Source organism: Microcaecilia unicolor, chromosome 2, assembly GCF_901765095.1.
Source record: "Microcaecilia unicolor chromosome 2, aMicUni1.1, whole genome shotgun sequence".
NCBI classification, from domain to species: Eukaryota; Metazoa; Chordata; class Amphibia; order Gymnophiona; family Siphonopidae; genus Microcaecilia; species Microcaecilia unicolor.
The window spans coordinates 448,284,353-448,572,710 of record NC_044032.1 but is presented as its reverse complement, the minus strand read 5'-3'; the positions used below and the strand labels follow the sequence as shown (position 1 = coordinate 448,572,710).

The window sequence follows — 288,358 nt, the reverse complement described above, 5'->3', positions numbered from 1 at the left end:
TACAAGCTGGATAATTACATAGAAAGTTTCAGACGTAGGGTGAAATCCCAACTTTCCAACCAGTGGCGTAGCTACGTGGGGCCTGAGGGGGCCGGGGCCCCCGTAGATTCACCCCAGGACCCCCCTCCCGGCGAACCCGCCCCCGCTGCCGCCTACCTTTACTTTTGCTGGCGGGGGATCCCACTCCCCACCAGCCGACGTCTTCTCAGTCCTTCCTGCTCTTCAATTTGTTTGCTGACGTCGTGCACTTAATTGTACGTGCAGGACGTCAGCAAACAAATTGAAGAGCAGGAAGCGACTGAGAAGAAGACGTCGGCTGGCGGGGAGTGGGATCCCCCGCCAGCAAAAGTAAAGGTAGGCTGCAGCGGCGGCGCCGGGGGGAGGGCTAAAATGTGCCCCCTCTCCCCGGGCTCTGGACCCCTTCCCTAAGGAAGGCTGGCTACGCCCCTGTTTCCAACAAACAAAAGAGAATCCTGTACAATCTTACCCCACCAGAAAGAGTGGCCATAAGAACCCTACAAACTAACGAACGCATTATCATCAAACCCGCAGACAAAGGAGGCGCAGTGGTAATTATGGGCATACAAAAATACATTGAAGAGGGGCACAGACAGCTTTCAGACAATAAATACTACAGGAAACTAACTGAGGACCCCACACAGGATTACACAAAACAGCTGAAAGACCTTATCAAAACATTTGCTACACAAGCGCAACCTCACCTGAAGAAACTCATACCAAACCAGCCTGCTGTGGGCACATTCTACATGCTACCCAAGATCCACAAACCGGGAAACCCTGGCAGACCAATCATATCAGGTATTGGCACACTCATGGAAGAAATATCTGGATTCATAGAGGGAATTCTGAAACCTCTCGTACACAAAACTAACAGCTTCATACAAGACACCACAGACTTTCTGAATAAATTGAAAAATATCAAGCAACTACCACCTAACACCCTTCTGGTCATGATGGATGTAGAATAACTATACAGCAACATTCCACATGCAGATGGCATAGCTGCATGTGGAAGACTCCTAAAAAAATCTCTGAAACAATTTTATTCTGCCTTCAATACATACCATCCTACAATCAGATTCAAAATTGACTACTCCCCAGAAAAAGTCAATTTTTTTGGACACCACGGTCTCAATCAGTGATGGCTGTATACAAACATCTATATACAAGAAACCCACAGACAGATGCAGCTACCTCCACAACTCCAGCTTCCATCCTTCACATACAAAAAGATCCATCATTTACAGCCAAGCCACAAGATACCACCGTATCTGCTCTGACCCAGGGGACAGAGACAGACACCTTAAAAGCCTGACTGCAGCCTTCAAACAGAAAGGTTACAACCCCAAAATAATCTCCAAGAATATTGCCTCCTCCCTCAAAACACCCAGGAAGAATCTGCTACAGTACAAGGAGAAAACAATCCACAGACAGAATCCCCCTTGTAGTGACATACAATTCAGAGCTAGAAAAACTGAGGAAAATCATAAGAGATCTACAACCTATACTCCAGGAGGATGAATTACTGAAAGAGATATTCCCATCCCCACCAGTTCTGGCCTTCCGACAGCCACCCAACTTAAAACACAAGCTAATCAGAAGTAAACTTCCATCACAGACTGAAAAGGAACAGAAGGGCACACTTCCCTGTAATTTATCCAGTTGCAAACTATGTCAAAATATTTCACCAGGACCCCAAAGTCATCCACAAAGGAAAGATATTCAACATAAAGGGATCTTTCACTTGCTCATCTTCCAATGTGGTATATATCATTCAGTGTAAAAAATGTAACGAAGGATGCTATATTGGAGAAACAGACCAGATGCTTAAGACAAGATTCAATTTACATAGACATCACATGAACAATACTGGTGCCAGTAGGGTTCCCACGCCTGTTGGTCAACATTTTACAGGACCAGGACACTGTACCAGTGACTTCACAGTGAGAATCCTGAAAGGTAACTTTAAAACCATACAAGAACGTAAGACCTTTGAAGTCAGAATGATTGAATATTTTAACACCCAACAGAAAGGACTTAACAAGGATCTGGGGTTCCTAGCCCATTATAAACCATAAAGCTGTATGTCTCTGTTGATCACCCTCCCCTCACCTATCCACACCCATCCTGTTAGAATATCAATGATATGCTTTGATGTCCCCATGCATACCTCCTACCCACCCCCATCCTCCCACCCTGTCAGACTGTCATAGTAATGCTTGAATGTTTTCACTTATATACACTGTCAGCTAGCACATTTGCTTATTTCCGATCTGAGGAAGAAGGGCAACCTTCGAAAGCTAATCAAGAAAGCATTTAATAAAGTTCCACATGAGAGACTCCTGAGAAAATCAAAGAGCCATGGGATAGGAGGCAAGGTCCTGGTGTGGGGAGTAGAGAACTGTAGATCAATGCTTCCCAGAATTTTATTCAATATAACAACATATCATTTATGAACCATAATCCCATTTTAACACTTAAAAATTCACATGACCTCCACATGATGAAGAAAACAAAATAGCAGACCTCCAGGCCTCTTCCCTCCCTCATCCACAAATTCCTTCTTCCACTTATCAAAAGCATGAAGGCAGCATTAGTACTAGTGGTCGTTGCAAGAATAGCCATAGACAGCACAGGGCTCTGGATATCACTATGCTGTCCTGACTGCCAATAGTAGAGCTGAACTTACCACCACCTCAAGACAGTGGCATAGCCAAACCTGACATTGTAGGTGGGCCCAGAGCTAATATGGGTGGGCACTATATATATATATATATATTGTAACCAGGCGCCTCTCTTGTGCAGCCAAGGATAGAACAATCTCCTCCAGCCACAGGCTCCCAGGTACAATGAAGAAATAGATGTCCACCAGTAACTTCAATCTTAAGGACTTTTATTCCATGCAGGTTTCTAGTACACAGTTCCAACAGCAGCATAGCCCATACCAGGATTCAATACAGGCTTACAGGCTCCAGTCTGGGCTCTTTATCCAGTGCACAATAAACAGTAATTCAATTCCCAAGACAAACAGTTCTTTCAGTTCATCATCACCGTTCAGTCACCAAGCAGCATTTTCTACCTTCTATCCCCTTTACCTTCAGGAGAGTTCAATATTTTAGGGACTCCTTCTACCCAAGGGTTTTCCCCTGCATCAGCTTCACAGTGAATTCAATACTTTTGGGACTTCCTCTCACCCAAGGAATTTCAGGCTGCAAATACTTTAGGGACCTCCCTGCCCAAGGGTTTTCAGCCTGCGAATACTTCTCAGACTCCAGTACTTTAGGGACCTCCCTGCCCAAGGGTTTTCAGCCTGCAACTGCTTCTCACCTTCCTTGCTGCTCTCCCTGAACTGAACTAATGAGACTCCTTCCCACCTGCCTAATCAATCCCTGGCTTCTGCCTTCACAACCAATCATTCTCCACTCATTAGCTTCTCACCCCCTGGCCTGCAATGCCTTCTGGGACTTGTAGTTCAGACTGAAGCTGCCTTAACCCAACTATCCTGGATGTGACTTTATCAATATATATATATATACAGTGGGGGAAATAAGTATTTGATCCCTTGCTGATTTTGTAAGTTTGCCCACTGACAAAGACATGAGCAGCCCATAATTGAAGGGTAGGTTATTGGTAACAGTGAGAGATAGCACATCACAAATTAAATCCGGAAAATCACATTGTGGAAAGTATATGAATTTATTTGCATTCTGCAGAGGGAAATAAGTATTTGATCCCCCACCAACCAGTAAGAGATCTGGCCCCTACAGACCAGGTAGATGCTCCAAATCAACTCGTTACCTGCATGACAGACAGCTGTCGGCAATGGTCACCTGTATGAAAGACACCTGTCCACAGACTCAGTGAATCAGTCAGACTCTAACCTCTACAAAATGGCCAAGAGCAAGGAGCTGTCTAAGGATGTCAGGGACAAGATCATACACCTGCACAAGGCTGGAATGGGCTACAAAACCATCAGTAAGACGCTGGGCGAGAAGGAGACAACTGTTGGTGCCATAGTAAGAAAATGGAAGAAGTACAAAATGACTGTCAATCGACAAAGATCTGGGGCTCCACGCAAAATCTCACCTCGTGGGGTATCCTTGATCATGAGGAAGGTTAGAAATCAGCCTACAACTACAAGGGGGGAACTTGTCAATGATCTCAAGGCAGCTGGGACCACTGTCACCACGAAAACCATTGGTAACACATTACGACATAACGGATTGCAATCCTGCAGTGCCCGCAAGGTCCCCCTGCTCCGGAAGGCACATGTGACGGCCCGTCTGAAGTTTGCCAGTGAACACCTGGATGATGCCGAGAGTGATTGGGAGAAGGTGCTGTGGTCAGATGAGACAAAAATTGAGCTCTTTGGCATGAACTCAACTCGCCGTGTTTGGAGGAAGAGAAATGCTGCCTATGACCCAAAGAACACCGTCCCCACTGTCAAGCATGGAGGTGGAAATGTTATGTTTTGGGGGTGTTTCTCTGCTAAGGGCACAGGACTACTTCACCGCATCAATGGGAGAATGGATGGGGCCATGTACCGTACAATTCTGAGTGACAACCTCCTTCCCTCCGCCAGGGCCTTAAAAATGGGTCGTGGCTGGGTCTTCCAGCACGACAATGACCCAAAACATACAGCCAAGGCAACAAAGGAGTGGCTCAGGAAGAAGCACATTAGGGTCATGGAGTGGCCTAGCCAGTCACCAGACCTTAATCCCATTGAAAACTTATGGAGGGAGCTGAAGATGCGAGTTGCCAAGCGACAGCCCAGAACTCTTAATGATTTAGAGATGATCTGCAAAGAGGAGTGGACCAAAATTCCTCCTGACATGTGTGCAAACCTCATCATCAACTACAGAAGACGTCTGACCGCTGTGCTTGCCAACAAGGGTTTTGCCACCAAGTATTAGGTCTTGTTTGCCAGAGGGATTAAATACTTATTTCCCTCTGCAGAATGCAAATAAATTCATATACTTTCCACAATGTGATTTTCCGGATTTAATTTGTGATGTGCTATCTCTCACTGTTACCAATAACCTACCCTTCAATTATGGGCTGCTCATGTCTTTGTCAGTGGGCAAACTTACAAAATCAGCAAGGGATCAAATACTTATTTCCCCCACTGTATATATATATATATATATATATATATATATATATATATATATATATATATATATATATATATATATATATAAAACTCACCCTCAACGTTCTGAAGACAGTGACGTCAGTGAAGCCAAGCCCTGACTTCCTTCAAAAAGGTTAGAAGGTTCATGATGGTGAAGCCACCAAAATCGCTCCGGGCCCCGCCCTCGAGGGCGGAGCAATGGCAGAACAACAAAGGGGTTGGCAGGGAGGGAGGCAGGGAGGCGGGGGGGGTGGGAAATCGCTCCGGGCCCCGCCCTTGCGTCAAACGTCATGACGTTGAGGACAGAGCAATGGCAGAACAACGAAGGGGTTGGCCAGGGAGGGGGGGTGTTGGCGATGAAAACCTTGCTAGCGCCCGTTTCATTTGCTCAGAAATGGGCCTCTTTTACTAGTATATATATATATATATATATATATATATGAGTAGTGTTTCTTGAGATACTACAAAATAATGCCTTAGAATGCACTTGATGATGGATTTCTAAGTATTCTATCCAACAGATTCCCTGCATCAACATAAACCACATACTTAATGTGAAAAAAACAATCTTTTTAAATATAGTTACATTATGCCATATCAAACTTTATCAGATATGTCTACTATAATCCCACCACCACCAGCCAGCATTTTGAGCACAAAAAAAATTACATGATGTTAAAAAAATGTTTTTTTTAAATACGTATTTAAAATTTTATTACCTGCAGTGCTGGGCTGCTGCTTGCAGTAAAGTTGCACGTGCCACATGGTGCAGAGCACCCTGGCTCCTGTAGCTGACTCAGGCTCAGCCTGTGTTGTGGGGCACTGGGGCCACAGGGGAACGCTACTGCTGGCTGCTGTGATCAAAGATTTGAGTAGTGATGAGTAAGTGACTGTGTCGAAAACTTAGAGCCCAACCGGCACTGAAGTTCAAATCTAGATCCGGGCCGGCCAGCATGGCAGCAGTGAGGACACCAGGCACTTAGGCAGGCACAGTGTAAAGAAGCCTCGCCCACTACACAACGAGGCGGCACCACGGCAGCAGCCTTTCCATGTGGCACTGCAGTCCGTGCCCGGGGGGAGGAGCAGACAGTGCCGTGTGGTTCTGGCGCCTGCAGCTATTTTTTAGCATGATGAGCCAATAATGAGGCTGAGCGCGCACAGCCGCAGCGTGGCCACTTGGGATGGAATAAACATGCAGACTGGAGAGGCCATTTTGGTTTTATGTGTGTTAATAATTAGCATGTTCCCACTAATTACTCTGACCTCGAGCTCCATAATCAGAAGGACACACTGGGATAGATTTATAAGTTTATTTCATACTTACAGAAAGGCAAGCTTTACACAGAAAGGCATCGCAGTACAGGTATTCAGCTGTTCGGAGAGCAGCATGTCGTGACACATGGCATATGCCTTCACAGGTTATTGGCTTCTCCGACTGGCTTAACAAGTTTGCCAGTATTTATACTTTTCTTCTACCATTATTTTCTGTTAGCCTATGCATTTGACCACCTGCAATTTCATCATAATTGGCACATACATCCAATTATGCCCAAGTTTCAACTTTCTTGTCTCTCATCCAATTATGCCCAAGTTTCAACTTTCTTATCTCTCATCCAATTATGACCAAGTTTCAACCATAGCAAATTTTCTTATCTCCAAGCTTCGCTCATCCTTAAATTTAACTTTTCTGCATCTGGCCCAATTATTTTTTATAGTTTCTCAGCACGCCTATGTCCAGCTGTACACAACCCTTGCCAACTGTGTAACTCTGCCAAGCTTAATCATGCTGTCACATTTCTTCAGTGAAGTATCAGGTCTGAGAGTTACAGGCCTAGTTTGCTTAGAAAGCCTGAACCTGTTTTTCACTGCATTCAATTTGTGACAATTATTTACATGTGCTATCATCTGTTAGTTGCTACATGATTACTAGCCAGGTACTCTTTATTGTAATGTGTCCTTAACGTGATGAACAGCAGAGCTGCAAGAGAATACAAAATTCCGGATGATTCCTTCTAGAGCTAACATCACCCTGTGCCGTACGGTACCTCTCAACCTTCCGGTGCAGAGATGCGATAAGACCCACTTTTAGAAAGGAAACTTTGGGTCCTGAAAACATCTTGCTGTCTGCAGTGTTGATTTCAGATAGAATGCACTAAAACAAAAAAAAGTTAAAAGTTTAGGACTGGCTAAAAGCCTCCTGCAAAAAAATAAAAATAAAAATTGGGGGAGCTTATGATTTTTTTGCAGATTCAGTAGGTGAAAACACTGCACACATTTCTGTGATAAGATGCTTGTGGTAGATAAAAGCGCATGCCAGTAAATGAGGCTGATGACAGCTAGAGGTGGGAACTCACCACAAACTGCTACATAAATGAGAAACGTATTTTCAAACAGGTGGTTTCCACACAAGCATACTGTCTGTCTGCCCGCTGGCTCATTACAGGCATAAACAAAAGGCTCTGTACAATCAGGACATATTGATCAATGAAATGATGTCATATAACAGAACTTCATCGAATACAAACTTTTATTCACAAGCATTCACAAAATTACTTAATATAAACCAAAAACCCCTAAACCAAACATATCATTTATGCAGCTTTTGTATTCCTGAATGTCTGTTTCTTCCTCTGAGAAGTCCCCTTGTCTTGGGAATTTGTAATAATTTGTAATACTCTATATAAACTTCTTTATATAATGTATAGTTAACCTTTTTTAGATTATGAGGCCTGCACTGGAGAGTAATAACTAATCTATTAAGTGGGATTTGCAGGGAGACGTTCTACTTTTAATGCACGTTTTTACTTATATTTTTAATACACATTTTTTTTTTTAATTTTACAATAATTTCAAGATACATCTTGATTCAGAAAAGATGATTTCCAAAAGTTAGGAAACTTAACATCACAATTTACATCCTACATTGTTATCTATATGTCAATAAGGAAATCAAGATTAATATTTCAATTTTACAATATAGAGCGTAAAAATTTCTACATTTAGCCATCTATATAGTCCACTACAATGGAGGCCTGTCTCAACATTTAATTATAATAAACATTATAATTGAAAATATTTAACTTGAAATAGGGACAAGAGAGGAAGTTCCAGGAATTTCTAATTACTTCACGGAGTAGATGTTATTATTGGTCTTGACTGGACTGAAGGCAACAAGGCTATTTTAGAGTCCAAAAAAGAATTAAGTTGTGTTGGATCAAAGAAAACATATTTAATAGCATTCAATTTTAGCACACATTTACATGGAAAATTTAACCAGTAAAGTGCGCCTAGTTGAGAAGCCTTAGAGCGTAACTTAAGAAATTCTTTACGCCTTCTTTGGATTGCCTTAGAAACATCCGGAAACATTCAGTCTGATACTCAGATAACTACCCGCATAAAGTTAGACAACCCAGCTAGGAATTTCTGAACACCAATCCTCCCACAGGGTGGAGTACAGAGAGACACCGGTCCTGCATGGAGTGAGTGTGGACAATCAGGTAAAGGTTTCCTCGGTGATAGAGAAGAACAATAAGGATTAGGAATGGAAGGCAATAACTAGATAAAGGTAGAACTTAGATTTTACTGGGTTTCTTGAGGTGAGGAAAAGAAAAGCATGATTAAAAAAAGGTTTACTTAAAGTAAGGTAATGACATAGAATATGCTCTGCCGGCAGGCGGTGGGAGGAGCCATCCATCATTGTTCCACAAGCATCAAGGGACCTGTATCAGCAGGCCACCAGCACACCGCCATGATAACACCACCCTACGTTGTACAGCGGGATAGGCCTAGACGGTCTTGCATCATTAGCCGCCCCATAGCTTCTGCTTCCTGTGGATCCTGAGACGCATAGTGTATGTGAGTTTCAGTCTCTGTGCGTGTGAGTGGATTCCAGCAGTACTTCCAGTCTCTTGTCTGTGTGAGTGGTTTCCAACAGTGCTTCCAGCTTCTGTGTATGAGCAGGTTCCTGAGCTTCTGTGGCTTTATTTGTGCCGGCCTACTCTGGCTCCTGTCCTGTTCCGGATGCAGGCCCTATCTGGGGCCAGTCACATTTTCTGGTTACCAGGGATCAGTCTATCGTAGACTTCCACTACGAACCAAGGTCTCACTACCCTGAAACATAACATCCGTCTTTTTAGTCCACTATACACATGGAACTAGGAAGAAAATTCACCTTTCAGTAGAACAGTGATCCGAAATGCAAAGCAACAGGCAACAGTAGAGTAGTTCAGCAGCAAGAAGAAAGTGCTCTCAAGTGGCCCAGTCAAAGCCCAGACCTGAATCTAACAGAGAATCTGTGGCAAGAATTGAAGGCTGTAGCCCACATACACTCCCGAGCCAGTTTGAAAGAGCTTGAGCTATTCTGCCAAAAAGAATGAGCGAGAACTCCGCCATTCCACTGCGCAAAGTTGCTAGACAGTTATCCTTAATGGCTCACGGCTGTTATTATTGAACATGGGGCTTATGTGAAGAATTATGCAATCAAGACTTTTTATTTTTTATTCTTAATTACTGTTTTCGAGTTAGTATTCCGCAGGACTTAACAAGGTAGGAAGGCTTTATCTGGTTAAATCCCGCTGAGTGGCTCTACTGCTGATATTCAGTGGCAGGTAACAGACCACCATGGCACAATTCAGCTGATGGTGGAGCAGTCCAGAAGCAGAGTAGGGCGGTCCCCAAAGTTACTGCAGTAACAGCTATCCAAACTTGCCAGTATAGCTATCCAGATACTGGCACTAAATGTCACCAATACCCAGATAACTTCTGGGAGCTACCAATAAGTGCCAAGATATTCAGTGCCAGTACCCACATAGAGGCCAGTGCGAAGGGGGTCTTTCACTAAGTCATGGTAATGTTTTTAGCTCTCAGTATAAATCAGCTGGCGGTAAATGCCAAGACACTGATGTGCTATCTCTCACTGTTACCAATAACCTACCCTTCAATTATGGGCTGCTCATGTCTTTGTCAGTGGGCAAACTTACAAAATCAGCAAGGGATCAAATACTTATTTCCACCACTGTATATAATAAAAGGCTTGGCTTGGTTTCTTTTAGACTTTGGTCAGCGCTATGCACATAAATTTCCAGCTAGTTTTTCTCAAGAAACGGAACTTCTCCTTTTCTGGGCTCCTTCAATCCTGGTGTCTTGCAAGCTCCTAGCAGTGAAAGGCTCAGCCTATGGCAACAGCTTTTCCTCACCTGCCTGAGTCAGGCCACTTTGTCGTACCTACCCCCTTTTTTTTTTCTCTCTGGAGATCCCCCGGTGTCACGAGTGCAATAGCCGCTGCCCTTGTACTGCAAGCCTGTGAGCATAAGGGCTTGTGCAACTGGTTTTTTCAGAGCTGTTTCTTTCCAGAGCTAAAGGAAAAAAACAAAAACTATTTACAGACCTCAAGAACAACAGTAGTTGTCTTCTCCCAGAGCCTGGGCTCTGTCCCCTCTCACCTTCCCCTTCCCTTCAATAAGGCCAAATCAAGACAGCTTCCTGCACTAACCACTTCTGTATGTATTGAGCTAGGGTAACAGTCATACTGGTAAAAAAAATAATAATAATATACAGCAAAACCTAGAATTCTTATTCTGAAAATTAAAGTATCAATAAGATATTTGCTAATGATATTAGAGCACTACAATGCTTCATATACACAAACAGTATAATTTCTAAATGTCAAGACATTAAAAACTTTTTACTATATAGAAAGCATTTTCTTAAACTGTGAAATTTTTCATCAAAAGGCATCGTTTCTGACAGATCCATTGCAGTGAAAGTTTAACCATTCCATTCAGGATGTGCCAACTTAATAACGTGCTGGAATGAGAGAAAAAATATATACATAAAGCCTTTTAATGTTTCATGTAGACAGTCTGGGCCAGATTCAATAAATGGCGCTCAGAGTTAGGCACTGGAATCATCCATGCTAAGCTCTAATTCAATAAAGGGCTCTCTGTGAGGACTGATGAGTGGTTCTTTATAGAATATGAGCTAGTGCACATTTGCACCTAACTGTGGGCACAACGCACTTACGCCTGCCAAAAGCTGGTGTAAATGCTGGTAGGTAGGTGTGCAAAGCAGGGGCGTAGCCAGACTTCAGCGGGAGGGGGGTCCAGAGCTCGAGGGGAGGGGTCGCATTTTAGCCCCCTCTGGCGCCGCCGACCCCCCCCCAACCATTGCCGACCCCCCCTGCCGCTGCCACCACCACCAACAACTTTGACCCCCCCCTTCTGACGACCCTCTTGACCCCTCCTCCCGCCGCCAACCCGTCGTCACCTACCTTTGCTGGCGAGGGACTCCAACCCCCGCCAGGCGAGGTCCTTCTTCTTTCGTACGTGCAGGACATCAGACTCAGAAATAGAACGAAGCCTTGCACCGGAAGAAGAGGACCTCGCCTGGCAGGGGTTGGGGTCCCCTGCCAGCAAAGGTAAGCGACGGCGGGTTGGCGGCAGGAGGGGGGATCGAGCGGGTCATCAGCAGGGGGGTCCAGGGCCAAATCTACGGGGGCCTAGGCCCCCATGGCCCCATGTAGCTACACCACTGGTGCAAAGCCAGGTATTCTATAACATTGTGCCTACATTCTGCCCACACTCCCTTTGGAGTTGCTTGCTACAAAATTTAGTCACGCATGTTATAGAATAGGGTGTAGGGCAGATCTACACGTAACTTCTAATTATTGCCAATTAAATGCTTGCTAACTCCAATACTTGATTGTAAGTGCCTAATTGACTAATTAGCTTATGCATGGATCTGGGATTTGCTCCCCATACAGAATCTGGGGGTATGTGCTATATTAATTACAGCCGAGAATTACTGTTCTTTGAAGGAATTTTTTTAAATACGCAAATCTGGCCATATGGAGGAGCTGCCATCCTCATCCCCACACCTGTTCAAGTGTTCCTTCCAAACTGTCCCTAGAATGTCCTCCCTCTCCTCCCTACCACAGCCCATTCCCACCAGTCTCTTCTTTTACTCTTGTCCGAGCCTCAGTGTTTCTCTACCAAAGTTCTCTCCACCTTCCTTTCCCCTCACTAAAGCTTTTGCTGGCAGATTTTATTGCTGTTACTTACTTTCCCATTCTTATTCTCTGTGCCATTTACAAATTTCAGGCAATATTGTTGTTGTTTTTTTTTTTGTCAGGTCAATATTTGGTGGCACTTATCTGGGTAGCGACACCTGCTACCATAATGATAAGTCTTATTTACTGGGATATTCAGATTCTGCTGTTGAATATAGCTATGGACCACCCCGCCACTATCCATATGCTAGGGCAGCCTGTGAGCAGAATGAGGGCAGAATCTAACTCCCAATTTCTATAAATGGTGCCCAACGTTAGGCCACAATTGGGCACACAGTTATAGAATAGAGTTGGATATGTGTATAAATTAATTAGTCATCTGGTGCTAAATTGGCAACAAATACCAAAAATTGGACTTCAATACCCACTGCAGCTCTTTGTGACCCTGGCCTGCGCACATCACTTAACTCTCCATTGCCCCAGGTATATGAAAACTTAGATTGTGAGCCCATTAGGGACAGAGAAAGTCCATGCATACATGTAAACCGCTTGACTGTACCACTGAAAAGCGGTATAAGTACATAAGTAATGCCATACTGGGAAAAGACCAAGGGTCCATCGAGCCCAGCATCCTGTCCACGACAGCGGCCAATCCAGGCCAAGAGCACCTGGCAAGCTTCCCAAATGTACAAACATTCTATACATGTTATTCCCGGAATTGTGGATTTTTCCCAAGTCCATTTAGTAGCGGTTTATGAACTTGTCCTTTAGGAAACCGTCCAACCCCTTTTTAAACTCTGCTAAGCTAACCGCCTTCACCACTTTCTCCGGCAACGAATTCCAGAGTTTAATTATACGTTGGGTGAAGAAAACTTTTCTCCGATTTGTTTTAAATTTACTACACTGTAGTTTCATCGCATGCCCCCTAGTCCTAGTATTTTTGGAAAGCGTGAACAGACGCTTCACATCCACCTGTTCCACTCCACTCATTATTTTATATACCTCTATCATGTCTCCCCTCAGCCGTCTCTTCTCCAAGCTGAATAGCCCTAGCCTCCTTAATCTTTCTTCATAGGAAAGTCGTCCCATCCCCACTATCATTTTAGTCGCCCTTCTCTGCACCTTTTCCAATTCTACTATATCTTTCTTGAGATGCGGCAACCAGAATTGAACACAATACTCAAGGTGCGGTCGCACCATGGAGTGATACAACGGCATTATAACATCCTCACACCTGTTTTCCATACCTTTCCTAATAATACCCAACATTCTATTCGCTTTCCTAGCCGCAGCAGCACACTGAGCAGAAGGTTTCAGTGTATTATCGACGACACCCAGATCCCTTTCTTGGTCCGTAACTCCTAACGTGGAACCTTGCATGACGTAGCTATAATTCGGGTTCTTTTTTCCCACATGCATCACCTTGCACTTGCTCACATTAAACGTCATCTGCCATTTAGCCGCCCAGTCTCCCAGTCTCGTAAGGTCCTCTTGTAATTTTTCACAATCCTGTTGCGATTTAACAACTTTGAATAACTTTGTGTCATCAACAAATTTAATTACCTTGCTAGTTACTCCCATCTCTAAATCATTTATAAATATATTAAAAATCAGCGGTCCTAGCACAGACCCCTGAGGAACCCCACTAACTACCCTTCTCCATTGTGAATACTGCCCCATTTAACCCCACTCTTTGTTTCCTATCCTTCAACCAGTTTTTAATCCACAGTAGGACATTTCCTCCTATCCCATGACTCTCCAATTTCCTCTGTAGCCTTTCATGAGGTACCTTGTCAAACGCCTTTTGGAAATCCAGATACACAATATCAACCGGTTCCCCTTTGTCCCAGGGGCGTAGCCAGCCTTCCGTGGGTGAGGGGTCCAGAGCCCGGGGGGAGGGGGCACATTTTAGCCCTCCCCCCGGCGCCGCCCCCCCACCGCCGAAATTGCCGCCCCCCTCCCACCGCGACCCCGCCGCCGCTGCAGCCTACCTTTACTTTTGCTGGCGGGGGATCCCACTCCCCGCCAGCCGACGTCTTCTTCTTAGTCGCTTCCCGCTCTTCAATTTGTTTGCTGACGTCCTGCACGTAATTGTACGTGCAGGACGTCAGACTCAGAGAACTTCTCTGAGTCTGACATCCTGCACGTACAATTACGTGCAGGACGTCAGCAAACAAATTGAAGAGCAGGAAGGACTGAGAAGACGTCGGCTGGCGGGGAGTGGGATCCCCCGCCAGCAAAAGTAAAGGTAGGCGGCGGCGGGGGCGGGTTCGCCGGGAGGGGGGTCCTGGGGTGAATCTGCGGGGGCCCCGGCCCCCTCAGGCCCCACGTAGCTACGCCACTGCTTTGTCCACATGTTTGTTTATTCCTTCAAAGAATTGAAGTAAATTGGTCAGGCAAGATTTCCCCACACAAAAGCCGTGCTGACTCGGTCTCAGTAATCCATGTCCTCGGATGTGCTCTGTAATTTTGTTTTTAATAATAGCCTCTACCATTTCCCCTGGCACCGACATCAGACTCACCGGTCTATAATTTCCCGGATCTCCCCTGGAGCCTTTTTAAAAAATCGGTGTTACATTGGCCACCCTCCAATCTTCTGGTACCACGCTCGATTTTAAGGATAAGTTGCATATCACTAGCAGTAGCTCCGCAAGCTCATTTTTCAGTTCTATCAGTACTCTAGGATGAATACCATCTGGTCCAGGAGATTTGCTACTCTTCAGTTTGCTGAACTGCCCCATTACGTCCTCCAGGTTTACCGTGAAGTCAGTAAGTTTCTCTGACTTGTCCGCTTGAAATACCAAATCGATGTCCCTTTAACCCCTTTACTAACAAGCATTAATTGGTACTAATTAGCAGTTATGCACATTACTACCATTAGTCGCTATTCTATATTTTGCATGCCCAAAACCCACTGTGTGGAACTGCAAGGAAGGCACAGACCTGGAAGGAGCATGGATGGTTCAGGGGCGTGTCAGGCAGTTACTATTAATAACAATCCTTTCTATAACGCTACTAGACGTACGCAGTGCTATACACATTATATGCAGGTACTTTCTCTGTCCTTAGAGGGCTCACAATCTAAGTTTTTGTACCTGGTTCAATGGAGGGTTAGGTGACTTGCCCAAAGGTCACAGGGAACCGCAGCGGGAATCAAACTCAGGTTGCTAGGATCAAAGCCCACTGCACTAACCATTAGGCTACCCCTCCACTCCTGTACACGGTGGTTATAGAACTGACGCACCTAACTGCCAGAGCTGGCTCATCCTATGGACCAGGTGAGGCTGTGGCCCAGGACGCTGGTGCTAAAGGGAGCCAAATGCCTGAGCCTGTGACATCACCATCAGTCCCAACCAGCATGCAGGAGGCACAGGAGCTGGGTGGAATACCTTCTCAAATGTTTTCCTTTCCTCTTCTCTACCCTTTTCCCTTCTCCCTCTGTTCAACATTGACACTCACCCAAACACTCCTCCCAAGCCCTCTCCACCTCATGGCAGCTGGCCTGTAAGGCTGTTTAGGCCCATCCCCTAGTTGTGGCTGCTGGCCTCTTGGTAGGTGCATGGAGCACCTTAGAATCGCCCCCTGCCAACCCTCCTCCCCCCTCCTGGAAGTCACACAGTCATTGCAAGCAAGGCACACTGGGATTGGATGACCAGAATTCAATCTTTTTGTGTGCCTTGCAGGGAGGAACAGGACACTGAAGCATTAAAACTGCTTCAGCATCTACGGTGTTCTTTTTGGGGGGAGGCCATACTCACTTAGTAGTCTACAAAATGGTCAACCAACCAGGGAAAATTAATGACAAAAACCTATTGTTTACCAGAAGCTAAACAAAAAGAAGTCAGAAAGGAAGTTGCAGGGGAGTTACAGAGGTGTCATTGAAACATCAAATAGTGAATGGTCTAGCCCTATAGTTCTTATGCCTAAGCCAGACAGCTCCAAGAGGTTCTGCATAGACTTCAGATAGGTCAATGTGGTATCCCTTCTTAATGCTTACCCTATGCCACAATAGAATTTTGGTAGAACAGCTTGGAGGAGCCCAGCACATTTCCACCTTAGATTTAACCAAGGGCTACTGGCAAATCCCCTTAGACCTGGCTTCAAAGCAGAAGACTGCATTTGTGACACCACAGGGATTATATCACTTCACAGTCCCCCTTTTGGATGATGGAGCCCCCACAATATTTCAGCAGGGTATAAATTGAGTGATGAAGCTACACCAGGGGTATGCTAATGCATACCTAGATGATGTGGTGATTTTTTCATCCTCATGGGAGAGCCACTTAAAACACCTAGAAGCAGTATGTGAATCACTTAGAAAGGCCATGTTGACAGCTAATCCAAAAAAATTCTCCCTAGGCCAGTGGTTGGTCCAGTATATATGGAATCAGGTGGGGAATGTTTGAGGAAAACCTGTGGTGACTAAAACTGAAGCTATTCAAAAGACGGAAGTGCCCCAGAGGAAAAAAAAAACAATTAAAGGCATTCTTGGGGTTGGTAGGCTATTACAGAAAATTAATTCCCCTATTTTAAAAACTAGCCACCCCTCTCACCGAGATGTTAAAAAAACTCCAAGCCTAATAGACTAATCTGGGACACACTGACAGATCAGGCCTTCAAGAATCTGAAAGAAGCCCTGTGAAATTAACCCATTCTAAGAACATCGATTTCAATCAAGAGTTTATTTTACAGACACTTCAGGGGTGGGCCTAGGAGTGGTACTTTAAGAAAAGGAGAACACGTTAATGTACTTTAGCCGGAAACTGTCCAGGAATGATTAGCAGTTAAGTGGGCTATTGAGACTTTACAGTACTACCTTCTAGGAAGGCACGTCACCCTAACAGACCATGCCCCTTTTGGTTAGGTTTGATGAAAAATAGTAATTCACAGCTGATGCAGTGGTATCTGGCTCTTCAAGCTTATGATTTTAAGGTGGAACACTGGGCGGGGAGACACCATATGAATGCTGATTATCCTGGGAAGCAGATCTGCAGCTCAAGGAAAGCTCTACAGAGATAGGACATGAAGCCACCCCCAAAAACGGGGGGAGATATATGAGGGTGTCTACATTCCCTCACTTAGAGGTACCCTGGAAGGAGGGAAGGAAGTGGGAAACATAAGCCAAGAATCAGGGCCTGATCCTTTGACAAGGTGTAAAATAAGTTTTGTCCGTGAACCACAGAGGGAACATCAAGGGAAAAAGTTTCACTGAGTCCAAAAAACAGGTCCTCTAGCCCTCCAATAGGGTGCAAGGCAGCTATTCCTCACCAATCCAGTCTCCGGCGTGGAACTATAAGAAGCAGAAGTGTAGAAGCAGAGCTCAGTCTCCTCTGGGGAGGCTGCTGGGTTTTCACTTGAAGTTACAACCTTTGAGCTAAGGTACATAAGAACAGCCATACTGGGTCAGTATCCCAGTATCCTGCTTCCAGTCACAAGTACCTGGCAGAAACTCAATTAGTAGCAACATTCCATGCTACTAATCCCAAGGCAAGCAGTGGCTTCCCCCCCCCCCCCCCCCCCCCCCGTCCATCTCAATAACAGACTATGAACTTTTCCTTAAGGAACTTGTCCAAACCTCTTTTCAAACTCAGATACACTAACTGCCATTACTACATCCTCTGGCAACGAGTACCAGAGCTTAATTATTCTTTGAGTTAAAAAATATTTCCCTCTTTTTGTTCTAAAAATATTTCTATTTGAGTGTCCCTTGGGCTTTATGCTTTTTGAAAGAGTGAAATGGACTTTTCTTGTTCAGTTCTCTCTGGATAATTTTGCCAGGCTACTGTGACCTACTAGATTACTTTTTTTTTTTTTTGAGCATTTTTGTTCCTGCTAGCAGGAAGTGGTAGGTGAAGGCAAAGCTACACGAAAGGTGGGCAGGCTGGGACAAGATCTGACCCAGTTGGATATATTTGTTTTCTTTTGTGTACTCTCAGTCAATTGAGACAGAAGAAAAAAGGCCAAGATAGATAGATAGATAAATAGATATATGAGAAACAGAGAGCAAAACATTTAAAACTTTATTGGACCTTATTCTGTTGAACTGAATCTTAGCAGGACAACTTGCCAGTAGTCCTGAAGACAGGACCATGGACACTCAGCCTACTCAATTGGGTAGACAGCGACAGGACCATAGCACTCGGCCCATACCTTAAGGTGGGCGAAGGCATCACAACAAGCTATATTTGGCTGGGAGCCTTACTCGCCCCCATGTCCACGCAGTGAATAATGGACAGAGACTGTAATCAGAGTCTTCTCACAAACAAATTGTCCCTGGCAGAGCAGCGCAACTCCCAAAATGCATCATGTCAGGAAATCTTGCAGAAGCCATGACAGTATTGTTCAGAGAATGTTTCATGGCCTAAGTTAAGCCTCAGGCCCAAAAAAGGTGACAAAGGTAACACCATTACATTTAGACGTGCTGATTGCTATGCCAGTGCCACATTGGAGGGGATAGATTAGGGCAGAAGAGATACCAAACACCTTGTGGGGGGGGGGGGGGGGGGGGGGGGAAAGAGGATGTGTTTGCAAATTGGATTTTTTGTGCATAATTAATTATTTTGTATGCAGAACATACTTGAAGCTTTTGTATTTGGCCCAAAACTATTTTGTAGTAACAAAACTTAAAGAATGTGCATTTAGATATAGTTAGTAGTAGGATGGGGAGAGTCCAGTGAACTATCTCCATTGGGAAATCTTAGTCTCTAAGATTTCCCAATAGAGATAGTTCACTGGACTTTCCCCATCCTACTACTAATCATCATTTCTATAGCACTACTAGTCGTACACAGCACTGTACACTTGAACATGAAGAGACAGTCCCTGCTCGAAAGAGCTTACAATCTAATCAGGACAAATAAGGGATAAGGGAATTACTAAGTTGGGAATGATAAAACATACATGGGTACTGAACAAGTGAATAGGGGTTAGGAGGTAAAAGCAGCATGAAAAAGGAGGGCTTGTAGCCTAGATTTGAAGATGGCCAGATATGGAGCTTGACATACTGGCTCAGGAAGTCTATTCTAGGCATATGGTGCCGCAAGATAAAAGGAACAGTGTCTGGAGTTTGCAGTGGAGAAGGGTATAGATAAGAGAGATGTACCCTATGAACAGAGTTCCTGGGGAGGAGTGTAAGGAGAGATAAGAGTGGAGAGGTATTGAGGAGCTGCAAAGTGAATGCACTTGTAAGTCAATAAGAGGAGTTTGAACTGTATTCTCCCTACCAAACCTACTACTACTACTTCTTATCATTTCTATAGTGCTACCGGACGTACGCAGCGCTTCACACTTGATCATGGAGAGACAGTCCCTGCTCAGTAGAGCTTTCAATCTAATTAACCAAACTGATTGTTGATTATTAGCACTACAAGGAACAAATATCCCAGATTCATCCACTAGAAAATAAATCTGATAACTGTAACCCTCCCCACTTACCTCCCACAGGAAGAACAGTAGCACTTCTCACCTCTGTTACTTCTCTAGCAGCCTCTCTGAATGTGTGGGCCCAGTTCAGGAGACATGTTTAGGCCATTAGAATGAAGCCGGAAGAATGAAACATACAGACAGAAAGTGTTGCTTATGCTGTTCTAGTCAAAGTGATGGTCACCAAGCTTTAACAGCCTGCATAAAACATTCCCAAGTAAAAACTTCACCAGTAGACTCTCAATTCTTAATCCAACTCTTCTTTAATGTAGCAATCATAGCAAATATAATCAACAGACAGTTCAGTTGCTTGGAAAGAATTGTTGCCTTCTGCAAACAGAATCTGTATCTAGCCACCTCAGAGGCAAGAAGATGGCCAGCTGAGAAGAAAAGCTGTAATACTCAAAGGGTAAAGTGTGTATAAATGTGGGGAAATGATCAAGAATTTTGATGGAATCACAGCGGATTAAGGAAGGATCAGCCCTTAGAACAGCTGCTGATCACAAAGGTATGCTAGGAGGACTGGGACTCTATCACACACACACCCCCCCCCCCCGGGGGGGGGGGGGGGGGAGAGAGAGAGGGCTAGAGCTGGCCCATGTCCATGCCCATAACTAAGAGCCAATAGGGAAAACTCACAAGGAGTCAGTCACAGAAAACTGAAAAGTATAAGGATAGCAGCTTTAATACAGTGCTAGAAATGCTAAATAGTAGTAATAGTAGTAGTAGTAACTATACACAGACAATACAAATAATACCCATACTAAATATACATAACAATGCACCCTGCTACCATGAATATGGGGGCAGAACATTGCTGTCCTGGCAGTGAGTGAATGGGTAGTGAGGACTGTGCCATATGGATTAAAGAAACTCAAATATGGCCAATTTTTTATGGAAAGCTCACAGTAGAAACCATGCAGTCAGCAGTTCTACCACCTGATTTTCTGCATGGGCTCCTGAATGTGCTAAATGATATGGAGAGGGTAGTGTCTCCAAATGGGTTAGTTTTGCACAAACAATAACTGAAAATTAACCTCACACTTACTCCAGGGTATGTGTGGACTGTGATCTTGGTCTTTTAAATTTACTGTACTACTACCTGTATGATACCAAAGAGAGCTTCCTTCTGAAATTCAGAACCTGTAATCATAAACAGGCCACCTATCAACGTGTGGTTTGAAATTCTTTTTTTTTAAATCAAATCTGTTGCATTTCTTGGTACTTGAGGATCGTCTCCCTCTCCACACAATTCACAACGTAATTGCTTGATACCAACACCTCTATTACCAATGCAGTTCTTGTGATTTTTCTCTATCCAGCTTTTTATTAGCTGGAATGAGTGTCTGATCACGCTCCACAATTCTTTTTGGATCATGATCTCAGCTTTGATGAGGAAGAGCAGTAGAGAGCCAAGGTTCCCTGTACTTAACTCGGCTGACTCGTCTGTATTTAATTGATGAGACCTGGAAATCCCCGCAGGCCATACCATTCAGAATTTCGGACTCTCTCCTCCCCCGCTCTCTCAATTGCTAGCATTCTAAACTACTATGTAGTGTGCCCAGCCAGCCAGGAAGATTAAGATTAGTGGAAAAGTAACAATGGGTCTACATGAGCAGGTCTGTGGGTGCGCGTGAACGACAGAGAAATCTAATTCTTAATATTATGGGGGAATAGGCAAGAGTTTAGCATTCTCCCTGACAAAGCAACTAAAGTACCTTGTGCACTGCACGGAAACCCGGGAGTCCCACGTTAAAACTCAAATACAACCAGTGGTCTTATTTCGGGACGGTGTAAAAGACAGATCTGCGGGATCCTTGGGATCTTCCGGATCTATTAAGTACTACCTTAAGAGTGGGGTGCTTCTTTGTTTTGACGGCCGCTTCTTTATTTTGACGGGCACCTGCTTCTTATTGTATGCAGCGATCACTAGTCGTAACCCAGCGCTGCATTTCTCTATTTCCTCTCTTTCCGGGTTCTCCTGGTTTCTTTGTGAACACTATACAAGGAGTTTAATAGACTGGAGGGGAAGTGAGCCTAGGGGACGGTGTAAAAGCCAGATTTATTTCACACTTTAAATAATTATATAATGCCCCTCACTATCTAAAATATCTCTTTCTCTCTCTATATATATATATTCGACCACGTATGGTTGGTTGGTTGTTAGACCCAGAAAAAAGACAAATGAAGTACAGTGAATGTGCTGCCGCTGTCCCCTAACATTTGACAATGGCTGCACCATGGCTCCTCCCGAGCAGCAGAGGCTGCAGTGCTATGAAACACACAAACATCCAGGTCTTCTCTTAAACCATCTTGATTCACATTAGAGCAACGAGAGGAAATGCGTGCAGACAGAGCGGCTGCAGTTCCCCCCCCCCCCCCCCCCCCCCCTCTCCTCGGTCCTGCATTATGGCAACAACTTCGAGGCTGCCTCCGACAGTACTGAGCCTGAAACAGGTACCTTGCAGGACGCACGGCATTTCATAACGCCCGACCTTTCTAGCTGCATCGCTTTAGCCTGATTTCTCTCCCACTTTAATAGAGAGAAAGTGAGCTGGCTGATCAGGCCCAAGTCCTCCTCCACAGGCAGAGCAGGGCTGCTTCCTGCACACGCTGGGCACGTTCACATTGCTGAAGAAGCACTAACTAGGAACAGTAAAATAAGTCTGAAGTGCGCAAATGACAGTAACAAACACTGATGTGCGGAGAATTCTCTTTGATCACATCATCTTTTTTTTTCGCTACAGTTAGTATACAAGCTATTTTGCTAAATTTGCTATTTCTCTTTGCCCCTCTGAATCATACAGATTCCTTGCTCATTCTTTGGTGTGGGGTTGTGTACCTAGCTGCATGCATCACGTGTTTAAGAAGAAACAACACGGAGGAAGGTGAATTATCAGCAAAAGCCATACTTTTCACTCAGTCCCTTAGTTTTATTTATTTATTTTTTAAACCTGTTAATGGTGTAATGTAATAAACTTTTAATAGTAATAAAGTTTTGTTTCTAGGAAAAAGGTGCTGGTATTCATGCAGAGTTAAGGGGAGCAGGATAACTAGTACCCCCCCCCCCCCCCCCACAACTAGTATCGTGTATATGTAGCCGTGTGTGACCCAGAATAGTTTTACGTGGAAGTGGCTGCCTTTGAAGGTCACAGGCAGGGCTCAGGAGGCCTGGTGGCTGAGTACATTATGAATCAATGAACCGGTTAATAGAAATAGGGTAAAATAAAACAGAGAAAAGAAAATGAGATGATACCTTTTTTATTGGACTAACTTAATACTTGATTAGCTTTCAGAAATTTCTGATCTGACGAAGAAGGGCTACCTTCGAAAGCTAATCAAAAATATATTAAGTTAGGCCAATAAAAAAGGTATCATCTTATTTTCTTTAATATGTTTTATTTTATTCTATTTCTATTGACTGGCTTTAGAAGTGGACTAACGGCTACCACATCTCTCTACTCTGAATCAATGAAAAAACCAAGGAGGTCAGATAACTGGAGACGGAATTACGTAAATAAGTTGAAACAAATTAGGTTTGTCTCCTTTTCACTTTTCTCTGCACAGCAGTCAATCCCTATTCACTCAAAACAAAGCAAGGAAATCTATTAGTTTTTCTTTCCACGTTGTCTTTCGTTGTTTGATTTGGTCTCACTTATATTTTTAAACATGTACACAGAGGAAGTATTGGTTTAATCTGTTAGAGTAGTAATTATTTCTAAATTTTAAACCATTGTGTCATTTGGAGGGGCTGGTTATAGGGACTTCCTGTATTGGTGGAGAGAGGCTTTCACCTTGTAAAGAGCCATTAAAACAGACAACATGTTATGAGAATCAGGTGCTCAACAATCACAGTTACTATTTATAAGTGCAAAGTTTTTTAACAACATTAAGTAGGTTGAAACCTGGAAACATTTAACATCTTTTTTTTTCCCTGTGTGTACATCAAAAGAAAAAGATGGTATGTGGGAACTTGCTTCTTTTGTTTTGTGGATTGGTCGTATATTACAAAAATGCACTTGCTTGTTTTTTCTTATTACTATTTCAAAGAGAGGTATTGAATAATGAGGGAAGAGCTTCTTTCGTTCAGAAGTTCTGTCCAGAGTCATTGCCCAGTTCAGCTCACTATTAGTCGCCAAGTTCATACAAAGTTAATTATGTTCAGTGGAAAATAAATCCGTTGGCTCAGGCTGCTTGCTACGTGAATATTCCATCAGTGTTTCATTATTGCTACCAAGTATTACAATTTAAGGGCATTTGCTTTAAATTTTGTTTTAATTTGTTTATCCAGTCCTTACATGCACATGGTTTTACTTTTTAAACCCAAAGGTGAATCTTAAGGGTAGTGGAACAATTAGGTATAAACTGTGTAGTTTCTGACTTGTTTTGGACAGCTTTGGGTCCTGCTGATCTGTACATCTGTTGTCTGGAATTTTGGTAGATGGAAATGAGAAAATAAAAATTAAGTTTTGGATGTACTCTGTAGAAGTTGCTGTTTACTTTTGCAATGTCTGTATAGATGCTTGTTCTGGTGTATGCATGTGATAATATTTGAATGACTCTATACTTATGGCTGTGATTTCTGAATATACTAGTAAAAAAGCCCCGTTTCTGATGCAAATGAAACGGGGGCTAGCAAGGTTTTGTTCTGTGTGCATGTGGGAGTGTGTGTGTCCGTGCCCTCTGGCCTGTCTCCCCTCCCCCCTCTGAGTCCTTTACTGTTACAGAGCCAGCGATTTGATTTCGTGCTCTGCTGTTTTCCTTCACTGAATGTGTTACAGAGAGGGCGGGGCAGACACTCATAGGGAAACCGGATATCTCGCCCCCTTCACACTTCCGACTGGAGGCTTCATAGAACGTTGGTGTTGCTTTTTATATAGAGAGATGACATCATTAAAGGACAGACTTTTAAATGCTCAGTTGGATATATATGCTAATCTCAACTTTGTTAAATGTATCAAACATATTAATCTACATGCTCCCAAGATATAACTGAATTCTGCTATTCTGTCTCACTGTATTTTCAAATGTAATCCACATTGAATCCAAGTTTGCTTGGGATAATGTGTGATATAAATGTGATAAAAAACCCAACATTTTACCCTCCACATTTTAAAACACTGCCTATGTAGCTGGATGGTGATGGCACAAGGAAAGCAAGTTTGGTCCAGTGAAGACTAACTCAAAATAACCTGTTCCTTAGCAGGGCTATAGTATTACCATATTGAAAATGCAACCATACCATGCCTCTGACCCAACTTAAGTACCTGAACCCAGCAACATAAAGATACCTAAACTTGTAGTGAACACTATGAACTTTACATAACTTCCCTCTCTATGATTCCCTAATGTGTCTGTACATACAGTGGTGGAAATAAGTATTTGATCCCTTGCTGATTTTGTAAGTTTGCCCACTGACAAAGACATGAGCAGCCCATAATTGAAGGGTAGGTTATTGGTAACAGTGAGAGATAGCACATCACAAATTAAATCCGGAAAATCACATTGTGGAAAGTATATGAATTTATTTGCATTCTGCAGAGGGAAATAAGTATTTGATCCCCCACCAACCAGTAAGAGATCTGGCCCCTACAGACCAGGTAGATGCTCCAAATCAACTCGTTACCTGCATGACAGACAGCTGTCGGCAATGGTCACCTGTATGAAAGACACCTGTCCACAGACTCAGTGAATCAGTCAGACTCTAACCTCTACAAAATGGCCAAGAGCAAGGAGCTGTCTAAGGATGTCAGGGACAAGATCATACACCTGCACAAGGCTGGAATGGGCTACAAAACCATCAGTAAGACGCTGGGCGAGAAGGAGACAACTGTTGGTGCCATAGTAAGAAAATGGAAGAAGTACAAAATGACTGTCAATCGACAAAGATCTGGGGCTCCACGCAAAATCTCACCTCGTGGGGTATCCTTGATCATGAGGAAGGTTAGAAATCAGCCTACAACTACAAGGGGGGAACTTGTCAATGATCTCAAGGCAGCTGGGACCACTGTCACCACGAAAACCATTGGTAACACATTACGACATAACGGATTGCAATCCTGCAGTGCCCGCAAGGTTCCCCTGCTCCGGAAGGCACATGTGACGGCCTGTCTGAAGTTTGCCAGTGAACACCTGGATGATGCCGAGAGTGATTGGGAGAAGGTGCTGTGGTCAGATGAGACAAAAATTGAGCTCTTTGGCATGAACTCAACTCGCCGTGTTTGGAGGAAGAGAAATGCTGCCTATGACCCAAAGAACACCGTCCCCACTGTCAAGCATGGAGGTGGAAATGTTATGTTTTGGGGGTGTTTCTCTGCTAAGGGCACAGGACTACTTCACCGCATCAATGGGAGAATGGATGGGGCCATGTACCGTACAATTCTGAGTGACAACCTCCTTCCCTCCGCCAGGGCCTTAAAAATGGGTCGTGGCTGGGTCTTCCAGCACGACAATGACCCAAAACATACAGCCAAGGCAACAAAGGAGTGGCTCAAGAAGAAGCACATTAGGGTCATGGAGTGGCCTAGCCAGTCACCAGACCTTAATCCCATTGAAAACTTATGGAGGGAGCTGAAGCTGCGAGTTGCCAAGCGACAGCCCAGAAATCTTAATGATTTAGAGATGATCTGCAAAGAGGAGTGGACCAAAATTCCTCCTGACATGTGTGCAAACCTCATCATCAACTACAGAAGACGTCTGACCGCTGTGCTTGCCAACAAGGGTTTTGCCACCAAGTATTAGGTCTTGTTTGCCAGAGGGATTAAATACTTATTTCCCTCTGCAGAATGCAAATAAATTCATATACTTTCCACAATGTGATTTTCCGGATTTAATTTGTGATGTGCTATCTCTCACTGTTACCAATAACCTACCCTTCAATTATGGGCTGCTCATGTCTTTGTCAGTGGGCAAACTTACAAAATCAGCAAGGGATCAAATACTTATTTCCACCACTGTACCTATTTCATTGAAAATTAACCTCACTCTGTATTTGTTTCTTCACCGTAGGTAGCTATCACCTTACGGTATTATGTAGGCCACATTGAGCCTGCAAATAGGTGGGATAAAGTGGGGTACAAATGTAACAAATAAATAAGTTAAACGATAACTGGCTTTCTTGAAAGGATTATATAAACTTTGGATGCACAACTAGGAATACAAACATAAACTTATTTACTCAATATCTCAATTCTTCATGTACAGCCACAAAACAACCTTTTAGTGTGGATAGTGTTCACAATGAGCCTTTTATTATCGACCAGATAGAGATAAGAATTTTCAGTTTTGGTACAGTATAAATCATCACAAGAACAAAATATAAGAAAACCAATGGACTGCATTAGGGGCTTAAAGCCCATTTAGTTATGTTTAAACAAAAGAGATCTGCATGAAACAAAATATTTATTTTTATTTTGACTTGTAAAACCACTTGTCCCTGAAACATGTTCAAAACAGAGTAATCCTTTTTATCTCTAAAATGGAAACTTCTACAAAACAGATGAAGATGTGATTCCATGTGCCCCGATGCAAGGCGAGTGTAATTCTACTTCCATTTAATTTCAATACATTCCATCATCTTTATAACACCAGGCTTCCCAAGGCAGATTACAACACTAGTTAAGATGAACCCATCAGGAAACAGGATATCACTGAAATTTGGCCATCTGTATTGTATAAAATTGTGTAGAAACATGAGCACAAAATACAGAGTTTATAACTGCTGTCTCTACCAGCTTCAATAATTTTTTTAATCTGTTTTAGTGTTCAATTTGTATTTCATGATATTTATATCTACATATGGGAAGCTTTCAAATTCATTAAAAACCTGTCAAATAAGTAATAAAAAAAAAAACATTTGTTCTCCACCTTTTAAGGCACTGCCTATCCAAGTAGAACAGCTTTAAATTTTTTACAGAATGGACCACGCTTAGGAAGGCCTTTATTTCTAATAATCTTTGGTTATTGTTTTCATAGTGTTTTATATTGTTTTGGGTGAGCGAAAATGGAAGCAATCTCTGCCTACTGCCAGCAAGCTCCGCCTACTGACCAGCCCATATAATGGGCTAGATAGGCTCATCAAGGAGGTTAGATTGAGACAGGAGACAGGATGACGTCAAAAAACACAGCCGTCATCTCCGTACACCCAAAACAAAGCAAACAAACCTATGAGCTGCTGCCTCCAGGTTGTTATTTTGTATTGTTGGTAACATTTTTTTTGATTTCACTTATATTTTCAAACATGCTGGCTTGTGCAGCATACAGATGTACACAGAGGAAGTATCGGTTTTATTGGTTAGAGTAGTAATGAGTTCTAAATCGTAATCATTGTGTTATTTGGAGGGGCTGGTTACAGGGACTCCCTGTATTCGTGCAGAGATGTTTGTTTTCACATAGTAAAGGGCTACCAAAACAGACATCATGTTATGAGAATCAGGTGCTCAGCGATCAGTTACTATTTATAAGTACAAAGTTGTTGTTGTGTTTTTTTTTTTTACATTAATTAGGTTGAAACCTGGGAGCATTTAATATATCTTTTTTTTTTCTGTTTGTACATCAAAAGAAAAAGATGATATGTGGGAACTTGCTCCTTTTGTTTTGTGGAATGCAGTGGTACAGTATATTATAAAAATGCACTTGCTTTTTTTATTACTACTGTTTCACAGAGGGGTATTGAATAATGAGGGAAGAGCTTCCTTCATGCAGAAGTTCTGTCCAGAGTTAGTCTAAATGGCTTTTTTTGTAAGAATTTGAATAATAATTTAGTCAGAGTGTTTGAGAGCTAGAGGAAGAATCTCATGTGGACAGGCTGGTTGGATCTGCCATTATTTACTATGTTACTGTGCTAAGTGCAGGTTCTCTTTCAGTTCTTGCACAGGCAACAGGTTCTTGGCTTGTACAGAAGGATTTTACGTGCTGCGCGTCAGATCCCAAATGAAGGTGACCGCCAGTATGTGATGAAGTGGGCTGAGGAAGAGTTCAAAAAGAATAAAGGAGCGACGGAAGAGGTGAGGGATGGTGGGGAAAGAAGGAAGTTTGAGCACTAGACCCCAGTTGGGTGGAATTGCTGAACCCTAAAAAAAAAAATCAAAACTGAAACCAAAACATTGGCCCCTGTAAGATTTTGTTTGTTTGTTTGTTTACTTGGTAGTTTATTGATATTTATTTCAATGTAGGTGGTACCTTGTAGGATGTTTAACTAGAACTACCTGGAAGATGGAGATAGCTTGTTCTGGGTGAGGAAAGAGGATGTGAATGGACATTATGATTCACATCCTGACCTGTTGGATTTCCTATTCTGGGTGAGGAAAGAGGATGTGAATGGACATTATGATTCACATCCTGACCTGTTGGATTTCCTGTTAGGTATAGAGATGTGGTAGCCGTGTTAGTCCACTTCTAAAGCCAGTCAATAGAAATAGAATAAAATAAAACAGAGAAAAGAAAATAAGATGATACCTTTTTGTATTGGACTAACTTAATACATTTTTTGGTTAGCTTTCAAAGGTAGCCCTTCTTCGTCAGATCAGAAATAAGCAAATTTTGATAAGTAACAGCATATATAAGTGAAACATCAAAGTATTTCAGTGACAGTCTGAAAGGACGAGGGAGGGGTGGACTAGGTGAGAAACAGAGAGGGCTGACAGGATGGGGGACAGGGAGATATGCATGGTGATCAGAGGGTGGCAAAGCAGTGAAATTTAATGGTTTATAATGGGCTAGAAAACCCAGATCTTTGTTAAGTCCTGTCTGGTGGGTGTCAAAATATTTAATCATTTTGACTTCAAAGGCCTTGCGTTCCTGTATTGTTTAAAAGTTTCCTTTAAGTATTCTCACTATAAAATCATTAGTACAGTGTTCTGGTTTTGTAAAGTGATGTCCCACAGAGGTAACATCTTGGTTGGCACTGGCATTTTTCATATGATGTCTGTGTAAATTAAATCTCTTCTTCAGCATCTGGCTTGTTTCTCCAATATAGCACCCTTCATCACATTTTTTACACTGGATGACATATTGGAAGATGAGCATGTGAAGGATTCCTTTTTGTTGAATATTTTTCCTTTGTGAATGACTGTGGGGTCTTGTGAAATGTTTTGGCATAGTTTGCAGCTGGATATATTGCAAGGATGTGTGCCATTCTCTTCTTTTTGGGTCTCTGTTGAGAGCTTGCTTCTCACTAGCTTGTGTTTTAAATTGGGTGGCTGTCGGAAGGCCAGCACTGGTGGGGATGGGAATATCTCTTTCAGTAATTCATCCCACCTTCTCCATGGCACGCTCACCTTGCTGTCCCCCCCCCCCCCCCCATACTCCATGACACGCTCACCTTGCTGTCCCCCCCACACACACACACACCTTCTCCATGGCACACTCACCTTGCTGTGCTCTACTTACTCACCCACCTTCTCCATGGCATGCTCACCTTGCTGTCCCTCCCCCCATACTCCATGGCACACTCACCTTGCTGTCCCCCCCCCCCCCCCCCCCCCACACACACACACCTTCTCCATGGCACGCTCACCTTGCTGTGCTCTCCTTACTCACCCACCTTCTCCATGGCACGCTCACCTTGCTATCCCCCCCCCATACTCCATGGCACGCTCACCTTGCTGTCCCCCCCCCCCACTCCATGGCACACTCACATTGCTCTGTTCCCCCCCCCCCTCCTACCCACTCTCTCCATGGCACGCTCAGCCAGCATCTATTGCTTTCCCTCCCTCCCCTGCAGAGATTGATTGGCAGGAGGAGGAAGTGAACCACTGCACACTGGGTGACTTCCTCCACTTCTGCTGGCTTAGACCCAACCATTTTTGTGAGCTGTGCTTAAATTCAGACAAATTTATAGGTTTTTGTGCATGAACTACTCATTTGGGTCCTTCCACAGCATATTTATTGGATTCAAGTTAGGACTCTGACTACTAGCCAGTCCAAAACTTTTGAGTTTTGCTTTTCAGATGTAGATTGATTTTGTGTTTTGGATTATTGTCTTGCTGCATAACCTAATTACACTTCAGCTCACAGACAGATGACCGGACATTCTTCTTAAGAATTTTCTTGTTCAATGCAGAATTTGTGGTTCCTTCAATCATAGGCGGTCGGTGGCCGAACTGTTTGGGGAGGCTAAAGGGGGTGGGGTTGGGGTGTGTGTGGCCAGGGGCGGAGCTTACATCCATAATTGTCTGACAACACACGGAAAAAAATAAGTAAAAATAAAATAGTCACAATTAATACCTTTTATTAAATTTAGATATTAGATATGTATCATATGTCAAAGAATAAAGTGGTTGCTCAAAGCATATACTAACCACAATCGCTCAACTGCAAAACACTATGCACAACTTTGTGCAAAAACACACTCAGAACCTTACTGTACCTTAAATATTACACTGAGCAGACCTTAATACACCAATATATCACCCATACGGAAAATGCAGACCGTCAACAATATGAAACAAGGGATCATAACATCACAATTCTTATGTAGAGCCACAAAACACCCTTTTAGGGTGGATAGTGTTCACAATGAGCTCCTTTTATTAATGGCCAGATAGAGATAAGAGTTTTCAAATTTCAATTTTGGCACAGTATAAGTCATCACAAACAAAATATAGGAAAACCAAAAGCATTATGGGCTTATAGCCCATTTAGTTATGTTTAAACAAAAGAGATCTGCATGAAACAAAATATTAATTTTTTTATTTTGACTTAAACCCTTCAGCGTCAGCACCTTCCTCTCCTGAAATCCAACGTGCGCTGCGTGCCACAATTTCCTCAAATTATTATGGTCTGGGTCTGGGATGGAAGTGGGAACACCTCAGACAGCCACTCTTAACCAGCCTTGAGCCTTCCCTACTCAATGACGGCCCCTCCCGCGCGTTCCCGCCTATGCGGAACAGGAAGTTGCATCATGACGGGACGGGAACTCTCGTAGGGAAGGCTGACTCTGACTGGCTGAGCCTGAGGCGAAGAAGAACATCATGATGACGATCAGTGACGTTGGGTAGCCCGAAGCTGGTTTAAGGCGGATCGGCGGTGAGGAGGCAAAAAGAGGAGGATGAGGGACGCAGCGCGGCGGTGAGAGACCGAGTAGCCCCGGGCAGGCGGAACTGGGCATGGGCATGGCGCTCAGGTGATGGTGAGCCGGCAGCACTGCAAAGAAGAGAGAGGACTGGAGTCAGTCGACTGGTCTACTCTCAGACAATGGCGTAGCCAGACCTGACATTTTGGGTGGGCCTGGAGCTAATATGGGTGGGCACTATGTATATAGGTATGAGTAGCACTTAATGATGGATTTCTAAGTAGTCTGCTCAACAGCTGCCCTGCATCAATATAAACCACATATATACTTAATAGAAAAACAGATATTTGTAATACAGTTACATATCCCATATCTTATACTCGACCAGACATAAGTCTGCAATAATAGCAAACATCTCAATACATATGACAGGATCCTGCAATATAATTACAGCAATAGCATAGATCCTTCAAACTTTGGTTTATAACAAATGCCTGATTAAGTACACTCTGAAGTCTTTTTCACTTCCTCTAGCTCTACTCTATCTCCCTTCTGATGCTGACAAAATAAAATGACCACGGTTTGGTACATATCCTTCAACTTTACATTATAATAAATATATATGCCTTATTAAGCTGTATTAATCAAACATTTAAAATTTGGTAAATATACCTTTGAAGACTTCTTTCTTTTCTACCTACTATGGAATTTGTCGCATATAGAGGACATAGCTAGAATGTTTCCTCTTATAGCTTTCCATAGGAAAAATGTATTTAAATTCGGGTAGCACCTCAATAACAACAACACAAAATCCCTTCACCTCCAGGTACTTTGTGAAGTAACAGAAAATCCTGCAAAGAAGCTTCTTGAGTCTATGTTGCAAACCTTAACCAATTCTGAATACAAATTCCAATAACAGTACCTTTAAAAAGGCAGCAGTGAATACACACAACAACAATACGCATCTCATTGGAAAGGCCAGACAAGTCAGACTCCTAGATCCCCCACACAAACTACATGCCAGCAAAATCTCTCACCTGCTGGTTCACATGCAAAACACAGACCAACCCTCATCAATTATAGAATTAAGGACCAAAATCAGAAATTGTCTTGTAGCCTGGCATCAGTCCTTCCCTTCCTTACCCCCCTATCCATCCTTGTAGCCTGGCATCGGCCTTCCCTTCCCTATCCCACCATCCAGCCCTTCCCTTCTCTATTCTACCCCCACTATCCATTCCCATAGCCTAGCATCAGTCCTTCCCTTCCCCACCATCCATCTGATTGGTAGGCATCTGCCCCAGCCCTCCCTGCACGCAGCCTAGCATTAGCCCTGTCCTACCCCCTTACCCATAACTCCCTAGTATGGCATCCCCTCACCCCCACCCAGAAACCTGCCCACATTAAATATAAAGCTTTTAAATAATAATATTATTATTATTTTAACCTGGGCACTGCAGAGGACGCACTGAGAGGGAAACGACGCGAGAGGAGACGAACCTGCCTGTGTGCCTGCCTCAGTGAGCACTGCTGCGCTGCCTTCACTTCCAGTTCACCGCGACTTGGAGAGGAGAGGGGAGGGCAGGGGAGGGAGGCGACATGCTGGACATGGAGGGGAGGGCAGAGGAGAGAGGAGAATTGCGACTTCGGGTAAAAGATTTTGGAGCGCGGGAGCAGGAACGGAGGGAGCGGGCAAGTGAGCCAGACCTCAGGAAAAAGGTGCCGGTATGCTGTACCGGCACAAAAAAAGCACTGTATGTATCCCTAATAAGTCTCTGACTCTAAAGTTTAGCAATTTCACAATTTCATTAAAGCAAAATGTATTTTCACATATCACAAACTCTTCCTATCCAAGGGAATGTTTTATATAAAAACAAACTCAAACAAAAAGCAATCAGATTTTCACTTACCAGCTCTGTCAACACTATGTCAGCTAAACTTCCTCTTTGAACCTACTGTGCCATCAGCCAATGAAATGGCTTTTAGCTGTAGCTATCCCAGGTGTTACCTGATAATTATGCACACATCATTGCAGTCATGCCCTCCTCTCGGTGTACATGCTCAGAAAAAAAACCCAAAAAACTTTGAACCATTTAAAGATTTTAACAATTACACTATTTATTTTTTATTTCTCCCCAGTCTCATTTGCACACCTCCCTCCAAACCTGTTCTCTTTAATTTGAATGTTGTTCACTTCAAGCTCACCCCGAATGAGAAGTTCTTCCCACACCAAAGACATATATAGCACTGGTTGTATTCTTTTAAGCAACTTCAGCAGAGTATGCCTGCCTCAGTGAGCATTGCTGCGCTGCCTTCACTTCCAGTTTGCCACGACGACTTGGGCAGGGGAGAGAGGAAAATCACAACTTCAGGTAAAAGATTTTGCAAGTGAGCGGACAGCTGATCCATCCTGCTGCGGCTGGGGAGGCTTAGCCTCCCCAACCTCTTATACCAGGCGCCTATGCCTTCAACAATAGCAAGTTTCCACGACCTGAGGCAGCAAAGCCATACCATCACACTGCTGTGATCATGTTTGACTTTTGATATGATGATATTACTATAGAATGTTGTATTTGCTTTACACCAGTCATAATGGGACCTGAGTTGTCCAGTGAGTTCAACGTTTGACTCATCTAGCCATAGAACATTATTCCAAAAGGCTTGGGGATCATCCAGGTGTGTTTCTGCAAATGTAAGATGAGCTTGATGTTACTCACACATAGCAGCAGTTTCTGCCTTGCTACTCTCCCATGAATCCCATATTTGCCGGGTCTTTTTCTTTTTGTGGAGTGATGAGCACTGACTAAAGAGGCTTGCAGTTCTCTGGATGTTCTGGGAAGTTCTTTTGACTTTGCAGATAAGTTGTTGCTGCACTCTTGGAGTAATTTTGACAGGCCGATCACTCCTGAAAAAATTCACCACTGTTCCAAGTCGTCATTTGGAGATAATGACTCTCACTGTGGTTCGGTGGACTCCCAGAGCTTTAGAAATGGGTTTTTAACTTTTTTCAGACTGATATATTTCAACAACTTTTTTTTTTCTCATCTCTTCTCGAATATACTGTAATCCTGTATAATATTTTTGTAGAAAGCTTGTACTTCACTCTCATGATACAGGCTCAATATATACTGAAGTTTAGATTCAACAGGGCTGGCTGTGTTCAATCAGCTGAATCTAATTATCAATTAAATTTGGTCAGTTGGTTTATTGAGTAACTAAGGGAGATAGTTACTTGTTTATATGGGTGATCTGGGTTTTGGATAAGTTTGTTCCTTAAATAAAACAGTTTTAACTTCATTTAAGTGTTTACTAAGGGTCCCTTACCTTTTTGACTTGTTTCTCTATTCTGTCCTGGCATGAGTGATTTTGCTGTCCTATTATAAATGGGCATGCCTTTCTTTATGTTTAGCTTGTAAACTCCTCTACTCATCAGTCGAGAGGTATAATAAATTTCAATAAACTATAAACTAACTAGTAAAAAAAGGCCCGTTTCTGACACAAATGAAACGGGCGCTAGCAAGGTTTTCCTCGGAGTGTGTATGTTTGAGAGAGTGTATGTGAGAGTAACTGTGTGTGAGAGAGAGAGAGAGAGTGAATGTACGAGTGTGTGTGAGAGAGAGAGAGAGTGAATGTACGAGTGTGTGTGTGTGAGAGAGAGAGAGAGAGTGAGTCTGGGTGCGAGTGTGTCTGTGAGAATGAGAGTGTGTGCAAGTGCGTATGTGAGACACAGTGTGAGAGAGAGAGAGTGTGTTTCACACAGAGAGAGTGTGTGTGTGTGAGACACAGACTCTCTGTGAGACTGAGTGTATGAGACCGAGAGTGTGTGAGTGTGTGACACATAGAGAGTGAATGTGATACAGTGTGAGACATAGAGTGTGTGAGAGACAGTGTGTGAGAGTGAGAAAGACATTGACTGTGAGAGAGAGTGTGTGTGTGTGACAGAGATACCTCCCCCCCCTCTGGTGTCAGGCCCCCCCTCTCTCTCTCTCTGGTGTCTGAGCGTTACTGTGCAGGACCCTGAGCTCTGGCTGTGCTTCAAGGAACTGACCAATCCTATTTAATAGAATGCACCTCCAACATTCTAAAGCCGAGAAACCTCGTGTGATTGGTCACTTCTGCTTGTGACGAACCCGGAAGTACGTGATGTCAATTCAGGAGATGGATACAGACAGCAGGAATGCCTCAGCCATGCAGTCAGCTTCAGAATGATGGAGGTGCGTTTTATTATATAGGACTAGTAAAAAAGGCCAGTTTCCGAAACAAATGAAACGGGCGCTAGCATGTGGTTTTTTTTTTTTAGTTTTTTTTTTCTGTTTGATATTAAGGGATATAAGTGTTTTGAAATGGGTGCTAAGAAGGTAATGTTTTTGTGTGAATAATGTTTCTGCAGTTGTATTAGTGAACCCCTCCCCCACTTATGAATGTAATTGTTGTTTTATTGTTAATGTATATGTGTGTCACAGAGAGAGATTGTGTGTGTGTTTCTGTGAAATTGAGAGAAGTGGGTGTAACTGAAAATACATAAGTACATAAGTAATGCCATACTGGGAAAAGACCAAAGGTCCATCGAGCCCAGCATCCTGTCCACGACAGCGGCCAATCCAGGCCAAGGGCACCTGGCAAGCTTCCCAAACGTACAAACATTCTATACATGTTATTCCTGGAATTGTGGATTTTTCCCAAGTCCATTTAGTAGTGGTTTATGGACTTGTCCTTTAGGAAACCGTCCAACCCCTTTTTAAACTCTGCTAAGCTAACCGCCTTCACCACTTTCTCCGGCAACGAATTCCAGAGTTTAATTATACGTTGGTTGAAGAAAAATTTTCTCCGATTTGTTTTAAATTTACTACACTGTAGTTTCATCGCATACCCCCCTAGTCCTAGTATTTTTGGAAAGCGTGAACAGATGCTTCACATCCACCTGTTCCACTCCACTCATTATTTTATATACCTCTATCATGTCTCCCCTCAGCCATCTCTTGTCCAAGCTGAATAGCCCTAGCCTCCTTAATCTTTCTTCATAGGGAAAGGGTGGTGGTGAGTGTGTCAGAGATTGTTTGTGTGTGTCTGAATGTAAGAGGGGTGAGTGGCTGAATGTTTAATTGCTAGGGTGTTTTGTTCTGTTTCCCTTAAGCGACTTTTTTTTGTTGTTGTTTTTTTGCATGTGTATGTTGTGCGATGTGTTCCTATGTGTGTTCTTCTGTGAGAGTGTGTGTGAGACAGAGAGACTGAATGTGTGTGTCTGTGTGTTTCTCAGAGAGATACAGTGTGACAGAGTGTGTGTGTAGTTTCAAGTTCCATGACCCCCCCCCCCTTTTCCTTCCCTTCCTCTCCTTCCGTCAGATGAGAGAGTGATGAGTCAGAGTGCATGAGTGTGTGAGAGCGTGTGTGAGACATCAGTAATTGTTTATGTGTGTGTTACTCACAGTAGGGAGTTGCGGAGATGGACAACTGTGACCCTGCATGAGTGTCTGTGTGTGGGGGGGGGGGGCATTTTTTTTTGTTTCATTAAATTAAGCTGTACCTTGTTTGTTTGTAGGAGAGTCAGCCTTTATTGTGTTACAGGAGTTTGCAGGGGTTTTTTTTTCCTATTGCTGTTATGTGTGGAGAGTGAGAGGGTGTGACTGTGTCAGAGTGTATGGGAGAGATATTGTGTGTGTAAGAGTTACTGAGTGTATGAAAGTGTGTTTGTGTGTTTGTCAGAGAGATACAGTGTGTCAGAGAGTGTATGTGTGTAGTTGTAAGTTCCATGACCCCCTCCTTTTCTTCCCTTCCTCTCCTTCCGTCTGATGAGAGAGAGTGTGTGGGCAGGAGCAGTGGCGTAGGAAGGGGGGGGGCGGTCCGCCCCGGGTGCACGCCGCTGGGGGGTGTTGGCTCCGCGCTGGTGCACTGCCCTCTCTGCCCCGGAACAAGTTACTTCCTGTTCCGGGACAGAGAGAGCAGTGAATCAGCGCAGAGCCGACACACCCCAGCAACGTGCAGTCAGGGCGGATCGGCCCTCCTGCCCGTCCCTCGCTGCAGGTATGCGCTCCGGGAGGGGTGCGCTCCAGCGAGAGGAGGGTGCGCCGTGATGCACCCGGGGGGGGGGGGTGCGTAGCGGCAACCCGCCCCGGGTGTCAGCTCCCCTCGCTACGGCTCTGGGCAGGAGTGTTGGTTTTTGCTGCTGCTTGTCCCATATTTTGAAGGGGGGTTCGTTTAAAGTTGTTTCTGGGTGGTTAGATGTAGTTGCTGAAAGGCTCTGGGCATTTCCCTTTTATTTTGCTGTAGCTGTGCCGATATTTTGAAGGGGGGTTCGTTTAAAGTTGTTGCTGGGTGGTTAGATGTAGTTGCTGAAAGGCTCTGGGCATTTCTCTTTTATTTTGCTGCAGCTGAGCTGATATTTTGAAGGGGGGTTCTTTTAAAGTTGTTGCTGGGTGTTTAGATAGAGTTGCTGAAAGTCTCTGGGCATTTCCCCTTTTTTTTTTTTTTTTTTTGCTGCTGTGCCGATATTTTGTAGGTTGGATCTTTTTTGCTGGGGCTGTTTTGTTTTTTGTACTCTGGGACGATGTTCCGGTTTTTTTTTGACAGGTAAGGCAGTGTCGGGGTCCAGTTCTTTGAGGAGCGCTGTTGTGGGTTTTGGACGGGGGAGGCGTTGTTAGGGGCCGGTTCTTGGTGGAGCGCTGCGATAGCCAGCGTGTAGTTTTTGTACTCCCGGGGACGATTGGGCACGTCCCTGGGACTGAAGTGCTACAGCGAGCGGGTGCAGTGTTTTCGGTTTGTGGGTGGAGGTTTGGAGTTGTGGCAACATGTTGTGCCGTCATCACATTGGACGCGTGGGCGGGGCAGACACTATTGGAGGAAAATTGATCTCTGGCGCCTCACTTTTAGAGCGTTGAGTAAGTGAGGCTTCATTAGAACGTTGGAGGTGCGTTTTATATAGAGAGATATGTTTTATTTAAAGATCAGAAGTGTGACACATATCCAATAGTAAGGAAATCAGGAGGTGGGTAAATACTTTTTCACATCACTGTAGGTTAAAAGGCACAGCATGTTTAATGACACAGGGCTCATTTTCAAAACAGAAAAACATCCAAAAAGTGGCACAAAGCAGCAGATGGACGTTTTGTTTGCCAAAATGTCCAAATTACAATTTTCAAAACCCATCTTTAAGATGGTTTTCTCTGTAGTTCATATGCAGTGCATCCAAATCACAAGGGGGCGTGTTGGGGGCAGGATTTTGATGTTCCCAGAACTTGGACATTTTTCTGCTGTAATGGAAAAAATTAAAAAGTCCAGAGCTAAAAGTTAGATGGTTTGTTCTGTTCTAGACCTGTTTCAATCAATACTAAGTCACAAAAAGGTGCCCTAAGTGACCGGATGACCACTGGAGGGATTAAGGTATGCCCTCCTTTTTTTAATCCCCCAGTGGTCACTGACCCCCCCCCCCCCCAAAGCTGTGAAAGAAACAGTGTATACCAGCCTCTATGACAGCGTCAGATGTTATGGTCAGTCCTATTAGAGCAGCAGGTAGGTCCCTGGAGTAGCCTAGTGGTCAATGCAGTGCACTGTACAGAAGAGGACCCGGGCCCATATCCCACACTAATTGATACACTTGTGGTGGAAAGCGTGAGCCCACCAAAAACCTGCTGTACCTACAAATAGGTAACACCTGCAGGCATAGTGGTGTACAGTTGGGTACAGTAGGTTTTTGGTGGGTTTTGGAGGGCTCACCTTACAATATAAGGGGGTAACTATGAGATGTGTACCTGGAGCTTTTATGTGAAGTGAACTGCAGTGCCCCCTAGGGTGTCCCACTGCTCTGCGGGGATGTCTGTTTGGCCAGTCTACTAAGAATGCTGCCCCCCCCCCTATATAGCCCAATGGCTTGTTTTTGTGCATTTTTCCCTTGCACATTTTTTTTTCCAAAAATGGTCCAAAAAGGTAGACATACTGAGCACAAAAACATCTAGCAAATGGTCATTTTTGAAACAAAAAGTTGGATGTTTTTCTGGTTTGAAAATGGCTGTGATCACTATTGGACTTTTGGACATTTTCTGCAAAACATCCAAAATTGGATTTAGACGTCATATTAAAAATGCCCCTCCACAGCATTAGAGCGTCATTTAAGTTAACTAATCTTTCTTTCTTAAATACTGTCCGATGGGACAGAACGAACAGACGGATGAAGAAATGTTTACACAGATTAGGAAAGCTGGCAAATTGGGCAATGCTATAATAAGGGGTGATTTCAATTACCTCGATATTGACTGGATAAATGTTACATCAGGGAGTGCCAGGGAGATAAAATTTCTAGGTGTAATAAATGACTGCTTCTTGGAGCAGCTGGTCCAGGAACCGATGAGAGGGGGAGCCATTTTGGATCTGGTCCTTGGTGGCATGCAGGGCATAGTGCGAGAGGTGGCGGTGTTGGGTCCCCTGGGAAACAATGATCATAACATGATCAAGTTTGAACTACTATCTGGGATGAACCCACAAAAGAAATGTACTGTAGCTGCATTTAAGTTTTGAAAGGGCGACTATAAAATGAGGAAAATGGTTAAAAATCAACTAAAAGGATCGGCTGCAAAGGTTAAGACACTAAATCAGGCATGGACGTTATTCAAAAATACCATCTTGGAAGACCAGTCCAGATGCATTCCGTGTATTTTCAAAGGTGAAAAGAAGAGAAAACGTCAGCCAGGATGGTTAAAAGATGAAGTAAAAGGGGTCATTACAGCTAAAAGATTGTCCTTCAAAGAATGGAGAAAGGACCCAAATGAAGAAAATAAGAAGCAACATAAGCACTAGCAAGTCAGATTCAAAGCATTAATAAAGAAGGCTAAAAAGAGAATATGAAGAGAAACTTGCTGCAGAGGCTAAAACTCAGAGTAACAACTTTTTCAGGTACATCAGAAGCAGAAAGCCTGCGAGGGAATCCGTGGGACTGTTAGATCACGAAGGAGCAAAAGGGGTGCTCAGGAAGGACAAGGCCATAGAGGAAAAACTGAATGAATTCTTTGCTTCTGTCTTTACGGAAGAAGATGTATGAGATCTGCCTGTACTGGAAATGGTTTTCAAGTGTGATGATGCGGAAGAATTGAAAGAAATACCGGTGAACCTGGAAGATGTACTGAGCCAAATTGACAAATTAAATAGTAGTAAATCACCTGGACTGGATGGCATACATCCAAGCGTACTCAAAAAAACTCTAAGCAGGAAATTGCTGATCTGCTGTTAGTAATATGTAAGCTGTTGTTAAAATCTTCCGTAGTACCTGAAGATTGGGCGGTGGCCAGTGTGACGCCAATTTTTAAAAAGGGTTCTAGGGGTGATCAGGAAATTATAGACCGGTAAGCCTGACGTCAGTGTCTGGCAAAATAGTGGAAACTATTATAAAGAATAAAATTATAGAACACGTGGTTTAATGGGACAGAGTCAGCTTGGGTTCAGCCAAGGGAAGTCTTGCCTCACAAATTTGCTTCATTTCTTTGAAGGTATGACTAAATATGTGGATAAAGGTGAGCCGGTTGATGTAATGTATCTATATTTTCAGAAAGCTTTTGATAAAGTTCCTCATGATAGACTCCTGAGAAACATAAAGAGTCATGGGACAGGACGCAAGGTTCTGATGTGGATTAGAAATTGGTTATTGGACAGAAAACAGAGGGTAGGTTAAAAGGTCATTTCTCTCAATGGAGGAGGGTGAACAGTGGAGTGCCACAGGGCTCTGTACTGGGACAGGTACTATTTAACATATTTATAAATGATATGGAAATCGGAACAATGAGTGAGGTGATCAAATTTGCACATGATACAAAACTATTCAAGTTTTTAAAAACGCGTGCAGACTGTGAAATATTGCAGAAAGACCTTAGGAAATTGGAAGACTGGGCGTCCACATGGCAGATGAAATTTAATGTGGACAAATGCAAAGTGTTGCACATTGGAAAGAATAATCCAAATCACAGTTACCTGATGCTAGGGTCCACCTTGGGGGTCAGCGCTCAAGAAAAAGATATGGGTGTTGTTGTAGATAATACGCTGAAATCTTCTGCTTGGTGTGTGGTGGTGGCGGTGGCCAAAAAAGCAATCAGGATGCTAGGAATTATTAGGAAAGGGATGGTGAATAAGACTGAAAATAGTATAATGCCTTTGTATCGCTCCATAGTGCATCTGCACCTTGAGTACTGCGTTCAGTTATGGTCACCGTATCTCAAAAAAGATATAGCGGAATTAGAAAAGGTTCAAAGAAGAGTGACTAAAATGATAAAGGGGATGGAACTCCTCTCGTATGAGGAAAGGCTAAAGAGGTTAGGGCTCTTCAGCTTGGAAAAGAGATAGATGAGGGGAGATATGATTGAGATCCACAAAATCCTGAGTGGTGTAGAACGAGTAGAAGTAATTCGATTTTTTTACTTGTTCCAAAAGTACAAAGACTAGGGGACACTTGAGGAAGTTACCTGGAAATACTTTTAAAACAAGAGGAAATATTTTTTTCACTCAATGAATAGTTAAGATCTGGAACTCTTTGCAGGAGAAGGTGGTAACAGCGGTTAGCGTATCTGGGTTTAAAAAAGGTTTGGACAAATTCCTGGAGGAAAAGTCCATAGTCTGCTATTGAGACAGACATGGGAAGCAACTGCTTGCCTTGGGATTTGTAGTATGGAGTGTTGCCACGATTTGGGGTTTTGCCAGGTACTTGTGACCTGGCTTGCCCACTGTTTGGAAAACAGGATACTGGGCTAGATGGACCATTGGTCTGACCCAGTATGGCTACTCTTATGTTATGTTCTTATGTACTTGGAGAAATATACTGGCTATATAAAGGTTTTTTATTTTGCTTTCTATTGGTAGAGAGTGGGCAGAATTAGTACCAGTAAGTTTTCATATTGAAACTTTGCAATAGACAAATGAAAAATACATAGTATTAGATATGAGTGTTTAATGTTGCGCTGTACATCAGTAATAAAGAATGAAAGGAAAAAAAACAAAAAGAAGCAAACAAGAAAAAAAAATGCTAGCCCTTTCAGATCCTCTGCCTAATCACCAGCATAGCAAGGCCATCCAGACTCTGATCTTCCCTTCACTGCTTTGTCAAAACAAGATTGTTTGGACTCCAACACCTGCATTCCTCCCTCAATGGCACAAGGGTGGCCAGAAACCCTGTAAGCCCACCTGACACATCACCACCCCCAAGGACTCTAATCCTTTTACCCCTCTTCTCCTGCTGTCTTGCCCTACATAGTCAAAATCACCAGTTCAATACTACCTGACACGTTGTGTATGGGTCTAATGGCCTGATTCACAAAGTTAGCGCTAAAATATGGCCGCCCCACTAAAACTTAGTAAGTTGCGAACAGCAACCGATGCACAAAGGGGATTGCATGCAAATGAGATGCACAGATCCCCCTTTGTGCATTGGTCGCTGCTTGCAACTCAGAGCTATGAAATGTATTTGACGGGATGGGAGAGGTAGGGAGCACAAGCAGGCAGTTTTTGCAGCCACTTGCTTGTTTTTTCCGTCCTCTTCCGACAGCTCTAGAGCAGCTCATTAGAGCTAGGCCCGGAATGCTCATTAGAATATTAATGGTCTCATTGTAATACATTTGCATAGGGTTCTTGGTGGCTGCTAATGGCACACATGTTAGAGCCACGGAAAACCTCTTTATTCATTACTCGCTAAATAGCGTTTTCTTTAGACTGGCTCCAACCAGCCTAAAGCAAACGTTCCCAGCATGGTAAGCTTTGTCTGAAGCAACAGTGAACCAGCACCAGTTTGACAGCAGTGGGCAAGGCAAGTTGGTAAGAAATGAGCCCTCTACTGCCCTACACCCCAAATATCTCCCCCCGGATTTGCCCAGCCATAGACAAGTTGACAGGAAATGAGCAGTTCTCCTGCTGGGGAGAAAGAGGAAGAGTGGGTTCTGGTTGAGTTGGAGGAGTCTAGGCAATCTTAATAAATTATTTGTACAGTATTACTAGGTGTGTGCAGTGCTTTACAGACAGAGTAGACAGTTCCTGTTTCTCTAAGCTTACAATCCTAAATACCTTACTGGGCAGACTTTGCTCATTTTAAAGTACACATTTCTTTCAAGTTGGTGGTGCGTACACACACTACTGCATAATAATGACCCTGTGTCCCTGCTATTCAGCTGAAATGCTTCTTTGAATGAAGGTATAGTTTCATTTTCAATGGTAAAGTTATATATGTATGTGTTGTAACAGTACCACACACACATTCATGAGAGAGAAAGAGGAGGAGGAGGCAGCTGCAGAGATTATCTGCCACTGGTCACTGTAGGGGTTAATAGATCTGCAAGTGGCAGCAGACTGTAACATCTGCTTCCCTTTATGTTTTCCAGGTTGTGATTCGGATGATGATCACTCAAGGAAATCTACAGTTACGAGAGCTGGAGAGATCATTACAGCTGGCCAAGTCATAGAAGTGATGCACCAGAGATGGATTGGGTGTCTACTTATCTTAGATCCTAGTGCTCTAGGTACTTCTGTGAAGTATCTTCAGGCTAAATGCCCTATGTTCTAGAAGGTCAGGTTGCACAAATCTAGAGACAATATTTGTGCAAATTTGAATGTATGTTAAAACCAGTGAGTTTAATCATGTTAATAGCTAAGGGTGTAACATACTAAATGTTGGCAGATAAAGACCTGTAGGGTCCATCCACTCTGCCCACCAAGGTGGCCAGAGTTGTACCTGCTGATCTGTACAGGTTTCACCCCTCTATGTCCTGTTTAAATTGCTAAGGTTATTTAAGTTTTTTGCTTTGATTCCATCCTCTCTCTCTAGGGATCCTCTGTGTTTATCCCATTCATTTTTGAATATAAAGCACATGATTTTAAATCAAATAAATACAAACTATAGTTTATGTTTAAACAATTGTTATTAAAGAATAAAATCAAACAACAAACTGCTGAAACTTTTCATTTTACATAACATATATAAATCTCCCCCTCCCGGCAAACACAACCTTCTCCTACCTAAAGCCCTCGTCTTCACCAAGTCCCCTTACCTCCCAAAGTAAATAACTCTGTAAAGGGTCTGATTCTTATAACCCTTTACCCTAACAGAACCTATTCATCTCAAAAAGGGGGAGCTGCTTCCTATCACCTTACAGAATATATTTTATGTGAAATATATTTTTATTATGAAAGAGCAAAAAACGACAAAGAACTATTTACACCTGATAGAGAAGATCACAGGCACATATTATAGCCAGTGCTCAATTAAATACAAAAGAGGAGAACAACCATACAGGATATCTGCCAAACCTACTACTACTACTTTGCATTTCTATAGCGCTGCCAGGGTTACGCAGCGCTGTACAAGTTTAAACATGGGGAAGGACAGTCCCTGCTCAAGAGAGCTTACAAACCAAAGTAAAACTAAACCCCTCCGAGCCCACCATCCACTCCTCCAAACTCCCCCCCCCCCCCCCCCCTTCACCACGTGGTCTCCTCTGACAGCAAAAGAAAAAGTGTTTTGCATACAAAAAAGCTAGAAAAATGTGGTCTACAAATAGAACTGGTGGAACAATCGCTGATTAAAGAAAGAAACTTTGCTTCTAGATGCATGGAATATGTGGAAAATCAGTCCAAGAGACTTAACCTACGTATTATAAATTTTCCAAAATCACCTTTAATTTCTCCTGTACAAATGGTTAAGAAATATTTGGTGGAGATTTTGGGGATGCCCGACACTTCATTGCCACCTATTACAAGAGCATATTATCTTCAATTTACTGGTAAAATACCAGAAAATTTGAACCCTCAAGATTCAATGAACTTGACGGCATTCCTGGAATCATCATTAGAAGTGGTTACACAAAGAACCACTTTGTTGGTAACATTTGCCTTGGAGTTAGATAGAGACGCAGTACTCAGGTTGTCTTTGAGACATTTGAATTCTTTATTCTTGGGTTCAAAAGTTAGGGTTTTCCCAGACTTGTCTAGGGAAACCCAAAAAAGACGTAAACTATTTCTTGTATTGCGTCCAAGAGTTTTAGCCCTTGGAGCAAATTTTTTGTTGAAATTTCCTTGTTTGTAGGATATTATTGCAAGCAAAACAGTACCAGTTTTTTGAACCCAAACAATTGGAGGATTTTCTAAAAAGTAGAGAGGATATAAACGTGAAAGTTTAGACCTGAATGTAACACTGTATGGCAACTTGGAGTAAACCGCCAGAGCTTGGCGCAGTCTTAGGTTTATTAGGTATGAGGATAAATCTAGCTATTAGGGTTACAATTATATATATATTTTTCTTGTTTCTTGGATCAGATTACCTTGATTTTGTGGTCGATATTTGTGAATTTATTCCTATATTTTTTTTCTACTTTATTCATGATGAAGATTTGCATATATTGTGTATTATTATTCAAGATTGAATATTATGTATTATAAAATTCTATAAATAAAAAAAAAATGTGGTCTACGATATTAAATGTTTAAGGTGTTGGGAATGGCCTTATGAACACGCAATGGCAAAGCAGTTGCATATGAAGTCCATAATTGAAGAAATCGTCTTTTGGCTCAGCTACCCCGAGTGTCCACCTAAAGTCACTCCATGTACAGAAGTGCAAATATCTGATTACGCCACTGGGTAGGGATGACTGGATCCATTGCAGAAGAATATATCACTTACCAATCAAACCAGAAATACGGGTACCCTCCCAGATATACGTGATATCATCCAACAAACAATGTTTTGGAGTCGCTTCCCAGCAACTATGATAGAGGCCCACCAAAAAGGACCAAACATCTCTCCAAAAAGTAGAAATAGCCAGACAAGCCCAGATACAGTGTTTATGAGATGCATTTGATGCGCCATATTTAAGACAGGTCTCATCCAAAGGGAGAACCATCTCACAAGCTCTAGAGGGATAAATATACATACACAATAAAAATTTGTAATTAAGTTCTTGTTGTTGGATACTCTCTGCAAGTTGCGAGCCAGCCTTTAGGTTTTGCAAAAGATGCTCTAAGGAAGAAGATAAAAAATCCATAGTCCAAATGCGCAACAATTTTTTCCAGGACTCTTTTAATCTTCATAATAATGGCTAATGAGGCCTTTAGTGACTGCCAGGAGGGACCACTGTTAATCAAAGGCAGATTCAGAAAAATCGGCAGTTGTAAGTAGGTATACCAATCAATAGGTGTCAAATGGTAAGTTTCGCAAAGCATCAAAAGATAACATAACAGGGTCTTTATTTTCTAAGGCGTGGGAGAGACTAGACAAACCCTGTCAACCCACCCACAGCAAAGTCAGCACTGCCCACAATAGGTAAATATCACTGTAACCCCCCTCGTGGGGTTAAATTTTGTTTTAAAATATTTTTTTGTTTTTTTTTTCCTGAGGGGGGGGGGGGGGGGGGGTCCTGTGGTGGTTCAATTTTGTTCCGGACCATTCTGGGGTCTTGTGGGAGTCCCTACTAGCTAGTGTTCACATTGGTGGCCAGAGCTAGGGCTCCAGAGGTATCTCTGAGAACTGGAGGAGGAGGAGGACACACCAGGCACGACCATTCCTGATGCTGTCCGACCTGGGAATGAGGTTTCCTGGGGCCGGAACAGCTAGGAGAATGGCCAGCTTCAGCCTGGGCACATTCCTGTAGCATGTGCTTTTTTTTTTTTTTTGCGCATGTGCATTGACATCCAAGACCACAGCTAGGCCCAAACTCAGGCAGGGGAGCTCGATTTTTGAGCTGCCCAGCAGGAGTTCCAGAGAGTTTCGTGAAACTCGTGCCTGGGAAAGGTGGCTCTGTTTTTGCTGGGGGTCTGCGGGGACAGAGTCTGATGGTGGTCGCCAGGGGAGGGACCTCTGGGAACAGGGTAAGGGGTCTGGTGACCCAAGGTTTAATTTAGTTTTTTTTTAATTTGTACTTTTTTTGTTCTGTCTTGCTGGGCATTAAGGGGTTAATTTTTGGATTTAATGTAAAGGTAGTGGTGGAGATCACGTGACGCTATGATCAGGAGCATTCGCTAGCAGTTCTGCTCCTGCCACCACTTCAAGTTTCCCGCAATTTTGTTGGCTTAGCCCTCAAAGTTGTGAGACACCAAAGTGAGCGGAGATTGCTGCAGAGTTGCAGGGAGGTATTGGGGAGCTGCGATGGAGAATGGCTGCGAAATCACTGCGGAAAGACAAAGACCGTAGCAGGGCTCACGAGGACAAGATGGTGGCGCCCGCAAGCCCCCACAAGCTCGTTGCTCGGCGTGGGCGGCGGAGATCGCAGCCGAGGTAACTAGGGCTGTGGAGGTCATTTTGGACAGAAGGCTGAGCCCGCTAGATTCTAAATTGGGGCTGCTACAGAATAATATGGAAAAGTTAAGCCAGGATCTAGTAGCATACCAGCAGCACACTGGGGAGCTGGAGGATCGGATGGCAACAGTAGAGGAAGCGCAGGCCCACATGCAAAACTGGTAACAGCATATGAGGAAAAGATTGAAGACCTGGAAAACAGGTCCAGGAGGAACAATTTACATTTTGTGAGGCTGCCCGAAATGGACGAGCGTGAAATTCGCACATTTTTGGAGTTGTGGCTGTCGCAAGAGCTGGCGCTGGCCCCCTCGGTGGGCACGATTCAAATAGAGTGGGCGCATCGGATAGGCCCTAAACAGCATATGGAGTCCAGGCCCTGAGTCGCAATTTGCTGCTTCCTCAATTTTTCTCAGAAATCAATGATATTACAAGCACTGCGAGGAGGGAAGGAGCTTCGCTACAACAATCAAAAAATCTTGTGTTTTCAAGACTACTTGGCATCGGTAGCGGCACAACGGAAGAATTTTTCCCCAGTCTGCTCTCAACTGTTTGCTAGAAAGATAAAATTTGCTTTACTATATCCGGCTAAGTTGAGAATTACTCACCAGTCAGTTACAGAAACATATGGATCGGTGGATGAAGCAAAGAACGTTTTGCGCCTTTTGGGCCCAGCTGAGACCTGAGGGAAGACTGAGGGCGCTGGATCAATTGGATTTAATGGGCTATTTGTGGCCTGTGGCGGCACTGAGAAAGGAGCGGGTCATCAGATTGTTTTTCATGACTGCTTGTAACATTATTATTGGATCAGCTCTATCCCCATTAGTGGAAGAGTATGTGCCAGCCAGGTACAAAGTCTACAGATCGAGTGGAACGGAGTTTGAATAGGGGTGGGTTTTTTTGGACACATAAGATCTCCATTTTGCTGCAATTTGCCTATATTTATTTGTAACATTTGTATCCCACATTTTCCCACCCATTAGCAGGCTCAATGTGGCTTACATAATACCGTCAAGGCGATTGCCGAGTCCAGTAGATATTAAACAAATACAGTTTAAAATAAGGATCAGGTAAGGTTAGGGTATACAAGTACAACAAGGGTCAAGGAACTAAGGAATATACAATGTCCATTACGATGTGAGGTTTTGATGCATTACGGAGTTAAGGCATTTAAGTTGGATCAGTAGAGTAGGCCTTGCAAAACAGATATGTTTTTAATGATCACCTGAAGTTTAGATGGTCATGGATCGTTTTCACACTCTTTGGTAGTGCATTCCACATTTGTGTACCTAAGTAGGAGAAATTGGATGCATAGGTTGATTTGTATCTGAGACCAATGCAGCCTGGATAGTGGAGGTTCAGATAGGAACGTGACGCTCTGGTTCTGTTTCTGGTCGGAAGGTCTATCAAGTCAACCATGTATCCCGGGATTTCACCGTAGATAATATTGTGGACCAAAGAGCAAATTTTGAAGGTAATACATTCCTTGATTGGGAGCCAGTGCAGTTTTGATCGGAGAGGTTTAGCGCTATCGAAACGTGTTTTACCGAATATCAGCCTGGCTGCTGTGTTTTGGGCTGTCTGGAGCTTCTTCAAAAGCTGTAATTTACATCACGCAAATAATCCACTGCAGTATAGAAGCCTGATTGGAGAGGTTGAGAACAATTTTTTTTCTCTCTCTCTTAGACATATAGCAAATACCTGTTTAATGCCTTGTTTCATGTTATAGAGAGATTAGTAAGATAATGTTGCAATTTATTGTAGAGACTACTACTACTATTTAGCATTTCTATAGCGCTACAAGGCATACGCAGCGCAACTTGTGGTCAACCTCTGGGGGTTTAAAGTGGTCAGGTGGGGTATGCTAAGGGACCTGTTCGTTTTGATAAGGGAGATTGGAGGGGGAGGCGTCGGGAACGTGATTTGTTCCATTGGGGAACATCTTCGGGGCAGAGGGGTGGGGTTGGGGGGAGGGGAGGGGAGGGGGGAGGTGTGTGGGTCTGGGGTTCTGCACTGGGGTTATGGTGTGAATGTGAAATATATGCTTGGGGTTGTACAATGTTTGGGGTTTAAGAAAATAGGATGGATGAAGCTGGCAGTATATTGGTTGGGTAGTGGGTTGCCTTTGGAGGGGTAAGAGAGAGGCCGTAGGCTGGGACGGTCTTGCTCTTTTTGGACTTAAATTTGGATTTCCATTTTTATGTTTCCTAAAAGGGTGAGAATAATAACTTGGAATGTAGGGGGCATTCATTCCCCCATTAAGCTCTCCAAAGTGTTGCAATATTTCCAGCGTCTTAGAACGGACATGGCAATTCTACAAGAAACTCACCTTTCAGAATTGGAACATTCTAAATTGGTTACTTGGTGGGTGGGCGAATGTGTGGCAACAGCGGTGGGGAGGAAGGGTGGAGTGCCCATATTCTTTCGTAAGGGGGTAGCCACGCAGATTAGTAGGGTGGTCAACGACCCAGGGGGGGGGCGTTTTATTTTCTGTCAAGCCACGATTGCTCGAAGGGCCATAACAGTGAGTAGTATATATGCCCCCTAATCAATTGGACTGTGCATTTTATAAGAAACTGGCTGATATTCTCAGTGTGGAGGACTCTATTCCTTTGTGGGGGTCGGATTTTTAATATGGTCTGGGATCCACAACTTGACAAATCTGATCCCCCCCCCCCCCCCCCATGGGAACGAGGTCCCGGTCTGCAAGGGGTCTTCCACAATTTAGTTCCTTGTTGGATCTTTTGCATGTGTGGAGGGTTTTAGACCCTTCAGAAAGAGACTACACACACCTGTCTCGAGCGCATGTAAGCCAGGCAAGGATAGACTACCTCTTGGTCTCTCGATCACTGTTCACTGATGTAGTGGAAGCTTAGATTGGCCCGTATGTGATCTTAGACCACGCGGCGGTTTGGATAGACTGAAATCCGGGAGGACAGGGGGTGTATTTGTATCATGATGTGAAATTTAAGGACAGTTTGCTAGCCAGTTGGTCTGACTGTAGGCACTTTAATCAATCTTCTGCGACGAATGTAGTCCTATTTTGGGAGGCTGCTAAGGCAGTTCTTCGAGGGTCAGTTATTAGCTATGCCAGTCACCGGGGAAAAGCCAGGGATAGAGAAATTCTTAGTTTGGAAAGGGAAATTGTGAAACTACGTCAACAATTTGGGGGCCGCCCGACCGCCTCTCTAAAGAGGGAACTATTGTTAATATAAACAGCTTTGAATTCTTTGATTCATGAATGCATAGCTAAATCACAAAGATTTTATAGATATCAACTTTACAAGCATGGTAGTAAAAATGGGAAATTGTTGGCTCAATTGATTGCGCGAAAACAGGCATCTAGGACTATTGTTACAGTTAAGGATTCCGCGGGGAAGATGGTGCACTCGAATGCAGCAATATGTGATGTTTTCAAATCCTTCTATCAAACTTTGTATACTCCACAGGAGCTGGACGATCTCCCGAGTTGTTTATATTTGGAGGGCCTAAATCTTCCTAGTATTGCTCCCTCATATAGAGAAGCCTTGAACGCGCCTATTCATCCCGACAAGGTGTATGGGGCAATCTGCGGTAGTCCGTTGGGTAAGGTCCAGGGTCCTGATGGGCTTTGAGTTGAGTTTTACAAATTGCTGGGGGAAGCAATTGTTGAACCTTTAACAAAAGTTTTCAACACTTGGGTAGGTGAGGGCTCTTTGCCACAACATCTGAATGTAGCGTAGATCGTGGTCCTGCCCAAACCAGGTCGGGACGCCACTTTACCTGCATCGTATCGACAGATTTCCCTTCTGAATTATGAAGTGAAGCTGTTTGCCAAAATCTTGGCTAACAGGTTGAGTCGGGTGCCACCTCATATTATCCATGACTCACAAGTGGGGTTTGTCAAGAATCGTTCTATCACTAGAAATCTTAGACGTATATTAGCTTCCTTGGAATGGGTGAAATTACACCAGAAACCTGCAGTAACGATAAGTTTTGATGCCGAGAAGGCTTTCAACCGTGTTCGGTGGGAGTTTTTATTTGCTACCCTGGGAGTATATGGCTTCGCAGGCTGGTTCGTAGAAGCGCTCAAGGTTTTGTATGCCTCTCCTAGATGGCTGTACATGTTTCAAATTTTGCCACTGCGGCTATTACAAAAGGACTTGCAGCGCTTCAGTCATCTCGTTTCACGGTTCTGCTGGGCTAAGAAGAAAGCAAAGCTACGCTTTTCTCATTTGATGGGTAACTGGTCTCAATGTGGGTTGGGCCTTCCCAATATGAGACTTTACAATATTGCATGTCTCTTACGTCATGTTCTAGATTGGTTCTACTCCTCTAGTTACTTTACACCTCTTGCACTCGAGTTGGCATACTTTGCCCCATATAATTTGTTATCTGTACTGCACGTGGAGAGATCTTTGATTCCTAGATATTTTAGGAATAGCGTGCTCTTAGGTCCTCTCAGGGAAGTATGGAGGATTTTGGTGAAAGGGTTAGGAGGGGACCCACAAGCCACTGAACTGCTACCTATAAGAGGAAACCCTGCTTTTTCCCCAGGATTGGATAATCCGACCTTCATTCAGTGGGAGCGGTTTGGATTGAGAACCTTTTCATAAAATACATTTATATATGTTTTTTACAGATGCAATTATTCATATCAATATGTTTAATATATACAATTTATACAATTAGTGAATTTTTAGGTTATTTCAAGACATCAGCTTTCTCCCTATATTTCTTCTTAGCTTCCATTTTCCCTCTCTTACTATATAGGCATTTGACCTACATGATTCAAACACTGCAGAATTAAACTTTGGTAAGAATTTAATTTACTGTTCATTGAAGAATTTAATGATACATTTAATATATCTTTTTAATTAAAGAAAACCATCACAGCACATTTTACATTTTATATATGATTGCTAATGCATTTTCTAATTTTCTAATGCATTTAATCATACTAAAAGAATCTTCCTACTAATGATTATCATCTTTAATCTTTAACATTAATATACTGAAAATATCATTTCTATATATTGAATTATTTTAGATTAATATATTATTGGAAATGATTATTATATGTTATTATTAAAATAGTACTTCACATACACGTTGATATACAGGGATCTGTATGTTACATATGATGATATTAATATATTTTTTATGAAGAGTTTTAAGTACATGCAAATAACAAGATATGCATGGATATTTATGCTTTTTATATGTGCTTTATTTAGTTTTGTTTTTTTTAATTTGTATGTGCCAAATGTTTATGTGCAAATGTTTATGACCTCTTTCAGTGATGCTGTATTTTTGAAGTATTTTATGCTTGAACATAATTATTTCATTACCAACACTTGTAGTTTTAAAATACAAATACAATTATAATTGTTGTTATTTAATTGTTTGAATAATAGATTTTTATTTATATATGTCTTTATGTGTTTTGCCATTAGACCCCTGAGGCAGGCGTCACTTGGCGCCGAAACACAGCCCGTGTCGGGTCACCTGTCAATAAAGCACTCCTGTTGTCCTAATCTTGAAGGCCCAGTGTTGCTTTTTTTGTTTGTATACTTTGGTTGTATGCTGTACTACCCTCTCTATTTGTTTTGGGGCTTAGGTATCCCCATCAGTGCCACTCTGGCTGTGTCCCTGTAACAGAGCAAGAGATTGAAAAGGAATTTGCCAGAGGGAAATATCTGAGCCTAGAAAAGACTATGTTCTTTTTCCCTCTCTTATTGCTATGAGACTGCTCTTTGACTACTGTTGTGATGGTGACTTGGGTTTAGAGTCTATGCTAGACTTACACATGATTCAGGACTGTTACCAATTGGTGAACTTTGGGGTTCCCTATTGAAAAGTTGCTTAAACATGTATATTATGGGTAATATTTAATCCCCTGCAAGTTTTTTTTTTTAACTTACCAGTTTGGGTGGGCAGAATGAATAGTCTGTGATGATTGGAAGGTAGCAGAAAGAGAAGGACAAGATCCCCATGGGAAAATGAAGAAACACAACAGTGGCTTGACACTCTTGAACCAAAATCACTTTATTCCACATATAAAAGAACCTGACATGGTTGTGTTTTGGCAAACAATGCCTGTATCAGATGCATCGAATGCAGAAATGTTAAAGGAAGTTAGGGACGCAAACAAACTGGGCAACACAATAATAATGGGTGATTTCAATTACCCCGATATTGACTGGGTAAATGTAACATCGGGGCACGCTAGGGAGGTAAAATTCCTTGATGAAATCAAGGACAGCTTTATGGAGCAGCTGGTACAGGAGCCGACGAGAGAAGGAAAAATTCTAGACCTAGTCCTTAATGGAGTGCATGATCTGGTGCGGGAGGTAATGGTGCTGGGGCCGCTTGATAACAGTGATCATAATATGATCGGATTTGATATTAGCTTTGAAGTAAGTATACATAGGAAATCAAATACGTTAGCGTTTAACTTTAAAAAAGGAGACTATGATAAAATGAAAAGAACGGTGAAAAGAAACTTAGAGGAGCGACTGCGAGGGTCAAATATTTACATCAGGCGTGGATGCTGTACAAAAATACCATCCTGGAAGCCCAGGCCAAACGACAGCCAGCGTGGTTAAAAAGTGAGGTGAAGGAAGCTATTAGAGCTAAAAGAAAATCCTTCAGAAAATGGAAGAAGGAACCGACTGAAAATAATAAGAAACAGCATAAGGAATGGCAAGTCAAATGCAATGCAAAGCGTTGATAAGGAAGGGTAAGAGGGACTTTGAAAAGAAGATTGCGTTGGAGGCAAAAACACATAGTAAAATTTTTTTTAGGTATATTAAAAGCAGGAAGCCGGCAAAAGAATTGGTTGGACCGCTAGATGACCGAGGAGTAAAAGGGATGATCAGGGAAGATAAAGTCGTAGCGGAGAGTTTAAATGAATTCTTTGCTTTGGTCTTCACCGAGGAAGATTTGGGTGGGATACCAGTGCCGGAAATGGTATTCGAAGCTAACGACTTGGAGAAACTTAATGAATTCTCTTTAAACCTGGAGGATGTAATGGGGCAGTTCTACAAAATGAAGAGTAGCAAATCTCCTGGACAGGATGGTATTCATCCCAGAGTACTGGTAGAACTGAAAAATGAGCTTGCAGAGCTATTGTTAGAAATATGTAAGGTAAAATTATGTATCATACCTGATAATTTTCTTTCCATGAATCATAGCTGATCAATCCATAGACTGGTGGGTTGTGTCCATCTACCAGCAGGTGGAGATAGAGAGCAATCCTTTTGCCTCCCTATATGTGGTCATGTGCTGCCGGAAACTCCTCAGTATGTCGATATCAAAGCTCCATCCGCAGGACTCAGCACTTAGAGAATTACACCCACAAAGGGACACTCTGCCCAGCTCACCACCGCCGAAACGGGGGAGGGGAATAAACCCAGCTCATCCCCACACAAGTGGGGGAGGGGAATCCGTCCAGCTCATCCCCGCGGAGCGGGGGAGGGACACCACCCCGCCGATGCGGGGGGATCTGGCTTATCCTGCAACCGCGGGAGGAGCTGACTGACCCTAACACCGCCGAAGCGGGAGGGGTACAAAGCTGCCCTACAGCCGCACGAAGCGGGAGGGAGTGCCGGCAGAATTTAAGTCTCAATCCAGCCCCGTAAAACGGAGGGGAGAGGAATGCAGCAGCTCACTGTAACACAAACTCGTCTCAACTCTTGAAGGATCCAAGTGAAAAAACTTGAACACGAAGTCCTCCTGAAGTAACTGAAGACTAAACTTGAACCTAAAATTCAACCAGAATATAAACAGTACAGATATCTGGGAGGGGCTATGGATTGATCAGCTATGATTAATGGAAAGAAAATTATCAGGTATGATACATAATTTTACCTTCCATATCATCATGCTGATCAATCCATAGACTGGTGGGATGTACCGAAGCAGTACTCACCCAGGGCGGGACATTGAAATCCCTGACCGCAACACTGAAGCTCCAAACCGGGCCTCCGCCCGAGCAGCCACAGTCAAGCGGTAATGCTTGGAGAATGTATGGGCCGATGCCCAAGTTGCTGCCTTGCATATCTCTTCCAAGGAGACGGACCCGGTCTCTGCCATCGAGGCCGCCTGAGCTCTTGTGGAGTGAGCCTTCAGCTGGATAGGCGGCACCTTCCCCGCGGCCACATAAGCCGCTGCAATGGCCTCCTTGACCCATCTTGCCACTGTAGGCTTAGCAGCCTGCAGACCCTTACGAGGACCTGCAAACAGGACAAACAGATGATCCGATTTCCGGAAATCATTGGTCACTTCCAAGTATCTGATGATGACACGTCTCACATCCAGATATTTGAGAGCAGAGTATTCCTCTGGGTAGTCCTCCCTACGAAAGGAAGGGAGACAGAGCTGCTGATTCACATGGAAGCGAGAAACAATCTTGGGCAGGAAGGAAGGCACTGTGCGAATAGTCACTCCTGCCTCAGTGAACTGCAGAAAAGGCTCTCGACATGAGAGTGCCTGGAGCTCGGAAACTCTTCTGGCTGAAGTGATAGCCACCAAAAAGACTGCTTTCAACGTCAGGTCTTTCAGAGATGCCCTAGACAAGGGTTCAAAAGGCGGCTTCTGCAAGGCTCTTAGCACCAGGTTGAGATTCCACGCAGGCACCACTGAGTGCAGAGGAGGGCGCAGGTGATTAACTCCCTTGAGAAAGCGCACCACATCTGGCTGCGAAGCCAGGGAAGCACCCTTCAGGCGGCCCCTGAAGCAAGCCAGAGCCGCTACCTGGACTTTAAGGGAACTGAGCGACAGGCCTTTCTCCAGACCTTCTTGCAGGAACGCCAACACTGAAGAAATTGGAGCAGTGAAGGGAGAAAGTGAGCCTGCTTCACACCACGCTGCAAAGGTATGCCAAACCCTGGCGTAAGCAGTAGAAGTAGAGCGCTTCCTCGCTCGCAGCATAGTGGCGATGACCTTGTCTGAGAAGCCCTTCTTTCTCAGACGCTGCCGCTCAATAGCCAGGCCGTAAGACCAAAGGGGGAGGGATCCTCCATCACCACGGGACCCTGATGTAACAGGCCCTGCTCCACTGGCAGCCACAGAGGATCGTCGACTGAGAGCCTAATCAAGTCCGCATACCAGGGACGTCTGGGCCAGTCCGGACCCACCAGGATTATCCGGCCCGGATGCTTTGCCACCCGGTCTAGCACCCTGCCCAACATGGGCCAGGGCGGGAACACATAGAGAAGCTCTTGTGTCGGCCACTGTTGGAGAAGAGCATCTACTCCCAGGGATCGAGGGTCCCGTCCTCTGCTGAAAAAGCGCGGCACTTTGCAATTGGCCGATGACGCCATCAGATCTAGGCTCGGCTGGCCCCAGCGCTTCGTGATGTCCAAGAACGCCTGAGCAGATAGCTGCCACTCTCCGGGCTCCAAGGTATGGCGACTGAGAAAGTCCGCCTTGACATTCATGACTCCGGCAATGTGGGCCGCTGACAGCTGTTCCAGGTTCGCTTCCGCCCACTGGCATAGATTCATGGCCTCCTTGGCTAGAGGGGCGCTCTTGGTACCTCCCTGGCGGTTGACATAGGCCACAGCCGTGGCATTGTCCGACAGGACCCGTACTGGCTTCAACGCCAGTACCGGGATGAACTCCAAAAGCGCCAACCGAATGGCTCTGAGTTCCAGGAGGTTGATAGACCACTTTGCCTCTACAGGAGATCAGAGCCCCTGCGCTGTCCTTCCCAAGCAGTGGGCTCCCCAGCCCGACAAAGAGGCGTCCGTCATGACGACAATCCACTCCGGGGTCACCAGAGGCATTCCTGCAGACAACTTGTCTGTCTGCATCCACCAGCTCAGCGTCTTGCGCACTGCTGGGTCCAAGGGAAGGCGCACAGCATAATCCTCCGACATCGGAGTCCAGCGCTGCAGCAGAGAGAGTTGTAGTGGTCTCATATGAGCCCTGGCCCAGGGCACTACTTCCATCGTGGCCGTCATAGAGCCCAACAGCTGCACATAGTCCCAAGCCCGAAGAGGAGAGGCTCCTAGGAACTGGTCCACTTGAGCCTGAAGTTTGACAATCCGATTGTCTGGCAGGAACACTCTGCCCACCTGGGTGTCGAATCGAACTCCCAGATACTCCAGGGACTGAGTCGGGCGCAGCTGGCTCTTCTCCCAGTTGATGATCCACCCCAGGGAGCTCAAAAGAGCAACCACCCGGTCCACAGCTTTGCCGCACTCTGCATAAGAGGGGGCTCGGATCAACCAGTCGTCCAGATAAGGATGGACTTGTACTCCTTCCTTCCTCAGGAAGGCCGCGATGACCACCATTACTTTGGAGAAGGTCCGCAGAGCAGTAGCCAACCCGAACGGGAGGGCTCTGAACTGGAAATGTCGGCCCAGAACTGCAAAACGCAGAAAGCGTTGATGAGGAGGCCAGATGGGAATATGCAAGTACGCTTCCTTGATGTCCAAGGATGCCAGGTACTCCCCTGCCTTCACTGCCGCTATAACAGAGCGGAGAGTCTCCATGCGAAAGTGCCGAACTTTCAAGGCCCGATTGACCCCTTTGAGGTCGAGGATAGGCCGTACAGAACCTCCTTTCTTTGGTACCACAAAGTAAATGGAGTAACGCCCCTTGCCAAGCTGATTTTCTGGCACCGGAACGACCGCACCCAGGCGGATCAGATTGTCCAAGGTCTGCTGCACTGCCACAGCTTTGACCGGAGACTTGCAGGGAGAGAGTACAAACCCGTCTCTTAAGGGTCGGCAGAACTCTAGCTTGTAGCCGTCTCTGATGACTTCCAGCACCCAAGCGTCTGAAGTTATTGTGGTCCACTCGCCCAGAAACGAGGACAGCCGACCTCCAATCTGCACTGGGGCGTGGACCAAGTCCCCGTCATTGGGTACGAGACCCTGGGGGAGGACCGGAGGGCGCACCTCCGGGACTGCGGTATCTGCGAAAGGAATGCTGCTTGGGGGAGAAGTTCCTCTTGAAGGAAGAGGGGGCAGAGGAGCCCGACCTGCCCGGGCGGTACCGACGGGCTTCCTGAAACCGTCCTCTGGAGGTACCGGGGCGAGTACTAGCCCGAGCCCTGACCTCTGGTAACTTCTTGCCCTTAGACGTGCCGAGATCGGTCACGATTTTGTCCAGCTCGACCCCAAAGAGCAGCTTGCCTTTAAAAGGCAATCTAGCCAGGCGGGATTTAGAGGCGTGGTCAGCAGACCAATGCTTCAGCCAAAGCCACCGCCGCGCAGAGATTGTCTGAGCCATGCCTTTAGCTGAGGCCCTCAAGACATCATACAGCAAGTCTGCCAAGTAGGCTAAGCCCGATTCCAGGGCCGGCCAATTAGCCCTCAAGGAAGGATCCGAGGGGGAAGCCCGCTGCACCATAGTCAGGCACGCCCTGGCCACATAGGAGCCGCAAACTGAGGCCTGCAAACTTAAAGCAGCCGCCTCAAAGGACGACCTTAAGGCCGCCTCCAATCTTCTGTCTTGGGCGTCCTTTAGGGCCGTGCCACCTTCCACCGGCAACGCCGTTTTCTTAGTCACCGCAGTGATTAAAGAATCCACGGTAGGCCACAGATAGGCCTCCCGTTCACTTTCAGGCAAAGGATAGAGGCGGGACATAGCCCTAGCCACTTTAAGGCTCGCTTCCGGGACATCCCATTGAGCCGAAATTAAGGTGTGCATGGCATCATGCACGTGGAAGGTTCTAGGCGGGCGCTTCGTCCCCAGCATAATGGCAGAGCCAACAGGGGCTGAGGGAGAGACGTCCTCCGGAGAGGAAATCTTCAAAATGCCCATGGCCTGCACTAACAGGTTGGGCAAATCCTCTGAGCTAAAGAGCCGTGCTGCAGAGAGGTCATCCGCTCCATCCAAGCGGGGATCCGTCTCCTCCAAGGAATCCGCAAAGGACCGTTGGGAGAACTCAGATACGCTGCCCTCATCAACATCGGAGGACATAAAGTCCTCCAAGGCCTGGGAATCAACCCGAGGGCGTTTACCTCCGGGGGCCTCAACCTCTTTACCAGACGAGGGAGCAGGGGCAGCGTTTTGCATAAGGAAGGCCTGATGCAGCAGCAAAACAAACTCGGGGGAGAAAACCCCCCAGACTGTGCACTTCCGCAGCCTGGGCTACAGCCCTAGACGCACCCTCAACCGGCGCTCGCAAGAGCGGGGGAGAGACATGCTGCGCATCCAAGATGGCGTCCGGCGCGACACTCCGCGAAGGAGCCGCGCGGGAAGAACGGCGCTTAACTTTAGCCGCTTTTGTGCCGTCGCCCAAATTAAGGGCGTTCATGGCATTAATGTCTCCTACCTCAAGGGCGGCCCAAGAAGAAGCCGTCTGAGCCGCGTGGCCGGCCAAGATGGCGGAGGCGAGCAGCGGGGGATGGGCGTTTATGGCGGGAAAAACCGCCACACCGGAGGAAGGACCGGGACACTCATCGGCCACGAAACTGTCACCCAACAAGGGCGAATCAGACTTTAAGACCCCCGCATCCCCTCTAGAAGCGCCCAAGCGATCCGGGGAGCGACTCTTCGCGCCCTCGCCCTCCGACGCCATAGGCCACGTGGAGATCAATCGGGGAACCCCCTGCCCGCTATAAAAAAGGTAAAAATTACCTGCTTTCCGCTCCGAGCTGTAACGACCTGGTGTCCCAGTGAGTAGCTGCAATAAACGTTTAAATAAACGTCGAAATAAACGCCTTTAAGGACGTTCAAAATTTTTTTTTTTTTTTTAACGGAGCCAGCGGGAGGGGGGAGAAAAGGAGGGACCTGGCACCACCAGGTTTGCACTTGCTCAAAAAGAGCCCTCAACCCCAGGCACTCAACAAAACCTAAAAATTAGGCTTAGAGGCCTAGCCAGAGCTGCTGCTGTGTGTGACCACCACCTGCTGAGATAGAGAACATACTGAGGAATTTCCGGCAGCACATGACCACATATAGGGAGGCAAAAGGATTGCTCTCTATCTCCACCTGCTGGTAGATGGACACAACCCACCAGTCTATGGATTGATCAGCATGATGATATGGAATTTATCCTTACAATCAAACGTGGTACCGGAAGATTGGAAGGTGGCCAATGTAACGCCGATTTTTTAAAAAGGTTCCAGAGGAGATCCGGGAAATTATAGACCGGTGAGTGACGTCGGTGCCGAGCAAAATGCTAGAGACTATTATTAAGAACAAAATTACAGAGCATATTCAAAAGCATGGATTAATGAGACAAACAGGCATATTTTCAAAGCACTTAGCCTCCCAAAGTTCCATAGAAACCTATGGAACTTAGCCTCCCAAAGTGCTTTGAAAATATGCCTGAAAGTCAACATGGATTTAGTGAAGGGAAATCTTGCCTCACCAATCTACTACATTTCTTTGAAGGGGTAAAAAAACATGTGGATAAAGGTGAGCCGGTTGATATTGTGTATCTGGATTTTCAGAAGGCGTTTGACAAAGTACGTCATGAAAGACTCCAGAGGAAATTGGAGAGTCATGGGATAGGATGTAGTGTTCTATTGTGGATTAAAAACTGGTTATTGATTTAGATTCAATAGTAGCTCAAGGTGAGTTACATTCAGGTACACTGGACATTTCTCTATATTTCCACCTAAGTGCTAGTCTATAAACACAGGCGTAACAAATAACATGTATCTGCCAGGAAGGGGGGTACATGTGAGCAGGATGGTTCCAGAGTTCACACCTAGCGTATAACTCGTAGGATTCTGTTATGTACATACTAGTAAAAAAGGCCCGTTTCTTACAGAAATGAAACAGGCACTAGCAAGGTTTTCCTCAGAGTGTGTATGTTTGAGAGTGTGTTTGATAGTGACTGTGTGAGAGCGAGTAAATGTGCGAGTGTATGTCAGAGAGAGAGTGAGACTGTCTCCTCTCTCCCCTGCTCCCCCTCCAGGCACCCAGCGATTCTCCTCTCTCCCCTGCCCCCCCCCTCCAGCCACCCAGCGATTCTCCTCTCTCCCCTGCCCGCCCTGTAGCCACCCAGCGATTCTCCTCTCTCCCCTGCTCCCCCTCCAGCCATCCAGCAATCCTCCTCTGTCCCCTGCCCCCCTGTAGCCACCCAGCGATTCTCCTCTCTCCCCTGCCCCCCCTATCCAGCCACCCAGCGATTCTCCTCTCTCCGCTGCCCCCCTTTCAGGCAGGGCCTTGCCTAGGGTCTCTAGTGCCCCCCTGCAGACTATCAGTTGGCGCCCCCCCCCCCCCGTTGTGGCACAAGATGCAAAGGAAATAGGAGCTGAAAGATGGAGTGCATCTTTGTGGGATTGCTGAACAAATAGAGGGTTTACAACCACTTAGCTTATCGTGCTTTCATGTTCACGAAATTAGTAATTAAATCTTTGATATCTAACTGGGCACATATATCATTCTCAACAGCAATCATGGCAAGGCTTACAAGCCTTTCTTGCGAAATACTTGATCGCAAATAATCCTATATAATAATTCTCACCTTCAACAGGATGTGCCTGGGACCGTGCCTCCCTCGGAGGTGGTCTGCTAGACAGGCACGCACTGACGTCAGTGATGTCAGTGACAGCTGATACCAAAGCAAGGGGAGGAGTAGGGAAACACACGGAGCGTGTTTCCCTACTCCTCCCCCTGTGTTACAGCCCACTGCACTCCCCTTCCGCGACCCAGTCGACCCCCCCTTCTCGGCGAAAACTGACCCCCGCCGCCGTCCAGTACCTGTGCTGACGGGGGACCCCAACCCCCATCAGCCGAAGTCCTGTGCTGGCCTTCGCGCCGTTGCTTCTTCAATGATCTTCGGTTCAAGTTCCTCTGCGTGCGTCTGATGTCAGATGCACGCAGAGCAACTTGGGACACAAAATCATTGAAGAAGCAACGCCTCGAAGACCAGCACAGGACTTTGGATGACGGGGGTTGGGGTCCCCCATCAGCACAGGTACTGGACGGCGGTGGGGGACGGTTTTCGCTGAGAAGGGGGGTCGACTGGGTCACGGAAAGGGGGGGTGAAAACAGAGGGACGGCAGAGTCTGGAACAGTGAGGGAGGGATGGTGGGGGATGGCCTTGCTAGCGCCCGTTTCCTTCCCTTTTGAAACGGGCATTTTTTACTAGTTTTTTTATGATTTTTAACCGTGAAAATGATCGCTCACCACTTGCCACACTGACAGGAATTGTCAGCAATATTCTTAGAAACAAATTGCTATACATTGCAAAATAAGATAGCAGATGTCAATTCTCAAAGTGGACATATTCCAAACACTAAAATAAAATGATTTTTCTCTACCTTTGTTGTCTGGTGACTTTCTTTTTCTGATCATTGATAAGTCTCTGACTCTAAAGTTCAGCAATTTCATTAAAGCAAAATATATTTTCACATATCACAGACTCTTCCTATCCAAGGAGAATCTTTTATATAAAAGCAAACACCAAAAAAAAAAAATAATTTTCACTTACCAGCTCTTCTACACTACATGTCAGCTAAACTTCCTCTGAAACTACTGTTGGAACCATCAGCCAATGAAATGGCTTTTAGCTGTAGCTTCGGGTTACCTGACAATTATGCAAACATCATTGCAGTCATGCTCTCCTCTAGGTGTACAAGCTCAGAGAAAAAAAAACTTTGAACCACTTACAGATTTTAACAATTACACTATTTAGTTTTTATTTCTCCCCAGTCTCACTTGCACACCTCCCTCCAAACCTGGCTGTTCTCTTTAATTTGAATGTTGTTCAAGCTCACCCTGAATGAGGAGTTCATCCCACACCAACCACATAAATAGCACTTGTTGTATTCTTTCAAACAACTTCAGCAGCAGAGCCAGCCTGCTGCCCGCCTGCCTCAGTGAGCACTGTGGCCGAAGAGGGGAGTGCAAGGGAGAGAGGAGAATCACAGCTTCAGGTAAAACATTTTGCAAGTGAGCTGACCTCAGGAAACGGTAGGCGCCCTCCAGAGGTTGGCGCCCCCCCTGCGCTGCTTACCTTGCTTACTGTGTTAGCACGGCCCTGCCTTCAGGCACCCAGCGATTCTGCTCTGTCCTCTGGCCCCCCCTGTAGCCACCCAGCAATTCTCCTCTCTCCCTTGCCCCCCCCCCCCTCCAGGCACCCACCGAGTCTCCGTTGCTCCTTTGAAAGCCCTGCCAGTCTGTAGCCTTCCCTTCAAATTCGTTCCCTCTGAGTCCTGCCTTCTGACGTCATTTCCTCTTTCCGCGAGGGCAGGACTCTGAGGGAACGAACTGGAAGGGAAGGCTACAGACGGGCTGGGCTTTCAAAAGGAGCGATGGAGACTCGGTGGGTGCCTGGAGTGGGGGTAGGGGAGAGAGGAGAATTGCTGGGTGGCAATGACGGACTGGGCAGGTGGGTTGGGCGTTTTTTTTTACAGACCGTTGATTGGGTCCTCGTTCTTCTGACGTTGTGGGACAGTGAGCCAATGAAACGCTGAGTTACAGACTTACGAACCCTACACTGCCACAGTGCCACGGAGTCAGCTTCAGAACGCTGGAGGTGCTTTTTATTATATAGGATCTCCAGCATTTAGGCGTGAGCTTTTGCACCAACTATATAGCTAGGGCAAGCATTTGAGCCCAAACACAAAGGTGTGTATCTACCAGGGTATGTTAGCATTTTATAAAGGAAACTAGGCACCTACGTTCCTTTATAGAGCAGGTATCTCCATTTTATTGTTTTAAATTAAATGAAGATGTTTTCAGACACTGCTAATGATTCTTATTCATGAAATTTAAAGCTGCTACATTTAGGGGCTTTATTTCTCTTGACGTTCCCATATAAGTGCATTATCAAGCATCCGTCAAACTTTTTTATGACCTTCCTCAGTTCACCATTTTCTGAGCGATAAAATAGTTTCATATGTTGCTTTGGCTGAACCTGGATTCCTTTGATCTCTCTTGAAAACCCCATAATTTAGATATTTTTCTAGAGTAGAGAGATGTGGTAGCCTTGTTAGTCCACTTCTAAAGCCAGTCAATAGAAATAGAATAAAATAAAACATAGAATTTTATTTAGATTTTGCTCACATCTTTTTCAGTAGTAGCTCAAGGTGAGTTACATTCAGGTACACTGGATATTTCTCTGTCCCAGGAGGGTTCACAATCTAAGTTTGTACCTGAGGCAATGGAGGGTTAAGTGACTTGATCCACTCGCCGGAATAGGCAGTATATCAAATCTGGAATAAATAATAAACTGTGTTGGTTGCCTTGACCAAGTCTCTGGCAACAGATCCCGCAGTCTAATTAAGCGCTTAATGAAAAAAAACAAACCTCTATGATTTGTTTTCAATCTGCTGGTTGATAGTTTCCTGGAATGTCCTCTTGCTTTAGTGTTGTTTAAATGATGTCCCCTATTTAACCATTCTAGCCTACTTTTGATTTGATAAGACTGGAACATACAATTAAATACAATTAAATACAATATAACAAAGTATAATCAAAACAAATACAATTATATAAACATCATAAAATCAACATAATGTATAAATTAAAAAAAAACAACCTAAAATCAGCCATTAAATAGCACCCTACTCCCACAGTCTAATGTAATCTATTCTTGAAAGTGTCACGTCCACTTTCTCCCAAAAAAAGGGTCCATAAGAGAAACCAGTTAAACACTTTGATAAAAAGCTTTTGAGTAATTATAACAATATTGTTGTACTTAAAAAGGAAAGCATTATAAAAACTATACTTATTTCTGAACTTAAATATTTATTAAATAAGAAGATTGCTGTAACAATCAGCCAGGCTTTATGTTGTTTGCATAATTTCATCTAATTTGACTCCATTTTATGGTCCAGCAGAAACTTAGAAAAGAAAATATGATACCTTTTTTATTGGACTAACTTAATAAATTTTTTGATTAGCTTTCGAAGGTAACCCTTCTTCGTCAGATCAGAAATAAGCAAATTTTGATAAGTAACAGCATATATAAGTGAAACATCAAAGTATTTCAGTGACAGCCCTCTCTGTTTCTCACCTAGCCCACCCCTCCCTCATCCTTTCAGACTGAGAGGATGGGGGACAGGGAGATATGCATGGTGATCAGAGGGTGACAAAGCAGTGAACTTTCATGGTTTATAACTAGAAAACCAAGATCTTTGTTAAGTCCTGTCTGGTGGGTGTCAAAATATTTAATCATTTTTACTTCAAAGGTCTTGCGTTCCTGTATTGTTTTAAAGTTTCCTTTAAGTATTCTCACTATAAAAAGCGAATGCTACATACCTGTAGAAGGTATTCTCCGAGGACAGCAGGCTGATTGTTCTCACTGATGGGTGACGTCCACGGCAGCCCCTCCAATCGGAATCTTCACTAGCAAAGTCCTTTGCTAGCCCTCGCGCGCCCATGCGCACCGCGCATGCGCGGCCGTCTTCCCGCCCGAAACCGGCTCGAGCCGGCCAGTCTCATATGTAGCAAGACAAGAGAAGGGAAGACACAACTCCAAAGGGGAGGCGGGCGGGTTTGTGAGAACAATCAGCCTGCTGTCCTCGGAGAATACCTTCTACAGGTATGTAGCATTCGCTTTCTCCGAGGACAAGCAGGCTGCTTGTTCTCACTGATGGGGTATCCCTAGCCCCCAGGCTCACTCAAAACAACAACCACGGTCAATTGGGCCTCGCAACGGCGAGGACATAACTGAGATTGACCTAAAAAATTTACCAACTAACTGAGAGTGCAGCCTGGAACAGAACAAACAGGGCCCTCGGGGGGTGGAGTTGGATCCTAAAGCCCAAACAGGTTCTGAAGAACTGACTGCCCGTACCGACTGTCGCGTCGGGTATCCTGCTGCAGGCAGTAATGAGATGTGAATGTGTGGACAGATGACCACGTCGCAGCTTTGCAAATTTCTTCAATAGAGGCTGACTTCAAGTGGGCTACCGACGCAGCCATGGCTCTGACATTATGAGCCGTGACATGACCCTCAAGAGCCAGCCCAGCCTGGGCGTAAGTGAAGGAAATGCAATCTGCTAGCCAATTGGATATGGTGTGTTTCCCCACAGCCACTCCCCTCCTATTGGGATCAAAAGAAACAAACAATTGGGCGGACTGTCTGTTGGGCTGTGTCCGCTCCAGGTAGAAGGCCAATGCTCTCTTGCAGTCCAATGTGTGCAGCTGACGTTCAGCAGGGCAGGAATGAGGACGGGGAAAGAATGTTGGCAAGACAATTGACTGGTTCAGATGGAACTCCAACACGACCTTTGGCAAGAACTTAGGGTGAGTGCGGAGGACTACTCTGTTATGATGAAATTTGGTGTAAGGGGCCTGGGCTACCAGGGCCTGAAGCTCACTGACTCTACGAGCTGAAGTAACTGCCACCAAGAAAATGACCTTCCAGGTTAAGTACTTCAGATGGCAGGAGTTCAGTGGCTCAAAAGGAGGTTTCATCAGCTGGGTGAGAACGACATTGAGATCCCATGACACTGTAGGAGGTTTGACAGGGGGCTTTGACAAAAGCAAACCTCTCATGAAGCGAACAACTAAAGGCTGTCCCGAGATCGGCTTACCTTCCACATGGTAATGGTATGCACTGATTGCACTAAGGTGAACCCTTACAGAGTTGGTCTTGAGACCAGACTCAGACAAGTGCAGAAGGTATTCAAGCAGGGTCTGTGTAGGATAAGAGCGAGGATCTAGGGCCTTGCTGTCACACCAGACGGCAAACCTCCTCCATAGAAAGAAGTAACTCCTCTTAGTGGAATCTTTCCTGGAAGCAAGCAAGATGCGGGAGACACCCTCCGACAGACCCAAAGAGGCAAAGTCTACGCTCTCAACATCCAGGCCGTGAGAGCCAGGGACCGGAGGTTGGGATGCAGAAGAGCCCCTTCGTCCTGCGTGATGAGGGTCGGAAAACACTCCAATCTCCACGGTTCTTCGGAGGATAACTCCAGAAGAAGAGGGAACCAGATCTGACGCGGCCAAAAAGGAGCAATCAGAATCATGGTGCCTCGGTCTTGCTTGAGTTTCAACAAAGTCTTCCCCACCAGAGGAATGGGAGGATAAGCATACAGCAGGCCCTCCCCCCAATCCAGGAGGAAGGCATCCGATGCCAGTCTGCCGTGGGCCTGAAGCCTGGAACAGAACTGAGGGACTTTGTGGTTGGCTCGAGATGCGAAGAGATCCACCAAGGGGGTGCCCCACGCTTGGAAGATCTGGCGCACCACTCGGGAGTTGAGCGACCACTTGTGAGGTTGCATAATCCTGCTCAGTCTGTCGGCCAGACTGTTGTTTACGCCTGCCAGATATGTGGCTTGGAGCACCATGCCTTGACGGCGAGCCCAGAGCCACATGCTGACGGCTTCCTGACACAGGGGGCGAGATCCGGTGCCCCCCTGCTTGTTGACATAATACATGGCAACCTGGTTGTCTGTCTGAATTTGGATAATTTGGTGGGACAGCCGATCTCTGAAAGCCTTCAGAGCGTTCCAGATCGCTCGCAACTCCAGAAGATTGATCTGTAGATCGCGTTCCTGGAGGGACCAGCTTCCTTGGGTGTGAAGCCCATCGACATGAGCTCCCCATCCCAGGAGAGACGCATCCGTGGTCAACACTTTTTGCGGCTGAGGAATTTGGAAAGGACGTCCCAGAGTCAAATTGGACCAAATCGTCCACCAATACAGGGATTCGAGAAAACTCGTGGACAGGTGGATCACGTCTTCTAGATCCCCAGCAGCCTGAAATCACTGGGAAGCTAGGGTCCATTGAGCAGATCTCATGTGAAGGCGGGCCATGGGAGTCACATGAACTGTGTAGGCCATGTGGCCCAGCAATCTCAACATCTGCCGAGCTGTGATCTGCTGGGACGCTCGCACCCGCGAGACGAAGGACAACAAGGTGTTGGCTCTCGCCTCTGGGAGATAGGCGCGAGACGTCCGAGAATCCAGCAGAGCTCCTATGAATTCGAGTCTCTGCACTGGGAGAAGATGGGACTTTGGGTAATTTATCACAAACCCCAGTAGCTCCAGGAGGCGAATAGTCATCTGCATGGACTGCAGGGCTCCTGCCTCGGACATGTTCTTCACCAGCCAATCGTTGAGATATGGGAACACGTGCACCCCCAGCCTGCGAAGTGCCGCTGCTACTACAGCCAAGCACTTTGTGAACACCCTGGGCGCAGAGGCGAGCCCAAAGGGTAGCACACAGTACTGGAAGTGACGTGTGCCCAGCTGAAATCGCAGATACTGTCTGCGAGCTGGCAGTATCGGGATGTGTGTATAGGCATCCTTCAAGTCCAGAGAGCATAGCCAATCGTTTTCCTGAATCATGGGAAGTAGGGTGCCCAGGGAAAGCATCCTGAACTTTTCTTTGACCAGATATTTGTTCAGGGCCCTTAGGTCTAGGATGGGACGCATCCCCCCTGTTTTCTTTTCCACAAGGAAGTACCTGGAATAGAATCCCAGCCCTTCTTGCCCGGATGGCACGGGCTCGACCGCATTGGCGCTGAGAAGGGCGGAGAGTTCCTCTGCAAGTACCTGCTTGTGCTGGAAGCTGTAAGACTGAGCTCCCGGTGGACAATTTGGAGGTTTTGAGGCCAAATTGAGGGTGTATCCTTGCCGGACTATTTGGAGAACCCACTGATCGGAGGTTATGAGAGGCCACCTTTGGTGAAAAGCTTTCAACCTCCCCCCGACTGGCAGGTCGCCCGGCACTGACACGTGGATGGCGGCTATGCTCTGCTGGAGCCAGTCAAAAGCTCGCCCCTTGCTTTTGCTGGGGAGCCGAGGGGCCTTGCTGAGTCGCACGCTGCTGACGAGAGCGAGCGCGCTGGGGCTTAGCCTGGGCCGCAGGCTGTCGAGAAGGAGGATTGTACCTACGCTTGCCAGAAGAGTAGGGAACAGTCTTCCTTCCCCCGAAAAATCGTCTACCTGTAGAGGTAGAAGCTGAAGGCTGCCGGCGGGAGAACTTGTCGAATGCGGTGTCCCGCTGGTGGAGCTGCTCTACCACCTGCTCGACTTTTTCTCCAAAAATGTTATCCGCACGGCAAGGCGAGTCCGCAATCCGCTGCTGGATTCTATTCTCCAGGTCGGAGGGACGCAGCCATGAGAGCCTGCGCATCACCACACCTTGAGCAGCGGCCCTGGACGCAACATCAAAGGTGTCATACACCCCTCTGGCCAGGAATTTTCTGCACGCCTTCAGCTGCCTGACCACCTCCTGAAAAGGCTTGGCCTGCTCGGGGGGGAGAGCATCAACCAAGCCCGCCAACTGCCGCACATTGTTCCGCATGTGTATGCTCGTGTAGAGCTGGTAAGACTGGATTTTGGCCACGAGCATAGAGGAATGGTAGGCCTTCCTCCCAAAGGAGTCCAAGGTTCTAGAGTCCTTGCCCGGGGGCGCCGAAGCATGCTCCCTAGAACTCTTGGCCTTCTTTAGGGCCAGATCCACAACTCCAGAATCATGAGGCAACTGAGTGCGCATCAGATCTGGGTCCCCATGGATCCGGTACTGGGACTCGATCTTCTTGGGGATGTGGGGATTAGTTAAGGGTTTCGTCCAGTTCGCAAGCAATGTCTTTTTCAGGACATGGTGCAAGGGAACAGTGGACGCTTCCTTAGGTAGAGAAGGATAGTCCAGGAGCTCAAACATTTCAGCCCTGGACTCGTCCTCCACAACCACCGGGAAGGGGATGGCCGTAGACATCTCCCGGACAAAGGAAGCAAAAGACAGACTCTCGGGAGGAGAAAGCTGTCTTTCAGGAGAGGGAGTAGGATCGGAAGGGAGACCCTCAGACTCCTCGTCAGAGAAATATCTGGGGTCTTCTTCCTCCTCCCACGAGGCCTCACCCTCGGTGTCAGACACAAGTTCACGGACCTGTGTCTGCAACCGTGCCCGACTCGACTCCGTGGAGCCACGTCCACGATGGGGGCGTCGAGAGGTAGACTCCCTCGCCCGCATCGGCGAAGCTCCCTCCGCCGACGTAGTCGGGGAGCCTTCCTGGGAGGCGATGGCAGCCGGCACCGCATGCGGTACCGACGCCGGAGACCTCACCTCGGGCGATGGGCCAGCCGGCGCCACGCTCGACGGTACCGGTGGCGCAAGCACCGCCGGTACGCCACCGGTACCGGAGGGGTAGGGCGCAACAGCTCTCCCAGAATCTCTGGGAGAACGGCCCGGAGGCTCTCGTTCAGAGCGGCTGCAGAGAAAGGCATAGAGGTCGATGCAGGCGTCGACGTCAGAACCTGTTCCGGACGAGGAGGCTGTTCCGGCCTGTCCAGAGTGGAGCGCATCGACACCTCCTGAACAGAGGGTGAGCGGTCCTCTCGGTGCCGATGCCTGCTGGGTGCCGACTCCCTCGGCGACCCAGAGCTCTCGGTGCCGACGCGGGGAGGAGACCGGTGTCGATGCTTCTTCGACTTCTTCCGAAGCATGTCACCGGAGCTCCCCGGCACCGACGAGGAGGACGTAGAATCCAACCGTCGCTTCCTCGGGGCCGAGGCCGAAGGAGGTCGGTCTCGGGGGGGCTGTACCGCAGGAGCCCTCAGGGTAGGGGGAGACCCACCCGAAGGCTCACCGCCACCAGCAGGGGAATGGACAGCCCTCACCTGCACTCCTGACGATGCACCACCGTCCGACGACATCAGTAGACGAGGTCCCGGTACCACCGACGTCGATGCAGCTATCCGATGTCTCGGCGCCGATGCAGAGGGCCGATGCCTCGATGCACTCGATGCACTGGCAGCCGAGGATGAAGCTCTGGACGCTGAAGACGTCGATGCACACGATACCCCCGGTGCCGATGCCGACGAAGAGCCCGAGAACAAAACGTTCCACTGGGCCAATCTCGCTACCTGAGTCCGCCTTTGTAAAAGGGAACACAGACTACAGGCCTGAGGGCGGTGCTGGGCCCCCAGACACTGAAGACACGACGCGTGCCTGTCAGTGAGCGAGATAACCCGGGCGCACTGGGTGCACTTCTTGAAGCCGCTGGAAGGCTTCGATGTCATGGGCGGAAAAATTACGCCGGCGAAATCAAAATCCGAAATGACGGAAATGAGCACCAAAAACTTTGAGGGAGAAAAATCTCGACCGAGGCCGAAAATAGGCCTACCCCGACGACGAAAGAAAACTTACCAGGGCAAAGACTGGAAATACAGGAAGGGGCAAACGAAACCCAAGGGGGTTTGCGGAGCACTTTCCGAACGAGTTTAAACTATTTTCCGAAGAAAAACACGTCGATTGGTCAAAGGACGCGCGAGGTCGACTCTCCGGGGCCCGACACGGCGAAAACACAGCCGTACCGAGTGCGGACGAAAGAAGACTGGCCGGCTCGAGCCGGTTTCGGGCGGGAAGACGGCCGCGCGAGGGCTAGCAAAGGACTTTGCTAGTGAAGATTCCGATTGGAGGGGCTGCCGTGGACGTCACCCATCAGTGAGAACAAGCAGCCTGCTTGTCCTCGGAGAATCATTAGTACAGTGTTCTGGTTTTGTGAAGTGCTGTCCCACAGAGGTAACATCCTGGTTGGCACTGGCATTTTTCATATGATGTCTATCATATGTCAGCATCTGGCTTGTTTCTCCAATATAGCACCCTTTGTCACATTTTTTACACTGGATGACATATACTACATTGGAAGATGAGCATGTGAAGGATTCCTTTATGTTGAATATTTTTCCTTTGTGAATGACTGGGGGGTCTTGTGAAATGTTTTGGCACAGTTTGTAGCTGGATATATTGCAAGGATGTGTGCCATTCTCTTCTTTTTGGGTCTCTGTAGAGAGCTTGCTTCTCACTGGCTTGTGTTTTAAATTGGGTGGTTGCCTTGTACTATACTTCATCAGTATAGACCCCTGATGGCGAACCTATGACACGCGTGTCAGTACTGACACGCGTAGCCATTTTCGGTGACACGCGGCCGCATGTGGCCGCATACAGAGAAGCAGCGGAGTTCCTTGCTGACACCCGGGGCGGATCGCCGATGCGCCCCCCCCCCCCCCCGGTGCAGCGCGACCTCCTCCCCCTGGCGAAATCACCCCCCCCCCGGTGCATGTTTACCCGTTGGGGGGGGTGCCGTGTGCGCTCCTATTGGCTTCCTTCCCTGCTGCTCCCTCTGCCCCGGCTCCTGCACGGCCGTTAGGGGATCTTTGACCTCACTTCCGGCCGGCGGAGCAGAGAGCAATGGAATGCTATGGGGGACGCATCTCTGAGGGCCCTGTGATCACCATTACCAGCAACCATCATCCAATCTACTGTTCTGGGGTGTCGTGGATTTGTAATTGACCATCATTACTGAGATAGGTGAGGGGGAGGCTGGGAGAGGCGAGGGCATGTGCTATGGGTGCCGTTTCCCGCCATTAGAAATAGCGGCAGCCATCTTAATTTACATAAGGTGGTCAGTTAGGCTAGTTAACCCCTAATTGCCTGCAGGGCTAACAGGCTATCTATAATTCTATCTTCTGTCTCTGCCCTCCTGATGGAGAACCCAAAAAATAAAAAACCAAGGTTAAGTAAAGGAAGTGGTAGTAGCAGTAGCCGACCCTTTCAAGAGACATGGACCGAGATGTATGGCATTATAGAAAAAAATGGCAGATCATTTTGCGTTCTATGTACTGAAACGGTAGTAAGCAGAACGTGGAATATAAATAGACATTTTGAAACTAATCATTCCCAGCTCTTGAAAAAAAGTGAGGATGAAAGGAAGGAATACATTTCCAGGCAGCTACACTTTTATAAGAGCCAATCTAAGTCCATCCTTAAATTTGTAAAAGGTTCTACAAATTTAACATCTGCAAGTTTGAGCATTGCTCACTCCATAGCTCAGCATGGAAAAGCACTCAGTGAGGGAGAATTTATTAAAGAAACTCTCCTAAGATGTGCACCAGTTCTATTTCACGATATGCAGAATAAAGATGCAATTATTAAGAGAATATCTGAGTTACCAGGAAATTTGGAGTGCCTGGATCCGATTACCAGACACTTTTAGCACCCTGAAAAATATAGCAATGGCTTTACTCACAATTTTTCCCTCTACGTACTTTTGTGAAACCTTATTCTCAGCGTTAAATAATATCAAAACCAACAAAAGAAACAGATTGACAGATGAAGTTAGTAGCGCTTGCTTGGGCTTGAAGTGTACAAAATACCAACCTTCAATTGAAGATTTAGCCAATGAAATTCAGCAACAAAAAAGTCACTAATAGGCAGATTAGTTAAAGAATTCCCCCTCCCCCTCACTTATCTTAGTTCATGGCACCCCACACAAGTTAAATAATATCAAGACCAACAAAAGAAACCGACTGACAGATGAACAAAGAAGTCACTAAGTAGGTAAGTTAAATAATTAGTTTTTGGTTTATTAAATACAGTTTTATATTACAATTATACATTTTTGTTATTTAAACTATAAATATCGCGAAATTATGGTTTTTTTCTCGAAGTGACACACCACCCGAGTTATGCTCGGTTTTTTGGCGAATTTTGACACACCAAGCTCAAAAGGTTGCCCATCACTGGTATAGACAGTACCCAAATACAAAAATAATGTTAACTTTAAAACCCCCATGAATAAGAGAATACTACACTTTGGCTAAGGCTAGAAAATATCACTAGTTTACAGCAAGCCAAGTAATCCATGCCAAATAGCTAAATGCATTCCTGTTCTTATCATAACACTTTAAAATAGATTTGTTTTAAAAAATTATTTAGACTTTGGATGCTGGTAATAAAATACATCATCCACATGACAGAGAGCCCTTAAAACACTGTTCCTTAATGCTAGTTGTGACCATGTGATCAGAGTTGCAGGTTACTGCAATGAGGCTAATCACTGAAGCAGACCACCAGGATCTGGCAACAGTACTGCATCACTAAGGAAGAAATCACCTCCCCGTATTCCATGTTGAAGCATAATTAGTGGAATTTCAGTGAGGGCTCACTACCTGTGGTTCTGTAGCAGACTCTCATTGCAGTGTCCACCCTGCTCCACTAACCGAGGCCCATTACGGTGACCATCCTGCTCCATTAGACTAGGCTCACTGTGCGGTCCTTCCTGCTTTGCCGCCACTTTACAGCTTTGGAGTTCCTCAGGATTTTGATCCTCAGAGTTTCTGATTTTATCTTCAGAATTTCGATCTGTATGTAATCAATAAAAATTAGAGTGAGCTGCCATTAGAGAGGTCCCTAAAATCATTCTGGGAAGTGTACTGCTGAAACAGCAACAGGCTCACCGTTGCCAAATAACTAGCTGCTTTACAGACACTGTGGACTACCTCAGTAATGTAAATCTCTCAACAATGAAATAAGCAATTGTGCACTTTCAAGTTAAGGTTGTGCCTTTGCACAAAAAGTCACTGATTTGCTCTTTCTAGAGCGCCAACAACTTAGAAATATGTGGAAAGCTATTGTTTATAGGTCATCTTGGAATCCTGTTACTCTTTGATCCTGCCAGGTACTTGTGAACTGGATTGGCCACACTGTTGGAAACAGGCTGCTAGCTAGACCGACCATTGGTCTGACCCAGTAAGACAACTCTTATGGTCTTACGATGAGCATAGTTTGGATGAAAGTGGTATTTCTAAGTTGTCTTCTTTTGGTATGGTTCAAGCAAGTAACAAGCAGAAAAGGTGCAGAATGCAGTGATGTGCTGCCATTTGACAACTGGGCCGGTAAATAAAATAATTCAGTCTCTCTAAGAGTTTGAGACATGAATTTATGATGTGACTTATGGGGTGGGGGGATATCTGTTCCACATAAGCAGTGTAGCGAGCCCTTGATGCTCATTTGTATAACTATAGGACATAGAAAATGCCTGTTTTCTTAACAGTTCAGTGAAGTACATAGGCCTGGTGTAACTGCAGGCACCTAAATGCAGCCAGGGTGTGCCAACATTTCAAAAATAATTGGAGGTGCTAAACCCAATGGAAATGGCCTCTCATTGGACACAGTCAAGGAATCTGTGCAATATTGGGGGTGCTCAAACACCCACAGCATCCCCCCAGAGTTGGTTGCGTCCTCTGGCCTTACTGAAAATATTCTGTAAGCTGCACACATTGTGGCAACAGCACCCATTCCTTTCCCATGCTCCATCCATGCGAATGCCCCTACCCCTTTCATTTACATGTTATACCACTTATGCACACACAGAATAGTACATAGGTATTTCACTACCACTTAACACATGCAAGCAAACACTTGCCCACAAAAGTGACAGTGTTTTGTACACGTTCCAAGTGGCGCGGAAACACTGGTGCCCTCTTATAGAATTAGAGGCGAAGTGGGCAAAACCCTCTGGGGACAGGGGCCAAAACCAATTGTGCTGGAATCCCAAGAGAGGAGTAAGAGAATGACAGGCCCAAACAGCAAAAGAAATCCCCATTAAAACACATTTCCAAATAATAGTAGAAACCACTGTGCAGCTAAAATGGAGGTAGTTTGTTTTTCAGCATTGACTCTTATGCAATCAGATTAGGGTGCAGGCATGTTTGGAAAGCAATGTCTGATCCCCTGAGGTTCAGGAATAAATTTAAAACCTTTTATTTTCTGAATAATATGCTGTTTCTGCTGAGTGGTGGGTTTGTTTTTTTTGTTACATTTGTACCCCGCGCTTTCCCACTCATGGCAGGCTCAATGCGGCTTACATGGGGCAATGGAGGGTTAAGTGACTTGCCCAGAGTCACAAGGAGCTGCCTGAAGTGGGAATTGAACTCAGTTCTTCAGTTCCCCAGGACCGAAGTCCACCACCCTAACCACTAGGCTTAAATCAAGAAATAAATTTTTCAGTTTTTGTATGATGCTGTTTTATGGTTGCTTTTACCTTTTTTTGTGATGTTGTTGCACTGCTGTTCTTGTCTTACGACTGATTATTTATTGTGCCATTTTAGTTCTTTTAGGAGTAGTATTACCATTTCTATTTTGTATTGTGGCTGTGCGTTTCTTTGCATTTTTGCTGTGCCTCTATCTGAAGAACTTCTATGTTTTGGTGTTTAGAGGATGGCTTACCTGTTTTTAACATTATTTTTTTCAGACTTTTTAAGTAACATTTTAAGGATGTAATAATCTTATTTATGTGATTTTGTGAGGTTCTGAGATGTTCTTCATTGGTTTTAGCTCTTTTTTTTATGATCTTCACAAGTTTTACCATATTTTTCGGACTATAAGACGTACCGGACCATAAGACAAACCTAGGTTTTAGAGGAGGGAAATAGGAAAAAAATTTTTTCCTTTTTCCCTCCTCTAAAACCCAGGTGCTCTGGTGCGTCTTGTCCGAATCCCTCCCTCCGAGTTCGGGACCGCCCTCCCCTCGGCCCTGTCACCACTTCTCCCTACTCACGCGATCTTCCCTGGTGGTCTAGTGACATCGGGGCAGGAAAGAGCCCCCTCTTTCCTACCCAGCGCGCTGCTCTCCATCCTCCTGTATGCATTGCTGCCTGACGGTCTCGGCGAGATTCAAAATGTCCGCCGAGAATTGAAGTCTCGGCAGCCATTTTGAATCTCGCCGAGACCGTCAGGCTGCATACAGGAGGATGGAGAGCAGTGCGCTGGGCAGGAAAGAGGGGGCTCTTTCCTGCCCCGACGTCACTAGACCACCAGGGAAGATCGCGTGAGTAGGGAGAAGTGGTGACAGGGCTGGGGGGGGGGGAGGAGGTAACCCTGAAGGCGATCCGGAACTCGGAGGGCGGGCGGCCTGCCAGCCAGCCAAATCTACCTTCCGACTATAAGACGCACCCCCCATTTTCCTCCCAAATTTGGGGGGAAAAAAGTGCGTCCTATAGTCCGAAAAATACGGTAATCTGTTTTTAAAGTAGTTGAGAGTTCTTCTATGGTTGGAATGCATTGATGATGTCATTGAAACACACCAACATCACTGGAACACATAGCATTAGTCTCAATGTGTTCCACCAATTTTTATTAGTTTTTAAGCTGTTTTTAAGTTATTTTCTCAGCAATTTGGTCAGTATGGATTGTTAAACATCTCAGGACTATTTTTACCTGTTTTGGTTTTGATTTTTTTCGCTTCATGTTCCCCAATATTTTTTAAGCTTTCTCCACCACCATGGACTTTTTAGCAATGTTTTAGATTACATTTTATGTGTGAGAATTTTGACAATTTTTAAGCATGTTTTGAGGGTTCAGTTGATTTTTTTTTTTTTTGATTTTATAGAAGTCTTTATTGAACATTGCAAAAGCAATACAATATTCACTCAATGCACGACTCAATACAATTGTACAGTATCCAACAAGCTTTACATGAGTGTGTAACAGTAATACCATCCAGTCAATGACAATGTTAGAATAAACACCAATTCTACTCCAAGTTTTTTTTAAATTTTTTTAAACTTATAACTTCCCTTATTCTACTCCCCCTCCCCCCTCACCTTCCCGAATGCTCTATCATCATACTGATTAGTCTGAACAATTTTTTAGAAAGGGTTCCCACACCCTTTCCCATGCAGGCAATGTTTTCGCTCTCTGGGCAGTCAATCTCTCCATTTCACATATGTAGCGCACCTTAGTGTTCCACCTCACCATTGAGGGTACTAAAGGTGACTTCCAGTGTTGTGCTAAATTCAAACGGGCTGCGTGCAGAGATCCTCTCAACAGAAGCCACTGATCTGAGGTGAGACCTATTGGTCGCTGCCCAAATAAGAAGGTTAGAGGATGCCACCTCACAGATTTACCTACCCACTTCTGAGTACGTGCTTGTATCCCCTTCCAGTAAGCCTTTGCTTTGGGACAAGACCACCAAATGTGCCCCATTGTACCCTCTCCCCCACAATTTCTCCAACATTCCTTAGGCACTTTAGCATACATGTGGTGCAATCGAACCGGGGTCAGATACCATCTATACATTACTTTAATAGCGTTCTCTTGCATATTCACTGCTCGAGCTGATTTCAAAATCTTTTTCTCCAGTGTGACCCAGTCCGCCTCCGGTAATGTGAAATGTAGTTCTTGCTCCCACCTCCTCCTATGTTGTACATATGGTCTGGCAGTAGCCATCAACTGTGCGTATAAGAAGGATATCAGCCCTCGTTCGATCTTAGAGTCTACACATATTTCCTCCAGTGGGTGCGTATCCCGCTTCAGATTGCTTTTGTATGCCTGTGCTGTCAAAAAGTGTTGTACTTGTGTGTAAGCATAGTGATCCGTTTCCCTGAGCCCAAAATCGTCCACCAGCTGTACAAAAGGCACTATTTTCTCCTCTTGATGCATCTGTCCCAGCAAATCCAGTCCCTGCTCTGCCCATCTCCTGAAGGTGTTGTTTCCTATACCTGGCTCAAACATTGGGTTTTCTGCTATGGGAGCTAAGCCCGATACCGGTGGTTGACGTTCTATGAACATAAGGTCCCAGTAATAGAACGTGGCCTGTACTGTGGGCGGGAACATGTCAACTCTTCCCCTATATTTCTGAGGTAGCCACATTAAATGGGCTAATTTCCGTGATCCCACTAAATCCTGTTCAATGTCAATCCACAATTTATAACTATCTTTCCTAAACCAGTCCACCGCCGCTCTGGTCTGTGCTGCACAATAGTACCAGAACAGATTTGGCACACCCAGCCCCCCTAGCCTTCTACTTTTGTAAAGAAGAGCCCGTGATAACCTTGGTCTTTTCTGATTCCAAATAAAGCGAATCAACCTATCTTGGAGACCAGAAAAAAAGGCTCGGGGTATTTTTAATGGAAGAACCTGAAATAAATATAAAAGACGGGGCAAAATGTTCATCTTAATCGCCGCGATCCTCCCGAACCACGACAATCCCATATTAGCCCATCTGTCTAAGTCTGTTTGCACCTCCCTCTTCAGAGCTGGGTAATTAGCTTCAAAAAGGCCTGATAGGTCATTCGTGATCTTGACTCCTAAGTAACATATTGCATTCTTCTCCCATTTAAATGCAAAAGATGTCTTCAATGTCTCCATCAATCCCCGTGGGACCCCCACAGCCAAGCCCATAGACTTGCTGGCATTCAATTTGTAACCCGAGACCCGTGTATAGTCCCTTATTTCTTTCATTAAGTTAGGCAAGGAGACCAGTGGGTTGGTAAGTGACAGCAGCACATCATCTGCGAATAGCGCAATTTTATACTCTTGCCCTCTTACCTGCACTCCAGTAATATCGTTATTCTCACGTATAGCTGCTGCCAGAGGTTCCATCGCCAGGGCGAACAGTAATGGAGACAGCGGACACCCCTGTCTAGTTCCGCGCCCCAAAGCGAATGTCACTGAATTCCCCCCGTTTACTCGCACACAAGCCCTCGGCAAGGAGTATAAGGCCTGGATCCAGGCTCTAAAATGCTGTCCAATTCCCACTCTATGCAGGACCCTATCTAAATACCCCCAGTGCACCCGGTCAAACGCCTTCTCTGCATCCAGACCGAGTAGCACTGCGGGCCTTGCTTTTTTCTGCGTTGTGTATATAAGGTCTATTGTGCGGCGTATATTATCCATGGCCTGTCTCTTGGCTATGAATCCCACTTGGTCCGGATGGATCAAACTGGGGAGCACCCTCCCCAGACGGTTAGCCAGCACCTTGGCCAGGATTTTGACATCTGTATTCAAGATCGAAATGGGTCTATATGAGGCACATTCAATATGATCCTTGCCTGGTTTTGGTATTACCGCCACCCATGCTTCCATCATAGACCTGGGGAACGGTGCCCCCTCCCTGACAGCATTGATTATCATCGTCAGGTAAGGCGCTAATTCCGTCACGTATGCCTTAAAGAACTCATTCGTGAAGCCATCTAATCCCGGCACCTTCCCCCTTGGTAATGCTTTGACTACTTCTATCACCTCCTTTACCGCCACTGGGTCCTCCAACTCTCTCCTTTGTGTATCAGAGAGAGCCGCTAGCCCCCTAGCCTGTAAGTATCCCTCTATTTCCCCCGTCTGTACTGTGGCATCCTCTCTGTAGAGGTTCTCATAGTATTGGGCAAAGCTATCCCTTATCTGTGCTGATTTGTGCGTTATGCCCCCCCCTGCATCTCTAATTCTTAAAATATGTCGATCTGCTCTCAGCTGTCTCAATTTGTTAGCTAGCAGGCGTCCAGGTTTGTCAGTGCAAGCGTAGTGAACCTGTTTCATCCTTGCACTCACAAACTTCAAACTATCCTCATGTAGCCCCGCTATTTCTAATCTCACCTCCTGCAATTTTCGATAATCAGCTACTGAACCTGAAATTTTGTACTTATCTTCCAGTGTAGCCAGTCTATCCATGCAACGTACCAGCCTCTGGCGATGTACTTTGGCATTCTGACTGGCACACTTAATGAAATGTCCTCTTGAGACTGCCTTGAATGCATCCCACACGGTACCCAATGTAGGCCCCGAGTCCAGATTGATATCAAAGTACTCTCTAAGTAAGGGGATAAAACTAGCTACTGTTTCAGGATCCTGCAGCAAGTTGTTGTTAAATGTCCATCTTTTATCTCGCTCCTCCTCCTTCAGGGAAGGAACAGCAAGCCAGACCGGGGCATGGTCCGATATTGTGGTATGACCTATCTCAGATTCTTCCCCCCCTTCCGATAACGTTTTGTCAAGAAAAATGTAGTCCAATCTGGAGTAAGTGTGATGCACTTGGGAAAAAAAAGTAAAATCTCTCCCTCTGGGATTCCTCAAGCGCCACCCATCGTACAGCCCCATCCCCTCAACAAGGTTATTTAATGCTCTAGCAATTCTACAGTCTGTCTGGGAAGGAGGAGTCGATCTATCCAGGCCAGGCTTCATGGTCGCGTTAAAATCCCCGGCCACTATCAGCTTCCCTCTGGCAAAGGCCTGCAGCTCCTTCTGAAGGTGCCGGAAAAAACGCTCCTGTCTTTCGTTGGGCGCGTATACGCTAACCAGTGTATACTCCTCCTGTTCCAACCTAATATGTAAAAACAGGAATCTGCCCTCCCTATCTCTTCTAGTGTGTAAGATCTGGACTGTGGTATTTTTGTGGAACATTATGGCTACCCCTCTTTTTTTTACTCCTAGGGCATCTGAAGCACACACCACCTGTGGATAGCATTTAGAGTACAATAGTTTCTCATGCTTTTTTAAAAGGTGTGTTTCTTGTAAAAACACCACTTGTGGTTGCGCGAGACGCAGTTCACGCCATAGGGCGTGCCGTTTATAAGGAGAATTTAAGCCCTTTATATTATAAGTGAAAAATTTATAGCCCACCATTTAACAATTCTGTTCTGTCAGCATGTTCTAAGAAAGGTGTATACCCAACCCCCCCTCCCCAGCCTCCCCTCTGACTTTCTTCCTCCCTCCCTCCCCCCCCCTTTAACATCCACTCACCAGACAATACCCTCTGGCATTGCATGGGTAACCAGAGGAAAGCGGCCGCAAAGGCCAACGCCCCACCCAGTTCTGTCCCCCTCCTTCACACGTGCCCCCCATTCCATTATACAGCATTTGAGCACCTCCTCCTCCTCCCTACCAGCTCACCTCATATTAAGCAACTTTCATTCTCACGCATTCACTCTTCCGTTCAACCTCAAGTTAAACCTTATGAACAGTCCACTCTTGACCAAAGTCCTCTTTGTGCTTTCAAGTCTGAAGTCTCGCTGTCTTCTCATTCACCGGGACTCTCTTCCACTTTTGCATGCGTGCTTTTGTTGTCCCCGCCATCTCCGTGGGCACCGTCTCCGACTTTGTCAACCCTGCCTCATGTAGGCTTTTCCAGGCATCTGTCACCTTCCTTGTCCTGCACTGTTGCCCCTTGATCGCAAAGCAGATAGCAAATGGAAAGGCCCATCTGTAAGCGATCTTTTCTTTGTTCAGTACCTCAGTCACTGGTCGCATAGCCCTTCTCTGCATCAGTGTAAACACCGAAAGGTCTTGAAATACTGAGATCCTGGCTTCATTGTATTCCAGGGTTGAAAGCTGCCGGGCTTTTTGCCACAGCATCTCCTTAAATGTATAAGAGGTGAATCTCACAAGTATGTCTCTGGGTCTATTTTCAAGTCTCTGGCCCTGCACTCTGTGTGCTCTGTCCATGGCTGCTGCACTAGGGTCCCAGGCCTCACCCATAATTTTTTCACATAGGTTCCTCACCAGCAGTTGGATATCTTCCATATCTCCGCTTTCGGGGACTCCCCGGAACCTCAAATTGTGTCTTCTTCCTCTGTTCTCAAGGTCATCCATTTTATATTTAAGTTCATCATATTGTTCTTGTTGCTTTAGAATGCGTGAGTTCATCAAGCTGTGCTGCTCTTCCTGTTCATCGAGCCTTTCCTCTATGGTCTCTACTCTGCCACCCAGCTCCCTAAGGTCCAGGCTTATAGCGTCGACGTGCTCCAGTATTTCAACTCGGGAGGCCTTTATTTCCTCTCTAATCGCGTCCAGGCATTTCGCCAAATCCGCTGGGGAATGCTCCCTTCTAGCCGCGGGACTCGGCGCCACGTGTTTAGCCGGCGCTTCTGAGTCCGCCATGCCAGGTGAAGCTGGGCGCGAGAGGTTCTTCCCGGCTTGTTTCTTCGGCGGTTTTTCGCTTACCCGCTGTGCCGCCGCCGCGGTTTTGCTCATTTTGTGGAGCTCGATTTATACCTCGTCCTCAGATGTGGTGCTGGTCTATTTTTTTTTTCGAATGGCGCTTTTGGTGCTGCTTAACGTTGGGGGAGTGCGGGAGCTAACAGGCTAGGCAGCCATTCACCTCCGTGACGTCACTTCCTCCCCCAGTTGATTTTTTTTACTCCACATGAATATTCAAACAGTTCCAATATTAGAGATTTGTCTTTACTGTTCCAAACGGACCCAGGAAGACACACATGTGAGGAAACTATTTCAGCAGTAATTTTACTTGCTCTTTACCACAGTTGTCTGGAATCTGACCAGAGTTAGGGTTTAGATGTTTGGCTTAAAGATTTGATCATTTCTTTATATTGGTCTACATTGGAGTTTTTAAGTTTGAACCAAAGGGGTAAGCCACTCTCTCTATGCATTTAGTGGTTTACTTTTAAATGTTCACATTTTTAGTGCTGGTACATTGTTTTAGTAGTGATGTTATGGTACTTTATTAAACTTTCATTTTAGGAGAATGATCAAGATGGCGTCGAGGTCAGACGTGCTATGCTGAGCTCTGGGGATCTTTTTTCCTTTTAACATTTCTTGAACTAATAATGCCAAAGAGAAAGGGAAAGATTACAGGAGTTTCTTCCTTACCCTCTACGATCCCTACTCTTCGTAAGCCACAGATCACAGCGTATGCAATGCCAAATGAATCGCAGGGCGCTCCTTTGACCGGCACAGAAAGGAGTCCCGGTCAGGAAAGTGAGATTTCACTTAGCCCGCGAAGTCCAGGGCAGCGGGCTCCAGGAAAAATGAGCATGTCGGGAAGTATGCCCGTCGAGACCTCAGAATTTGGGGTCTCTGAACAGGCTAAGGAGCGGTCTCCCCATGATAGTGACGCTCCAGGAGGGGGTTGCCCCTGAAAATCGGAGCCTCTCAGTTACCCCTTCGGATGTTGGGCTGAATTTGTCAGAAACAGAGTTAATACCTGGAACGCTGATGGTGGGTGAAATGCGGCCTAGTTCTGAGGCAGCTTTACAACCGTTGGTAAGAACAGCAAAGGTAACACTGGAGTCTTTATGGTCGGCTATGGAGTCCCTGCATAAGGTTTGTTGTACCTTTGTTTCCAATTCAAAGTCGAATGCCTTAATTTATTTATTTATTTTATTGCATTTGTATCCCACATTATCCCACCTTTTTGCAGGCTCAATGTGGCTTACACTCCAATCTCGACTAACCCATCAGGAGTCTAGTATGAAAGATTGTGAATTATCTTTATCCCAAGTAAAAGAAATAGAAAGCAAACTGCTACAAGATGCAAACGTAGTTCAACTTAGAAAATGGAGCTAGATCATTGAACTTGAGATTATTAAATTTTCCTTCTGTTAAGCTCCTCACGGGACTTATTTCATAAATTTTTTAAAGAAGTTCTTCAATATCCTGAAAACGGGCTTCCCCCATTACAAAAACTCTATTATCTACCAATTTCATCTATCCGTGAAGCCAGATTAAAAGGTCAAGTAGCGGCGGATTTATCTTCTGATAGCTTAAACATTTCAGCTCTTTTAGAGAGATCACAAGATGAGGTGGATTTTCAAGCCACCTTATTGGTCTCTTTTGTATTTCTTCAAGACAAAGAAGCTTTGCTTTGACTTTTTCTGAGATAATCTGCTCCAGTTACTTTTATGGGAGAAAAGATTCAGATATTTCCGGACGTCTCCAGATGGACACAGGAAAGAAGGAAGAAATATCTGTCTATGCAACAGGAAGCTTTGAATTTGGATGCTAAATTTCAGTTAAGTTTCCCATGTAAATGCGTATTACAGACTGATAACGTTAGTTTCCATTTCTTTGAACCTTCACAACTTCGTTCTTTTTTGGATGCAAGAGCTCCTAAAACCTGACTTGTAATGACTTTTGGACTTAATTGAGTGTTATGATACAGTTAATCTTGGCTTTCCTTTTTTCTCTTCTTCTAAATTTCTTTCTTTATACCTCCTCTCAGGTATGGTGTATTGATCAGTCTCCCTTTTTACTCGATTAATGCCTGTAAAAATCTTTGTAGATGAGGGAAGTATCCCTAAATATTTTGTTTCTTTGTAAATCATGGCATATTGCTTGACAAAGTCATCTTTGGTGAATTATTGTAAATTGTCTTAAATAAAAATGAAAAATAAATAAAAACTTTCATTTTAACATTCATTCAGCACTAAGCAAGCTTTTATAAAGATGCACATGTGTTTTATATTTTTATATCTGCTTATTTATTTGTGGATTGGTTGAACCTATTACTGATTTTATTTCTGTGTTGTTTAGCATAGTTCTTTATGCCCTGCCCCTGACGCAGCCTATACTCTTTGCGAAACATGGCCATGTCGGGCATCTGATTGTGAACCCTGGGAGCTTTATCATAATTTATTAAAGACTGCATTTTCTTCAAGTCTGCTTCTTGTCTTTTATTCCCTGCAGGAGCAGGCCACACGATGACATTGCATTATGAATTGGTTTTGTGTTGCCTTTTTCTCCTACCTGTGAATGGAACAGGGTCCCTGACCTACAGCTTTAATAAAAGTGTTATTTTTCTCTGTCTGCAACTGCTATGTGGTTCTGTCTTACTTGGGCTGTGGGCCCCACCCTCATTCACATTACCAAGGTGGTACATAAATTCTTTTAAACAAACAGCACAAGTTTCAGCAATTAGAGCTGTACTACAAATTGTTTTTAAAATACTATGCTGTGTAACTGAATACTTTTACTTAGCAGTTCTACACAAGAAGCTTTGTAACATGAGAAAAAATGTAACACCCCATTCAGAGAACTTACAGCAATAACAGAAAGTCAAAGCAGCAATGAGAACCACTGGAACAGCTATGGAGATACCAATCACCAATCGTAAATAAGCAGCTATACCGCAGAGATTCAAATCTGAAACGAGAGATCCACAACAATGACCCTTGTCATCCATCATGATCAGCCATCTCAGGTTTCCAAGACCCTTCCAGATCTTCTCTCTCTATTTCCCACATGCAGAAACTGCGCCATTGTGCCCTAGTGCATCAAAGACCCTGACTGCTCCCCATAAAACTATGGTAAGTGCTGAACACTGGCCCGCCAGTGAATTGCAAAAATCAGTTGTCCTATAGAGTTCTCCAGAGCAGTTAAGCATATGAGGTCAGCACTGATCGAGAAGGATGGGCAAGCTGTCTGTACAGTGTGTTATACTGGCAAGTGAGGATAGGGATTTGGAGCCTGGATGTACGAGGAAAAAAGATGTACAATAAAATTTTTATCTCAAGGTTGTACAGTACTAATGTTTAATACACACCTTACTCTACCCATCTCTTGCAAGCAAACACATTAGAGCAGTGTACAGTCTACAACAAGGCAAGAAAGGAATGAAAGTAACTGAAAGGACAGGAAAGAAGAACAGAGCACAGGAAAAGCAGGATACAAAGAGTATGGCAAAACTCGGAGAAAACTAGGGAAGGGGCAAAAAGAAAAAAAAAAAAGTGAAGCAAGCACACACATTATCCCAAACCAATGGGCTGCCCAGAATCATGGTCTCCCATAGGCCCAAAAAGAGAAGACTTTAGGGCCACTTTAAACCACAAGAATGGGTACTATCCAGACAAGCAAGGTGGATTGAGGGGATTGTTAAACGAAAGTACTGGGAGGAATGCACCAAACAGGAGATGGAGTATGGGGTATGCAGGGAATCAAGGTAGGTGGCCTGAATGGAGTGACCTGTGTGAGAGTAAGAAGTCTGAATTGAATCTACACTGATACTGGAAACCAGTGTTCGTGGTACAATAGAGGTGTTACATGATTGGATCAGTGCACACAGCATAAAATATGCATGGCCATGTTCTAAGGGACTGTAAGCACAAGCTGGGTGAGAGGAAGGCCAGAGTAAACAGAATTACAGTAATCAGTGAGACATCACCAGTGTGTAGAGTACAGTAAGCAGAGACTGCCTATCCAGATAACATTGAAGGGATCTGAATTTATTGAGAGCAAGAGAATATTAATGCTAAACTTACGTGGAAAACAGACGCATTTCCAAATATTGGATTTTATTTTTAAGCCATCCTTTATATCAGCTACTTGAATTGCTCTTTACAGCCTACTGTCTGGCATGTCATAAGCAAAGGGGAAGACAGTCTGTCCTTAGTAATACTTTTTTTCTTTCAGAATTAACTGATCAGAGAAAATGAACTGTTAACTAGAAGACATGACAGATATGGAGATATGACATAGAAGTCTTCTAGTAGACTGATGTAAAGAACCTCATCACACAAGCACTTCTACCAGGGTAAGGAGAATAATATGTTTTTGCTTGTTCAGCATGCTAACTTAGCCAGTAAAAAGTGAGTAGCATCCATGTTCCACATAACTAGGTTTTAGTACACAACACATCAGAGAATGGCAAGGGTAATCTATCACTCCCACATCTGGAATACTTACATGTTAGATTAAACATCACTAAACCACCGGAGACAAACATTACTACCACTGGACCTGCAACATTCCACACCTTTCCAACACCTGTCAAAAGAAAAAACAAGCACACACCTGTCCATCATTATCAATGACAAGCTAGCTGATTCCCTCTAGAGCAGAGGAACCACAGCATAATACAACCACAGAGTAAAATCAACTCTTCTACTCACCATTATGATAGCATTATGTATCCTGTGTGTAACAAGTGTTGATAATCACAATTTGTGTCAGAAGTTTCTATAATTAGACTACTACTACCAGGGAAATTTCCAGAGGCCAGACTATACAAACTGTCACGGGATGTGCAAGTGACGTCGCTTCTGGGAGCCATAGGCCATCAGTAAGGGGGAGGGCCGCATTCAGAGCAGCCCTGTTGCGCAGGGCTATCAAGGAGTCTGAAAGAGTTACACAGCAACATGTATGCTTGAAAAACAGCCCTATACCATTTACCATGACAAGTAAACATCAATACAGTAGAAGAAACAAGGACTTATTTTGTGCCTTGCTGCCGATTGTTACTGATTGTCGCTGTGTAACTCTTTTGGGCTCCTTGATAGCCCTGTGCTCCAGGGCTGCTGCAAATGCAGCCCGCCCCCTTACTGACGGCCCATGGCTTCCAGAAGTGAAGTCACTGGTACATTCCTTGAAAGTCAAGCTCCCTAATGGCACATGCCGCGTAAGAACATGCTGCATGTGTGCGCCGAAGGAGCGCACATAAGAATCAGGACTTGCTCCTTTGTACGCACCATTTTTCAATATCATGGCATACTTATTTAAAAGTCTTTTTTGCCCTCTGAATTTTTTCCATCCTCTTCTCCATGTGCTTAGCGCAACATATCCCCCATTTGACCTGCACTATACTTCTACCGGACACAGGTAAGACATCTTAGCTATGTGCCATCCAAAAACCTACTTTCCAATAATACACTTTTTGCTACACCGTCTCCTCCTGTGATGGGTCTCCTCAATGCACGTTCAGTTCGGGACAAGCACGCTCTCTTTTGAGACTTGATTCTTGCTCACAGTCTACAAATCCTTTGTATCACGGAGAAGGTAAAATTATGTATCATACCTGATAATTTTCTTTCCATTAATCATAGCTGATCAATCCATAGACTGGTGGGTTGTGTCCATCTACCAGCAGGTGGAGATAGAGAGCAAAGCTTTTGCCTCCCTATATGTGGTCATGTGCTGCCGGAAATTCCTCAGTATGTCGATATCAAAGCTCCATCCGCAGGACTCAGCACTTAGAGAATTACACCCACAAAGGGACACTCTGCCCAGCTCACCACCGCCGAAACGGGGGAGGGGAATTAACCCAGCTCATCCCCACACAAGTGGGGGAGGGGAATCCGTCCAGCTCATCCCCGCGGAGCGGGGGAGGGACACCACCCTGCCGATGCGGGGGGATCTGGCTTATCCTGCAACCGCAACCGCGGGAGGAGCTGACTGACCCTAACACCGCCGAAGCGGGAGGGGTACAAAGCTGCCCTACAGCCCACGAAGCGGGAGGGAGCGCCGGCAGAATTTATGTCTCAATCCAGCCCCGTAAAACGGAGGGGAGAGGAATGCAGCAGCTCACTGTAACACAAACTCGTCTCAACTCTTGAAGAATCCAATTGAAAAAACTTGAACACGAAGTCCTCCTGAACAGTAACTGAAGACTAAACTTGAACCTGAAATGCAACCCGAATATAAACAGTACAGATATCTGGGAGGGGCTATGGATTGATCAGCTATGATTAATGGAAAGAAAATTATCAGGTATGATACATAATTTTACCTTCCATATCATCATGCTGATCAATCCATAGACTGGTGGGATGTACCGAAGCAGTACTCACCCAGGGCGGGACATTGAAATCCCTGACCACAACACTGAAGCTCCAAACCGGGCCTCCGCCCGAGCAGCCACAGTCAAGCGATAATGCTTGGAGAAGGTATGGGCCGATGCCCAAGTTGCCGCCTTGCATATCTCTTCCAAGGAGACGGACCCGGCCTCTGCCATCGAGGCCGCCTGAGCTCTAGTGGAGTGAGCCTTCAGCTGAATAGGCGGCACCTTCCCCGCGGTCACATAAGCCGCTGCAATGGCTTCCTTGACCCATCTTGCCACTGTAGGCTTAGCAGCCTACAGACCCTTACGAGGACCTGCAAACAGGACAAACAGATGATCCGATTTCCGGAAATCATTGGTCACTTCCAAGTATCTGATGATGACTCGTCTCACATCCAGATATTTGAGAGCAGAGTATTCCTCTGGGTAGTCCTCCCTACGAAAGGAAGGGAGACAGAGCTGCTGATTCACATGGAAGCGAGAAACAATCTTGGGCAGGAAGGAAGGCACTGTGCGAATAGTCACTCCTGCCTCAGTGAACTGCAGAAAAGGCTCTCGACATGAGAGTGCCTGGAGCTCGGAAGCTCTTCTGGCTGAAGTGATAGCCACCAAAAAGACTGCTTTCAACGTCAGGTCTTTCAGAGATGCCCTCGACAAGGGTTCAAAAGGCGGCTTCTGCAATGCTCTTAGCACCAGGTTGAGATTCCACGCAGGCACCACTGAGTGCAGAGGAGGGCGCAGGTGATTAACTCCCTTGAGAAAACGTACCACATCTGGCTGCGAAGCCAGGGAAGCACCCTTCAGGCGGCCCCTGAAGCAAGCCAAAGCCGCCACCTGGACTTTAAGGGAACTGAGCGACAGTCCCTTCTCCAGACCTTCTTGCAGGAACGCCAGCACTGAAGAAATTGGAGCAGTGAAGGGAGAAAGTGAGCCTGCTTCACACCACGCTGCAAAGGTACGCCAAACCCTGGCGTAAGCAGTAGAAGTAGAGCGCTTCCTCGCTCTCAGCATAGTGGCGATGACCTTGTCTGAGAAGCCCTTCTTCCTCAGATGCTGCCGCTCAATAGCCAGGCCGTAAGACCAAAGGGGGAGGGATCCTCCATCACCACGGGACCCTGATGCAACAGGCCCTGCTCCACTGGCAGCCACAGAGGGTCATCCACTGATAGCCTTATCAAGTCCGCATACCAGGGACGTCTGGGCCAGTCCGGACCCACCAGGGTTATTCGGCCTGGATGCTTTGCCACCCGGTCTAGTACCCTGCCCAACATGGGCCAGGGCGGGAACACATAGAGAAGCTCCTGTGTCGGCCACTGTTGGAGAAGAGCATCTACTCCCAGAGATCGAGGGTCCAGTCCTCTGCTGAAAAAGCGCGGTACTTGGCAATTGGCCGATGACGCCATCAGATCTAGGCTCGGCTGGCCCCAGCGCTTCGTGATGTCCAAGAACGCCTGAGCCAATAACTGCCACACTCCGGGATCCAAGGTATGGCGACTGAGAAAGTCCGCCTTGACATTCATGACTCCGGCAATGTGGGCCGCTGACAGCTGTTCCAGGTTCGCTTCCGTCCACTGGCATAGATTCATGGCTTCCTTGGCTAGAGGGGCGCTCTTGGTACCTCCCTGGCGGTTGACATAGGCCACAGCCGTGGCATTGTCCGACAGGACCCGTACTGGCTTCAACGCCAGTACGGGAGGAACTCCAAAAGCGCCAACCGAATGGCTCTGAGTTCCAGGAGGTTGATAGACCACTTTGCCTCTGCAGGAGACCAGAGCCCCTGTGCTGTCCTTCCCAAGCAGTGGGCTCCCCAGCCCGTCAGAGGCGTCCGTCGTGACGACAATCCACTCCGGGGTCACAAGAGGCATCCCTACAGACAACTTGTCTGTCTTCAGCCACCAGCTCAGCGCCTTGCGCACTGCTGGGTCCAAGGGAAGGCGCACAGCATAATCCTCCGACACCGGAGTCCAGCGCTGCAGCAGAGAGTGTTGTAGTGGTCTCATATGAGCCCTGGCCCAGGGCACTACTTCCATCGTGGCCGTCATAGAGCCCAACAGCTGCACATAGTCCCAAGCCCGAAGAGGAGAGGCTACTAGGAACTGGTCCACCTGAGCCTGAAGTTTGACAATCCGATTGTCCGGCAGGAACACTCTGCCCACTTGGGTGTCGAATCGAACTCCCAGATACTCCAGGGACTGAGTCGGGCGCAGCTGGCTTTTCTCCCAGTTGATGATCCACCCCAGGGAGCTCAAAAGAGCAATCACCCGGTCCACAGCTTTGCCGCTCTGCATAAGAGGGGGCTTGGATCAACCAGTCGTCCAGATAAGGATGGACTTGTACTCCTTCCTTTCGCAGGAAGGCCGCGATGACCACCATTACTTTGGAGAAGGTCCGCGGAGCAGTAGCCAACCCGAACGGGAGGGCTCTGAACTGGAAGTGTCGGCCCAGGACTGCAAAACGCAGAAAGCGTTGATGAGGAGGCCAGATGGGAATATGCAAGTACGCTTCCTTGATGTCCAAGGATGCCAGGAACTCCCCTGCCTTCACTGCCGCTATAACAGAGCGGAGAGTCTCCATGCGAAAGTGCCGAACTTTCAAGGCCCGATTGACCCCTTTGAGGTCGAGGATAGGCCGTACAGAACCTCCTTTCTTTGGTACCACAAAGTAAATGGAGTAACGTCCCTTGCCAAGCTGATTTTCTGGCACCGGAACGACCGCACCCAGGCGGATCAGATTGTCCAAGGTCTGCTGCACTGCCACAGCTTTGACCGGAGACTTGCAGGGAGAGAGTACAAACCCGTCTCTTAAGGGTCGGCAGAACTCTAGCTTGTAGCCGTCTCTGATGACTTCCAGCACCCAAGCGTCTGAAGTTACCCTGGTCCATTCGCCCAGAAACGAGGACAGGCGTCCTCCAATCTGCACTGGGCCATGGACCAGGACTCCGTCATTGGGTACGAGACCCTGGGGGAGGACCAGAGGGCGCACCTCCGGGACGGCGGTCTCTGCGAAAGGAATGCTGCTTGGGGGAGAAGTTCCTCTTGAAGGAAGAGGGGGCAGAGGAGCCTGACTTGCCCGGGCGGTACCGACGGGCTTCCTGAAAAAGTCCTCTGGAGATACCGGGGCGAGCACTTTTTGCGGATGATACTAAGATTTGTAACAGAGTGGACACCCGGGAGGGAGTGGAAAACATGAAAAAGGATCTGCAGAAGCTAGAAGAATGGTCTAAGGTTTGGCAATTAAAATTCAATGCGAAGAAATGCAAAGTGATGCACTTAGGGAGTAGAAATCCACAGGAGACTATGTGTTAGGTGGTGAGAGTCTGATATGTACGGACGGGGAGAGGGATCTTGGGGTGATAGTGTCTGAGGATTTGAAGGCGACAAAACAGTGTGACAAGGCAGTGGCTGTAGCTAGAAGGTTGCTAGGCTGTATAGAGAGAGGTGTGACCAGCAGAAGAAAAGAGGTGTTGATGCCCCTGTATAAGTCGTTGGTGAGGCCCCACCTGGAGTATTGTGTTCAGTTTTGGAGGCCGTATCTTGCTAAGGATGTAAAAAGAATTGAAGCGGTGCAAAGAAAAGCTACAAGAATGGTATGGGATTTGCGTTACAAGACGTATGAGGAGTGACTTGCTGACCTGAACATGTATACCCTGGAGGAAAGGAGAAACAGGGGGGTGATATGATACAGATGTTCAAATATTTGAAAGGTATTAATCCGCAAATGAACCTTTTCCGGAGATGGGAAGGCGGTATAACTAGAGGACATGAAATGAGATTGAAGGGGGACAGACTCAAGAAAAATGTCAGGAAGTATTTTTTCACGGAGAAAGTGGTGGATACTTGGAATGCCCTCCTGCGGGAGGTGGTGGAGATGAAAATGGTAAAGGAATTCAAACATGCGTGGGATAAACATAAATGAATCTTGTTCAGAAGGAACGGATGGGATCCTCAGAAGCTTAGCGGAGATTGGGTGGCAGAGCCGGTGGTGGGAGGCGGGGCTAGTGGTGGGCAGACTTCTACGGTCTGTGCCCTGAAAATGGCAGATAGAAATCAAGTTAAGGTATAAACAAAAAGCAGGACATATGAGTTTACCTTGTTGGGCAGACTGGATGGACCGTGCAGGTCTTTTTCTGCTGTCATCTACTATGTTACTAAAACCTTTTGCAGAGCTCTAACAAGGGGGGTTGTTTGCAGCTCACAGACTGGTTACACTTCCTTGGGTGAGAATGCAGTGGACTTGTTAGTGGAAACTTTAATGCTTACCCGTACAAAGAAGAACCGACTGTCTTCCAAATCAGCTTGAGCAGCCTTGCCCTTACGTGGGATTATGAGCAGTTAGCTTCGCTGTGGAATACGGAACTGCTTCCAGAGGAACATGTTACACAGTGAAGGCTTGTCATCATTTATGAAACATCTTAAATTAATTTCTTGGTCTGTACATTTACAGGAACAGCAGTACAAATTGCTTTTGCGGTTTTATTTTTCTCCACTTCCAACTGCTTGCCCTAAATATGGGGCTACTCGTGCAACTTTGGTGCATGTTTTGGAATTGTGAGCAAGTTCGTTCCTTTTGGAGAAACATTTTGACTTATTTTTGCCCTATTATTGGAAAAGCATTCCAGTGCGAGCCAACATCTTAGTATTTTCTAATTTTGTTTCTCTGGGATTGCGAAAGGGACCCAATTTATTGTTACACAAGGCATTCCTTGTGGCCCAGAGATGTCTTTTTTTTGTTTGTTTGTTTATAAATGTTAAAAAGCAGCGGTCCCAGCACAGACCCTAGGGAACCCCACTATCTACCCTTCTCCATTAAGAATACCGACCATTTAACCCTGCTCTCCTATCCCACGACTCCCCAATTTCCTCTGGAGTTTTTCATGAGGTACTTTGAGGCATATTTTCAAAGCACTTAGCCTCCCAAAGTTCCATAGAAACCTATGGAACTTAGCCTCCCAAAGTGCTTTGAAAATAAGCCTGATGGTCAAACACCTTTTGAAAATCCAGACACACAATATCAACTGGCTGACCTTTATTCACATGTTTGTTCACCCCTTCAAAGAAATGTAACAGATTGGTGAGGCAAGATTTCCCTTCACTAAATCCATGCTTTATTATAAAGTACAAAATTACAGAGCATAGTCAAGTCTCCACCATTTTGCTCAGCACCAATGTCAGGCTCACTGGTCTAATTTCCTGGATCACCTCTTGAACCTTTTTTTAAAAATCGGTGTTACACTGGCCACCCTTCAATCTTCTGGTACCATGCTTGATTTTAAAGATAAATTACATATTACTAACAATAGTTCTTCAAGTTCATTTTTCAATTCTAGTACTCTGGGATGAATACCATCCAGTCCAGGCAATTTGCTACTCTTCAATTTGTCAAATTGCGCCATTACATCTTCCAGATTTATAGAGATTCCGTTCATTCAGTTTCTCTGACTTGTTAGCTTTGAATACCATTTCTGGCACCGGTATCTCTCCCAAATCTTCCTCAGTGAAGACCGAAGCAAGGAATTCATGTAATTTCTCCACTAAGGCTTTGTGTTCCCCAAGTGCCCCTTTTACCCCTCTGTCATCTAGCAGTCCAACTGATTCTTTTGCTGGCTTCTTGCTTTTAATATGCCTAAATTTTTTTTTACTATGTGTTTTGCCTCCAACGCAATCTTTTTTTCAAAGTCCCTCTTTGCCTTCCTTATCAGCACTTTGCATTTGACTTGACATTCCTTATGCTATTTCTTATTATTTTCAGTCGGATCCTTCTACCATTTTCGGAAGGATTTTCTTTTAGCTCCAACAGCTTCCTTCACCTCACTTTTTAACCATGCCAGCTGCCGTTTGTTCTTTCTTCCTCCCTTTTTAATACACGGAATATATTTGGCCTGGGCTTCCAGGATAGTATTTTTGAACAGCATCCATGCCTGATGTCAATTTTTTACCTCTGCAGCTGCTTCTCATAAGTTTTTTTTAATAATGTTCTCATTTTATCGTTGTCTCCTTTTTGAAAGTTAAATCTGGATATAGTCCAGTGCTGAATATCTGGACATAAAAAGCCCACAGCCTGAATACCACAGGCTGAATATTGACTCTATTTTAAGAGGTCATGTTGGACATTCCTCTTTCTGCATCTGCACAGCTCCCCTGCATGCCAGAAATCCTAACATTACATCTTAAGGAGCACAAAATCTGTTTTACTGTTCTGGGATCTTGCGAGGTACTTGTGATCTGGACTGGCCACTGTTGGAAACAGGATACTGGGCTTCATGGACCTTCAGTCTTGGCTCTTGGACCAGACTGTACAACAGGTCAAAGGTCTTTGCACAGATTCCCAGACTGGGCCTTCTGCACGGGAACATTCACAGAGAATGGAATTGTGGTCATGGTTAAGGTTACAGCTGGATTTAGAGCCCATGATATAAAGTTCCACAAGACCAGAGTAGGAACAGTGGGTACAACATCAACAACAAAAAGTACTTCTAAGCACTGTTCCCTCTAAGCTGAGAAAGTCTCCAACTGCATTGCTGCCAGCAGGGGGTGGTGCTTCAGTATTGTGGTTTCAATTATTAGGGACAGGCAGGTTCCTGGAGTCTTGCAGAGCTTGCCTGTCCCTCACTACTGAAAAACTGACAGTGATACAGTAGCCCCACACCCACCCCACCCCACCCCCACTGGCAGGACTGTAGATGGAGTACTCCTGCTCAGCTTAGAGGTAACATTGTCACTAAGATCATGCTGAGGTTCAAAGGAAATCCACCATGAAGACTGGGATTCTTTACTGATTAAGCCTCAGCAGTCTTTCTGTCCTCAGATATTATGGGGTTCAGACACTGCCAGGACTGACAAAGGGAGGATAGAGCCATACACAAAAGCCCTGAGTATATGCTTACACTTTGAAGAGGTCACAGAGTACCACAAAATAGGCCAGTTTTGAAATGTTTCTTCTACTAGTCAAACTGCACTTGATATGTGAAGAATTATAAAGTACTCTGAGGTTTTTTCTAATGAAATCCAGTATATAAAATTGTATGCAAACGTAAGAAATATGGTCAGTTTGATACTGCCGACATCACTAAAATGACTACAAAACTGAAAGTGGAAGTGTCCTATACCAAATGGAATGTGAATATAACAATGTCAGCTAGCCAAATAGGTGGCTACCCATCATGCTCCCATCTTCAAAGGGTTTAATAGAAGGATTAGATCGACATGTGCCTGGCACGCCAAAGTAAGAGAGATTCTGTTTGGAAGTAGGGGGATGGACTAGATAACTGTCTTTCTATGGACTACTTAGGTGCCTGGAGTGAGCTGGATAAGAAAGAGTAAGGCATGTCACTCAGAAGTCAAATCTAATCAATTCATGGAAATCACCCCTCTACTCACCTGAGCATTTAAGCAGAGGGCGATAGCTCTTCAAGTATTTCATTGGGACCAAACACAGTACCAAGGTGAGGACAAAGCTAATAGAAAGGGCGACGCTGACTGCAACGATGATTCTTCCTTCTAGGAAGAGAAATTTCAGAGATCAAAATTCATGTTGATTCCACCGAACACTACCAAATATTCTTCTTATCCATCAGGGCCCTAGTGGGAGGAGACATCTATTGATCACCTGCCAGAGCCGCCGAGAGACTGAGCTGGGCCCGGGGCAAGGCTGCCCCCAGGGCCCCGCCCCCCCCAAGGTCACAGCCGCCACCGCTGCCCCCCTCCACCCCCCCACGAGGTCACTACAGCCACCGCTCCCCCTCCCCCCCCCGAGGTTGCCACCACTCCCTCCCTCCGTCCGCCAACGGGCCGGGCCCCCTGCATTGAAATGTCGCAGCGCCTCTCACCTCCGTGAAATCTGCGCTGCAGGCAGCAGAACGCCTCCCTTCAGCCCTCCTTCCCTTCTTGTGTGCCCACCCTCGCGGAAGTTACGTCAGACGAGGGCGGGACACAGGGAGGGAAGGAGGCCCGAAGGGAGGCGATATGCTGCCTGCTGCGCTGCTTTCACGGAGGTGAGAGGCGCTGTGACATTTCAATGCAGGAGGCAGACGGTCGACGACGGAGGGCGGATGGAACTGCGGCGCCAGGCCTCCCTTGGAGGGCCTGGGGAATTTTGCGGCGCCGAGCCCCCCCTCTCGGCGGCTATGTCACCTGCTATCACCTTGCCCTCACTTCCATCCCAAATTTATTTGGAGTGCCAGAAGAAAATAACTAAAATGGATAAATAATGAAAACCACCTCCTTTATCTGAAACAAAATTTCCAAACAGAATAAAACTAAACTATAAAGGAGCAATTCTGTAACTGGGTTCCTCCATTTAGGCACCTGGAGGATACACAGTAGGAGCCTCTTCCATGAAGAGGTTCCTAACTTACTTTCCTTTATAGAATATTAATGTAACTCATCATAGACATACCTAATATTTAGGCCCAGGCAAGTACGCCAGCCATAGAGCTGGTGTAAGTGCAAGTAGCTAAGAGTAACCCATATACATATGACAAAGTGTTCTGTACATTATGCATGTAAATGGCAGCCCCACCTATGTCCCACCCATGCTCAACCCTTGTGTATGCCCCTCTTGCAAATATACGCTATGTAAATTAGGAGGGTATTTGCAAAGTAGTGCTTAGGCAATATGCTGGCACATACATATGTATATACTATATGTGCCTAGCGCAGTGGATCCCAAACCTGGTCCTGGAGGCACCCCAGCCAGTCCGATTTTCAGGATATCCACAATGAATATTCATAAGGGATTTGCATGCAAAGAAGGCAATGCATGCAAATCTCTCTCATGAATATTCATTGTGGATATCCTGAAAACCTGACTGGCTGGGGTGCCTCCAGGACTAGGTTTGGGAATCACTGGCCTAGCGTGAGCGTAAATGTTAAGCACCTAGTTTATAGAATTACCCTCTAAGGAAGCAATTCTCTAACTGGGTGCCTCCAGTTAGGTTCCCCAAAGCCACGTGGTTGGACCCTATCTTATAATGGAATATGCTTACCATGGAAAATAAAGGCAAGTCCTAGGATAGCTGAGATGTGGGAAGGGATCCTGGCAGCATCGAAAGCGTGCAGCAGAGAACTCGCCAACAGCCTTGCACCTATTCACATAAGAAAGAATTCCCTAATTTCTTAAGACATCCATAGAAATTCAATAAAATATTCCAAACCTAAAGCACCACCACCAGATGGGAGCCCAATCTCTCCCACCAAATTCAGAAACGGCATGCAAGTCTCTGATAAACGTAGATCTTTGGAAAAAACATTTTACCACTAGCCTGGTACCAGGAAGCTACAATATGGATTCAAATATTACAGAATTATTTATGGAATAGCCATCAGTGTAGTTTCCCTGCTTAGATTTCTTTTTTTTTTTTTCGGGGGTGGGGAGGAGGAGGAGGCGTAAGCAGCTAATATTAGCAGGGGAGGGGGCACTTCAGCACCATCACCTGAAGCATTTGGGGTACCACCAACCCCCATGCCCCTCCCAAACGATACCTATTGGAATATACCCTATAAAAACTCTGCTTTGCTTCCTGTGAATCCATTTACTAGACCAGGGGTGGGCAACTACAGTCCTTTAAGGTCACAACCCAGTCAGGTTTACAAGATTTCCACAATGAATATGAATGATATTGATTTGCATATATTGCTTCCACATCTCATACATATTCATTGTAGAAATCTTAAAAAACCGGACTGGGTTGTGGCCCTCTAAGACTGTAGTTACCCACCCCTGCAGTAGACACAGGGAGAAGAAAAGCAGACTAGAATTAAAGGTATTCCAAAAGATTTTATTATCAAAACACTTGAGGGTAGTGCTGTCCGATTCGATTCGCTCATATGAATTGATTTGTTTCAATTCAGTTCTTTAAGGCTACTAGGGTAGGTGTGTTATATTTATGTGAAGTTGAGATCTGAATATCATGTGTATTGGCCTACTATTTAAAACTGTAAAGTATATATACAAAATAACTACAGATAATCAGGTTTTCAAGATTTCCGCAATCAATATGCATAAGCAGTGGCGTTCCTGGCCTGGATGGCACCCGGGGCGGATCACTGATGCACCCCCCCCCCCCCCCCCCCCGCTAAATGACACTCCCCCTGGGTGCACGTCGCTGGGGGGGGGGGGGTGCCGTGGCGCGCGCCTGCTCCGAGTTCGCTAACTTCGTTTGTTCGCTGCAGCTCCATCTGCCCCGGAACAGGAAGTAACCTGTTTCGGGGCAGAGAGAGCTGCAGCGAACGAGCAAAGTTAGCGAACTCAGAGCAGGCGCGCGCCGCAGCACCTCCCAGCAGCGTGCACCCGGGACAGACCGCCCCCACCTTGGTACGCCACTGTGCATAAGATCTATTTGCACACAATGGAAGCAGTACATGCAAATCAATCATGCATATTCATTGTGGAAATCTTGGCCCTCGAGGACTGTGGCTGCCCACCCCTGGGCCACAGATTGAGAAGAAGCAACCAAATTCTTCTGATAATGGAAATGGAGTAAACTACTGACGTACTACTAAAAACTAATCAAAATAAAGATAACAAAGAAAAAAAGCAACACTGGGCCTTCAAGACTGGGACAACTGACGTTCTTTTTTGAAAAGTGACCCGACACGGGCCCTGTTTTGGCGTTAATCAACGCCTGCCTCAGGGGTCAAGATATAGTTCTGTAACAGAAGAGCCTACTCATTTGCAAAAAAGCACTAGCTCTACCTTCGCAAGTGCGGCGATTTATAATCATCATTAAACATCTTGGGGCAACGACCCTATACAACCTATTACAGAACTATATCTTGACCCCTGAGGCAGGCTTTGATTAACGCCGAAACACGGCCCGTTTCGGGTCACTTGTCAATAAAGAACTTCAGTTGTCCCAGTCTTGAAGGCCCAGTGTTGCTTTTTTTGTTTGTATACTTTCTATGTATGCAGTATTACCCTCTCTATTGGTTTCAAAATAAAGATAAAACATATGCATGGATAAAAAACTAAGGCCCTGATGCACAAAAATATGAAAAACACAGAGTTGGAATTACCGACCAATGCTCAACACTAATGGCATGCAAATTATATGTACATTGTTAATTTTAAGCACTGATCAGTAAAAGGTGCACGCCCACAAGAGCTGTGAGGTAGGCACAGTTCTTGTGGGAATGTCCAGCAATAAATCATACCCCTCCCGAGCCCCTCAACATTTGAAACATTAGTGGTCCAGCGGACCCTGACCCGACCCCCCCCCCCCCCCAAAGACCTTTAAAAACCTCCCTGGAGGTCCACTGGACTCCCTCCTGACCACCACTCTCTGGCCAGGAAAAAAATCCCTGGTGGTCCACTGGACACCCCCTCTCTCTACCAAAAATCCTCCATGGTGGTCTAGTGACCCCCACCCCTCTCTTCCCCATACCTGTAGATTTGGAAGCAGGAGGGCAGGAGCAATGCCTCCTTCCTCCTGCCTCTGGGCCTGCCTTTTACATATAGTTACATAGTAAATAACGGCAGATAAAGACCTGTACGGTCCATCCAGTCTACCCAACAAGATAAACTCATTTTACATCGTATCTGATACTTTATATGTATACCCAAGTTTGATTTGTCCTTGCCTTTCTCATAGCACAGACCGTAGAAGTCTGCCTAGCACTGTTCTTGTACTAAGTTCTGAAGCTAACATCGAAGCCCCTTAAAATTTACACTCCAGCCCATCCCTATCCACTCACGACCAGGGTGTAGACCGTAGAAGTCTGCCCAGCTCCCGTTTCCCAATTGCCGGTGTCGCCACCCAATCTCCGCTAAGATTCCGTGGAACCATTCCTTCTAAACAGGATTCCTTTATGTTTATCCCACGCATGTTTGAATTCCATTACCATTTTCATCTCCACCATCTCCCGCGGGAGGGCATTCCACATATCCACCACCCTCTCCGTGATAAAATACTTCCTGACATTAGTCCTGAGTCTGCCCCCCCCCCCTTCAACCTCAATTCATGTGCTCTAATTCTACTGCCTTCCATCTCCGGAAAAGGTTCATTTGCGGATTAATACCTTTCAAATATCTGAACGTCTGTCATGTCACCCCTGTTTCTCCTTTCCTCCAAGGTATACATGTTCAGATCAGCAAGTCTCTCCTCGTACGGTTTGCAACGCAAATCCCATACCATTTTCGTAGCTTTTCTTTGCACCACTTCCAGTCTTTTTACATCTTTAGCAAGATGCGGCCTCCAAAACTGAACACAATACTCCAAGTGGGGTCTCACCAACACCTCCTTTCCTCTGCTGGTTATGCCCCTCTCTATGCAGCTTAGCATCCTTCTGGCCACGGCCATCGCCTGCTTCTTCACCTTTAGATCCTCAGACACCAACACTCCAAGGTCTCAGGAGAGATTAGTAAGCTTGACTCAGAAGCTTACTAATCTCTCCCCTCCTATCCAGTATCTCTCTTTTGGGTTTCTGCACCCCAAGTGAATCACTCTACACTTCTTGGCATTAAATTTCAACTCTCCCAGAGTAAAACATTAGCTAGTGGCCAAACATGAAGAAATGGACCTTCTTTTTATGGTACTATATCAACTACCAGCTGATTGGAGATGTGGGATCTCAGGGCAGGTTTGGGATGACTTGCTTTACAGATAACCGAAAAAGTCATTATCCAAGAGAAATTGAATATGAAAAAATGTTGAGGAAACCTATGAAATATGGTTGCTGTGATGGCACTCTTAGATTTTGTATGAATTAATAGCAGTGATGCCCAATAGTGCATTACAACCAAAGCAAATTTCTTCAACAAGTGAGATAGGGGTCAAAGTTATTTTAGACTGTCACAATTGTGACTATTTTCCATGTCTGTGCTCACTTTGTCCCCTGGTGGCCAGAACCGGTGGCTGCTATAGACTGTTTTCTTGCTATTTCCCAAGCTTGTTTCAGATGGCATTCTAGTCCGATTCGGATCTTCCTGCTTGCCAAACTTGCTTGGGTTGTTTGGAACTAAGCAGCACCCTTACCTGTGGCCTCACCCTTACTGGTGATCTCAGCTGTGAGATTGCCTCAGCTGTGAGACTGCCTTTATTAACCAGCTGGGAACTTTCTAGTTTGCCTTTCCAACGCCAAAGGCCGAGGTTAGTTGGTGTGCTGTTAGGAGCACTTCTGCCTTGCTTAGTTTGAGCTTCCCTGCTTTACCCTTTTAGCGCTGATTGGAGCACTTCTGCCTTGCTTTGTTTGAGCTTCCCTGCTTTACCCTTTTAGTGCTGATAGGAGCACTTCTGCCTTGTTTTGTTTCCTGCCTGTATGCCTTGCCTGGTTCTTGTTTAGTCTATGTGCAGTTAAGAAGCACTACTGCTTTTATCCTTCTCTGTGGCTGCCTGTGAGCCTCCAGCCATTGCTTTATTGTTTGTCTTTGTAGCCTAGCTTTGTATTCTCTTTGTTTCCTTCCCCCCTGACCGTCAGTCCCTGTTCAGTCAAGCCTGTTTCTGTATCCTTTACCCGGTGTGGGAATTCTGAATCCTGTTTTAGTCAGGCTTGTTTAGTATCCTGTGTCTAGTATCCTGTGTCAGGTGTGGAAATCCTGTTGTTCCAGTCTGTCTGCAAGCTCCATCCAGTAAGTCCTGCTGGCCGCCTGCACCTGGGGGCTCAACCCCTGGGGAATGGTGGTCAAGCGCAGGTGAAGACCGGTTGCTCTGTCCTGCTTATACCCTGCTTGCCTACTGCTTTAGTTCCAGTCCTGTGGTTCCAGTTCGGTTGTTCCAGCTTTGCCTGTCCACAGCTTCTCCTGCCTTGCTTGTTTACTCAGTCCTGGTTGGGGGTCTTGCCTACTGCTGCCGCTTGTCAGCAGTGGTCCAAGGGCTCACACAGTTCCCGTGTCCGAAAGCCTGAGACCGTGACATAGACATTTTATATACACCTAAAAAGGTAAACTGGGACTCCTACCGGATGCTCACGCTGGCTCCTTCTGGTCTTTGCTGGCACCAACTTCGACCCACTGCTCACAAAGGCCCTGATCCTTCCTTCGGACACAACTTCCTGTTTATGGAACCAGGAGGTTGTGTCAGAGGGAAGGCTCGGGGCTGGTGCGAGCAGCAGGAAGGAGCTGCTGCTTGCTGCTGGGTGCCAAATGTTTTGAGTTAGTATAATATAAAACCATTTTAAGACAAAAAAAACCACGCCCAACCCCCTCCTAGAGTATTTTTGCTGTTTTCTCAGCAACTGCTTGGAATTTCAAAAGTTAAATTTTACTTGTGGTTAGCATCCTATATCCAGCTGCAAACTATGCCAAAACATTTCACAAGACCCCACAGTCATTCACAAAGAAAAAATATTCAACGAAAAGAAATCCTTCACATACTCATCTTCCAATGTAGTATACGTCATCCAGTGTAAAAAATGTGATGAAGGGTGCTATATTGGAGAAACAAGCCAGATGCTGAAGAAGAGATTTAATTTACATAGACACCATATGAAAATGCCAGTGCCAATCAAGATGTTACCTCTGTGGGACATCACTTTACAAAACCAGAACACTGTACTAATGATTTTATAGTGAGAATACTTAAAGGAAATTTTAAAACAATACAGGAACGCAAGGCCTTTGAAGTCAAAATGATTAAATATTTTGACACTCACCAGACAGGACTTAACAAAGATCTGGGTTTTCTAGTCCATTATAAACCATTAAATTTCATTGCTTTGTCACCCTCTGATCACCATGCATATCTCCCTGCCCCCCATCCTCACAGCATTCTCTGTTTCTCACCTAGCCCACCCCTCCCTCATCCTTTCAGACCTTCACTTTAATACTTTGATGTTTCACTTATATATGATGTTACTTATCAAAATTTGCTTATTTCTGATCTGACAAAAGCTAATCAAAAAATGTATTAAGTTAGTCCAATAAAAAAGGTATCATCTTATTTTCTTTTCTATATTTTATTTTATTCTAGTGGACTAACATGGCAACCACATCTCTCTTCTCTGTCTCTAATCTGAAGTATATGGCTTAAGCCTTCTCACGCACAAAGCCAAGAAAGGATATACTTTCTGGAGGAGACATAGGTCTCAGGTGGCGGAGAAAGATCACATGGGATACCATAGGACTCCTCAGCAGAGAGGTCCTGTAGGTCTTGATCTGTCTCCCAGGAGAGGTCCGAGTCTGACTCTGCAAAGTACTTTTCCTGGGAAGTAGGTGGAAGAAAGTGTTGACTGGAGCGTTGGCTCTGCGTTGAGGCAGATGAGTCTCTGATGTTGGAGACAAGTTTTCTGTCAATGTTGATGCACGCATTGCTCGGGTTCCTGCCGCACCCCCCAACGGTCAGCACTGAGCTAATGTGCGGGACCTCTACCATGACTGACCTTCATATGTATCAATGGGCTGGGCTGGGGCTGAGGCTGGCGCAAGCATCCTGTAAGTCTGTATAGACTGCAAATGCAGTAGCCCTGAGCACTCCCCTCTTGAGCATAGCCTGAATTGCCTCCTGTAGAGTAGCGTTGGTACCAGCTGAGAAAGCGATGTGGGTGCAGCCTAAGTTATAGCCTGTGCAGAGGTAGGAGATCTCTATTTCAAAAGCTCTTGATGATTAGTTAGTTGGAGAGAAGGACAGTGGTTCCTGCAGCATGGATGCTTCCCTTGCATGAGGATGTTGATAGAGGAAGTGTTGGCAGAGTGCCTGGAGGGAGAATGATGGCGATTCTTCTTAGGTTTTTTTATGCTGCAGGTACCTCGATAGACATGGCACCAACGAAAAGGACAGAGTCCTTACGCGGTCGCAGTACCAAGTCTGACATCAGACCATCTTGATGTTGCGTCGGTGCACCCAATGTCGATGGAGGTTCCGCATCAAGGTCCTCACAGAAACCGATAACTCCTCTATTTATCAAACAGTTTTATAAGGCAAAACCCCAGAAGCAAAACAGAACAGAAAGAGAGAGAACGAAAAACAAAGAGGGAGAAGGAGAGAGAGCCTAACAAACCACACCAACCTACTACCCCAGAACCGAAACCCATATTTTTTCCCATTTAGCAAAGCTATTACATCTTATGACAGTCAATTTCTCCAGCCTTTAAACCCAATACAACCTGGCTCTCCACTTAGATAACAAGGAAACTGTAGGGCTCTTCCACTCAGATGCTAAGGTCAGTTTAGCAGCAAATGATGAACCAAGTTATTTCCAAAAATCCTGGGATGTGCTGGTTCAGGAGATAAATTCCTGGATCCCATGGAATCATCAGGCTAGTAATCCATTTAATCTGAAAACAAATTGTAGCCTCAAAGTTGTAAAGTGACAGTGCACTATGGACGTGTCTGTACCAGGCTCTGTGGATGACCAGATTTTTCCCCAACGTCAAGAGTGAATGTTGGACAGAATGTGAAAAATATGATAGACAGTGGACAGACCTAAAATGACCAACTTCTGGGCAAAAGGCCAGAGTATGATCTACCAAATAATCAAAGTTACCAAAGTACCCAAAGATATTCTTATGGGGCTCTGATTGATGGAAATATACAATCAAAAAGAGAAACTGATTATCCAATATTTTTAGTTGCAACGATTAAATAATCTGATTTGGAAAACCTGACACTGCACAATGACAGATTCTGAATTCTATTTAGTGTGGAAAACAATTATTGTATATATGAATAAAATGGATCACAGGATCTATAGTCATTAAGTAAGCATACTTTTCCCCTCAGGGAAAAACGAGGCAGTGCCAGAAGCTGTCATTCAGAAATCAGTCTGTCATTCTTAAAAATGGACAGACTTGATTCAATCCAGCTGAAAAATAAACACAAGGTATCCTTTTGAAAGAAAAAAAGAAAAAAATGCCTATTTTCTTTCCTCTGAGAAAAAAAAAAAAGAAAAAGTTAAGCAGCACACATTCCTTCACGGCTGTAGGGGGCAGTTATGAAAAAGGGGTGGGGCTGTGACATCACTTCTGTTAACTGGAAGTACGTGTGGCCACCTGTCAAAAATATGCAACTGAGCTTTGAGCGAGATCACTACTCACATATTTGCAAGAAGGGTGTACACAGGGGAAGAGCATGGGCGGGGCATAGGCAGGGCACCACTTATGCATGCAACATGAAAGGATTAAAATATTCACACCTAGGTGACTTCTGAGGGACAAGCCAAGATGTTTACATTTACATTTATTACACTGCTCTTCAACTAGTCAGAGCACTGTACTCGGAAACAACACTTTAAGTTAGACATGTCCCTACAGCTCTGTAGCTGGTTTAAGTACAAGCATCTAAATGTTTGGTAGATCTACAATGGGTTACACTAGTATTTTTATAAAGGAACCTAAGCACCTTGGTCCTTTATAGGTTACTACCACACACCCTACTGTAAATGAAATCGCACAATTATAGAATTGTCTCCATGGTGGATATCTGTATTATTTTTACAAGAATGCTAAGGCAGGAATGACACAGATACCATGTGTTAGGAATATTTATAAAAGCAATCCATGTGTTGATATGCTTTTATAAAAATTGTCTCCCACCCCAAAAGCTACTGTTCAAAATACACAGTTTATGTGCCTGTAAGACTCAATGCAGTCAGTAGGTACATATTTTATAGAAAGTGCTAAGCACCAATCCCACTCCGAGGGACGCTTAGCATGTATTGCATTAAGAGTAGGTGGTACATTTTCTGGGTGACTATTTATGCAATTATACCCTCGGGCAATTTTAAAAGTAACCCACTAGAGCACATAAAATACTGCTCAACCCACACAAGTCTCTTATAAAACTACCCCATAAAGTCCATTTACTTTAATCTATCTTTGAATTATTGAATGATCTTTAACGACAGCACTTTACCCACCTTGGTCTGGCCAGCAGTAAAATTTCAAGAAGGAACAGAGAGTACAGGGAACAGCTAACATCAATCCAGCAATGCCAGAACCAAGAGAATAGCCATGCCACTTCTCTGTAAGACAAAAACCAAAAGGAAATGCTATAAAATTGATTCCTATTAAAATGACTGCTGTTTGAGGACACTGCAGTCAGAACACACAAGAGATAGAAGAAACAGAAGTTAAATGCTCCAATGACACGCAAGACAATATCACATCCAACAGCACTGACAAACCATCTCTGAGCACTGAAAAACGTTAAAAACGGTATTTCTGAGAATGTGCAGGACTTCCCGCCCAGCCGCTACTACAGGAGTCTCCTCTCTGAGCTGCTGTGTGAATAGGATGGCCTGTGTGTTTTGCAGAAATAAGTCTAAAAGGCTAATATTTAGTGCACAATCCTGCTTATAAACGAAAGAGAAAAACGCCTATATTGCGACCCAAATCGGGAGATGGGCGTCTTTCTCCCGTGGGCGCCCAAATCGGTATAATCGAAAGCCGATTTTGGGCGTTTCCAACTGCAATCCGTCGCAGAAACGGGTAAAGTTGACGGGGGCGTGTCGGAGGCGTGGTGAAGGTGGAACTGGGGCGTGGTTATCGGCCGAGGAGAGATGGGCGTCTTTAGCTGATAATCGAAAAAAAAGGCGTTTTTACCACGATTTTGGGTCACTTTTTTTGGACCCTTTTTTTTTTCACAAACAAGTCCCAAAAAAGTGCCCCAACTGCCCAGATGACCACTGGAGGGAATCGGGGATGACCTCCTCGGACTCCCCCAGTGGTCACTAACCCCCTCCCACCAAAAAAACCCCACTTTAAAAACTTTTTTCCCAGACTCTTATGCCAGCCTCAAATGCCGTACCCACCTCCATGACAGCAGAATTTGTTCTATCCTGTGACAGCCTTTCCCTGGTTCTGATGTGGCTCTCGGGTGAGTGTGACACCTTTTCTGTTAAGGGCAGTGCAGAGTCACATCAGCAATGCATTGTGGCGGGTGTAGGGTATTGGGCTCCGTGATTCCACTAGCTTGTGTTACATGCTCACGATGTTGGTAGTTGGTAGGCTCTACTCCCATGGTGCTTTTCCCCCGGCTAACTGGGTCAGAGTGTGCCCATTTTTGTTTCCGGTAGTCCATGAGGTAGTGGCCATTTTTGTAAGACAGTTTTAGATCCCTTTCATGTGTTAGCCACGTTACAGAACTTAGTTCTTACCTTGAATGTGGCTGAAAGAGGGCATTGTACAGCATTCTGCCAGCTCTGACTTACTGCTAATCTCAGTACCAGGGAGACTCGTTGCCAGTGGGGCACAACCTCTGATCTGCAGTTAACTGTGAGTAAGCGTGCTTATTCCAATAAAGGACATTTTCGGAAAGATTAGTCTTCAGGTGTCAACTGGTGTGCCAATGTTATATAGCAGCAACAAGTCCTAGAGGCCTGCGTGTATGCAGGTCCCTGGAGCACTTTTAGTGGATACCGTAGTGCACTTCAGCCAAGTGGACCCAGGCCCATCCCCCCCTACCTGTAACACGTGCTGGTAAATGGGAGGTCTCCAAAATCCACTGTACCCACATGTAGGTGCCCCCTTCACCCCTAAGAGCTATGGTAGTGTTGTACATTTGTGGATAGTGGGTTTTGGGGGAGGGGGGTTGGGTGCTCAGCACCCGTGGTAAGGGAGCTATGCATGTGGGAGCCTTTTCTGAAGTCCACCACACTGACCTCTAGGGTGCCCAGCTGGTGTCCTGGCATATCAGGGGGGCCAGTGTACTACGAATCCTGGCCCCTCCCATGACCAAATGGCTCGGATTAGGACATTTTTGAGCTGGGCGTTTTTAGTTTCCATTATCGCTAAAAAAAAACAAACGCCCAGCTGAAAAACGTCCATTTTTTTCAAAAATGCGGTCTGTCCCGCCTCTTCACGTACCCGTTTTTGGACATAGACGCCCATGGAGATAGGCGTTCGCGTTCGATTATGCCCCTCAGTGTGTAGTACAGTTAACCGGACATCTTTATCTGATTACACCAGATAAAAAGTGGGCACTAAACATACCTATTTAAACTTCAGAATAGCCCTCAAATGGCTATCACAGTAGTATGGGAAAGATTATTTGAATAGTGCCAACATTCTATGCATACAGTCTAAGGTGAAATTTAGTCCTACCAACTAATTTCCTTTCCTTTAGTCCTGCTATATGATTGGGTTGTATCCCCTTCCTACCAGCAGATGGAGGTAGAGAAACTGACTTTTTCCATTGACATCACCATTATAAGGGCTGGTGGTCTATGGAAAAACTCCTGTATGCCTCTGCCAAAGCAATGAAAGGTCCCATAAACCACACCTATGCACCATTAAACCACTACAGCCAACATTAGTTCCATAAACATATTTCAATTTATTTATTTTTGAAATACCACTACAGAGAAAGTTCATTGCCTAAGTCTTCCACGGAGGATATCAAGATGGTGCAACATTAGCATTTAACTTTCAAAAAAGAGACTATGATAAAATGAGGAGAATGGTCAACATCAAAAAAAAACCCTCAGAGGAGCAGCTGCAAAAGGTCAAAAAATTAACATCAGGCTTGGATGCTATTCAAAAATACCATCCTGAAAGGCCAGACCAGATATATGCCATGTATTAAAAAGGAGGAAGGAAGGCTAAACGACAGCTGGCATAGTTAAAAAGTGAGGTGACTGTTAAAAAACTAAAGCTACAGAGGATGGAGAAAACCCAAAGAGACAGTATCGCTAATAAGGTGACATTTATACAGATACGCTGAATAAACAAGCCAAGCCATGGTGGGGCCACCATGTATAAACTAGACAGTAAGATGAATACAACAACACCTATAGATAAAGAATACAAATGCGATAGAAATCTCTGGGTAGAGTGATACGGTCTCTGAGCTTTCTCTGTCCTCTGTAGCCTTAGTTTTAAATTGGGTTTTTTTTGTTTCTTATCAAATATTGTGCTTTTTTATTTAGAATACCATTCTCTGAAGGTTTGCACACCGATTACTGCATCATATATTTAACCATTATTATGTTTAATAGATTATTGCTATCATATTGTACATTTACACACCATTCTTGCCTTTTTATGATCCACTTTTGATATAACATCGTTATCTTCTTATATGATCACAAAAATCCCCTCCTTTTTTTTAGCGCTTAGGTTTATCTTCAGTTTGTTTTCACTATTATTCAGAGAATATTGTTTTCTCTTTGTATTTCTACAAGCATTACATTTGGAGCACTTTTGTCTCTTTGTTTACTGTTTGGTTTCACCACTTTACACACTCAAGTCACTTGATCTTTTATATGTACTAGTAGGGATGTTTGCCAAGAAAATCATTAGCAGAAATGTGTTATGGTTCTGTCGGACATAATAGGATACACACACATATATAGATGTATATACATATACAGACATACATTGGTATCTAGTGTCCACATCCGTTGATAATATTTATTTTTTATTTTTTTTTTTACTTGTTACATTTGTATCCCACATTTTCCCACCTATTTGCAGGGTCAATGTGGCTTACATAATACCGGAGACGCGTTCACAGACTCCGGTGTGAACAAATACAAAGTGATGATGTGGTGAGATAAGGTTTATGTGGAACAGTCACATTAAGGAATCGTAAAGCGTAAGAATTGTGGTATGTCCATTACGTACTTGTTTTGCAGTGTTGCAGAGTTCAGGCATTTAAGTTGGGTCGGTAGGATAAGCCTTTTGAAACAGGTTAGTTTTTACTGATTTCCGGAAGTTTAGGTGGCTGTATGTTGTTTTCAAGGCTTTTGGTAGTGCATTCCACAGTTATGTGCATATGTAGGAAAAGCTGGATGCGTAAGTTGATTTGTATTTAAGTCCTTTGCAGCTTGGGTAGTGGAGATTTAGATATGTTCGTGATGATTCGGATGTATTTCTGGTTGGTACGTCATAAGGTCTGTCATGTATCCCGAGGCTTCGCCGAAAATGATTTTATGAACCAGGGTGTAGATCTTGAAAGCAATATGTTCTTTGATTGGGAGCCAGTGTAGTTTTTCACGGAGGGGTTTTGCGCTATCGAATCGCGTTTTTCCAAATATAAGCCTGGCTGCCGTGTTTTGGGTGGTCTGGAGTTTCTTTAAGGTTTGTTCTTTGCATCCCGCATAAATTCCATTGCAGTAGTCTAAGTGGCTTAGTACCACTGATTGTATGAAGTTGCAAAATATTTTCCTCGGGAAGAATGGTTTCACTCGTTTGAGTTTCCACATTGAGTGGAACATTTTCTTTGTTGTGGATTTCACTTGGCACTCTAGTGTTAAGTTACAGTCCAGTATAACGCCAAGGATTTTCAGGCTGTCTGAGATAGGGAGGGTGTGATCTGGGGTGCTGATACTTGAGGGGTTGTCCACACTGTATTGGGAGGAGAGGATGAGTGTGTTTTTTCTTTATTGAGTTTTAGTTGAAATGCATTTGCCCAAGAGGCCATGATGTTCAAGCTGAGCTTGATTTCATTGGTGATTTCTGTCAGATCGTGTTTGTAAGGGATGTATATTATGATATCGTCTGCGTAGATGAAAGGGTTAAGGCCTTGGTTGGATAGGGACTTGGCTAGTGGGGTCATCATTAGGTTGAAGAGGGTTAGTGATAGTGGTGATCCTTGAGGTTCTCCACAGTCTTTTTCCACAAGGATGATATGCTTGAGTTTGAATTCACTTGATATGTTCCTGTGGTTAGGAAACCTTTGATCCAAGTATATTTCCACCAATCCCGAAGTAATCTAGTAGTTTTAGTAATATATTATGGTTTACTATGTCGAATGCACTAGACATGTCGAATTGGAGGAGAAGGATGCTTTTGCCTGTTGCTATTTCCTGCTTGAATTTGGCTAGGAGGGTAATTAGTACTGTTTCGGTGCTGTGGAGGGTGCGGAATCCTGATTGTGATTCATGTGGTATTGAGAATTTGTTTATGCAATCAGTAAGTTGTTTGGTTACCATGCTTTCCATTAGTTTGATTACCAGTGGGATGGATGCTACTGGACGGTAATTGGTGATATCGTTTGCTTTTTTCTTGGTGTCTTTTGGTAATGGGGTGAGTAGGATGTTGCCATTTTCCTTATGGAAGAGGCCTTGCTGTAGCATGTAATTTAGGTGGGATGTGAGGTCAGCTATGAAGCGGTCAGGTGCGGATTTTATTTAGGTAGCTGGGACAGGAATCTAGTTTATAGTGGGGGTTGGAGAATCTGCTAATTGCCTGGGTAACTATTTCGACGGTGAGTGGAGCGAAGTTTGACCAGGATCGGTCTGCTGGGTATTCTCCAAGTGTTGGGTCCAGACTGTTGAGGAAGCTTTCGATATCGGTATTGTCTTGAGGTAGTGTGTTGCATAGGTTTACAATTTTTTCATTGAAGTACATAGCGAGTTCGTCTGCTGATGGGCTGTCTGTGTTGGTTTTAGTGACCAAGGTGGTGTTTACGAGTTGGTATAACTTCTTCGTATCTTTGTAGTCTGTCCCTATTTTGGCTTTATAGTATGATCTTTTGGACTGTCTTATTGCGTATTTGTATTTTCTTTGTGTTTGCTTCCATGTATTGAGTGTATGTTCATCTTATTTTTTTCCATGCTCGCTCGAGTTTTCTGGATTGTGTTTTTAGTTTTTTCAGTTCATCGTTGAACCGTGGTATCGAGTTGTGTCTGCGTGAGGTTCATGTTCGTAAGGGTGCTATTTCATCTAGTATGCTTTTGCATCTTGTAAAGGGGTCCTCCAATTCTGTTTGGGGTTGTAAGCACCACACCTTACTCCGGACTCAGTTCAAACCAAACAAATAAACTTTTAATGCAGGCCCAGTTCCACAAAACAATCAACCACCAACCCTCCCTTCAGTTCAAAAGTTCAATTAAAGTTCAGCTCCCAACCTTAAGTAAAGTCAGTTCAACAACTTAAGTAAAGTTCAGTTCAAAAGCTCAAGTAAGAAAAAACATGAGCACATCACGTTTTCTCCTGTAGCACTCCAGCAGCAAGCAGGGCTGGCAGTTCACCTCCCACTCCACAGTAACAAACTCCTGTGGCCTCCCACAACTGCCTTTAAGTGCTGGCAAGGTTGGCATTTGTATTTTCCGAGTCCATGCTGGCTGGCTCCTCTAAGCAAGGAAGTTCCGGAGGCAAATCCTTTTCCTCTTCCACATATTCCATCGGTTCAGTTAGCTCTCTACTACTACTACTACTATTTAGCATTTCTATAGCGCTACAAGGCATACGCAGCGCTGTACAAACATAGAAGAAAGACAGTCCCTGCTCAAGGAGCTTACAATCTAATAGACAAAAAATAAATAAAGTAAGCAAATCAAATCAATTAATGTGAACGGGAAGGAAGAGAGGAGGGTAGGTGGAGGCGAGTGGTTACAAGTGGTTAATGTCTCCTAGTACATTGGAGGTGGTTGCGCAAGTGTTTGAAATGAAGTCCATGAAGTTAGTCTGGGCTTTGTTTCAATTACCTGGTGGTCTGTAAAACAAGACGCAGTTCAAGTGATTGCGTAGGGTTTTGTTGTGGATTCTGATTGAGGCAATTTCAAGTTGAGGTATGATAGACTCAGCAGTGGTTTCGATGGTAAAGTAGGATCGGTAGATTACTGCTATGCCTCTGCCTCTTTTCTTTTCTGGTCCAGTGTATGATTATGTATCCTGGAGGGCAAAGGTCTATGATTATAGGGTCCTTTTGACCATGGATCCAGGTTTCAGTGATGAAAAGTAGGTCAAGGTTTCCGGACATGATCCAGTCTGTTAATGTTGTTGTTTTGTTTACAGCGGATCTGGCGTTGATATAACTCACTTGGATTGTTTGATATGGGTCTTGTGTGTTTGGTGTTGTGTGGATTTTTGTTAGTTGTCTTTTCTTTGTTAGTGTGAGTTTGTTAGGACCTTTCTTTCCCTTCTGTTGTGGTTGTCCGCATGTTGGTGTTCTTCCATTGTTAATGTTGTTGTCAGTTTGTTGATGTGAGGATTGTCTGATCAGTCTTTGATGAGTATGTAATATAGGTATGGTGTTGGTTTCTGTGACTGGGGCGGTTAGTGTTAGGGGGATCAATGATAAGGAGTGAATTATTAGGAGTAGTTTGAGGGTATTTATTTTGGTTTAATTCACTGTGGGCTACTAGTAAGTCATGTTCGATAGGAAGCGTGATAAGATTTTGGTCTTTGGGATGGAGTCTGGCGTTTTGATCTTGTATGTTTTTCGGTTTGCCTTTGAGCTATTAGGTCAGCAGTGGCTCCAGTTTCTGTGCTATGTTTGTGAGCGAAGGAGGGGGGGGGGATATTTCTGAGTCAGGGGTCCTCCTTTAATTTGATTTGCTTTCTAGCAGCTAGTTATTTCCATTCTCCTTCCCTTTGAGTCTTCGGGCTCTTATTTCTTGCTTTGAGTGGGGACCGGGGGGGAGGCAGGAGAGGTGTTCAAACTGCCTAAGTGTTCAGCATCTCGAGGTACGCTGGTAATTTACTCACAGTCTGGGTTGTTTGTAGCAATATGACTTGCTATATGTTTTTCTAGACCATTTGCTTTCTAAATGCCCATTGGCACACTAACCATTGGATGGTTTTATTCTCCAGAGAAAGTACAAAGGTTAGTTTTTTTTTCCTTTGCTACACACTGATATTTATATTTTCTAACATATACATGCACATGTATTTGCTTGTGGGCTTATTGTCCTGTTATGAGATATTTATGAGTACTTTAATATTTTATATTATTTTATCTTTTATCTGTTTTAGTAAGCTTATTGTTCTTTTTAATCCTTTAATAATTAGGGCCCTGTTTACTAAGGTGTGCTAGCTTTTTTAGCGCCTGCTAAAAATGAGCATCTACTAACCGTGTAGGTTCACATAGGAATACTATGGGCTACACAGTTAGCCATGCTAAAAACGCTAGCATGCCTCTAGCGTGGCTTAGTAAACAGGGTCCTAAGTTTGTTTATATACCTTTTATGTTAGATCATTGGTATTGATGGTTTTTAGTAATATATCTTTAATATGTTTATGTTAATCCAGACTCCTGAGGCAGGCCTTTGGCTGAAATACAGTGCTGTGTTGAGTTTTTTTATCATCAAATAAACAATCGATCCATTGAGAATTTAAAGTTCTCTTTGATTTGTTCCTGATAGTGCCTTGGTCCACTTCCCACTGTTCTCTTCTCTTTGCGTCCTTCATGGGATTTTTGTGTTTCTCCACTCCAGTGATTTTATCTGTATTCAATGCTGATGAATCAGAGAAACAAAAATATCTATAAACCTGGAAGATGTAATGGACCAATTTGACAAACTGAAGAGTAGCAAATTGCCTGGACTGGATGGTATACATCTCAGAGTACTGATGGAACTGAAAAATGAATTTGCATAGCTACTCTTAGTAATATGTAATTTTATCTTTAAAGTCAAGCATAGTACCAGAATATTGAAGGGTGGCCAATATAACATCAATGTTTAAAAAGGCGATCCGGTAAATTATAGACCTGTGAGCCTGACGTCGGTGCTGGGCAAAATGGTAGAGACTATTATAAAGAACAAAATTACAGAGCATATACGTAGGTATGGATTAATGAGACAAAGCCAACATGGATTTCGTAACGAGAAATCTTGCTTCATCAATCTACTACATTTCTTTGAAGGGCTGAATAGACATGTGGATAATGGCGAGTCTGTCGATACTATTTATCTGGCTTTTCAAAAGGCATCTGACAAAGTACTTCATGAAAGACTCCTGAGGAAATTAGAAAGTCATGGGATAGGAGGTAATATCCTATTGTGGATTTAAAACTGGTTAAAAAGATAGAAGACAGAGAGTAGGGTTAAATGGTCAGTATTCTCAATGGAGAAGAGAAGACAGTGGGGTTCCTCAGGGTCTGTGCTGGGACCACTGCTTTTTATCATATTTATAAATGATCTAGAGATGAGAATAAACAGTGAGGTAATTAAATTTGCTGATGAAGCAAAGTTATTCAAAGTTGTTAAATTGCAAGATGGGCAAGTGCAAAGTGATGCACGTGGGAAAGAGGAACCCAAATTATAGCTACGTGATGCAAGGTTCCACATTAGGAATCATTGCCCATGAAAAGGATATAGATGTCATCGTTGATACGTTGAAACTCCCTACTCAGTGTCCAGCAATGGCTAAGAAAGCAAATAGAGGGGGTCTTTTACTAAAGCTTAGCTTGAGTTATCTGCAGCAGGGCCCATAGGAATAAAATGGGCCCTGCTGCAGATAACTCAAGCTAAGCTTTAGTAAAAGACCTCCCAAAGTGTTAGGAATTATTAGGAAAGGAATGGAAAAACAAAATGAGAATATAATGCCTTTGTATCACTGCACCTCGAATACTGAGTGCAAATCTTGTCACTGCACACCTAAAAAAAGATAGTGCAATTAGAAAAAGTACAGAGAAGGGTGACGAATATGATAAAAAGGACGGGAAGAATTCCCTATGAGGAAAGCCTAAAGCAGCTAGGGCATTTCAGCTTGAAGAAGAGATAGCTGAGGTGAGATATGATAGAGGAGGTCTATAAAATACTGAGTGGAGTGGAACAGGTAGAGGTGAAATTGCTTGTTTACTCTTTCCAAAAATACTAGGACTAGGGAGCACACACTGAAGCTACTAAGCAGTAAATTTAAAACAAACCAGAGAAAATATTTCTTCACTTAACATGTAATTAAACTGGGCTTTTTTGCCAGAGAATGTGGTAAAAACAGTAGTTTAGCAGGGTTTAAAAAACAATTTGGATAATTTCCTCAAAGAAGACATTAAGATGGACTTGGGAAGATCCACTGCTTATTTCTAGAATAAGCAGCACAAAATCTGTTTTACTGTTCTGGGATCTTGCCAGGTATTTGTGACCTGGATTGGCCATTGTTGGAAACAGGATATTGGGCTTGATGGACCTTTGGTCTGTCTCGTATGGCAATGCTTATGTTCTTATGTTAACAGGACTAAAGAAAAGGAAATTAACAGGTATGACTAAAATTCACCTTCCTTAAGTGTCCAGCTGCACCACGCTAAATGATTAGGATGAAAGCAAGCAAAAACTGACTGGGCAGAAGATAAGGCCCCCCTGAATGATGATTCTGCCAAACACAGACCAGGCTCTGGCCAGCAAATCCAGTCTGTAATACTAACAAAGGAATAACGTGTCAAATCGGGTCACCGCTCCACAGATATCCTCTGGTGAGACCTTTCAGGCCTCTATCCAAGATGTCGCCTGAGCACAAGTTGGGCTGAAGATACACATTTGTTTCTGCAAATGTAGGCAGCCTTGATGGCCACTGTGCAATGGAAGCCTCAACACTGCTTGGTGGTTATGGGGCTCACGGAAGAGAACAAATAAATGATCAGAGATGAAAGGTGTTCATCTTTTGGAAATACCGATACAGAACTCTGCAGACATCAAGCTTGTAGAGGCTCTTGTCCACACCCAGAGCTATTCAGACTGTTCTGGTCTCCAAACAGTTGATGGGGGACCAACACCCCTGCGCCATTCTGCCTAATCAATGAGCCCTCCCCCCCCCCCCAAACTAAGACAACTCACATCAGTGGCCACCACCACCCACTTGGGTGGTTTCAGCAGCAACCCCCACCCCACAAGAGGTGATCAAGACAGCCCCACCAGTCCAGGCTGTACCAAGCCCTTGGGGCGAGAGGCAAATGACTAATTGAAGTCCTGGGACAGAGGAGCCCACTGGAACAAGAGAAATGACTGGAGAGGATGCATGTGGGCTCGAGCCCAAGGTACTAACTTCCAGAGCTGCCACCATGGATCCTTGTAGCTGGAGACAGTCCCAGACTTATGGGGCTTTCAAACTCACTGGTCATGCTTCTGGGTTTGTAGCTTGCCCATATGCTCTTTCAGGAGAAACACCGCCCTCTGAGCTGAATCAAACTGGATCCCAAGATATTCCAAATTCTGAGAGGGAGAGAGATGGCTCTTTACCCAGTTCACCACCCAGCCCAAGGCTCGAAGAGTCAGATTACCTTGATATTATCAGGGCCTATCGTCCAGGTAAGGGTGGACTTGAACTTTCTAGCAGTGTAAGTGCACCGCCAGCACCACCATGACTTTGGAGACGGTACAAGGGGCAGTTGCCAGATCAAGCAGGAGGGCCCAAAATTGGAAATGCCTACCCAAAACACAAAACACACAGAAAGCACTTGTGGTCCACCCTGATGGGAATACATAGTTAAGCCTCGGAAAATCCAGGAAGGTCAGAAACATTCCTGGGTGGACCGAGGTAGGAGTTGACCCCTTTGAGGTAGATAATGGGACAGAAGGAACCACCTTTCTTTGGGACCACAAAACAAATAGATTATCAGCCTTGCCCTCCTTCTGAAGTGGTACCAGTTCTACTGCCACCAGACTTAATAGATGTAGGAACATGATCAACATACCTGGCTTTTTGCAGCCAAGCCACAAGGGTAAAATATGAAGGCATCAGGGATAGGACAAGCAGAATGCAGAACGCAGCTCTGACTGATCACCTTGACGACCCATAAATCCAAGGTAATGCGGGCCCACTTGTGGCTGAAGAGGGCCAGTCTGCCCCCCTATCTGAACCAACAAGAGGACCAACGTACACTCAGTGAACCCCCTGGAACTTCTGGTGATCTGGAGGTCCCAGAGTCTCCTGTTCACTTAGGACCTCAACAGGAACCCATCTTATTTGGGCCCAACCTGACATCTATTGGTTTGAAACCAGCACCCTCCCCTAAGAGGGGGCCTGGCTGAGGGGGCAAAGTGGGACCCTTTCTGATGCAACTCAGGGGAGCTTGTGAGGGTGAGCCTCCACCATATCATTGCCCAGCTTCTCCAGGTCCCCTCCAAACAGAAAAATAGCCCCTGAAAAAGTAGCCAACTCAGATGCTTTTTGGAAGTCATGTCCACCACCCAGTGGCATAGCTAGAGCCACCTTCGGGCTACCACAACAAAAGTCACAGATCAGGAGGTCATCTGTACCAAACTGTAAAGAGATCTGCCAAAAGGCCGCTCCCAATTCCAGCCAGATCATCTTTGGAGACTCCAGCCACTGCTCCAACCAGCGCAGCATGGCTCTAGCAGGATAGCCTCCACACATGGTGGCCTGCATGCTTACTAAAGTGGAAAAAGCAGATATGAGCTGCTGTTCGAACTTCTTATGCATCTCCTTGAAAGTTGAATCCGCTTCCACGTGAATGGCTGCCTTCTTAGTCACAGCTGTATCCAAGATGTCCATTCTGGGGAACCAAAAATACCTCTCCACATCCTCAGGGGGGAGAGGATACAGCCTCTCTAGTACCTTGGAACTCCAGGGAACGCTATCTTGAGCCTCCCACTTGGCTATCATCATGTAGAAGAGTGCCTTATGGAAGGGGAAGTGCTTGCCCTCTCCCCGCCCCCCCCCCCCCCCCCCCCCCCCCCGAGAGGCTGCTTGAAAGAAGGAAAGTCCCACGACAGTGAACACAGCATCAATAAGGCAAGAAAGTGTTTTTCATGAAAACAGGCAAATAATGGGAGAGCGCTCCTCCTCCTTTGGCAGGAGGGGGGCTCTGCCTCTGATCCAGAATTACAAAGAGAAAAGAGTCCAATAAGACCTCCACCTCGTCATGACTGCATCTTTGAGGAAGAGCCTCCAGTCACCACATGGCCATTTCTGCACCTTTTTGGCCCCAGAATGCAGCCCTGTGCCAGACTCCCAGGGCTTAGAAGCCCCCCCAAGAGAGGGGGTGCTGACAGCAGCCAAAGCCTACTTAACAAGTAGGACCATTTGCTGTTTCTTCACAACAGGATCTCTCTCAGCCCTACTTGGGGTTTGAGGTACGGAGGTCAGTACACCTCTCCCTGTTTCCCTTCTGGGAGAGGGGTCCCTAAACACTGGCTGGCTGCACGGCAGTACCACCTAAAATGGCTACCATTCCTGCCAAAGGCATTGGGTCACCCAGCGCTAACCACCGCCCAGAACTCACTGGGCTTCCATCACACCCCTTGCCTGGCTCTTGGGCATGGAAGCCTGGTGTTTTTACCTTGGCTCTATACTTTTAACTAGTCTTATTACCAGCCCCAGCCCAATTAAATGAAAAAAGTTATGGGCTGGCCAGAGCCGAGGGAGCTTGTGGGAGTGTGGCTCAAGCCCTATGGGAACAATTGCAAGCCTTACCCAGCAAACGCTCATAAGTGAAGACTGGGGCTACGGAGACAAGCTCTGCCTTCTACCAAGCGGTATGGCCTTAGCCTACATGACTAGGAGCTAGGCAAGGGACCAGGTGCACAGCCCACACAAAGTACCATTTGCTGGAGGTAGTGAAAATACTAGGTTTCCACAGAGCACCAGCCTTTACGCTGGGAAAAACATAATTTCTCTACCTCCATCAGCTAGTAGGAAGGGGAAAGGTATACAATTTAATTGTTCAGGATGGTGCAACTGAATGCTAAGGAAATTATAAATCACACCCTTGGAATGCCACCTCCCCCCCCCCCCCCCCACCACCACCACCAAAAAAAGACTTCCTTAATCAGAAACATTTTATTGTCTGGACAAACTGTATCCAGTCAGAAGTGTGAAGGGATAAGTTAACCAGACAAATCTGAATATCAACTTCTATTTTTTGGACATAGATTTTCCTGCTAATTCGGCTAATTCACCCACTATCTGGAACCCACCCACTCTCTGAGCTCCAAGCCTCTCCAGAGACCTCACTGTATCGCTCGCCCCACTATTTTAACTCATGCCTCCATTCCATGTCTATTTGTGTAACTTGTCTGCCTGTCTCTCTTTTGACTGTAAGCTATAAGAAGCAGGGACTGTCTACAATGTGTCTAAAGCACTGCATATGGCTGGAAGCAGTATACAAATAAAATTATTATTAATAAGCAGCACAACACACTTTTACATTCTACTACTAGCCTACTGGTTAACAAAACAACCGTACTCTGCTCTCTATCAGAACACTCACCAACTTATCACATGTATTCATTCTCACCCAGCCAGAAGGTAGGACAGGTTTCAATAACAGTATAACAGCACATTGTATATTATCTCTCACCAGTGTCTTGTAGTTTGTAGTCACGTCTATCCTCGCTGACTGGATTCTGTGCAATACAAGTGTAGGTAGTCAATGATTCATGGACCTCGATGGGCAAGAGAGACATGTTCACCTGATGCCCCAGGCTGCTGTTCAGTGGATTTCCATTCCTTTCCCAGGAAAGGTTCCAAACGTCCCCCGAAGCCTTACACTCCAGCTGGACCGTACAGTTGCTCTTTGAAGATATTCTTGAGATGGAAACCAAGCGTACGGCCTCTATATACAGGTTAGAATGGCTAGAATTTCAGTTCCCGTATTGCTTGCCCTTCCCCAACCCTCATTATTTCATTCTTTCATTAGACAACATTTGAAGCTAAACTAGACTGGGGAAAGATCACAGAAAAACATTTTTTAAGGTAACCAAGAACTGTGGCAACTGGTTGTCACATTATGTAGAATATTTTCTTCCTAAAATCAAACATCAAGTGGGACCAGGTTAAGAGGCTACACAGGGGTTCATTATCCTGGACCTATGATTTGAGCCCCACCTTTAAACCAGCACTGTGTTTATTTTTATAAGCATTCTGCTTTCCCCGATTCTGTAGATGTTGCCTGCTATTTCTGCAGATGGGCCATTTGCCTGAAGACATAACATTTAAAGATTAAAATGAAAAGCCCTGGTTTTTGCTTAGCTCCATTTCTGAACAGCAAAGGAAAGGCAGTTGACAGCCACAAGCCACTCTCTGCTCTGGCAAACTCACCGAGTATCTTCAGTGTTATGGTCCTGATATCTTTCAGCTTCACCTGAAGCGTGTACACACCCCCATCCCCTTCCGTCAGGTTCCACAGCAGCAATGATCCATCATGAAGCAGAAGCTGAACTCGACTCTCATACATATGGTGCACCTCGGGCTCGTTGCTCCCATAATGGTAAGTCAGGATCCATCGGTCCCTCATTTTCCATTCCAACACACCATTACCATCCAGGCTGTCATCCGGCCCTGGAAGCTTCACAAAGGAACCCTTCCTCCCAAATATTTCCAAAGAGGTTTTGGCTGCTGCCTCCTCTGTTGAAGCTGTACACACAAAGAAAAAGCAATGACTATAAAGCATCAGAAAGTATTAATCAAATCAGATTCCTCTACAGGCTGACAAACATCCATGGTGGAGTCAATGGAACAGCAGCTACAGTGACCTCACAAGCTTTTATGGACCAACTTGCTATACAGAACATCAAAAACCTTAAAAACATCAGGTTCTTAAACTGAAAGTTGTTTAAGACAGTCACTGCTTGTTGGCTTCATTTGTCTTGTCTCACTTGTGGAGACAGTTTGAAAAGTCAAGACACATTGAGAGCAACACTCACATATTATAAAACAGATAAAATAAATTTTACCAGTATGTCAAATTAATATTAAGGAAATGGGACTTGATATACCGCCTTTCTGTGGGTTTTGCAACTACATTCAAAGCAGTTTACATAGTATATACAGGTGCCTGGGGCAATGGAGGGTTAAGTGACTTGCCCAGAGTCAGAAGCAGCTGCAGTGGGAGTCAAACAACCCAGTTCCCCAGGATCAAAGTCCACTGCACTAACCACTAGGTTACTCCTCCACTGGCTATGTCCTAAGCTACACTTAAACAGCAACGGCTTTAACACTGACACTACAGTACACCAAAGAGAACACAATAGCATTATCTCCCCCCCACCCACCTCCATTTATTTTCTTATATAACCTTCAGTAAACCCAAACATTGTGGAAAACAGTGTACATTTAGGTACATTAGGTATTTTGCTGTCTTTGGAGGGCTCACAATCTGAGTTTGCACCTGAGGCAATTGAGGGTTAAGTGACTTGCCCAAGGTCACAAGGAGCCACAATGAAGAAAATGCCGCAATGGGAATGTTAGTCTCTTCAGCTGCTTGTTGATTTAATCAATAATGGGAGTCCAAAAGTGATATCTTTATATATTATCAATGACTCCCACTCCTCGACTCATATATTCAGCATATATATTCATCCAATCATTAGAATGTTCTTATAATAGCTCAAGGAACCTCAGCTGTGCATATTGCCAACTCAACTTTATGGCAATAAAATGTGCACACAACTCTTCATAGGCTCACCATGATGCCACATTTTTTTCAAATATATTTTTCTTCTATTGATATAAATTCTTATAACTCTATACTTAAATACTCATCTTCTCTCAAACAAATCGGACCCAGGGGTTGTTGTTAACATCCTCTCGTCGTCTTAGCGCCAGCTCTACTTATTTAACTTTACGAGGGAACAACCCTTATATTATTTATTCATTTAAGTAGAATAAATAATATAAGGGTTGTTCCCTCGTAAAGTTGGCCACGGCGTGTTTCTAACTATCTTTAATACTATACTATATCCGAGGAGGATTTGGGGGGGACACCGGTGCCGGAAAGAATATTTGAAGCGGGGGAGTCGGAGAAACTAAACAAATTCTCTGTAACCTTGGAGGATGTAATGGGTCAGTTCAGCAAGCTGAAGAGTAGTAAATCACCGGGACCTGATGGTATTCATCCCAGAGTATTAATAGAACTAAAAAATGAACTTGCGGAGCTACTGTTAGAAATATGCAATCTGTCCCTAAAATCGAGTGTAGTACCGGAAGACTGGAGGGTAGCCAATGTTACTCCGATTTTTAAGAAGGGTTCCAGAGGAGATCCGGGAAATTATAGACCGGTGAGTCTGACGTCGGTGCCGGGCAAGATGGTGGAGGCTATTATTAAGAATAAAATTGCAGAGCATATACAAAAACATGGACTGATGAGACAAAGTCAGCACGGATTTAGTGAAGGGAAGTCTTGCCTCACCAATCTAATGCATTTTTTTGAGGGGGTAAGCAAACATGTGGACAATGGGGAGCCGGTTGATATTGTATATCTGGATTTTCAGAAGGCGTTTGACAAAGTGCCGCACGAAAGACTCCTGAAGAAATTGCTGAGTCATGGAATCGGAGGTAGGGTATTATTATGGATTAAGAACTGGTTGAAAGATAGGAAGCAGAGAGTAGGATTGCGTGGCCAGTATTCTCAGTGGAGGAGGGTAGTTAGTGGGGTCCCGCAGGGGTCTGTGCTGGGTCCGTTGCTTTTTAATGTATTTATAAATGACCTAGAGATGGGAATAACTAGTGAGGTAATTAAATTCGCCGATGACACAAAATTATTCAGGGTCGTCAAGTCGCAGGAGGAATGTGAACGATTACAGGAGGACCTTGCGAGACTGGGAGAATGGGCGTGCAAGTGGCAGATGAAGTTCAATGTTGACAAGTGCAAAGTGATGCATGTGGGTAAGAGGAACCCGAATTATAGCTACGTCTTGCAAGGTTCCGCGTTAGGAGTTACGGATCAAGAAAGGGATCTGGGTGTCGTCGTCGATGATACGCTGAAACCTTCTGCTCTGTGTGCTGCTGCGGCTAGGAAAGCGAATAGAATGTTGGGTGTTATTAGGAAGGGTATGGAGTCCAGGTGTGCGGATGTTATAATGCCGTTGTATCGCTCCATGGTGCGACCGCACCTGGAGTATTGTGTTCAGTACTGGTCTCCGTATCTCAAAAAAGATATAGTAGAATTGGAAAAGGTACAGCGAAGGGCGACGAAAATGATAGTGGGGATGGGACGACTTTCCTATGAAGAGAGGCTGAGAAGGCTAGGGCTTTTCAGCTTGGAGAAGAGACGGCTGAGGGGAGATATGATAGAAGTGTATAAAATAATGAGTGGAATGGATCGGGTGGATGTGAAGCGACTGTTCACGCTATCCAAAAATACTAGGACTAGAGGGCATGAGTTGAAGCTACAGTGTGGTAAATTTAAAACGAATCAGAGAAAATTTTTCTTCACCCAACGTGTAATTAGACTCTGGAATTCGTTGCCGGAGAACGTGGTACGGGCGGTTAGCTTGACGGAGTTTAAAAAGGGGTTAGATAGATTCCTAAAGGACAAGTCCATAGACCGCTATTAAATGGACTTGGAAAAATTCCGCATTTTTAGGTATAACTTGTCTGGAATGTTTTTACGTTTGGGGAGCGTGCCAGGTGCCCTTGACCTGGATTGGCCACTGTCGGTGACAGGATGCTGGGCTAGATGGACCTTTGGTCTTTCCCAGTATGGCACTACTTATGTACTTATGTACTATGGGTGACGCCCCCTACCTACGTCCCAAGCACTGGTTGGCCACAGCTGTTCATTTCTACATAAGCGACGTCCATTCCAGTTCTGCATTTAAACCAGTGGGCGTCACTGACTGCAACAAAAATATAAATCGTTGCTCTTTGAAGTTTAACACCCTACTCACTGATCCCCCTTCCTTCAAGTGGAGAATCCTGGAACATGTGTATGTAAGGAAGCAAGGGGGATCAGTGAGTAGGGTGTTAAACTTCAAAGAGCAACGATTTATATTTTTGTTGCAGTCAGTGACGCCCACTGGTTTAAATGCAGAACTGGAATGGGCGTCGCTTATGTAGAAACGAACAGCTGTGGCCAACCAGTGCTTGGAACGTAGGTAGGGGGCGTCACCCATAGTATAGTATTAAAGATAGTTAGAAACACGCCATGGCCAACTTTACGAGGGAACAACCCTTATATTATTTATTCATTTAAGTAGAGCTGGCGCTAAGACGACGAGAGGACGTTAACAACAACCCCTGGGTCCGATTTGTTTGAAAGAAGATGAGTATTTAAGTATAGAGTTATAAGAATTTATATCAATAGAAGAAAAATATATTTGAAAAAATGTGGCATCATGGTGAGCCGATGAAGAGTTGTGTGCACATTTTATTGCCATAAAGTTGAGTTGGCAATATGCACAGCTGAGGTTCCTTGAGCTATTATAAGAACATTCTAATGATTGGATGAATATATATGCTGAATATATGAGTCGAGGAGAGGGAGTCATTGATAATATATAAAGATAGCAATGGGAATGTTGCCACATTCTGCTATCAGATCACCCAGTGCTAACTGGTCCAAAATGAAATAGCTAGTTAATGCAGGGGCCTGTCCCTCCAGAAACAGCATAAACCTTTTGGGCCTTCTCCCATTAAACAAAAATGGCTCCTACCCTCAGCTCACCCACAAAAAGGTTGAATTTATCTGCCAGTAAAACATCAAGTTTCCCTTCTGCTGAAAGCAGCACCAACACATAAATGCATAAATTAAAAAATTTTTAAAAAAGGAGTTAACACTAACAACCATTAGTACACAGACTTAAGTGGTAAAAAGAATTATACAGTACAGTAAAGAAATAAAAATTAAAGGGTTCTGGTGAAAAACACTTCTTTCCTATCACACACTTATTATTTTATTTACATATATACAGTGGCGTACCAAGGGGGGGGGCGGTGGGGGCGGTCCGCCCCGGGTGCCAGTGGGTGGGGGGTGCTCCGCTCCCGCCGCCTCCCGTGGCCGTTCCCGCGGCGCCGCACATTAAAAAAAACCGGCGAACCAGCGTCGCAGGCAGCGCCCCAGGCAGCGCCCCTCGTGCCCTGCTTGTAAAAAAAAAAATTTGATTGGAAGGCCCGAGTCGACATCAAGACGAGGAGGAGAAGGAAGGAGATTTGATTTTTTTTTTTTTACAAGCAGGGCACGAGGGGCGCTGCCTGCGACGCTGGTTCGCCGGTTTTAACGGGACTGAGGTGGGGAAGGAGAGGGGCGAAAGGGACTCGGGTGGGGGTGTTCAGAGGGGAGAAGGGGACTGGGGTGGGGGTCTCAGACAGGGGAGGGGAGAAGGGGACTGGGGTGGGGATCGCAGAGGGGAGAAGGACTGGGGTGGGGTGTTCAGAGGGGAAAAGGGGAGGGGAGAAGGGGACTGGGGTGGGATCTCAGACAGGGGAGGGGAGAAGGGGACTGGGGTCAGGATCTCAGAGGGGAAAAGGGGACAGGGGAGGGGAGAAGTGGACTGGGGTGGGGGTCTCAGACAGGGGAGGGGAGAAGGGGACTGGGGTGGGGATCGCAAAGGGGAGAAGGACTGGGGTGGGGGTGTTCAGAGGGGAAGAGGGGAGAAGGGGACTGGGGTGGGGATCTCAGACAGGGGAGGGGAGAAGGGGACTGGGGTGGGGATCTCAGAGGGGAGAAGGGGACAGGGGAGGGGAGAAGGGGACTGGGGTGGGGATCGCAGAGGGGAGAAGGACTGGGGTGGGGGTGTTCAGAGGGGAAAAGGGGAGGGGAGAAGGGGACTGGGGTGGGGATCTCAGACAGGGGAGGGGAGAAGGGGACTGGGGTGGGGGTCTCAGACAGGGGAGGGGAGAAGGACTGGGGTGGGGTGTTCAGAGGAGAAAAGGGGAGGGGAGAAGGGGACTGGGGTGGGGATCTCAGACAGGGGAGGGGAGAAGGGGACTGGGGTGGGGATCTCAGAGGGGAGAAGGAGACTGGGGAGGGGAGAAGGGGACTGGGGTGGGGGTGTTCAGAGGAGAGAAGGGGACTGGGGTGGGGGTCTCAGACAGGAGAAGGGGAGGGGAGAAGGGGACTGGGGTGGGGGTGTTCAGAGGGGAGAAGGGGGCTGGAACTGGGGGCTGAAAAAAGGGGCAGAGAGAGAGAGGGGACAGATCCTAGATGGAAGGGGGAGCGAGAGGGAGGGCAGACCCTGGCTGGATGGGAGAGGGAGGGCAAATGGTGGATTGAAGGGGCAGAGAGAAAGGGCAGGCAGTGGATGGAAGAGATGGCAGAGAGGGCAGACACTGGATGGCAGAGAGAGAGAGAGAGTGTGAAGACAGATGCTGGATGGAAGGAAGACGGTGAAAAGAAGATGAGGAAAGCAGAAACCAGAGACAACAAACTGTAAATAAAATATATTTTTTTATTTTTTTTGCTTTAGGATAAAGTATTGTAGATGTGTTAAATGTTTATAATAGAACATGTAAATAAGGTAATCTTTTTATTGACTAATTTTAATACATTTTGACTAACTTTCGGAGAACAAAACCCCCTTCCTCAGGTCAGGATAGGATACTGTAACAGCACTATACTGTACTGACCCGAGGACGGAGGTTTTGGCCTCTGAAAGCTAAATGTATTAGTCCAATAAAATGGTATTATTTTACTTTCTATATTTGTTTTATTTCTATTTGTTAATTTGTAAAGTGGTGATTGGTACTTGTTAGTTTTTTTTCAAATTTACATCTGCTGTCTTTATATTTTGCACAGTACTAGGGGACAGTTTCTGTTTCTGTGGTGTTGCATTGTATGCAGAGTCTGGCATTGGGGGTTCAGTTTAATTTTTGTCTAAATAGAAAGTTTATGATTACTTATTCTATAGTGGATTAGGGTGTATCTGTGTTTGTGAAAAAGACATGGCTTTCAGTTGGCATTGACTGTGCAGGATCTATGATCTGTACTATTCTGTCTGGTTTCGTTTTACAATAGGTGAATTGATGTTCTAGTGCTCACTGTAGTGTTTAAGATGCTTTCCTTTTCCTTGTGTGACTCGTAGAAATGACTGCTTATGGTATGGTAGAATTGCTCTCTAGGTCCTGAGTGTTTTGTATTCTCGGCATGCCTAGTACTGGATTTGGGGGGGGGGGGTGTTAAAAAATGACCGGCCCCGGGTGTCAACTACCCTAGGTACGCCACTGCATATATAACTGAGTTATTGATTTATTGGGGTTTACTAATTACCTTTATGAAGAGCTTCCTTACAAATCTAAACTAACAGAAATCACCAACGAAATCAAGATCAGCTTGAACATCATGGACTCTTGGGCAAATGCATTTCAACTAAAACTAAACAAAGAAAAAGCACACCGTCTCATCTTCTCATCCCTACACATCGTGGATAACCCCACAATTATCAACACCCCAGATTACACCCTCCCTATCTCAGACAGCCTGAAAATCCTCGGCGTTACAATGGACCGCAACTTAACACTAGAGAGCCAAGTGACATCCACAACAAAGAAAATGTTCCACTCAATGTGGAAACTCAAACGCGTGAAACAATTCTTCCCAAGGGGAACATTTTGCAGCCTGATGTAATCAATGGTACTAAGCCATGTAGACTATTGCAATGGAATTTATGCAGGATGCAAAGAACAAACCTTAAAGAAACTTCAGACCGCTCAAAACACGGCAGCTAGGCTTATCTTCGGAAAAACGCGATTTGAATGTGCAAAACCCCTTCGCGAAAAACTACACTGGCTCCCAATCATAAGCACACAACTGTGGAACGCATTACCAAAAGCCTTGAAAACTATGAACGACCATCTAAACTTCCAGAAAACACTAAAAACTAACCTGTTTAAAAAGGCATACCCTACCGATCCAACATAAATGCCTGATCTCTGCAACACAACACAACTAAAGAACGTAATGGACATAACACAACTCTTCTGTTGTACAATTCTCTAGAAAGCTAATCAAGAAATGTATTAAGTTATGTCCACTAAAAAAGGTATCATCTTATTTTCTTTTCCATGTTTTGTTTTATTTTGTTTTATTTCTATTGATCACAGAGCTAAAAACCTCAAATCCACTACTCTGAGCCTTTGGATATCATGCATTTCCTCCAGATCAAAAGAACAGACCGAGGCAGTTTTTTAAACATCAAGGCATGCCATACAATGCTGGGCATCCTGAATAATGTACCACAGAATGCACGCTCTCCAACAAAGAATGTTCAAGCCAGTCTCTAAGAAATAAATGTGTAGAAAGACAAAACATTGGCACTGTCAAATCCATTTTTTTGGCAGCATCCTTAAATCAACCAGTCTATAAAGCAGAAGGCATCAGCGTCAAATCCTAGTCTTACCTGAATCACTGAACTAGCATAATTACAAAACAAGTGGGGAAAGCATGCAAGGGTAAAGCTTGTAGAACTCTTTCCAAGCCCTCTTCATATCTACGGTCTGTGCCCTGAGAAAGGCAAGGACAAATCAAACTCGGGCATACGTATACTGTCGCTGACCTGAAGAGAAGGGGAGAAGGGAAGTCTGAATGAAGCAATACCCAAACATTCCGTTGGTTTGGAAAAAATAAAATGTACCTTTCTTCCCCCATTTGGCATGGAGGTAAGTAATAAGGTTGTATAATAGGACTACAAGTCCCTGTAGACTTGTAGTTCCTTGTAATAGGCTCTTTCAGAACACATGTCCAGCTTCCTGTGTCTTATGGGATGCTTTCTATTGTCTTGTTTGTTCTCTAAGCATACTGGGCTGGGCTGGGCTGGGCGCCCCCACCCACCCTTCCTTCTCTCCCCATCCTGTTTGTAAGTCTGCAGTATGTTTCTTCTGTGAACTAAAACTGCCATGCTATATTATGGCTGCATGGGCCCTTCAAGTCCATTGAGATGTCACAAGTGTAAAAAGTATAAAAGCATTACTATTCAGTGAGTTCCTGAAACCTCCCAGCTTCTCTTGCATGGAGAGAGAGCTGGTTGAGAACAGACTCATAGTTTGCAAGGCGAAACTCTTGTCTAGCATTATCTGAACTGTAAATTAAATTTTCCTTGTTAACTACATTAAAGATTTTGATTGAACAGTTCTGAGTCTTCTCATAGTACATAAGAAGATAAGAATAGCCATACTGGGTCAGTCCAATGGTCCATCTAGCTCAGCATCCTGATTCCATCAATGGCCAATCCAGGTCACAAGAACCTGGCAGACACCCAAACAGCAGCAACATTCCCTGCTACCACACCCAGGGCAAGCAGTGGCTTCCCCCATGGCTACCTCAATAGTGGACTATGGACTTTTCCTCCAGGAACTTGTCCAAACCTTTTTTAAAACCTAGATATGCACGCTGTTAGCACATTCTCTGGCAGCAAGTTCCAGAGCTTAACTATTCTTTGAGTGAAAAAATATTTCCTCCTATTTGTTTTAAAAGTATTTCCATGTAATTTCATCGTGTCCCCTAGTCTCTGTGCTTTTTTGAAATAGTTTTAAAAAATAAACAAAAATAAACCGATTCACTTTTACTCATTCTACACCCCTCAGGATTTTATAGGCCTCAATCATATCCCCCCTCAGCTGTGTCTTTTCCAAGCTGAAGAGACTAACCTCTTTAGCCTTTCCTTTATCATTATGGTTGATCTTTTTTGAACCTTTTCTAATTCCGCTATATCTTTGAAACATGGTAACCCGAACTGAACGCAATAGTCAAGATGCGGTCGCACCATGGAGTAATACAGAGGCATTATAATATTGTTGGTCTAATTTTGCATCCCTTGCCTAATTTCTAGCATCCTGTTGGCTTTCGTTTGGCTACTGACACACACTGGGCAGAAGATTTCAGTGTACTGTCTACAAAACCTAGATCCACACTGGGCACAAGATTTCTGTGTACTGTCTACAAAACCTAGATCTTTTGCTTGAGTGCTGACTCCTAAGGTGGACCCTAGCATCAGGTAACTATGATTTGGATTATTCTTCCCAGTGTGCATCACTTTGCATTTGTCCACATTAAAATTTCATCTGCCATTTGGATGACCAGTCTTCCAATTTACTAAGGTCTTCCTGCAATATTTCACAGTTTGCATGCGTTTTTACAACTTTGAATAGTTTTGTGTCATCTACAAATTTAATCACCTCACTCATCATTGTTTTCCAGATCATTTATATACATGTTCAGCACCAGTCCCAGTACAGAGCCCTGCGGCACTCCACTAGTCACCCTCCTCCAGAGAAAAATTAGCTCTACCCTCTGTTTTCTCTCCAATAACCAATTCCTAATCCATAGAAGGACATTGCCTCCTATCCCATTACTTTTTTTTTAAATTTTCTCAGGAATCTCTTATGAGGAACTTTGTCAAAAGCTTTCTGAAGATCTAGATATACTACATCAACCAGTTCACCTTTATCCACGTTTATTTACGCCTTCAAAGAAATTAAGCAAATTGGTGAGGCAAGACTTCCCTTGGCTAAACCCATTATGACTCTCTGTCCCATTAAACCATGTTTGTCTGTGTGTTCCATTATTTCATTCTTTAATAGTTTCCACTATTTTCCCCGGCACTGAACTTAGGCTTACCGGTCTGCAATTTACTGGATCACCCCCCTGGAACCCTTTTTTAAAAGTCGGAATACATTGGCCACCCTCCAATCTTTAGGTACTATAGACGATTATGACAGGTTACAGATCACTAACAGATCAGCAACTTCGTGTTTGAATTCCTTCAGTACCCTGGTGTGTATACCATCTGGTACAGGAGATTTATCACTCTAACTTGATTTGGCTCAGTATGCCTTCCAGGTTCACAGAGACTTTTTTCAATTCCTCTGTATCATCACCCTTGAAAACCCATTTCTGGTACAGGTAGACCTCTTACATCTTTAAAGACCAAAGCAAAGAATTCATTCGATCTCTCCGTTATGGCCTTGTCCTCCCCAAGTGCCCCTTTTGCTCCTTCATGATCTAATGGTCCCACAGATTCCCTCACAGGCTTTCTGCTTCTGATATACCTGAAAAAAGGTGTTCCTATTAATTTTTGTCTCCGCGGCAATGTTTTTCTTCATATTCTCTTTTAGCCTTCTTGATTATTGCTTTGAATCTAGCTTGACAGTGCTTATGTTGCTTATTTTCTTCATTCAGATCCTTTTTCCATTCTTTGAAGGATGCTCTTTTGACTCTAATAGCCTCTTTCACTTCACCTTTAACCATGCTGTCTGTTGTTTGCTCATCTTTCTATATTTGTTAATACATGGAATACATCTGGTCTGGGATTCCACAATGGTATTTTTAAACAACGCCCACACCCGATTTAGAGTCCTAACCTTTTCAGCTGACCCTTTTAGCTTCTTTTAACCATTTTCTTCATTTTATCATAGTTATCCTTTCAAAAATTAAATGCTATTACAGTAGATTTCTTTAGTGACTTCACTCTAGATATCAACTCAAATTTGATCATGTTACGATCACTGTTTCCCAGTGGATCCAATACTGTTACCTCTCGTACCATGCCTTGCATTCCACTAAGGACTAGATCTAAAATAGTTCCCCCTCTTGTCGGTTCTTGGACCAGTTGCTCCAAGAAGTCATTAATTACATCTAGAGCACAAAAACAAAAGCACAAGGGGCCTTCAAGGAAAGAGGCTTCCATTATATGCAAATCTCTGTCATGCATAGTCACTGTAGATATCCTGAAAACCTGACTGGCAAAGGGGTACTCCAAGACCAACTTGGGAAATACTGTGATAATATATCCAACCATTAGATGTCACGTCAGATTTCAAAATGGTGGATTTTTACAGTTTAACCATAGCGCCATGACCCCAATACAAAAAGTAGTTGCAAGTGGAATTTACTAAAAAAAAAAAAAAAAAGGTATATACACATTTGAATCACTAATTCAGCCAAACCAGCAGCATAAGAACATAAGCCATACTGGGACAGATCAATAGTCCATCTAGTCCAGTATCCTACTACTACTACTTAACATTTCTAGAGCGCTACTAGGGTCCTATTTCCAAACAGTTGCCAATCCAGGTCACAAGTACCTGGCAGAAACCCAAACAGTCAAAAAATGTAGGAAAAATAGAAACCACTCCACAAATAACAATATCAGGCAGCAAACAGGGGTAGTAAACATTGCAATACCAGTATCCAATACTAAATTCTCTTGCAAGTTTCTAAAAAGAGGCATCAGAAGGGTGCACAAATTATCTATCAGACCTCCTCAGCTTGTGCTTTCTTAATTCCTCCTATCCAGCCATTGCTTTTGATCTGCTGGTTGTTGCTCATGTCTCCTTTTTTTAATCTCTCCACAAGACAGACTTGGGAAGCTCCATTTTAGAGATATGTGTGTCTCCCACACGACAAACAATTAAATGTTTGTGCAATTACACTAAACCCTGGAATGCTATTAAAACAAACAAAAAAGTAGTTACAGTTTTCTGACATTATTTTTTGTTGTTGTTAAGGGGTCACCAAGGCAGGCTTCGGAAGCTCCGTTTTAGTGATACCTGTGGCTCCCACATGACAATGAAATGTTTAACTATACTAAACCCTGGAATCCTATAAAAATATATATATAGTAATTACAGTTTTCTGAAATTAGTTACATAAAGTCAAAGTGCAACCTGTATTATACATTTTGGAACAGCATACGTGTATGTTGAACAGTGAAGTTTAACAATGAACAATATATACTCACTAGTATAAAAGGCCCGTTTCGGTAGGGAATGAAACGGGCGCTAGCAAGGTAATCCCCCCCTCTGCTGCGTCCTTCCAGTCTCCCCTGCCCCCCCTGCAGCCACCCATGTCCAGCAACCCTCCTCTCCCCCTGCAGCTACCCATGTCCAGTGACCCTCCTCTCCCCTGCCCCCCTGAAGCCACCCATGTCCAACGACCCTCCTCTCCTTTCCCCTTGCCCCCCCTGTAGCACCCATGTCCAGCAACCCACCTCTCTCCCCTGCCCCCCCTGCAGCCACCCATGTCCAGCGACCCTCCTCTCCCCCTGCCCCCCTGCAGCATCCCTTCTATCTCCCCTGCCCTCCCCTGCAGCCACCCATCTGGTTTCAGGACCCCCTCCCCACCTCCCTCTTCCCTGCCTCCCCCTCGGGCACATCAACCCCTTCGCCACCTGCAGCCGCCAATACTAACGCTGTCCGGCCGCTGCTGCATCTCCTGTTGAGCAGCAGCGGCTGGTACAAAAAGAAAAAAGCCAAAAAAAGATTTTAAACCTGAAACACGGCTCCGTAGACAGCCATCTGGCATTGGCTGTCATCTCTGCAGCCGCTCCTCCTCTCCCCTCTGACATTGCTGCGCTCCTCCGGGGTCTTCCTGCAGGGGCAGTGATGTGGAGGGGAGAGGAGGAGCGGCTGCAGTGATGACAGCCAATGCCAGATGGCTGTCTATGGAGCCGCGTTTCAGGTTAAAAAAATTTTTTTTTGCTTTTTTCTTTTTGTACCGGCCACTGCTGCTCCACAGGAGAAGCAGCAGCGGCTGGACAGCATTAGTATTGGCGGCTGCAGGTGGCGAGAGAGTTGATGTGCCCGAGAGGGGGGGGTAGGGGCTTTGGTGATGCGCCGGGGGGAGTGTCTTGGATGATGCGTCGGGGGGGGGGGGGTAGGGGCTTGGGTGCTGCGCCAGGGCGGAGGGGCATGGGTGTTCAGAAGGAATGGATCCTCAGGAGCTTAACCGAGATTGGATAGCAGAGCCGGTAGTGGGAGGCGGGGCTGGAGGTTGGGAGGCGGGGATAGTGCGGGGCAGACTTATACGGTCTGTGCCAGAGCCAGTGGTGGGAGGCGGGACTGGAGGTTGGGAGGCAAGGATAGTGCTGGGCAGACTTATACGGTCTGTGCCAGAGCCGGTGGTGGGAGGTGGGGATAGCGCTGGGCAGACTTATACGGTCTGTGCCAGAGCCGGTGGTTGGGAGGCGCGGATAGTGCTGGGCAGACTTATATGGTCTGTGCCCTGAAGAGCATAGGTACAAATCAAAGTAGGGTATACACAAAAAGTAGCACACATGAGTTGTCTTGTTGGGCAGACTGGATGGACTGTGCAGGTCTTTTTCTGCCGTCATCTACTATGTTACTATGTGTTGCACCGAGGAGGGGGCACTGAGAGCTGATTGGTAGGCAGGGGGAGGAGTAGGGAAACACGCTCCGCGTGTTTCCTTACTCCTCCCCTTACCTTGGAATCAGCTGTCAGTGACATCACTGACGTCAGTGCATTCTAAACTGCCTAGCAGACCACCTCCAAGGGAGCCACGGTCCCAGGCACATTAGAATGTTGGAGGTGAGAATTATTATATAGGAAGAGCCTAACTAGTATACACTGATTTGCAATCTATCCTTTAATAAATGCATGAAGTTTACACGTCAATAAACCGTATACAAATGTAAAATCAGAAGTTTATTTTTTTAACCAGCAGATACCAAGATGGTGGTGAGAAAATGAAGGCAGTTTATTTTCCTTCATCATTTTTATTAGCTCTACAGTCCCAAACCAATAGCGTAGAGTCACATCGCACCAAAAGAATTAGCTAAAGCAGCATTAGGGCAAACTGTAACTCACCATCCTCCTCTCTTATTCAGCCATTTCCCTGTTAACAAAGGAACTTGCCACGCTGGAGCAAAGGAAGAGGTTTCAAAGCGGAGGGCCCATGTGAAAATGAGGGAATGCCAGGATTTATGTTGGGAGTCATATTTTTTTTAGCAGGTGTTGCCTACTTTCCTCCTCTATCCTACCTGCCTCTTATTTTGCATGGCTGCAAAAAATTAACAAGACTTTTTTTTCCCTCCCATCTTGAACCAACTTCTCCCTGACCTGGGCTTCCCCTGGAGCTCCACGTGTGCGCGCTTGCAATGCACGAGAAATGGGAGTCCGAGACTGGTACATGCATAAAAAAAAAATCTTGTTCAGTGTATTCAGTGAATATATACTTGAGAAACATACCCCCTTTGAGAAGCAGGCATAATGGATACCTGAAAACCCACCTGAGGCGTATTTTTACACTTTAGGACACACTTCATAGGCTCAAATTTGTACACTGTTTTTTTTTTTTAAGATTAGGTAACATTTAAATGTTTAGTATCTTCTACAGTTAGCTTAATCTTAGTCACAGCATGCTAGAGGTAGAGAACATTATCTCACTATTCCTTTTACTCAAGTTTAATCAGAAACCCATATCAAGTTAAATAATCTGAAACTGGTATTTGGAGTATTTGATCGCTTTCCTTCTTACATGCTAATGGTCATTTTAGGTCCTTGCTGTGCATGTAACATGTTACCTTTTGAAATTGATTATTCACTTTAAGGCTTTTTTTTCTCCATCCTTCTTGTCTTACACTGCATTATCTGCTGCCATCCCTATTTTCTCACATGGAAGTGTATATGGTTATCATCGCTCTACCCCCCCCCCCCCCCCCCCCCCCCCCCCCCCCCCCGTGGGAACACTACAACTAAAATCAAAGAACAGAGAAACTGCCTTAACTTTTTTCTTTAAAAAAAAATCCAAAGGCTTGCAGTCCAACATACCCACCCGATTGCAACATACCTTGTTGTACTACAGTAGTGTATCTCATATTTGATGATAGCAATCATAAACCGGAACAACGAGCTATAATGCAAAACTCACTTTAGGTGTCAATATTCTTATGAACATTAGAAACTCAGGGTCAAAACACAAAGCACAGTAAAAACAAAACAAAGATAAAATACCGCAGACACACACGCATTCATTTTGCACGTGTTACCTAAACTCCAGTACTCCGTAGAAAGCAGCAGAAAAAGAGGAACCAGCCACATTACTTGAGACCTCGGCGACCCTACAAAGCCCAGCTCTTTCTCCGCGAATTTTTCTCAGTCAATGGGGCTCTTGACAGATACTCTCCTGGCTCTACCGGTGGTCGCAGACGCAGTGTCACTGAGGAAAACAGGAGTACGTTCCACTGCCACCGTGGGGGAGATGTGCTCTGGAGAGAACAGGGCTCCGCCTATAATATGTCACGAGAATGTAATATTATGTAGTAGGATGGTCATGGAGTGACACCTAAAGTTGGAGAAATTTAATACTTGTCTTTCTTCTTGGAAAGTCCCTTCTTCCCTTGTTTTTTTTAACCAGGACCTTTGCGTGTTACGTTCGTGGAAGCTCAGGCTGTGTTGTGTTTTTTTTTTTTTTTGTAATGTAAGGTAGTCTCCCTGTTCCTGCCTTCAGCGCAGATGATGGGGGGGGGGGGGGGGGGGGAGTCAGCTGCTTACCTTAATCACTATGCTTTGACTGGCTGCAAGCGCAGGTCAGTTTTACAGTAAAAGTAATACCACTTTTGTCTCTGCTGAGGTATTTATTTATTTAGTACTAGTAAAAAAGGCCCGTTTCTGACACAAATTAAACGGGCACTTGCAAGGTTTTCCTCAGAGTGTGTATGTTTGAGAGAGTGTGAGAGAGACTGAATGTGCCTCAGGCAGTGTAGCCAGGGTTGCCATATAAAAAAAAAAATTCCCACCCAAAACAGCCCAAAACCCGCCCAAAAACTGCACACACCCCACCCCCGACGTCATCACCCCGCCCCTTCTGTCATCACCCCCGCCCCCGCCGTCATCAGCCCCACCCCTTCCGTCATCACCCCGCCCCTTCCGTCATCACCCCCGCCCCCGCCGTCATCAGCCCCGCCCCCCCACCGTCATCACCCCGCCCAATACGTTGGCAAACCCCGCCCAAAATGTCACAAACCCCGCCTCTGTCACCATTAGCCCCACCCCCGCCGGCCGAAAAACCGCACAAAACCTGCACAAAAAAAACAAAACCAGCCCAAAAAAATGCAACCCGCCGCGGGCAAAAGTTTCCCGCGGCGGGTTGCGGAAAACCGCCCAATTGGGCGGGAAAACCGCCCATCTGGCAACCCTGGGTGTGGCCCAACTGTTTGGGGAGGTTAAAGGGGGCGGGGTTGGGGGTGGAGCTTATAACCATAATTGTCTAACACAGAGAAAAAAATAAGTAAAAATAAAAGTCACAATACCATTTATTAAATTTAGATATTAGATATGTAAGAATAAAGTGGTTGCTCAAAACAGATACTAACCACAGTCACTCAACTGCAAAGCACTATGCACAAATTTGTGCAAAAACACACTCAGAACCATACTGTACCATAAATATTACACTGGGCAGACCCTAATACACCAATATACCATCCTTACGGAAAATGCAGACCGTCAACAATATGAAGCAAGGGATCATATCACAATTCTCATGTAGAGCCACAAAACACCCTTTTAGGGTGGATAGTGTTCACAATGAGTTCCTTTTATTAACGACCATAAGTAGATCCTTCAAGAGGTAGTGTGTCATGATTTAGGCTCCACACCCTTTCTGATGTTTTGGTGCCACCTCAGTAAGGCCAACACACAATCTCTCCACTGCAAAACACTATACACAAACGTGCAAAAACACACTCATAACCTTACCAAACCATAACAGCACTAACTCCAAGGACAGGATGAGCTACAACTTTATGCGTGGAAAGGCAGCACTGTAATTACACCGGGCTCTAAAACACCAGTACACAACCTAGTGAAAAAAAAAAACCCAAAACAAAAAGGGCTGCAAATACTACACGCTAGCAGAATACTGCACCTTGATCACACATGAAAAACACATAACACAACAGATATGAAGGCAAAATACTGAACTGGAAAGTTACCTCAAGAAGTCAGACTCAGCATGCAGCAATACTAGAAAAATTGAAACTTACATGCAAAATATCACAGATGCACATTTCCAAAAGCTGACATATTCCAATTAATAAATTCTGAATAAAATAATTTTTTCTACCTTTGTTGTCTGATCATTTAGTTTTTCTATTCGCTTTGGTCTCAGCGTCTTCTGTTTTATGCAGTGTCTTCTTTCCATTTGATATTTTTTCTCTCACCATGTCCACCATCCTCCTGTGTCCTTATGCGTCCTACCATCTGTAGCCCTGTCCCTATCCTTTGTCCAGTTTCAGCATCTGCCCTCAAAGTGTTCCGATCCAGCCCTTAAATTCAGCAATTTCCTCTCCATCCATATCCAGCATTTCTTCTCACTCTCCCCCATCCATGTGCATCTACTTCCTATGTCTTCCCTTCCCTCCATCCATATCCAGCATGTCTCCTCACTCCCCTCCATCCATGTGCATCTACTTCCCTCCCCTCCATCCATGTCCAGCATTTCTCCTCTCTCCCTTCCCCTCCATGTGCATCTCCTTCCTTTGTCTTTCCTTCCCTCCATTCCTGCCCAACATTTCTCCTCTCTTCCCTGCCCTCCACTCCATCTATGTCCAGATTTCTCTTCCCTCCCCTCCATCCATGTGCATCTCCTTCCAGTCTTCCCTCCCCTCCATCCACCCATGTCCAGACTCTCTCCCCTGCCCTCCCCTCCATCCATCCATCCATGTCCAGCAACTCTCCTCTCTCCCCTGCCCTCTCCTCTATCCATATCTAGCAAATCTCCTCTCCCCTGCCCCCTCCAGCCATCCAAATCCAGCAATTCTCATCTCCCCTGCCCTCCTCTCTATGTCCAGCAATTTCTCCTCTCCCCTGCCCTCCCCTCCATGTCCAGTGATTTCTCCTCTGCCCCTGTCCTCCCCTCCATGTCCAGTGATTTCTCCTCTCTTCCCTCCCCTCCCTTCCCATCCATGCCTGATTCTCCTTTGCCTCCTATTGTCCTCCCCTACAGTTATTCTGGTGTTTTTTGTGCCACGTGACTTCCGGGAATTTCCCTGGTCCCTACCTTGTTACTGGGCACGTGTGATAAAATCATCAGAGCTCTCTTTATCCTGGTGCTTTCGCACTTTTTACATCCGGGCACTCAGTCCGGCTCCTGACTCCCTCCCCTCTCGCGGGGACATCTCTTCCACCTCCACTAATGTGCGCTGATCGCATATGTGTGGACTCCGCACCCAGCTGGCCCGCAGCACCAAACCGGCAGCTTCTCTGGGCTTCCCCTGCCACTGGGCATCAAACTTCAGCCTCCAAATGACAAGCTCGGGTCCTGCAAGCCCGGTGTGCCTCCCTTTACCGGCATGGGAGCACTTCCCGACTCCGCCCCATGCTGGCTCCTGACAGCCTGGGACCCTGCAGCTTCCATCTAACCTTTTTAAGTTGCAGCGACGGCTCACCTCCGCTCTAGACTTTCCCTTCTTGCTCAGTGTCCTGCTTTCCTCTGATGAGGTATTTCCTGTTTCCGCGAGGGCGGGACACTGAGCGAGAAGCGAGAAGGGAAAGGCTGGAGCGGAGGTGAGCCATCGCTGCGACTTAAAAAGGTTTAAACGCCAGGCGGCCACAGCAGGAATGGAAAGGTCAGAGAGCTGAGGGCGGGCTCAGCGGGGGGTGGGCGGCGGCGGCTTTTGTTTTGGTATCGGGGCTACATGAGGAGGAGGCAGGCGAGGAAAGCTCACAGCTTGGCTGGGGAGGCTTAGCCTCCCCAAGCCTCTTATATGGGGGCGCCTATGTGTGTGTGTGTGTGTCAGACAGAGAGTGAGACTGGGTGCAAGTGTGTGTGTGAGCATGACAGTGTGTGCCAGGGGCCCCCCTCCCTCCCTCCCAGTTCCTGGGTCGTTCCCTACCCCCTTCCCCCCTCCCTTCCTCCCAGTTCCAGGGTCATCGTCCCCTCCCTCCCTCCTGCATCGTTTTTCTTTCATTCCCTCATGCTGTGGTTCTCTCTCTCCCTCCATCCTTTCATGTGCAGCCTGTTGCGAATTGGCAGCTGTCCTGACTTCTCCCGCCCCCCCATTCTTCCTCTTCGTCTCATGCCTGTGGCGCTTCTGACCTTTATCCTTGCTGTGACAGCGATCAGCGCATGCTGTCTGCAGCTAGTCCTGGAGTCTTTCCTCTGCACGTCCCAACCCCTGCATAAAAAGGAAATGTCATCAACAAAAGGGCGAGATGTGCAGGACAGAGGTACCAGAGGCTGCTGCAGGTGGCGAGGGGGTTTGATGCACCAGAAGGGGTGTGGGGGGGTTGATGTGCCCCAGGGGGAGGGGGTGTTTGATGCGCCGAGGAGGGGGGCTTGGGTGATGCGCTGAGGGGGGGGGGGGTTTGCTCCTGCTTGTGATCACGACGGCCTGGCTGCTGCCGGTCACCCTGCTGTTTCCCATGACATCCCCAGCGGCGGCGACATGATCAGCGTCCACGGCATGCGCCCCGCCCACTCCCTGGTCAGCCCCACCCCCAGGAGTGTGGTCACCATCGCAACGGTGATGTCATCCAAGGCTTCGGAGCCTAGCAGACCAACTGTGAAGAAAGTCACGGACACAGGCAGGCAGACGCATAGAACGTTGGAGGTGAGAATTATATAGGATTAGGATTTATTTACCACCTCTTTGAAGGAGTTCACTCAAGGCGGTGTACAGCAAGAATAAGTCAAACATAAGCAACAGACAATTACAGCAGTAAAAATATTCAAACAATACAAAGTATGGCATAGTATGCTACATTATAATGCCAACGCAATACACAATAAAACATTTTAATAGCATAGGGTGTAAGCAAAGACGGAACAGATAGATAAGAGAGAGTAACAGGAATAAGAAAATAGGGACTTATACAATAAAGCAAACGAAAGGGAGTCCAAAGCACAGGAAACCAAGCCAAGCAAAAAAAGCACAAAAGTGCCTCCAAGAATTGGCCAGCAGTCAAAGCTCTATCGAAGGACCTAACACAGGCTTTGTTTTGGTGGAATGTTTGCGTCAGGGGGCAATTAAAAACTTTCTGGCCAAGCATTCTAAAAAACTGTACGCAGTGTTACAGAATAACGGGACTCTGCCCAATTTGGGCACCTGCCTTTACACCAGGATTGATTTCATGTCAGTACACTCTTTTTTGATTGAGCTGTTTTTTCAAGTGGATCAATGACTGTGATCTTCTGTACATTCTGTTTCGATGGCTTTCTTCGATATATATCTATTATATTTTGATAGTAAAGGATTATCGTGTAGCCCCTGAAGCAGCCCTGCTGGGTGAAACACGGTCTGTGTCGGGCTGATTTATTCAAAGGTTTTTAACAATAAATTGCATTTTGTCTCTTAACGATCTGCTCTGATCATTTTCCGCCTATAAGGATCATGTGCATTTCATAGAGTAGCGCTTAGTACAGATCTTTCCTGGAGACCATTTATAAGAACCATTCATAGAATTCCCCCTTATCCCCCATATATCGCACCTAGCGTTCCCCACCAAAATCCAAGTGGAGGTATGCCTGTAATCGAAGGCCTGTTGCTTGTGCAGGACAAAGTTGCATCCCAGCCTTGCACCTCATACCTAACCTGAAGATGCCTATGCCAGTGGTGTAGCTAGACTTGATATGTTTATTTATTGTTTGCATTTGTATCCCACATTTTCCCACCTCTTTGCGGGCTCAGTGTGGCTTACAATAAGATATGAATAATGAGACTACAGTTGTTACAAATTGGTTATGGGTTACATTGTACAAGTTATGCGAGATAATCGAATTATCATTAGGAATATCACAATGGGACATCAACAGGGAGACTTTGGGAGGAGACAATGGGAAGCTTAAGGGCAGTGTTAAGACACAGAGACACATGGTGTACATATTTCTGTAAGTATATGTATGAGTAATGTGGAATTAGGGGGGATGAGAGATGATAAGTGGATGTGTGATGCATTGATGTAAGTGAGTGTGGACTCTATGTGTTTTGTTTTTTTCCGTAAATTATATATATATAATAATAAATATATATATATGTGTAGATAGATAGATAGATAGATAGATAGATAGATATAGAGATATTTTTGTGGGGGGGGGGGGGGATTAGGCATATAGGTGTGTAGTGCTTGAGATACTCCTAAATAATGCCTTAGTGTGCACATGATGACAAATCTAAGTAGTCCATCCTGCACCAAAACTAAACCCCATACCTATTTATGGAAATTTTGGGCTCCTTTTACAAAGCCGCAGTAGTGATTCCTCATGCAGCAAATGAGACAAAGCCCAGTCAATTCCTATGAGCTTTGTTGCATTTGCCACACGGGAATCACTACCACGACTTTGTAAAAGGAGACCAATGGAAACACTGACATTTTAAAATAAGTTTGCATTATCCCATAACTTAAACTTTTACATTATAGTGGATTTGAGTTTGGTCAACATCTAAACACACATCACAGTATCCTGCAAAAATAATTACCACAATGGTACATATCCTTCAAATTTGCTTTATAACAAATATAAACACCTTAATAAGCTGTATTAATAAAACAGGTAAATACTTTTGATGTAGCAATTTAAGGACCTCTTTTACTAAACTGTGCAGCAAATATGATGCAGCCCATGTGGGCTGCAGCACATTTGCCATGCCAGGAATCACTGGCATTGTTTAGTAAAAAAGGCCCTAAATATGTAGCCTAATATAAAAAATACCAGCCCCTAACCCTGCACACAGACTATCAAACTGTTAATTTAAACATATATTTTGCATCCACAGAGCCCCCATAGCTCCTTCTCTAAGAATGGATGCAAAGCAGAAAAAGGGCATTTCCCCATTAACTTGCCATACAAAAAAGTTGATTTTGGTGTAATCTCAGTAAATCACAAGCACAGAAGAACAAAAAAAAAAAAAAAACACCCCGCACAGGTCAATGCAAACAGGCAAACACAGTGAAGGTGACACATAAGATGATATAGAAAAAACGTCAATGGACTCAAACAGTTCAAATCAGTAGTTTTATTCAAAACTATATGCAATGGACTCAACCCAAATCGTGTTTTGGCCATGAGGGCCTGCCTCAGGAGTCCCTGTATAGTGCACAAGTAGAACTTCTCTGCGTTCTATAACGTCTGAAAGAAATAACCTACATAAGTACATACGTATTGCCATACTGGGAAAGACCAAAGGTCCATCAAGCCCAGCATCCTGTTTCCAACAGTGGCCAATCCAGGTCACAAATACCTGGCAAGATTCCAAAAAAGTATTAAACATTTTATACTGCTTATCCCAGAAATAGTGGATTTTCCCCAAGTCCAATTTAATAATGGTCTATGGACTTTTCCTTTAGGAAGCCGTCCACACCTTTTAAAAACTCTGCTAAGCTAACCACCTTTACCACATTCTCTGGCAACAAATTCCAGAGTTTAATTACACCTTGAGTGAAGAAACATTTTCTCCAATTCGTTTTAAATTTACTACTTTGTAGCTTCATCACATGCCCCCTAGTCCTAGTGTTTTTGGAAAGCATAAACAGACGCTTCACATCTACCCATTCAACTCCAACTCCTAGTATCTGGTGTACCGAACACCGGCGCGCGCACTTCAAAACGGGCACAGAATGTAGCAAACACTGGAGCACGCACTTCTATACTGAAGCATTTTTGCTTCAATATAGAAGTGCGCGCTCCAGTGTTTGCTACATTCGTGTCGAGTCCATTGCATATATTTTTGAATAAAACTACTGAGGTGAACTCTGATTCCGTTGGATGTTTTTACTACATCATCTTGTGTGTCACCTTCGCTGTGTTTCCCTGTAATCTCAGTAAAAACATAGATCCTTCCAGTCCTGAGGATATTTTTTTTTTATTAGGATGTATTTACCGCCTTTTTGAAGGAATTCACTCAAGGCGGTGTACAGTAAGAATAGATCAAACATGAGCAATAGCCAATTACAGCAGTAAAAATATTCAAATAACAATACAAAATATGACAAGGTATACTACTTACAATGTCAACACAATACATAATAGAACATTATATTTGATAGTATAGGGTAAAGCAAAGATGTAATATATAGATAGGTAGGAAAGTAGGAGGAGTTAGAAAGTAAGGTGACTGATTTAAAGAAAGTTGCACATGAGGTCAGAGAGATGGCAGTGCATTCCGGAGAAGGCTCGCTTGCGGGTATCATATCATATAATGTCTTTTGGAGAGGGTGTGGTTAGTGAAAGTCCTTGGGAGGACCTTAGTGTCCTTGGCGGTGTGTGGAAGATCATCCTATTTTTCAGGTACTCAGGGTGATTTCCTTTCATGGCCTTGAAGATCAGACATAGAGTTTTCAATTTAGCCTGTATTGTACTGGTAGCCAATTAAGTTTTTGCAAAAATGGTGTGATGTGGTCACGTCACTTGCAGCCTTCTATGAGTCTTGCTGCTGCATTCTGAATCAACTTGAGTTGGTGCAGGCCCTTTTTAGTCAGACCATTGTATAGTACATTGCAGTAATCCAGTCTTGATGTTATCATGGCATGCACAACTGGGATAAGATTTACCTTCTCGATGTAAGGAGAGAGGCAGCATAGCTGTCGCAAGTAGTAGAAGCAGCTCTTGAAGGTTGCTCGGATTTGGGGAATCAGAGTAAGTGTTGAATCTAACTGTATTCCAAGGTTCCTAACTTGTGATTTGAGGGGGAGTTCATACTTCCCAGAACGGATTTTGATGTCAGGTATGTATCTACTTGTGTTAGGGACCCAGAGAAGCTCAGTTTTACTTGGGTTCAGGCAAAGTTTGTTGTGTTTAGCCCATTCTTGAATTGATGTTAGACAGGTAAACAGTTTATTCAAGGCTGTAGGTAAGTCAGGTTCAATGGGTATGAGTAGCTGCACATCATCCGCATATATGTAGAACTGAGTGTCCATTGACCGAATCAGCTCAGCTAGTGGCTTGAGGTAGATATTGAACAGAATAGGTGACAGTATCAATCCTTGTGGTACCCTGCAGGTCAGTGCCCATGGTGGTGATGAGCTGCTGCCAAACATTAGGGATTCTTGCCTGTCTGATAGATAGAATCTGAACCAGGCAAGTACTGTTCCATTGATACCTGTTTCTGTCAGTCGTTGTAGCATCATATCATGATTCACAGTGTCAAAAGTTGCTGAGAAATCTAGCAGTACTAACACTGAGATGAGTCTCTTGTCTTGGTTTCTGTGAACATCATCTAGTAGGGATACGAGGACCATTCTGTTCCATAACTGGGTCTGAATCCAGATTGGCATGGATCTAGCCAGTTTCTCTCTTCTAGCCAATCATTAAGTTGAACACAGACTGTTTGTTCTCTGAGTTTCCCTAGAAACTGGATGTTGGATACTGGCCTGTAACTTTCAAGTTTGTCCTGGTCAAGGTTGTTTTTCTTTAGCAGAGGACGAACCACTGCCCTTTTTAATACTGTTGGTAATTGCCCATTAGAAAAAGAGGTGTTCACAATTTTTGTGGCGCCTTCTATGAGGTCTATACTTGCCTGCTGCACTATCTTTGATGGGCAGGGGTCAAGGGAGCAGGTAACATAACATAGTAGATGACGGCAGAAAAAGACCTGCACGGTCCATCCAGTCTGCCCAACAAGATGAGTCATATGTGCATACCCTACTTTGATTTGCACCTGTGCTTGGTCGAAGGTCTCTTAGTATTTTGTCAAGGCTCTCTTCTGTCATTGGGTTAAAAGTGTCCCATTTGTCTCTGTCATGAGGGGGCGAGTTCGTGCACCCCTAGTTGACTGGCTGGGGATTGGGTGGGATTGCCTGTAAATCCTGGCGGAGACTTTTAATTTTGTTGGCAAAGTTTGCAGCAAAATCACTGTAGTTCAGTTTAGACTGGGCAGGCTGATTCTGTTGTGGGGGTTGCAGTAAGCTGTTTACTATACTGAACAATTGCTTGGTTGAATTGGCAGCCTGTGCAATGCATTGAGAGAAATACTGTTTTTTTTTTGTTGCTGTACTTTGCCATGTGCTTCCTACAGTTAGCCTGTCTTCATCCAAGCGAGTTTTACGCCATCTCCTTTCCAGTTTTCGTCCTTCGCGTTTAAGGATCCAAAGTTCTGGAGAAAACCAAGGTGAGTGTTTCTGAGTGGGGCATAAGACCTCTTTTTAGTGGTGCTATTTTCTCAAAGGTCTCGGCTAAGTGTGTATTCCAGATGTCAACTTGTTCTGACACTGTTGTTGACTTTTCATCCACCTGTGGATAGTCCAAGGCCTCTAGGAAATTCTCAGCGGTCAGCATTGTTTTCTCTCTGATCTCCTTCCAAAATCTGAGAGGTGCCATTTGTTTCAGGTGGTCACTTAGGGAGAATTTAATTAGAAAATGGTCTGACCATGATAGGGGTGTTATTTCAATTCTGTTATCCCAGAATTATGGAATATCCACCCCTCTGTGGAATACCAGGTCTAGTATGTGACCCTTTTTGTGGGTTGGAGAATTGATCACCTGTGTAAATCCTAGTGCTGTCATCGTGTCCAGAAAGGCAGCTGTGATGGTATCTGGGGTTTTGATGTGTAGATTGAAATTTTCCTTTATCACCAGCCTAGGGTGATTCAGGGTCACTTGAGTAATCAGGTCTAGGAGTTCTTGCACAGATAATGTGTTGTTAAGAGGTGCTCTGTATATCATGAGCAGCCAGATTGGTTTCTCCTTTTCAAGTTGGATTAAAAGAGATTCTGATTCATGTAGCTGGGGGATGGATATTCTGCGGTTTGATTGTATCCCGAATCAAGACTGCTACCCTTCCACCCCATCTTCCTGGTCTTGGTTGATGTTGAAACCTGTTGGGCATAGTTCAGCCAGTGGTAAACCCAGTGGCGTTCCTGGGGGGGGCTGGCACCCGGGGCGGATCGCCGATGCGCCCTGCCCCCTGGGTGCAACACCCCCCCCCCGATGCAGCGCAGATCCTCCCTGGCGAAAGGACACCCCCGCGAAGGAACCCCCCCCCCCCCGCTGGGTGCACGCCGCTGGGGGGGTGCCGCGTGCGCCTGTCCTCCGTTGTTCCATGCTTCTTCTCTGCCCCGGAACAGGAAGTAACCTGTTCCGGGGCAGAGAAGAAGCATGGAACAACAGAGGACAGGCGCGCACGGCACCCCCCCCCCCCAACGGCGTGCACCCGGGGCGGACCGCACCCACCGTCCAACCCTAGGAATGCCACTGGGTAAACCCCCACTTTCATCTAACCAGGTTTCACTTATTCCCCCCCCCCATGCTATCCCTCAAACTATTCCCTCCTCCAGCCACTCCCACCCCCTTATCCCTTGTTCATTTTAACCTTCCCCCTCCTGCCTCTCCTACCCCCTTCTTACTTGACCATCCCACCTATCTGCATATCTCCATCATTATTCTGTTATACCACAGCTTGTACTCTCTCTGCTATACCTTGTAACCCCTATTACTATGTAAGCTGCACTGAACCTGCCTCGAGTGGGAAAGTGCGGGGTACAAATGTAACAAATAAATAAATATTCCTAGGATATCAAGATGCTGTTCATTTATGACATCATGTATCACTGAGGATTTATTTGCAGCTGATCTGGCATTCTCTAGTCCTATATTTCCCAAGGGTGGTCTGGGGGTAGGTTTGGTGTGGCAATGAGATGATCTTTTAATTAATGTTATGTAGGTGTTGGATCTCTTGCACTTTTGCTTTCTCTTTGGTTGGTGGGGATTATGGTTTCCTCTCCCAAACACCACTGGGATGCTTGCATGGTCTTTGGGACCAATGCACATTTTTTGTGCCAGAAGCTAGTTAGGCAAAATTTAATTGTGCAGCACTGCAGTCCCCCTGTGGCGTTCAACCTGTAGATCATCAGTCTTACTAGTTGGCAATGCAGGGTTAAGGCTTTAAATAATCTAAAATAACAGTCATTTTTAAAGTTGTAAATTCAGACCAGGCCTGTGAGATTAAAGGCTTCCGGCAATAGAGGAACAAATGGCTGTACTTAGCACTTCAATGTGAAAGTTGCAGAGGTTTTAATAGTTGCCTTTAGTTGCCTTTAGTTGTTTTCAGTTTTGGCACAGTATAAGTTGTCACAAGAACAAACTATAAGAAAACCAATGGGATACATTAGGGGCTTATAGCCCATTTATGTTTAAACAAAAGAGATCTGCATGAAACAAAATATTTATTTTTATTTTGACTTATAAAACCACTTGCCCCTGAAACATGTTCAAAACGGAATGATCCACTTGTGTATCTAAAAGCTAAACTTCTACAAAACAGATGAAGATATGATTCCATGTGTCCCAATGAACAGAGAGTTTAATACTATTTCCATTTAATTTCAATATATTCCATCATCTTTATTTATTTATTTGGATTTTGCTCACACCTTTTTCAGTAGTAGCTCAAGGTGAGGTACTTTCAGGTACACTGGATATTTCTCTGTCCCAGGAGGGCTCACAATCTAAGTTTGTACCTGAGTCAATGGAGGGTTAAGTGACTTGCCCAAGATCATAAGGAGCAGCAGTGGGATTTGAACTGGCCACCTCTGGATTGCAAGACTGGTCCTCTAACTTTATAACACCTTGGCTTCCCAAGGCAGATTACAACAGTTAAGAAGAACCAAACAGGCCATCCTCACTGAAATTTGTCCATCTGTATTATATACAGTGTATTTATTTATGTAGTTTTTAGTGTAGAAAAATGAGCTAAAATAGTTTAAAATTGCTGTTTCTACCATTTATAAAATACAGTTTAAAGCTGTTTTAGTGATATTCAATTGTTATTTCATGATAATTATATCTACATATGGGAAGCTTTCAAATAAATTAAAAAGCTGTCCAATAAGTGGAAAAAAATCTTTTGGCCTTCACCTTAGAAGGCACTGCCTATCCAGTTGAAACAGCTTTAGACTTGTTACAGATGGACCAACAATAAACAACGACAACGTGGATGCAGCAGCTCATAGGTTTGCTTACTTTGTTTTGAGTGCACTAGAGATGACGGCTGCGCAGCGGAGTGGAAACAGAGATAGACTTCCTTGCTTATAGTGGGCTATAGGCTCACTTCCACTCACGTGTCACGTCTACTTAATCTCCTTGGGCTATAGGCTCACGCCGTCTTCTGTCTCAATCTAATTTCTGTGGCTCGAGCTCTGTTTCGTAATTTCCGTGAAGAAGAGATATGGCGGCGGCCTTGAGAAGAGTTCTCGTTGTGTCTCAGGTGAGGGCCCTTGACAGTTGTACTGTAGTAGTCAGCCTTCCCGGCACGATTCCGGGAGCGCGAAACGCTGTCAGGCCTCATAATTTGCTAGGCAGTGAGTGATTATAGCAGTAATGTCTTTGGGTTGTTGTAAAGTGTGCTTGCTCGCAATTTTTTGGCAAAAGGTAAAAAACGGATACAGCGGGATCTTCGAGATCCTCCCGGATTCCATTTAACTCCAGTCATTATTTTATAGATCTCTACAACGCAGATGCAGCAAGCAACTAATAGGTTTGCTTGCTTTGTTTTGTGTGAATGGCAATGACGACTGCGCGGGGGAGTGGAAATAGAGATGAACCAAATTGGCTTCCTTGGTTACAGTGGACTAGATAGGCTCACTTCCACTCCTGGCTATTAAATCCCCTTGCAGCAGCTGAGCTGATAGGTTTGCTTGCTGTGATTTGAGTGTATGGGAATGACGGCTGCGAAGGGGAGTGGAGGAAACCGATATTAACTTAATTGGCTTCCTATCTTACAGTGGAGTGGACTAGATAGGCTCACTTCCACTATTGTACCAAAAGATTTGTGCCGGTTTTTTTTTTTTTTTTTTGCGAATCTTTCTTACTGAATGGCCTTTCAGTCCGCGCAGGGTCTTGCATATGGATGTTCGATTCAGCTTCTTTGGAAATCAGTGGATGAACACCAACTGACTATTACTGTCTACACACATCCTTTTCAATGTGGGGTCGTTGAAACAGTTGTGTAACTTAAAAGAAAGGCCGTTTAAATCTCGTTTTATACACAGCCCTTCCTTCTACGCTTTTCTAAAATAATTATCTTCCGTTTGGGGGGGGGGGTATTGGAAGAAGCAAGTTTACCATTTTGCATGCTCAATTACTCATCACTATTTATTAAATTAAAATTTTGTTATTTTCTGCACTATTTCACAGGGTACAACAGGATTGTAAAAAAAAAAAAAATGCCTTTGGTCTTAGCAAACCACAGTACCTTGCCAGGCACATTTATAAATCCCACCTACTGTAGAAGAATCACAGACACATCTTTTTGGTTTTTTTTTTCCCTTCCTTAATATCTTCTTGTCTCACCATTGCTTCCACCATTCTTTCCCTCATCCTTTCTTCATAAATCCACTGTCTGCCTGGTTGTTTCTCCTTGTTACACTTCTATTCACTACTTCATCTTTTCCCTTTCTGCTTGTTGAAGGATGGCAGGTTAGAGGGCCTGTGATTCTCCCTCTCAGGAAGAATGGACACAAAAACACCCAAATTACATCTCTGTGATTTGCTCTTTAACTGATGGCATACACTAGAACTCTCTTGTGGCTGTACTTGAGAACCATTATTTATCTATTAGTTTGCAAACTGCCTCCCCTTCTCTAGCATTGGAACTTGCGGTCAATTCAGGATGGCAGAAGGTTGAAATGGATATCAGTCAATTTTGCATCATTATGTTCTCCCCATCAAAACTCAAGTCTGCCTTTAGGTCTTAAAGAGGATAAAGTTTTGATAAGAATGTATACAACCCAAGACAATAAACTAGTAAGTAAAGTGTGCACCTGTGTTGCAGACATTTTCTAGTTTTTCAGTCTGAATTTTACACAAACAGCATCTGGGAAACCCATAGTAATTATAGCAACTAGTAACTGAGAAATACACCATATTAGTTATTGCTGAAGGGTAGTACTAGATATGACTACAGAAATAAGTGTAGTATGATAGGACAACATCAAAGACCTTATCCAAACCAATCAGATAGTCTTGACTTTTCCTAAGGATGACCAGTAAAACAAAATAGTTAAAAATAAACCCTCTAGTTTTCCTAATCCAGGGCTGGGTAGCCATGATCCTCAAGAGCCACAACCCTGTCAGGTTTTCAAGATTTTTACAATGATTACACGAGTTTGCTTCTATTGTATCCAGATAGATCTCATACATATTCATTGTGTAAATCTTGAAAACCCAACTGTTGTGGCCCTTCAGGACTGTGGTTGCCCACCCTGTTCTAGTCAGATTCTAGAAACAAAAGAAAATATCAGGACATAAAGACCATGTGGCCTATATACCCATCCATATCATCTACTAAGCTCTACAATCCCTTTCTCTCCTTTAGAGATCCTAGTGTATGCCTCTGGATTCATCTGCTGCTGACGTTAAGGAATGAAAAATTATGTCTTAACTGATAATTTTCTTTCCTTTAGTCGAAGCAGATGAATCCAGAATCCTGCCTTTTGTTTTCTTTTTTTCAGTGATGGCTATCGGTTTGTTCTCTCTTTTGATCCGTGTTCTGCCATTTTTCACTTTTAAAGAGACTGTTGTAATCAGTTTACCTCTTTGCAGTTCTTGGATTATCATGTTTCCCTGTGGGGAAGAAGAAATGTTATAATTCTGTTTCCTTCTACTTTGTGATGAGAAATAATGAATCTCCAAGTAGCATTTCATCCTATAAGACAGTTCAATTCCACGCTTTCTATTTCCACCTGCTGGTAGATGGACACAACCCTCAAGTCTCTGGATTCATCTGCTGTGACTAAATGAAGGATAAATTACAGGAAAGACATAATTTTTCGTTATGACTGTGCTCTCATTCAACCTTTTTGGATAGAAGTGTGAACTTTGATACAATAGATATTTAATATTAATACCTCTCTTCACTTCCATATCAAAATATTTCAATCAACAACTTTATCTACTTCTCTTTTAGAGAATCATCAAATCTTATTTGATCTGCTAATAGTGATAGCAATGAAAACTGTTCTTTTTCACTAGAAGTCCACTTTTACGTGCTCATTATTTCATTGGTGGAATTAAGTTTGTAATATTTTACAATTTGAAAGGAGATTGTCAGAGAAACGTAACTTAGTTAAGGAATATCGAGACACATGTATGCATATTTTCAAACCACTTAGCCTTCCAAAGTTCCATAGAAACCTATGGAACTTTGGATGGCTACATGCTTTGAAAATATGCCTAATGGTCTCTGTTATTGGAATTCTCTGCTGATACTAATATATCCCACCATTGACCTCAAGTTAATTATCTATGTATTTACTAAATTCATTATTAATTCCCTCACAGCATTTATAGTTTTCTTGATTGATATGCAGTGTAGCCATCTCCAGACTGATCATTGTTGTTCAAGTTACTTTATATGTTTATACTGATTTGTTGTACTTTTATTGATATGTCCTTGTAAATATTTAGGAATACAAATAAAAAAATATTTGACAAATATATCAAATATTCTTAGATGCATGAAGTGATGTCTGTTAGGGGCCCATGATGTTTGTGCTGAAAAACGACTGTGCACTGTACAACATGTATTTTTCTAACTCATGTTGTAAAGACATATGTGGGTGCAGGGGAGTGACAGGGCCAACACAGAGGATGTCTGTGGTTTGACCAGTGTGGATGGGGGAGGGAAAGGATGAGAATATTGGTTCTGGATGGAGAATTTTCAGTGGGTGACAATTCAGTTATGATTGAATAATGAATATAATTAATGACAGTTTTAACTAATCAGCAAATTTCATGCTAGTCATGTCACAGTGATTAGTAATATTCACACAGAGCGTGTTGATGAACATGGCAAACCTAGTGGGCTTGTTCGCCTCATTAATGGCTTTTGTTACAAAGCTGCGCTAGTGATTCCCGTGTGGCAAATGAGAGGAAGCCCTTAGGAACTGAATAGGCTTCCTCTCATTTGCTGCGCAGGAATTGCCTAAAAGTAACAATTCCAGATTAGGTAGCTTGGGCACAAAGACATTGTAAGGGTTGCTGGACGCCCTAGCAGAATTTCAGCTTTGCTCACCCTCCCCCAATTATGTTTCATGCTTTTGTTCCCTCCGCCCCCCCCCCCCCCCCACTCCAAGAATTTAAGAATGAAACTCTAGTCTTGATTATCCAATCACCCATCCCAGAACAACCTTTAAAAATGCATTGATGGACATCACTCTTTTAAATATTAAACTTTGTTTTGTGTGTGCATACATAATGAGCACAGTTTCCAAAAGTCATCTATCAAGGGGAAATTGACTGTTTGAAATGTACCCACCTTCCCTGCTTGTAAAAGCACGTGCTAATGGTTCTTTTAATTTGCCTGGCTGTCAAGTCTGTTTTGCTTGACTGCAACTGCTGTTTGCGACTCCCCCAGAAACTGCCATCCTGGGCAGTTTACTTAATGGTTAAGCTAGCCCCATGTGTAGAACAAGTTTGGGAGTGATTGGGAGGAAGTTGTGAATTGCCTTTTAGGAGGATGGCAGTTTCCATGGCGTCCCACAGATCAATCCAGAGACTTGCGGGTTGTGTCCCTCTACCAGCAGGTGGAGATAGAATCTCCGAGGTTTGCTATATGTGGACCTGTGCAGCCAGCTGAACCTCAGTATTCTCTCTATCTAGCAGGTGGAGGGACATCTCTGTGCAGTTCTGGTTTGATCTGGCTACTGGTGTCATTTGGACCTAGTTTAGCACAGACAGGGCTTGAGTGGCTGTTTGTAGCTTGTGGTGTACACCTGGTGGTGCCAGGTCCCTCCCGGTCTCCCCCTACCTTTCCTCCGTCGCTCAGGGCTGTGGGCCTGATCGGGTGTTTCCTTTCTCTCCTGACTAAAAAAAAAAAAGGTAAGACACTTGAGATAGATAGGGAGATGGTGTTAAAGTTATTCTTTAAACATATGAACTCGATGTTTTTTGGTGCCAAAATTAGGATTTTTCCAGATTTAGCTAAAGAAACTCAGGCTAGGCGCAGAGCCTTTTTGGCTCTGCGCCAAAGAGCATTAAATCTAGGGGCAACATTTACTCTTAAATTTCCTTGTATTTGTCGTTTTATTTATTTACAAAACAATTACCAATTTTCTGATCCAAAACAACTCGAGAACTTTATCAATGCTAGAGAAGCTGAGAATGTTATTGTTAAAATTTAGATTTCCATGCGGACACTGTATGGTAGATTGAGAATGTACCCGGAGCATGTAACAATTGTTATTTTCCTTTAGGTATTATAAGTATATCTTGGATCTATTTAAGTATTTCCAATATTGTGGACGATGTTTAACGTAAAAATGTTTCCACTATTGAGACAAGCAGTTGTCACAAGAATGTGATTATTTCCTTTAGTTTCTTTTTTTCTTTGTTACTGTATGCTTCTATGAGAAGATGTGTAATTTTGAAACTATAAATAAATAATTAAAAAAAAAAAAAAGGTAAAAGACTTTGTTTTTGTTTAATCAAACGGAGGAACTAGATGTTCTGCCGAGTCAGTTTTGGGGCAGGCGTTTGTGGAGCATGTCAGTGCCTTCTGAGGTGGCTAACGCTGCTTCCGGTGTGGGGGCCGGAGAGCAGCATCAGGGGAGTGCGAGTCCTGCCGCCATCAGTCTGCAGCGGGTGTTTAGCGCGACGGGGGTTCCTCTCAGGCGTCCGGTGAGTCGGAAGCACAGGGAATAGTTTTGGTGGTTTCCTCAGGGCAGTTAGTGCAGCGCGCGTTGGTGGGCGCCATTTGTTCCTTTCCGGTGCGACCCGCTCCGCACATGGCGGTTGATAGACAAGAGGTGCAGCGCGCTTCTGTGGCACAGGCTCCAATGGAGAGAATTGATGTACAGGGAGCAGGGGAGTCCTTTGCGGTTCCTTTTTACCCAGATTTTGTTTTATTAATGCACAATGCCTTTCTTTTGAGGAAGTCGGGAGCGTCTATTCAGGCAGCCCCATTTCTTCCTCAGCAAACTTCAGTTGTTGAGGCTTCTCAGTCTTTCCTGCCAAAACGTCCCCGGGTTGAGATTTTGGATCCCGAGGAGCTATCTGACACAGATGGCCCGGTTTTGTCTCCGGGCTCCCCTTCAGAATCTTTGGATTTGGCAGATGAGGTCTCCCTTCCCTCTGAGGAGGGGGATGATCCAATGGCTGCCCGCCTTTTTCGCAGGGAAGAGCTTCCCTCCCTGATTGTTAGGGCTTTTGAGGTTTTGGCCATTTCACTCCCTGAATCGTCAGGGGGATCAGGTCCAGTGGCCTCTATTATGTCTGGCACCAAATGCCCACCTTGTGCCTTTCATGTGCATGAGGCCATGAAGATCCTTATTTCGGCAGAGTGGGATACGCCGGACAGTGGGCTTAAGGTTGCTTAGAGCTATGTCTGCATTTTTACTCGCTACCTGCTCCTGATTTAGACTTGCTGAAGGTCCCTACGGTGGATTCCTTAATCATAGCGGTCACTAAGAAAACCACTCTCCCTGTGGAGGGTGGCATGGTGCCCAAGGACCCTAAGGATCATAAGTTGGAGACTTGTTTGAAGCGGTCCTTTGAAGTAGTGACCCTTTCCCTGCAGGCCTCAGTTTGTGGCTCCTATGCGGTGGGGGCATTCTTATCGTGGGTACAGAAAGCCTCCTCTCCGGAAGATCTCGTGGCTGTTTTGCCGTCCTTAGAGTCTGGTTTAGCCTTCCTTGCGGATCTTCTTTATGATCTTTTCAGGGCTTCGGCGAAGGAGGTTTCCCTAGCGGTCACTACGTGTCGCTGGCTGTGGTTGCGGCATTGGGCTGCAGACGTGGCCTCTAAGTCACGTTTAGCAAGGCTTCCTTTTAGGGGAATGATTTTGTTTGGGACAGACTTAGAACAGATTGTGAAGGACCTCTGTGACTCTCTTTTCTGGAATCTCCTTGCAAATGTCCTTCCAAGGTGCAGGCCGTTCGACACACCCTGAACTTACAACGGCTGGGTGCCATCCAGCTTGTACCCCCAGCAGAAAGAGGGTCGATACTCCATTTATTTTGTGGTGCCTAAAAAGGGCGGTTCTTGGCGACCCGTCTTAGATCTCAAGTGCATCAGCAGGTCCTTACGGGTTCGGCATTTCCTCATGGAAACCCTCCGCTCGGTGATCGCAGTGGTATAGCCAGGGGAGTTTTTGACCTCTCTCGATCTCAAAGAGGCCTGTTTACACATTCCAACCTAACCTTCCCACAGGCGCTTTTTTCACATTGCAGTGCTTGGTCGCCAGTTTCAATTCAAAGCGATGCCCTTCGGCCTAGCTACAGCCCCGCGGACCTTTTCCAAGGTCCTGGTAGTAGTGGCGGCCTATCTCAGAAAGGAAGGGATTCAAGTCCATCCCTATGGCTTGTGCGGGCGTCTTTTTTTCAAGGAGAGTTGACGGGCAACCGACAAAGTGGTTGGGTTGCTTCAGTCGCTTGGTTGGGTGATCAACTTCCCGAAGTGCAGCCTAACGCCTTCCCAAACGCTGGAATACTTGGGGTGTGCTTCGATACCCAAACAAGGATAGTTTCTCTTCCATCAGCTCGAGCACAGCGGTTACGGGCTCAGTTACGAGCGTGGTTTCAAACTCCGAACTTGCAGGTTTGGGACTATGTGCAAGTTCTAGGTTCCATGGCCTCCACCTTGGACGTCGTAAAGCGGGCCAGAGCTCGCATTTGCCCCCTCCAGTGGCACCTTCTGAGCCGTTGGTCTCCTCTCTCGGAGGATTACGAGGTTTGGGAGCCATGCTCGGCCCGTCTGCACACAATCATGCACTTGGTGGTTCATTCAATAGAATTTGGTGTCGGACATTCCTCTGGCAACCCCGGACTGGAAGATAGTGACCATGGATGTATCACTGTCTGGCTGGGGAGCTCATTGCCTGCAACAGACGGCCCAGGGCGTTTGGACTTCGACAGAGGCGTCATGGTCCATCAACCGCTTAGAGCTACGGGCGATTCGTCTGGCCCTTCGGGTGTTTCTGTCTCTTCGCGGTTGCCCAGTTCGAGTTCTTTTGGATAATGCGATGGCGGTCGCCTACTTAAAGCATCAGGGGGCACCAGGAGGGCACCCCTAGTGCACGAGGTGGCTCTGATCTGCCGTTGGGCAGAGACTCATCTCTCGGTTCGTATAACGGGATCACAGAATGTGCAAGCGGACTTTCTCAGTTGTTGCCAGGGGAGTAGACACTGTCCTCTCTGGCCTTCGATCAGATAACTGCCCGTTGGGAAATGCCAGAGATGTACTTAATGGCCACCTCATTCAAGCGAAAGTTCCCCGTTTCTTCAGCAGGGGACGAGAGCTGGGCTTAGAAGGCATCGATGCCCTTCTTCAACCTTGGCCCAGGGACCTGCTCTATGCCTTTCCCCCGTGGCCAATGGTGGGCAGGTTACTGACTCGCATTGCTAGTTATCCCGATCGAGTGATCCTAGTGGCCCCGGATTGGCCCAGACGACCCTGGTACGCAGATGTGATCAGGCTTCTATTTGATCGTCCTTTTCTGCCACTGGCATAGGACGGTCTCCTGATACAGGGGCCAGTCACGATGGAGGATCCCTCCCCCTTCCTTGTCATCAGCAGCAGATGAATCCATTAACTGATGGGTTGTATCTGCCTACCAGCAGGTGGAGATAGAGAACACTGAAAAACCATAGTGCCCTCTTGGACGGCTAGCTCCATCTGCCTTCAGTATTTCTCTATCTCCCAGCAGGTGTGGACGTAGCTTGATCAGCTCCTGGAAAAATTCTGCCTGGGCTGGCTCCTGTGCTTTGCCAGTTGAAGCTGGGGTGTTGTGGCTGGTGGTGCCCACTTTGAAGGCATATAGGTTCGCCCTTTCCCTGCCTTACCCATCCCCCTGCCTACCTCTGTTGCTGCCTGCCTCCAACTTTCCTCACAGCGTTAAAAAAAAAAATATGGAGTACGCACTGATTCTGTGTAATTATTCTGAGGCTGTTTTCATCGTGCAGCTTGACTGGAGCTCATTTTACTCGGTCTTTTGAGGTGAGAGTGGTGCCCAGCTCCTCCGGGGAGGTCCCACGGACGCTGTTCCGAACGGGTTACGTTTTGGCGCGAAGCCGCCATTTTACTTATATAATTCCGCCCGGTCGGATGATGGCTGCTGAGGCAGTTAAACGCTGCTCCCATTGTGGTAAACGCAGATCAGCAGCGGGGCTTTGTAAGACGTGCTCTTTAGATGCTAGAGCTAGTATGAGCATGGCGAGCGATGATTCTTCCCGCTCAATGGAGCTGGCAGCGGGCACCATTTAGGAAGCGCCGCATGTCTCGACCCTCGCTGTTGCGGAGGAGTCTGAGTGCAGGGGGACGCCTCGGTTAGAGGCTACCAGTGGAGCTCCTATTCACGTTACTCCTAATTAGGAGATGGAGGATCAGGGTGAGTTTTTCTTCCCTGAGTTTGTGCTTTTAATGCATAAAGCCTTCATGCTGAAAAGAGCTCTGCCGCAGGTGTCTTGACACTGCGCTGCTACATGGTTTCCCCCCGGGTGTTGATGGCCCGAGGCTGGCTACTTCCCCCGAGCGTTGGACGCTAAACATAGACGGGTAAATTCCCCGTCGGAGAGTGGCGCACTTTCCTTCCCCCCCCCCCCCCCCCCCCCCCCCCCCCCCCCCGTGGTCGGGCTGTGTGGATTCTGAGGGTTCTGGCAGGGCCTCATGGTCTGATGAGCCAGAGGAAGGTGCCGGTTTGCCACCGGATCTGGATGATCAGAATGCAGTGAGGATTTTCCACCGCGACGAGCTGCCAGCGCTCATTTCTGATGCCTTGCAGGCCCTCTCGATTGATGATCCTGCCAAGGACGAGGCCTCCTCTGGTAATCCTAGGATGGCGAGAACTAAGAAGCCTGCTCAAGCCTTTCCTGTGCATGACTCCATCCAAGAGCTTATTACAGCTCAATGGTCTGAACCCGATGGGCCTTTGAAAGTGGCCAGGGCTATGGGTCAGCTTTACCCTCTAAGTGAGGAGCACTTGGCCCCTTTTGGGCTGCCTAAAGTGGATGCTTTGGTCACGGCGCTGACTAAGAGGACCACCCTCCCTGTAGAGGGAGGGGTTGCCCTGAAAGACATGCAGGACTGGCGGCTTGAATCCGCGTTGAAACGGTCCTTTGAATTATCAGGCCTCGCCTTAAGGGCGTCTGTTTGCAGTTCCTATGCTGCTCGGGCCTGCCTATCCTGGTTACAACAGGCAGTGGAGCAGCCCGTGGATGGTGCGGAGTCCCTCGCTGAGGTTGCACCGCGGATGGAGTCGGCCCTGTCATTTTTGGCTGATGCCCTTTATGATCTGTTCAGAGCTTCGGCTAAACAGATGTCTGTGGCGATTGCTGCCCGCCGCCTTCTATGGCTACGGCACTGGGCGGCTGACATGGCCTCTAAGCATAGGCTGGTGAGGCTACCCTTTCAGTGCCACCTGTTATTTGGAGAGGAGCTGGAAAAAATTGTTAAAGACCTGGGGGACCCTAAGCCCCAGCGGTTACCCGAGGATAGGCCGAGGCCTTCTTCCAAGGGTTCTGTGTGGCCCTCCTCTTCCAGACCTCACTTCTGTGAAGCTCGCAGGTATCGCCCGGGGCGCTCTGCTGGGTTTTCTCAACGTGCCCGTTTTCAGCAGAGGAACTGCTTTCGCTCGGACAAGCGTTCCACAGTGGCCGGTTCAAGGCCAGGAGTTCAGGGGCGGCCCCCTCAATGATGGGGCGCCGGTCCATTCCTCGATTCCTGTTGTAGGAGGACACCTTTTCCTCTTTTTTTCCGAGGAATGGACCAAGATTATCTCAGATCAGTGGGTCTTGGACCTGATCAGAGAAGGTTACCGACTGGAATTCAGTGCCCTGGTGAGAGACGTGTTTGTGGAGTCTCGATGCGGTACTGCCATCAAAACGGGCGGCGGTAGAGGAGATCTTACAAGTCTTGTTGCACCTTGGAGCGGTGATCCCTGTGCCTCCCGCCGAACATGGCTGAGGTCGCTACTTCATTTACTTTGTGGTGCCTCGAAAAGGCGGGTCTTTCCAACCGATCCTCGACTTAAGGTCAGTCAACGAGGCACTAAGAGTGCAGCATTTTCGCATGGAAACCCTGCGCTCCATCATTGCGGCGGTACAGCCAGGAGAGTTTCTCACGTCTCTGGACGTAAAAGAAGCTTACTTGCACGTTCCTATTTGGCCCCCGCATCAACGGTTTCTCCGGTGTTGGGAAAACATTTCCAGTTTCGGGCCTTGCCTTTTGGCCTCGCCACAGCTCCCCGCACCTTTTCCAAGGTAATGGTGGTAGTAGCTGCCTTTCTCAGATGAAAGGGTATCAGGGTTCACCTGTACCTCGACAACTGGCTCATCAGAGCGGATTCGGCAGACGAAAGTCGTCTGGCCACAGCCAGAGTGGTCACAGTACTGCAGTCTCTTGGCTAGGTCGTCAATATACCCAAAAGTCACCTGATCCCCTTCTCAGTCTCTTGAATATTTGGGGATCCGGTTCAACACGGCCTCGGGGTTTGTCTTTCTGCCCGACCAAAGGCGGTGCAAGCTTCAGAATCAGGTCTGTCTGCTCCTGCGGATGCCTCGCCCACAAGCTTGGGACTTTGTCCAGCTGTTGGGGTCGATGATGGCCACTTTGGAAGTAGTGCCATGGGCGAGAGCGCACTTGAGACCACTGCAGATTGCCCTGCTTCAACGTTGGTCTCCAATGTCCCAGGATTATCAACGCAGACTAACGTGGCTCCCTGCAGCCCAGCTCAGTATGGAGGGGTGGCTCTCCGACAGCATGCTGCAGCGAGGAATGCCGCTGGTTCTTCCCTCTTGGTGCCTGGTGATAACAGATGCCAGCCTGGTCGGTTGGGGAGCTCATTGCCAGGGAAGCTATGCCCAGGGTCTGTGGACACTCGCGGAAACGGGGTGGTCCATCAATCGCTTGGAACTGAGAGCGATATTCCAGGCTCTTCTGGCCTTTCACAAGACTCTGGAGGGGCTGGCTGTCAGAGTTCTGTCAGACAACACGACAGCGGTGGCCTACATAAATCACCAGGGCGGCACGCAGTGCGGGCCGCAGAGGCCACTCAGATTTGCCACTGGGCCGAGCTACACCTGCAGCTTCTTTCTGCAGCGCATATTGCAGGTCAGAGCAACGTTCAAGCCGATTTCCTAAGCAGGCATCAAATTGACCCAGCGGAGTGGGAACTGGCAGACGAAGTGTTTCTTCAGCTCTGTGCCAAATGGGGAATGCCCGTGGTGGATCTAATGACGTCAAGCACCAATGCCAAAGTCCTGCGCTTTTTCAGCAGACGGAGAGATCCTTGCTCGGCGGGGTTGGATGCTCTGGCTCAACCCTGGCCCTCGGGCCTCCTGTATGTGTTCCCTCGGCCCTTGATTGGGCGAGTCCTCCTGCGAATTCGGCTACATTGAGGAGTGGTGATTCTCATTGCCCCGGATTGGCCCAGGCATTCGTGGTACGCGGACCTCCAGCGGATGCTGGTGGAGGCCCTCTCTTCTTTTGCCTCTGGTGCCGAACCTATTGATAGGATCCTTGCTGCTTTGGTCTTACGGCATGGCTCTTGAGATGGCGCAATTGAGAGACTGGCTATTCTAACAAAGTCATCTCCACTCTCTTGCAGGCCTGCAAGCGGTCCAACTCCGTTGCTTATGCTCGGATCTGGCGCCAGTTTGAGGCGTGGTGTGTTTCAAAGGCGATCACATCCACACGGGCTACAGTCTCGCCAATACTGGACGTTTTGCAGGATGGTTTACAAAAAGGCTTGGCCTACAATTCCCTGCGAGTGCAAACGGCAGCATTGGCATGCTTTCGAGGGAAGGTCTCTGGCTGTTCCCTGGCTGCTCTTCCAGACATTGCCCGATTTCTAAGAGTGCTCTCCAGCTCCGCCCGCCAGTGCGGCTGCCGAGTCTGGCTTGGAACCTGGGGCTGGTGTTGAAGGCGCTCCAGTGTTTGCCCTTTGAGCCACTGAGGCGAGCTTCGGAGAAGGATGTGACTTTAAAGACAGTCATTTTGGTGGCCATGACCTCGGCGAGACGCGTGTCTGAGCTCCAGGCACTGTCCCATCGAGACCCCTTTCTGTAATTCTCAGAGTCCAAGTAATGGTACGTACTGTACCTTCCTTCCTGCCTAAGGTGGTTTCAGCATTTCACCTGAACCAGCCCATTTATCTGCCCTCCTTTTCTAGAGAGGAGTTTCCGGAATCTTTTGGGCAGTTGCATCTTTTGGATGTCCGCAGGGCTCTGTTGCAATATTTGAAGATGTCAAATGCCTTCAGGACTTCTGATCACCTTTTTGTGTTATCAGGTCCTCGAAGAGGGTCTCTAGCGTCTAAGGCCACTATAGCCTGTTGGCTCAAGGAAGTCATTTTTTCTGCGTATCTGCTGTCAGGGCGGTCTCCGCCTGACGTGTTAAAGGCGCACTCCATGAGAGCGATTTCCTCCTCGTGGGCTGAAACGTGGGCACTCTCCAAGAGATCTGTAGTGCGGCTACTTGGGCTTCTAAGCTTTCTTTAGTCCAGCATTACAGGCTGGATGTTGCAGCTTAGTGGGATGCACATTCTGGAGCGCAGGTGCTTGCTCACAGAGTTGCCTGTTCCCGCTCTAACTAGGGAGTGCTTTTGTACATCCTATTAGTTAATGGATTCATCTGCTGCTGATGACAAGGAAGGGAAAATTAGGTTCTTACCGCAAGGTAATTTTCTTTCCTTTAGTCGCATCAGATGAATCCATAATCCCTCCCTGTCTGACTCTGTTTTTTGTTCAGTTCTCTCATGCAGATATGTTCCCTCATTGGGAGGAGTTGCAAAACAGTTTTCAGGATTTCTATATACTGTTCTATTACAGGAGGTTGAGATCGTCCCTCCTTTTGTATGGTTATTGCTCTTGTTCTGAGGCATTCGTTCGCTGTGAGGAAAGTTCATGTTATTCTACTTTGACGATACCCTCTGCTTTGGAAGTTTCAAATACTGAAGGCAGATGGAGCTAGCCGTCCAAGAGGGCACTATGGTTTTTCAGTGTTCTCTATCTCCACCTGCTGGTAGGTGGATGCAACCCATCAGTTAATGGATTCATCTGCGGTGACTAAAGGAAAGAAAATTATCAAGGTAAGAACCTAATTTTCCCTTTGGTATTACGGCCTGGCCCTTGAAAGGGCGAGGGTGAGAAGAAAAGGGTATCCGGACGTGGTTATCGCTACGATGCTGTAGGCTTGGAAAAGATCCACCTCGATAGCTTATGCTAGGGTGTGGTGTGCGAGTTCGGGATTTTCAGCGGCTTCGGCTTCAGTATCAGTTATCCTCGCGTTTCTTCAGGAGGCTGTACAAAAATCACTCATTGAGTTCTTGGCAGCTCTGGCATGTTTTAGATGCCGGCTTCAGGGGGTGTCGATCGCCTCCCACCCGGATGTGGTTAGTTTCTTGAGGGGCGTAAATTGTTTGCGCCCTCCTCACGTGCCAGTTCTGCCATCCTGGAACCTTAATCTGGTTCTCAAGGCACTTCAGCTTCCTCCTTTCGAACCCTTATCGGGGATTACGATTTCAGGATCTCACCTTGAAGGCGATTTTCCTAGTAGCCATTACTTCCGCTTGGAGAATTTCAGAGTTGCAGGCCCTTTCTTGCAGAGACCCCTTCCTGCGTTTTACAGAGGTGAGGGTATTAGGACAGTTCCTTCGTTTCTGCCCAAGGTGGTTTCTCGTTTCCACTTGGGGCAGTCCCTGCATTTGCCGGCCTTCCGCCGGGTAAATTACCCCGAGCAATTCTGGGCTCTTCGCTGCCTCGACGTGAGATGGTCAGAAAGACGAAATTCATTCGTCACCTCCAAATACCTGAGAAGAGCCCGTCTCTCTTCAGCATATGTGGCATTGGGCAAGCAAGCTCCTTTGCAAGTTCATGCTCATTCTACGCGCGCTCAGACTTCCTCCTATGCAGAGTCCCGTTTGGTTCTCTCTGGAAAATATCTGCAGGGAGCTACATGGGCTTCAGTCCATACATTCACTCGTCATTATTGGGTGGATGTGGCAGCTCAGCAGGATGCGGTGTTTGGCTCATCTGTGATTTCTGCCGGGTTGGGGGTGTCCCACCCTACTTGAGGACTGCCTGGGTATATCCTACAAGTCTCTGGATTGACCTGTGGGACACCATGGAAGGAAAAATTAATTCTTACCTGATAATTTTCTTTCCATTAGTCCCAACCGATCAATCCAGAGCCCCCCCCCCCCCTCTGGATTTACTGTCTGCAGTTTTGTTTCGGTTGGTTAGTGTTTTTTCGGGTTCCGTTGTTCTGAATGTTCCTTCGTTTGATTATAAAATAAATAAAATTGGAAGTGGTGGAAGTATGTTGGGCAATTGGTCTGACAATGTCAGGAGAGTTTTCTATTGTTTCTATTCCACTGCTTTAGTATCGTTCATATTGAGGTTCAGCTGGCTGCACAGGTCCACATATAGCAAACCTTGGAGGTTCTGTCTATCTCCACCTGCTGGTAGAGGGACACAACCCACAAGTCTCTGGATTGATCTGGTGGGACTAATGGAAAGAAAATTATCAGTTAAGAATTAAAATTTCCTTATCTTTTTGGAGCATTTTTAATTGGGTGGGGTTTGGGATGGTTTTAATCTCTTTCATTTGGTCCATTTCTTAGCTATTCATGAGTAGGTTAGAGAAGGAATGGTTGATTGGAAGATTAGGGTGGGGATAGTTCGAGTGTTTGAAATAAATGTTTCTTATTTCTTTCATTTCATTTATTAAATCTTATATTTTTTTGAGACTTCCGGTGGAGCCGAGCGGGAAGATGGCCGCGGATTAGAGGGCTCCACATCGCTGCGCGAGGGACTTCCATTCCACCCGCTCACAGGGTCCCCCCGCGACTAATAATGCTGTCTAAAGGTCCCGTGAGTTAAAAAATACCAGCGGATCTCTGCCGATGTGCCCAGCAGAGCGGTAGTAGGAGCTTAATTACCGCAAGCGAAGTGGCCCAAGATGGCGACCGGAAGAACTCGGGAGCGGGCAGAGGAGAGACGGCAGCATGGTCTAGCGGCAAGTAGCGGCATGATAAACCGCGGGGCTCAATAAAAGGAAGGCCAATAAAGCAGGAGTAGCTCAGCGATCGCACATCCCGGCTATCCCTCCCCCACCTCGAAGGGGGTCCTGGACTGGTATATATTTACCCCTATGGTCGGCGGGAAAGCAGGATAAACCGAGGGAAACAGAATGGCAAGCTACGCACCGGTGATTCCTATGGATTGAAATTTGTTACAACTGCCCCCATGACCTTAGCAGAAATAACTGCTAGCAGACGAGAAGAATTGTGAAAAGATTGATATTAACATATAGATGGGACAAAGAAACGGTTTCTAGGAGAATATTATCCTGCTCACAATAACTAAACTATCGTAAGAAGCGAAGTAATAACACTGGTTGCGGGATATGTGACTCCTTTTGACACTCTCATATACGGGTTCCAGTGCCATAAAATTGGCGTGCGTAGTACAGCACAGGGCAATATACGGACTGTATGGAGCAATATCTGAGACCTAAGTCTGCTGGTACAACTCGAAGCGGCACCAAATACGATAAAGGGAAAAATACTCCCCCATCCATAGCGGTTAAAATGGCAGAAGGAAAACTTGAAAAGCTGGGGGACTTTTCTGAAAAGCAATTGGCTCAGATCACCATGGCAGTAAGTGCTGCACTTAATCCAAGATTTGACCTGCTAGAACGCCAAATGAGCAACATGGAAACTAATATGGCAGATACAGTGAAAAGACTGGGGGAAGCGGAAAGCAGAATCTCAGTTTTGGAAGACACCAGGGCACAAAACACTCACGATGTAACCCGGCTGATGGATCAACTCAAGGCACAACAAGATAAGATTGAAGATATGGAGAACAGAGCAAGAAGATGTAACTTGAGAATTGTTGGCCTACCAGAGGCGATCCCAGAAAAATCGCTGGGGCACGTGCTGGAACAATGGCTCAAAAAAGAACTGGCTTTATCTGATAGTTATGGAGAGCTGTGCATAGAAAGGGCGCACAGGTTGGGCAGGTGGCAACAGGAACAGCAAAGGCCCAGACTGGTGATAATCAAAGTACATAACTACTTGCACAAAGAGGAAATCATGAGAGGCTTTCGTTTAAAAAGAGACACTTTGAGATATGACGGAGCCCAGATAAAAATCTTTCAGGATTTCTCAGCAGGAGTACAAGAACAAAGGCGCAGATTTCACCCGCTTTGCACAACTTTGGTCAACAGAAAAACAAGATTCTTGCTGCTCTACCCGGCTGTTTTGAAGATTCAGCACAAAAACAGATGGCGCTCCTTCCATTCAGTCCAAGAGGCTCAACAGTTTATAGACGTTGAACTACAGGCACCTAATGAGGCACCCACCTGACAATTCTGATTAGAAGACTATTGTTAACAGCCTAAGCAGCTTTCCAAGTACACAAGAAGGAGATGAAGATGTGGTTCACTGAGGTTATGTATATAATGCATTTACTGGTGCACTATAGATAAAATACAAAAATGTTATATGTTTCATTAATAGGAATTGTATTGGAGGGAGTTTACATATTTCAGGATCATCCTAGAATGGCCCGGCCCCAAAAAGGGGGGAAGAATTACAACTGAGAGCCGGGATGGTGACCTGGGGGGTGGGTGGGAAGGGGTTACCTCATAGCGGTACCTGTCACCCGGAAGTAGAGAAGTAAAGGTCAGGATTGGGAGGGAGGGGGGCTTAGTTAATGGGATGGGTAAAGGGAGGGGAGGACGAAGATCTGGAAAGAATCAGTATCTAAGGGAGGGAGGGAGCTCCAAAGTTGCAGAGACAAGGTCTCACGCACAGGCCAAACAAAAGGGAGAAAAACACTGGAATAACATGCCCATGGGGGTGAGAACAATGGGGGAAGTAATAAGTACACAGCTGCTGGGGAAGGGCTGGGACCCAGGGGCTGAGCTTTCAGAATTCATACATTGGAAGATAGCAAATCGATACGATTACACACTGTAAGTTAGTTACTTGGAATGTGGGGGGCATTACGTCTCCCATTAAAAGGAAAAAGATAATAGCGCATTTAAAACGCCTTAATGTAGATATAGCATGTTTACAGGAAACGAAGCTAACAGCAGAAGAACACAAAAAACTCAAACAGGGATGGGTAGGAAAAGTGATATACGCATCTCCAGACGGGCGAAGAGGAGGGGTGGCAATATGTATCCACCGCAGACTGGCCTGCAGGTCAGAAATGATCCTACAAGATCCCAAGGGGCGATTTCTCTTGATTAAGTTATGGCTACAGGGGAGAGAGTTATACTTGTTAAATGTTTATGCTCCTACCCCCCCTGATAGCTCCTTTTTCCCGGGATTACTGAGGCAGTTGTTACCATATGAAGATAAACATTTAATTATAACAGGGGACATGAACATAACAATTGACCCTAAGATAGATTATTCAGGGGAGGGTGACAGAGGAGTTGAGGGTCGGAGAGGGTCCCAGATGCTAGGTGAATTTGCTAACTCCCTCTCTGTCATAGATGTGTGGCGGAATTTACACCCTGATCAGAGAGATTACACGCACCAGTCCAGAGCTCATGGGACATGGGGGAGATTAGACTACATATTTATTTCTGCAACTTTGTTCCATTGTGTCAGGGACACGAAAATTGAGGAAGTTTTAATATCTGATCATAGCCCCGTTTGGCTGGAGCTGGAGGCGCCAGGTGGCTTCCAGCCGGCCAGACGGTGGAGGTTCCCTGGCCACTTGGTAAAGGATAAAGTTTTCCAAAAATTTCTAGTAAAAAAGTGGGAAGAATATGAAATGTTTAATAGAGAACACAAATCGAATCCACAGCTGTTTTGGTGCGCTGGGAAAGCGGTGTTACGGGGAGACCTGATAGCATACGTGGCTAACAAACGGAAAAAGAATGCAATTAGCCTTCTGCAGCTCAATAGGCAGTTACGGAATGCTAGACGCCGATATACCGCACGACAGTCTGTGGCTAACAAAGAGGCCTATCTGTCTATACAGGCTGCTGTAAATTCCCTATTACATGAAAGAATGCTAAGGAATGGAACCTTTCAGAAATATAAGTTCTATCGTTTTGGAAATAGAACAGGGGGTATGTTGGCCAGATTGGTGAGGAAACGAGAAGGAAATAGAACTATATCGGCCCTTGAAGGAAAAACGGGAGATCTCACTAATGATCCAGATAGAATCCTTCAAATATTACAGGATCACTTTAGTCACCTTTACAGGGCCAACCAACCTACCGCGGAAGCTAATTTGAATGACTTTCTCGGTAGGGCAAAAATGCCAAAACTGGGAGAGTCAGAAATAGCATGCCTAGAGGCCCCTATCCAACTTAAGGAGCTGTCCGAGGCAATAAAGGGGCTAAAGTCTTTTTCCGCTCCCGGGGTGGATGGGTACTCAGGAGAATTTTACAAATTGTTACAATCCCAGCTGATATGCCCATTATTTGAATATCACCAGGCGGTAATAAGGGAAGGGAGGCTCCCATTGCATGAAAACACAGCCTGCATATCACTACTGTTGAAGCCGGGAAAATGCGAGGAGGACTCTGAATCTTACAGGCCTATCTCGTTGATTAATGTAGATGTCAAATTGCTAGCGAAGATTTTGGCCAACAGGCTCAATATGTGTTTACCGAGTGTGATTGAGCCTTCACAAGTGGGATTTATTCCCAAAAGGCACTCGGTGTCACATATTCGGAGAGTTTTACTAACAATGGCAAAGTGTCAGTGTGAGGGAATCCCCGGGATGCTGGTGAGCCTCGACGCTACAAAGGCATTTGACAGGGTCGAGTGGACCTTCCTGTTCCATATGTTAGACTGGATAGGAATCCCTGAAGAAATGAGTCAAGCAATCAAGGCTCTATATTCTGGCATGGAAGCATATGTTACAGCAAATGGGGGGATCTCGAGCAGATTCCAAATAGGTAGAGGAACGCGCCAAGGTTGCCCCTTATCCCCACTTTTGTTCGATCTTACATTAGAGCCATTACTGCGCCTTCTAAATTTGGATCCGGGAATTGGAGGGATACGATTGGGGGAACAGGAGGTACGAGCTTTGGCTTACGCTGATGATGTCCTCCTGGTTCTAACTAACCCACAGGAGTCCTTTAAGACCGCCCTGACATTGATTGAGGAGTATGGGCAGCTGTCCGGGTTTAGCCTTAACCTTTCTAAGTCATGTGCGATGTCCATGGATAGCGATAATAAATTATGCTGGCAGGGAGATGCATTACTCAGATGGGAGACCACAAAAATGAAATATCTAGGAGTATATATAACTAGAGATGGTGCCTCCATGTACAGAGAGAACATAAATCCTCTGATGGAGATGACTAGAAACAAGCTGTCTATGTGGAGGGAGCTGCCACTCACAATCTGGGGCAGAATAGCATTGTTCAACATGATGATTGCCCCCAAGTGGCTATACGTCTTTCAGCAGCTACCACTGGTTTTGAAAAACAAAGATGAAAGCTCCTTCAGCGCCTCATACAAAAGTATCTCTGGCAGGGGAAGAAGCCTAGAATTCCTTATCGTCTAATAACGACCCCAAGAGAGGGGGGAGGTATGGGACTCACAAACATTAAATTTCTGGCGATTGCAAGTTCCATGAGACACATAAATGACTGGTTTAGGGGGACGTCAGATTTCTCAATTACCCCAGTAGAGACGTCGTTATTCCCAGATATACACTTTAGTCACCTGCTTCATACTGGGACGGCCCTGCCTATTGCAGCATTCCGTAGACACCCCCTCTTGAAATCTCTCAGGGAAACGTGGAGGTGGGTGTGTAGGCGCTACCACTTTTCTGCGCGCACATCCCCATGGTTGTCAATATGTGATAATCCAGCGTTTCCACCAGGTCAAGGCATTAGCATATTTAATAGATGGGCAAGAAAGGGGATGATATATTTGGCACACGTAGTCACAGAGCAGGGACGAATCCTCCCATATTTAGAGCTTCAGACCCGATACGGGATCCCCCCGACATATCAATTTGCATACTGTCAATTAAGTCACTATGTTGCTTCCCTGAGGTGGACAGACCTCACGGAGGATGTAGTGGAGGTCCTCTCTGAGGAGTTCACACTGGGAGCTCAGCTCTCAGTCCCACTGAGATTCCATCACCGACAACTGAAGGACACAACAGCAGAATTAGATTTCAGACAGATTGCACGGGAATGGTCAAGGGACCTGGGTTGTACATTTACAGAGGAAGAATGTAGATCATATTTAAAAGCCATTTACAAACAACGACTCTCAGTACCTCAAAGAGAGAGGCTATACAGATGGTTGTTAAGAACACATATATCTCCACACAGAGCACAGAGAGCAGGGTTTTCTGCTGAAGGAGCTTGCCCCAAATGTAGTCAAGGGGCGGCCTCTCTGGGTCATATGTTTTGGGGTTGTCCCAATGTGGGGCGGTTCTGGAGGCAGATTATAGCAGGAATAGACTTATTATGGAATTGTACTTTCATTTACGAACCCCTAATTCTATTTAATCTTTTCAAATTCACTGCGGAACCCCCAGAGGGCTTTAGGGCATTTGCCAAAATGGCTATATATTTCGGAATAACCACAATTCTACAATTTTGGAGGGCAAAAGAAACACCCCCACTACAGATATGGCGTGCACAACTGGTACGACAAATGAGAATAGACAGATGTGGGGTGACTGATCTAGAAAGCCCTACAGGTCTCAGGTTCAGGGCACAGTGGGAAATGCTTTGGATTACTCTTCCGGCTAAGGCACGAAGTTTACTGTTAAATTTTTGAGGCCTTCACTTATATCTTAGGGGCACAACCTATGAATAGGAGTGTCGACGATGGAGGCATAAATCACACAATATTTGCTGATAGATGGGCAGACAGTGTGCAACGAGAAGTACCGTTATTTTGGGTGTAGACCTTTTGAGCATTGAATTCCCAACACAGTAGACGTGGTAAATGGAGCAAAGGGAGGGGAGGGGAGGGGTTAGGAGAACGGGTGGGGACAGATAAAACAGGGGGGTAGGGAGGGGGACCCTTCAGGATTAATAATGCTAAATGCCCTACATAAATTGACACCGAACGAAGGAGGTTATTTTGGAATGATCTAGACAGATGTATGTCAATTATTGTTTTGTTATATATGCAGTAATAACATGTGACCGATAGGGTGAATTATAGGGTCATTAGAAAGGGAAGGGGAAGGGAGGGGAGAAAATGTAAAATACTTTGTTATAGCTTGATCGGCTGATTCAGCCTGCTGGTTGACAAGTTCATGTATAATGTTACTCTGTGGCACAAAACTGTTTTATTTGTCTGTTACAACCAATAAAAATGATTTAAACTAAATCTTATATTTTGCTGATCACACTGGTATTTGGATTTTTAGATTGACTTAACTTTCCAAATGGAAGCTGAGGGCAAATTAGAGTTGAGCAGTGACCTCAGAATCACCAGTTAGTGAATCCCTCTACAATGGAAAGATCAGTGAAGCCCAACCTGACTCTATCTTTCAGTGGGCCAGTGATTGGAATGTAGTTCCCTGACTCTCCAGTCCATTTAAAATAAAATGAGCTCCTCTTTCAACATGCACATGATCCATTCTCTCATTTTCAGTCCCTTTTGAAATTGAAGAATTCTCCCGTCCTCCCCAGGACCTGTCTATCCCTCTCTGGCATCTATAGGAGTTTTCTTGTTGGGTAGTGGAGAGCAGGAACAATCCCTGGTTTCTCATGCCCAGTGGCTTCTGTCAGCTATCATTGTGGGAATGGTGTGTCATTTGTTTTTGAATGTCATACCAGGAATCCTCTGGGAATTCCCCTTCAAATGGCCCTCCCTTTTTGTTACAATAAGTCTGTACCATAACTTTTAGTTCTTTAAGATCAAAAGCGTCCATGGTTGAGGCTGCTGAAAAATACTTTAATTGGTACCGGGGCCTGGCTAGTTTCTTTTATAGATATACATATATGGAACTAGCTCTGTGTAGCTCTTGGATTTGGAAAGGCCCTCTTTATAGAGTAGAGGGGCTGGAGAGATAGTTTAGAATGAATATAGATTAAGCAAGGCAGGTGTTAAATTAGATATGCCAACTGTCTGTTCCCTGTCAGCCAGAGCTGACTTTTCACCAAGACAGAGACTGGCTGGATAGAGAAATAGTTCAAAGTGACAGGAAATTAAGTGATTACCAAAGACAGATATGTAGTGTTTAAAAATGTGGGACTGTTTCACTTGGTACCCCTTCCAATAAAGTTGGAAGATCTATCAGTCTTTTCTGAGCAGCCCCAAACACCGCATTAAATTACTTCAACTTTCAATCCCCCTTAACAAGCCTAGAAGTACATATGCAAATATGCAGAAAGCAAAACAATGTCTTACTTACCCAGCTGGAGATCCTCTTTTTGAAACCGAGACGAGCCCCCAAGATGTTAGCTATCGTTGTCTAGGGTTGGTCCCGGGGTCCACTTCACAGAGGCAGTGGGTTCCCAAAGAATACGCAATCCACACGGATTTGGATATATAAAGTATATTATATTTGCATATATGTATTGGCTCACAGCACTTAGTACAGGAAAAAGGGTACAAGCTGTCTCGGGGTGTGTGTTGAAGGAAGAGAGAGAAAGAAGTAGTGCATGCAGAGCCCGGTGTGCTCTGCTTGCAGGGAGAGAGGGCAGAGATGCCCCCGGACAGAGAGCAGTGCCCTGGACAGAGAAAGGGGGGGGAGCAGTAGACCCCAAGCTGAGCTCTGCTGCACAGAGAAAGACAGAGCCCTAGTGCCCTCATGAGCTCTGCTTTATACCTAATAAGAACTGAGAGGGAACAGGAGCAGAGAGAGATCAAAAACTTCTCTCTTTCCCAGTTATTTCCTTTACAGAACTCCAGATACTTTCAGAAGTCAGGAAAGGTGACAACTTTCACAGGTTGTCCTGTTTGAAATCCCTAGAGATGGAGCCTCTATGTCTGGCTTTGGTTGCTCTGAAGCCCTGCTCCCAGATGGAACAAAAGGTATGTTAATCAGGAGTAATTGAGAAACCAAAGGGCTATCAGGCCTCTCTGAGCACCATTTGGTCCATTTCATCCTCAATGGTTCCTGAAGGGGAGGGGGGGAGAGTTTATCAGAGGTCAGAAGCTGGTTTAATATTATGTCAAGCTGATTTCATATTAATATAAGTATGTCCAGCAATAATTTTGACCTCCTGCAATCCTGACAGCTTCTTCTTAAGAAAATGGTACCAGGAGGCCCCTGGCAGCTGTTTCACATTATTACCGCTAGGATTCAGGCTGCCAAAGAAGGAAGTTCTAGAGTGACAGTGTGGTAATTGTCACTTAAAGATTCTTGGCTCTGTTTGGACTCGTGGTCATTATATTAATATACACAAAACATTACAAAGCTATAGAATACACACAGTTACCTTTATCAAAGAATTAGGAACCAACATAATGTCCTTTTATAGCTTTTATAGCCTGGGGCTGATTTGATGCCCAGCTGCTCTCCCACCACCCCCACAAGTTGTCATGGCACCACAGCTGAGGATAGGGTGTCTGTTCCACTGGGGCTACTGCTCTTAGGCATTTGCTTACACTATCTGTTGGTAAATTCGAGCCCTGTTCACAGCCCTGTTCTATCTGCTTCTCTTTCAGGGATACCTGGCACAATGGAATCACACAGCTTGGAGATCCTTCACCACATCAGCTTGTGTGAATAGAATGGCAAAGACTCAGGTGAGGTAACAGTTGCTAGAGGAGAAAATACTTTTTTAAAAGAATAACAAAAAATGTTCACAGTGTATGTAGTGTTTGTTTAGACATATGAAATGTTAAAGAGGGGAGAATACAATCCAGTATGCAGATTGTTACCATTTTGCTTCTGAGAAGACTGGGTAACTTGCATAGAGCAGCCATGCTTACAATTGCAACATCTACGAACAGGGGATATCCAGAAGTTCTGGTAGTTGTGTGGATTTTTACAAAACTTGGTAGGAAGACCTGGGTGGGGTCCTGAATGCAGGATTCAGTTTGGATTTCATAAGGACCAAAGAAGAAACCAGAATGCCAGCACTGTGATGAGATGAGCAGGAACTCCCAACTCCCCCCTGCCCTGGAACCGGCCCCGGCCCCCTTGCCCCTGAGAGACCCTGTCTGCAGACCCACCTTTCTGCAGCTGTCACCGAACCAGGAGCAGCAAGCTGCCGACCACATGGTCAGAGCCGTGCGGACACCCCAGGGGTGCAAGTACCTACCCTGGGACATGGAGTATGCCGAGTGAGTAGCACCTTTCCCCACCACAATTGCTTTCCTGCTCTGCAGATCCACACTGTCAGAATGCAAAGTGACTGTGTGGAGGAGCAAGACAGTGAGCAAACAATGACCTGAAGTGAGCGATGCTCCCGGTTTGTATGAGCTATCACTCACACGCTTACCGTAGAGGGAACACTGCTCACAGATAGACTACACGGCCTATCTAGTCTGCCCATCCTTACCTATTACCAAGCTCTACAATCCATTCCTCTCCCTTGTAGATCCTCTGTGTTTGTCGTATGCTTTTCTGAATTCAGGTATACTTCTTATTTCCACCTATGAACACCTCAGTGTGTTTCAGTATGAAATCATTATTGTTTGAATCCGCTTTGGCAGCTCTAAGGTCAGAGCACAGTGTTTACAATTGAGAGACTTCTTTTGAGGCGTCTCACTAAAGGGGCGTGACTCTTCATAAATCACTTCTAGGAAGAGGAAGATCTTTGTCTCCCTTCTCGGTATGGCAGGTCCTGTTCGAGGGCTTGTTACTGTTTTATGGCGTTGCGGTTGCTCATAGTGAACTGGATGTGCTGTTTCTTACTTGTAGGGCTCATAGGCCCTCTAACTGATGCATCTAATGTTCCTTTTACTATTCCAGTCATCACAAATTGAGTTGGAATCAGATGGCTTGGTTGCTGGGTTAGTAGGGATTCTAGGAATGGGCCTGTGGTGCTGGGTGTGGATCTTCTAGCTTCTCACTTTACTCTTTCTTACAGGGCTGTACTGGGAGCTCCTTCTCGTGCTAAATGCCATTTAGTTTTTATAAAGCTCAGTCACTATGCTGTTCTCTCGCTTACCGATCCTGGTTGGTTAATGCCAGATCGGTTGTGAATAAAGCTGTATTTATAAAAGAATGGATAGTGGAGGAACAGCTTGGTCTGGTGTTGATTTCAGAGATCTGGCTGCACTTATTGGATGATCTGTTGCTAATTGATGTGTGGCTATAAAATTCTTCACCAAACTAGCATTAGTAAAAGAAGGGGTGGGATAGCGATCATTTACAAGTCTTTTTTGAGGGTGGAAATAATCTCTAGCCACAATTCTTCCAACCTTGAAATTATTGCTTGCAAAATTAGTGATGACTCATTATCTGATTTCTATACGTCTTGGCCTTTTTCTATCGTCCACCTGACAGTTGGCAAGCTTCTGAGGGGGATTTTTCGAAATTCATTTGTAGCCTCTGCTTCAAGTTCGCATATGTGTTGCTAGTAGGTGACGTTAACCTTCATTTAGATAATTTAGGAGATGCAAGAACAAAAAGTCTTGGTGACTTCCTTACTTCCTGGAAGTTTACCCAGTTCTCTGCTCCTTCATCACACTCCATGGGCCATCTGCTGGACCTTTTACCCTTCCAGTTCTCCAATCCAGGAACTTTTTCTGTTAATAATGCACTTTGTTCCCTATCCTTTGGTCTGATCACAGCAGGCTAGAATTCACAATAAATTGGATGGAAACTACTAGACATGTACAACGTTGTGAAGACCTTCAGTCCTATTATACCAGGGGTAAGATTGACATTGTGAAGTTCTGGTCTGCTGTCTTCGATAGACATCATCTCCCCCTGGCTGATTCAAAGGATTTCATGTCCAGGTGGGATGATATAGCCCCATTAAAGATCAGAGTTAAACCAACATGTAGATTGTCTCCTTGGTTTAATCAAGATACTCTTCAGTTGAAGCAGAAATGCAGGAGACTTGAGAGGAAATTATCTATGGTTCGCTCAGCTGAAAGAGTAGATTACTGTGGAGAAGAGCACTCTGAGACTATACAAATGTTATAAGGGAAGCTAAAACTAATTACTATTGCAAATTTGTGGGTGGTGACTCCTTGAACACTAGAAAGCTTTTTAATCTGATTGGTAGTCTTTTCGATACCAAAGAAGTATCAGCTGTTAATATAGTTCCTTCTGCAGATCAGCTTTTCACTTACTTCAAACAGATGTAGTGTATTGACTCTCAAGAGTAATCATGAGGAGCATTTCAGAGAACCTTTCACCTTGCGCAGAGGTGCAAACGTTGATATGATTTGTTCATCGTTTCAGTTACCCTCATCTGGCAATATTAAGTCTTTTTTTAATAAAATATCTTTTCTCACAATGATCTTTAGATGTTTGCCTGAATTATCTAGTGCAAGATGCTCCTAGCCTTTTATTGATCTCCTTACATGGTCTTTTTCCTGAGGGGACGGGTTGTGTTCTAACTTGCTGGCTTCAAGAAGCGATGTTGCTAATTACAGACCAGTTGCTTCCATCTCCTTATTGACGAAGGTAATGGAAGGTTTATTTAGGCATCAACTCATGGAATATCTTTCCTCCTTTTCCATTTTACACAGCTCCAATCAGGATTCATACCTTGTTATAGTACTGAAACTGTTTTAACCACCTCTGTGGCAAATTTGTGGAAAGAAATTAGCTTAGGGAAACGGGTTATAGTGTTACATTTTGACATGTTGTGTTCTTTAGATGTAATTGACCATGAGGCGTATTTTCAAAGCACTTAGCCTTCCAAAGTTCCATAGGTTTCTATGGAACTTTGGAAGGTTAAGTGCTTTGAAAATATGCCTCCATGTCATACTACTTCATTTGCTAAGTCACTTCAGAATCTGTGGTGATGTCCTTAAGTGGTTCCAGGGTTTCCTAATGGCTAAGTTCTGTTGGGTAAAATTGTCTGGTTCTATCTTATCCCCCTGGACTCCTGACTGTGATGTACCTCAGGATTCTCCTCTGTCTCCTATTTTATTTAATGTCATGATGGCACCTTTTATGTAGGCTATTGGAGGCACAAGTGTTCCATTTCTTTATTTTTGCAGATGATGTCACAATTTTATATCCCTTTTACATGAGACTTTCAAGAAATTCTGTTAGTGGTTAAATCATGTTTCCTTGTCATCAAGCAGATGAAGCCATTATGTATGGGTTGTGTCCATCAACCAGCAGGGGGAGATAGCACTCAACTTTTCACAGTGCCTCATGGCCAGCCAGCTCCACTGCCTCTTCAGTATTCTCTATCTCCCTAAGCAGGGTGGCTGCAGCTTCTTCGAGCTCCATCAGAAATCTGCCTGGGTGTGGCTCCTGGCTTCCCAGTTGTTAGCCGGGGTGTTAGAAGCTATAGCAGCTTCACTTTGAAGGCACATAGGTCAGCCCTTTCCCTGCTACCCATGCCCCCATGGATGTAGACATATTAGCTTGCTTTTCCCTGTCCTTTCCCACTCAGTGGATGCAGGCACATTGGTTCGCCTTTCCCTGCCTTTCCCACTCACCTGAGCCTCCGGAGTTCTTATTACCTCTGCTTTCCTCACAGCGTTTAAAAAAAAAAAAAATGGAACAGAGGTTTTCCTTTGATTCTTCTATGGGACCGGAGCTGTGATACTCGGTCCAGTGAGGTAAGAATGTTTTCTAACTCCTCCGGGGTGGGCCCGCGATCGGGGCGTTTTTGGCGTGAAACCGCCATTTTGAATTTTCCCGCCGTTTTCGGCGATGGCTGCAGAGAATGTAAAGCGCTGTTCCCGGTGTGGCAAGCGCAAATCAGCAGCGGGGCTCTGTAAATCGTGCTGTACAGGTGTAAGAGCTGGCCGGAGCATGGCGAGCGATGATTCTTCCCGCTCAGAGCTGGCAGCGGATGCCATTTTGAATTCTCCACATGGCGCGGCCTCCGTAGAGACGGAGAGCCCTGAGCCCGGGGGGGGGGGGGGGGGGAACCTCGAATTGAGGCTATTCAGGGAGCGGCTAGCCCCGGACGGGATCTGGGTGCCCAGGGTGAGTGTTTCTCCCCTGATTTTGTGTTGTTATTGCATAAAGCATACATGCTGAAAAGAGCTCTCCCTCAAGGGTCGTCTGAGGCCCCTTCTATTGTCCCCCCCGGTGGATTCTGGCCTGGGACTGCCCGCTGAGGCTATTTTCCCTGATAATTGGCATAAAGAAAAGCGTAGAAGGGCTAATTCCCCTTCAGATTGTGGTGCACCTCCTCCCCCCCCCCCCCCCCCCCCCCCCCCCCCCCCCGGTCGGGCTGTGGGGATTCGGAGAGTTCTGGCAGGCCTTCGTGGTCTGAGGAGCCAGAGTCAGGTGCAGAATTACCACAGGATCTGGATGATCCCTCCACAGTGAGGATTTTCCACCGTGATGAGCTGCCAGCGCTTTTTTCAGATGCCCTACAGGTCTTTTCTATTGAAGAGCCTGACAGTGGCACGGCCTCCTCTGTGAATCCTAGGATGGCTAGTACCAAAAAGCCTGCTCGAGCCTTTCCTTTGCATGACTCCATCCAAGAGCTTATTTCCGCTCAGTGGGCTGACCCCGAGGGACCTTTGAAAGTTTCCAGGGCTATGGGGCAATTATACCCTCTGCGTGAGGAGCATTTGGCTTGCTTTGCAATGCCTAAAGTAGATGCCCTAGTCACTGCGGTGACAAAGAGAACTACCCTCCCTGTGGAAGGAGGAGTTGCCCTGAAGGATATACAAGACCATAGGCTGGAAGCAGCACTTAAACGGTCCTTTGAAATTGCAGGTCTTGCTGTTTGGGCGTCTGCATGCAGTTGTTATGCTGCTAGAGCCTGACTGGCATGGTTGCAACAGGCAGTGGAACAGCCCGGAGATGGAGCGGAGCCCTTCTCGGATGTGGCTCCGCGGCTGGAGTCGGCCTTGTCCTTTTTGGCTGATGCCCTTTATGATATTGTCAGAGCTTCGGCTAAACAAATGGCAGTAGCTGTGGCGGCTCGCCGTCTTATTTGGCTACGACATTGGGCAGCGGACATGGCCTCTAAGCAAAGGTTGGTGAAGTTGCCTTTTCAAGGCCTTCTCCTATTTGGTGAGGAGTTGGAAAAAAAATTGTTAAAGGCTTGGGAGATCCTAAACCCCAGCGCTTGCCCGAAGATAGGCCGAGGCCTTCCTTCAAGGGCCAGGCAGTCCACTTCTCTTATAGACCTCGCTTCCGTGAAGCTAGAAGGTACCGTCCGGGGCGTTCTGCTGGGTTCACTTCTCATGCCCGTTTTTCAGCAGAGGAACTCCTTTCGCTCGGACAAGCGTTCCGCAGCCACCGGCTCTAGGCCTGGAGTTCAGGGGTGAACCTCTCAATGATGGTGCGCCGGCCCCCTCCTCGCTTCCTGTCATTGGAGGACGTCTTTCCCTCTCTGCCGAGGAGTGGGCCAATATTTCCTCAGATCAGTGGGTTCTGGACCTGATCAGAGATAGCTACAGAATAGAATTCAACGCCCCAGTAAGAGACGTGTTTGTGGAATCCCGATGCGGTTCTGCCGCCAAACGGGTGGTGGTAGAGGAGACTTTGCAAGGTCTGATTCAGTTAGGAGCCGTGTCCCCGGTACCTCCCGCCGAACACGGCTACGGCCGATACTCCATCTACTTTGTGGTGCCGTGAAAAGGTGGGTCTTTTCGCCCTATTCTGGACTTAAAAGAATTAAACAAGTCCCTGAGAGTGCGTCATTTCCACATGGAAACCCTGCGCTCCGTCATTGCTGCGGTACAGCCAGGAGAGTTTCTCACATCTCTAGACCTGAAAGAAGCTTACTTGCACATACCAATTTGGCCCCCGCACCAGAAGTTTCTGAGGTTTGCGGTGTTGGGAAAACATTTCCAGTTCCGGGCCTTGCCTTTTGGCCTCGCCACAGCTCCCCAAACCTTTTTGAAGGTAATGGTGGTGGTAGCTGCTTTGCTCAGGCGAGAAGGTATTAGGGTTCACCCGTACCTAGACGACTGGCTCATCAGAGCAGACTCTGTAACAGAGAGCTATCAAGCTACAGCCAGAGTGGTCTCAGTACTTCAATCTCTAGGCTGGGTCATCAATATGGCCAAAGTCACCTGACCCCCTCGCAATCTCTAGAATATTTGGGGGCCAGGTTCGACACAGACTCGGGCTATGTATACCTACCCGAGCTAAGGCGGTGCAAGCTTCAGAATCAGGTCTGTCTGCTCCTGAGGATGCCCCGCCCGCGAGCTTGGGACATTGTCCAGCTGTTGGGATCAATGACAGCCACATTGGAAGTGGTGCCCTGGGCGAGAGCGCACCTGAGACCTCAACAGTATTCCCTACTTCAAAGATGGTCTCCAGTTTCTCAGGATTATCAATGCAGACTTTCTTGGCTCCCTGCAGCCCGACTCAGCATGGAGTGGTGGCTCTCAGACAGTATGCTGCGGCGAGGAATGCCGCTGGCGCTCCCCGATTGGTGTCTAGTAGTGACAGATGCCAGCCTGAAGGGCTGGGGCGCACATTGCAAGGGGAAGCATGCCCAGGGTCTATGGACACCCGAGGATTCGGAGTGGTCCATCAACCGCCTGGAGTTGAAAGCGGTGTTTCAGGCGCTTCTGGCCTTTCAAGTGACCCTGGAAGGATTGTCTGTCAGAGTGATGTCGGACAACATGACAGCAGTGGCCTACATAAATCGACAAGGCGGCACTCAGTGCAGAGCACTGGCCGCGCAGGCCGAACAGATTTGCCACTGGGCCGAGCTGCATCTTCAGTTTCTGTCGGCAGCTCACATTGCAGGTCAGAGCAACGTGCAAGCCGATTATCTAAGCAGGCATCAGATCAATCCAGCAGAATGGGAACTAGCAGACGAAGTATTCCTGCAGATATGTGCCAAATGGGGCAAGCCCGTGATGGATCTTATGGCGACAAGTTCAAATGCCAAAGTCCCGTGCTTCTTCAGCAGACGGAGAGATCCTCGCTCGGCAGGGTTGGATGCCTTGACTCAGCCCTGGCCTCCTGGCCTACTATATGTGTTCCCTCCATGGCCCTTGATAGGGCGCGTGCTCCTGCGGATTTGGCTGCACCCAGGAGAAGTGGTCCTCATCGCCCCGGATTGGCCCAGGAAGCCTTGGTATGCGGACCTCCGACAGATGCTAGTGGAGGCTCCCCTTCCTTTACCTCTGGTACCGAACCTGTTGTCACAGGGCCCGGTAGCCATGGAGGACCCCTGCCGCTTTGGTCTTATGGCATGGCGATTGAGAGGGCGCAATTGAGGGACAAAGGCTATTCAAATACAGTCATTTCCACTCTCCTGCAGGTCTGCAAGCGTTCCACTTCCGTGGCTTATGCCAGGATTTGGCGCCAGTTTGAGTCTTGGTGTGCTTCAAAAGCGATCACACCCATGCGGGCTCATGTCTCGCCGATTCTGGACTTTTTGCAGGATGGTGTACAAATAGGCTTGGCCTATAATTCCCTGCGGGTGCAAGTGGCAGCGTTGGCCTCCCTTCATGGTAAGGTTGAAGGCGTGTCTTTAGCTGCTCATCCAGATGTGGCACGGTTTCTTAGTGGGGTGCTTCGGCTCTGGCCTTCCGTGCGAGCACCCTGTCCAGCTTGGAACCTGGGGCTAGTTTTGAAGGCCCTGCAGGCTTCTCCTTTTGAGCCGCTTCGGCAAGCATCGGAGAAAGATTTGACACTAAAGGCCGTTTTTCTTGTGGCCATTACTTCAGCGAGACGGGTGTCAGAGCTCCAGGCGCTGTCCTGTAGAGACCCGTTTCTGCAATTCTCAGAGTCCGGGGTCACGGTTCGGACGTGCCTTCCTTCATGCCTAAGGTGGTTTCAGCGTTTCACCTAAACCAGCTATTTTCTTGCCCTCCTTTGATAAGGAGGAGTTTCCAGAATCTTTTGGGCGGTTGCACCTGTTGGATGTGTGCAGGACTCTGCTGCAGTATCTGCGAGTTACTATCTCTTTCAGGATCTATGATCATCTGTTTGTTTTGCTATCAGGTTCTTGCAGAGCGTCTCCAGCGTCTAAAACCACTATTGCCCGCTGGCTCAAAGAAACTATCTTTTAAGCTTATCTGCTTGCCAGCCGGTCTCCACCTGTAGCCTTTAAGGAGCATTCTACCAGAGCGATTTCTTCCTCTTGGGCTGAAACTGGAGCACTCTCTCGTCAAGAGATATGCAGTGCAGCAACATGGGCTTCTAAGCTCTCTTTTGCCCGACATTACAGGCTGGATGTGGCTGCTAGGAGGGATGCGCGTTTTGGAGCACAAGTGCTAGCGCGTGGTGTGACCTTTTCCCACCCTATATAGGGATTGCTTTGTTACATCCCATATGTAATGGCTTCATCTGCTTGATGACAAGGAAGGGAAAATTAGGTTCTTACCTTGGTAATTTTCTTTCCTTTAGTCATAGCAGATGAAGCCATGAGCCCTCCCTGTATGATTGTCTGTATGCTGTGAATCTGTTTCAGGTTCTGTTCTTGTTTCCTGAAGTTCCTTCCTTGGGAGAAAGTTGGAAAACAGTCTTCAGGATTCATGTTCACTTATAGGAGGATGAGTCCATTCCCTCCAGTTTATGTTTTGGAGGATGAGTTTATTCCCTCCAGGAGGTTGCGTGTATCCCCTCCAGTTATACATTAAGGAGGACGAGTTTATTCCCTCCAGGAGGATGTGTTCATTCCCTCCTTTTGAGTTCATGCCCTTGTTAAGGGGCCATCGTTCGCTGTGAGGAAAGTTCATGTTATTCCCATTGCGGTTTGCCATACTGCTTTGGAAGCTTCAAATACTGAAGAGGCAGTGGAGCTGGCTGGCCATGAGGCACTGTGAAAAGTTGAGTGCTCTCTATCTCCCCCTGCTGGTTGATGGACACAACCCATACGTAATGGCTTCATCTGCTATGACTAAAGGAAAGAAAATTACCAAGGTAAGAACCTAATTTTCCCGTCTGCACTATGTGCCAATGTTTGTTGATTATTGATGCAACTTTTGCTGCCATTGTGTTATACTTCCAGACACATGTTGCAGTTTTCATCTCTGTCGTGTCTTCCCCGCTTCTCTGTATTAGCAGATATTCACAATGGTTAAATCTAGCCCTTTTGTATGCATTTCGAACTATGTGTGTCGGGTAGCCCCTCTCACATAGTCTCTTACTCAATTCTCTGGATTTCCCTTTAAAATCATTCCTAAAGGACAAGTCCATAGACCGCTATTAAATGGACTTGGAAAAATTCCGCATTTTTAGGTATAACTTGTCTGGAATGTTTTTACGTTTGGGGAGCGTGCCAGGTGCCCTTGACCTGGATTGGCCACTGTCGGTGACAGGATGCTGGGCTAGATGGACCTTTGGTCTTTCCCAGTATGGCACTACTTATGTACTTATGTACTTATGTACTCTGAACAAATTCTTCTATACCTTAAAAATTGGGATAGCGGTAGGCTGTCTTTCAGCTTCTTTGGATGGCAGCTTGAATACTCCAAAAAGGTGTATTAACAACCGTAGTTGTTAATCTTCTACCATTTTTATTGATCTGTACATCCAGATAGGAAATACTTGTTTGACTAGCCTCCAAAGTGAATCTCAGTGTTGGATGCCCCTGGTTCAGTTCTAATCCAAACGCCTCCAGTTCTTCCTTTTCTCCATCCCATATACAAAAGATGTCATCTATAAATCTCACCCATAATTTTAACTTTTAAAATGGGTGGAACGATATATTGTTTCTTCCTCAAATTGTGCAACAAACAAATGGGCTGTTGAGGGGGCCATCGTCACTCCCATGGCTACTCCCGACAATTGCTTAAATAATTTTCCTTCAAATTGGAAAAAAATTATACTACATTGCTAGAGAAGCTAGGGTGACTATAAAATCTGTGGGAACACTTTGATTCTCCCTCTTATCCAGTTCTTTCGTTATCACTTGCAATGCCTCCTCTTGCGAAATAACCGTGTATAGTCTCACTATGTCCATGGTGACCAACCACCATCTCTCTTGTGTTTCCTCAAAACTTTTCAGGTGGTTCAAAAAATCAGTAGTATCTTTAATATATGATCTCTTATGTTTCACCATGGGCCGTAAAAAAGTGTCTACGTAAATGGATAGTGGTTCCAATAAAGACCCTCTACTCGACACTGTCGGTCTCCCTGGTGGATCAATTAGCCTCTTGTGCACTTTTGGGAGGGTATAGAACATAGGGATCCACGGATGATTTCTATTCAAAAATGCAAATTCTTTCTGTGTTATGTAACTAGATGCAAAACCTTTCCCTGTGATCGAGAAAATCTTCTCCCTTAACATCTCTGTCGGGTCCAGATCTAATTCCATATACTCAAGTGGGTTCCTGAGTTGTCTCCACACCTCCTGTTCATAATTCTCTTTATCTTGTAGTACCACCGAACCCCCTTTATCATCTCTTCTAATCACTACTCGGGGACTTTTCTCAAACTCTATTGTCTGTCTTTCAACTCGGGTACAGTTGGCATATCTCCCTCTGTTGCTTTGTTCTATCTTAATTAAATCTTTTTGCACTAACTGTCGAAAAATCTGCAATGCTGGTTCTAGAGGGGTCGGGGGAGACCACTTCGATTTAATCTTAACCCTAGAGGTATCCACCCATGCTTCTGTCTCCTCCCCGAAAAATGACCTGATGTGTAATTTACGCATAAATTTCTCCAAATCCACTCTGTTTTGAAATATATGTATTGTTTCTGTTGGTACAAATGTCAATCCTCTTGTTAACACTGCCTGTTCAATTGGTGTGAGTTGATGATGTGATAAATTAATCACCACTGATTCACTCACTGTTGTGATCGCGTTTGCGGTCGATCTCTCCTGTCTTGACTGTACCCTCGCTGTCCTCGACCACCCCGTCTCTGTTGTCTCCCTCTCCCTCTCATCCTGCCTCTGTATCCTCGACCTGATTCTAAAAAAGAGGAAGGAGAACTTCTTCCAGAGCCAGTGGAATCAGGGTTGCTGGAGTCCATTCTTTCTGCAAATGCTGGACATTGCTCCCCTTGATCCTTATTTAACCAAGCAAATTCTTTCTTGGCCTGCCTTAAATTTATCACTGCTTATGCTGTTTCCTATTCTCCTGACTTTGGCCTTTTTTAAGGGCGACTTCAAATGAAGTATGCCTTGCATAAACTTGGGAAAAGGCACTGTTTATTTCTGGGACCAGTAGCACAGAATCTTGCTACTCTTAAGGATTCTACCAGGTACTTGTGACCTGGATTGGCCACTTTTGGAAGCAGGATACTGGCCTAGATGGACCTTGGGTCTGACCCATTCTGGCTGCTGTTATGTTCTAAACCTGACAACTAAAGATTGAGCAGAAATCGGTGTTTGTTCTGCAAAGAACTGATATACTGTAAGGTGAACTCTAACAGAGTTAGTTTTAAGACCAAACTCTTAAGAAATATAGAAGGTACTCAAGCAATTTGTAAGTGGAATAAGAGCAAGAATCCGGAAGTATGCTGTCATACCAGATAGCAAGGGCAGGAGAAAATATCAGGTTACAGTCTTCTGGGAGAAGTCCCACTCAAGCAAAAAAGATAGCAAACCTTCTGTATTTGAAACCATATGATTAGATTCCTATCTAGAAGCCAAGATATAAGACGTTTCCTTAGGCAGGCATCAATATGAGTGAATATGGCTGCACTTTGTGTTGCTGGCATCTGAAAACACCTATTATAGGTAAGCAGTTTTGCTTTCTCTTTCTTCTTGGGAGTTGTGATGTATGTTGTCTCATTTTTGGCAGGGTGCTAAACCAGAAGGGACATTTCACGTCACCATGATTCCTGGAGATGGTGTGGGACCAGAGCTCATGCATGCTGTCAAAGAAGTGTTCAAGGTATATTTCTTTACATTCATGGAGCTAACATGATGACCTGTACAGTGGAGAATGGGATATTGGTTGTGGCAGTGCAAGTTGGTTTTTGTCATGGCTCTTAATTGAGTTGAAAATAAATAATATATAAGTCTAAGATGTGTGTGTTTCAGTTTGATATCAACAGTTGCCCCTAAAGGATCAGGCAAATGCCTAACACATTTTTGAAAAATATTGGTTAAGCATCTATAGAGAGAGAGACACTAAACCAGTAAAATATGTGCTGACCTAATCTTAAATGTTAAACATCTAAATGCAGAATGTATTAACAGCTTAATCATATACCAGGTGTTTATCCAAATTAGGAAGCCTGTGTAGGCATGAATTCTTATATTCACATGCATGTTTTATTTTTCTTTTTATTCACAAAATGTTCACCAATACGCTGTAACTACATTATTTTAAACAAAATGCGATACAAAATGCAGAGAATACCCTGCACCAGGGGTCGACAAACCCCAGGCGAAAGTTCACCACGCCACCTAAAAACATCTGACCTGGTGCCTAGGTTTTGTCCCTGCTGGCAGTTCCTCTCTCTCCACCGCTGGGTCCAGCCTGCATCTCTCTCTCTCTCCCCAGTGCTCCTGAATTCAGCATCTCTTGCTATCACCCTTTCTCTCCCCTGGAAACTTGCCTCTGATCCTCACTGGTAGTGTTAGCTTTTCAAGACACGCTGCTGTTGCCAACGTCTGGGCTTTTTCTCTGCCGGGTCCCACCTTCTGAGGCAACTTCCTGCTTCCGTGAAGGTGGGATCTGGCAGCATGTCTTCAAAGGCTGCTGACAGTGAGGATCAGTGGCAGGATTTCTGGGGGGGGGGGGGGCAAGGTGGGAAAGGGTGGCAGAGATGCTGAAATCAAGGGGGAGGATGAGAGAGAAATATACGTTGGACCCTTGGTGGGGGGGGGGGGGGGGAAGAGTGAGATGTGCTGGATCCTAGGTGGGGGCTGGAGAGAGATGGAGATTGCTGGACCCTGGGGTGGGGGAGCTCGAGAGAGATGGAGATGTTCCCCTTCCTGGCAGGTCCAGCACAAGAGGGGAGGGAAGAGACTGAATCGAGGTTTGGAACAGAGGAGGAGAGATGCTGGTCCCATAGATGGAGAGAGGGAGTTACTCCAGACATGGGGGGGGGGGGGGGGTCAGGTGAGAGGCACAGATGATTGACCTGGGATGTGGGAGGGAAGGACAGGGCACAGACAGATATTGAGCATGGGGTAAGAATAGAGACAGGGGCATAGGGCAGTGGTGGAAAAGGGGTGGGATATGAACACCGAGGGCATTGTTGACCACAGGGGCAATGATGAATATAAGGGGAGGATAGGGACACTAAAAGAGCAGATGCTGAACTTGGGAGGAAGATAGGATCAGGGACAGTGAGGAGAGATGCTGGATAGGACAAATAGATACACAGAGAGAAGATGGATGGCAGAAATGGAGAGAGAAGAAATGTCAAATAGGCAGGAAAAACAGAAAAGCGCAAGAGAGACAGACCAAATGCTCAGACTACAAAGGTAGAAAAAATATTGTATTTTATTTGTAAATGGTACCATGTCAGCTTTGGGAAATACGCATCTTTGATATCTTTCGTTTCTGTTTCTCTAGTATTACTGGGGGAGGGGGAGCACAAACTAGACAAACTAGTGTCAGTGTGGTGGAATGCAGGATCTGGAGAGGTATGTGCAGGTGGAGAAGATTAAAAAGCTGTAGAGCAGTATTGAGAATTCAATTTTGGGGGGGTGGGGGGAGTCTTTGGGAGACAGCTACTGGTGGAGGAGGGAAGTGTATGCCACAGGAGGGTATTTGGGGTGGTGTCACGAAACACCTAGCCACCCACCTGGGGTTACCCCGCAGCCACTTAGAGGGTCTATCCCCAACACAACTCAGGTCCGCCTGCACCTGGGCATGTGCTCTACACTAGCACCCTCCTCCCACCGACTGGGTCACAACCGTCTTTGGGCGAGTCTCCCGCTCTCAAATTATTCCAAGTGATTTCTTGGTTACTGGAGCCACACTCCCAGTGGTCCCACAGTTCCCGGAAAGCATTTACAGACCCAACACACAAACCACCAAGATTCTTTATCAGTCCAGACAGGCAGAGGCATCAAACTAATAGTGTTTATTGTAATAAAAATATTGAACATTGAAACAGAAAAATTGTAATCAGCAGAACAATAACAGGTAACTGAAATATGGATCAATTATAACACTAACTAAATATTTATTTATTTTCTAAAAAGTACCTGGGGATATCAGGAAATATGCTGCTCACAGATTATCAAATATAACTGATCACAGGGCCTCAGCAAAGAGATCTGTCTATTGAGGAAACTACACTACACTTCTCCTTTCTTCCTCAAAATGTACCACCTGTTCCTCTGATCCCATTCCCACCCACCTTCTTAATGCCATCTCTCCTACTCTTATTCCTTTTATCTGTCACATTCTCAACCTCTCACTTTCCACTGCGACTGTCCCTGCTGTGGTCACACCTCTCCTTAAGAAGCCTTCACTTGACCCTACTTGTCCCTATAATTACCGATCCATCTCCCTCCTTCCTTTTCTCTCCAAATTACTTGAGCGTGCTGTTCACCGCCGCTGCCTTGATTTTTCTTTCCTCACATGCTATTCTTGACCCACTACAATCTGGTTTTCGCCCTCTCCACTCAACCGAAACTGCGCTTACTAAAGTCTCCAATGACCTATTACTGGCTAAATCCAGAGGTCAATATTCCATCCTCATTCTTCTTGATCTTTCCGCTGCTTTTGACACTGTCGATCACAGCATACTTCTCGATACCCTGTCCTCACTTGGATTCCAGGGCTCTGTCCTTTCCTGGTTCTCTTCCTACCTCTCCCTCCGCACCTTTAGTGTTCACTCTGGTGGATCCTCTTCTACTTCTATCCCTCTGCCTGTCGGCGTACCTCAGGGTTCTGTTCTTGGTCCCCTCCTCTTTTCTATCTACACTTCTTCCCTTGGTTCATTAATCTCATCCCATGGCTTTTCCTACCATCTCTATGCTGATGACTCCCAAATCTACCTTTCTACCCCTGATATCTCACCTTGCATCCAAACCAAAGTTTCAGCGTGCTTGTCTGACATTGCTGCATGGATGTCTCAACGCCACCTGAAATTAAATATGACCAAAACCGAGCTTCTCATTTTCCCCCCCAAACCCACCTCCCCGCTCCCCCCGTTTTCTATTTCTGTTGATGGCTCTCTCATTCTCCCTGTCTCCTCAGCTCGAAACCTTGGGGTCATCTTTGACTCTTCTCTCTCCTTCTCTGCTCATATCCAGCAGACCGCCAAGACCTGTCGTTTCTTTCTTTACAACATCCGTAAAATCCGCCCCTTTCTTTCCGAGCACTCTACCAAAACCCTCATCCACACCCTTGTCACCTCTCGTTTAGACTACTGCAATCTGCTTCTTGCTGGCCTCCCACTTAGGCACCTCTCTCCTCCCCAGTCGGTTCAAAACTCTGCTGCCCGTCTCATCTTCCGCCAGGGTCGCTTTACTCATACTACCCCTCTCCTCAAGACCCTTCACTGGCTCCCTATCCGTTTTCGCATCCTGTTCAAACTTCTTCTACTAACCTATAAATGTATTCACTCTGCTGCTCCCCAGTATCTCTCCACACTTGTCCTTCCCTACACCCCTTCCCGTGCACTCCGCTCCATGGATAAATCCTTCTTATCTGTTCCCTTCTCCACTACTGCCAACTCCAGACTTCGCGCCTTCTGTCTCGCTGCACCCTACGCCTGGAATAAACTTCCTGAGCCCCTACGTCTTGCCCCATCCTTGGCCACCTTTAAATCTAGACTGAAAGCCCACCTCTTTAACATTGCTTTTGACTTGTAACCACTCGCCTCCACCTACCCTCCTCTCTTCCTTCCCGTTCACATTAATTGATTTGATTTGCTTACTTTATTTATTTTTTGTCTATTGGATTGTAAGCTCTTTGAGCAGGGACTGTCTTCCTTCTATGTTTGTGCAGCGCTGCGTATGCCTTGTAGCGCTATAGAAATGCTAAATAGTAGTAGTAGTAGTTCTCCCTGGCTAAAACTGGGGGGAAAGCCAGTAAATTCCAAATGAAAATGAGCTCCTGGGCCAATCAGAACGCAGAACAACAAGTTTTAAAAGTATACTGCTCACAGTACTGTAGAATGATCACTTCCTTACTGAGTGAACTAAAGAGGGAGCATTCACTTTTATAACAGGTTTAACATAAAACATTCACCACCCGCTGACCACTAGAAGAAATACACTTCAGGTAATAAGGCAGTTTTACAGGCTTAAGAAACCTACTGTTCTGTCATGGATGGTGATTGACAGATCTGTGGGAGTGTGCATGCTGGGGAGAAGCAGAGATAGAGCTATTTGGGGGTGGGGGGGGGGGGGGGTGCCCGCACAAGTGTGTTCTGGCTTGTTACAAGTCTAGCTCCTAGATCTTAAACTTTGTGTAGGGTAGGACTCAACAGCCACAAAATTATTTCCTTTTCATTAGCACTCTGCCTTTTATGTTTTTCCAAATGTAGTCATTGTCTTCATCAGATCTGTCAAAGCATTTAAATAAATGGAGTTCAACCAATTTTCAAGTTTATCACGTTCTGCTATGTGATATTGTACTTCTTTCATATCATATTTGTTTGTTATTTCTCTGACCTTAGAAATCCACTTCAGTTGACTGTGATCCCTCTGTGGTTTCCAGTTCCTTGCCAGCACTCATCTTAGCAGCTAGAAGCATTGCAAGACAAGCAGGGCTTTTTTTCAGGGAGGTCTCAATGGTACCTTTTCCATTGCCTTCTAAAATTGATTTATGATCCCCAAGCATTACTGAAAGAGCCCAGCTCTGTACAACCAAAACACACAGAATGCCTCCCACAGAAGAAGCAGTCTTCAGTCCAATCCCTGTAGGATCATGGAAGAATGTAAAAGAACCTGCTGCATGCAGCACATGATATCCCAGCCCTTACAAAGACAGTCTACAGACATTGAGCTGTCCAGACAATAAAGGATTGGTTTAGTGATTAGAATATGTCAGCTTTGGGAATATGAATGTGCAGCATCTCTAATATCTTTGTATTTTGCACAGTACAGGAGGAAATGCATTTCTGTTTCTATTTCTCTGGAATTGCACTGCAAGTAGAGTCCAACTTCTTTAGGTTTCCACTAAATTCTTTCTCTGAACACTTGTGTGTAATATGTGACCATTTATTCTGTATTTATGTATTTAGTAAGGCTGTACCCATATTTTGCATGTGTGACCAAAGTTGTATTTGCAAAAGCATGTGTAGTTGCGGTATAGGGATTTGTAGCAGAAGTCCAGCCTGTTCTTTTTTCCCAAGAGATGTGCAGTGCTCACCTAAATACTGGTATACTGTAATTTGTGATGCTGCCTTTTCATAGACTCTTTGACCAGTTGCAGAGCATGGCTATTGTGGGGATGTTGTCCCTCAGAGGTTACCCCACTCCATAAGGACATCTCTGCATGTGAATACAGACACCTTTTCTACTAGAAAAAAAAAAAGGACTGAAGAGAAGTCTTTTGGTTTCTCCCATTGGCACACCCATTTTCTACAAAACTAGTTAGGTTAATATGGGTTCAAGCTTCAGCTGTATGCCACATGTTGCCTGGCTTTTTCAACCTTAGTCCAATATATTTTACCTTGTTGAAAGTTTTATGTGAAGTTCTACCTGCTGTATATTGCCTTGGGTGAATCTCTTCATAAAGGTAGTTAATAAATCCCAATAAAATTAATAATATAGTTACACTTCCATCACATGTGGAAGATTCTTCTTTTTTTTTTTAAGTTCTCTTTAGCAGAAGGAAGATAGTTTTTAAATCTATACATGCAATAGGGTGGTTGCCAAGTTAGTCCACTTTAAAGATGATTAATAGAAATAAAACAAAAGAAAAAAAAGAAGAGATGATACCTTTTTTATTGGATTAACATTACATTTTTGACTAGAACCACCTTCCTCAGGTCGGGAATGAGCAAGGGGTGACAACAGCAGAATATATATGTGAAATATAAAAGCATTTTAATCACAGTCTCACAAGAAAGGTGGTGGGGGATGGGGGAAATCAGGAAGAGATGGATGGGTGATTAGAAGGTGATAAAGCAGTGTAATTCTATGGTTTATAATGTCATAGATCTTAACAGAGATTTTCGTGTCTTGTCAAAAAATGTCATCATCTAAACTTCAAAGGTCTTATATTCCTGGATATTAAAAAAAAAATTCTCTTAGAATTAATGACCATAAAGTCAATGATACAGTGCTCTTTCTGGAGATTATTTTAGAGTTGAAGCCTTTCTATTTGAAGGATTCAGGCAGGATGGTTGAAAGGCCCAACAAGGTGACATGCCTCCTTCATTGGAAACTTTGTAAACATTATAGCATCACTGTACCAAAAAAACATTTGGAGTGGTGTAGAGACTTCTTCTGCAGCTGGCTTGCCTTTCTCATCTGGGGACTGTGGCTTTCCCCCTGAATTTGTCTGAGCAACGTACAAGGCTTGGCAGGCAGGGGAGCTCTCTGGGGAGGCTAGATCTTCTTATGAGTTACCACCTTCCACAAAAAGACCCAGTGTAGGCTAGGCGTAAGACCTGGGTTCTGAAGTAAATGCTACTGAAAGATGAGGATTTTTTTTTTTTTTTTTTAATTATTTTATTTATAATTTCAAATTTACAAATCAAGCCAAAAACGCTTGTTTAGAAAAGCAGTATAAATACAATAATCTTTACAATAGGAAAACATTTTAACAAAGAAAAATATGAATACCCTAAACTAAGCATCCATATTTAGTATTACACTGCACGAGTCCACAATTATGATTCAAGATTTACGTATATGGAGAACACAAGAAAGTTACTTCACTTAAATAGAAGAGTAAAAGGAAAAAGGATGGACCTGTGTAGCTTTTTTAAATTTTCCTTTCAGGACTTTAGAGTCTCTAATCCAATTCTCTTGGTAGCTAGAAATTCAGTGAGATGTGTAGGTTCAAAGAAAGCATATTTAGTTGCCTGGTATCGAACTATACATTTACATGGATAGTACAGAAAAAAGGAAGCACCCAACTGCTGGACTCCCGGTCTATGTAAAAGAAATTGACGCCTCCTTGTTTGAGTCTCTTTTGCCACATCCGGAAATATCCTTACTTTCAATCCAAAAAAATCTTTATTTCTAAAGATGAGGATTTTGCTTTACAGGAATCGGGGAAGGATTACTTACCTCCATGAGAAGAACCCTCAGTTGTCAGAATTTTCCACCGAGATGAGCTTTCTGAGTTGATGGATCAAGTCTGCTCAGCTCTTAACTTTGAGGGGGATGTTATTCTTCAGGATCCTTCTAGAGGAAAGAAGATCGACCCTTTAGTCAAGGGTATTAGGAAGCTGCCCAAGACCTTTCCAATGAATCAAGACCTTAGGGAAATGATTCATGCAGGGTGGTCTTCGCCGCATACCTCATGCAAGGTAGCCAAATCAATGAGTAAACTTTATCCTTGAAAAAGACAATTTCAGTAGATGGTGGTTCTGCGTGCTCAAATGTAGTTTTGATCTCTCAGCCATGGTGTTGCAGGTGTCTGTATGTGGGAGGTCTGATAGCCAGAACTTGTTTTCAGTGGGCTGAATGGATATCCCGGGTTCCAGTCACCAGGAACTGACTGCGGAAGTTGCGAAGCTAGAGATGGGTTCATCCTTTCTGGCAGATATTATGTATGATCTCTTGAGAGCATGCCCTTAGTAGTAGCGGCCCGTAGATTCCCAACCCCATCTCCCCCCCCCCCCCCCCCCCCCCCCCCCCCCCCCTCCGGCTGCGTGGTTGGGCTGCTCATGAGGCCTCTAAGAGGCAGATGCACTAAAGCTTAATGAGCCTTTAATGACCCTCCAACGAGGAAAATTTGATCCGTTGCATGCATCAAAGGGCTTTTACCGAGGAAGCCAGCAGCTAACGAAAACGGAATGGAGATGAGCAATTAGTGTGAAAACCCCATTGAAACGAGATGCACTAACCTTTTCCGATTGCCTTTACGCAGGAAAAAGGCAGGAAATCTAACGAGAGGTCTGGACCTCTCGTTAGGACAGCTCTGTGCCAGGAAAAATAGTAAAGTGAAAAAACAAACAAACTGTGAGCCAATCCCAGCGCATTAGCAGAGCTAATAGTGCTGTGATTGGTCAAAAGGAAACTGAAAGGCACAATCCCCAGAACTTCATGCCACTCTTTGCCGTTCTAAATTAAAATAACGAAGAATGCACCAAAAAAAAAAGTCACACACTTGCCCCCCCCCACCTGAGGTCGCCATTCCCCCCTGCCCCACTTCCCCCTGCATTCTAAATTAAAAAGCAAACGTACCTTTAGCAGCCCCGGCCCCCCTCCCTTCCTCACTACTCTGTCTCCCCTCAGCTCCGTCTCCCGACATCCTCCGCCCTGTGCCCCGCCCCCTCTTGGGGTCGTCGCCGCCATTCCCCCCCTCCACCGGGCCCCCCTCCCTGTTACCGGGCCTGTGCAGCACCTCTCTCCTCTGTCCGAAGGCGCTGCACGGGCAAGAAGAAAAGCTGATGCCTGTCTTCGCACAGCTTCAGTCGCGCGTCTCTCTCCTCCTGTGCCCGCCCCTGTCTGACGTCAGTAACCTACGTAGGTAACCGACGTCAGACAGGGGCGGGCCTAGGAGGAGAGAGACATGCGACAGAAGCTGGGCGAAGGCAGGCATCAGCTTTCTTCTTGCCCGTGCAGCACCTTCGGACAGAGGAGAGAGGCGCTGCACGGGCCAGGTAAGAGGGAGGGGGGCCCGGTGGAGGAGGGGAATGGCGGCGACGACCCCGAGGGGGCGGGGCACAGGGCGGAGGATGTCGGGAGGCGGAGCTGAGGGGAGACAGAGTAGTGAGGAAGGGAGGGGGGCCGGGGCTGCTAAAGGTACGTTTGCTTTTTAATTTAGAATGCAGGGGGAAGTGGGGCAGGGGGGAATGGCGACCTCGGGTGGGGGGGGGGGGGGCAAGTGTGTGACTTTTTTTTTTGTTTTGATTTTGGAGCCATGTGCTTGTGTTTTGACTGTTTGTGGCATGCGCAGAGCAGCTAACATAACGCTTGGCTGCTCTGCGCATGATTTGGGGGCCGATTAACGATGTGTATTGTGATTCTTTGATACATTGTACGTTTCAATACCGATCTCAGCATGTGTGACTTTTTTTTTTTTGGTGCATTCTTCGTTATTTTAAAATCGTTAGGGACTTTAACGATTTAGATTTTTTTACGTTTGGTTGCTGCATCTGCCTCTAAATCTACACTCTGTTCCTTGCCTTTTTGTGGTTCCATGATTTTTAGAGAGGAATTGGATAAGTTGGTAAAAGGCTTAGATGAGGCTAAAGTTCCCATATTGCCAGAAGATAAGCATAGAGCTTTAGGCAGAGGGTCTGGGGAAACAGGGGAAGGTTCTGGGATGCTCGTTGTTACAATCCAGGCAGAATTGGAGGAACCCAGTGGGGCTGTTTCTTTTAGAGAATTTGGACCTTCTGGGGTGCTTGCCCCAGTGGGTTGAGGGGGAGAGGGCGCGAATCCTCAACTTTATCCTCCAGTCAAGGGCGAGGCTCCCAGTGAAGATGTCAGGTCCAGCCTCTGGTACACTAGGGGGGTTGTCTAACACAGTTTTTTTTTACCAGATGTGGACCCACATCACCTTAGGTCCTGGAAGTAATTCAAGAAGGTTGTGCTTTAGAGTTTGATCATCCTCTTCCAGATCTGTTTCGAGAGTCTTCCTGTTGTTCCCACTGCAAGTTGGAGGTGATCAAGGACACTTTGCAGCACCTTTGGCTTTTCTGATACAAAAACTAGGATTTATACCATATTTGTACGCCGATGATGTAAATATTCTTGTGCCTTTAAATACGCTCGATGACCCCTCCATGGTGGACGTGTAAGTGTAAACGGATCGAGTCCTGGCTTTTGGATAATAAATTAGTTCTTAATTTACAAAAAAACACGTTTTCAAATATTTCATAAATCATCCTCAGCACATTACTCACTTTGGATTTTGGTGATCTGTCCTTACAGCCTAGTGGTTAGAGTCTTGATTGTGTTGCTGGATTCTGCTTTCTCTTTTACGGATCATATTTCTGCAGTGGTTAAAGCATATTTTTTTAGGTTACGCCAGATAAGCTCCGTACAGCATTTGTTTGATATAAAGGCTATATATGTTGTAATTCATGCCTTAGTCTTGCAATGGCTGGATTATAGTAATGTTCTCTTTAAGAACATTGGTCAGAGAGAGATCAAGTGACTGCAATGCAGAATGTCGCTATAAAGCTACTTTTCCATGCTACAAAATATGACTACGTGACTCCATTGTTGAAAACTGAACATTGATTGCCAGTGGAATATTGCTTTACTTATAAAATATTGTGTTTCGTGTTCAAAATTTTCCATACAAAACTACCTGCATTTTTGTCCCCTTGTTTGCAGTCCTGTTTTTCTGGGATGGGCCCTCTGCTCTAGCCAGTGGTCGTTATTGTCTGTTCCTTTGCTGCATACAATTCCATCTCCTACATTTTGGAAAGTGATGTTTAATATGGGGGGGCCTACACTTTGGAATTACCTACCAATATTAGGGATCTACGCTTTGGAGATCTCTCTCCCCTCAAAAGTTTTGCTTAAAACACACCTCTTCCAGTCAGCTTTCCCTAATTAAATTTTGCTTTCTCTAACTGTTGGTCTGCCTTGGTCTTAGGATCCTATGAGATATAGCGGGTTTGTTTGCTTGCTTTTTGGTCCTGTTTTTATTTTTCATGTGTGTATCTGATGTATTTGCTTATGCTGTAAAATTTCAGGTTATAATGTATGTTTGAGCTTTTATGTAAATCACTTTGACGGCTTTGCCTTAGTCAATTAAATAAATGCAACCTTGAACCTTCTATCTCTACAAGAGGTGATTCCTGTTCCTTGGGAAGAACGAGGTTTGAGAAGCTAATCCATTTATTTTGTAGTTCCCAAGAAAAAAGAAACTTTCTGTCATCTTTTGGATCTCAAAAGAGTCAGCAGAGCCTTGAAGGCACCCAGTCTTTGAATGGAAACATTGTGGTCAGTTATTGTAGCAGTCCAGTTTCTCACCTCCTTAGATTTTTCAGAAGCATATCTACATATTCCAGTTCGCAAAGCTATCAGCAGTTCCTTTGTTTTGCTATCTTAAGGCAGCACTTCAATTGTTCGCTCTTCTGTTTGGTCTAGCCACGGCTCCACCTTTTCCAAAGTTATGGAGACTGTGGAAGTGGCGTTGTACAAATAAGGCATTCTGGTGTATTCTTACCTTGACAATTGGTTAATTCTGGCAAAATCCTTTCAAGAGAATGAGAGAAAGTCACTCCAAAGTAGTGGGTTTTCTGCAACACTTAGGTTGGGTGGTGAATTTCTTCTTAATTACTAGTCTATCTCAGAGTACGCTTCAACACTTGAGTAGGCAAGGTGTTTCTGCTGCAGGAGAGAATTGACAAGCTTCAGAACCAAATTTGAAGTCTCCTGAACGCCAGAATTCCTCAAGACCGGGATTATCTTCATGTGCTGGGTTCTGTGGCAGCTTCCATAGAAGTGGTACAGTGGACCAGAGCTCATATGTGACCTTTACAGAATGCATTGTTGACAAGATGGTTCCCCCCCCCCCCCCCCCCCCCCCCAATGTTACGATCTAGATATGTCTTCTCCTTCAAGGAGAAGCAAGAAGGAGTCTTCAATGATAGCTCAACCCCAGCAAGCTGCAACTCTCGTATGAGGAAAGGCTAAAGAGGTTAGGGCTCTTCAGCTTGGAAAAGAGATGGATAAGGGGAGGTATGATTGAGGTCTACAAAATCCTGAGTGGTGTAGAACAAGTAGAAGTAAATTGATTTTTGTACTGATTCCGAAAGTACAAAGACTAGGGGACACTTGAGGAAGTTACATGAAAATAGTTTTAAAACAAATAGGAGGAAATATTTTTTCACTCAACAAATAGTTAAGCTCTGGAACTCTTTGCTGGAGGATGTGGGTTTAAAAAAGGTTTGGACAAATTCCTGGAGGAAAAATCCATAGTCTGTTATTGAGACAGACATGGGAAGCAACTGCTTGCCCTGGGATTTGTAGTATGGAGTGTTGCTACGATTTGTGTTTCTGCCAGGTACTTGTGACCTGGCTTGGCCACTGTTTGGAAAACAGGATATTGGGCTAGATGGACCATTGGTCTGACCCAGTATGGCTACTCTTATGTTCTATGTTCTAGTGATGACGGATGCCAATCTCAAAGGCTGGAGGGCTCATTGCCTAGGTTGAGTTGCGCATGGGAACTGGACTCTTGAAGAAGCCTCATGGTCCTCAACAGTCCGGAGACTCAGGCGATTCATTTAGCCTTGAGTCCTTTCTGCAAGTTCTATCAGGCAAACTAGTGAAGGTTCTTTCCAACAATGCGACAGTGATGACTTACTTGAATCGCCAGGGGGGCACAAAGAGTGCGTAAGTTTCAAAGGAGGCCACCTAGTTACTATCATGGCCAGAAGTTGATCTCTTGAATCTTTCAGCGGTGCATGTCACAGGAGTGGAAGACGTTCAGGCAGATTTTTTGAGCTGGTACATCTTAGATCCCACAGACTAGAGTCTGTTGGTCTGCCTTAGATGAAATTGTTCAGACTTGGGGTGTGCCACTAATGGATCTCATGGCAACAGCAGTCAACACTCAAGTTCCCCAATTCTACAGTGGACGAAGAGAAGCAGAGTTGGAGGACAGAAATGCATTGGTTCAACTCTGGCCTTCTCAAGGTCTCCTGTATGTGTTCCCTCCTTTGCTGTTAGTAGGCCGACTAAGTCAGTGCATCAAGACTCATTTCAATCTGATGATCCTTGTAGCACCAGACTGGCCCCGTAAGCCATGGTGCGGAGACCTAGTCTGGCAGTGAGCACCACTCTACATCTCCAGGGGAAGGACAACCTGTTGGTACAGGATCCAGTCAGTATGCCAGACCCACTCCCTTCTCTTCTAGGGCTTGGCTCTTCAGAGGGCGCACCTGTGGAAATAGGGTTTTTCCCCAGCAGTGATAAATACCATGTTGAAATCTCGCAAGACTTCAACATCTTTAGTGTATTACGAGTTTAGAGTATCTTTGAGGCTTGATGTCAGAACAAGAGTTGCGCTCCATTGTGTGCATCCTTGCCTCAGATCTTAGAGTTTGTTTAAGATGGTTTCAACAAGTGGCTAGCGTTGGCTTCCTTAAAAGTTCAGGTGGGAGCACTTGTTTTCAGGGTCTGGTTAAAGGGACAGTGTTGCAAACAAAAAAGCAAACACTGGGCCTTCAGGATTGAGAAAAATGTAGTCCTTTAATATAACAAAGACCTGACACGGGCCGTGTTTCGGCGTACAACCGCCTGCATCAGGGGTCTGACATAAAGACACATAAAAATAAACATCTATTAAAAACAACAAATTATTAAATTGATAATACAATATCAGTAGACCATCATTTCAGTCATATACACGTGATTATCATAAATTAAAACCATTATACATATACATATACACCACATATATATATATAATATATATATATATATATATATATATAATAAAATATTAAACAATATATATTTTTCTAAATGGTACCTATACATACATATGTAAGCGCACATATCCACACACACATATATATATATATATATTCATAAATAAACCATTACGTATACATACATATAAATCCACACACACAATCATGCCCACCTGTACATACATATATAAGCGCACATATCCATATTCATAAATAGACCATTACGTATACATACATATAAATACTCGCACACAGTCATACCATATTCCAAACTTCTTCAACACATATTTCTAAATAAAACATAACCAAAGCATACTAAACATTGTAAAGTCACAAATGTTGGATAACCTTGTCTTACCAATAAAATCCTATTGGTCAACTTGCGAACTATTGCGCAAGAGGTAAGTAAAACAATCGAGGTAGTACTCCTAATATAAGAGAACAAAGATAGGGTGTTCAAAATCCATCACCTAATGATGGCCACATAATAAATAATAAATACTTCAATAAACGAAGATAGCACCCCTTATTTCATAAGAAAACCCCTTATTTCATAAACAATATATTAGCTAAAATTCATTATAGTAAGGCCGTATTCAGCGTCTCTACATTAAAAAATCACTACCAGGGCCCTGACAGCTTTCAAAATACAAATGCTTACATGCAGCCGCTGATTAAACGGCATTCTCTGTATTTAACCCCAATAGAGACTGCTTTACCTCACTTAGAAACCATTTAATGTATGTGACTACAAAAACCGTGCACCAAGATCATATAGCTGACTCCCGTAGATAGAATTATAAACAAAGCTCCAAGATTCATCTTTAAAAACCAGAAGGTCCTAATGACCAGATGTTACATAAGGGAAAATTCCTACATCTCAGTACAGCCCACATCTTCAAAAAGGGCGCTTACATTGTAAAGTGAGCCTCATTCACAAACAGTATGATTAGTGAAAAGAAGCGAAGCTTACCCATTGTGTTAACAGCTCGTCTGTATTCAAAAAGACGCCTCCAATAATGAAAACTGCCAAAAATAGGAGCGTGCGCACAGGAGTGTTTAAACCTATATTTCCTACAGTGACGTAATGGGGCAGATCCCAACATTTAAGGTGGTCCTAAAAGAAACTCCGCAATAGCCTACTATGGGGCTCCAAGGCAGGACTCGCTCCCAGGCCAATAGAGCAAAGTACTCCATTCATCCGGTTGTACATTCTTTGAAATAATAACATCATAATCCTTAAAACGGATTAATATAAAACATATCCTCCAAAATAATGAAAGTATATACATACATTCATATTCACAGGGTCGCACAACGGTCATAATGTAACAAAGAGGAGCATATTACTATTCCATATCTTAATGTTGGGTTACAATTATAACATCAAAAATCAATAAATCCATCTTATCATATGTATTGTTTATAAACGGGACGTCAGATAAATATCAATACAAATAAAGATGATGATAAAAAATAAAATTAAAATAACAGTATAAAGTAAAATACTGCCAATTCACACGTACCATGATATTGTTAATATTCAAAATTAAAGAACGACATACCAAGGTAAAATTACGATTGTAAACTATACTAATCCTATAACAAATTAATCAAACTGGCATTCCTAAGATATTAAAAAGACTACTTTCTTTTCCAGTATGATAGAACAAATCTGTTCAATTATTGATCACTGCTGATGTGCAAAAATGCTAGAAACTCATCCATAGAAAAAGAAGATAAGTCCAAGCGAGATTCAATTAAATACTTAAGATCTCACCAAGGATCCAATTGAAATATATTCCCAGTGCTGTCATCTTCTTCTGACTTGCTGCATTTCCTTAGGGGCGTTAAACTTTTCAGGCCTTCTTGCTTGTCCTTAATTCCTCACTGGGATCTAAACTTGGTCTTGTCAGTGATGGTCTCGATGCCCTTGGAGCCCTTGTCTTCTTGTAAAGATCTTACCTTGAAAATGGTGTTTCTTAGCTATTTCTTCAGCTTGGAAGATTTCTGAGCTGCAGGAGCTTTGGTGCAGGGAGCCTTTCTTTGTTAGTCTTTTATGCCAAGGTAGTTCTAAAAACCGTCCTTTTTTATCTGCCCAAGGTGGTATTGGTTTTTCATGTGAAGCAGTCTATTTCTTTTCCAGTTCTTGGGGATTCTAATGGGGCAAAGAGCAATGTTACAACAAGGGAGCTGCAGCATGTAAGGTGACCTTAGCTTGTTTGCTTAAGGAAACTATTGCTTTAGCTTATCTTCTCAAAGGCGGTCGGTGCCCCTTGCACTAAAACCTCATTCCATGAGAGGCATGGCATCCTTGTGGCCCAAATTGGATGATTCCGCCACAGGATAATTGTAAAACAGCGGTCTGATCTTCATTGCATACCTTCACGAGGCACTACTGGATGTACAAGCCAGACAAGATGCGGCTTTTGGTGCGGGAGTCTTGACTTCCAGGCTTTAAAGGTCCCACCCATAACTTCTTACTGCTTTGGTACTTCCCAAGCATCAGCATCTGTACTGGTCTGGAGGGCTGACAAAGAATGAGAAATTAGATCTTACCTTCTAATTTTCTTTCCTTTAGGCCCTCCAGTCCAGGAGCCACCCTGGTAGTTTTCCACTCATGGAGCACAAAAGTTTTTAGTCCGACTATGTGGTTCAGTTGTGGAGGACTGTGCTGATTCAGTTGAATTCTTTGTATATAATTTCTTGAAGTTTTATTCTTTGAATTAGTTGCTGTGGTTGTTTGTGAAACAGATTTAAAACAAAAAAAGTTTCTTGCTAGGTAGGACACAGTCTAGTGGAGGAATGTATGGCATATTTTGTCCTGAGAACAGCTGTTGGGTATTTCTTTGCTTTGGGACTTTAATACTGGCTGCCTGGCAACTGCTGGTAGGTATGCATAATCGAAGCGTTGTCATCTGGATTCCAGGGCTCTGTCCTTTCCTGGTTCTCTTCCTACCTCTCCCTCCGCACCTTCAGTGTTCACTCTGGTGGATCCTCTTCTACTTCTATCCCTCTGCCTGTCTGCGTACCTCAGGGTTCTGTTCTTGGTCCCCTCCTCTTTTCTTTCTACACTTCTTCACTTGGTTCATTAATCTCATCCCATGGCTTTTCCTACCATCTCTATGCTGATGACTCCCAAATCTACCTTTCTACCCCTGATAATCTCACCTTGCATCCAAACCAAAGTTTCAGCGTGCTTGTCTGACATTGCTATCTGGATGTCTCAACGCCACCTGAAATTAAACATGACCAAAACCGAGCTTCTCATTTTTCCCCCCAAACCCACTTCCCCACTCCCCCCGTTTTCTATTTCTGTTGTTGGCTCTCTCATTCTCCCTGTCTCCTCAGCTCGAAACCTTGGGGTTATCTTTGACTCTTCTCTCTCCTTCTCTGCTCATATCCAGCAGACCGCCAAGACCTGTCGTTTCTTTCTTTACAACATCCGTAAAATCCGCCCCTTTCTTTCCGAGCACTCTACCAAAACCCTCATCCACACCCTTGTCACCTCTCGTTTAGACTACTGCAATCTGCTTCTTGCTGGCCTCCCACTTAGTCACCTCTCCCCTCTCCAATCGGTTCAAAACTCTGCTGCCCGTCTCGTCTTCCGCCAGGGTCGCTTTACTCATACTACCCCTCTCCTCAAGTCGCTTCACTGGCTGCCTATCCGTTTTCGCATCCTGTTCAAACTTCTTCTACTAACCTATAAATGTACTCACTCTGCTGCTCCCCAGTATCTCTCCACACTCGTCCTTCCCTACACCCCTTCCCGTGCACTCTGCTCCATGGACAAATCCTTCTTATCTGTTCCCTTCTCCACTACTGCCAACTCCAGACTTCGCGCCTTCTGTCTTGCTGCACCCTACGCCTGGAATAAACTTCCTGAGCCCCTACGTCTTGCCCCATCCTTGGCCACCTTTAAATCTAGACTGAAAGCCCACCTATTTAACATTGCTTTTGACTCGTAACCACTCGCCTCCACCTACCCTCCTCTCCTCCTTCCTGTACACATTAACTGATTTGATTTTGCTTACTTTTTTTTTTTTTTTGTCTATTAGATTGTAAGCTGTTTGAGCAGGGACTGTCTTTCTTCTATGTTTGTGCAGCGCTGCGTACGCCTTGTAGCGCTATAGAAATGCTAAATATTAGTAGTAGTAGTCTGGAGGGCCTAAAGGAAAGAAAATTAGCAGGTAAGATCTAATTTCTTTTTTCTTCCTACCCATCTTATAGTTAACCTACTCCATCAATCAGGGCCATTTCTGATTCTCCTTACTGTATGTTTATGGTTTAAATCATATAACTGGTGTAGATATGCCAATATACAAACACCTGAGTAATCTGACTTATGTATTTTGAAGAGATGTGAACTCCAGAAAGATTTGATATTAATACCAATGATCAGGGCCTCAAGCTTGCTATATTAATGTTGTACTCATGGAGCTTTGAAACCTGTTTTACATCCAGCAGTAAACTGGGTACAGTTGAACTAGCCTCCTGTATAAAGATCAGTCTGTCGTCAGCATTTATGAAGATTGTACTCTTCTTATGTTGATACCTGACTGGCTTAACTTCTGCATTTTTATGCACGCTACAAGCAAATGGTTCCAGGGCAAGAGCAAGCAATAGATGTGACAAAGGGTATCCCTGTCTAAGCAGTTCAGAAGTTTCTAATTTCCTGTCATTCACAAGAATGGCAGTCCTCAAGCTCTGATAGAGGGCCTGCACCCAAGCCATAAAATTACCTCTCATATTAGGGGCAAAGTTATCAAAGTGGGCTACGATTAAGACATATTACAACTAACTTGCACTATTTTAGCATGGATCCCATTTTATGCAATGAGACCTAGTTACTAATAACCAGTGTTTAATCATAAAATAACACGTCTTGACAGTAGCCCACATTGATAACTCCTCCCCTTAATACATAGTAACATAGTAAGTAACGGCAGATAAAGCAGACCTGAACAGTCCATCCAGTCTGCTCAACAGTCACGCTCATTATCAATTCATGATTAAATCAACAATGAATGTGATATTATATACTTTATCACGAGTCTCTTTGGTGTTTCTAGGACATAGACTGTAAAAGTCCGTCTGACTCTGTCCTTATGTTCCACCTACTGGAGTTTCCATCAAAGCCCACTCCAGCTTATCTAAATAACATCTTGTCGTTTGTGGGAGCCAAACTAAAATTCTGTTCAGCACTGTCCTCGGTTCCAGCTATTGATGTTGCCATTCAAGCCCTTTCCAGCCTATCCTAAACTTTTTATTTTTGGTTTATACCATCTATTTTCTAAATAGAATTCTTCTGTGTTCATCCCATGCCTTTTTGAATTCTGTCACTGTTTTTGTCTCTACCATCTCCCTCGGGAGGGCATTCCAGACATCGACCACCCTCTCCGTGAAAGAGAATTTCCTGACATTACTCCTAAGTCTACCATCCTGCAGCCTCTGTTCATGTCCTCTAGTTTTACCATTTTCCCTTATTGGAAGAGATTTGTTCCTATATTAATACCTTTCAAGTATTTAAATATATGTATCATATCCCCCCATGCCTTCTTTCATCTAGGCTATACATATTTAGGTCTTCCAGTCTCTTCTCATACGCCTTTTGGTGCAAACCCATATTATTTTTGCTGCTTTCCTCTGGACCGCTTCCAATCTTTTTACATCCTTAGCAAGATGTGGCCTCCAAAAGTGAACACAGTACTCCGGGTGGGGCCTCACCATTGACTTGTACAGGGGCATTAATACCTCCTTTCTTCTGCTGGTTACTCCTCTCTCAGTGCAGCTTAGCATCCTTCTGGCTACGGCTACAGCTTTGTAGGTCCTTGGACACCATCACCCCAAGGTCTTTCTCCCCATCTGTACATGTTAGCCTCTCACCTCCTAGGACATACGGCTCCCTTGAGTTTCTACTCCCCAAATGAATCACTTTGTACTTACTTGCATTAAATTTTAATTGCCAAAGGTTAGACCATTCTTCTAACTTTTGCAGATCCCTTTTCATGTTTTCCACTCCCTTCGAGGGTGTCCACTCTATTACAAATCTTAGTATCATCTGTAAAAGGCCAACCTTACCTTTTAATCCTTTGGCAATATCAGTCACAAATATATTGAACAGAATCGACCCCAGTACAATGAAAATAGTATTAAGCAATGTTCAGTCCATGATAATGGTACCATACTCATATCAGTCACTAAAGAACAAACCTGGGGCAAAAACACAAGATCCAACATATGCCTGGCTACACGTGTCACAGCTGTCACTATTTGCTTAAGCCTATGAGCAGATAAAACATCAAACACACATAATGAAACAATTCCAGGAACCAAAGTCAGATTGAAATCCCCCATAATCGCTAATCTAGATAAATCCATTGTCAATGTCTCCAAAACATTCCACAAAAAAGAACGATCTCTTTGCAACACAAGATGGGGGCGGGGGGGAGGACAATATAACATACAAACAGTCAAAATATTACTCTTCATAACCAATAAATCAATCACTCCAGGACACTCTACACATACAGTCTCAAAACCTAAACATTCACGATAAATTAACAATACCCCTCCACCTTTCCTAACATCTCTACATGTGAAAGCCAGGAGTTTCTTTGACCAGAAAATATGGTTCGCTGCGCAGTACGTACGTTACAGATGAGCTCCCCATTTCACTGAAAGAAACTCCCTTTTTATTAGGCTTAGAACTCCTGTTCAGAGCTAAGGAAAATTACAGAATGCTTGAGAATTTCTCTGTTTAGGTAAACAAGCCATACTGTGGGAATGTGGTCACATGTTTCTCAGTCCAGGTGACCAGTCTGAACTCGAAACAGACTCCACCTCTCCCTTCACGTACCAAATTAATTAGAACTGTGTCTTATCTTTCACACAAACAGAATTACTTCTGATCAAAAATACAGATCACAAGTGAACTTGTCGGTCAAGGCACAGTTGAAATACAATCTTTGAAATCTTCCATTACACTTTTTTAGTCAAGTTTTATATACAGTTTATTATGCCTTGTTTCCTTATGCTTTCTCTGAATTGTTAAGCTAGAAGCTGTCACTTCTTGCTTCCTACTGCAACCATATCCAGATCAGAAACATCACTTGGGCATTTTGGGTATTTAATGTTGATTCAAAATTGGTCTCATTTTTTTTGCTGTATAAAATCCTGTTTAGAGGGACATTTTCGAAAGAACATTCAAGTCAGAATTTGGACGGCCTGCTCATATCAGATGTTCTGGTGCTGAAAATATCCAAAGTGAACAGCCATTTTCCAAAATGAAATGTTCAAAATATGAATGCCAAAAAAGCAGGCACACAAATGTCTGGCATCATTTGTACAAAAATGGCTACAGAGATGTCCCTGCAGAGCAGAGGGGCAGCCTAGTAGTCGTGCAATGGACTTTAAGCAAAGGGACCCAAGTGCAAATCCCACCTTAATTCCTTTATATGCTGTTGTGAACCATCTAAGAACAGATAAAAACCTATTGCACCTAAAGGTACACTACTGTGATGGCCACCATACTTGCAGGTGTCTTATAAATTCAAGTATAGTAGGTATTTCTATGTTCCAGGAGTGCTCACATATTTGTACAGAAATAAGAGTTAAAGTGAGAGTTACACCTTGGTCCTGTGGTTTAAAGTCCACTATACTGACCACTAGGCTACACCTTACACTTTAGGAATGGTCATAATAGCTGAAACTGTCATAGAGCCTGGTATCCACTTCTTAGGAGGATGGGCAGGGGATCAGTAACCATTGGGAGATGGAGGGGTCTTGCTGTCATCCCTCCAGTGGTCAAGCTGCTCGATCAGGGCACCTTTTTGTACCCTGGAAGTGATTGAAACAGGTCTAGTTAAAAACGTCCACCTTGGACATTTCTTCCTGTTACATTATCGTTGAAAGACATCCTAATTATAGGCCTGCCAAAACATGCCTACAACATACCCCATTGCTATTTGAATGAACTGCAGTTTAAAACATCCAAATTCTGCCTTTTGAAGATCACAATTTGGACATTTTTGGCAGATGAACGTTTTTCGGCCATTTTGAGGCATCCATTTGCTTCGAAAATGAGTGCCCTAAGCTTGTAGCTGCTGATCTTTGAAAATGTTGGCCTTTCTAGTACTGCAGGGAGGAGTCTGCAGGGAATTGTTTTTGTTACATTTGTATGTCTATCAGTTGTGATCTTTAGACTGTCTACATGGTCTTAGAGCTTCTTGTTCTTTTTTCTTTCCATTGTGTAACTCAATTTGAAAAGTTGCCTGTAAGTGAGAGAGCCTTTGTCCCTGAGGGTCTATATAGTTTCTTGCATTCATTGAATCTTGGTATTGATGGCATACAGGCAGCAAATGTGCCCGTGGAATTTGATGAGTATCACCTAAGCGAGGTTCAGCATATGGCGTCTCCAGAGAAGCTAGAAGACGTGGTCAGCTCTATGAAGGTGAATCGTGTTGCCATTAAAGGTATGATATTTTTACGAGAGTTGAGAATATAAAACTCAAATCATGTGTATTATGACTAGTAGCATTTGAAAAATTTGAGCCTCATTTTGTCATAACACAATGGCAGAAGTACCTCTCTCTGGACCTTCACCATCATACTTGTTCCTTTGTTATAATTTTTGCCTGTCTCTTTGCCTACTCCTTTCTGTTTCCAGCTGAGATGCATCCTTGATAGTATCTGTATCCTATTGATGAGTTTGCTACATGGCTCTTCTACTGTTTAGGCTATTTAAATCAGCCACTAGTTATTCTTCAAAGGACCACATCTCTTTTACATCTGTGGTAGCTCCGAGCTTGGTTACTTACACAAGAACCTGAGACAGGAATGGAACCTAGTTGTTTGAGGACATTAATAGCAATCCACCTGCTGTTTGGAGATATACTTCTTATTTTTACCTCTCCTTACACTTGGGGCCTCTTTTACAAAGCCGCGCTATTGATTCTTGGTGTGGCAAATAAGAAGAAACCCATTCAATTCCTATGGGCTTCCTCTCATTTGCCGAGCGGGAATCACTAGCGCGGCTTTGTAAAAGAAGCCCTTGGTGGACACACTGCTTCATTTGTTTGGTTCCAAAATCAAGGTGTGGTATTTCAGATAGTGCTGGAACAGAGGGATGGACTTCCTTGAAACAATTGGAAATTGCTTTGTCTGAATTATAGGACTTGTATGCTAATATCAGACTTTGAATTTTCCTGTACTAATGTGTTTATACTTGCAGGGAAGATTCACACTCCTATGGAGTTCAAAGGTGAGCTGGCCTCCTATGAAATGGCTCTTAGGTATGTTCTTTTGTGAAACTGCCTGTTTTTATGTCTGTATTTTATAATCTTTTTTTTTTTTTTTTTTTTTTACTTTATTTTTATTAATGTAAACACACAAAAAAAAAAATCCAAGTAAATATCTATATAAATAATTCTCACCTCAAACATTCTGAAGCTCACTCTGTGGCAGGGAAACACTGAAACCCTGCACTGTTGAGGCTGTCAGCACCACTCACTGTCACTCATAGACCCGCCCTCAGCCACGCCCCTTCCGCACATAATTCGCAACCCCAACATTCTAATGAAGCTGCAACTTCCGAGGTGGCATAGATCGGAATTTTTCCCCATGTCGGCCCCGCCCTCGCGTCACAACGTGATGACGTCGAGGGCGGGGCTATGACACTCAGCAAATCCCATCGCCCCACCCGCTACTCAACCCTCCAGCACAGATCGCTGCCGCTCCCCCCCCCTTCCTCCGTCCGAAGTCAGCTGTTTTAACCTGGAGGTCTTCAGCGTATCCCTTTCCTAACCAGTCCACTTTACATCGGGTGAGCCTACCCGCCCTGTGCATCTCTGTGTTCTCTAAACCTCCACACAGCAAGTTCAAAAAAATATGAAGCGTTAGCCAGCACCGCTTCTCAGCCCATCTTCGGAAAGGTAAACAAACAGAAAATGAAACTGAAGAGGAAGCCCCCCTCTCCCTTCAGCAAACTTCTCCCCGTTAAGTTTCACAGCTCCACTTCTTAGCCGACCTTCGGAAACGTAAACAAACAGAAAATGACACTGAAGACGAAGCCTCCTCTCCCTTCAGCAAACTTCTCCCCGTTCACTTTCACAGCTCCACTTCTCAGCCGATCTTTGGAAAGGTAAACAAACAGAAAATGTAACTGAAGACGAAGCCCCCTCTCCCTTCAGAAAACTGCTCCCCGTTAAGTTTCACAATCGGCCTTGACGCACCTACCCCGCCACCACGGTCCATACCCGATCCCTCGGCACACTTGCTAACTTACATTTAGAAATGACCTCTGCCATTCCTCTCTGTATATTTCTGAATTTCTTCATTTATGTCTTTGGATGTAAATTGAAAATGTTTAAATAAAGAATTTTAAAAAAAGAAATGACCTCTGCCGAGCGCCATCGTAACCCGAGATCAGCAGCAGCCTCACAACATGAGCACCGTCTGTGCCCACTGCCAGTCTGACAGACGTGGGCCTAGAAGCCTGCACACGTTGCAGCACCAACCAATTCCGCTACCCAACACAGCACAGCACAAGCAGCCCTACCCTTCCCACATGCCCACTACCGACTAGCAGGTGGCCGGCCCACTTGCCACTTTCCCTTCTATATCCTACAGCTGCACGGAGCAGCTGATTTCTTTTTTCCTGTTACCAGTTTTGAAAGGCAGGGTGAATGCTGGGTTCCCCAGGCCCAGAGAAAAAAAAAGTTTCTTTTTTATGTCCAACAATTTTATTGGTTTTACAAAAACACAAACAATTTATCAAGTAATAATATTATCTATCACACACTCTCACACACGCGCACACATTCAACTCTCTCTCTATCACACACTCACTCTCACACACACTCTGTAAAACACACACACTCCGAGGAAAACCTTGCTAGCACCCGTTTCATTGCTCTCAGAAACGGGCCTTTTTTTACTAGTCTAACATAAACAAGGAAATTGCAACACAAAGTTAGCCCACAAATCTTGAACCCTAGGCCTATAGGCCAGGAAATCCTTGTGCCTTACCTGTGTTCCCCTAGCTAAATCATGGAATGCCCTAAATTTCAACCCCATAAACAATGTGTCCAAATGTCTAATGAAAGCCTTAACACAGTATTGCGATCGGGTTCAAGAGTGAAAGTCTCAACCAACGTGGTTCTCTGGGTAATCAACTCCAGTGAAGACTCCAAAAATTAGGTTAAATTCAGATAACCTTCATCTCTGGGTGGATATCCGGGCCACTGGAATGCCTAATGCCCAGAATATACTGGGCCCTGGTAGTAGGAGGCAATGATTCTGAAGGCATTTTTAATTTCTCCACCATATATTTTTTTTAAACATGTCCTTCCTTGTCATCAGCAGCAGATGATGTACAGTTCGGTCCCAATAGTGCTCCAAATTGATCCAACGTTGCTTGCCTCATTGGAGGCGTTAGAGGAGGGGGCTGGGGGAAGCCCACAGACCTTTGCTGTTCTCTAACCTATTTTCAGCTCACAACAAGCCCGAGAAGGATCATAGCAAACAGAGGAGAGGAGCACCTACAGGTACATCTCTCCACATAGCATCATCTTTGATCGAGAGCTGTATTTTATAATCCTGACCTTTAGCCCAGTGCATGTTGCATAAGGGGAGGCAACATTAACCAAAAAGGTACTTTTAGGGTAACAACAAGGCCATGCAAAGAAAGAGAAAAGGGCATTGAGAAAGGAATACATAATAACAATAGACATTTTTATATACCATCTCAGCCTAGATAGCTCAGGACGGTTTACAGTCCGAAATGCAATCTCAGAATGGCTAGATAAAATTACAAGAAACTACAATCTGAAATTTGTACAAGATATTTTTTTGGAACAACTAAAATTTTAATAGCTTCCGAAGCATCTCATAATTCTGCTCCATTCATATTTCAGCTGACAACGAATTCCATAAAATTGGAAATGCAGAAAAAAATCATTTTTTGTCCAATAGTTGACAAGCTCAAGTATGAATGAAGAAAGCTTGAGTTTATACATGTGCTTTGAGCAATTAGAACTAAATCCAGTTTTAAGATGAATTTACAAAAAGGTTCATTTTCAAAGCACATAGACTTACAAAGTTATATATGTTACTATGGAACTTTGTAAGTCTATGTGCTTTGAAAATGAGCACCAAAGTCATATAAGACATATAGTATTTTAAAAGGAAGACATAAGAATTTAAATTCAATTCTTGCTAGTATAGGAAGCCAAAGAAGAGATGTTGGCAAAGGAGTAAAATACTTAGATTTAGATTTATACAAAATTATCCTTGCTGTGCTATTTTGTAATAACTGAAGCCTAGAAAGAGAATTCTTGGTAAGTCTTATATAAAAAAATTTATAGTAATCAAAATGCAAAAAAACTATCACATAGTTAAATCATCTAAAGAATAATATGATCTAGTTTGCTGCAAAAAATGCAATTTCATGAAATCAGATTAAAACAAATGCTTAATCTGAGAGTCTCTTTTTAGCGAAGTATCTAACCAAACTCCAGTACTATGAATTGATAACAACAATGAAAGTTTCCATCAAATACAAGTTTAATATTCGGTAGGGTTGATATAATCCCACTTATCCATAGCAATGATGTCTTATCAGTATTGAGTTTCATGAGATTCAATGACATCCAGTTAAAAATGTTCTGCAAACAGAAATTCATGTGCTCAAATGTATCTTGTATGTTAACAGGAAAGATGATCAGCACAACATTGACATATATGTAATAACTTCAAACCTTTAAGTAGTTCTCCAAAGGAACCGTGAAAAATATTAAAAAGTATCAGAGATAGTGGTGAACTCTGCAGAATCTCGCAGTCTGGTGACAAAGTACAAAAGAACTGATTATTCTTTAGAACCCTATAACGTTTTTTCAAAAAGCTCAAAAACTATGTCCATACAGGTCCTGTGATTCCAAGGGAATTGAGTTTTTGAAGCAACAAATCATGAAAACAAATCTAGGAAGAAAATTGTAAACCATTATTTCAAAACTAAACATTTAGTCAAGCAAGGTCACTAAGTCGCAAGTGGATTGTATATGAACTCAGCACCAAACTGACAGCCTGTATAGAGCTTTAAGGAGAAGCCTAAAGTTAGGTGCTGCTCAAATGTAGGTGTTCCTATTCTGCTGCAGCCCCACAATTCCTTTCAGTTCCTCGTTGTCCATCAGTAATATTAGACATGCTTCTTTAGCAAAGTCGCTGCTTTTTCTTGGCATTCTACCTACTTTGGGGACAAGGCCATTATTCCGGTTGAACTGCAGAGTGAATATAAAAAGATTACTTATCTTGACTGAAATTAATAGTCCAATAAGCTGCATATCTATAGTGTGAAACGCCAGTATCTATAAATAGATATCTGCATTTCAAAACATTATCCTACCCTAGCTGTCAGTTTCACCTTCAGAAAGAGCAGCTTCAGGGGTATTAAATAGGTGAATAGGGAGCTAAGAGATTTTCAAAAGGCGTTTGACAAGGTGCCTCATGAAAGGCTACAGAGGAAATTGGAGGGTCATGGGATAGGAGGAAATGTCCTATTGTGGATTAAAAACTGGTTGAATGATAGGAAACAGAGAGTGGGGTTAAATGGGCAGTATTCACAATGGAGATAGGTAGTTAGTGGGGTTCCTCAGGGGTCTGTGCTAGGACTGCTGCTTTTTAATATATTTATAAATGATTTACAGATGGGAGTAACTAGCGAGGTAATTAAATTTGCTGATGACACAAAGTTATTCAAAGCCGTGAACTCGCGACAGGATTGTGAAAAATTACAGAAGGACCTTACGAGACTGGGAGACTGGGCGGCTAAATGGCAGATGACGTTTAATGTGAGCAAGTGCAAGGTGATGCATGTGGGAAAAAAGAACCTGAATTATAGCTACGTCATGCAAGGTTCCACGTTAGGAGTTACGGACCAAGAAAGGGATCTGGGTGTCGTCGTCGATAATACACTGAAACCTTCTGCTCAGTGTGCTGCTGCGGCTAGGAAAGCGAATAGAATTTTGGGTATTATTAGGAAAGGTATGGAAAACAGGTGTGAGGATGTTATAATGCTGTTATATCGCTCCATGGTGCGACCGCACCTTGAGTATTGTGTTCAATTCTGGTCGCCGCATCTCAAGAAAGATATAGTGGAATTGGAAAAGGTGCCGCGAAGGGCAACTAAAATGATAGCGGGGATAGGATGACTTCCCTATGAAGAAAGACTAAGGAGGCTAGGGCTTTTCAGCTTGGAGAAGAGACGGCTGAGGGGAGACATGATAGAGGTATATAAAATAATGAGTGGCGTGGAACAGGTGGATGTGAAGCTTCTGTTCACGCTTTCCAAAAATACTAGGACTAGGGGGCATGCGATGAAACTACAGTGTAGTAAATTTAAAACAAATCGGATAAAATGTTTCTTCACCCAATGCGTAATTAAACTCTGGAATTCGTTGCCGGAGAACGTGGCGAAGGCGGTTAGCTTGGCAGAGTTTAAAAGGGGGTTAGACGGTTTCCTAAAGGACAAGTCCATAAACCGCTACTAAATGGACTTGGGAAAAATCCACAATTCTGGGAATAACATGTATAGAATGTTTGTACGTTTGGGAAGCTTGCCAGGTGCCCTTGGCCTGGATTGGCCGCTGTCGTGGACAGGATGCTGGGCTCGATGGACCCTTGGTCTTTTCCCAGTGTGGCATTACTTATGTACTTATGAGTTAAAATCAGCAACTGAAGGTGGGCTTTTGGCTTACATTTGAATAGAGCCAGAGATAAAGCATGATGTACTAACTCATTCCAGGTGTACAGTGCAACAAAATGGAAGAAACCATGTCTGGGGATGGCAGTGGAGAAGGTCACATATGAATGACCTACCCAATGAATGGAGCTGCAATGGAGGGGTTTAGGGAGAGATACTGAACAGCTGCAGAATGAATACACTTGTAAGTCAGTAAGAGAAGTATGAATTGTATAAGGAAATGGATAGGGACACAAACGTGTGTGCGTGCGCAGAAAAGAATTCCATGAACCATGCTCATCGCGCTTACCCTACTTGTTTATCCCTTAAGGCTTTCATTCTCTTTTTATCCTTGAACTGACAAGTATGTGGAGACTCCTTTCCCTTTGGCAAGTCTATAGGTCAGCACATACAAATCATTTTCAGGCCGTATCCCCTACAAGTCCCTAACAAGTAAACCCTGCCAGTGCACATCATAATGATGTGTGTAGGTACTTCTGGGCCTGGTTGCAACACCAAACACAGCATGCGTGACACCATTTGGGGTCGCTGCACACAATATGGGAAGCCCTGCTGTTGTGTCCTGACCCTTGTAACACTGTAACTCAGACTGAGGCTTCGGCAGCACGTTTTCCATTATCTTCCAGGAATTGTAAAGTAATAACATTCTTCAGTTTTATTGGTTAGAAAGGTACTACTTTGTGCTCTGATGTCATTCAGACACAGCATATGTTAATTAGCCTCAAATCTACTACAACCCTTGAGAATATGGAGGAATTGGATCTGTACCAAGGCCCTGTCCCAGCAATACAGGCCCTGGTGAGGATAGCTTAGTCTGATCCTTCCCAAGCACTGAAACTTGTCTGGATAGGGATGTGTAGGAAACATTTTACCTGTTGGTTGTTAAGAAAATAAAATCATATTTTTCTGATAAAGTTCTTTGAACTGTTAATTCCTTCGTGTCCAGACCAGACCAGTCCAGACCATTGGGAATAATCATGTCTGCCGACCAGCGGATGGAAACAGAAATGAAAGTAGATCCGTGTGATTCGCCCCTTTAAGGGTATTGTGCAGCCATAGAATGTTCAGTATTTCCTGTTTCCAAGCAGATGGGTGATGGTGCAGCTTGGCTTTGGTGCTCTTACACTCTGGGCCAGGAGCTGATTATCAGGGTATCAGTAGAGCGGGGGGGGGGGGGGCCAGGCTAATAATATTCAGCTCACCTTGGAATGGAACCTAAAGAAGCTGGGTGGTACTCGGTGGGGTCAAGCCCCTCCCCCCAACCTCACTTTGCTATCAGTGCTGCAGATAATTGAGGTTCCAATACCTTTCTGTGAGTCAGGCATTTGTGAGACAAGAAAAATGGTTCTCCAGTATTTTTCCATTTGAGAAAGGCTTTCTGGTTTTACAATAGGGTAAGTAATACCTGTTCTGCTTCTCTGAGGAGGCGTCTTAATTTATTGTGTCTTTCTCCATGCAGCTCATAGCTGGCATGTTTTAGGGGCTATTGTTGACGGCTCAGAGGCCAGAGTTTAATTGGTGGTATGGTGCTCTCTGAGTAACACTGCTACTGCCTGTATACATGTCTCCTTGTTCCACCCCCAGATTCCAGTCTAGGATGCAATAGCCTTAGCTCACCTTCCCCTGGAGCTGATTTTTTTTTTTTTAAGGGGGCTATTTCTCTGAGTTTTCAGGGGTCGTTGGGCTCACAGTATGTATTAGTAAGCACATCTCAGGAGCTTTATTATAGTCCTCCATTCATTATTTTATGGCGGACGTATTGCTGTTTAGCTCTACAGAGGCTCCTGGCTCTCTGGCAATTTGCTTGCAGCTGACTGAATGGAACACTTCACTTCCAGTATCTCTAGGTTCGGTTGCATGTTTCTGTGTTCTGATGGAAAGCTTCTAATGCTGTGGCATTCTGATTCAGATGTGCCTAGGGGCATGGAACATTTTAATAGCTTCTGGTACTATTCAGTAGATTCACCACTACTTACTGGCGTGTCTTTGGCATTAGGCTAATACATGGCACCACCTCTGGGGATGCCAACGCTGTTCGGCACTGGCAGCAGCCTGCTGTATATTAGGTTTGCAGGGGACACAACCTTAGAACAGCTTTAGAGGCGCTTGCTTCACCATGGCATGGCTTCAGCGGCATTGTGGACTACTCCAGGCTCCTAAGTGGCTGTGCTCTAGTGACACCAGGACTTGGGTGGAGGAGTAACCTCATAGTTAGAACAGTGGGCTGAGAACCAGGGAAGCCAGTGTTCAGATCCCACTGAGGCTCCTTTGGACTTTGAGCTAGTCACTTCATCCTTTATAAAACCACAGCTTTAGTAGTAACAGATTTCTTGCATTACTCAACTTCAGAAAAGTCATCTGGCATGTCACAGTTTCTGCAGTGCCACCCTCTTGCTTAGTGCAGCATAGTAGAACCAGATGTCTGCATGGCACAGCATCTGCAGAAATGTCTCCCGACTTGGCACAATGGCAGAAGAGCAAGCTCCCTACGTGGCACAGCTTTATTGGTGCCTGCTCCCTGCTTGGTTCAGCTTCAACAGCTCCTACTTGCAGACTCAGCTTCTGAGGGGCACAGTTTCTGCTCTGCCGGCTTCCTGATTTATGTGATTTTGACATTGTCGGTTCTCTGCAGGGCACAGCTTCAGCAGCATCATCTCCCTGCTTGGCACAGCTTTTGCAAACACTGCCATCGGCATATGAATTCTGTAGCTCCAGTCCCCAGGACTGTGCCACTCCAGCACCATTAGCCCTCCGTGTGGCACGGCATTTTCCAGCACCATCCCACAGTATGGCCCAGCATTATACATACTGATGGTCGCATATTGCGTCTTCTGTACAAGTAGCATGCGGCATGGCAAAGCTTCTCTGTCAACTGCTCTTGGGGGGGCAGTGGGGGTGAGGGCATAGTGTTGGCTTCTGAACTTAGAGGCAGGGTTCAGTTTTGATGTCAGCCAGTGGCATGGGTCAGCTTCTTCAGCATTAGCCTGCTATAGGAAATATTTCCTGCACTGCAGCCAGCTGCATGGCAGCAGTTAGCTGCACGGAAAGGCTTAAGTGGCTGCTCACAGCAGTGTGAGGTAGTTCTGATAGCAACCCCCTTTACATTGAATGACTGCATGCGCACCCATAACATTTGGATGCATGTTAGTGCATCGGTATCTGCAGCTGCCTTCAAGTCTAAGCTTAGCTTCAGCAGCCGCTTTTGTGATGTGGCTCCTTCTTCATAGGCCGCTTCTATGTTGCGGCATCACCTTCAGCAACCACTTGCACGGTTCTGTACTGTCATATGCGACCAATTGTAGGGCATTACATCAGTATCTACAACCTTTTATGTGACATCAGCATCAGCGCACACTTCCATTACATCCCAAGGCCACACAAGTCACCACAGGGCACAGGAGCTGCTATCCCGCCTGTTGGAGACAGAGAATACTAGCTTGGTTGCTAAGCACAGGAGCTTATGAGGCACAACTCATTAGAGTTCTCTATCACCACCTGCTGGCGGATGGTCACAACCCATTACTCTGGACTGATCCTTTGGGACTAAAGGAAAGAAAATTATCAGGTAATTAACTAATTTTTTCATATGACACAGTGTTATTATCCTTGCTCACTAGCAGGCATTGCATAATCATCTTCAGCCACTTGCAGAGCACAACAGCAGGATCTTTTGTGGCTTCTATGGCACCACGTCGGCAGGATCAGTCCCTTCCTGGGTGCTGCATTGCCATTTGCTGCTTCCTTGGCACTGTGGCGTCTTTTTATCAGCCACTGCTGCAGCCACTAGCATGTCGCTGCATTGGTGTCTTTGGTTACTACCAGGGCGCTGTGCCAGCATCGTCTACCACTTGAATTCCAATGTGGCGGCATCAGAAGTCTCGTGCGGCAATGTACAGCATTCAGCAGTGGTGCGTATGTCTCTGCTTTGCCAGCCAAATCGCTTGCAGGTTACAGTTTCAGCAGCAAATGTATGTGAGGGTGCAGCTGCGGTAGAAGTCTTGTTTCTGCTTCAGGATCACTCTGTTTTGCATCACAACAGATGTAGTGATAGTCAGTCCTGGTTGTGGTTGTGAAGGAAACCCCTTTTATCAAGTGTCAACACTTTCGGTTCTTTGAGTCTGTCAGGTTCTTGTGGCCTGAATTGGCCATTGCTGGAAGCAGGATACTGGGCTAGATGGACCATTAGTTGACCTAGTATGGCTGTTCTTACATTCTTATATGCCCTAGGATCCAGCTCTGGCCTTCAGCAGCACCTGCACGCACATCTGTGGTGGATGTGATGTTGTTTAGCATCTGTGCTACTTTCGACAACTTAAGACTGGGGGCACTACGGTGCCCATTCTTAAGATTTATTTTTTTCAGGTTCCATTTATCTGTCACAGCTTAACTTCCAGATGTACGCCTTACTGCTACCAGCCGGCAGTAGATTTCGTAGTGCATTGCGAGCTCCTTACTTCAGAGTCTCCTGCCAGCTGTATGGTACAGTTCTAAGTTCTCATATAAGATTTCAGTGCCTAGTGCCTTACCCCTTCTGTTGCGGACGGTTGACATCTGTGCTTGCTGCCCAATGGGGAGGCACTTTGATGCTTGTCAGCTGAGGTCTCTACTTCTTGGTCTATCTGCTCAACTTGGTGGCTCTGCCAGTCTCTCGGCATTCAGGCTGTAGCCTTAGGGGGAGGGGTGCATCTCTTCAAAGCACTGAGGTAACTTGGGCCAAGGCAGGTGTCCTATTTGTCAGTCGTAAGCGGCAATCTTCTTCATTTTTTCCTTTTGTGGCATTGGTTGGCTGATGGAGCTTTTCATTACCGGTGCTTATTCCATACAGTATTGATGTGGGAAAGTTAGGCAAGTCACTTTGACATAATCTGTAGTTTTCTCTAGATCTGAGGGATATGGTAGGGAAATTGGAGAGCTTCAGAGTTTTGGTATTCTTGATATGCTCCTTATCCAACCAGTACGATGGTGTGTGTGGTGGCGGCTGTCATTTTTTTGACCTTATCCTTCTTGAACCAGTACTATGAAAGAGGAATGACTTTCAGTGAGTTCATTGGCTGTGCCGCCAGCTCTGGGACTCAGATTTTGTGTTCATCAGTGCACTTTTCCTGCTCCAGCCTCTATGACATTGGCTATCCAGGTTAACCTTGATCCTCTTTGTTTTTCCTATTAGTCTGTTGGGGTCCCTTTATTCTGCTTCATACTCAGTTGATTAGGTAGTATGGTATTTTGGCTTTCTTGGGTTCTAGGTTCCCTAGATTAGTCGGTGGCACTGCTTCCTGGGTGACTTCTCCTTTATGCCAGAGAACTCCATTGATTTGATTTTTATTTTCTCGTTGGGGTCTCATACGTTTGTTGACTTTTCTACTGGACCTACCCTATCTGGACACTTCTTTCTACATCCAGTGGTCTGGACTGGTCTGGTATGGTTGCAAAGGAAGGAGAATTGTCTTACCTGATAATTTTCTTTCCTTTGGTCTGACCTTACCAGTTCAGAATCCTACCCTGAATCTGTCTTTCTGTCATTATTTTCAGAGCCTCAATTGTCTCCTGATTCGGTCAGTAGAGCATAGGTCTGCAGGATTGCTGCAAGTATCCCTGTTTTCATGGCTTCATCTTAACTGGGCATAATTGGTGGATGAGCTAATCCTGAGCACCATTGCTTGGCTATAAGAAATACTGAACACTTTATGGCTGCACACTACCCTTAAAGGTAGTGCTAGGTACTACTTTTCTGTCTCCATCCGCTGGTCGTCGGACATGACTGTTCCCAATGGTCTGGTAGGACTAAAGGAGAAAATTATCAGGTAAGACACAATTTCTCCTTGCCTTTTCTGTTTGTTAGCTCCGTCTCTGTGACTGGTCAGTGACCCTAGCATTTGTTTTTTATTTGATCTATAGGTGCAATTTTGAGAACTGTGTGACTCCTAAGTTTATAGGGATTTGAAGGGTCGCGTACTTCCCCAGAGGCAAGCAAAATCCACTTGATGGTTGTTTACCAGTATAGGGGTTTATGTGCAGCTGCAGACTGAACATTGTTCGGCAGGAAACTCCTAAAGCTCCACAGGGTTAACCTTGAGTGTTAGTAAGAATAGTGCTGGCAGGGTGTCCAATGTGTGGTCTTCCTAACCTCAGGATGCAGTCCACTTGAGATTTGTATGAGAAATTAAATTTTACCTAATTATCTAGCACACATGACTCTGAAGCATTGCAGAACTATTTACTGGATATGAAATCACAATTTCAGAGGAGAGTGATACATTTTGGTGAACATAAATCATGCTATAACAATGTAAATATGCATGCAGCCCATACACATACGGCTTTGTGATGGTGCGGATAACATGAGGAAGAATGATCCAGAAGTTGGCAGCTAGAATTTAATGCTAAAAAATGCAGGGTCATGCATTTGGGCTGCAAAAACCTGAGTGAATGGTACAGTTTAGGGAGTGAATAACCTTTGTGCATTAAAAAGGAGCAGGACTTAGTTGTGACTGTATGTGATGATCTTAAGATGGCCAAACAGGTAAAAAAAAAGTTGATAGCCAAAGATAGAAAGATATTTGGGTCAGTGGCGTAGCTACTGGTGGGCACAGGCCCACCCAGTCTAGTGATCCACAAAGCACTTCATTGGCAGTACCTCACTCCTTTCTCTCATGGCAGCTGCCTGTCTTTCTCTAACTCCCCCCCCCCCCCCCCCCCCCCCGTTTACCTTTGAGCTGCTGCTGGCAGCGATTCCTGTAAGCAACCTGCGTCAGCCCTGCAGACTTCCCCCTACCACGTCCCACCCTTGATGATGTCACTTCCTGTTTCTTCACTGGTGGGGACAGAGTAGAGGGATGCCTGCGGGGCTGGTGCAGGTTGCTTACTGGAATCACTGCCGGCGACAGTTTGGATGTAGAGCGGGGAGGGAGAGAGGAGCAGATGCTGGGTGGGGGAGGGGAAAGAGGAGCAGATGCTGTGCAGAAGGGGGGAGAAGGGAGAGAGGAGCAGATGCTGGGCGGAGGGGGAGAAAGATGATGATAGCAGGGGCAAAGTTTGTAAAAATGTATAGGGGTGGGAGTGGGAAGGGCCCACCCAGGTAGGATGGAGTTGATCCTGTGGGTAGCTAGTAAAATGGTCAGTGGTCTTTGTCATAAGGCATATGGGAAGAGACTTAAAGATCTGAGGGCCAGATGCACTAAACATAATGAGCCAGCAACGTGGTTTTAAAACTGGTTCTAGCCAGTTTAGCGCGCAAATAGTAAACTGGGACATGCACAAAAGGATTCTGCGAGCCATTTTCCTGTCACGGTAGCAGCTAACAAAAACGGAATGCAAATGAGCTAATTTTTATTATAATGTGAATGCGATGCGATGCACTACCGTTTCTGACCCCATGCACAAAATCAGTCCCTACCTTTATCGTGGAAATTTTAATGTGAGGTGTGGACCTGCTGGTTCTTCATTATTACAAGTAGGAAAAGGGGAGAAACAAGGCAGGAAAGATGAAGCACAAAAAAAATAGTATAACAGCTTACACGCAGCTTCTTTGCGTGTATGAAAGCCATGCCACATATGTTTCTTTTTCAAATTACATTTACTGGCAAGAAATTGGGCGGGGGGGGGGGAGGGGAGTACTGAAATGTTGGGGGGGAGGGGAGTACTGAAATGTTAAGCATAAAAGTAATGGTGACTTACCAAAAATGCAAAGAAGTTAAGGGTCCATCAAAGAAACAGCGTCTGTGGGACACGGGCTTGGTTCCATCCCCAGCTGTTCCTGCTGCTTCCTTCTATTGACCAGCTGACATCCTAGAACGCCCATCTCCCTGAAGATGGACTGTCATTGGCTGGCTGCTGACCCAACTCCTCCCTGCAGGGCTTCCCTGATGACATCACTTTAGAGCTGTTAACTGATTGGATCTGAACTTCCTGGTGTCCCTATCCACAGTGAGGGGCTAAATCAATTGGACAGCATCAGCCTGGGATGTCCCGCCCACTCATTACTAGAAGGGGACACCAGGAAGTTCGGATCCAATCAGTTTACAACTCTAAAGTGATGTCATCAGGGAAGTCCTACAGGGAGGAGGAGTTGAGACAGCAGCCAGCCAATGAGAGTCCATCTTCAGGGAGGTGGGCGTTCTAGGATGTCAGCCAGCCAATAGAAGGAAGCAGCAGGAACAGCTGGGGGTAGAACCAAGCCCTGATGCTGCTGATTCCTCACAGAAGAGCGGAGAGCAGCAGGGGGAGGTTTTTCTCACTTTTTCCCAGCAGCCGGAGGTAGGGAGCTGCAACACAGGTATGCCCATCCAAAAAAAGCGCTTTTGTGTCTGCCAAAAAAAAAAGGGGTAAATCTACTGTTATCATAGACGCAGCTTGTCTGCGTGTATGAGAGCCATCTGTAGCATGCGCAGAGCAGCCACGCATAGCGATTGACCTGCGCATGCTCAGCTCACCGACTTGCTTCCCCCATATTGCATGCAAATGAGCTGGGTCGCAAAAGCAATGAGCAGCTCATTTGCATGCGATTTTCTTAGTGAATGCATCTGTGTTTCTAAATCGGTAAAGTTTTACCGATTTGGAAATGCAGACGGATCCTTAACGGGACCTTTGTGCATCTGGCTCTCAGTATGTATACTTTGGAAGAAAGGCAGGAGAGAGGAGATATGGTAGAGACTTTTAAATACCTATGCAGCATAAACGCACAGGAGGCGAGTCTCTTTCAATTGAAAGGAAGCTCTGGAATGAGGGGGTATAGGATGCAGACCTGCCAAGTCGCCCGCATTTCCTGCCAACAAATCGGTATCTCCTACTTAGTGATCTCCCATCCAGTGACCGCAGGGAGCGCCTTTATAAAGCACCATCTCCTGCTACCACTGATCCCACAGCAGCAGGAGATGATGTTTGATGAGGGTGTTTCCTGCTGCATGAGATCAATTTGCATACACTGCCTCTCTATTTTATGCAAATTGAGCTCATGCATATTCATTGTGGATATCCTGAAAACTTTACTGGCAAGGGGATACTCCAGGACCGACTTGGGAAACTCTGGTCTAGACTCCTAACAAAATGTGAGTGCCTAGTTCTTTTCAGTTTAAAAATGTGCCTTAATTTAAAACTTTCAGTTCACAAGGATCCGAAACTTTAGGATTCTTAAAAGGGATGGGCCAGGTTGGGTTGAACCAAATTATGCATCCAGAGCTGATTGTCAGCACCCCGGACCCAACTTGTGTGCCTACAATTAGGAAACTCAGTAGTAACCTTACTTAGGTGTTTCAATTTTAAGGCACCTAAAATTAATTTAGGGATCTATTTGCAGGACCCTAAAATTGGCTAGAAATAGGCATCTAAATAGGGCAATTAATTGAGGCATCTAAATTGAAGTGCTGATCGTCTAGTGAATATAAGGCTCTTAAGGGCCCTTTTACCAAGCTATGGTAAAAGGAGTCCTGTGGCTATTTTTGCTACGCATTGAGGCCCTTTTTACCGCAGTTGATTGAAATCTTCCACCAGCTATACCACCTCCTTCATTTTTGCACCTTTTATTTTTTAAATGGATTTGGCAGGATACAATAATAATAATAATAATAATAATATGTCTTCAGCTAATCCTTTATCCATCATGTCTCCTTATGCTGGTTGAGATTTTTTGTTTATATTTATAAACCAGTCACCTTTAGACTAGAATGAAGGACCAGTAATGAACCAGTTCCAAAAAGTTGCTTTCTGGCCAGCTAGCAACAGGAATTCCACAGCCGAGTTTAATGTAATGTTACAGTGTACTCTATTTCTCACTTTTGTAATCAGCAGGATTACAGGAGAAAAAGTTATTATTATTTTACTGATTTATGAATGGGGGCTTAAAAGAATCACTTAAAAACTCAAATGTATAACACTGCCTTAGTAAATAGCTAATTCATATATGTTGAAATAGTAAAGTGCTGTCTAAATTTGATGAGCAGGGACTGTCTCTTCATGTTCAAGTGTACAGCGCTGCGTACGACTAGTAGCGCTATAGAAATAATAAGTAGTGCTTTAAGTAATTGTGAATATTTGTCTTAATGAACAATTTGCTGAGGCGTATTTCGTATGTGGTGTGTCTTAGATGCGTACTTTTCTCACAGAGGTTTTTCTCCTACAGACGTAAGCTGGACCTGTTTGCCAACGTTGTTCATGTGAGCAGTTTGCCTGGTTTTAACACACGACATAACAATCTGGACTTGGTTATTATCCGAGAACAAACAGAGGGCGAGTATAGCTCGCTGGAGCATGAGGTGGGCAGAGAATATCTGTGTTGAATCTTGTCATTTGGGTTTCTTTACCCAATTCTGTAAAGTTGGTGCTAACATTCACGCACCATTTACCCAATTCTGTAAAGTTGGTGCTAACATTCACGCACCATTTGGGTGCGTAAACGTATAGAATTCTAGTACATATGCACATAGATGCCAAAAACCAGCTAAGTGCTATTCTTTAAATACACATTTATCTACATATTGTATATTTTATAGGTGGGACTCACACTTAATACGTATAACATAGAATACTATAAGTTACACTCTTTATCTCTGGCATTTAGGCTGGCATAAGTGCTTGCATCTAAATTATAGATGTGTATTTCACTTGTTTACACTAGTCTCTATTTATAAAAGGCACCTCCAACGTTCTATGAGGCAAAGTTACCCAGCATTCCAAGTAAAGATGGTCATGATGTAGATCACTTTCCCACCACGAGTGCCTGCCCCGCCCTCGCGTCACAACGTGATGACTTAGAGGGCGGAGCACATACACTCGACCCAAAAAAAAAAACACACCCGTGAGAGCGAAGGAAGGGAGGGAAGCAGGCAGCCAGCCACAACGTCGGAGGGAGGGAGGGATGGAATGAAAGAACCACCAAGCCAGCCGGACAAACCCCCCCCCCCTCCCAAACACACCGCCCCTACCACCCTCCACCCCCCCCAACATGTTGACACCGCTCCCCACCTACACCCCCCAAGGTTAGAACGCCCACTGCTCCATCCTTCACCCCCCCCAAAGTCGCACCACCCACTGCTCCACCCTCCACCCCTCCCCCCAAACAGGTCGCCGCTGCTCACATCCCCCCTTTGTCCTACATCTGCTGAGCGCCGCTTACCACCCCCTCTCTGTCCGATAGAAAAACAAAATTACAAAAAAAAAAAAAATGGTTTCGCGAAAGAAGCGGGGCCTGCAGCCAGCATTCGGTTGTCAGCTGTGCATCCGCTCCTCCTCGCTACGGGGTACACCTCCAGGGGCTGTGATGTCAACACAAAGAGGAGGAGCAGATGCACAGCTCACACCCCATGGCTGGCTGCGGGGCCCCGCTTCCTTCGTCAAAACATTTTGGCAGGTTAAATTTTTTAATTTTCTTTTTCTATCTGACGGGGGGGGGGGGGGGGGGAGGTGCCGCTCAGCTGATGTAGGACATGGGGGGGGGGGGGAGTGCCAGCGACCTATTTGGGGTTGAGGGAGCTGCAGTGCCACCTTGCAGGGGGGGGGGAGGGTGCAGCACTGGCTGCTGCGACCTCGGTGAGGGTGGGTGGACGGGGGCAGTGGTGGCAACGTGTGGGGGGGAAGGTGGTAGGGGTGCCACCTTGGGAGGGGGTGTAGGGGTGACGGCCGACAACTTTAGGGGGCGCAATGGGGAGGGGGTCCCCAGTTCGGAGAGGGGGAGGGAAAAGGAAGAGGAAGGAGGAGGGGGGAGGGGTACTGAGAACGAAGGGGGAAAAGGGGGGTCCACAGACCTGAGAAGAGGGGGACCAGAAGGGGGGAGGGGTCCTGCAACCACACAGAGGGAGGGGGGAAGCTCCACCACACTATGTCTCACACTGTGTGACATTCACACATTTGCACACACTCTCATTCTCACACTCGCACCCACACTCACTCTCTCTCTCTGTCACACACACACATTCACTCTCTCACTCACACACACTCTCTCAAACATACACACGCCGAGGAAAACCTTGCTAGCGCCCGTTTCATTTTTGTCCGAGACGGGCCTTTTTTACTAACGTTCTATAAAGGAAAGTTTTCCTTTATAGAATAGGCACCTAAATATAGGTGCACTGTTACAGAATTATACTTCAAGCCAGTGTTTTTTTTGTGCTGGTATGCACTGGTACAGTGTACTGGCACCTTTTTTTTTTTTTTTTTTTACCTCCCGAGTCCCTTTCTCACTGCTCCGCTTTCCTCGCTTGAGAGTCTGGGTCCCCAATCAATCAGTAGAAGACCCGGTCGGCACCAGCACACTCAGCCTGGCGTGAAGGCTTAGTGCTTGTGCTGGGCCTTGTACTGGTTGATGCTGGGGGCCCAGACTCTCAAGCAGACAGGCAGCAGGATAAGGAGAATTGGCGGGGGAGGGAGAATTGCTGGCCATAGATAGCAGGGGAGGACAGGGAGAATTGCTAGACATGGATGGCAGGAGAGGATGGGGGGGAAGGAGAATTGCTGGACATGGATGGAAGGAGAGGGCAGGGAAGAGAGAATCACTGGACATGGATGGGAAGGGAGGGCAGGGGAGCGAGGAGAATCACTGGACATGGATGAAAGGAGAGGGCAGGGGGGGAGGAGAATCGCAGGACATGGATGGCAGGGAAGGACAGGGGGCAGAGGACATAGAGAGCAGCAGAATTAGAGACTGGGACCAGCATGATCAGAAAAACAAAGTCACCAGACAACAAAGGTAGAAAAAAATCTTTTTTTTTTTTTTCCCCATTTTAGTGTTTGGAATTTGTCCAATTTGAAAATTTACATCTGTCTTATTTTGCACTGGATATACTGGAGCTATAAAAGCTTACAGAAATTATCTACATAATAAAACTCAACGTTCTGAAGACACTGACGTCACTGAAGCCAAGCCACTGATGTCACTTCCTTCATGAAGGGTTCGTGGTGGTGAAGCCACCAAAATCACCAAGTCTCTGAGCCCCGCCCTCATGTCAAACGTGATGACGTCGAGGACGGAGCAATGGCGTCACACATCGAGGGCGGAGCAATGGCGTCAGTGGCTTCATAACGAAGAAGGTGATGAAGGTGCGTTGGCAAGGTGCGGAGCAATGGCGTCAGTGGTTTCACAACGACGAAGGAGTGGGGGGGGTTGGGGAGGAATACCTTGCTAGCGTCCATTTCATTTGCTCCAGAAACGGGCCTTTTTTTACTAGTTTATAATGAAAAAAAAAATCACAAGTTATTTTTTTCCCCTATACTGGTATAGTATTTTCAATGATGCCTGTTTATATGCGCCATGGCTGGTATAAGGGGTGTGATTGCTGTAGGTGTGGCTACCATAGGGGCAGAGCCATAGATGGACTCCGCCCATAATGAGTACTGGTACCGTTTTTCCTACAAAAAAAAAGCAGCACACACTGTGTGTTAGGAATTAATTTGACACATGCAGATCATGTAGTCACCTTTTGATTGAAAGCTGGAGATCTAATCAGCTTCTCTGGTTGCCTGTGCCACTTGACTGCTACATGACTAGACACTGTCCCTTTATGTTGTGGCAAACTGGTAATACCGGGATAGTTAGACTCCATAACAAGTATCAGTTTCAATCTGTCTTTTATTGTCAATGTAGGCCTAGTGAGAGAATGTCTTTTCAGGGCAGCTTGAGGCAGATTTCTGCTTTGGTGTTAAGACAAGTTTCTTATTTAGTATGTGCTTTGTGACTATATGTTATGGTTCATTACTGTGCATATGTTTTTTGTCCTTTTGTTAAAGCTGATAAGACTGTCTTCCATAACGGGTTCAAACAGAGAGGTTTATGGGTATATGATAGTTGCAAACCAGGCTACAGGACGTGCCGGTGCTCTGCTCTTTACTCACACATGTCCACAGAAGACTTTAGTCTAAAGGTAGTTTTATAAGACCTGTTTAAGCAGGCCTGCCCATGCTCTCTCACTTAATCTGATAATATTACCATAAATTACAGCACACTATATGTATGAAAAAAACTTTGTGTTATATCCAATTATATTCTCATATAAACAATAACAGCTACTAAATAAAAGTAATTTCCTTTTGAAAAGAAAACGCCTGTGAGAGAAGGCTTAGCCAGTACAGCGTCTGTGAGCGCACACTGAGCTCACAAATCCAGGCTTCTTTATAGCCCATGGCTACAACCTTCTGCCATGGAGCAGATTCTTCCTCTGCCTGCCCTTACTCTTGTGGAAAAGGCACCTCAAGGCATATGCCTAATCTGCCCAGTAGTTAATCAGGCCCTGCCCATCTCCTTAGTCCTGCTGCCAACACTGAGCAGGAAGCACCCTCTTCCTTTTCTGCCCTCCCAGTGTTGACACTGAGCAGGTTAATACCTTCCCCTTTCTCTCTGTCCTCTTATGGACAGATGATCAGAAGCAAGTGTGGGTGCTAGAGGCCATTAGCACCGGACTAGCACCCGCATTTGCCTGAGCCCCAGGATCAGCACCAGCGAGTGTGTGAAACGAGCTTGCTTGCTCTGATTGCTATTTGCATGCAAAGGAGGGTCTCCCGTATTCCTCCCTAATGATCAGCGGGCAGTGTGCCAAAAAAAGACACTGCTCCCGCGACAAACCCTATGCCAGCTCGAAGTTGGCATTAGGGTTTGCAGAGCAAAGGAGGAGTGGGGGAGACTGGCCAATATAGCCAGTGGACTCCAGATCCCCCAGACCCCCATGTATGTAGGGGCCTGGAGATCCGGTGGACACCCAGACCCCTCCCTCTCCCCCTCCCCCCCCCCCCAAGCACAAGGCCTGGAGGCCTCAGCAGCCATTTTGAAAATATGGTGATGGCGCCCATGGCACAGAAGAGCAAAGCGGAGACAGAGGAGCGGCAGAGGGCAGGAAAGAGTGGGATTCTTTCCTGCCCCTGCAGCCACAGAGGCCACTAAACCACCAGGGCGTCCTTCAAGGATCAAGGTAAGCATGGCAGTTTCTACCCCCCCCCCCCCCCCCCCACCATGCATACCCTGCTTACTGCGTTCCACTGGCCCCGACTGGTGCAAGGCTTTCGGGTGGCTTTTTGCAGTGGCACAGTTCAGTTTTGCTGCCCTCGGGGAGGGTTGATGAAATGGCACTAACTACTCAGTTTTCCTTCTTCCGAGAGGGGAGAGAGGGAACAAATGTTTCTGCTACAGCTGATGACTTCTTTTTGCTGCCGAGGGGTACTTCTTCATCACTGGCGCTGTATGTTTGAGCATGTGGGGCAAGTGATTTTGTTCATTCCGATAAGTGAGAGCTAATAGTCTTCCTTCTACATGTAAAGCAATGATTCCGGCACTTGCTGTGTATGAAGTAGTCCGTACTTGTGCGTTTATTTGGGAAGCTTTGCTGAAGTTTAAAAGACCGCATGTGTACTCAAACTTTTGGCTGTGGTTTAAAGTGAAAGTGGTTGTAGCTGTGCCTTAGACAATTAAAGGGCTGTTTAGGAATCTTTTGCAGTGGACATACATTATAATAAGGCTTTTTATTTTTTAAATCGCAGCTGGTTTGTTAGAATTGATATCATCTCCTCCCCTTCCCTCCACTGTTTCAATAGTGCTGGCATGTCCTGACCACACCTTAAGATTTCCACGGTAAAAGTAGGAGCTGCTTCTCTGCATCGAGTTGGAAAATGGCTGTGCATTGCTTTGCATGCACATTTGTATAGTAATTAGCTCACTATAATAGCTTTGCACAGGGCCGTGCCAAGGGTCTCTGGTGCCCCCCTGCAGACTATCAGTTGGTGCCCCCCCCCCCCCCCCCCCCCGTCTCGCTTCTTCATTAGATGTTTCTCCATTGCTACCTGTCTTTCCTTTAGACTGAAAACTACAGGCCCAGCCAGACCTGACAAAAGGGTCTACCACACCCTTCAATGTCAAGCATATACTAGAAAACTGTAAATTAGCTTACACAGGAAAGCAGTTTAAAAAAATAAACACAATTCCTGCTGTTTCTTAACACTGCTCTCCAGAGAAAGCACTGCCTTTATAAAGAGGCTTTTCAGTGGGACTTAGCCTATTAAAAACTATTAGCATAATTAGGAATGGCCAGCCCTTGTAACTGCAGAGACCTAAGCTTTGATTATGCATGTTCCTGTCTTTGTTACAGTGGGGGGGGGGGGGGGTCTCTTCATCTCATTTACACAGTCTGACCTCCCCTGGCTCACTGGGAGACTGCTATACATTGCAAAATAAGATAGCAGATGTAAATTCTCAAAGTGGACATATTCCAAACACTAAAATGAAAATAAAACGATTTTTTTCTACCTTTGTTGGCTGGTGACTTTCATTTTCTGATCATGCTGGCCCAGTATCTGATTCTGTTGCTGGTATCTGTCCTCTTAACTCTGTTTCCAGGGCTTCCTTTCCACTGTATGTATCCCTCATTGATAAGTCTCTGACTCTAAAGTTTAGCAATTTCATTAAAGCAAAATGTATTTTCAAATATCACAAACTCTCCCTATCCAAGCAGAATGTTTTATATAAAAACAAACACACAAAAAAAGCAATCAGATTTTTACTTACCAGCTATTCTACACTATACGTCAGCTAAACTTCCTCAGCCAATTAAATGGATTTTAGCTGTAGCTATGATAATTATGTACACATCATTGCAGTCATGCCCTCCTCTCAGTGTACATGCTCAAAAAACAAAAACTTTGAACCACTTACAGATAACAATTACACTATTTATTTTTTATTTCTCCCCAGTCTCACTTGCACACCTGCCTCCAAACCTGTTCTCTTTAATTTGAATGTTGTTCCAGCTCACCCTGAATGAAAGTTGTTCACACACCAAAGCCATAAATAGCTGCTGGTTGTACTCTTTGAAACAGCTTTAGCAGAGCAGCGTGTCTGTCTCAGCACTGGTGGGCTACCTTCACTTCCTGATGCGGGCAGGGGAGAGAGGAGAATCACAACTTCAGGTAAAAGATTTTGCAAGTGAGTGGTGCCCTCTAGAGGTCAGCGCCCCCCTGCATTGCTTAGCTCGCTTACCGTGTCAGCACGGCCCTGGCTTTGCATTCCTTTTTCGTTAGCTACTACCGCGATAGGAAAAGACCTCGGAGAACCCTTTTGTGCATGTCTGGCTGTACTCCTTGCTCTCTAAACCGGCTAGAACCAGTTTAAAATCCACGTTGCTGGCTTGTAAGGTTTTGTGCATCTGGGCCCAGTTTCTCTTCCATTCCTATCACACAGCTCAAAATAGAGTCTTGCAGTGTGGACAACAGGAGGAAGACACCTGGAGAAGTTGAAGTGGATAGATTCAGGTTGCTTCATGATGGTCAAAAGACAAATAGGAGGGAGAGAAAGCAGGATAGAGGAAGACAAGCAATGATGGGAGCAAACAGGACAGGAGGAAAGTTGAGAGAAAGTAAAAAGATGGAATTTAACAAGAAGATAGATTACATGCAGGTGCAGGGTTCCATGGCGGCGACGTTAGACATGGTGCCCTGGGCCAGAACTCATATGCGGCTGCTGCAGTCCTCCCTTCTCAGTTGTTGGTCCCCACTCGATCAGAACATTTTGGTCTGAGTCTCTTGGACTCATCAAACGAGAAGGAGCATGCCCTGGGGGATGGCTGCAGGCAACCTTGCACAGGGGAAGCTTCTGGTGGCTCCGGCTTGGATTGTGGTCACCACGAATGCCAGCTTTTCGGGCTGGGGAGCTTATTGTCAGCATTTGGTGGCTCAGGGCAAGTTGTCCATGGTGAAGGCTACCTGGTCTATCAACTTTCTGGAGCTCTGAGCAATTCAGAGGGCCCTTGAGGCCTTTGCTCCAGTGCTCCACCTGCAGTCTGTCCAGGTGCTGTCAGACAATGCGATGGTGGGGTCCTATGTCAACAGGAAAGGGGGAACTTGCAGTGCCTCCCTAGCCTTGGACGCTCACTTCTCTTCTCCTGGGCAGAGGACCCTCCTGTGGGATCCCTGAACACTCAGGCGGATTTTCTCAGCTACCACATGCTGGATCCGATGGATTGAGATCTCTCCAGTCATGCATTTGCCTTGATAACCTCCAGGTGGGGTCTTCTCACTCTGGATCTCATGGCACAGAAGGGCAACACCAGGCTCCTGCATTTCTTCAGCAGTGGCTGACCGATTCTCTCCTCTACATGTTTCCCCCCTGGCCCATTGTGGGCAGGGCAGTGGAGGGTGGCTCTCCATCCGGGCTGGGTGGTCCTGGTAGCTTCGGATAGGCCCTGGCAGCTCCAGATTGGCCCAGGCAACCATGGTATGTAGATCTGGTTCACATGATGGTGGACGAGCCCCTTCCTGTTTCTGTGGCCAGAGGATTGCCTTCATCAAGGGCCCATTCTGATGGACAACCCATCTTGTTTTAGTCTTATGGCCTGGCTATTGAGCGGTCGTGCTTGAGGAGAAAGGGCTATCCAGAAGAGGTTATCACCACTCTTTTGCAAGAGGAAGAGGTTCACTTCTTCAGCCTATGCTAGAGTGTGGAGACTTTTGAGGTCTGGTGCAGGGAGTGATCTGTCTCTCCCTTTTCGGCCTTCCTTCTACAGATTTTGGCCTGCCTTCAGGAGGATTTCAAGAAAGACCTTCCTTGATCTCATTGAAGGTTCAAGTGGTGTTCTTGGTCTGTTACAGGGGGCATGTGAGCAGTTCTTCGCTGTCATCATCCGGATGTGGTCAGATTCTTGCGGGGCATTAATTGGTTGCAGCCTCTATTCCGGCCCGTATGCTCTGAATGGGTTCTTAATTTGGTCCCGAGGGGTCTTCAGGTGACACCTTTTGAACCCCTACAGGGAGTTACTCTTAAGGACATTACTCTCAAGATGGTCTTTTTGGTTGCCATTGCTTTGGCCAGATGGGTGTCGGGATCCTTTCTTGGTGTTTACCGAAGGAGATGTTTCCATCCATACTGTTCCCCCCCCCTCCCCCCCTTTTCTGCCTAAGGTGTTTTTTTCCTTCTTTTCGCAGGGAGGATTATGAGTTGGATTTTTCTTGCCTCGGTCTTCTGGTCTTTCAGCGGGCACTGTTGTGTTACCTGGAGGTCACTAATGATTTTCAGGCTTCAGATCATTTGTTTGTGCTCTTCTCTGATCCTAGGAAGGGCCAGGCGACTTCCAAGGCCACGGTTTCTCGTTGGATGAGGGAGGCAATTTCTTCAGTGTATGTGTCTGCCTTAAGTAGAGGAGTGTGGTAGCCGTGTTAGTCCACTCTTAAGGTTATCAATAGAAATTGAAACAGCCTTGAAACAGCCTCCAACGGTGTTCCGGGCTCATTCCTTTCAGGGGATGGCTACTTCCTTGCGGAGTCTTGGGCAGTCTCATTAATTGAGATTTGCTACTTGGTCCTTGGGGCATACTACTACTACTATTTAACATTTCTAAAGCACTACTAGGGTTACGCAGCGCTGTACAATACTTTTGTGTGGCACTACCACCTGGATGTGGTGGCTCAGCAGGATGCTTCCTTTGGGACTATGGTCCTTCTTGCAGGAGTTTCTGGTGCCCACCCTATACGAGGACTGCTTTTGTACGTCCCACTTGTCCTGGATTGATCTGTTGCCATGCTAAGGAAGGAAAAAATGAGTTCTTACCAGATCATTTTCTTTCCTTTAGTGCAACACATCAATCCATAAACCTCCCTTGGAAACTTTCTGTGTGTCTGGGGTGATGCTGGTGGTTTTGGTTCTGCAGATTTCTCTGGATGTGGATATTGCAGTTCCAGCCGTTTAGGGGAAGGAGACCACTTCTGGCGAGGTGAGGTATGACTTTTCTCCCTTACATTGCTTTATTGGTATACTGGGAGGTGACACTGAGCATCAGGGTTTAAGGCACAGTGCAACTCTGTGTCCTCCATCTCCACCTGCTGGTAGACGGGCATAACCCACTTGTCCTAGATTAATCTGTTGCACTAAAGGAAAAATAATTATCCGTTAAGAACTAATTTTTCCATTTTTGATGGGTGCAATAAGGAAGCGTTATGGCTACAGTATGAACAGTGAAGACAGACAAGCTTGTGTGGCTTACACCTGAGAGAGAACCTACAAATGCACGTGATCTGCAGCTCCTCCTTACCTCTCTACCCTCATCTCACCTTACATTCCTACCCGTAACCTCCGCTCTCAAGACAGATCCCTCCTTTCAGTACCCTTCACCACCACCGCCAACTCCAGGCTCCGCCCTTTCTGCCTCGCCTCACCCCATACGTGGAACAAACTCCCTGAGCACATACGCCAGGCCTCCTCCCTGCCCATCTTCAAATCACTGCTCAAAGCCCACCTCTTCAAAGTCGCCTTCGGCACCTAGCCACCACACCTCTACTCAAGAAATCTAGACTGCACCAACTTGACATTTCGTCCTTTAGATTGTAAGCTCCTTTGAGCAGGGACCGTCCTTCTTTGTTGATTTGTACAGCGCTGCGTAACCCTAGTAGCGCTCTAGAAATGTTAAGTAGTAGTAGTAATTAGAAAAGTGAAGGTAGGAGCAGCCAAATGGACCATGTTGTTAACATCTGCTATGTTATTGTTTTTCTTTTGTCTCCAGCATTTTCTGAGGACAAGCAGGAGAGTGGTATCCTTACACCTGGGACACTATCTAGTGCTCTATAACTTTTGATAGTGGCCCCCACCATTCATGCATAAGTGCCTTTCCGCTTGATGCACAAGTATGGGACCCTCAGTCTTGTTTTTTCCACAGAGCTAGGAGGTCGTGTTTTGTTGATCTCAGCATCTTTTTCTTGTGATTTCTTGCCTTCCTATGCTGGTATTTTCCCTCATTTAGTCATACAATTTAATGTTCTTCCCTGCCTTGTACTTTGTGTTTTTTTGGCACTTTTAGGTTTTCTTTATTTTTTCACAGCTCTCGAGGCCCTCTTAGGTCAGAGCACCTTTTGACCTCATCATTGAGCCTTTTTATTTAGCTGCTGTTCTTTTTGACATGCCCCAGAAGACTTCCAGTGGCTTCATAAGATGCACCCAATGTAATCAGGTGATATCTAGCACTGACCCACACAATTGGTGTGTGGGGTGCTTGGGGCCTGACCATGACCCATCTGTATTCTCTGTTTAAAAAATGCAGAAAAGAACACAGAAGGCAGGTCAGGCCTGCTAGAGGGAACTTTTTGGATCCTCAAAGTCTGGTCAGTCGACATCAGCATCGGAAGTATCGACCCTGATGGCTGCCAGGGCATCGTCCAACACTGAAGGTACACTGAAATCGAGGAGGTCTTCACCTCTTTGTGTTGGGCATCTTTAGCAAACCTCAGGACCGATCTTCATTGAACCCAATACAGAGGACACGGGTGGATTCGATGTCATCCTCATCGACAATGAGGGACATCTATGTCTGTCATTGGAGAAAGATTTATTTATTTGTTACATTTGTATCCCACATTTTCACGACTCAAAGAAGCATCTGTCCCCTTTGCATAGTACAGGGAGTTCTGAGACATTGTCATTGGTGCCGAGAGGACTGCTTCTCCTCTGTGATTCTGGTGCTGTTATCGATGCCCCCATGCAGCCAGGACTCCAGTTCGATATGGCACTGACCACTCAGCAGGATGTTTCCACACCGACCCGGGCCCTTACCTTACCGATGCCTGTCCTCAATGATCTGTTCTGGGCCATTCTGAGGGAGGAGTCAGCAGGCTTGCTACAGCTGCAAAGTGCTTAGACATCAAGGGTGCTTGTACCAGCCACAGCCACTCTAAACTTGAGGTCCATGACACACCTGTGCAGTGGACCCCAATCTCCTTGCCTTGAGATGCATTGGTGTCAGTGGCTTCCCATGCATGGCACTGCTTGGTATCGGGGAAGGAAGCTCCATGCAAGTTGAGATGTGAACAGGCACCTAGCCCCAAGGCCTCGACATACTTCAAGCCAACCGAGACAGGTGCAGTCTCAGAAGTCCCATCAGGACTATTTTGTTGAGTCTGAGGAAGAGCTAGACTACCTCTCTGAGAAGGGGTCATATAGCACAAGATTAGACCTCTCTCCACCTGACGAGAGAAGAAAATCCTCCATATGAGCCTCTCTCCTTCACCCATTTTGTCAAGGAAATGACGGATGCCATTCCCTTTAAGTTGGAAATGGAGAACGAACCTTGGGCTGAATTATTTCAGATCCTGGAGTTTGATTCTCCACCCAGAGATGCTGTGACAATTCCTCTGCACAAGATTCTCCGAGATGCACAAATGAAGAACTAAGAGACCCCGCTCTCTGTGCAAGTTGTACTGAAGAAAGTGGTCTCCATGTATCGGATCCAGAAGACTCCCAGATTCAAGAAGGTCTAGTTGCCAGAAACAGAAGGCTTGCACCTCGGTACTAATAAATTCTCCATATTATGCCTCATTTCTGCAACATCACAGCAGGACAACCAATCAGGCAAAAGTATATAGAAAATACTTCTGATAGGAGTTTATAAGTTTCTAGCACATATTAGCACAAGCTACTACTGATGGTATAATTAGTATCCAATAACAAAAAGACTCATATGAACCTATTTAAAAGAGCTACATGGAGCTCATAAGACAAGTAGTTGCTGATCACTGGCCTAGATCATTCTGGATAGGGTATTGCCATGGAATCCAAGACTAGAATGTGAAAAAAAAACTGGTTGATGTGGTATTTTTCAGGCAATAAACAAGCTTCCAGTTTACTCTGCCTTCAGTGCTTTAATTTCCCCTATGTAGCTTTTCTCTATCTTTTCACAATAATCAGTCCCATGTTCTCACTGCCCAATGAAGACCTTTCCATATTCAAAAGAAGGTGCCACAATGCTGAAGACAGTAACATAATAATACTTTGCATTGTCTGTTTTTGAAGAATATATTTTAATAGTTACATTCAAGCCATGGCTCTATGGATTACATCTGTCCAAAGTATAATGACACCTTGTGTCCTGCTTGCTCCTCTCCCAATCTGCCTAGAGCTTTGTCATCTTGACATTTCAGTACATTCAAGGCTCTTAAGATTGTGGGAGCAAATCCAAAGATTGCCCTAGCATTGTACCAAAATTAAACCCGGGCAAAAGAGCCTTTGGAAGAGGAAAGGCAATCTTTCTAATATTAGTCTATGTCTGTCTATGAATGGAACATAATTGACATTTCAGAGTTGAGAACAGTAATGAGCTTGTGTATCTTTGTTTTGGTAATTTCAAGATAAGCTAGATTTTTCTAATGTTTCTGGGTTTCAGAGAAAGTGAGACAGGCTGTTGAGTGAGGTTTAGTTCCCATTCATAGTACTTCTAATTAGATTTTCTTGAAACATTCCTCTTTCAGAGTGCAAAGGGAGTCATCGAGTGCCTGAAAATCATCACGCGTGAGAAGTCAACCCGATCGCCAAATTTGCATTTGATTATGCACGAAGAAAGGCGTTCAAAAGTCACAGCAGTGCACACAGGCCAATATCATGTAAGAAAGTTTCCTGGGACAGAAATTTGAAGAGGAAGATGTAAAGTAATGGAAACATTACTAATCAAGTGAAAGAGCCAATAGTGTTTGTTTTAGCCTATAGCATTCTCACATGGGGACACACAGTTACTTACAGTAAAGCCTTCTGATAAATGCAATAAATAAAATCCAGTTCCTTAGCACAGGCAGCAGATTAATCCATGAACTGATGGGTTGTGTCCATCAACCTGCAGGTGGAGATAGAGATAACTAACTAACTTGGTGAGTGATACTGGACTACCAGCCCCTTCATAGGTTAGTATATCTCTATATCCAGCGGGTGGTGGACGTCTGCTTACCAGCTCCTAGATTCTTCTGTTTGGGACTTCTCCTAGGTCCTCTGGGACCAGTTGAGTTTGGGGGTGACTGGCTCTTGGTGTCATCTTTGGGGGCATACCTCCTTGGGGGTCCCTGCCTTACACCGTGTCCCCATTAGACTCTCAGGCTGGGCTGCTAATTGTTTCTTCCTCACAAAAAAAACAACCCTACAGCTACAGTGCCAGGGAATCTGCTTCTCCTCAGCAGCCATTAAAAAAAAAAAAAACAAAACACAGAGAAAGACGCAGGCAGCTTTCAGAGGGGAATCAGACGATATAGAACAGCAAGCATAGTTTTCACTCCCTTACCTGAGTGCTTGTGTTCTCCTTCCCGCCATTTTCGGGTCGATGACTGTGGCCTGGGACTTTCAGTGGCGCTGCAGCGAGTGAGTGCTCCTCTCCTTTATTTGTTGGGGTCTGTCGGTGCGGCGGCGTTGATAGCCAAGGCGGCAAAATGGTGTTCCCGCTGCGGTAAGAAGTGGTCCGCAGCGGGACTGTGCCTGGCTGGATGTTGTAAGATGATTGACGGCGAGGGCTCCTCCCCCCCCCCCCCCCCCCCCCCCGCCTTGGAGGGCCCTGCTCCCATCTACTGCGCGGCGTCATTTCTGTTTTGCTCCCCGATGTGTTTCCTGCCGGTCAGCTGTTGCTGGCTGCAGAGTGGGGCGCCGTTGAAGTTGTGGATAACTTCGCTGGGCCCTCTTCTTCTCCTGTCCCCTTCTCTCCGGGGGCTCTGGGGAACCTTTCTCCCCAGAATTCGTGCTGCTCTTACATCAGGCATATATGTTAAAGAAAAATTGCCCTCAGCTTTCCATCCTTGGTGCCTCAGTGCCTGTGGGTAGCTCGGGGGCGGGCTGGGAGCAGGCTACAGTGACCCCCCCCCCCCCCCCCCCCCCCCCGAGGACCTCTCTGCCAAACAAAGGAGGACCGCAGATGAGATCTCGGTAGGTCCGGTGTTCTCCTTTCCTCTCCCTGACTGCCTCCTAGGGAGATTCCCTTCGCCCTCTAGAATAGAGGAGTTTGAGGAGGGTGAACTTCTGCAGAAGGTGTCTGATGATCCCACTGGCGTTCAGATTTTTCCATAGGGAGGAGCTTCTTTCCCTTATTTCTAATGCTCTGGGCAGTTTGAACATTCGGATCCGGATTCTCAGGCCATCATGTGAAGCCTCTAAGGCTTTTTCTGTTCATGAGGCCATTCAGGAGGTTGATTTGAGCTCAGTGGTCGGACCCCGAGGACGTCGTTCAGGGTATCCCGACACAGGTCTCACCTCTATCCTGTGGCCCCTGATCAAGCGAAGAGGTTTGTTTTTCCCTACTGTGGATGCCTTGGTGACAGTGGTCACCAAGAAAACTACCCTGACGGTAGAAGAAGGTGTGGCCCTCAAGGGCCTGCAGGACTGTCATCTGAAGCCTCTCTCAAACGTGCCTTTGAGGGTGTCCGCATTGGTCCTTCAGGCTTCCATTTGTAGTTCTTATTCAGCCAGAGCACTGCCTTAGTTGGCTGCAGCAGGCTCAAGGGCAGGACCCAGACGAGGGTTCACATTTGGAGTCTGTAGCCTCTCACATGGAATCAGGCTTAGCTTTTTAGCTGATTCTCTGTATGACTTGGTCCATATGTCAGCCACACAGATGGCATTGGCTGTCTTCTGCCCATCACTTATTGTGGTTGTGCCATTGGGCGGGTGACCTGGCTTCCAAGCAGCGGCTCACACATCTACCTTTTTCGGGGTAAGCTTCTCTTTTGGGAGGATTTGGAAAAGATTGTAAAGAATTTGGGTGACTCCAAGGGTGAATGTCTTCCTGAAGACCGATCTCGATCTGCCCTCGGTCTGGGCCTTCGTGTCCTCGTCTGAGAGACATCCACGTTTATTGTCCGGGTTGCTCTACGCCTTCCTTTTCGAGGGACCGTTTCAGCAGTGTGCTTCCTTTCGTGGAGATAAGAGACCGGCTGTTCCCGTCCTCGCACCCAGGACATTCTGGTTGCACCTCTCAATGATGGAACGCTGGTCCACTCCTCACTTCCCAGGATTGGGGGTCAGCTGGACCCTCTTCTACGAGGAGTGGGCCACAATTACGTCGGTCCAATGGGTCATGGCTATTATCAAAGAGGGTAACGGCTAGAATTTGCCTTGCCCATAGGCCAATCTGTTTTTGGAGTCCCACTGTGCATTCGCCTCCAAGAGGGCAGCCATCAAATCAACTCTCATGCCCTGTTGGATCTTGGGGCGGTGGTTCCGTTTCCATCTCTTGAGTTGTGGATGGGGCGCTATTCCATTGATTTTGTGGTTCCTCGCAAAGGAGGATCCTTTTGGCCCATTCTCAATCTCCGCCATATAAATCAGTTTTTGAGAGTGCGGCATTTTCCGAATGGAAACGTTTGCGAATCTGTGTGGCAGCAGTTCAGCCGGGATAATTTCTAACGGCTTTGGATCTCTAGGAGTTATATTTTCACATTCCCATTTGGACTCCGCACCAGCGTTTTCTGTGATTTGCCATTCTAGGCCGTCACTTTCAGTTTCAGGCAATCCCCTTTGGCCTCTTTACTTCTCCAAGAACGTTCTCCAAGGTCATGGTGGTGGTAGCAATGTTCCTGCGGAAGGAGAGCATCTGAGTTCATCCCTATCTGGACGACTGATTGATTCAAGTGGACTCGGCGCCGGAGAGTCGCAAAGCAACCGACAAGGTCATTGCTCTTCTGCAGTTTCTCAGTTGGGTTCTCAACCTCCCCAAGAGTCCTCTCACTCCTTCTCAACAGTTGAATTACCAAGAGGCTCATTTCGATATGGGGCTGGGTCTCTCTTCCGCAGGATCGCGTAGTCAAACTCCACTCTACTGCAGCTGCCGACTCCCCAGGTCTTGGACTACGTTCAGGTTTTGGGGTCCATGGCTGTGACCCTGGACGTGGTTCCATGAGCCCAGGCTCACATGCGATCTCTTCAATCCTCCACAGATGGTCTCCGGTCTCTCAGGATTGCCAACAAAGACTCCCATGGCTTCCCCAGGCATGCCGCAGTTTGACCTGGTGCTTCATTGGTCCTTACCTGCGGAAGAGAAAAAACAGCACCACGGGCCTTTAAAAATGGAACACGGGCCGTATTTCGGTGACTAGCACCTGCGTCAGGGGTCCCCACTTCTCATATAGAAAAGCTACAAAGCACCAAGGCACTTTCACTTTCTGTATCCAAACGGATTGGATACAGAAAGTGAAAGTGCCTGGTGCTTTGTAGCTTTTACTATATGAGAAGTGGGGACCCCTGACGCAGGTGCTAGTCACCGAAACACGGCTCATGTCGGGTCTTTTTGTCAAGGCTCATTCATTAAAGAACTGTGTTCCATTTTTAAAGGCCCGTGGTGCTGTTTTTTCTGTTTGCACTTTAGTTTGTACTTCGTTCCCTCTCTTTTGTTATATCCTTACCTGCGGAAGGAAATTTCTCTGGCGACACCGCAGTGGACAGTCGTAGTCATGGATGCTAGTTTCTACGGTTGGGGTGCCCGTTGTCTTCACCATTGCACCCAGGGAACTTGGTTGGCGATGGAAATGACTTGACTGATCGCTTGGAACTTCGGGCGATCTGGAACGCCCTGCGTGCATTTCGGACGCTGCTGGTCGGCAAGGAGGTACATGTGTTTTCGGACAGCACAATGGCAGTAGCTTACATCAGTCACCAGGGCGGCACTCACAGTCCAGCTCTAGTGACAGAAGTGTATTGTCTCCTCCAGTGGGTGGAGGTGCACCTGCAATGCCTGCCAGCATCTTACATTGTAGGTCACAGCAATGTGCAGGCGGATTTCCCCAGCTGTCACTTCTTGGAACCAGCACAATGGGAGCTGTCAGTGGAGGCATTTCGTCTGATTTGTCGGAGATGGGGCACCCCATCAATTGATCTCATGGCGACCCAGGCAAATGCCAAGGTGCCCTTCTTCTTCAGCAGACAGAAGGAGCCACATGCCTCGACGCTCTTCTTCAACCTTGGCCAGAGGATCCTCTTGTTTATGTGTTCCGCCCTCCCCCCCATGGCCCTTGATTGGGCGGGTGCGGCGTCGCATCAAGCTGCACCCAGGACGGGTCATTCCGGTGGGTCCTCGGATTGGCTGCAGCGCCCATTAGTATGCGGACTTCGTGTGGCGTCTTGTGGAGCCACCCTTCCGACTACCGGATCTTCCTGGTCTCCTTGTTCAGGGCCCGGTTCAGATAGAGGATCCCTTCTGCTTTGGTCTTATGGCCTGGCTCTTGAGAGGGCACTTTGAGGAAGAAGGGCTTTCTGAAGTACTACTTGTTGCAGGGTCACAAACGGTCAACCTCAACAGCAATATCGCGGTGTTTGGCACTCCTTTGTGGCGTGAGGCTCGTGCTTGGTCCCCCATTCAGGCTTCTGTGGCACAGTACTGACCTGTATAGGTCTCTCTAATAGTTTCACACAAGGCTTTAGCAACTTACGTCATGTGTAATTAGAATCCCATGCTGTTCCAGGCCTGCAGTGTGGCACATCCACAATGATTTACCTCAGAAGTGAATAATCCTGCTGTCTTTAATACCGAGTCCTCAATTAGTTTAATTAATGTGTTTTGATTATGTTCTGCAGAAACTGTTATCTTTGTTTCTCAGTAGTAGGACCTCTTAATCTCCACATGATTCTGTCACTGTTATCTATGTGTCATATTATGAGTTCTCTGTCTGGGTTATATTTAAAACTCTCACACTCAGTATTTAACATGGTAATGTTTATAGAATGACTTGAATAATCTATTGAAGCAACCGTTTTCTCTCTTTTCAGGAAATTGGGGGATGGGCTGTTCCTTCAGTGCTGTAAAGATGTGGCTGAGCTTTATCCCAGGATTCAATTTGAAACCATGATAATTGATAACTGTTGTATGCAGGTAGGAAAAATCTTAGTGAATATCCATTTTATTAGATACAGGATGGGCTTAAGAATACCCAAAACGGAAACAATAAAAGAAAATTTTAAAAAAGAATTCTCCTTGTTTTCTTTTGCTTTTACCAGCATTCTGACTGGGTAACAGAATGCAATATTATAAGATGATTTCCTGCAGCACTCACACAGGAAATAGAAAGTGTCAGACTGTACTTAATTTATACGTAATCTGACTAAAGATATTATTATGTTAACTGCTGCTTACTACATAATCTGTTGCCATTTTAGAGAGCAGTAATTCATTCTCTTAGAAGACCTTTATACCAACATAAGGTTTGTAAATATAGCTTCAGAAAAGTAATTTTACACCTAACTTATGACAGATATGCATGTAAGTACACCAGTTTTCCAAACAGAAGTATACACTTATGTTCCCCTTGAAAATCTCCCCCTTAAAAGTAAGCGTGTATATTTACAATTTCTGTTGGTATGCTCAAATATCCTGGTTTATGTTACATCCACATGTTCTATGCAAGTCCAGAGTTGACCCTGATCTCACCCTCAAGTACACTACTACTCAGGTGGGTAAACTTAACAAGGACTTAGGTTGTTTACGCATGTTTAGGTACATATACTGTGGGGGAAATTTGATAAGTACATAAGTAATGCCACACTGGGAAAAGGCCAAGGGTCCATCGAGCCCAGCATCCTGTCCACGACAGCAGCCAATCCAGGCCAAGGGCACCTGGCAAGCTTCCCAAACGTACAAAATTCTATACATGTTGTTCCTGGAATTGTGGATTTTTCCCAAGTCCATTTAGTAGTGGTTTATGGACTTGTCCTTTAGGAAGCTATTTGCTTGTATAAAACAGTTCTACCTGTGGCTCTTCACATTTAAAATTACTCGCTTACTGAGTAGGTGACTTTTAGAAGTTTCATATCTGTTCTAAGCAGGATATAAGGTTTAAAAAAAAAATAGTTAGGCTTCTGTTCATGTGAAATGTTAGATTTTCAACATAACACGTGGTTGAAAGATAAGTGTATTCAGAATGCCATGTGAGAGTATTTTCTTACATTCCTTATCAATTATGTTTTTATTCAGTGGAGTAGTCATTTCCAGTATAGTCCTGTAGTCTGTTTCATACTTTTGTTTTAACATTATTAAAAAGTGTGAGCGTGTTGATCAGTTTTTTTCTCTTTCCTGGCTACAGCTGGTGCAAAACCCCTATCAGTTTGATGTTTTAGTCATGCCTAACCTGTATGGTAACATTGTGGATAACCTGGCTGCTGGATTGGTCGGAGGTGCTGGTGTGGTTCCTGGCGAGAGTTATGGTGCAGAATATGTCGTTTTTGAGACTGTAAGTAGAAGTGCTGAATAAAAATCTGGTCTTGTTGAAATAAAATTTGGTAGATCCGAGGAGGATAACAAATAGTCTTTATTGGAAACAGCTCAGGGGTCTGATGAGTCTCTGATGTTATAGCGGAAATGCTGAACAGCAAGAGTATAATCAAAGTCCTGGCTGTAAAATTCTTGTGATATCTTGAATTTGACGAAAGCACTGAATTGCAGTGGCCATCCAACCAGCAAAAGTTGGTGATTCGAGAACAGCACTTTTGCCAAATTGAGGATATCACAAGGATTTTACAGCCAGGACTTTGATTATACTCTTGTTGTTCATCAGACCCCTGAGGCAGGCCTTCAGGCCGAAACACGGCCGTGTCTGGTCATCTTTTAGCTGTTTCCAATAAAAACAATTTGTTATCCTCCTCGGATCTACCTCACTGTTTTGTTTGTTGCTCACGGTTATGTGAGGTTTGTTCCTCCTTTTTGCTTGTTTTGAAGTAAAATTTGACCAGCATGTGGTTTAGCTGAAGTTTTACCCATATATGATAGCTAGAACTTGTTCAGAAAAAAAAAAATTGCCTTCATTGTATTTATTTACAAATGCTTATTAGACTGCAGTTCCATGGAAAGATATTAATGGCTAACAGCCATATTTAAGGTATGCAGGGAGGCATGCTTCTCCCTCAGATAGGGCTTCAGAAATATGGACAGTTTAAGCAGCAAGGATTATGAATCCTTAATTCCATTTTGCTCAAGATGGTCCAACTGCAGTGCTTGGGCTGCATAGCAGTATGGTTTGCAAGATATCCATAATGAACATACTCGAGATGTAATGCCATGTACTGCCTTATAGATATGTATATTCATTATGGATATTCTGGAAACTAGACCAGTTTGCTGCCCTTAAGGAATGCAGTTTGACACCACTAACAATTTAGATCAGGCTACAGCATTTCACATCTTTTGGGTCTTGCCAACTACAAGTGTTTAGCTCTCTGCCTACTGTCAACCTACCTGCTTAGCCATTTAAATTCTCTGTTATATATCCCCTATAATATCTTTCTTGTAAAGTATGCATATGAGGCTTTTAATCTGTCCCCATACTTTTTCCCCCTCATTCTGTAATAGGATGCCTAAAAGCGAATGCTACATACCTGTAGAAAGTATTCTCTGAGGACAGCAGGCTGATTGTTCTCACTGATGGGTGACGTCCACGGCAGCCCCCTCCAACCGGAAACTTCACTAGCAAAGGCCTTTGCTAGTCCTCGTGCGCCGAAGCGCACCGCGCATGCGCGGCCGTCTTCCCACCCGAACCAGCTCGTGTTCGTCAGTCCCGTATGTAGCAAGACAAAGACAAGGGAAGACACAACTCCAAAGGGGAGGCGGGCGGGTTTGTGAGAACAATCAGCCTGCTGTCCTCGGAGAATACCTTCTACAGGTATGTAGCATTCGCTTTCTCCGAGGACAAGCAGGCTGCTTGTTCTCACTGATGGGGTATCCCTAGCCCCCAGGCTCACTCAAAACAAGAAACATGTTCAATTGGGCCTCGCAACGGCGAGGACATAACTGAGATTGACCTAACAACTTATCCAACTAACTGAGAGTGTAGCCTGGAACAGAATAAACATGGGCCTAGGGGGTGGAGTTGGATTCTAAACCCCAAACAGATTCTGAAGCACTGACTGCCCGAACCGACTGTCTCGTCGGTATCCTGCTGCAGGCAGGTAATGAGATGTGAATGTGTGACAGATGACCACGTCGCAGCTTTGCAGATCTCTTCAATAGTAGGCTGACTTCAAGTGGGCTACTGACGCTGCCATGGCTCTAACATTGTGAGCCGTGACATGACCCTCAAGAGCCAGCCCAGCCTGGCGTAAGTGAAGGAAATGCAATCTGCTAGCCAATTGGATATGGTGCGTTCCCCACAGCCACGTCCCCTCCTGTTGGGATCAAAAGAAACAAACATTTGGGCGGACTGTCTGTGGGCTGTGTCCGCTCCAGATAGAAGGCCAATGCTCTTTTGCAGGTCCAATGTGTGCAGCTGACGTTCAGCAGGGCAGGAATGAGGACGGGAAAGAATGTTGGCAAGACAATTGACTGGGTCAGATGGAACTCCGACACTACCTTCGGCAAGAACTTAGGGTGAGTGCGGAGGACTACTCTATTATGATGAAATCTGGTGTAAGGGCCTGGGCTACCAGGGCCTGAAGCTCACTGACTCTATGAGCTGAAGTAACTGCCACCAGAAAAATGACCTTCCAGGTCAAGTACTTCAGATGGCAGGAGTTCAGTGGCTCAAAAGGAGGTTTCATCAGCTGGGTGAGAACGACATTGAGATCCCATGACGTTGTAGGAGGTTGACGGGGGGCTGTGACAAAAGCAAAACCTCTCATGAAGCAACAACTAAGGCTGTCCTGAGATCGGCTTACCTTCCACACGGTAATGGTATGCACTGATTGCGCTAAGGTGAACCCTTACAGTTGGTCTTGAGACCAGACTCAGACAAGTGCAGAAGGTATTCAAGCAGGGTCTGTGTAGGACAGGAGCGAGGATCTAAGGCGTTGCTGTCACACCAGACGGCAAACCTCCTCCATAAAAAGAAGTAACTCCTCTTAGTGGAATCTTTTCTGAAAGCAAGCAAGACACAGGAGACACCCTCCGACAGACCCAAAGAGGCAAAGTCTACGCTCTCAACATCCAGGCCGTGAGAGCCAGAGACTGGAGGTTGGGATGCAGAAGCGCCCCTTCGTTTTGTGTGATGAGGGTCGGAAAGCACTCCAATCTCCACGGTTCTTTGGAGGACAACTCCAGAAGGAGAGGGAACCAGATCTGACGCGGCCAAAAAGGAGCAATCAGAATCATGGTGCCTCGGTCTTGCTTGAGTTTCAACAAAGTCTTCCCCACCAGAGGTATGGGAGGATAAGCATACAGCAGGCCGTCCCCCCAATCCAGGAGGAAGGCATCCGATGCCAGTCTGCCGTGGGCCTGAAGTCTGGAACAGAACTGAGGGACCTTGTGGTTGGCTCGCGATGCAAAGAGATCTATCTACCAAGGGGGTGCCCCACACCTGGAAGATCTGGCGCACTACTCTGGAGTTGAGCGACCACTCGTGAGGTTGCATAATCCTGCTCAACCTGTCGGCCAGACTGTTGTTTACGCCTGCCAGATATGTGGCTTGGAGCAACATGCCGTAACGGCGAGCCCAGAGCCATATGCTGACGGCTTCCTGACACGGGGCGAGATCCGGTGCCCCCCTGCTTGTTGATGTAATACATGGCAACCTGGTTGTCTGTCTGAATTTGGATAATTTGGTGGGACAGCCGATCTCTGAAAGCCTTCCGAGCATTCCAGACCGCTCGTAACTCCAGGAGATTGATCTGCAGACCGCGTTCCTGGAGGGACCAGCTTCCCTGGGTGTGAAGCCCATCAACATGAGCTCCCCACCCCAGGAGAGACGCATCCGTAGTCAGCACTTTTTGTGGCTGAGGAATTTGGAAAGGGCGTCCCCGAGTCAAATTGGACCAAATCGTCCACCAATACAGGGATTTGAGAAAACTCGTGGACGGGTGGATCACGTCTTCTAGATCCCCAGCAGCCTGAAACCACTGGGAAGCTAGGGTCCATTGAGCAGATCGCATGTGAAGACGAGCCATGGGAGTCACATGAACTGTGGAGGCCATGTGGCCAAGCAATCTCAACTTCTGCCGAGCTGTGATCTGCTGGGACGCTTGTACCCGGGAGACAAGGGACAACAGATTGTTGGCCCTTGTCTCCGGAAGATAGGCACGAGCCGTCCGAGAATCCAGCAGAGCTCCTATGAATTCGAGTCTCTGTACTGGGAGAAGATGGGACTTTGGATAATTTATCACAAACCCCAGTAGCTCCAGGAGTTGAATAGTCATCTGCATGGACTGTAGAGCTCCTGCCTCTGATGTGTTCTTCGCCAGCCAATCGTTGAGATAAGGGAACACATGCACTCCCAGCCTGCGTAGCGCTGCTGCTACTACAGCCAGGCACTTCGTGAACACCCTGGGCGCAGAGGCGAGCCCAAAGGGTAGCACACAGTACTGGAAGTGACGTGTGCCCAGCTGAAATCGCAGATACTGCCTGTGAGCTGGCAATATCCGGATGTGTGTGTAGGCGTCCTTCAAGTCCAGAGAGCATAGCCAATCGTTTTCCTGAATCATGGGAAGAAGGGTGCCCAGGGAAAGCATCCTGAACTTTTCCTTGACCAGATATTTGTTCAGGGCCCTTAGGTCTAGGATGGGACGCATCCCCCCTGTTTTCTTTTCCACAAGGAAGTACCTGGAATAGAATCCCAGCCCTTCTTGCCCGGATGGCACGGGCTCGACCGCATTGGTGCTGAGAAGGGCGGAGAGTTCCTCTGCAAGTACCTGCTTGTGCTGGAAGCTGTAAGACTGAGCTTCTGGTGGGCAATTTGGAGGCTTCAAGGCCAAATTGAGGGTGTATCCTTGCCGGACTATTTGCAGAACCCAACGGTCGGAGGTTATAAGAGGCCACCTTAGGTGAAAAACTTTCAACCTCCCCCCGACCGGTAGATCACCCAGCACGGATACGTTGATGTCGGCTATGCTCTGCTGGAGCCAGTTAAAAGCTCGTCCCCTGCTTTTGCTGGGGAGCCGCAGGGCCTTGCTGAGGCGCACGCTGCTGACGAGAGCGAGCGCGCTGGGGCTTAGCCTGGGCCGCAGGCTGGCGAGAGGGAGGATTGTACCTACGCTTACCAGAAGAGTAGGGAACAGCCCTCCTTCCCCCATAAAAACGTCTACCTGAGGAGGTAGATGCTGAAGGCTGCCGGCGGGAGAACTTGTCGAAAGCGTTATCCCGCTGGTGGAGCTGTTCTACCACCTGTTCGACCTTTTCTCCAAAAATGTTGTCCGCTTGGCAAGGGGAATCCGCAATCCGCTGCTGGATCCTATTCTCCAGGTCGGAGGCACGCAGCCATGAGAGTCTGCGCATCACCACACCTTGAGCAGCGGCCCTGGACGCAACATCAAAGGTATCATATACCCCTCTGGCCAGGAATTTTCTGCACGCCTTCAGCTGCCTGACCACCTCCTGAAACGGCTTGGCTTGCTCAGGAGGGAGCTTGTCCACCAAGCTCGCCAACTGTCGCACATTGTTCCGCATATGGATGCTCATGTACAGCTGGTAGGACTGAATCTTGGCCACGAGCATAGAGGAATGATAGGCCTTCCTCCCAAAGGAGTCTAAGGTTCTGGAGTCTTTGCCCGGGGGCGCCGAAGCATGTTCTCTAGAACTCTTAGCCTTCTTTAGGGCCAGATCCACCACACCAGAGTCGTGAGGCAACTGAGTGCGCATCAGCTCTGGGTCCCCATGTATCCGATACTGGAATTCGATCTTCTTGGGAATGTGGGGATTAGTTAGTGGCTTGGTCCAGTTCGCCAGCAATGTCTTTTTTAGGACATGATGCATGGGTACTGTGGACGCTTCCTTAGGTGGAGAAGGATAGTCCAAGAGCTCAAACATTTCAGCCCTGGGCTCATCCTCCACAACCACCGGGAAGGGGATGGCCGTAGACATCTCCCGGACAAAGGCCGCGAAAGACAGACTCTCGGGAGGAGAAAGCTGCCTTTCAGGGGAGGGAGTGGGGTCAGAAGGAAGGCCATCAGACTCCTCGTCAGAGAAATATCTGATGTTCTCCTCCTCCTCCCACGAGGCCTCACCATCGGTATCAGACACAAGTTCACGAACCTGCGTCTGAAGCCGTGCCCGACTTGACTCCGTGGAAACACGGCCACGGTAGGAGCGTCGAGAGGTGGACTCCCTCGCCAGCATCGGCGAAGCCCCTCCACTGACGTCGTCGGGGAGTCTGCCTGAGAGGCGGCCGTAGCGGTACCGGAGACCTCACCTCGGGCAAGGGGCCAGCCGGCGCCTCACTCGACAGTACCGGTGGCGAAAGCACCCCCGGTACCGGAGGGGAAGGGCGCAACAGCTCTCCCAGAATCTCTGGAAGAACGGCCCGGAGACTCTCGTGCAGAGCGGCTGTGGAGAAAGACCGAGAAGCCGATGCAGGCGTCGATGTCAGAGTCTGTTCCGGGCGTGGAGGCGGTTCCGGGCTGTCCAAGGGGGGAGCGCATCGACGACACCTGAACAGAGGGTGAGCGGTCCTCCCGGTGCCGATGCCTACTGGGTGCCGACTGCCTCGGCGACCCAGAGCTCTCGGTACCAAGACGGGAAGGAGACCGGTGACGATGCTTCTTTGACTTCTTCAAGCGAAGCATGTCAACGGAGCTTCCCAGTACCAACGAGGAGGACGTAGAATCCAACCGTCGCTTCCTCGGGGCCGAGGCCAAAGAAGGTCGATCTCGGGGGGGCTGTACCGCAGGAGCCCTCAGGGCAGTGGGAGACCCACCCGAAGGGGGAATGGACAGCCCTCACCTGCACTCCAGATGAAGCACCCCCGTCCGACGACATCAGCAACAGCGGAGGTCCCGGTACCACCGACGTCGACGCAGCCTTTCGATATCTCGGTACCGACGATGCCGGAGGTAGAGGCCTCGATGCAGTCGATGCCGAGGTCGAAGACTTCGATGCTGTCGACGTCGATGCACTCGATGCCCGAGAACAACGCGTTCCACTGGGCCAATCTCGCTACCTGAGTCCTCTTTTTCAAAAGAGCACAAAGACTGCAGGCCTGCGGGCGGTGCCCAGCCCCCAGACACTGAAGACACGAAGCATGCCTATCAGTGAGCGAGATTACCCGGGCGCACTGGGTGCACTTCTTGAAGCCGCTGGAAGACTTCGATGACATGGGCGGAAAAATCATGCCGGTGAAATCAAAATTCGCGATGATGACGAAGGGCACCAAAAAGAAGGGAGAAAAACCCGAATCGAGGCCAAATAGTCCGGTCCCGAAAGTGAAAGGAAACTTACGCAGGGAAAAAGCTTGGAAACACAGGAAAAGGGTAAAGACCGATCGGTCTCTTTTTTTTTTTTTTTTTTAGCGAAAGTCGCGAAGACGCGCGAGGTCAACTTGAGGGGCATGAAACGGCGGTAAAACACGACCGTCCCGAGCGCAGACAAAAGACTGACGAACACGAGCCGGTTCGGGCGGGAAGACGGCCGCGCATGCGCGGTGCGCATCGGCGCGCGAGGACTAGCAAAGGCCTTTGCTAGTGAAGTTTCCGGTTGGAGGGGGCTGCCGTGGACGTCACCCATCAGTGAGAACAAGCAGCCTGCTTGTCCTCGGAGAATGTATATCTCATGATATTCAAAGCAATTTAACTGGACAGGAGAGACTCCTGCCTGGTTAAATCTTTTCTGATTGCCGAAGCACTAACATTGATATTCAGCAGCACTTAAACGGATAGTACTGGAGTCTGGGAGGATCCAGGACTTAACCAGTTATCTTAACCAGTTATTGGCTATATTCAGACTGTTAACGGGTTAAGCGGCTAAAGTTAGGACAGCAGAAAAGCTGTCCTAACTATAGCTGCCAACCTAACCGGACACTGGTCAACTGCCAGTAGTGGCATTGGGGCTTCTGGGTTGTCCCCATGGTCCTGATCACCCCTACACCCATAGTATCACCCACCCCCAAGCCTACCTTTAAAATCTTTGGTAGTCTGGTTGGGCCATGTGGGTAGGATTGGCAGTAATTTGGTGGTACTCTAGACTCACATTTCCCTCTCACACACCCTCTGTGCACCACCAACTTATTCTGTCTGTCACACAACCCTATCCAGCTTCCTGTGTCACACTCCCTCTGCAGCTTCCGGTCTCTCATATACCCCCCCTTCCAGCTTCTTGTCTCTGATACTTCTGCAGCTTCCTGTCTCTCTCACATCCCCTTCCAGCTCCCCATGTCACACTCCCTCTGCCCCACAGCTTCCGTCTCTCACTCTTCCTCAGACCTTGCAGGTTCCCGTTTCTCACACACCCCCCTTCCAGTTTCCAGTGTCACATTGGCTCTCAAGAGCTGCAAAGGGGGCCGACCCACTCCACCCAGTCCCGCCCACAGCTCCACTCCTGGCACCCACCAGGTTGCGGCCAGTGGGAAAAAGAAGTATCCTCCCCTTCCAGCAGCAGCAGGAGATGCCTTCATAAAATGACCCCTCAGTGGGAGATCTCGGCTCCCCGGGTGGGAGTGCGGAAGAGACCAGCTGAAAGCCGGAGACTTGGCAGTCCGCCCTCTGCCCCTGCAGCTCCTGTGTCTCACACCTCCTTCCAGCTTTCCATGTCACATTCCCTCTGCCCCTGCAGCTTCCTATGTCTCTCACATACACACCCTTCCAGCTCCCTTTGTTGCACTCCCTTTATATTTTAGCTCTGAAAAGAAACACCACCTCATTACCGTTGCAAAGCAACCTGTTGTTTACTTCTTTGGGCAACTTCATCTCATAGTGCCTTCTGCACTGAGTTGATGGAAGAAGCAGAGCTGGTGAAAACTGGTCATAAATGTATTAATCCAGGAAAGTGAAAAAAGAGTATCGCCTACAAGTTGTTAGTTGACCTTTATTTCTACACACTTGTGAACAGAAATTCTCACTAGTTATGGAGGGGCATTTTTGATATGACGTCTAAGTCCGAGTTTAGACGTTTTGCAAAAATTCCAAAATCTGAAAAGGAAAGAAGTTCATTTTCAAAAAAGAAAAACGTCTATCTTTTTTGTTTTCAAAAATACTGTTTCTAACAAGGTTTTATGATTTGGACGTTTTGTTTCTGGTCCATTAAAAAAACATCCAAATGAAAAAACGTAGAAAATCAAGTCATTGGGATATAGGAGGGGCCAGCATTTTTAGTAGACTGGTCTCCCAGACATCCCAGAAGATAAATGGGGTACCCTAGGGGGCACTGTAGTGGACTTCAAAAACATGCTCCCAGGTACACATCACACCATTGCTCCCTTATCCTGTCTGCTGAGCCCCCCAAAACTCACTGCCCACAACTGTACACCACTACAATAGGCCTTATGCTCTGTCTTGTTTCAAAGTGCACACCCGTGCTCATTATTTACAACACACACACTTTACAGGTCAAAATCTGAATCTTATAAAATGGCATGCATACTTTTTATGTGCATATGTGGGGGAGGGGGGAATGATTTTTTTTTTTTAGCACTTGCTTAGCTGCAGAAAAGCAGGTAATAATTGCTGCCCTATATCTCACTTGATGATGAGCATAAAGCTTACTGGGGAGCTTGTATTTTTCCTTTAGCCGATGTAAAAGAGAAAAAACATTTCTGTCTGTGGGGCCTGTAGCATTATTTAACATCTTGATACCTATCAACTACAGTTCTGCAAAGTGTTAACACTACTGTTCCCAGAAAGAAAGCTCTGTTATCCTCAAGGGGCAAACAGCATCCGAAGTCTTCTCTGCGCCATCAGGCTTGTACGCAGAAAAACATTTCTGAAATCATATACAACAATCTGTGCAGAGTGCCATATCCTTTTTAGTCACCAGGGTGAAATAGATTGCACTGTATTTTGCCATCTCCATCAGCTGTTCTTTTGTGTTGGCTGCTTTTCATGCAGTGTTATATATCTGTATATCAGGATTCTCACTTTCTGACTCTAAGTGCTGTTTGTGTCGACAGGGTGCACGCCATCCTTTTGCTCAGGCAATGGGCAGGAACATTGCTAATCCCACTGCTATGTTACTTACCGCCAGCAACATGTTGCGCCATCTCAAGTAAGTAATCCACAAGCATGCACATTTCAGCTGCCTCTGTATTTCTTTAAGACTAGTATCTGTTGGTAATATTGATGTTTACTCTTTCCATGCCGTCTCTTTCTTTCTACAGTAGCATGTCTCTCGTTTTTTCCTAGACCTACCACAGTAGAACATGGTTATCCTTGTGAGCACAGTGCTGTGCCTCAGAGTCCATGTCTTTCCATTTATGACAGGAATCTGAAGCCCACAAGGTTTCAGACTGAAGTCCTTTGTCCACTGCTCCCTTCATGTTTTCTTTGACATTTTAGAAAAATTAACTTTTTAAAAAATCTTGCTAGATTAGTCCAGACAAGTTGTATGGCTCCCCAAGCAGCAGATAGAGGCAGAGAGCGCTGATTCCAGTGATGTCATCATCACAGTATAAGGAGTGGTGCAACCCTGTAACTTGCTAGTAATTCCTCTGTCTCCTGCAGATGGTGCAGGCAGATTGGTATAGTAGGATTCTACTACTACTACTACTTAACATTTCTAGAGCGCTACTAGGGTTACGCAGCGCTGTACAAATTAACAATTAAGGACGGTCCCCTGCTCGAAGAGCTTACAATCTAAAGGACGAAATGTCAAGTTGGGGTAGATAAGTTTTCTGAGAAGAGGTGTAGTGATTAGGAGCCGAAGGCGACATTGAAGAGGTGGGCTTTGAGCATTGATTTGAAGATGGGTAGGGAGTTTGTCCCCGTCCCCATCCCTGCGGTTACTGCGGTCCCTGTCTTTGGTGAAAGCCTGATTCCAGGGTACAGGCTGCGGCTTGAGGCCCTGTGGTTGAATGCCTGACAGTTGGTAGCTCTTAGTGCCCTGACTGAACTTAGGAGAGTGATTTTTCTCTCTTCAGCTTTTGTCTTGACTCAAAGGTCTTGGCTTGGTGTGGCTGGATAGCAGAGATCTCATGGGTCTCTTTCGGGGGGTGGGGGGGTGGAAGTGAATGCCCCCCTCCCCTGTCCTATGTGGGCCAGTCCTGGGGAATGGAGATATGTCTATTGGTGAATGGGGGCAGGGATATGGTCCTTAGCAGTCTGCTGCTCCCTGGTCCTTCTTCTTGATTGCTATGGCTTCTATTAACCAAAAACAAAAGGAGAAAATGTGCTTCAGTGGCAGGAGCAACAAGTGGAGCTTACAGGTAAAGGAGCCCTAACCTTTCAGGTTCCATATTTTTGTGTGCAGCAGATCTGGAACTGTGGTACTTGTGAAGGGAGGCTAACAGGAGGCTTCTGGGGTAGTATGGGAGAGGTCCTGTGTTTATGGGTAGTGGACCAGTGAGCAGGGGCTTGGAAAGAGCCACAGGTGATGCCACTATGGAACAGATTAGTGGAGCCTTGAAGTATCAACATGGGGTGTGTGTGGCAGATTTGAAGACTACCGCTGTTGGGGTCACAGGATGGACTGCAGGGCAAGGGGAAGGGTTACATCCATTTCTGCTGGACAGCCTTTTACATGGAAGGTGTGCAGTTAGTACATCTGCTTGGCTTCCTGTGTGCAGGAGCGACAGCCATTTCTTGTGTGACTGGAGAGCTCATCGTGTTCAGAAATTAGTGGAAGTTGCCTGCTGGGTCTAAGACCCCTGGCAGTGTGGGAGGAATGAGCAGCAGCAGACTCTGTGAGAAGGTGCTGTGCAGTAACTATAAGGTTAATAATGCATAACCAAAACATTTAAAAACAAAACATTAAATTTTGTTTTCTGAGTCATTCTGTCCTGGGATCTGGCAGTTTTGTGGTCTTCCTTACCATGCAATGTAGGATTCCAGGTGCTAGTTCTCTTGCACTTACAGTAGTCTGTGTGGAACATGAAACCTTATGGTATGGTGTCATGGGGGCTACCTGAGGTCACAACCATTTTTTAGAAAGGAGTTGCCATAAATTGCCCCTCCTCTTACCTTCAAGCTATTAGTGGGGTATCTGCATCTGTTGCCTCTAGTTCAAACTATTGGGTCAGGGCCCTTTATTTAAGATCCAGATTCACTTCACCCTATAATAGGCCCGTTAAAAGGGGTAAGTTAGGGTTCAGGCTCCAGTGGTGGCAACGGCTGTGGCCTGAAGTGCACTGCCTTTGCTTCTGTTTTCAGGGGTGTGGTTTTCAGGCGTTACATCCTGGTGTGATGATCCTGGATTTTTCTGTATGGATCTTGGGTTCTTCTTGGGCTCTTTTGTGTAAGGGCTGGGGGATGGTCTATGTCTTGGTTCTTTCAGGGTAGGGAATGATGGCGTCCTCTGTCAGAGGTTAGACAGCAAGAGGGGTGCTATCCAGTCTTTTGCATTGAGTGTCACATGTATGATTATCTCCCAGTTGGTGAGATGTCATATGTGTGTGCCCGATGCAAAGAGCTCCTAGCTGTTAGAGAACATGTCTGGTTCTCTTGAGGCTAGAGTAGCAGACTTGGTGGAGCTGAGGGAGACAGAGAGGTACATAGGGGAGACCTACAGGGATGTTGTAGAGAAGTCCCACCTCCAGTCAGGTAGCCCTTGTGCTACCTTGGAGGAGGGAGGTCTCCTAGAAGGAGAGCATCACCCTGGTGAAGTAGGAAGTACTCCTGTAGCCAGGACCTGCCCACCAGGGGATGTACTATCCTCTCGCACTGAGGATATGTCTCCAAGTGCTGCCCGGGAGGGAAAGGTTAGGACAGCTGTTGTAGTTGGTGATTCGATCATTAGGCATATAGATAGCTGGGTGGCTGGCGGATGTGAGGATCGCCTGGTGACTTGCCTGCCTGGTGCGGTGGCGGACCTCACACATCACCTAGATAGGATTTTAGATAGTGCTGGGGAGGAGTCGGCTGTCTTGGTACATGTGGGTACCAATGACATAGAAAAATGTGGGAGAGAGGTTCGGGAAGCCAAATTTAGGCTCTTAGGTAGAAAGCTCAAATCCAGATCCTCTAGGGTAGCTAGCCACGCTCCACCACGCATGTACGAATGCTGTCTCCTCAGTTATCTTTTTTCTGCATGTGGAGAAGGTGCTCTTTTTATGTCCTCTCCTCACTTGCCCAGTTTTAAAGACTTTCAGTGCCTTTCGGGCTGTTTTTTTCTTTATTTTTCTTGTGGCCTTTATTTGGCTTTTATTTTTAAACCCGTTCTTTATTTTCCTAATTTGTTTTGCCCAGGTTTAAATTTTCTTCTTTTTTCGACACCCATCGAGCCGTTTTTAGGCACTGATCCCAGTCGGGGTTCTTCCCTTTCTTTTTCCGCACCTTCCCCTTTTTAGGCACCATCGAGTCATTTAATTTAGCTGACGAGGTTTACCCGTCCATGTCCACAAAGACTCCCAGTGACTTCAAGCGCTGTACCCAGTGCAGTCTGACTATCTCGGGAAAGGAAACCTATTCTTAGTGTCTGCAGTGTCTTGGACCCAACCATAGCCCTGCTAACTGTGTTCTCTGTCTTCGCATGAAGAAGAGGACCCAGGTTTCCCAAGAGGCTCAACAAGAGAATTTTTGGAGCCAAGTCCAGCTCCTCGGCATCAAGGTCTGAGGCGTCGACGTCGAATATCGCATCAGGAGCATCAGTAAGCATGGCTGCTTCGAGACCCTTAGACACTGGGAGCAGTGAGGCATTGAGTGGGTCTCCACCTGTCTTGAGGCCTCCTGCTGTGCAGGCTCCTCAGAACTGTCCATCGTTGACTCGACCCTGATGCAACGTGGGATTCGACATCATCCTCATTGGCACCTAGGAGCCTTGATGGACACGCTTAGGGCAAAGTCCAAGAAGCATTGCCATCAGTCACACCCTCTACACATGGTGCCGGGAACTCCAGGGCTTCGAAGGATTTGGCACCTGAGAAGCGTTGGTGCCGGGGAGGATCACTCTCCCTCCATACAGGAGGTGCCGATGTGCCTGTTCTTCAGGCAGCCAAGATCCTGCTCCTGCATCAACCCCAGCAGTTCTGCAACCTAAGCCTCAACCAGCACCCCAGCTTTTCCCAGTGTTGGCCCTCGATGAGTGCATCTGGACCTTACTCCCAGAGCTGCTGGATGGCCTTATGCAGCGATGTGCATCAGTATCAGGGGTGCTCGTAGCCTGCCATACTTCCTTTGCGGCCCCGCCTGGCCCTCAGCCTGCGGTGCGGCCCTGGTGTCGACTGCCACCCAAAGCCGGTACCCCCCATCGACATCGGTGAGAAATGTTCGCGCGGAGTCGAGATGCCAGCCGGCTTCCTCAATGCTGCTCTCGAGGCACTGTTCCTCGGCATCGAGGCAGGTCATCTTAGCAGTCCCATAGGGAGATACTGTCCGATACCGAGGAGGCGTGCTCAGGTTAAGTCAGAGGAAATCCCATACGTCTCCTCAGATGAGTATTTGGGATGCCCTCTGACCCTCCCCCTTCACCTTCAAGGAGACAGTCCTCCGCTGGAGATCATTTCATTCCATCTTTTGTTAAGGAAATGGCTGATTCTATTCCATTTCCTTTGGAAGTGGAAGGGTGAGCCTAGGGCTAAGATGCTCGAGGTTCTGGACATACACATCTTCCTAAGGGAGGGCTGTGCCTGCCCCTTTCCACAAGGTAATCAAGGAAGTCCTCGTCAGGAACTGGGAGGTCCCCTCTGTCGGTCCCTGTCGTGCCCAAGAAGATTGACACCCAGTATCGGATCCACAGTGAACCTGGTTTTATTAGGCCTCAGTTACCTCACAATTCCATGGTGGTGGAGTCCACTCTCAAGAGAGCCAGGAGTACTAGGAACTATGCCTTGGCTCCCCCTGGCAGAGAAGCTAGAACCCTGGATTCTTTTGGGAGGAAGATGTACCAAGCTTCAGTGCTCATCTCCCGTATACAGTCCTACCAGCTCTTCATGAGCATCTACTTGCAAAACACAGTGCAAACAGCTGTTGGACTTGGTGGATGTGCTCCCTCCGGAGCAGGCGCGGTTTTCGCCAGTTGGTCAAGCAGCAGAAGGCATGTCAAGTTCTGTGGCCAGGGGCACTTTCAGGGATCAACATCATTAAGTTATTCTCATTCAAACAGACAATCAGGTTGCAATGTATTACATCAACAAGCAGGGGGCACCAGATCACCGCCCTCTGTGTTACGAGGCCGTCCAGATGTGGCATTGGGCTCGCCAACAAGGCTGTTCCTTAGGAGCCACTTACTGGTGAGCACAAACAATACCCTGGCCGACAAGCTGAGCAGAATAATACAACCGCAGAGTGGTCTCTCAATATGTGCGTAGCCCGCAAGATCTTCCGAGTGTGGGACACCCCCTCGGTAGATCTTTTTGCTACTCATCAACCACAGGGTCCCTCAGTTGTGTCCAGGCTTCAGGCCCACGGCAGACTAGCATCAGATGCCTTCATTCTCACACTTAAACATAAATCTTCAGTGTTTCCAATATTTTATTTATTTATTTATTAGGATTATTTACCGCCTTTTTGAAAGAATTCACTCCAAGGCGGTGTACAGTAAGAATAGATCAAACATGAGCAATAGGCAATTACAGCAGTAGAAAAATATTCAAGTAACAATACAAAATATGGTAAGGATAAAAGTAAGATAAAACAAGTGTGATTACAACAGCAGCAGTTGTTTGAAGCAGAATATTTTGAATACCACGTGGTAATACAATGACAACACAATACGTAATAGAACATTATAATTGGTCGTGAAGAGTAAGGCAAAGTTGTAACATATAGATTAGTAAGAAAGTAAGGTGACTGATTTGAAGAAAATTGCACATGAGGTCAGAGAGATGGTTAAATATTATCTCATTTGGGCTAGGAGTGGATAAACATGTCCTGCTGCAGTATGTGCAGCCCGAGTCAATCCTTGTGTGTGTGAGTGAGACTAACAAATTAGTTACTTCTTCCATTAAAGACTTGGTTGAAGAGCCAAGCTTTCACCTGCTTCCTGAAGTAAAGAGTCTTTTGTTTAGCGGAGCCTTTCAGGCAATGCATTCCACAATGTGGGGGCTACTCCGGAGAAGGCTCGCTTGCGGGTATCACATCGTGTAATGTCTTTTGGAGATGGTGTAGTTAGTGAAAGTCCTTGGGAGGATCTTAGTGTCCTTGGCGGTGTATGGAGGATCATCCTATTCTTCAGATACTCTGGGCCATTTCCTTTCAGGGCCTTGAAGATTAGACATAGAGTTTTAAATTTAGCTCTGTATTGTACTGGTAGCCAATGAAGTTTTTGCAAAAATGGTGTGATGTGATCACGTCGCTTGCAACCTTCTATGAGTCTTGCTGCTGCATTCTGAATCAACTGGAGCTGGTGCAGGCCCTTTGTTGTCAGACCATTGTATAGTGCATTGCAGTAATCCAGTCTTGTTGTTACCATGGCATACACAACTGGGATAAGATTTACCTTCTCGATGTAAGGAGAGAGGCAGCGTAGCTGTCGCAAGTAGTAGAAGCAGCTCTTGAAGGTTGCTTGGATTTGGGGAATCAGAGTAAGTGTTGAATCTAACTGTATTGAATCTAACTGACTTGTGATCTGAGGGGGAGTTCATACTTCCCAAAAGGGATTTTGATGTCAGGTATGTATTCACTTGTGTTAGGGACCCAGAGACTATCTCTCTTACAGGCATATAAAACCTTTTTGTTTTTAGCAATTATATCTACAATCAATTTTATACTTTGAAACATTAAAGAAAAACTTATCTGTGCCCAGTTCAGGCTGATAAGGATGCTGCCTTCATTAGCGTGATCTCAGATGGGCCTTGTCTTTCTACCACCTGGAGGAAATCGAAATTTAGTATGCCCCCCTTTTCTGGACTGGTTTAGGAGGATGAAAAGGAAAGTGAAATTTGTTCTTACTTGCTAATTTTGTTTCCTCAAATCCTGCTAGACCAATCCATGACACACCTGGAATGATGAAGGCATTCTGCTTTATCCTCACTATTCTCTTATGCCATTGGCAGGAGTCTTTTTATTCTATCAGAGAGTTCAGGTAGATTGTCATCCTTTTCAAGGATCCTGAAGGTTGGTGGGGATGTATATATATCCATAGTTTTGTATTTGTTTTTCAGATTCTGCTTTTGTGAGTAGTACTGAGAAGTTCTAGGTCTGTACCACTTATGCTGGTAATAATATCACTGGAATTCAGTCTACTGTTCCTCCTGCCAGATGGAGAGCATAACCCACTCATCTGGATTGGTCTAGCTGCTAGATGGGAAGCATAACTCATTTGTTTAGATTGGTCTAGCAGGACTCAAGAAAAGTAAATTCGCAGGTAAGAACAAATGTCATCTTACTGAAAATAGGACCATAAGTATGTTACATTTTATGTTTTGAATACTTTTTTGCTGTGATATAATCAGAGAAATCACAACCATGGATGCCGCTGTAACATCCATTGTCTCTTCCTCTCCTGCTGCATGTGTATGTGAAATGAAGCTGATTCTGTTCTTCCTCTCTCCACAATCAGCCTGGAATATCACTCCAACATAATTTCTGATGCAAGTAGAAGAAGGTGGTTAAACTGGCAAGGTAAGCACTAACTGTCCTCACTATGTATAGTGTTGCCTAGAAGAACAAACTTCAGTCCTTTCTCAGCCCTACGTGAATCCAATTGGGCTTAACAGAGTTTTAAGGGCTGGGTTTCCTTCTTCGGTGAACTTGGTTCAGATTCTCTTGTTGCATTCCTCTCTAAGTTTGGTTCAGGCTTTTTGCTTGGTGTTGAGTTTCTCTTTACATTCAATTTGTGTTTGGCTCTCGTGGATGAGGGATTTATATGAGATCAGTGTGCATTTTCGGTATCATAGTTTCACTTGTTGACACAAGTCTTACAGTGGCTCTTTGGTTAAAAAACAAACAAACCCAAAACTCTGATCAAATGCTACCCTCAGATCCTTTTAAGAGCTGACATCAGTAGTGAAAAGGTGTCATTGGTTGTGCTAGCTCTTGAAAAAAAAAAAAAAAATCCAAGTCAGAGAGAGAATATAATGTCCCCAAATTCCTCCATAATGCACACGTAAGGCAAAAAGATCGAAAACAGATTACTAGCAAAGAAACATCAGAGAACATTTTCAAATGATATAAAGGCTTAGTGGCCTTTATTGTAAAAGTATCTCATCTCTGTGGATGGCAGTATTATACATATAGATTGCATATACGTGTGGATGGCAATTTTCAGAAGGTGGAATCTGCATGACTCAAGGAGTGTGGGTTAGTTTGGGCCAAAAAACCTACACATGTATTCCTTATCTTATATGGGGAGTATATGACTGTGGCAAGGTTACAAAATCTTTACATAACATAACATCTCTTGCGTAAAAAAAAAAATTTCCCTTGGAGCTTTGGCGCCAGCTCAGAAGTACACACAGACCTTAAAGTGCTTGTTTCGGCCAGTGCTTGACATGAAGAATTAACATAGTAACATAGTAGATGACGGCAGAAAAAGACCTGCACGGTCCATCCAGTCTGCCCAACAAGATAAACTACTACTTAACATTTCTAGAGCGCTACTAGGGTTACGCAGCGCTGTACAAAATAAAGGACGGTCCCTGCTCAAAGGAGCTTACAATCTAAAGAACGAAATGTCAAGTTGGGCAGTCTAGATTTCCTGGGTAGAGGTTAGGTGCCGAAGGCAACGTTGAAGAGGTGGGCTTTAAGCAGAGATTTGAAGATGGGCAGGGAGGGAGCCTGGCGTATGGGCTCGGGGAGTTTGTTCCACGTGTGGGGTGAGGCGAGGCAGAAAGGGCGGAGCCTGGAGTTGGCGGTGGTGGAGAAGGGTACTGAAAGGAGGGATTTGTCTTGAGAGCGGGAGGTTATGGGTAGGAACGTAAGGGAGATGAGGGTTGAGAGGTAAGGAGGGGCTGCAGATTGAGTACATTTGTAGGTTAGTAGCAGAAGCTTGAATTGAATGCGGTACCTGATCGGAAGCCAATGAAGTGACTTGAGGAGAGGGGTGATATGAGTGTATCGGTTCAGGCGGAAGATAAGACGTGCAGCAGAGTTCTGAACGGACTGAAGGGGGTTAGGTGGCTAAGTGGGAGACCAGTGAGGAGTAGGTTGCAGTAGTCAAGGCGAGAGGTAATGAGAGAGTGGATGAGAGTTCGGGTGGTGTGCTCAGAGAGGAAAGGGCGGATTTTGCTAATGTTATAGAGGAAGAAGCGACAGGTCTTGGCTATCTGCTGGATATGCGCAGAGAAGGAGAGGGAGGAGTCGAAGATGACACCGAGGTTGCGGGCAGATGAGACGGGGACGACGAGGGTGTTATCAACCGAAATAGAGAGTGGAGGTAGAGGGGAAGGGGGTTTGGGTGGGAAGACAAGAAGTTCGGTCTTGGCCATGTTCAGTTTCAGGTGGCGGTTGGACATCCAGGCGGCAATGTCGGATAAGCAGGCCGATACTTTGGACTGGGTTTCCGCAGTGATGTCAGGTGTGGAGAGAGAAAGCTGGGTGTCGTCAGCATAGAGATGATACTGGAAGCCATGAGACGAGATCAGGGAGCCCAGGGAAGAGGTGTAGATAGAGAAAAGAAGGGGTCCAAGGACAGAACCCTGAGGGACTCCAACAGAGAGCGGGATAGGGGTGGAGGAAGAACCATGAGAGTGTACTCTGAAGGTACGATGGGAGAGATAAGAGGAGAACCAGGAGAGGACAGAGCCCTGGAACCCAAAAGAGGACAGTGTGTCAAGAAGTAAGTTGTGATTGACAGTGTCAAAAGCGGCGGATAGATCGAGGAGAATGAGGATGGAGTAATGACCTTTGGATTTGGCGAGGAACAGGTCATTACAGACTTTGGATAATGCCGTTTCTGTCGAGTGAAGTGGGCGAAAGCCAGATTGAAGCGGATCGAGGATGGTATGAGAGGCGAGAAAATCAACGCAACGGCTGTGAACGGGCGTTCAAGTATTTTGGAGAGGAAGGGTAAGAGGGAGATGGGGCGGTAGTTGTAGGGTCAAGTGAAGGTTTTTTGAGGAGAGGTGTGACAACAGCATGCTTGAAGGTGTCTGGGACAGTTGCGGTGGGGAGAGAGAGAGGTTGAGGATATGACAGATGGGAGGGGTGATAGTGGGAGAGATGGTGGTAAGTAAGTTGGTGGGGATGGGGTCTGAGGAACGGGTGGTGCATTTTGAGGAGGAGAGAAGATGGGCGGTTTCCTCTTCGGTGATATCAGGAAAAGAGGAGAAGGAGGCCTGGGTTGATTGGTTGAAGGAGTGGGTGATAGGATGAAGGGGAGGAGAAGGTTTAGTGGTGAATTCGAGGTTGATCTTCTGGACCTTGTCGCGGAAGTAGTCAGCCAGTGATTGAGGAGAGAGTGAAGGGGGGGTGGGAGCGGAGGGCATTTTGAGGAGGGAGTTGAGGGTGGCAAAGAGACGACGAGGGTTAGAGCTGAGGGAATTAGTCAAATGAGTGTAGTAGTCCTGTTTGGCGAGGAATAGGGAGGACTGGAAGGAGGATAGCATGAATTTGAAGTGAATGAAGTCAGTATGGGTGCGAGATTTCCTCCATAGGCGTTCAGCCGATCGGGAGCAGGAACGAAGGTAACGGGTGCAAGGGTTAAGCCAGGGCTGGGGATTAGTGCGCCTAGTAGGACGGGAAACAGACAGTGCAAGGGTGTCTAGGGCGGAGGAGAGAGTGGCATTGTAATTGTAAACAGCCTTGTCGACGGACTCGGAGGACGTGATGGACGGGAGGAGATCAGAGATACTGGCGGATAAGGTGGGGGGGTCAACTGCCTGGAGATTCCTGGAGGTAGTAGTTAGAGTTGGGCTGGACTGAGGGGGAGGGTGATGAAGTGTGAATGTGATCAGGTGATGGTCAGAAATGGGAAGAGCGGAGACGCAGAGATTAGAGGGCGAGCAGGTAGAAGAGAGGACGAGATCAAGACAGTGACCAGATTTGTGAGTAGGGGTGGTGGAGCTCCGTTGGAGGTTGAAGAAGGAGGTTAGGGTGAGGAATTGAGAAGCGTATGAGTCGGATGGGTTATCAGTGTGTATGTTGAAGTCACCAAGAATGAGGGATGGGGATGAGGGCTCAAGAAAAATGGTGAGCCAGGCATCGAAGTCAGTAAGGAAGGAAGGGAGGGACTTATCAGGGGGGGCGGTAGATAACTGCAACTCGGAGTGGCAGCGGGTAGAATAGATGGATGGAATGGACTTCAAAGGATCAGAAGCAGTGAGACTGTGGTAGGAGGAGGGGTTGAAAACTGCAGGAGGGCGAAAGTAGTAGGCCAGCGCCGCCACCGCGGCTAGCTGTGCGGGGCGAATGGGAGAAAAGGTAGCCTCCGTGGCAAAGGGCTGCGACTGAGGCAGAGTCGTCGGGGGTGAGCCAGGTTTCGGTTAGGGCGAGCAGATGGAGGGAATGGGAGATGAAGAGATCATGGGTGAAGGTAAGTTTGTTGCAGATTGAGTGGGCATTCCACAGGGCACACGAGAAGGGGAGGGAGGAAGGGGGGAGGAGGGGAATGGAGATGAGATTGGAGATATCGCGGGAACGTTTGCATAGATGAGACAAGGACGAGGACATGTGTGGTGGACCAGGGTTGGGATTGATGTCTCCCACGGATAGCAGGAGAAGTTGCAAGAGAGAGCGGAGAAGGGTGGGGGAGGTAGGGCGACGAAGGTGCCGAAGGCGGGATGCGCTGAGGAGGAATGGGGAAGGGTTCATGGCAGGAAGGAGGTGTTGGAGGTTGAGAGCTAGGGAGGAGGAGGAGGACAGTAGGGATGGTGAGGTGGTGGGGGATAGGGGTAGGTAGGGTATTGCAGTAGTGGGCAGGACGGGGGGGATGGGTAGTGAGTTTGTGTGGTAGACAGCGGAGGGAGGGGGAAGAGATTGGGGAGGGATAGGGCGAGGAATAGAATGTGAAAGGGGGCCATAGTAGTGAGAAGGTAGGGAGTGGGTGAGCAGGCAAGTTGGACAAGCTGGTGGGGGTGGAGCAAGCTGGGAGCAGATGGACTGGGAGCTGGATCAGGCGGGCTGGAGCAAGCTAGTGCAGATGGACTGGATCGAGCAGGGGAAGCTGGATCAGGCTGACTGGAGCAAGCAGGTTTAGGCGGGCTGGAGCAGCAGGAGCAGATGGCTGGAGAGCTGGATCAGGCTGACTGGAGCAAGCTGGATTAGGCGGGCTGGAACGGCAGGAGCAGGTGGCTGGAACAAGCAGGAAGAGCTGGATCCGACGGAGGCTGGAGCAGATGGACTAGGACGAGCAGGGGGAGCTGGATTAGGCGGGCTGGAACGGCAGGAGCAGGTGGCTGGAACAAGCAGGAAGAGCTGGATCCGACGGAGGCTGGAGCAGATGGACTAGGACGAGCAGGAAGAGCTGGATCCGACGGAGGCTGGAGCAGATGGACTAGGACGAGCAGGGGGAGCTGGATTAGGCGGGCTGGAACGGCTGGAGAGGCTGGAACGAGCATGGAGAAGCTGGATCAGGCGGACTGGAACAAGCTGGATTAGGCGGGCTGGAACAGCAGGAGCAGGTGGCTGGGACAAGCAGGAAGAGCTGGATCCGACAGAGGCTGGAGCAGATGGACTGGGACGAGCAGGAAGAGCTGGATCCGATGGAGGCTGGAGCAGATGGACTGGGACGAGCAGGGGGAGATGGATCAGGCGGGCTGGAGCAAGCTGGATTAGGCGGGATGGAACGGCTGGAGAAGCTAGAACGAGCAGGGGGAAGCTGGATTAGGCGGGCTGGAACGGCTGGAGCAGGTGGCTGGAACAAGCAGGAAGAAGCTGGATCCGACGGACTGGAACAGGGTGGTGCAGATGGACTTGAACGAGCAGGGAGAAGCTGGATCAGATGGAGTCGAACAAGCTGGACGAGCTGGATCAGGCGGGCTGGACCAAGCTGGAGCAAGCAGGAAGAAGCTGGATCCAACGGACTGGAACAGGGTGGTGGAGATGGACTGGAACAAGCAGGACGCTGGAGCAGGTGGACTGGAACAAGCAGGAAGAAGCTGATCGTGCGGAGTGGATGGAACAGAAGGTAGAAACTGGGTCAGGTGTCCTGGAGCAAGTTGAGCAGATGGTCCGGATTCAGCAGATGGATCAGAGCAGGCAGGGAAAAGCTGGGTCAGCAAAGTGGAGCGAGCTGGAGCAGGCAGATGGAGCGGAAGGAACAGAGCAGGCAGGCAGATGGCTACTGCAGACGCTGGATCGGTGGGCTGGAACGGGCAGGGGCTGGTGGACTCATATGTGCTACTTTTTGTGTATACCCTACTTGATTTGTACCAGTCCCGCCTCCCACCACCGGCTCTGGCACAGACCGTATAAGTCTGCCCAGCACTATCCCCGCCCCCCACCACTGGCTCTGCCACCCAATCTCAGCTAAGCTTCTTAGGATCCATTCCTTCTGAACAGGATTCCTTTATGTTTATCCCACGCATGTTTGAATTCCAAAATCTGTGAACAGACGCCTGCAAAGGCAACCAAGCGTGAGCCGTACACCATGCCTCAAAAGTGCACCATACTCTGGCGTAAGCTGTCGTAGTGGAATGCTTCCTAGCCCGAAGCAAAGTAACATTAACTGAATCAGAATAGCTCTTTTGCCTTAATCTTGTCCTCTCAAGAGCCAAGCCACAAGACCAAAGTGGGAGGGATCTTCCATCTGAACTGGGCCCTGATGTAGGAGCCCTGGTATGAGTGGCAACCCAGAGGTGGTTCCGCCATCAGTTGAACCAAGACCGCATACCACGGATGGCACGACCAATCCATGGCCACCAGAACAACCTGCCTCCGATGACGCCTTATCTGGAGCAGGGTCTGTCCAATTAAGGGCCACAGAGGGAAGATGTACAGAAGAACCGACTTCAGCCAGGGCTGCAGCAGACTGTCCAACCCGCGAACTAACTCCTTTCTTCTGCTGAAGAACTTGACCACCTTGGCATTTGCTCTGGTTGATCAGATCCATCTCCAGTGATCCCCACTGTTCGCAGATCAGACGAAACACTTCTGTCACCAGCTCCCATTCTGACGAATCAAGACTGAGAAAATCGGCTTGTCCTGCAATGTGAACTGCCGACAAGCATAGAATGTGACTCTCTGCCCACTGCAGAAGGTTGCTCACCTCTGTGGCCAAAACCACGCTCTGTGTATCACCCTGGCGGTTGATGTAGGCTACAGCTGAAGAGTTGTCCGAGAGGACTCAAACCACCGGCCTCCCAGCAGGTCCTGAAAGGACTAAGTACCTTCACAACTGTCCTCAGCTCTAGGCAGTTGATGGACCATGTCATCACCAAAACTGACCAATGACTTGCGCAGAGTCAACTCGGTCTCCATTCAGAAAAGGCAGTCTGATTTTTTTTTTTTTCTTTGTGGATGGTTTATACTTCATCCCTCGCTTAGAAGAACCTGTTTGTGTGGTTGATTTATCATGCTTGTCGATGGAGAAAACAAAATTGCTTCATCTATAATGGATGTTCTCTGTTTAAAAAAAAAAAGCCAGGATAAAATCAGAGATACAATCCCTCCCACTTCCTGAAGAATTAAAAGTTAAATACTTCCACAGGTGCATGATGGACCCGAAGAGGTGTGCATGTTTGGAAGCTTTTTCTGGTTAATTTGGATCTCTAAGAGTTACTTTGTGCTGGTCTCCATGAGATTATTGTCCACTGGTGTGTCTGATTTATCCTGTTGTCTGTGGAAAACACCTATTACAGGTAAACAATTTTGCTTATAGCACTATTAAAGAGATAATAGTGGAGAGACACCAGTGACTGCCAGGGCTAGGGCAGCAATTTCAGCGGTGAGGGAGAGGGGCTTGGACAACAAAGCAAAAGAGTAGATCCTGACAGCTGCACAAACTCAAATACCTATCATGCCTACTTTTCTTGCAGAAGGATAGGAAATTTCCAGATGGCTCATTTACCCATTTATTTAAAAGCATGATGCCTTGGGGGGAGTGTATTAGGGTTCAAAAAATTAATTGAGGGGGTGTAAGGCTTAAGGTTCAAAGTTGCCTATATTCTTGCACCGGCTCTGGTGACTTCCAAAACCAAAGGGTCCCAGTGAAGTGGAACAGGTGTTCTAGACAGTGTTGAGCATGGAGTCCCTTCTGATGAGCTGCCTGTCCAGGAGTAGTAATTTAGAGCTTGGTGGTTATGAACGTTTTTTTCCAATGCCTCTAAATTAACATTCCACAAAACCTGGTTAATCTCTAGGGAATACATTATTCAAATTTATGAGATAAGTGACATTTCTTCTTTTAAGAAGTTTTCCTTGCTTTAGGGATGTATAAACAAGGGTCAGAGTGGCAATTCTGCTTCTAATCTTCCTTTCTTATTCTTAAAATCTTTTTTCACTTAATATTTCTTTGAATATTGTTTTAGTTTGTTGGCATTAAAAAATTTTTTTTTATCATTTCTCTTTTTCTCTGTTTACCTGCCTCATTTATTTTAGGTCCGGACACGTGACATGGGGGGTTATTCCACTACCTCGGACTTCATCAAGTCTGTGACTGACCATTTGCATCCAGACTACATACATTAGGATTTCATTGGGCCCTCTTATCATTCTCCAAATTTCCAGATTGCAGAGGGATGTCTGCTAAAGTAATATTTCTCTCATGCATTATGTAGTCATAATAAGGAAGGGCTTGTATGAAATATAAAACCTGCCCATCCTCTCCCACATTGCAAGAATGCAGACGTCCTGTAGGGCACTTTGAACTTCACAGGACTTTTTTGCTGCAGCATCCTCTTTCAAAAAGCAGCAAATTTTAAATGACTATGCAGATGAATGTAACTTTGTGCTCAGTCCATTTGAGATATAGAATATAAATATAAATCCTGTATTTATCTAAGACATACAGTTGAATAAATTTTTTCACAGACTGGATCCATTTCATGTTTAACGTTTCTTTCAGTCATCTTTTTTTTAAACCATGACCCGTAAATTTCTGTTATGATTTTGTTCCTTTAATTTCTTTAACACTTCACTCTTTCTCTATGCGCTCTCCATTTCAAATGGCTTCATCATAAAGGGGCTGGGCATTAGTTTGTCCCTACCCCCCTGTGCTCCCCCATATGTGATTTCCCCCCCTTCAAGGGCCCACATTTCCTGAACTGAGCTCTCCCCCCCCCCCCCCCCCCCCCCCCCGGACCTGGGATCTAGTAAAAACGGGGCTGGCTTCATAGTCAAAATGGCTGCCACAACTTCTTGCAGCAGCCTTTCAAAACTGCTACAAGAAGTCACAGCAGCCGTTTTGAGATTGAACCCGGCATAGACAGGAGCAACAATGAGTGGGGCGAGGGCAATTGGTTGGTGGCTCGGGGGGATGGGCTTATGGTGGCAGGGGGTTGGGGACTAGACGACAGGTTCAGCTTTGGTTCAAGGGGAAAATTTTGGCAGCAGATTCAGTTTCGACTGAAAGTCCTGGTTTCAGTCACCCTCTAGACCCCTTTCAGTAGTCTCACAGTTTTACCGCTAAGCGTCAGCTATGACATTTTGATCCTGCAGGGGCAGGAGAGATTGGGGATCGCTCCTGCCTCATACCCATTAGACTCCAGGTATTAGTAAAGGTAGGCCCGGTGCCAAGAGTTGGGAAAAGAGGAGGTATTGGATATGGAGGTGGCTAACTACTGTCAGGCCCCTTTAAGATGTGGCCCGAGAGCTTTGGGCTACAGTTTTGTGGCCCACTGCACCCAGGCACTATGAATAGTGCAGCTTGCGATGCTGATTGCAGGCTGTGGTATTCATATACTGTGGGAGTGATTAACCTGTACTGACATACTGCAGGTTGGTCATTCCTATGTGCAATTAAGGTGTAGTAAATGCTCAACTCATATTGTACCTTAACTACCCCCAAGTGCAAAGTATAGATCTATTAATTAAGAAAGTGCAGTATTATGTTAATTTGTACATATACAATTAAAATTGTGCATACCATATATTTTTAAAATTTATATATTTTAATAAAATTTTAGAAAATACAAGTCTGCCTGAAAGACTTGTTCCTGATATTATTTTTGGTCTTTTTCTTGATTTACACCTTTTGTCTCTCCACCTTTCTGGCATTCTCTGTCATAACTTCTCTGCATTTCTCTCCTCTGCCTTTGCTTCTCCTTTCTCTCCATGACCACCTCTTTTATCATTCCTGTTGTTCATCTGTTATGACATCCTTTTTTCCTTATCTCATTTGTGTCTGTCTTTAGCTACTGTTGCATTATGGAAACAGTGATGCAAAGCAAAACAGTCCTGCTGCTGCCTCTGCTATTTCTCTTGTGGTATATGCTTCCTTTATAAACTAGAAGTTCTTGTCTGGGAAGAAAAAGAAAAGGGGTGTTAATGAGGGACACATATATAAAATATTTTCTGTGTTGACAAAACAAAGATCCTGATGCAGCTGAATGCTGTCGGGACCAGAGTCTGTAAAATGGCAGCTGTGCTCCGCCCATAATCAGATAGAGACTGTTCCTCACTGTCAGTTGGCCCCCCAAAAATGGCGCCCATTCCCGTGCTCTCCTGCTTCAAACTGCACACCGGCTGTGCCCAAGAACCCTAAGACCCTGGCATATTTGGATGCTGTGCCAAATATAAAGATGTGCGTGTCCTACAGCAGGAACACTGCTTCTGTGGGAGTCATCTTTCACCCCGACTGTCACAACCACAGCAGAACTTGTTCCAAGAGGTGAGTCAGGATCCCTCCCCTGTACCAAGTAGAACTTGCAGTCCTCCAAGCAGATCCGAGTCAAACTTTAGTTGGACTTACCACTGCCAGCTGCTCCCCCAAAGCTCTCAGTCTCCACAAGTCTTAACACGATGAGAAAGGATCAGGACTGACACTCTGTTGCATGCTCTGCAGAAAACCTCTTTCCTACCCCCCCCCCCCCCTTAAGGTTGTTGTGTTGTAAAAAGAGAGCTCAACAGAAAACAGGTGAAGGGAGGGAAGAAGTAAATTTGCAAGGCATCAGAGAAAGGGATCTGAAGACCTCCAGATATGATTTTGCAGACTCAAATCACCCGCAAAGCTCGACTGGGACCAGTTGACCAACTGGACCAGGAGCAAAGTACTCAGAACCAGAGGCTGAAAAGTGTGTCCATCCACCTGCTGAAGATAGAAAATACTGAGGAGCTGGACTGGATGCCGAAAGAGAAGTCTCAGCTCAGTTTTCAGTCCTTTATCTCCACCTGTTGGTTGATGGACACAACTATTTTCACAGGTTCTGGAACAGTGGGAAGCCATGTGATGAAAATACCTTTCACCTTGTTCTATATAGTGCACCAAACGTTAGGTGCCAATTTGGCGCACAACTTCTGCACTACAATGGCAGTTACACACCAAAACAGGAGTGAAACGGCAGGAACACATATAAGTGTACTTAGGTGTTATTCTATAACTTGTCACCTAACCATTCTAACATGTAAATACAAGGGGGAAGTTTACATAGAAGGGGCATGGTCGTGTCACCACCAACATGTGCAACTTATAGAATGCAGTCAGTTGCATGTGCAGAATACCACATTTAGGTGCACACATTTACACCTGCTCTTGACATGGCATAAGTATGTTTGGTTGGACATCTTTACAATGTAGGATCTGGTCTTTAGGAAGCCATTGAATCATGTTGCCACTGCACTGCAGATTCCTATGTTGTCAAGCAATGTCATTAGTGTGGTGTGGTCTACTAGGTTGAAGACACTTTACATGACGAATTGTAGTAGTAAGATGGTTTGTCCTTGGCATATTATGCTTCTGAATTTCATTATCAGGGTGGTTATGACCATTTCAGTGCTTGATTGGGATTTATGAAGAATTGAGCATTTTGTCAAGTATTCCGTTAGTTGCTGTGTTACTAGACCTTCCATTGTTTTGGTCAGTAGTGGTGTTGAGGCTACTGGTCTGTAATCTGTAATATCTGTAATATCACTGATCTTGCTGGTAGTGTGCCAGGGATAAAATGGGCTTCTCCTGTGGCATCGGCGTCGGCTGCCACCCAGGTCGATTCCCCTTCGACGTCGGTGGAGGAAGCTTCACCGGAGTCCAGGCGGGCGTTGACTTCTCGGCACCGCCATCGAGGGCGTCGTTCCTCGGTGTAGAGGCAGGCTCAGTTTAGGACTGCTCTGAGGGATGTCTTGTCCGATACTAAAGATGAGCATTCGTGGGAGGAAGAGGAAGATCCCAGGTACTTTTCTTCTGAAGAGTCCTATGGGATTCCTTCTGAACCTTCCCCTCCACCAGAAAGGAGACTTTCTCCACTGGAGAGTCTATCCTTTACCTCTTTTGTCAGGGAAACGGCTGCGGCTATTCCCTTCCCTATGGAGCTTGAGGATGAGCCCAGGGCTGAGATGCTTGAGGTCCTTGATTATCCTTCTCCGCCTAGAGAGGCTGCAACGGCTCCTTTGCATAATGTACTGAAGGAAGTCCTTATGCGAAACTGGTCGTTCCCTCTGTCTAATCCCGTGATCCCAAAAAAAGCTGAATCTCAATATCGGATCCACGGTGAACCTGGATTGATGAGGTCTCAATTACCCCACAATTCTATGGTGGTGGACTCCGCCCTCAAAAGAGCCAAGAGCACTAAGGACTATGCCTCGGCGCCCCCAGGCAGAGAATCTAGAACTTTGGACTCTTTTGGAAGGAAGACGTATCAGGCCGCTATACTCGCTACCAAGACCCAGACACCAGCTCTTCACGAGCATCCACTTGCGGAACTCGGTGAGGCAACTGTCCAGCTTGGTTGATGCACTCCCTCCGGAGCAGGCTGAGCCTTTTCGCCAGGTGGTCAGGCAGCAGAAGGTGTGTCGAAAATTCCTGGCCAGGGGTACATACAACACTTTTGATGTAGCATCCAGGATCGCTGCTCCAAGGTATAGTGATGCACAGACTCTCATGACCTGGATCATTCGGTCCCGCAACAGATGGCGGATGTTCCTTGCTGGGGGGATAACCTTTTTGGTGAGAAAGTAGAGGATGTAGTTGACCAGATCAAGAAGCATAATGATGCTATGGATTCTCTCTTCTGCCGGACGTCTTCTGCTGCTACCTCCTCATCTAGGAGGTTTTTTGGGGGGAAGAGGAGTGCTTCCTATTACTATCCTAGGCGTAGGTACACTTCTGCTTCTCGGTAGCCTGCCCAGGCTCAGCCCCAGCGCGCTCGTTCTCGTCAACAGTGTGCGTCTAAGGCCCCTGGTGCTCCCCAGCAAAAGCAAGGGACGGGCTTTTGACTGGCTCCAGTTCAGCATAGCCTCAATAAAAGTGTCCGCACCGGACGACTTGCCGGTAGGGGGGAGGTTGATGTTTTTTCACCAAAGGTGGCCTCTCATAACCTCCGACCATTGGGTTCTTCAAATAGTCCGGTCAGGATACACCCTCATCTGGAATCCAAACCTCCAAATTGCCCACCTGGAGCTCATTCTTACAGTTCCCAGCACAAGCGGGTACTTGCAGAGGAACTCTCTGCCCTTCTAAAGACCAGTGCAGTTGAACCCGTTCCACCAGGGGAAGAAGGGCTGGGATTCTATTCCAGGTACTTCCTTGTGCAAAAGAAAACAGGGGGGATGCGTACCATCCTAGACCTAAGGGCCCTGAACAAATTTCTAGTCCGAGAAAAGTTCAGGATGGTTTCCCTGGGCACCCTTCTTCCCATGATTCAACAGAACGCTTGGCTATACTCTCTGGACTTAAAGGATGCTAACACACACATCTTGATACTTCCAGCTCACAGGAGGTATCTTTGATTTCGGCTAGGAACACAGCATTTTCAGTACCGTGTACTTCCCTTTGGTCTGGCGTCTGCGCCCAGAGTGTTCACAAAGTGCCTGGCGGTAGTTGCAGCATCGCTACGCAGACTGGGAGTGCATGTGTTCCCTTATCTCGACGATTGGCTGGTGAAGAGCACCTCAGAGGCAGGTGCTGTACAGTCCATGTGAATGACTATTCAAGTGCTAGAGCTACTGGGGTTTGTGATAAATTATTCCAAGTCCCATCTCACCCCAGTTCAAAAATTGGAATTCATTGGAGCTCTGTTGAACACAAAGACAGCTCGTGCTTATCTTCCCGAGGCAAGGGCAGACAATCCCACTGTTGCTCCTTGTGATCTTGGGCAAGTCACTTAACCCTCATTGCCTCAGGTGCAAACTTAGATTGTGAGCCCTCCTGGGACAGAGAAATATCCAGAGTACCTGAATGTAACTCACCTTGAGCTACTACTGAAAAAGGTGTGAGCAAAATCTAAATAAATAAATAAACCTCCTGTCCCTAGTGTCCATAGTGCGAGCGTCTCAACAGATCACAGCTCGGCAGATGTTGAGACTCCTGGGGCACATGGCCTCCACAGTTCATGTAACTCCCATGGCACGTCTATACATGAGACCAGCTCAGTGGACCCTAGTTTCCCAGTGGTGTCAAGCTGCGGGGGATCTAGAGGATGTGATCCAACTGTCCACCGACTTTCGGAATTCCCTTCAGTGGTGGACAGTTCGATCCAATTTGACCTTGGGACACCCATTCCAAATTCCTCAGCCACAAAAAGTGCTGATAATGGATGCATCCCTCCTGGGTTGGGGGGCTCATGTAGATGGGCTTCACACTCAAGGAGCTTGGTCCTTTCAGGAAAAAGGCCTTCAGATCAACCTCCTGGAATTGCGAGTGATCTGGAACGCTCTAAAGGCTTTCAGAGATCAGCTTTCCAACCAAATCATTTTGATTCAGACAGACAATCAGGTTGCCATGTATTACACCAACAAGCAGGGGGTCACCGGATCTCGCCCTCTGTGACAGGAAGCCGTCCAGATATGGCTTTGGGCACGCCATCACGGCATGTTCCTCCAAGCCACTTATCTGGCAGGCGTAAACAACAGTCTGGCCGACAGATTGAGCAGAATAATGCAATCTCACGAGTGGTCACTGAACATGGGCATAGTCTGTAAGATCTTCCGAGTGTGGGGCACCCCTTCTGTGGATCTTTGCCACACAGATCAATCACAAGGTCCCTCAGTTCTGTTCCAGGCGTCAGGCCCACGACAGACTAGCGTCAGATGTCTTTCTCCTGCATTGGGGGACAGGCCTTCTGTATGCGTATCCTCCCATACCTCTAGTAGGGAAGACTTTGCTGAAACTCAAGCAAGACTGTGGAACCACGATCCTGATTGCACCCTTCTGGCCGTGTCAGATTTGGTTCCCTCTTCTTCTGGAATTGTTCTCCGAGGAACCGTGGAGATTGGAAAGTTTTCCAATCCTCTTCACTCAGAACGAGGGGTCGCTTCTACATCCCAACCTCCAGTCTCTAGCTCTCACGGCCTGGATGTTGAGCTTAGAATTCGCCTCCTTGGGTCTATCAGAGGGTGTCTTCTGAGTCTTGCTTGCTTCCAGAAAAGATTCCACGAAGAGGTGTTACTCTTTCAAATGGAGGAGGTTTGCTGTCTGGTGTGACATCAAGGCCTTAAATCCTCTTTCTTGTCCTACACAGATCCTGCTTAAATATCTTCTACACTTATCAGAGTCTGGCCTCAAAACCAACTCAGTAAGGTTTCATCTTAATGCGATTAGTGCCTATCATCGCCATGTAGAGGGTAAGCCTATCTCTGGACAGCCTTTAGTTGTTGGCTTCATGAGAGGTTTGCTTTGTCAAAGCCCCCGGTCAAACCTCCACCAGTGTCATGGGATCTCAACGTCGTTCTCACCCAGCTGATGAAAGCTCCTTTTGAGCCACTGAATTCCTGCCATCTGAAGTACCTGACCTGGAAGGTCACTTTCCTGGTGGCTGTTAATTCACCTCGTAGGGTCGGTGAGCTTCAGGCCCTGGTAGTGCATGCACCTTATATCAAGTTTCATCACAACAGAGTAGTCCTCCGCACGCACCCTGTTTCTGCCAAAGGTGGTGTCAGAGTTCCATCTGAACCAGTCTGTTGTCTTGCCAACATTCTTTCCCCATCCTCATACCCGCCCTGGTGAAAGCAGTTTGCATACCTTGGACTGCAAGAGAGCATTGGCTTTTTACGTGGAGCAGACAAAGCCCTTCAGACACTCCGCCCAGTTGTTTTTTTCTTTTGATCCCAACAGGAGGGGAGTCGCCTTCGGAAAACACACAATCTCCAATTGGCTAGCTGATTGCATTTCCTTTAATTATGCCCAAGCTGGGCTGAATCTTGAGGGCCATGTCATGGCTCATAATGTTAGAGCCATGGCTGCGTCAGTGGCTCATTTAAAGTCAGCTTCCATTGAAGAGATTTGCAAGGTTGCAGCGTGGTCATCAGTCCACACATTCACATCTCACTACTGCCTTCAGCAGGATACCCGACGCGACAGTTGGTTTGGGCAGTCGGTGCTGCAGAATCTGTTTGGGGTTAGAATCCAACTCCACCCCCCTAGACCCATCTTTGTTCTGTTCCAGGCTGCACTTTCAGTTAGTTGTTTATGGTTTCATGTCAATCTATGTTATGTCCTCGCTGTTACGAGGCCTGACCAATGTTCATTGTTTTGAGTGAGCCTGGTTGCTAGGGATACCCCACATGTGAGATCAAGCAGCCTGCTTGTCCTCGGAGAAAGCGAAGATACATACCTGTAGCAGGTCTGGTGTACAGCGCTGCGTATGCCTTGTAGCGCTATAGAAATGATAAATAGTAGTAGTAGTAGGTATTCTCGGAGGACAGCAGGCTGATCTCACAAACCCACCCACCTCCCCGTTGGCGTTATTTATTTCTTTATATGCTTTTTGATTTAACTGACGAAATGTGCTCACGCGACGGGCGGGAAATCAGTCCGTGCGGTGTGCGCTTCACGCACACCAGAAGACTCTGGCAAAGCTTTGTTTATATTTTGCTTGCAAAATGTCGATTCCTGTCCACCCACATGTGAGAACAATCAGCCTGCTGTCATCGGAGAATACCTGCTACAGGTAAGTATCTTCGCTTTCTTAGCATTTAGCGCACACTAAATTTCTTAGTGCACCGTGCTTTCTCTACATGCACATAACTATTGTTAGTCCATTATTACTGATCATTGAGACCTGGAGTTAAAAACCCCTGCTCTGAAATGCAAGTGCATCATGAACAACTGAAGTGTGAACTCATGGAAGGATATTTATTTAAAAAAAAAAAAAAAGATGTACCCAGGTGTGTTTTTTTTAAATAAGATATATTGAATTAGAAGGTGACAGAGTAGTTCAGGGAAGTTACTGCTTGCCCTGGGATTTGTAGCCTGGAATGTTGCTGCTATTTGGGTTTCTGCCAGATGCTTGTGCCCTTGATTGGCCACTGTTGGAAGCAGGATATGGGCTAGGTGGACCATTGGTCTGACCCAGGATAGCTATCTTATGTTCTTAATGGAATCTGCCCTGACCTTCACTCCCCCAACAGTTTTTTCTACTTCCCTTTCCCACTGTCTTTCTGAGTACAGCAGTGCATCAAGGCCTCCTTTATGTCTTCAGTGGCTGATGGGATGAGACCTTTTTGGTCACCACATGTCTCCTCAATTCTTCAGGGGCTGATAAGATGAACTCTGCAAGTTGCCCCATTTGCAACATCTGGAAGCATTTTTGAAACATTCAGGCTAGGTATTTGCACCTTCTGGCTGTTGATCTTTGCAATACATGAGATCACCAGCCAGGAAGGTGCTGGTCTATGAGTTGTGAAAGTTCTTATGATGCCTTAAAATTTTCAGAGTTCAAAAAGGTTCCAGGTCAGTGACTCAGCTTGACCCAACAGGATACACCACTGAGTGTGTCTATAGTAAATCATGCATATCTTTTATTACAAAGAAACACATGCGAAAAGCATGTTGACACAGTTTTGAGAATGCTTTCCAACATAGTTTTGTAGAAAGCAAAGGGGGGGGGGGGGGGAATGTGCAAGGTGTAGGATGAGTATGCATAAGTAAGTGGAGGTTTGTGTGTGTTTTGAAGGTTAGGATGTGTTTGTGTGTTCATGTGTATATAATGGAGTATAGATGAGGAATGTGTAGTTGTAGATAATTATAATATCTATATAAAGTATGTTTCAGAAAATAGAGGGTTGTGGAATATGTTTTCCATGGGGAGACATTAGGTTGTATACACAGAAGGTATGTGGGGGAATAAGGGTGCCGGATTGGAGATGTAAGATGTGTTTTTGAATTGAGAATTGTAGGAAGAGTTGTCTTGGAAGGTGCCCTTCAGTACCTTCCTCCTTTATCATCTGTATCAGTAGTCTTCCCTGTCTTTGTGGGGTGGGCAGCAGCACTGGCCTTGGAACATACAAGATAATTTGAAGAGTAGCTAATGCTGAGTTTTCTTCTGATAACAGTACAAAGCATACTGGAGGACATTGTTTTTAAAGGGTAGTTTTGTCAAAAGCAGATGTGATTCTAATGCCTAATGGCCACTTATCTATAAAACTCGCATTTTGTTGCTTGCAAGAATCTGGGGAAATAGGTGAATGATGAACTATTCTCTCTCTTTGACCACAGGTGCGAACTTCAGACATGGGTGGCTATGCTACATCCCTTGATTATACTCAGGCTGTGATTGCAAACCTCAGCTTCTAGGCATAGATAGGTGCTTCAAATCTTTGTTAAATTAACATTTTAAATATTTTATAGAAAGCTGCTTTATCTTTATTTATTTATGTACAAATACCCTCTGGCAAACACTGAGCAAAGCACAGATTCTTTTATAAGCACCGAGGCTGTGGTTGTCTGTAACATCTGCAGTAGTATGTTTTGGGTGAAACAATTACTTTTAAATGTACTCTTATAGCCCAGTTAATCACAGGTTTTACTTTGTACTAGGACTGTAGTTTGATTAAAAATTTTAATCATGATTAAAGGTGGGGCATAGCCAGGAGTCCATGGGGGGGGGGGGGCGGGGGGGGGACTGGGGATCTATGCATTCCCTCTACCCTCCCCCCCACATTAGGTATCATACCTTTCCTGGTGGGGATGCCGAAGCCCCACCAGTTGAAGAAATCCATTGCCAAAGCCACCCCCTTCCTCCTTGTACTGCTTCAGGAGTGAGGAAGTCAACAGGGTGCCTCCAGCGTCAATGGCTGGAGGCATACCGCTGACTTTCTCGCTCCTGGGTCAGTACGAGGAGGAAGGGGATGACTCAGGCAGTGGATTTCTTCGGCTGGCAGGACTTCAGCTACCCCACCAGCTATTGAACAGGGGCTGTGGCTTTGGAGGGGGCCCAAGCCCAAAGTGGAGGACCCAGGTTTCCAAGGCAGCCCCCCCCCCCCCCATGGCTATGCCACAAATTAGCCCAATATTTTCCTTTCTCCTGTCTCCAGGTCCAACTCTCTCCCTACCATTTTCCCCTGAGTCCATTATCTCTCTCATTCTCTTCCCTCTCTCCCAACACCCCCCCCCCCCCCCCCGAGTCCAACACCTATGTCTCTTTCTTCATTCTCTCCACCTCAGGTCCATTATCTCCCTCCCTCTGAGCCTAACTTATCTCCATCCACTTCTCTCCCTCCATCCTACCATCATCATTAAAAGAGACTGCCGACCACGCTGTGTTTAAGAAATTCCTCAAGACTTCTCTATGCCAGAGCCTACTCCACTGTTATTTAACTGTCTGCCGTCCCTCATTTGTTTCTCCTGTTGTTCCCCCCCACCCCCCCCCATGTTGATACCTATTCTCTGTTCCACCCTGAATTAGTATATTGTTATTTCTTTAACTGCTGTTAGCCACATAGAGCTACTGTGTTGGGAATATGTAGGATATAAATGTTCTAAATAAATAAATCAATCTTTCCCTCAGTTCGGCATCTCTTTGTATTTATCTCCACACCCCCCACACCCCAAGTCCATCACCTCTCTTTTTCTTCCTTCTCCACCCCAGGTCCATTTTCTCTCTCCCTCTGAGCCCAACATATCTCTCTCTTCTCCATCCACTTCCTTCTCTCTAGCAGTAGTTCGGCATCTTTCCATATTTCTCACCATCCTCCTCTGTGCACAGTCCAGCATATCTCCCTCCCATTTTTGGCCCTGCCCCTGGTTCTGTTTTCAATTCCTCCCTACCTACCTGCCCATAGTGTCCCTCTCATCCCCCCTGCACACTCCAGCATCTCTCCCTCCTCCCCTCCCCAGACCTGACCACAGCTCTATCAGTCCCCATCCTCCACACCCGCACCTGGTGTACTTTTAAAACAGAAGTCTTTTGCAGTGTTTATAATGTTGAATGTTTTTCACTATGCACACCCCACCCCTTAACAAAACCCCACTATGTGCAGCTTTCCTAATATATACCCCACAAGGAAACACTGACACAGACTTGCAGGGAGTACAAAAAACACAAATATGTTGATGAGCAGTTAACAAATAGGGACACCTAGCCACAAGAAGACTATCAGCATCCTGACTTACAACATAAGGGGAATGCAGGGAACCTAGAAATGAAAAAGAATCCTTAAGGAATTAGGTAACATGCAATGGGACATAATAATGCTAAAGAAATACACCTACAAATCTCAGACCCAAAACAGCTAAAATCAGAAGATACATTCATGTGCGCCATCCAGTGGCACAGGAGTCCTAATTATTCTCCACAAAAGACCCCTGCTAAACTACTGCGTAGCTGGAAAGACCGTCAAGGCTGAGTGGCAGCAGCAGCAGTAGTAGTAGTCAACATACTAAAGTTCTGTCTCATAAATATATATGCCTCAAAACCCAACTGGACTTTCTAGAGACCTTACACAAATTAACAGCTTGGACATTTGGTCCTGAGGCATCTTAAGTATGGCCCAAACTTCCTAAAAATCATCCAGGTGCTATGCACCAACCCCACCGCCAGGATCAAAGTAAACAGCAGCCTCACAATACCATTCCAACTAAAAAGAGGGACCAGACAAGGCTGCCCATTGTCACCCCTCCTGTACACAATAGCCATAGAACCACTCATATAGGCAATACAAGGGGCAGAAGACATCCATGGGATCCGCATAGGACGCTCTCCTCAGAAATTAGCCCTCTATGCTGACAATGCATTCCTTATGCTCACCAACCTTGAATACTCTCTCCCAGCCTTTACAACCGTGCAAACAATATAGCCATGTAGCAGGTTATAAATGCAATGGCCCCAAAATAACATGTGCTACATCTTTGACTTTAATCACAAGGAAAGATCCTGACCAGAAACCAAATTATGGAGTGATGCACCATCCCATTTTACCCTTTCACTCTGCTGCAACTTGAACATTTCATGCATACACACAAGCCCACCTTTCTGGAAAACCTTATCCCTCTAGAAACAGTACTGGGAAGAGCACAATCTCCCAAAGGCCTCACCACACTGCTGTACCAGGACAACTCGCCCACAACGACACCCACACAGAAAAAATGGGAAAAAGACACTGAACTAGACATTCCCCTACCGCTATGGGAGCAGATGTCACTGAACTGCAGGAAAGTAGCCACATCCATCACCCAGCAAGACTCACAATACAAGCTACTACCTAACACAACACAGACTGAACAAGACATCCAGTAAGAACTCTGGTACATGTTGGTGCCTCTGCGGATCCAGTGGGGCCTTCAAGCATACCTGGTGGGAATGCCCCAAACTACATACCTTCTGGAGCATGGTGTGGAGAATTAGACACCAAATCAAGAGGTAAAAGAGGGCAAAAACATATGCAACTGTGATGCTACACATCACCAATGACCCTAAGAACCTAATCCTAGACAGATGAAATCTGTTCAGCTTCATTTTCCTAACAACCAGGTTGACCATCGCCACAAAATGGAAAAATGCACAACCCCCCACAGAAATACACTGGCTCACAAAAGTCCACCAAATAGCAAATGGTGAGAGATTCCAGGCCCTACTACAGCAACAACTGGACAAGTGGACCAGATCTTGGAGACCCCTCCTAACTAACCATCTTAGATACATACAAACCAACACCTAACACTACAACCCCAGAAGACAACTAACAGTGTCAAAACAACCCTATCCCAAAACACCATCTTAAAGACTCAAGCAAAACTCTAAACTTAGTCTATAAGAACAAAAAGGTGCACAAACTCCCCCCCCCCCCCCCCCCATCCTCACCTTAGCTACCTCTAAAGAGGAGTGCATGGCTGCTGCATATACCAATGTCAAAGCATATTATATCTACGATGGGCACAAACACTCTGACTACTCTGATGGCTCTATAAAAATACTGTAATAGTTTGATCAGATATGTAACAACTGTTAAATTGTTATGTTCTTGCCACCTGTTTACAATAGAAACGTAATTAAAAAAAACGGCAGTCTTCAGCCCTGCTGTGCTAGCATTAGCTGTACTCAAAGTCTGCCTGTGGCCTGCACTGGGCCTTTCCCTCTCTGACCCATCCTACCCTTCTGAGAACAGGAAGTTGTGTCAGAGGGAAAGGCCCGGTGTAGGCCACAAGCAGTCTTGAGTATGGCTGGTATAACATGGCTTGAAGATTTGCGTTTCAAAAGGTACTCTGATGCAAGGGTGGCCTGATAGAGAGCTGTGGTCAGGTCTAGGAGGGGAGAGATGCCGGACTATGCACAGCAGGGAGGCAGATGGTGGGCAGCATGCAATTATTGTGATTAGTAATTATGGCGCTAATGTTCAGCCGTACTTTGTACAGGATTCTAAGTTTTGTTGCCATTGTTTTCTTGTAGCCCTGATAATTAACAAGAATAAAAAGCGGAGGCATTGCAATTTTACTTTGACTTTTCAAAGTCCTGCTTCAAATGTGCAGTGATAGGAATGTATCCTTGTATTGTGACTTCTCTTTACTGTAACTTTTTTCTTTAACAGAAAATCAAATTATTCTGTAATGTACTAATAGTTGATGTATCTCAACATAAACTGCTACAAGTGTTTACGACTAAATAAAAATATTTCACTTTATCCGTGATAGACCTGTGTGTATTTTGTAAACACATTCATATTGCAGCTGACAAGGCAAACGAGTGCACTCAACTCCATAAATGTATAGTGTAGAGATATATATATATAAGCAGGGGGGGAAATAATAAAACTACAGACATGGGTGGCTACAACATATTCTCAATTATACTTTGTCCAAGATTGCAAACCTCAATTTTAAGGAAAAGATAAAAATTTAAAATATATATTTTTTTCAAATATCATTATAGTTCATTTTTACTGTGTTTCTGTGTCCAAGGACAAGCAAGATTGCAGTCTTCATAGATGAATGATATAATCTGAAGAGCCTGGCCAGACCCAGACTGTTGTAAGCAAAGTTTTAGAGCTTTTGAGACAGTTCAGCTAAGCATGTACAGCGGTTCCCATATTTGCATCATTGCATGGGGCCACTTCAGTTTCACTTATTCCATAGACATTGGAAGGTGGGGGGAGGTGAGAACTCACAAAAGCCCTGGCTCCCACCATTAATTTCCTACCAGCTGCTGCCTTCATCTACAGAGCAAAAGGAGCTTATTGTCAGCTCGTCCATCTGCCCAATTTAGGAGGCATATATATCCTCGTCACCCCCTATCATGGTCTCCAACATCTCTATCCTCCCCACTCCTCTCTGTGATCTCCGGCATCTTTTTTCCCTTCCTTCCCTCTACTGCAAGTGAGGTGTTCAGCATTTTACCTCCCTCCCCCCATATGGTCGACATGGGTCCTTGAGTATCCATGCAAACTCAAAGCCAGCTGGCTTCCACACCTTCTGAAACAGGAAGTTTGGAAGGGACAGGATTCTGTTCCCCGGACTTCCTTCACCTTGAGCTATACCGTTACATAACTGCAGCGATCTTTTAGGGCTAAGAGTTGGTTATCATGATTTCAGGCACAGGTGTGGAACTATATACAAGGTATTTTTCATCTGACTGAAAATAGTAAGTGTAGCACTGTAATGTTAAAATCTTCTACTTTAGAAAAGGATCTTAACCTTTTGCAAAAGAAGATGTTTGATATCCTAATCTCCTTAGCACTCCAAATGATTCAAATTGGAAAACCATTAGTTCCCGTGGAGCGATATTTTTGATATGACATCCAAATGGCAAAATAATAAACGTTTATTGGAAAATGTTTAAAAACTGATGTCCATAATTGAAGAAAAGGCTAAATGTTTTCTGATATTCAAAAACACACTTTTAAAAACATTTTGAAAGAGGACGTACTGAAAATGTCTTAGATGTCCAGAGATAAACATTTCCAACTCGAAAATACACTACACAAAAAGTGCAATGACGGTACTGGTCCCTGTGTCAAGAAAATGGTCATGCCAACAGCAGGGCGTTCCCTCCACATGCAAAACATGCATATATATACCTCTGCACATGAAGGCCCAGCTATGTCTCTGAGAAGGGAACCAAATTTCTCTGTGGAGGAGCCAAAGTGGTAAGACACAGAAGACAAATAAACAACAGGGCTGCCGAGGGGTGGGGGGGGGGGGGGGGGGATGACAAAATTCCCCAGGCCCAGCCTCCAAGGGGGGGCCTGGTGCTGGGGTCTCTCCTGTTCCTGACAGGACCTGGGTGATCGCGTCTCTACAGGAGCAGAAAACTCTGGAGGCTGGGGAGGAGCACACACAGCAGGACTTTGGGCCAGGCACTCTGGCTGGCAGGGGTCCTCCCCAGGCCCCGCCAGCAGGAGGTCTTCCTCCAGCGCTGCTCTTCACACTGCCACATTGCTTGTCAAGCAGCTGCTTTTCCCCTCAGACTGTGCATGCTCAGTTTTGAAACCGACTGATGTGAGAGAAAAAGCAAGAGTTCTGCTTGCGGGGCCTCGGGATCCCCAGCTGCCAAGGTATTTACAGTTGGGGGGGGGGGGGGGTAGCGGCAGTGGCTCTGCCCCAGGCCCAGCAGTGGCGACAGCCCTGCCCTGGGCCCAGCTCAGTCTCTCGGCAGCCCTGTGAAACGCCGCCACCACCACCTGCCCCCACACAATGTCTCCATGAGGGCATGAAGATCTATAGATATGCAATACGTGTTATTACTTCATCAGAAAGAAAATAAACATTGCCGAAAAATCTGAATGTACTGAATATCCAAGGACAATTAATTATGCCCCCCCCCCCCTCCACTTACCGTGCAGTGCTAAAATGAGGAAAGGGAATGGGACTTATATATCGCCTTTCTGTGGCTTTTCCAACTACATTCAAAGTGGTTTACATATTATATACAGGTACTTATTTGTACCTGGGACAATGGAGGGTTAAGTGACTTGTCCAGCGTCACAAGGAGCTGCAGTGGGAATCAAACCCAGTTCCCCAGGATCAGAGTCTGCTGCACTAACCACTGGGCTACTCCTCCACTTCACATATCTGGACCTCTAACCCCCCCCCCCCCCCCCCCCCCCCCGCCCCGCATCATGGCCCACACCTACATACTGATGGGAACATTAGCATCAGCTCACTAAAATATGTTCAGCTGCCAAAAGGCACATCTGCTTTACCTCACTGCCCATCCCCACCTCCCAGCAGCAGTGCATGCTCCACAGAAAGGTGCTGTGGAGGACTTGCAGTCTATCTGCATATCCTCTCAGCCTACTCCGGGGTGACTCCCAGATCCACTCAGGGCCTCCATTCCAGGTGCTGCATGCCATTAAAATATTTCCTCTCTGCTATTCCTAATGGCTCCAGCACAATATTTCTTCTTGGTTCTGTCCCTTCCCAATTTCTTTCTCCATCTGAAACCACTGTATACCTCAGGAACACATTGCCCACTTCTGCTTTCACCATCTGACCATCCCTTTTGTCTTCTCCCTTCTCAGCCTTCAACATTTCCTTCCTTTCATTCAACCATCTCTATTCTGTCTGAGTACATCTTGTATTTGTCGCTGTCGTCATGCCTCTCCTATTTCTCTGTACTTTCTTGCTCCTTCTCCTGCTCTCCGCTGGGGATTTCAATCCCAATCATGGCCCTCCACATCAGCTGTCATCCTATTCTTGCAGGTCACACCTTGATGTCTCCAATCTAATTTCTGTTCCTCGCCTCTCCCCTTTTTCTCTGCCTTTCTCATGTACTCTGTGGAATACCCGCTCTGTCTGCAACAAACTTTCCTACATCCACGACCTCTTTATCTCTCATACTCTCCATCTCCTTGCCCAAACTGAGACTTGGCTTTGCCCTGATGACTCAGCTTCAGCTGTAGCACTGTGTTATGGAGGTTACCTTTTCTCCCATACTCCTCGCCCGGTTGGCTGTAGAGGTGGTGTCAAGCTACTACTCTCGCCCTCTTGTAGATTTCAACCTCTTCTTCCATCTCATTCATACTGCTTTTCTTTCTTCAAAGTCCATTCCATCTGTCTATTCTTTACTTCTCCGAGTAGCAGTCATTTATCGACCCCCTGATAAGTCTCTTTCTTCCTTTCTCACTGACTTTGATTCCTAGCTTTTCTTCTTTCTTGAACCTTCATCTCCTTCCCTCATTCTTGAGGATTTTAACATTCATGCTAATGATCCCTCTGA

The 288,358-nt window shown here is 45.7% G+C and overlaps 3 protein-coding genes across 6 annotated transcripts; 2 read left to right on the top strand and 1 right to left on the bottom strand.

The window, feature by feature from the left end:
- Positions 1-21,924: 21,924 nt before the first annotated feature.
- LYRM2 (LYR motif containing 2) lies at positions 21,925-44,967 on the top strand. Its single transcript, XM_030190924.1, has 3 exons — positions 21,925-22,040; positions 28,448-28,588; positions 43,935-44,967. The coding sequence occupies exons 1-3, from the start codon at positions 21,993-21,995 to the stop codon at positions 44,013-44,015; spliced, it is 270 nt and encodes an 89-aa protein (XP_030046784.1). The 5' UTR covers positions 21,925-21,992; the 3' UTR covers positions 44,016-44,967.
- Positions 44,968-74,165: 29,198 nt separating this feature from the next.
- Positions 74,166-150,532, bottom strand: LOC115461233 (SLAM family member 5-like). Of its 4 annotated transcripts, none has more exons than XM_030190920.1 (9): positions 150,437-150,532; positions 122,130-122,444; positions 121,390-121,644; positions 107,321-107,425; positions 98,518-98,616; positions 96,911-97,030; positions 87,665-87,745; positions 86,024-86,125; positions 74,166-74,836 (listed from the first exon to the last, which is right to left on the bottom strand). In XM_030190920.1, exons 2-9 carry the CDS (start codon positions 122,323-122,325, stop codon positions 74,640-74,642), a joined length of 1,155 nt encoding a protein of 384 aa, XP_030046780.1. In that variant the 5' UTR covers positions 122,326-122,444; positions 150,437-150,532; the 3' UTR covers positions 74,166-74,639. The 4 variants fall into 4 exon arrangements, with proteins under 4 accessions (XP_030046780.1, XP_030046779.1, XP_030046782.1 ...); XM_030190919.1 differs by lacking the exon at positions 150,437-150,532 and adding an exon at positions 137,529-137,752; XM_030190922.1 differs by lacking the exons at positions 121,390-121,644; positions 150,437-150,532 and adding an exon at positions 137,529-137,752.
- A 35-nt stretch (positions 150,533-150,567) lies between these two features.
- On the top strand, positions 150,568-284,825 carry IDH3B (isocitrate dehydrogenase (NAD(+)) 3 non-catalytic subunit beta). The gene is given in 15 exon segments (XM_030190923.1): positions 150,568-150,680; positions 175,038-175,118; positions 187,137-187,229; positions 209,168-209,288; positions 210,047-210,107; positions 225,687-225,819; positions 238,763-238,817; positions 238,820-238,853; positions 238,855-238,879; positions 238,881-238,894; positions 244,023-244,125; positions 245,333-245,479; positions 255,044-255,138; positions 262,525-262,586; positions 280,426-284,825. Coding segments are annotated over 15 exon segments (1,104 nt in total). The 5' UTR covers positions 150,568-150,641; the 3' UTR covers positions 280,467-284,825.
- The last annotated feature ends 3,533 nt before the right edge of the window (positions 284,826-288,358 follow it).

Coding starts and splice junctions, on each gene's coding strand:
- LYRM2 (XM_030190924.1), top strand. CDS start 21,993: ATGGCAACAACTTCGAGGCTGCCTCCGACAGTACTGAGCCTGAAACAG. Junction 22,041..28,447: donor CAGTACTGAGCCTGAAACAG/GTACCTTGCAGG, acceptor GTTCTCTTTCAG/TTCTTGCACAGGCAACAGGT. Junction 28,589..43,934: donor ATAAAGGAGCGACGGAAGAG/GTGAGGGATGGT, acceptor TATGTTTTCCAG/GTTGTGATTCGGATGATGAT.
- LOC115461233 (XM_030190919.1), bottom strand. CDS start 137,580: ATGTGGCTGGTTCCTCTTTTTCTGCTGCTTTCTACGGAGTACTGGAGT. Junction 98,617..107,320: donor TTACTGCTGGCCAGACCAAG/GTGGGTAAAGTG, acceptor TTATGTGAATAG/GTGCAAGGCTGTTGGCGAGT. Junction 74,837..86,023: donor TTTGACTTTCTGTTATTGCT/GTAAGTTCTCTG, acceptor GATTACATACAG/ATCGAAATTCTGAAGATAAA.